The sequence below is a fragment of the Sarcophilus harrisii genome, chromosome 2 (genome assembly GCF_902635505.1).
Source record: "Sarcophilus harrisii chromosome 2, mSarHar1.11, whole genome shotgun sequence".
NCBI classification, from domain to species: Eukaryota; Metazoa; Chordata; class Mammalia; order Dasyuromorphia; family Dasyuridae; genus Sarcophilus; species Sarcophilus harrisii.
The window spans coordinates 246,316,777-246,605,134 of record NC_045427.1 but is presented as its reverse complement, the minus strand read 5'-3'; the positions used below and the strand labels follow the sequence as shown (position 1 = coordinate 246,605,134).

The 288,358-nt window shown below is 36.8% G+C and overlaps 2 protein-coding genes across 6 annotated transcripts; both read right to left on the bottom strand.

Moving 5' to 3' along the window:
- Window positions 1-2,659: 2,659 nt before the first annotated feature.
- Window positions 2,660-23,972, bottom strand: PCMTD2 (protein-L-isoaspartate (D-aspartate) O-methyltransferase domain containing 2). Of its 2 annotated transcripts, none has more exons than XM_031951846.1 (6): window positions 23,885-23,972; window positions 18,974-19,305; window positions 12,588-12,690; window positions 11,194-11,365; window positions 7,500-7,623; window positions 2,660-4,777 (listed from the first exon to the last, which is right to left on the bottom strand). In XM_031951846.1, exons 2-6 carry the CDS (start codon window positions 19,278-19,280, stop codon window positions 4,395-4,397), a joined length of 1,089 nt encoding a protein of 362 aa, XP_031807706.1. In that variant the 5' UTR covers window positions 19,281-19,305; window positions 23,885-23,972; the 3' UTR covers window positions 2,660-4,394. The 2 variants fall into 2 exon arrangements, with proteins under 2 accessions (XP_031807706.1, XP_003757597.1); XM_003757549.4 differs by lacking the exon at window positions 23,885-23,972 and adding an exon at window positions 23,475-23,878.
- Window positions 23,973-51,549: 27,577 nt separating this feature from the next.
- MYT1 (myelin transcription factor 1) lies at window positions 51,550-239,330 on the bottom strand. Of its 4 annotated transcripts, none has more exons than XM_031951842.1 (23): window positions 239,029-239,330; window positions 180,137-180,237; window positions 147,912-147,966; window positions 146,301-146,331; window positions 128,453-128,515; window positions 125,017-125,264; window positions 122,605-123,468; window positions 120,215-120,349; window positions 119,139-119,229; window positions 115,068-115,181; window positions 109,311-109,525; window positions 107,132-107,337; window positions 105,767-106,036; window positions 102,381-102,535; window positions 100,473-100,535; window positions 100,257-100,325; window positions 90,156-90,218; window positions 89,513-89,596; window positions 77,783-78,004; window positions 69,215-69,306; window positions 66,729-66,832; window positions 54,474-54,617; window positions 51,550-53,465 (listed from the first exon to the last, which is right to left on the bottom strand). In XM_031951842.1, the coding sequence occupies exons 3-23, from the start codon at window positions 147,964-147,966 to the stop codon at window positions 53,325-53,327; spliced, it is 3,429 nt and encodes a 1,142-aa protein (XP_031807702.1). In that variant the 5' UTR covers window positions 180,137-180,237; window positions 239,029-239,330; the 3' UTR covers window positions 51,550-53,324. The 4 variants fall into 4 exon arrangements, with proteins under 4 accessions (XP_031807702.1, XP_031807705.1, XP_031807704.1 ...); XM_031951845.1 differs by having other exon boundaries at window positions 107,132-107,256; XM_031951844.1 differs by lacking the exon at window positions 100,257-100,325.
- Window positions 239,331-288,358: the final 49,028 nt, after the last annotated feature.

The following is a 288,358-nucleotide window of genomic DNA, read 5'->3' as shown; positions in this document are numbered from 1 at the left end:
GTAAAATGATATTCCAAGAAAAGGAACAGTTTTCATACTAGATCTAGCTAAATATCATGAACTAAATACCAAACACAGACAAGCAACTGTTGACATTAGGTGACACAAAAATATGTAGGGTTAGTTTTTAAAAACAGCAGCACTTTAGGTAAATAGGAAGTTAACAGTTATATTTCTGAGCCACATGTGTGGTTCTTTAGTGTGACATGACCAGCTCTGCAAAATCAGATTTCTGTATAATGTTACACACCAGACACAGCAATAGACACAGGAACCAGGTGGCTTTTATTTAATGGTGATTACCCCCGTGGCCTCAAATAATCAACTGATGCCTTTTTTTATAGATGACCTTCCACGTTCCAGGGAGATTAGGATTTAAATAGTTAGAAGGTACTAATTTTTATGGCAAGATATGTGGATGATTACATTTGAAATTCCTGAAACAGGGCTTAGTCTTTGGATAATTTGGGTAACCCTCCCTGTCTCTTGCCTGGCAATAATATGTCACAGTAAGTTAATTTAAAGACATGATATATAGTTATCCTTTCTTTTTAGACTTAGACCAAAGAATAGAAACATAATTCAAAATGATACCTATAGGGCATTTATAGTTTACTAAAAGGATATGTGATATATGTATATATATTTTATATACACATATACATTTTTTACATTTTTCTATACTATGTAAGAATTTCAAATTTTCACCTATTTCCCTTATTACATTAGATTTTTAAGGCTCTCTAAAATGCACAAAAATATCTTCCATGTCAAAACTGAATGAAAACAAAATGCTTAAACATTTTGCTTTTTAATATTTAAAGGAAAAAAAAACACCTCTGCATTTCTCAGCCTTAAAAAATCAAATGTAATTAAAAAGGCAAATGTAAATGTTTGAAGTTATATAATCATAAAAAAAAGGCAGTGCCAAGAAAATCATGTTGAAAATACTAAGTGATGGCCATCTTTCCATTTTCAGGAAGTGCTTTTTTGAAAGTTATTTAATAAACACAAAACAAGAGTGTCCTCCTTTGATATTCTTAGGGTAAAGTATACTGGGTGACAAGAAATGGTAATGAGTTAAAGTCTAGTTTTGTGGATGACCCCAGAAAAACAAGGATTTTTCATTGACGTTAGAAAATATTAAAATTGTGCTGGTGACTCAATTAACCCTTGTTTGCTTCCAATTAGCTTATTGCTGGTGAATCAAATCTGATGTGCTATTCTCCCTTTGAAGTGCATATTCTGAATAATACTGAAGAACAATACTGAGTAATTATTCTAGTCATTAGCCTATCAAGTTCTTTAGAGGTATAATCTGTTTGCCTGTGCCAATGTCACATTAGTAAGTAATATCTTCAATTTCTATTGTGAATGAGTTTAAAATAAACTATCAATTGAATGGAAAAAACAATTTCAGAAAAGAAGCAGAAACAAAAAAATCAGTCCAATTCTATCATAAGAAAGTGGGTACAAACATAAAAAAAAAGGAATTTCACGAATTCTTCAAAAAGAGTAAGCTGGTGAAATTCTTTTAAAAATAGCACGATACAGAAGCAATGCTAAGAAGGCTAAAATGTCTCAACTGCATTTATTGATATATGATCTATACACTCATGTATATGAGCTCAATAAAATTCAGGTTTCATATTACTTGCAAGTTCCAGATCAATAAAATTGCTTTTTCTTCTTTCTATATACAAATTTTGATTTTCAACTTACATACTTAAGATTTATACATCTGAAATTTGCTTTGCACAAGTCTGTGACCTTACTACTTGTCAAGACTATGTCACATAATATTTAAAACATAAAAGCAAACAGAAGTCAGAAAACCAAGTTACAGTATACAGTATTCCATAAAAGGGCTTAGACTATACAAAAACGTTATACTATCCTTAATCTGTGTAGAAACTGAAAATAACCTATTATACTAACCTACAGTGCAAGTGGTTAAGCAGAGGAGAACCTTATTTACAATTCCCCTTTATTTTTGCAGGCTCAACACCACACTATTTCAGTTATATATTACACTTAAAACTCTTCTATCAGTTTTTCTGCTTTGATAACTGCACAACTGGACATGAAAACACAAACTGCTTGAATATTTTGGTTTTTAAAATATAAAGGGAAAACCATTTTTTATGCATTTTAAAGAGCGTTAAAAATCCTAAAGTAATTAAAAGGCAAATGTGGTGAAATTTGAAATTCTTATAGAAAAAATTTGAAGATAGCCAATGTAAGGGTATTAATTTTATAACAAATTTCACATTTCTCAGATGAATATTTACTGCAAAGTGCTTATATCTATATAAATTATATGTAAATGGCTATATATGTGTGTGTGTGTTTTATATATATGCATATATATATAAAATCATCTAGTTCATGTGTATGGATGAATATATATATGTATGTATATGTATATATGCATGTATGTATACATATACATATGTATATATACACACCCATACCCATTTGTATCAATTAGATTTCTCTATACTAGGACCTGCAAGCAATCAATTGGTAATTTGAAAATTGAAAATCTTGGGAGATGAAAATTATGAATAACCTTGACACTGAGCCAAAAGGCTAACGAGTATAACAACATGTAAAGTTTCCTTAACAGCCTAATTTTATGAGCTCAGGACCAGACATACCAACTTTTCTTTTTTATTTGGCTACACAGATTTTAATTTGTGGTGAAAAAATTGTCAGTACAGAGACTAAAGATCTATTGAGTAACTTTAGAAAAATAGCTACATCAACAGAGACCAGTTAGATAGCACAGAGACACTAGAGTTTACCCTGCAATTTCAAAGAGCTACATAAATATTTAATCACAAGACAGTCGATGTGAATTGTGTGTTTAAATCTTAGACACTTTGAGAGTTTGCATTTACTGTGTATATCTTAGGATAGTCATGCCTTTTAGGACATGTAAAAATGACAGTGAAGGAAACAAAAATGAACAAATACACTTTGGATCAAGCAATCTAATTCCAGTGTATCTCAAAAGTAGTCTTAAGATAATTGAAAGGTTTTTCAGTCAGATTATCTTGAAGATTAGACCATTTTCTTCACTAGTTTAGAAAGATTGAGAACTCTTTCCCCCTTTTACTTTTACACTCTTCATAATCTGGGAAAAGTATAATTTACAATTCACTGCAAGTTAAATTCATCTAACAACTAAAATTTTAAAGATCCATTTTTTAAGAAAAATTATTTTTAAAAAAAGTCTAGTTTTGTTGGAACTATAAAAGCTAAATCTCATTACTCTAATCTAGTTACAGAAAAATACTAAACTGAGGTCAAGAAAGCAGGGACTGTCTACAGGCAACATTGCCACTAATTACGTTCTGAGATTTTTCATCTTCTATACATTCTGAGGAATTGAATGGTCAATTGCCTCACAATGATATCAGTTTCCATTCTCAGGTCAACCATCAGGGTCTGTATTGCATATTCTTAAAAACATAAATCATGTTAACTTAGAGATAAAAGAATCTGCGACATCTCTCAAAATAACCTTTCAGGAATTTCTAACACTATACTTGACAAAGTTTTCAGAACTTAGCTTGTAAACTGTTCAGACAAGAATCCGTATAGGATTTCACCTACATATGATCCCCACTATGTATAAACAAAGTTGGGAACTTTGCTGTATTTCTGATTTGCTTTTTCTAATTAACATCACTATCTCTTTAGAAAATTTACAATCTGCAAACTCACAAAAACTTATCTATTTACTTATTTATAATCTAGTTAAACAGGTTTCTAACAATATTTTCCAATCTAGTAAACCATATGAGGAGTCAAACTCAGTGCCAATGATTAAAGGCAGATACCACTTAAATTCAGAATTCAAACCTGGAAATTTAGAGTATCGCCCCCAGAAGTGATTTTGTGTACTTGTAAAATTTGTGCTTTAGGTGGGGGTTTTGGAAGAAGCAAAATAATCTGAATCAGCAGTTTTCATTTTAATTATACAATATATACTATGTTATGCAACTTTGTTGCAGAGTAGTCTTTAGGGTACTGCCTAGAAACTTTTAAAATGGAATTTAATTTTAAACCATGGCTGGAAGACAAAATAGCCTTTTGGAGGTGATTTTCTTTCCCCTCAATGGAAGAAATATGTTTCTAGGCAGTTTGCATTTACCAGGTCACTTTTTTTTTTTTTTTTAAAGGAAATCCTGCTATAAGATTAAAAGAAAATTAGCACACCACCAGGAAACTAGGAGAAAAAAATGAGGATGTTTAAGTATACAGCAGCCACATTCTCCAGCCAATCTATGCCAGGGGTGACCATGTTAACAGTTAGTCATATACATGTTGTCAGGCTCTCACCACTTCCCCCCTTATGTATCTTTTTCTTAATATAAATAGAAGACTTATTTTTCTCTGTAATAAAGCAGGTAATATTTCAAAGGATCAGGCAGGGGCAGACTCAAGACCTTTTCTCTCAGAAAGTTTACAGGAGGATCTGGCTTCATTTCAGGCACATTCTTTTCCTCCTCTTCCCTCCTTTCTTCTTCCACATCCTCACAATTGTTGTTATCATCAGAAGGGTTGGAAATGCGACTGGCAAAGACTTCTTTGTCCAAGAAGACAATAGTTTCCATTCGACGACGGCGAACTCGCCTTCGCTTAAACCTGGGAGGATTTTTCAGTCCATTTCCACTTTTGCTCATTGTTTCTTGATGAATTATCTTTTTAATAGTTCCTCGGATTGCAATTCGAGCTAAATCTTGGAGGCTACGAACAGCCAATGGAGCTAAGATAAAGAAGAATTTAATCAAATATCAATAAGAATTCAGGAGAATAAAATTTAATGAGATAATGGCTCACTCAAATATATGCAAATTAATTAATAGCTACACCAAAGTCCTGAAGGAAATTATTAAGATCTTTTTAACACAGAAGAAATAAAATAATGGTGGAAGTTAAGCAGATCTAAATACATTAACCAGAAATAATCAGAATTCTTGACAGTATAAAAATACTCTAAAGATTATGGTAAAGGGGCTCCATTCAAGTTATCCCAAGACAAACCTAGAAAGAATGGCTAGGTTAATGTCTATTAAAGTCTCTACTTGTATTATATAAGTAAAGAAAATAAAGGCAGAAGGGAAGGGAGTCATTTTTGGGGCTGGTAAGAGTTCTGACATATACTAGCTGGATGTTCCTAAGCAAATCACTTTAATGTTTTGATACAAAAGAACATTCTTTAAAATTATAAATTACAGAAAAATTTTGGATCTATATCTGTGGAGAAAATGTCTCTAAAAGGAGTCTCCCTTAGCAAGAAAATCACAGGTCTAAACCAAAAAAAAAAAAAAAAAAAAAAAAAAAAAGACAAAGGAATGACAGACAAATAAGAGATATTATAGATCCATGAAGAACAAACCACTCCAAACTACCTGCATTTTCTTTTTTCTAACATGACGAATAGTCTTAACAGGTCAGGAGAATATAGATATTGTGTAAATGAATTTTATCAAGTTATTTGACAAATTCTCTCATGGAATCCTTGAAAATAAGAAAAAAAGAAAAGGACAGGCAAGGAGGATTTAAAACTGGCTGAATGACCACACTCAAATAATAGCCATTAATATGTTGTAGTCAATCTGTAGAGAAGTTCCTAGTGGATAGAGTTGACTCCTTGTCCCTTACCCTGGCTTGGTCAACAGTAAGTATCAGCAATTGAAATAAGGGCAGAGACGGTATGGTAATAAGATGTGAAAATCACTCCATATTAAGAGGTAAGACTACCTATAGTCCAGATTCCTAAAGAGGGGCCAAATCTAATAGAGAATAATAGGAATAAACCAAGTTTTATACCTGCTTTAAAAAAAAGTCAATATGCACAACGTGGGGGAAGCTGGCTGGACAAATAATATGAAAAAAACTCTGTGAGGCTGAGTGGACCGTATGCTCAAGAAAGCTAACAGGGCTTCCATCAGATAGATTCAATGATGAGAGGCACAGTATCCAGGTAAGGGTGCTGAGGGTCTCGCTTTCCCCTCTTTAGAGGACATCTAGAGCAACGGATTCAGTTCTACACAACACATTTTTAGGAAGGATATTAATAAGTTGGAGAACATCCAGGAAAATGTACTCCAGCAGTCCTTCTTCCAATCTAACCCCTATCAATATTATGCTGGGAAATAATCCTAAAGAGACAAGGCTGTCCAGCCCAGCCTCCTCAATGGAAATTATCAATAGAAATGTCACAAGGAAGTGAGTATGTTTAGACTGGAAAATCTATAGGAACCTGAAAATTGTCTTCAACTAACTGAGGGTCTATCATGTGAAAGAACAGGGTTTAACCTTGTTCTGCTTGGCTTCAGAGGGCAGTAATGAGTGGGAGTGCACATAAGCTGGTACAGGGGAAAATGTCTTCCTGACTTTTAAGAGATGTCCAAAAGTGAAAGTGGCTGCCTCTGGAAAGAAGAGGTTCTCTTCATTTGGTGTGCCTATTTAGGTACAGATTGCCCTCTTAGGGTTCCCTCCAACACTTAACATTCCATGATTCTGGGTTAGTGAACTATATGGTCTGTCATATTCTGTAGAAAACTTCTCTCTATGTGTATCTCTGTGTCTCTTTCACACACCACACATATCACATGTCACATGAAGATTATTGAAGTAAATTCCATTTCCATGCTGAATTATAAGAAAAAAAAACAAATGGGGCTCTATGTTGTATCTTGTTTTAAACATAAATATATATCACTTGGTTACAAAGATAGAGCAGTTAGTCAATGACAAGCAAGAATATTATGAAAAACTTGTATTTCTGCTTAGGGATGAGAAGTTTGAAAGATTGACAATTATTTGATAATTTGACAAATTGTCAAATAATCAATAATCAATAAAATGGCTCAATTAAAGTGTGTTTAGTAAACATTAAATCTAATAGTCAATTCTATCCCTTTATTAAAGATAAGAGGAGGAAGAGGAAAAGAGGCAAAGGCAGTATTTAGTGTGGGCACAACCAGACTGTTTTGTATGAACTCTATGGTGGATGAGAGTTGGGAAGATGGGGAGTGAGAATTAGGATGACCATCCATGCATGGACCAGCAGAGTTTCTCTGCATCTGACTTTTTTATCTTGGAACTAACCACACTGTCCACTTTCCCAAGCAATCTTAGGAATGTACAACTCCTGTGATTCTGTGATTAAATTCTTTTAGCTTTCTCACACTTTCTACTCTCTGTACCTTCCAACTTCACAACTCACAATGTATTCTCAAGAGGTTTATAATAAAAGGGAAATTGATAGTCTAGAGTGGGAAAGAAAGTGAAATCTGATGAGTAGGCAAATTCATATGAAACTCTTGTCTAAAATTCAATGGCAATCAATTATAAATTTTTAAAGGTTTTCTAGTTGAAGACAAAATATGATCCATGATCAAAATTTTCAAATAATTTTTGTGCCAGTCCCTGATCAAACAGAACAGAAAATTAAACCAAATACAGATCTTTGTACTTACGCAATTGCACAAGTCTTGACTTTCCTGAATCTGAATGACTGGGCTGGATCAGAGGAGCAAAAGAAACAGCCAAAATCTTTTTGGTTTCCCAAGCAGAAGGACCTGTTCGAGTTATTTTAGTCAGCTGCCCAAATACAAAATGAGAAGAGTTTTAAATATTTCACTATTATGCAAGGAATTTAAAAAAATTATTCTTAAAATCAAAAAGAAAATAAAAAAAACACATATATCCTTTGACCTGTGAGAATGTAAGCCCTCAAGTTTGTCTTGGTATCCCTAGTGCTTTGTGTAATCCTTGGCATATAATGGTACTTAATAAATGCTTGTTGATTGCTAGATAAGAAAGTCTAGCTAAATAAAAAATGATGAAGGGGCAGCTAGATGGCACAGTTGATAAGAGCACCAGCCCTGGAGTCAAGGAGAACTGAGTTCAAATATGATCTCAGACACAACACTTATTAGCTGTCTGATCTTGGGTAGGTCACTTAACCCCAAGTGTCTGTCTGATAAACACATACACACACACAGAAAAAAAAAAGTCAAAGTACAATCAAAAGATCATAGGTTTAGAGGACAAAGGGATGATAGAGGTCATCAAATCATTGATTTGATAAATGAGGTTAATGGGCTAGGAAAGTTAAAAGTCATTCTAATCAACTGAAGTATCTGAGGCAAAATTTGAACACAGTCCTTCCTAACTCCAAGTCAGCTACATTACATTGTTTCCCAAATAATTCAAATTTCCAAAGTGCCTTGAGGTTTACAAAAAGTTTTTCTCATAACCACTACAAGTATTAATACTGCAATTTACAGACATAGAAAGCAAAGTTCAGAGAGATAAATGACTTGTTTCTATAGATACACAATAATGATGCATCAAATCCAGAATTCAAACTCAGATTGCTCTTGAACAGCATTAATAGGTGATCCTCATAGCTGCTAAAAATGACTCAACTAAAAACCTCATTACAATTATTTTAGCTTTAACATGGAATTCAGAACAACCTTGGAATTATTCAAACTATGCTCTACTTATAACAGTCCTGTGATAGAGATCATCCAGCGTGCAATGATTCTGAATGTTCCCAGATTGCTAAACTAGGTCAGAGTACTATTTTGGCTCAGAAGAGGTGTTTATGTGCAAGTCTTAGCTAATCAAATCCAAGCTAGTAAATAAATCCTCTAAGTAAATGAGATTATAAAAACTGCAAAGATGAAGAAGACAAATAGCTTTTCCCCCTGAAACTTCCCTGTTGGTTAAAGAAAACATGAGAGTTAATTTCACTTTCTGGAGTACAGTTAGATTGAAAGCTCATATGGATAAAAACCAGAAGAATGAGTAGCTAAAAGAACTTTTATGGTAATATTTCATACTGCTAATGCATATTGTATCACAATGTTTTGGTTCAGAATATGGAGTCCAAGTACTTTCCAAAAAGCAACTTCATTTTGTTGTTTATATTGGTGTCTTTTCTATTTACATTTTAGTCATAGCCAGAAATACTCCTCTCCTTAGTTAGTCTTTCCTAAGGGAAAAAAAAAACCCAACTAAACAAAACCAATTGACATGAAAACTACATCCATGGTCTCTCCACTAATCTAAAGAAAGAAGGAGATACATATTTCTTTAATGCCATCTTTCAAGATCAAGATGGGTCATTATAATTACATAGTATTCAGTTTCCAAATAGCAATATTTTCACTGTCTTCTTGAGAATGTTAACAACATGCACAAGGCCTTTAGGAGTTTTTAAAGGAGAAATGGGTCATTAATTCATATTTTAAAAGTTTAGAATTATTAAATGTTTCCAAGAAACATCATTTAAAATTACAACAAAAACTATACTAATGCAGTCTAGTAACTTAAAAGAAAATAAATTCGTTTCTTCCTAAGCCTATTAATTATAAACTAAACACAATGTAAAAGCATATGTATTATTAACTAAAATCACTTTTATGCTGTTTTGTTAAAATATTTTGGGAGATGTGTGAGTTAGGTGGAGTTTGTAGGTCATGTCAAAACAAAATTTCTCAATTTAAAAAACAATGTCCACCTAGAAAATGTTAAATTTAAAACTGGGTATCTTTATTCTGCTGTGACAAAGGCAAACACATCTCAACATTTATTTTATCATTATTCGATGGCCAACATTTCTAAAAAAAGACATTGCTTTTACTAAGATCACAGTTTGTTATTTTTCTGTCAAATAGAATAAGATGACTTCTTGATCACTGGCAAAGCCAATGGACATTTTTTTGTCTATGTATCACCAACTCTACCTCTCTTTCTGGATTTTCTGCTCTTAGAACTTCAGAGACTACTTTCATGAATATAATGGGGAGAGTATTTGGGGGTAAAAAAAAGGTGGGTTCATATCCAAGCTCTGTTCTTGCCTGTGGAATCTTCAGCAAAACACTTAGCCCTTCTGAATCTCAAGCTTTCTCACTAATAAAAAGATGCCCTCTTTCCAACTCTAAATCTGTCCCTCCTAATCTTATTAATTCTCTTGCAGTTCTATTCCTTCAGTTTCCTGATCCTCTTCTTAATACCTTAATGCAGAAATTCTTCAAGAGTCCATCCTCGGTACTTATCTCTTTTTGCTCTTTGCTTTTCCCCTTGGCAATCTCATTGACTCTCTGTTTCAAGTATCATCTCTCTTCAATTTATTTGTTTCCCTTTAACCTCTCCCCCAAGATGCAGACCCATCTCTTTAATTGTTTATAATTCAATTAAAATTTTTTTTCTGAACTAAAATACTTTAAAAGAGTATGTTCAAATATATAGCAGATTACATAAAAAGGATTCTATATGAAATTGTGAATCTTCATTTCATGCCACTTGCTTAAAAAAAAAAATGATAAATTCCACTCATTACTTAATTAGCAAATGTTTACTGAACGTTGTGGAAAAGATCTGCTCCTAAAGGAATAAGAACACTGCATGCCTCTTAAAATCAGATTTACTTAAAGGAAAAACAGTATCTTTCTCATAAACATAAACAATAATGCTGTAATCATATTACCACTATGCTATATACAAAATTATTCGTCAAAATAGAAAAAAATGAATACTAATAGTACAGCAGGAGTAATTGTTAATATACCTAATATTATTCCTACTGCAGCAGTCATTTTCCTGCAGCTTTTATAATGTGACTCAATTTTTTTTTCAACACTTCAGGATGCTTCTAACCATGTGTTAATTTTTTCTGGCAGCTCATGATCCCAAGTCATATATGTAAATAGAAAGTATATTCTTAATTTTTTATTAATTTAATTTGTTATTAATAAGTTAATTTACTTATATTATTATATAAATTATACACAAAAGTATTATGTAAATATAAAGAAATATTATTTAATTAGTTTTTAATTAGTTGATTTATTTAAAAGACCTTGTTCAAATATGTAGAATACACAAAATGGATTGTATACGAAACTGTGAATCTTCATTTCATACCACTTGCTTTAAAAAAAAAAAGGATACGATAAATTTACACAAAAGTAGTAAAGAATGTTCAAGTTCTCTATTTTTGAGGTACACAGCTCTTCAGAGTGAATCTGTAATATAATCCTGTATTTTGGTACAGCACAGATTATTAGTCTTTTCATGGCAAATGGTCTTTGATGTACTTAATAATATAGAAGGAAGAAAATGAGGGATAAAGCACTAAACTCGTGAAAGTAAACTAACCTTTTCTTCTAATGGCATGACAAGAATTCCCCCAACTTTAAGTAAACTCTTCATGTAATCTTCATGTTCTTTTTGAACTCCAGCACCACAATAAACCCGATCATATTGAGTACAATCTGGAGAAATCTCCAGACAGTTGCCCGTAACAAAGGAAGGTTCACAGAATTCAAACCTGAAGGTGAAGAACATTTCATATACTTTGTTTATACTGCAAGTCTCTATAATACTATCATTATTCTATCACTTCAACTGTCTTTCGCTTTAAATACACTTATATATATCACTTTATACCTTAAATTATCTTCAGAGATGCAGCATGGTACAGGAAAGAAGCAGTGGCCTGGGAGATAGAAGCCCTAGATGCACTCCCACCTCTGCCACTTTTTGAGTCAGGGGATCTTAGCAAAATCACTCTCCATTTGAGTTTGCTTCCTACTTTATAAAATGGGGAGAGTGCCTTTATACAACTTACCTTTACAAGTCTGAAAATGCAAAATTTATAGTATTATTTAAAGGAAGCCTACTTTATATAGGTATATAAGGAAAAAACTGATGATTAGGGAGCAAAGTGTCTTTTAAGTGGCAGAAGCTAGACTAGAAGCCTAATCTTTTGAGTCCAAGTCAGAAGCTCTTCCTGCTTCACTGCAAATACTCTCAAAAATGTTCAAATATTTGGATATAGTCAGGATGCGAAGATAATGGACTATACTCTAAGGATAAAATCATGGAGTTATACAACACTAATAGAAAAGGCTACAGGCAAGAAATAAAACAGTTAAGCTATTTATCCAAACATTAACTTATTAAAAATATATTTACTTTTAATGTTGAGAATTCTGATAATATAAAGTAATACATAAAACCAAAAGTAGAAACATGAATTTGTTTTTTAAAAATCCAATTACTATGAATATTTTTCTTATTTTATAATTAGATTAGTTTAAAAAAACTAACAAAAAATTTTAAAAGAAATTTCTTAGTGTTATCTCAATCATTAATAATAATTATTTGAAATAATAAGGGCTATTTAAGTCACTATATAAAAGTATATATATTTGTGTATGTGTTAGGAACATATATACAAACTGGAGAATAGTTTCATTCCAGCATAGCAATACAAAAGACAGTTTGCAATTCATCTATGTTTAGGGTTCTACACACTTAAAACGAATCCATTCAAAATACTGGATTTTCAAATCTATTGAGAGAATGAAATCCTGACCGACTTCTAAAACTCTTGATCCTCTCAACTTAGCAACAAGGCTGCTAGATTCTTGTTTAGGATTTATTAGGAAAGTGAAATGAACAATCTCTTTTTTTTTTTTTTTTTAACCATCAATTTGTTAAATTATAATTTACAAACTTGGAATCCAGTTTAAAAAAAAAAGCCTTACTTGTCAAAGCTATCACTTGTTCTGATGAAAAAGTCCAGTTTCTGCTTGGCATATTCTATCACATCTGAATGAAGTTCTACCCCATGATTTACACCAAAAGGACCTAAAATATTCAGGAATAAGAAAGTTATTTATAACCATGGCATGGTATTTCCTCCCCCTCCCCCTCCCTGCCTTATTCTTTATCTATTTGATTCAACTGCAAAATATCCATCTTTTTATCATACTCAATTCAATTCAATACAAATCTCAGTGCCTAGGCACAGAGCAAAGTGCTGGGGACAGAAAGATATGACAAAAAAAATCTTGTCTTTGAGGAGTTTACAGTCTATAGTGAGTGGAGGGGAAGCAACAGATTATACAAACAAAATATATATAATTCAAATAAAAAGAAATGTAGAAGAGGGTGAATTGGAGGGAATTAGGAAAGATTTCCTAAGGGACATGGCACTTGAGCTGAGTCTTGAATGGATTCTCTTCTGGATCTATTTTCCAGTTGTTTTTCCAATGAGGTATTTTACATTTTCTTCTACTTTTTCGTTTCTTTTTCTGTTTATTTAACTGATTCTTGATGTCTCTTTTAAGTTATTCACTTCCCTTTGTCCATTTCTAATTTTTAGTGAACTTTTTTCTTCAGTTAATTTTTTTTTATCTTCAATTCTAATTGCTAGTGAATTATTTTCTTCAGTTAGCTTTTTTATCTCCTTTTGGCCAATTTTACTTTTAAAGGAGTGGTTATTGTTCACTAGATTTTATTTTTTCATTTCACCAACTTTTCAAGGAGTTGTTTTCTTCAGTATATTTTTTTCCATTGCGCTAAATGATTTTTAGCCTCTCTGTAGTTTTTTAAAATTTTGATAAGCTTTTTATTTTCAAAATACAAGCAAAAATAGTTTTCAACATTCATCCTTGCTAAACTTTATGTTCCAAATTTTTCTCCTCCCTTTCCTTCTTCCCTGCCTTTCCTAGACAGCAAGTAATCCAATACAAATTAAACATGTATGGTTCTTCTAAACATTATTTCCACATTTATTATGCTGCAGAAGAAAAATCAGATTAAAAAGGGGGGGGGGGCGGGAAATGAGAAAGAAAAAAACAACAACAAAAAAGGTGAAAATACTATGTTGTGATCCACATTTAGTTGCCAAAGTCCTCTTTCTGGATGGCTGTCTCCATCACAAATCTATTGAAATTGGCCTGAATGATTGTTGAAAAGAGCCAAATCCATCATAGTTGATTATCATATAATTTTGTTGCTATGTACAATGTTCTCTTGGTTCTACTCACTTTTAAGTCTCTCCAGGTCTTTCTGAAATTATTCTGCTGATTATTTCTTATGGAACAATAACATTCCATTACAATCATATACCATAACTTATTCAGCCATTCCCCCAATTGATGGGCAGCCAAGTTTCCAATTCCTTGCTGTGACAAAAAGGGTTGTTACAAACATTTATGCACAAATATCTCCTTTCCCCCTTACCAAATGTATTTTTAAGGAGTTGTTTTCTTCTGTCAATTTCTGTGTTTTCTTTTCCAAAATCTCCTACAATGTTTTCATTTCCTTTCCCCATTTTTCTTTTAACTCTCTTTAAAGATAGTTTTTCATTTCTTTTAAACAAGCCTTTTGAGCTGGAGACCAGTTCATAATACCCTTTGAGGCTTCATCTGGAGATGTTTTGTCTTTAGGGTCCTCAGGATTTGGGTTCTGTTCTTTTCTGTCTATCATAATAGCTATTTCTTTTTTCCTCATTTTAAAAAGTTGAGATATGCTTTTAGCGCACAGGGGAGATTGTCTTGAGCTTCTCCTACAAGGTGTCAGGGACTTCTCACTGCCCTAGGGCAAGTAATGCAGATTTTCCCATAACATCCCTGTAATGCTGGGGTTCAGGGATTCACCATTTGCCTTCTTTAGTTACATTGGAGATCTCACAGCTAGTCTGCTAACCCACTGGCCTTCTGAACCAGGATAAAGTAGCTAATGTTGTTATATTTTGGCTAAGAGCCTTCTAGATTCTCCACGTGGAGTCTCTCTACCGTGGGTCTCCCCATGCCTGTGCTGGGCCCTGTACAGTTGAGATAGACTTTTCCTTAAGTCCTTCCAAGATACTTTTGCTGGAAATTTGCATTCTAAATATTTATGGGTTCTGTCTCTCCAAAATCTGTTCAGAGGCTTGATCTAGCATTGATTCTAAGGGAAGCCAGGAAGAACTCAAGCAAAGTCCTGTCTCCTCTCTGCCACCTTGGCCTCACCCCCCCTTTCTGAAATATCTTAAGAAGCATTTATGGCATGAACTTTTATAACATCAATTAGTATAAAGCTAAATTCAGATTTAAGTAGCTCATTTTTAGGTGTACATATCCCTTAGCCTATTGGTTGTTCTCAACATTTAAACATTTAAAAAAAAAATTTCCCAATTACATGTCATCACAATTTTTAGCCCTGATTTTCTTAAGATTTCAAGTTCTGAATTTTTTTCCTTCTCTCCCTTCCTTTCTTCCAAAAATGGAAGACAATTTGATATAGGATTATACATGTACTACCATGTGAAACATTTCCATAGTAATCACAATTGTGAAAGAATAAATAGATTAAAAGGAAAAAAAATACACAAGAGAATAAAGCAAAAAAGTATACTTCAATCTGCATTGAGTCCATCAGTTCTTTATAGGAATATAAATAACATTTTTTCATTGTGAGTCCTTTGTATTTGTCTTGAATCACTGTGTTGCTGAGAAAAGCTGGTCAAAGTTGATTTTCACACAATGTTGCAGATACTTTGTACAGTATTTTCCTAGTTCTGCTCATTATACTTTGCATCAGTTTGTATAAGTCGTTCCAGATTTTTCTGAAATCTGCCTGTTCATCACTTCTTATTGAACAACAGTATTCCCTTACACTCACATAGCATAGCTTATTCAGCCATTCCCTGATTGATGTACACCACCTCAATTTCTAATATTTTGCCAACACAAAAAGGGCTGCTATAAATATTTTTGCACCTGTAGATCCTTTTCCCTTTTTTTATCATCTCTTTGGGGTACAGACCTTTATAATGGTATTGCTGGGATAAGGGAGTAGCTGGTGTTGCTGGAGGCTGTAGGGGTTTGACAGTTTAACTGGTGCTGAGCTGGGGTCTTAAAGTTGGTGTCTGGTATATGTGCTGCAAGTTGTTTCCTGGGGGTTTCACTGAAGCATTTGGCTCTGGCCTGGTGGCTGCCTGTTTGCCTGGGGCTCCGCTGAAACACATGGAAGGGTCCTTGTTAGCCCTTCCTTGTTTGCTTTGGCAAGCTATCTGTTTGCCCAGGCCTGGTAGATCTCCAAACTGGAGTCTGACTGTTCTCTGGCTGTGCTAAGGCACGGGGGGGCGTTGTTCCTGGTATTGGCATTTGCCTGCCTCGTCATACTGAGGCTGTGGACCTCCCACTGGTTTGCTGACATGGGACCTGCTGCTGACTTGTTGGGATGCTTTCTTAACTGGACTGTGTTCCCCTTTTATTCAAGCAAGACAGACTTTTCTTACCAATCTTCCAAGTTTCTCGGGCTAAAAGATTGTTTTCTTTGTTGATTCTTCTGTTCAAATGATCGTTTTGGGGCATTATTTTAAGATTGTTTGGAAGTGAATATGGAAAAGTGATTCACTCTTCCATCTTTACAGTGATTCACTACTTACTCCACCATTTTGGCTCCTGGATATGGCCTCAACATTTTTATGTGAACCTAGTGATGGTATCTGCTTTCTATTCAATTTTGCAATTGTATTAATAAAAAGGAGAATTTCATAAGCCAACAGTTACAAAATTACAGAATTATGGGATGATGAATTTTCATAAGGATAACAGCACTCACATGAAGAAATAAGGACATAGGGAATTTAGTCATTAAAAATCTATTATATTATACTTACTTCTGTCCTAAATAATATAGACAGGAAAACCAAAATAATTTTTAAATGGTCAGTTGAAATGGAACTAGCCTCTAATCTGTGGATGGCCAAAGCCAAAACACAGCAGGCTAGAGATAGGAGAGTAAGGACACAACCAGAAATTTAATTAATTTCAGAGTGAGGAAAATTACACCTGCAGGTAGAAACCCACCTCCTAAGAAGAGGACTTATAGATCCTGATACTGGGGGGCACACACTTATATACATGAGAGCAGTTGGCCCACAACACAATCATCCTTAGATCATGAGATAGTTCTCATACTTAGTATTTCTTGGGACAATACAGATGTTCTTGGGTCCCATGGGAACAGCCATTGTCTCAAGGCTGGGTGGTCATGGCCACCCTGTGGGGTACAGAACCAGAGTTCTATGATGTTACCTGTCAATGCCAAGGAACAGGAATTGTGAACATGAGTTGGCCAGCCCTGAGAAATAAGGGGAGCAAATATCTTAGTGCACATCTGGTGCTGTTCCAAGTAACACACTTTGCTGGGGGTGATGCTATCTAGAGCACAGAGGATTACTGTTATGCCAAGCTTGGGGCACAGCCTGCTTGCTGGCCTTAGGTCAGAGAAACAGGTTATCTCCAAAATACTTTGACAAAATAAACATATCCTCACAACACCACCTATATGTTAAAAAGCCCAAATCCCCATTTGAAAAAAATGCAACTGAAACAATAAAACCTAAAGTCATTACAACAGAACAGTGTAGCCCTCCTTATTGTTCCTCTCCCCCTAAATAGAATATAAACGCTCTGAAAGCAGGAACAATTTGTGTGCATTTGTATTCCTAGGACCTTGCACAATTTCTGGCATAAAATAGACATTTAATTAATTCCTGGTAATTGAGATAGATAGATAGAATGAGTATGAAGAAGAATTTAGAAACTTTTAAAAAAAAGTTATCATTAATCCTATTTTTGATCCATTAGAGTGAGGTTGTAAAGCTTTTAATCTATGATTCTCCAGTTTTCTTTGGAGGCAGAAGATATAGTACACATCTGGGAAGCTGCTGGCCAGCTTAAGAGGTTCACTGGTCACTGGCTCTCCTCCCAAGAAAGTGGGCTACATCCAGTCCTACTAGATTTCAGATTTCTGAAGGCAAGGATCTCAGCTAATTCACTGTTGGGGTTGGCTGGGTTTTGCTTTATTTTTGTTTTTTAGAAGATAGCATTTAATAGTCAATTACACATTAGTTGAATGGATCTTGAATAAAATACAAAACAAACATTTAGCACCTACTATATCTAGGGCATTGTGTTAGTTATTGGGGGAAATGTGAAGTTTAGAACAAGCAAAGTTTGATGCCTTTTAAGAAGCTTATGATCTAATAAGTCACCAAGGGATGTAGTTATAACTGTAATCAGGTAATAGGCAGAAGTCTATTAGTAATGAGGGGCTTAGGAAAGGTTTCATAGAGAAGGTGGTATTTAAGTTGGGTTTTAAAAGAAGGGTAGGAATTCAATAAGCAGGGAAAGGGATATCATTTTTAGTCCAGGGACAAACTTAAATAAAAGCACATTGCCAGAAGAGCTTGGTAATCATTCAGGGACAGGGAGTTGTCAATTCTGGAACAAAGAATATAGAGAAAAGAGAAATATAAGGTAAGAGTGGAAAGAAAGGATGGCACCAAGCTATGGTAGCCTTTGAATAACAGGTAAGAGTATTTGAATTTTTAAAAAGCAAGCAGCAGGGAGCCACTAAACATTTTTGAGCAAAGGTCTGACAAAATATGGACATTAGAAGGATAATACTAGAAGAAGCACAAAAGATGAATCAGAGGCAGGAAAACTTATAAAGAAGGCAGTCTGCCAATAGTCTAAATGGTTCATAATATAGATCTATACTTGGGTGATGGCATTAACTTAACATTAGGCTTACCTGACACACAGTAAGCCTTAAGTATATACTGAATAACTGATTGATGAGATGATTGGTTATGGTAATGCAAACAATACGTCAGTGATGAGTCTGAGCATATGAATGAAATAATAGGCAGAAATAGGTCAAATGGAGAACTGTGTATATGAGGAAAAATAATGAGCCTGGCTAATGACATCTTTTGTTTGAGATAATACTGGGTCATCCATGTGAAGATGGTCTGTAGGAAGCTGAAAATATGGGCCTAAAGCTCAGAAAAGAGAGGCTAGGACTAGAAATATAGATTTGGGAGTCACCTATAGTGGAAGTGGAAGTTAAAGCTCTGAGAGTAAATTAACATGACAAGAAAAAGAATAGAAAAATTACAGTAAATTGTAAAATTTGGCCATGAACAATGGAAAATAACGATTCCCTTCCCCCACAAGGACTTTATAGCCAATAACATGCCCAGTAGCTTATATTCCTTTTATTTTAAAAGGGTACTTATTGTACTTTAAAATAAATAGTATTGGCAGAGAATAAAGAAACTAGTCATATTCCTACCTATATTCCTTACCTAAAATGAGTCCAACCATAGAACTGAGATAACCAGTGCCACTACCCAGATTCAAGAATGAAAGTCCAGGTTGTAGATCCAGAGCTTCCATCACTTCTGAATATATGCATGGGGCAGAAAGATGAATATTGCCATGTTTCCAGGCTAAGTCTTTATAGGCATTATCTTTAAATTCTTCAAGATAGTAGTCTGCACGGTCAATAGCTCGGAAGGCTTGCTCTACCAGCTCTGTTCGGATATATTGTGCTTCTTTCAAGTTATCTATTAGCTCATCATTGTCTTCTCCAGCACTGACAGCACCTCCCATTTTCAAGGATAATGCTTAGGAAGAGCTATAATTACAAAGGGAGTAAAGGAAAAAGATGTAAGACAAAGAAGACATGAATAAAAGTTTTGAATACATAATTAAGCTATTACAGAGTAAGACCTTTCACCAAACTGGAAAAGGGGGATAATTCTATCAAGCAATCTATTCAATGCATTTACCAGATATGGAAAAAGATTAACTTAGATGATTCTAATCTGAATTTTAAAGACTTACTCTCTTTCAGTAAAGGATATGATAAATATTATGCCACATCAAATTCTGATAAATACTCTTCAAGATATGCAGAACCCATTTCAAGACCAACTCTGACTATTCATGGCTATTCAATACCACAATTATTTATAATTATTAACAAGATGTAATATTCTGTATTCCCCTTCTAGCTTTTTTAAGTGAAAAATATACCCACCTTACATTCTTTCCAAGTGTCTTGGAGGAGAAAACTACAGAGAACCTTGCCTTCTGAGTCCAACAACTAATATACATATATAGTACAAATGGAAACTTTTTCTTAATTTATATTCCTTCTATAAAAAAATGAAAAATTTCCCTTTCAAAATTATCTTTATCCCATTAAAGTAATGGCTTTATGTGACAAATACAATAGCAATTTTTTTTTTTTAAACAAAAGATTTGCTTTCCAGAATTTGGTAAAAAAACTAACCTACCAAGGTAGATTATCATTCATATCCATAGAATTTGTTCATATATTGTTAACATACTTTAATACTGTTTATTGTTGTAATTACTCCCTCTATTTCTGAAAGTACAATGTGAATAAAGACACCCAAATGAAATAGCTGCAGTTCTGACAGTAGGGGTTAGAATTTCCCCCTCAGAATAAAAATAAAAGCTGGCTACCTATAATGATTCTTCCATATTATTTAAGTACATTAAAGATGTTTCAAAAGCTCTATAAGTATGTTGCTAAACATGAATTTCTGTCCATTTTTGCAACCAGATTTTAATTATAGTTAATATTCTTCACAATCAAGATTTATAACTCATTAGTACTCCTTCAAAAAAAATTTACAAGAGGCTGCTTTTCTGTTTTTTCTTAAGGCTATGGTCAATTAGTTCATTTGATTATGATGCATTTGATTCTGAGTCAGCTTCATATGCAGAAAACTGTTCTATTTTCAATCTCAATGAGCAACTTTGTTGTATTTAAGAAAACTAACATGAGGCGACCCTGATGATGCTTTTTCCAAGTTATGGCTTTAACAATTACTTTATTTTACTTACAACTAATACCATTAGTTATCTGTAACTTCTAAAATCATAAAATCAAGCCATGACCTTTCTTAACTAAATTAAAATGCTTTTCCTCAGATCCTGCTTCCTACAAATTATGCCAAATTCAATTTTCAAGGCATTATTTTATACTATTATTTCTATGATTTAGCAATACAATTGGACAAAACACAATGGAAAACCAATCCAATTGAACATTACAAGACCATACAACATGGTCATCCTGTTATATACTGTATCATGTTTTTTCATTTAAAAATTTTCCTCTGAACCCTCCAAAAATCTACTTTTCCTAACTTTTTAAGTCAAATTATAATTCCAATTTATAAAAGCTATCATTTTTATAACTTCTCCAATTTCTGAAAACCTCTTTATCCAATATGTTTCCATAACTCAGAAGTCACAGAATGTCAAGAGTTGAAAGGGATGTCAGAGGTTATCTGGTCCAGTTCTCACTTGCACAGAAATTCCATTTACACTATCCCAAGTCAAGGAGTTATGCAATTTGTGGGTGAAGACTGTAGTAAAAGTGACTTCACCACCACTTGAGGCAACTTATTCAATTCTTGGACAGCTCTAATTGTGAGGAATTTTTTCCTAACATTGAGCCACAAATTGTCTCTGTAATTTCCATTCTTTTCTTTGCGCCTACTTCTGCTGCCTGGATCAGTCAGTCAATAAGCATTTTAGCATTTACTGTGTGCCAGGCACTGTGCAGAACAACATTCATGTTTTATAGCCTAGCCCTTCAAAAACATGTTTCCCTTAAGACCTTTCTTATCCATACTACTTCTTTCAATCAATACTTTTATGATTTGGTTTTTAATCCCCTCAACATCACCCTCCCCTGGATGTTGTCCAGTTTGTTAATGTCATTCCTAAAATGTAATTAGATGCTCCTCCCTCCAACTGAATATAACACTCTAAATGTAATATGACCAGGGCAAGACAAAACAGCACTATTACTTCTTTGGAGGCGGACACAATATTTCTATTAATGTAAAGTAGTCTAAGAACACATTGGTTTGTTAACTGCCAAGATACACATTTAACTTGTATTAAGCTTGTAGTTCAATCAATTTCTCCCAGATTCTTATAGTGCCGGACCATTATCTCCCACAAGAGGAAAAAACTGCATATAAACTAAAATAAATAAATAAACCTGTTGTCATACTCTAGTAGCTAACAAAAAAGAATTACAGAGGGCTTGTTTCTATATATCTCTAATAGACAATCCTAAATTAGGAAGTTAATAAAATATTCTCTCCTAAGTAGTACTCTTATAAAACCAAAAATGATTCACTCCCTAAAATTACTCAATTGCTCTTCTTTTCAAAATGCTCAGATTTCATTCTAACAAATTATCTTGATATCAATGTTCTACATCAATTCTCCATAGCTCAGGTGTTTCTTTGGGGCTCAGCAGTATTATTTTGAATTTTGTGGCTAAACAGCAGTAACTTAGAATAAACCTAAGAATCAAAGCAACCAATTTTTAAACAACAGAGCAAGAGATTTTAATCAGCTATTTAAAAGAACAAATTTAAATAAAAAGGATCCACTTGCTATAGTGTCTTCCTCTCCTAATAAAATGGGCCTTTAAAAAATTTTAATAAGTAATGGTAGGATGTATTTTTGGAGAGGCGTAAAAGGAGGAGAGTATGTAAGTGGAAGGTCTCCAAGGGTTTTTTTTGTTTGTTTGTTTTGTTTTGTTTTTTAAATGCAATCTGTAACCCTTCTGAACTTAAAAGAGATTGCATTCCAAATTCTGCAAAGGCCTAAATGTGGATTAAGAGGTTCTTTTAATCATGCAGGCATCTTCAATCGGTTCATTTAATTAAAGCCTTTAGACAGATATAATCAGTGACCCTCTCAACAGTTGACTAGAGCTACCCTAACCAAAGTTGGTTGTTAAATCTCCAAATTTTTCCCGAAGTCTCAGACTTCCATCAGTTACTCTTTACAGAATTAATATGTTCGAATTATTATAAAACCTTGTGGAAAATGCCTATTTTAAGGGTGGCTGCCTTTCATTGACTTTTGCAGTTGAAGAAAGTAAAACATTTATGTATTAAAGGGGTAGAGGATCCTACTGAGTGGAAATTCCCACCCCGAACCTTCACCTCCCACCCAACAATCCATATGGAGGAAAAACATCTTTAAGAGCTTAAAAGCAACATCAATTATTTCAAATCTAGAGGTAATTTAACTATCTTGCAAGCAAGTCAGAAAAAAGTCAAGAACTAACCTGGACACTTTATTCAATTATTTTCAAATCCATTAGTGATTTAACTGTCTCAACTAGGTCACAGAAAGCAAAGAACTACTATACGCTTTATTCCCAATGCTCAAAGAAAACGGTGCCCGGAGAGGCCCGCTTTTGTGCACAGGATGGGTGACAAGCAGGGAGTGAGTACGCTTGTGCCGGCTTGGGGGCTGCTGAGGGAGCAGCCGCAGCAGGGGGCAGCTGAGCTCCTACCGAACGTCTCAACATCTGGGCAGGGATTTAACCCGAGCTAGGAAAAACCAGCGGGGGCCGCACCACCTGGCCGCCTAAGCAGCTGCCTCGGGGTTTGTTTATCCTAGTAACCAAAACCTGCTCTCAGCAGCCCCCAGAGCAGCAGATGCGCCCGGCCACTCAGCAGGAAACCGCCACAAATCAAGGGCAGGTGGGAGGGGGAAGCGCACAGCACTAGGAATCCCAAGTGCAGGGTTCGAATCCCCGGTCTGTGCCCTGTTTGACCTTGGGTAAAAAGGGAATGCGCCGAGTTTCTCCAAGAGGGCTTTGAAATGCAAAGGACCCTGGAAAGGTTAACCCCCTCCTCCACAATTTAGCACAGGGAGCGACCTTGGGAAGTCAGTCACCTCTCCAGTTGGGTTTTGCGGTAAAGGGACCCGTTATTTCAAGAGCGTACGTACGGAACTCCCACTAACAAAAACGACTCGGATGGGAGCTGCAACTTTTTTTAGAGCTTTGCCCAGGTGCAGGTCCAGAGAGGTAGAGTGACTTGCCCAGGGTAGCACAGCCAAATCTGTCAACGGCAGGACTCGACACCAGCTCTCCGCCCACAACGCCGCGCTGCAGAGGGGGAAGGTCCCTGATTTCTCTGCGAGTTCGCTGGACTGGGGGCATCCCCGCGGTGCCCCGGAGCCCGCCAGCGGAGCCCGCCCTCGGGCCCGGGGGACAAGCCCCCACGTCGCAGGGAGTGGGGTTGCTAGGCAGCGGCGCCCTCCAAGCCCGCCTCGGGGGCGGCTGCCTCCTCCCCGCCAGCCCCGGGATCCCGCCCCCGGGCGTCCGCAGCCCTCGGCGGCCTGGCCGGCGGCTCTACCTCGGGCCTCGGGCGGAGATAGGGCCTGCGCTGGGCTGAGGCCTGGAGGTCCTCGGGTCTCGGCGCTTGCTGCCCCGCCGGGGCCCGGCCCCGGACCAGGCGCCCGAGGGCTCGCCTCCCAGGCTCCTACAGTCCGGCCCCGCCCCGATCCGCCCGACCCTGCCCTCAGCGAGGCCGCCCCCTGCCCCCGATCCGGGCTCCGGCGCTTCCGTCAGCCCCTCACTCAGCCCCTTGATCGCAGCGTCCGCTCCGCCTCCCACCGACAGCTGTAAACATCCGCCCGGCTGACCCCGGGGGTCGCCAGTGCGCCTGCGCCGCGCAACCGCTCAGGCTCGCGTGGGGGAGGCAGCTCAAGGACTCGGAGCGAGGGCGGTGCGGGCAGAAGGAGGGGGCAGTTAAAGGGGAGGGCCGCGGAATCTTAAAGGAGAAGCTGGCGTCTTTGCCGGAGAAAAGAGCATGCGTGGGATTCGGGCGAGGTGGGGGCGGGAGCGAGCGGGGAAGGGGGCGGTGTTCTATAGATGTAGCCTTCCCCTATTGGAAGCGGGATTGTGACACGCCCCTCTCCACCCATCCAGACCCTCCGGTCTCAGAATGCGAGCGGGTAGGGACTTCGAAGCGGATCTCGCTACACTCCAGGCTCAAGTCCCAGCCCTTCCAGCTCTCCTTTTCACCAAGTTTTTCTTTAAGTCCCGCCGAAACCTGCCTTTCTGCCTCTCTCGTTTGCCTCCGGTTATCCCCTCTGGCTAAGCCCTTTCCCCCTAAATCAGCTCTTTAAGTATCTGACCTCCGCTCTCACGTCCTCCCTGGAGCCTTCCTTTCTTCTGGCACGGCCAGTGACACGTGTCCCCGCTCTCTGGTCCACCCCCGGAGCAGCTCTTCCGTGCCCCTGACCCTTTCCTGAAGTGTGGCAGCCGCGTGGTAGTGGGAAAAGGTCTGGATTTATAACCAACGCTCTCCAGAGGGGTCCTCCAACTACGGCCCGGGGCCAGATGCGGCAGCTGAGGACCGTTATCCCCCTCACCCAGGGCGAGGAAGTTTCTTTATTTAAAGGCCCACAAAACAATGTGTGTGTTTTTTTTGTTGTTTTTTTTTTTTTTACTACAGTCCGGCCTCCAACAGTCTGAGGGACAGTGAGCTGGCCCCCTATTTAAAAAGTTTGAGGACCCCTGCGGGCAAGAAATGTGAATTGTCATCGTTATTTGGGATTAGTCCCAGTTAACTAGCATTTACAAAGTGCCTACTATGTGCCAGTCACTATACTAAGCTCTGGGGATACAAAAAAAAGGTGAAAACATTCCCTACTCTCAAAAAGCTCAAACAACTATATACAAACAAGATATGTATGTATATATGCATGTACACGTATGTATGATTAAATCCCACCTAATAAGCCTTTCACAATCTTCCTTAACCTTAGAACTTTCTGAGATAACTGTCAATTTATTCAGCATATGTATGTATATTCATGTATATATACATGTATGGTGTATGTGTGTTTGTGTATATTGTACATGCACACACATGTATATGTATAGCATATATATGTGTCTATATATGTCCAGAGCTTTATATACATGTGTATTTATACCTCAGTGCATATAAACATATGTGTGTATATATATATATATATTTTTTTTTAATTGTATGTATATATATATAAAGTTAAAGGAGTCCCTTCCATTCTTTGAATATCACTATAGAAAAGTCCATTTTTATTATTGATAATAATAAAGCATGCAAGTTAGAATACATGATCTCAAAGATGATCCCTAAGACTGCTTGTTGTGCTGTTTTTATTTTTAACCAGTTGAATGTAGCAGAAGTAACAACATGTCCCTCAGGGAAGCTTAAGATAGTTTTTTGGCTTTTTTTGACTACCCAAATCATGTTAATTATTCATACACACCCATACATAGATAACCCAGGTAGGTAACACTTGCTTTTTTTTTTTTTCTAGTTATACATGTACATTAATTAAAAAAAATACACATTTCTTTATGAATCATGTTGGGAAATAACAACAAAAGGGAAAAACCATTAGAGAGAAAAAGAAGAAAAGAGGAAAAAAGTGAACATAGCACATGTTGGTTTACATTCAGCCTCCTCAGTTCTATCTAGAAACACAGATGGCTTTTTCTAACCAAAGTCTATTGGAATTGCCTTGGATCACTGAATCACTGAGAAGAACCAAGTCTTTCATAGTTGATCATCACACAATCTTGCTGTTATTGTGTACAATGTATTCCTGATTCTACTTGTTTCATTCAGCATCAGTTCATGTAAATCTTTCCAGGCCTTTCTAAAATCAGCTTGTTCCATCATTTTTTAATAGAATAATAATATTCCATCACTTTCATATACCATAACTTATTCAGCTCAACGAATGTTTGTGGCAGCCCTTTTTGTAGTGGCTAGAAACTGGAAACTGAATGGATGTCCATCAGTTGGAGAATGGCTGAATAAATTGTGGTGTATGAAAATTATGGAATATTACTATTCTGTAAGAAATGACCAACAGGATGATTTCAGAAAGGCCTGGAGAGACTTACACGAACTGATGCTGAGTGAAATGAGCAGGACCAGGAGATCATTATATACTTCAACAACAATACTAGATGATGACTAGTCCTGATGGATCAGGCCATCCTCAGCAACAAGATCAACCAAATCATTTCTAATGGAGCAGTAATGAACTGAACTAACTATACCCAGAAAAAGAACTCTGGGAGATGACTAAAAACCATTGCATTGAATTCCCAGTCCCTATATTTATGCACACCTGCATCTTTGATTTCCTTCACAAGCTAATTGTACAATAGTTCAGAGTCTGATTCTTTTTGTACAGCAAAATGGTGTTTTGGTCATGTATACTTATTGTGTATCTAAGTTATATTTTAATATATTTAACATCTGCTGGTCGTCCTGCCATCTAGGGGAGGGGGTGGGGGGGGGTAAGAGGTGAGGAATTGGAACAAGAGGTTTGGCAGTTGTTGATGCTGTAAAGTTACCCATGTATATGTCCTGTAAATTAAAGGCTATTAAATAAAAAAAAAAAATTAAAAAAAAAAAAAGAAAAATTATCCATACATACGTTTTGAAAATAAAAAGCTTTAATTAAAAAAAAAAAAAAAAGAACTTATTCAGCTCAATTGATGGGCATCTATTCATTTTCCAATTCTTTGCCACCACAAAGAGCTGCTACAAACATCTTTGTATTATATGGGTCCTTTGCCATTATGATTTCCTTGGGATACAGACCCAGCAGTAACACTGTTGGATATGCACAGTTTTATAGCCCTTTGGGCATACATAGTTTGAAATTGCGCTCCAGAATGATTGGATCACTTCACAACTCCACCAACAATGCATTAGTGTCCCAGTTTATCCACATCTCTAACATTTATCATTATCTTTTCCTGTCATCTTAGCCAATCTCAGAGTTGTTTTAATTTGCATTTCTCTAATCAATAGTGATTGAGCATTTTTTCAAATGAGTACAGAGGCTCTAATTTTTTCACCTGAAAATTAATCATATGCTTTGACCATTTATCACTAGGTGAATGACTTGTATTCTTACAAATTGACTCAGTTCTATATATATTTTAGAAATGAGGTCTTTATCAAAAACACTGGCTGTAAAAAATTTTTTTTTCCAAATTTGTACTTTCCTTTTAATATTGTTTGTGTTGGTTTCATTTGTGTAAACCCTTTTTAATTTAATATAAAGTTGTCCCATTTCACATTTCATAATGTTCTCTAATTCTTTGATCATAAACTCCCCCCTTTCCAAATATCTTTTGTGTAAATTATTCCTTGCTTTCCTAATTTGATTATGGTATCACTCTTTATATCCAAGTCATGTACACATTATGATTTTATTTTGCTATGGGGAAATAATTAACATGTGTAGCCAAGACTTATGTATGGAGGGGAAACATGTCTTTAATGATGCAGGGTTAATATTTTCTAGTAATATCATCCCATCATTCTTCCAGTCTCTGCTTTTAGATGGTCCATTTCCCAGCTTTTCTTTTAGTTTCCATTTCTATCGGATGTTGCTCCACTGGACACATAGTCTCTGCCAGATACTACTCTGCTAAATTATATTTTGCTGGATTTAAAAGTTTCCATTGCCTCCTTCTGGCTTAGCTATAATCTAATCTACTTTTTTCAAGGAAGAATGAATCCTATAATGTTTTCTTAGTAAGTCTCTAGGTTTTCTCCAAGTATATTAGAATAAGCAGACCATTGCAAAAACAAAAACAAAAAACACACAAACCCTCCCCTGTTTTGTTCCTTCATTCTTGGCCACTAAGACCTTTCATTTTCTTAGTTAGATTCTTTTTTTTTTTTTTTTTTTTTTTTTAATTCAGAGATTCTTAGACCTCAGAGTTGAGCAATCTTGAACAAAAATCAGAATCTTCCTGGGTTTTGAGCCTCCAGGTTCTCACCCTAAGTTATGGTGAGCATTCCATGTATTTCCCAAGCTTTCCCTGAAGCCCAATAACAATTATTTGCCCAATAATTATGGAACAGTTCTGGAGTTTAGGGTTCTTCAGTTTTCAGACTCTTAAGTCTTTTCCATTGTCTCATGTAGTCCAATGGATGGGTAAAAAGAATAGACAATACCCCAATACCAGAAGGAAAGATCATGTATATTATCAGCCACATTTCTGGTTCCTTCATTTGCAGATGTAGTCAAAGTTTGAAAGGGACTTTGCTATTTAATTTATATTTAGAGGTCTTAAAGGAAGAAGGTTGCCTTTCTAGCACTTCTTTCAGGGAAGTCTGAATTCTCATAGAAGTGCCAGATAGCTGGAGGACTGTCTGTCTGTATGAGTTCTTGGAAGTGACCAAGGGATTCACCAAAATATTGGAGGTTTGCTTTCCTTCCAAGTTTATTTTATTTCTAACAGTTATCAAAACACAAGTTGCTGTACCAATCTGGGAAACTAGAGAAAAGATGGGACATACCAAACTGGGGAAGGAAATACATCAATCATTTATGGAATATGGTGAGTCCTTTATGTGGGTTTTTTTCCTTAAATTATATGCATTTGCTTTTGCATTTTTTGTGGGATGGAATAAAAGCTTTTGTGAACCCACTTTATGTTACAGTACTTTGAACACTTATTTGTGATCTATGGAGACTTAGATTTTATATCCCATCCCTATTCTGGGATTTTCCAAAGGAACTCTGATTTGGGGCAAAATTAGACAACGAAAATGATCCTTTCTAATATCTCATCAGATTGGATACAATCCATGCTAGGAGATGGGGATTATAGAGTTTGTGTTATATTCAGACAAGAAAACCAATGCTTTGGGAGACTGTTACTTGTATTGTAGAATCAGTTAAACTATGACTGCTGCAATTAATTACACACACACACACACACACACACACAGAGGAGAGAGAGAGAGAGAGAGAGAAATTTGTTTGCTTTTTGGAATTTTATAACTTCAAGTGCCATCATTTCTCTAGGAAATATAAATGAATTCTTCGTCTTTACTAGGTGTATAAATGCACACACATTTCTCTCTCTATAAACCATTGGAATAATCATAACCTTCCCTATGTTAGGATCTTTTGTGTATTGAAAAATTTAGTCTCCAGTCCATTAGGGAATCTTAATATCATAGTTACCATTAATATGTAGAATTACAAGGAAATAACTCAAAACTAAAGGTACTCCTATCAAAGGACTTTTTTATTGAGAGAAAAACCAAAGGCTGAGAATAGTGAAGTAATTTAGAGGCATTTTCCTCCGGAAGATTCTAGGCCATATTAATTGACTACCATCTTGTATACCTATGTATTTTAATTGCTTTTCACTTACTTTTACTTTCACCATTAAAACCAGCTCTCCCCCCCATCTTCTTAATTGTAATTGTGTATCTACTTCAGTCCACAAGGTACCATAGTACCTGAAATCATACATCTCAAGATCCTCCACATTCTTCTTGTTGATCTGTTTTAGATAGAGATGGGAAGGGCTGGACACTCTATAGCCTACAATTTTTATTTTCTTCAATTGTGTTTGTTCTCAAAGATCCCAGAACAAAAATCTAGATGCTAAACTGATAATCTTTTGCTTCTCATAAATGATGATGACATCCTGAAACCTCTGAAAAGTAGGGAGTTTAGCCTAAATACATATCAGAGAAGTTTTTCCTACAGAAAAAAAAAGTTAGGAAACCACCTTTGAAGCTGCCATGTCACCATCCCTAATTAGACACAGATTTGGAGCATCATAATACTTTCTTCCCACTTCCAGCCCTCTTGAAGTCTTGGCTGGCTGTGTAGAATATTCTTTAACACAGAGGTGTCAAATTCCAGCCCGAAGGAAGCCCACAACACTCCTGAATGCTCTGGGAACCAGATTAAAATGTAATTAGAATATCTTTTGCAAAATGAATAAAAATACAAAAAATCTTAGACAATGTTACATTTAAAAACTAAGTCAATAGGTGGTCTGCAGGGATTCTTAGAGAAGACTTTATGACTACTCATTTATATTTGAGTTCAACATCACTGCTTTAATAAATCTTATTTGGACACACAAATCTTGCTTATTATTTTTTCCTTTTATCTTCTTAATATTGCAGCTGAGTTAAAACTTAATTGTTAATTTGGTACCAAAGGTAGGAATTTAAGTAGAAGGGAGAATCAGTCAAATTTCCTTACTTTAAAACTCAGAGAACTCTGTTTAGAGCATTCATTCAAATCGCCTCATTGAGTGACTATGGGTCAACTTGCTCATTGTCACATTTGTTCATTGTTATAAGTCTGATTACAGATAGAAATAAGAATTTAAACTCACTTCTTACTCCAGGTCCAACATTACTTCCAAGGACTTTAAAAGAAAAAAAAATGTGAAAGGTGTAAGAGGAATGGGAGAATTTGCTGAAGTAGAAGTGCAGAATAAGTCAGTGTGATTGGAATTTGAAGTACACAGAGATAGTTGTGTGAAATGATTCTGGAAATGTAGAGTGGATACAGATTTGTGGAGGGTCAGTAGACAATAGGGAATTACAGAAGGTTCTTGAGCAAAGGAGTGTAACATCAGACTGCTACAACATGCATAGGGAGCTTAACTTTACAGCTGTATGAAAATTAGATTGGAAAGGGGAGCTTGAAGAAGGAGATTTCTGTTAGGAGGCTATTAAGATGGTTTAGGCAGATGTAATGAGGGCCTGGACAAAAGTGATGACAGTGTGACATGAGAGCTATTGTGAAAATAGAATTAATAGGACTCTGAAATTAATTGGATGTTTTTAGTGAAGAAGAGATGGAGTAATAGATGGTACAAAGATTAAACAACTGGATTATTTAGAAAAATGATATCATAAACAGAGATAGAAAAATTAAGAGAGGGGGAAGTTTCAAGGGGAAAGATGTTATAGTTTTGTTTTTGTTGAGCTAATTGAGATGTTAGTGGGATGTTTGAATGGAGATACTCAGCAGACAATTGAAAGTATAAGACTAAAATCCTCAAGGGAAAGATGGGGATTAGAAATATAAGGACATAGATTAGTATGGAGAAGAGACTTTATAGTGGACTACAGACTCCACTGTGGAACCCTAAAGAAATGAAAATGTAATTGGGAAATGTTTACCAAAGGAAGTAAAAATACACTACAATATAGATGTCAATTTGTGATTGTCTAAGTCAATATGCAATCTGCAGAGATGTTTTAAAAAAATTTTGAGTTTAACACAACTGATTCTAGCCCAACCTTTCTTTTATAGCTAAGGACACTGAGTCCCAAAGAAATTGAAATTTGCAGTCATACAGCAAATTAATCTCAGGACTAGGATATAAACCCTATATCCTCTCATTCCAAATCTAGGATACTTCCTAGATTTTGTTGTTTAGTTATTTTTCAGTTATGTCCTTCTCTTAGTGACCTCATTTAGGATTTTCTTGGCATATATACTAGAATGGTTTGCCATGTCTTTCTCCAGTTCATTTTACAGATGAGGAAACTGAGGTAAACAGTGCTCAGGTAAGATTTTAACTCAGATTCTCCATCTAAGCTCTATCCACCTTGCTGCCCCAGTTTTCATTATATTGTACTTCGATTTGGGATTAATTGAAATTTAGAGAGTAGATTAAAGCACAGATTAAAAGAATCTATAGATAGATGGGAGATTAAGCCCAGAAAGACCCAAACCAAAGAAGTGCTTGAGAAAGTGCTTGAGATCAGGATCCACCCATAGAATTACCAGGTGGGGAAACCTTGAAAAGGTCAGCAGGAGTTACACCAAGGGAGTGGTGCATTGCTGCAACCAGACCAGTGATGTGGTGATTATGACTCTTGGATCATGGTGCAGATTAGAGGGTCACAACCATTTGAGGTGTGCTTCTATTCTGTATTGTTTGTAAGATAAAACTATCTGTTCTCTAAATTCATGAAATTTAATACTAGATGGGATTTTGGAAATGATGTAGTCCAGTTCCTTTAGAGATGAAGAAGCAAACACCACATTAGGGAATTTTATCTTATCCTGTAGACAAAAGGGATCCAATAAAAGAGGGGTACAAAAGGATGGGGAACAAACCCGAGATTGTTAGGAAAAAGGGAAAGAATTTCTGTATCTGGGGGCAAAGACAAGATGGTAGAATAGGGAGGTGGAAGGGTGACAAGTCCAAATTAGGTTTACATCTTTGTTGTGGCCAGCCCCACTAAAATACATAATACCCAACAAGCCCTTTCATGTCCTTTCTATTTCTCAATTTTTGTTCCTGTCAAAGGATAATATCCCAAATCCAGAGATCATTTATTTCTGTGGGCTGGGCACACAGCTGTGGATTCTGCAGCTGCAGCAGGGTGTCAGAGGTCCTGGCTATATTCCATGGAAAATTATGAAGAAACTATAGTACACTCTTCATGTCATTCAAGTTTCTATATTTAATCCTTATCCTGACATACTAGCACAATTCCGTATGTACAGCCCAGATGCCAAATATTTTAAAATTTCATACAGCATATTTTAAAAAGACAACTCACTTTCTAAAAACAAAAAGTGAACATCAGAAAGTATAAGATGCAGCCAGAGGTGCAAAAAATGAGTTACGGTAATATTAAATTTAGAAATTTGTGAAATTGTAAATGACACTTTGGGAATATGAACTGAGGGATTGGTTAAAAAAAAAGTTTTTGTGCAACTGAAGCAAAATTTTTTTCAGTACTATAATTTTTGTAGGTCATAGAATTATAAATTTAGAGATGGAAGATGGAAATTATTTAGTCAAATCTCGTTTTATGGATTAGGAAATTGAGACCTAGAAAGGTTGTGTCTTATCCAGGATCACACAAATTGTAAATGATGGAGCTGGGATTCAAATTTAGATTTTCTGACTACAAGCTCGGCATTTTAAAATTTTATTTTATTTAGCATACAACACTATTTAGATCAACAAAGTGGTATTTTAGATAGAGCTCTGGATCTAAGTTCAAGTTTGATCTCATACACTTGTTATCTGTGTGACCTTGAGTAAGTCATTTAACTTTTATTTGCCTCAGTTTCCCCATCTGTAAATTGGGGATAATAATAGCACCTACTTCCCAGGGTAGTTTTAAAGATATGAGACAATATTTTTCAAGTGTTTTGTAAAATTTTTAAGTGTTTTCTTTATTCCAGACATAACATTCTGTCCACTATACCACTTAGTTGCCTCTGCAGGAGAGGTTTCAGTTCTGGAGGAGGGCAGGAATCTTGTGAAATGGAGGAATATAATCACAATAAATATGCTATAAAAATGAAAAATATGGTAATTAATTAAATTAATTAAAATAAATGGTAGAGTCTGAAGTAGAACTCAGACTGCCTAGAATCTAGAGCAGTGATCTCTCCATCATTCATTCTGCCTTTCTTTTCTAACTACTGGTATTTCCAGTGCAGGTTTTGGGCATTAGCATGCATATTTGATTAAGTTATCTTGAGCAAACCTTCTCCATCCTACCCTTGAAACACACTGAAATTGATTAAAACCAGCCAGTCTCAGAAATGGGGCCTTTTAAAAATATTTTTTCCCAATAATCAAGCATTAATTAATTAATTATTCTCCCCCAATAAAACCCTTTATAGGAATAAGTAAGATCAAGCAAAATCAAGTCCCATATTTGCTGTGGCCAAAAATGTGAGAACTAGGACTTTTGAAAAAGCCAGTCCAGTATGTTAAAAGTGAAACAGTTGTAGATCATAAGCCATGAAAAGAGTTAAGGCTTAATATTTTAAAAGCTGAGTGATTTTGTCATTGTGAGGATTTCTTTCATTGCTTGCCACCCCTGGATCAATCATTTCATGAGTTACTGTGAGCCTTCCTTAAAAGAATCACTTAGCGGCCAAGTCTCTGTTACTGAGCTAGTGGTTAGACAATGGACACGCAAAACAGGCTAGCTAGGAAGAACCTCACAGACTGTATATACCACTGGGATGGTCTTTGAAAACCTACTACCTCCTTGCCTCTGAGAGTAATGATTGTAGAATGCTAGTAGAGGACAATTCTTCATAAACTTGCCACAAGGTGTCACCAAATACATAAAAATTAGAATTAGGGAGAAGAAAAACTCACATTCACATAAAACCAACAATTCTTTTTTTTTTTTCTTACAATAGCTGGACAGTAAAATTGGCCACTATTTTTAGCACATTTAATACATAATTGTCTCATATACTATATGGAAGAGCATCAGTTTAATATGGGCACTTAATAAAGAGTGATTGATAATTGATTGGAATAATAATTATCTGAAATTATTAGCAGACATAGAAATTAGCAGGAAAATATAAAAATAATACCAGGAAATATTTTGCCTCAAAACCCCCAATTAATATGAAATAATTAAGAAGAAGTTTTCAGGTATTGGTTTTGCCTTGCTCTGAGATTTTTTTAGTTAAGGAATTATTCATGTAGAAACAACCTTCTCCAGCAATTTACCTGTAACTTAGTCTTACTGAGTTTCCTGGGGAATGTGAAAGTTTGATGACTTGATTAGGCTCACATATACTATTGTGTATGCATGTATGCATGCATACATATGCATACACATAATACATATACATCCACTCACTGGAAGGGTTTGCATTTAGAGTCCTTCTGACTCCAAAGTCCAATCTATGAATTGTGATTCTAGGAAGTAATGGGATTGGACAATGCTTCTTATGTTTTCCAGAGACCCCAAAATGCAATCTATCACACGTTCACAGTGACTTCTATTTAATTACTGTGTCTTCATTTTACAATCTTTTGTATTTTTCTTTTGTTTATATTGCTTTCATTTTTATCCTTGATTGCCTATGTATAACTGTACTAAGTTGAAGATCTTGTTATACTTTCTTTAAATTGGTTCTCTCTACTACTCTGCTTTGTAAGATATTGTTGATAATCACCCATCATAATTTTTTGTAAGGTTTTACAGCTGAGTTTATATTCCAACCTAGGATTTCTTTTGGCAGCTATCTCTCTCTAGCATGCTTTCTGGATTTTTTGTTCTCTTTGTTGTGGCAATAAATTTATATTGGTTAAAATTCTGACCAAAGTTATTATAGTTGCTATTGATACTGACTCTACTGTCCACTTCCCATTTATGATGTTCAATTACTTGTTTAAATAAATCGGAGTTTAATTGTACTTTCATAGTCTTTTATCATTATAATTTTTTTTTCATTTTTTGTAATTCCTGAACTTAGCCTTGATGAATTAATGATTTGAATGTACACACATAGCTGATTCAGGGAAAACTTTCATATCAATAATAATACTCTTTCCTGTTTATTAAAATGCAATATTTTCCATTCTTTATGGTGTTTGGTGCTTATTTTGTGCTTACACATGTCTAATACCTATCAATAATGAAAAAAAAGTTTTTGGTCTGATGCCTATCAATAATGAAAAAAAAAGAGTCACATTTGTGGACCTACGTTAATGGAGGAAACTCCCAAATTAATGAGACCACAGATCCTTTTGAGTATTGATTGCATATTTATTCTGCAGGATATATAACTATATGTACATGGTGTCTCCTCTGACAGACTTAAAGTTCTTTAGAAATAAATATTGTTTCATTCTTTATATTTGTATCCCCAGCCTTTAGCAAATCTGTACTAGGTACTTAATAAATGCTGTTAGCTCATCAAATCTGATAAGGGTTTCTGGGGTCTGAGGCTATAGCCACTAAAATAACTGGCATCCAGTTTTTCTATTTTCTAAGTGATAGAAGTAGAAACCATATAATATTATTTATGATGGAGTCTTCTTGATAATACTAATAGGCCACATGAATATGGCTTATTATTAATTATTGTTATGATACATAAAGAAAACTTTCTAATACCATTTCAATATTTTCCTACTTCACATTAATGTATAAACATAGCAGAAGCCATCAGGCTAAGTGATCAAGTATGCAGAACCAAACGTATTTCTTAAAGTGTTGCGATCCTGTCTGGTCAGTGATGGTTTTTATTTTTTTTAACAATGGCATTGAACTCTTGTCCAAGAGGAATGGGACAAAGTCCAGAAGTATTTCTGAGAATTTCATACTGAAGCAGTCATTCTGGGCCAGTGATTGCTCACTGAGTCTCTTCCACAGAGAAAGTGACATTGCCCTTGAAAATGTGGCTCCAATACCTAAAACTTCATTGAAGTAGATGATTACTATTGTGAGAGGGAAACTAGTTTTCCAAAAACCATCTTGATTTTTCCCCGGCTCTGTGTGCCTTTCAAACAACCTCTTTTGCTTTGACTTTAATTATTTTTTTGGAGCTTTGTTCAGAGTCGAGTTACCCCTCATTAGTAGTCTTTTAGGAGATTCTGATAAGAGCATCTACTGCCTGCCCCTCTGGCTCACACCCTGTGAACAATTCTATCAACACTTCTCATTGTCAGGGTTTGACTTTGAATTAAATGACGTGAGATGTGAAGGAAAAAGTACTTGGCAACCATGTCACTAATACCTGATTTCTTTGTGGACAAAAATGACCTGAACTCATCTCTTTCCTTTTCTCCTTCAAATGTGCTTAGTCTGCCCTCTCTTGAGACGGTCCCCCTTGGCTTTCCTGGCATCACATTATCCTTATTTTTTTTTCCCTACTCTTCTGACAGCAGTGTATTTGTCTCTTTCATTGGCTCTTTCCCCTCTATCCACTGCCTTACATGTGAACAAGACTTAGATTTTTCTTCTTTTTTAAATAAATCAATTCTCTCCTTTAAAAAAGTCATATAATACTGGAGTTAGGCGAAAGGGTAGGGATCATATAGTCGAATTTCCTACCAGTTCAGCAATTTCTTCTACAAAATTTAATTAAATTCAACAAACATTTATTAAGCATCTATTGTATGCAAGACCCAGTATGAAACCCCAGTCCTAAGTGCTGAGGGAAATAGTTGAATGACTTTCTATCTTCAACTACCTTAAGTGATAAGGTAAGACATATTCATCAATAATTACATCATAAAGTAGGAAGTGATCTGTGCATAAAAGACACATACATAAAAAGGCAGTCAGCTAGGTTCTGCATTTCAGGCTCATCATGACTTTTTTGAGGTAGTGCTCCATTTTCTGATAATTCTAATTGCTAGAAAGTTCTTTCTTAGACTGTTAGATGATTGAATACAGAATATAGAAATTATGTTTCCTTTTGTAACCAAGGTGTGGGCTATGAGATTCTCCTAATTGGTGAAGATGTTGATGTGACATTGTGCCTGCCTGAGGGAAAAGTTGGTATGGGAGCTTGAGAGAAGAGGTTCTTTCCCAAGGATACATGTGGTTCCAGGTTTTCTTCTTGACCAAATATATTCATGTGGGGAGAGGGGGTGAGAGGAAGAGAGGGAGAAAGAAGAAGGAGAAGAAGAAGGAGAAGAAGAAGGAGAAGAAGAAGAAGAAGAAGAAGAAGAAGAAGAAGAAGAAGAAGAAGAAGAAGAAGAAGAAGAAGAAGAAGAAGAAGAAGCAGCAGCAGCCATATTTTTGAGACCCCATTTTTGGTGTTTTCTTGGTAAAGATACTGGAGTTATTTGCCATTTCCTTCTCCAGCTTATTTTACAGGTGAGAAAACTGAGATAAACAAAGGTAAATGATTTGCCTTGTCACATAGCTAGTGTCTGAAGTCAGATATGAACTTAGTTCTTTAATTCTGAGCATGACATTCTGTCTACTGTGTCACCTAGCTACTTCTGCCAATTTTCCAATGTCCTTCCTAAAATGTGGTGCCTCTCACTGTACACAAACCAGGCAAGATGATAGGATGATTATGATGTTATTTAAAAGCTAGTGCTTTCAAAAAAACACAACTGAAAAGAGAGAGAGGCGAGGGTTGGTTTTGCTGGCCAATTCTGTCACTTCCTGGCTGTAAAGCAAGTTATTTCATGTTTCTGAATCTATTTCTTAGTTAGATAAAGAATAAAAATACTTTCTCTTGCCAGCTTATAGAGTCATTGTGAGGATGAAATGAGAAAATACAACTATCAAGTCTAATATTCATAGAAATACAAGAGGTTGAAATATGGGTTGAAATAACTTATGTCCTTTAATGGTCATTCTCCAAAGCAGCTTCAGTTTGTCATGGAAATGTGAGTTTTTTTCATTGGCAAAATCTTTGAGATGTGAGGTTCCCCTACTGGGATGCCTTGTGCCTAAACATGGAATTATGTCAGGAGAACTCAGAAGGGGAAGAATCTAGCAGTCGTGTGGAAACAGGAGAGCAGCCAAGTGAGATAGCAATTAGAGAACAGGTGGTACAAACTTGGAAGAGATAGATGTGTGTGTGTATATATATATATATATATATATATATATATATATATATATATATACATATGTGTGTGTGTGTGTGAGAGAGAGAGAGAGAGAGAGAGCGAGAAAGAGAGAGACAGAGATAGAAAGACAGAGACAGAGACAGAGAGACAGACAGAGATAGAGACAGAGACAGACAGAATGATAGAGACAGTGACAGAAAAGAGAGAGAAAAGAAGAAAGAGACAGAGACAGAGATAAAGGGTCAAAGAAAAGGAGAAAAACAGAGAAAAACTAGACAAGAAAGAGTATGAGGACTCCTGATTCCTGGGAGGAGGAAGTAGCCCTAAAGTGTAAGTGTTGCTCAGTCTTGCTCTCTGGGACTAGAGTGGAAGAAATGAAAAATTCAGAACCATAAGCTTCACCATCAATGTTCTGAAACTGCATTAATTGTGTCCATCTTGCACTATGGAGAGGAAGCAAAGGGATTATAAGGGAATTTGACTCTAATTACCCTGAAGATATGGTAAATGGCTCACTGATTTTTTGGTTCAGTGATACATGCATTCTAATCATAATAAACAGGTTTTCCCCTGTCTCAGCATCATTGATTATATGTTTGGCAGTAGTGAATAATCAATAGATCCTAGGACAATTTTTATCATATAGGCTAGTGCTGTAGGAATGTAGAGTGAGTAGAGGGGAGTTAAAAAAATATAAGAAAGTTTTAAAGAAATGAGAGAGTGCTAGGTTATAAAAAGATTTAGATTTAAATCCTGGAAGTCAGATATAAATAGGGAACCACTGGAACCTGTTATATAGGTAAATTGTCATAATTAGACTCATGCTTTAGAAAAATCATCTTGCCAATTGAGTGGGACAGGTAGGTAGCACAGTGGTTAGAAGGCCTACAGTCAGGGATATTCATCTTTCTAAGTTCAAATATGGCTTCAGTCACTTGATCTTTTTTGCTTCAATTTCCTCATCTGTAAAATGACTTGGAGAAGAAAAGGGCAGACCACTCCAGTAGTTTTGTCAAAAAATCCCCACATGTCAGGAAGTCAGTCATGAAGAGACAGATACAACTGCACAACAACAGCAATAACAATAACAATAGCTGAGTGGTTAAATTGTAATATGGAGAGATTAGAGATAGGGAAACTTTAGAAAACTACTGCAGTAATCTAGGTGAGAAAAAAATGAGAGACAGAACTAAGGTTGTAGCTGTCTGAATAGCAAGAGGATGGTATTTATGAGAGATGTTGTGGAGGCAAAAACAAACACAAAATGTGTGAGATGAGTGAGTTTGAGGAGTAAAGGATTACTTTCAGACACCTCAGTGTAAAGAATGGGGGAAAAGCTGCTGTGGGAGGCTTGAGGAGAGATGAGTTTGCTTGGAATGACTGATCTGGAGAGTGGGATGTTTTACCTTGCTGCTGTGAGGGACTAGTTGAGATTAGATGACATAAATTTCATCATTCATCAGCATGGCTAAATAGGAATGAAGAAGATGTATTGTGGGTAATTTGAGTAATATGGGACTGGGACTTGGCAGGGTATGATCACCAATAATGGCAAGGGAGTTCAAGGTGGAGAATAATGATGGGATGAATTGGTTCACCAAAGGGTTGAGATGGAGAAGGAAGAAAATGGGGCCATTGAAGCCACACTGAAAGTTGGAGACAATGAAGGTGATAATGAAGGTGATCAAAAGGGCTAGGAATTATAAAGAATAAGGAAAGATGAAATTATAAAATTATGATCAGATAAATGAATTTCAGAGTTAATGCATATGGAAATGGAGCATTTGTAGGGATTAAGTATTATAATAAGGTTTTATTAGATACCTGGTACCACAGTACCAGTACTAAGTTCTGGTAACACAAAAAAGGACAAAATGTACTCTTGCTCTTAGGGATTTAAAATCTGATGGAGGAAACAACATGTAAATTACCATGTACAAATGATATATTTGGGATAAGTGAAAGATGACCAAGAGAGGGTAGGCCCTAGCCTTAACAGGAGTCAGAAAAGGCTTCTTGCAAAAGGTAGGATTTTAGCTTTCTTAAAGGGAGCCAGAAAAGCTAGAAATTTGAGGTGAGAAGAAAGAGCATTCCAGAAATGATGGGGCTGACATTGAAAATTTCTGAAGCCAGGTAATGGAATATCAAGGAACAGTGTCCCTCCTACCACAATAATTCCAATAACCATACCCACCTTAACAAAACTCTCAGCCCTAATCGTAACCATCATGGGCATCCTAATCGCAATAGAACTTAACACTCTAACAAACAAAATACCAATCAAACCCCTAATCCATACACACAACTTCTCGAACATACTAGGATATTTTACACATATCTTCCACCCGCTGTATTGCAGAATATATGGAGGGGAATAAGGTATAAAAACACTGAAAAAGTGGTTGGAGATGGCAGATTTTAAAGTCTTGAATATCAAACAGAGGGTTTTATTTTGGATCCTGGAGTTGATAGGAAGTCACAGTTTATTGAACAGGAAAGGGAGGTAAGTGACATGGTCAGATCTGAGTCTTAAGAAGATCACTTTGACAGCTCATTGGAGGATGGACTGAAGTGGGACATGATTTTTACTAGGGAGATTAACACACAGGCTTTTGAAATAGTCCAGATGTGAAGTGATGGAGGCCTGCATAAGCATGGTGGTAATGTCAGAGAAGAGAAGGGGGAATGTATCAGAGATACTGTGACTTAGAAAGAAGTTAGGGCTATATAAATAAATTAAACAATCATTTCCATAGAGATGATAGTTGAAACTATGGGAGCTGATGACACTATCAAGTAAAATGGTATAGAGGGAGAAGAAAAGAGGACTTAGGACAGAATCTTGGGAGACGACCATAGTACTGGAAAGAGGGGTGAGGAGAATGGTGTCACAGGAAGGGAACAAGAATTTGGAGAGCTAGAATTTGGAAGGAGTGAGGAAGAAAGAGGTATAAGATGAAAAATAATTTGTTAATTATGAAGCAGGTATTCCAGAGGGCTCAGTAGAAAGAGTGAGGCAGATCTGGTAGGACATTGTAGGATAGAGTAAGGGTATATAAGGTGTGAGGGAATGACTAGTGCAGGATAGGGAAAAAGGTTTGTATATTGACAGATAGTTCAGAATCAATGGGATGACTGGAGGATAAAGAGATACTAATTCTATTGTAATGATGGAGAGCTATTAAGAACTTTGGGCAATGGAAGAATGTGATCAAAGCTGCCCATTAGGAATATTAATGCAAAAATCCATGCAGCACGGATTGGGGGGTTACAGAAATGGAATGATAGTGGGGAAGGCAGAATGGCAAAGTGACTATAATAATCATATAACAGTCTAAGTTAGAGATCAGTAGGACCTGAAATAGAGTGAGGGCTGTGGGAATAAAGAGGAGTAATAAATAGAGACAACCATGAGATTTAGGAATAATAATGTGCCTCAGAACTCATGTTCCCTGCTAAATTGGAGACAGCATCTGTATTCTATGTCTTGCCAATGGCACCTGAATTAAACACAAGGACAAAATGTATTCAAGTACACTAGGCCACATAGGACACATATTGAGTCAGCCAAGGCTCAATAAATGCATATTAAGAGGATGCAAATTTGGAAGCCACATTAACAAATAGAGCCTCTTCTGTGGTTCTGAGCAGTGCTAAAGATGAGTGACAAATCATTTATTCCTGACTTTCAGGAGCAAGGTCACAGATTTAATAGCTAGAGTTGCGTTTGTGCTTCTATTTTAGCATCTAGAGGTTACAGTGATAGGCAGGCTCTCTGTCCTGGGAAAGTGGTGGCTCAATTCCCATCTGTTATCTCCTCAGTATAATGAATAGATTACCATGTTGTATCTCTGAAGCATCCACAAATACCTTTGTCCACGGGGAAGTGGTCTCAGAAATAGAACAAGGACACAATTCTTTGTATAGGGTACACTTTCAAGCAACTATAAGTGTATATAAAATATCCATTAATATAATTTGTCTTCTCATAGCATTCTGGAAGTAGAAGCAGAACCAACAATTGTCCTTTGATCAGAGGAAACATACTTTTGCTTTTTGTGGCTGCCTTGCTGCATTTTTAATAGAAATTATTCATAAAGTCAGAGTTGCAGCTCTGTTTCTCTCTTGGGAATCAAATACTTAAAAGACAGAATTATTATCTCATGTATTTCTAGAAAGTCTCCAAGATCATTTGGATTTGGAACTGAAGTAGGCATTGTCCTGGTAATTAAGAGATCTTTCTAATTACTTTGGGGCTGTGCCCTTGGCCAAGTGACCATTCTGGATTTAAACAAATAGGAAGGCTTTTTTTTTTTTTTTTTTTTGCTGTGAGTAGCAATGCACAAGGCCATAGCTGATGAATGATGGGCATGGAGATCAAAGGGAGAATGATGATATAGATAAGGATAAGCATAAAGAGGTATGGAATTTAGGATGATGATTAGGGCAGGGTTGTAGATCTAGATGGAATTTGGGAATTAATTGGGAATTGGGATAGGGATGGGGTGGAGAGTGGAGTGATGTATTTGTATGTAGTGGGGTTGAAGGTAGGAAGTTGTAGGTGGGAGTGAGGATAGGGCTAGTGGTAAAGAAAGAATAGAATGGGGTAATGATAAGATGGAGAATATAGATGGGTTGAGGGGTGGAGAATGGTTGATATATATGGGACTTAGAGTAAAAGAGATGGTAGGTATAGAGATAGGACATGGGAAATAGTGATGGGGATGGAGGATAAGGACAGGTTGGAGGATAGAAAATGGGTATTAGAAATAAGCACAGGGTAGAGAAATTCAGCAGAAGTGAATTTAGACAGAAGCTCCATTCATGTCCAGGATGGCAGAGTAGATTTTATACTACTTTCATTGCCGGTCACATAAGCCTGACTGCTTTAAGTGGTTTGGTGAAACATTTGAAAAAGTAGGAAAATAAATGACAAATCAAGGTAAGACAAGTTTGTAGCATCTTGACTGTGGTGGCTTGGGTTTTGTCCCTCTTATTTTTCCTGTGGTATCATGTGTAGCCTCAGTTAGGTATCAGAGAAGGGATGTTTGATGGGACTTCCTTTTGGAACTGTCTATATTTTCCTGTGGATGGGTGGGGATGAATTTTGAGAGATCCATAGTTGATAATTTGGTGGTCAGGATTCAGAGGATAGCTCCAAAGGTAATATGAATGGTAATAACTTATATATTTGAACTCAGCTACAAGAAATAGAGCACTGTCACTTCTTGATGGGGAAGATTACTAGTGATGGGTCTCTGTGTTAGAGTATGACAATGGTAATGAGAATGGGAGAGATGATGGGACTGGCATATAGGATGGGGAAGAGATTTGCTGGGTGAGAGATAGGATGAGAGGATGGGGTTGGGCATGAGAGATGGTGAAGAGCTGAAGCTAAGAAGAGGAAAACACTGGGGAAAGGGAGATGGACAGGGGATGATAGAATGGGAGGAGTGGGAAGAAGGGCAGATATGAAATTGGACTCAGGTTTCTTATAGATCTCAAAGGTTGTATGGAGTATGATTGGAATATATGCTTCATTTCCCCAGTTTTTGGTTGGATTTTTTTTATAAGAAGCAAGTTTATTTGTGTAATAATATGTTCATATGAAAATTTATTCCACAAGGCACATATTTGTAGCCCTAGGATTTTTTTGAAACATGGCAGGCCTTTTGAAGGTTGGGGTGGGAACAAGGACGATACTTCTATAGACTTTAGGCACATTTTTGTTTACCATTTTTACCACTTCATTTTGGAAAGCTGTGACAAAATCAAAGCTATAGAAAACATTTTTGACAGTGTGTGAAAGAAACAGCCAGAAGCACATCTAATGACATAAAATCTGCTCCTATAAAGAGTGACTGAGCCAATACTGGCATTGTACCCCAGGCAGAACAGTGGGGGATGTGGGTACTTCCACTTTGGTGTAATAACTTTTTGTTGAAATTCTAATCTCTGCCTTTCTGTTATTTTTGTATCCAGAAGGCATTTGAGAAATTAAATGTTTTAAACTAGGATTGCAAAGATCTTTTGAGACTCTTTAAACCATATATTCACCAAATGTGAATTGACACACCCACATTTACTTTGCCTTCACAAATTCTCCCTGCCTTTATCATCCTTTATGTTTCCATAATTAATGTTCTCCCTGAATCTATCATCCCTATTCATATCAGATACCTTCATATGTCTTCTTGTCTCTATTTTTCTATGTTTGTGTCACATAGTAATAATAAACTCACACTTATAAGATATTTTATGTTTATAAAGAATTTCATATGCACTATTTCATTTGATCTTCATAATTCTGTGAAGCAGGTAATGCTATTGCTTTCCCCATTTTATAGATAAGAGAATTGAGGTCCAAAAAGGCAAGGTGACTTATTCTGAGTCACTCGGTTAGTAATTGATATAATTACTAGGATTCGATTGGATTGGATTGGAATCCAGACCTTTTGTTGCAGAATCCAATATTCTTTAGACTTCGACACACTCCAACTACCTTATCAACCTATATCCTGCTTTCTACTATCTTCCTATGTCTCTCTGTTTGGACAGAAAATGGCATCTATTATTTCAGTGACATTTTTGTCTATATTGACTGTCTTTAGAACCTAGGACAACTGTAATATTGTGTGATATTTTTGGAAATGATAATTCTCAAAAATTGGAAAGGACCTCAGACTCCCATTCATTTAACTGAGAGGATCCATGGGAACACAGATCCCATGAGTTGAAAGGAACTCCAGGATCATTTAGTCCAACACTTTCATTTTACAGATGAGGAAATTGAGGCCCAATGAGATGAAGTATCTTGCCCTAAGCCACACAGGAAGCAAGCATCAGAGACATGATTTGAACTCTGGTCCTTTGAGGACAATATTAGTGTTCTTTTTACCCCACCACAATTAGAGCTCTATCTATGTAATTTTGACAAGTGGTATAGAACTTTTGCTTGAAGGCCTCAAGTAGGATTTTGAAGCAGCTCATCTCCATGTCCACCAAGTTAAATCTGCTTTTCTACAATTTCTACCCACTTACAGAACAAGTAAAATCTTTTTAATGTAATAGTCCTTCAAATACTGGAGAATAACTATCAAATTCCCCCAAGTCCCCCCTTAACCAGGGTAAGCATCCCTAGTTCTTTCAACTGGTCTTCATTCTGTTTGCCCTACCCTGGATGAGTTCCATTTTGTCAATATCCATCATAAAGTGTGATACCCAGAATTAGATGTACCTGAGCCATCATATCTTCCCTCTTCCTCCAATTCTCTTGAATGTAGTGGGATGAGGCAGGGAGAATTAGATAAACATCCAGTCTGGGGAGCACCTTTCTATAACCTTTGAGTGCCTGGACACACAATCTTCATTGCCTGGTCATTAGGATGTAAGTCCAGAACCAGAACTTCACCACTTTTTGCATCTAAACAGAGTGAGAACATCAAGTCAGCATCCTGGCTAGAACCTGGGGTCTAAGCAAACTCTCTTTTTTGAATCAGTCCATGTGTCTCAGTCAGAAATTCCTGAAGCAACAATAATCTTCCCTTGCTACCATTCTCTGCTTCCACATCCCAATCTATCTCTCCCAAATCCTGACCCCACTTTGCCCTTTCCTTCCATGTTGCCCTTTGGACTTTCTATCCTATAATTAAGAAACTGCCTTTTATATTAAACCGTACATTTTTTTTTTCATCTTCTTGCCTATATGGAAACCTGACTCCAATCAAAAGGAACTGCATTTCTGGCCATCTTCTCTAGCTCTAGATGCATCTTTTCTCATAGTTCCAGTCATATTGGGCCAGGAGGAGGAGCAGGAATACTACTTACTCCTCACTGCTCCTTTCTTACTCCTCTGTCTACTTCCATTACTCAGAACAGTGTCTGGAACATAGTAAGTATTTAGTAAATAATTGTTGATTTGACGTAATCTAAACTCTTTAAAAATTTCTCCAATAACCTATAATAGTTATTGAGATTCTGTTTGCTTTTATCTAGCAATTACCAGGTTTCTAAAGGAATTTAAGGCTTGACTCATACTTTTCCTTTTTAATCCAATCACTGATCTCATATTTGGGGACTTCAAAATTAGTGTTGATGTCCTTTTAAATATCTTGGACTCCTAATTTATCAGCACTATCAACTCTTGCAAGAATGTCTATCTCTACCTCCACCTTTATTTCAGTCATGCTGAATTCCCTATTATTGATAAGTCCTCAAACTCCCTGATAATTCTGAAATTCCTTTATCAGACTTCTGAGGTGATTTTTAGTTTTATCCTGTTCTTTACCCCTCCACTCTTTTCTGCTTTCCCAACCCATCACCTACTGCCCTTACTTTATGTCTTTCAATATACTGACTTTGCAAATAACAAGTTCAACTTTGTGTTAATTTCTACTCTCAAATCCCTTGTCTCTGCTCTGTCCTTTCTCATCTTTTCTCAGATAGCAATGTTGGGTTATCATTGTTTACTTCCTTTGCTCCTACTCATGTGATTCCTAATTCTCCACTGTAGGAAATCACACAACTGTGCTGTCTTGGTCCACCACATATTTATTCTTTCTAACCTCAAATAGGCAATTCTTTTACTCTTCCCCAGTTGATTCGTATTAAATGCTCAATAGTGTTCATTCAAATCTTCTCTTTTGCCCTCAAGCTACATCTACTATTCCCTCATACCTCCACAGAGGTCTTTATGTGAATGAATTGATAAATGAAGAAGCATGTAGTTGCTTTTTACAAAGCACTGTGCTAAATATAAGGGATACATATAGAAAAGTGAAGATATCCCCTGCTCTCAAGGAGTCCCCATTTTCAAAAAAACTCTTAAATGATCAATGGATCAAATGCATAGTCGCCATCTCCTCTTTCATAATTAAACTCCATGAGAAGACCATCCACAACTGGTAGATGGTTCACTTCCTTTTCTCTCGCCCTCTTGGGAACTCTTCTTCGATCTGACTTCTGACCTCTTTATTCGACCAGAACTCCTCTTTCCAAAGTCACCAATGATCTCTTAATTGCCAAACTGAATGGTCATTTCTCAGTTTCCATCCTTCTTGACCTCTTTGCAGGTTTTGAAATTATTGTTCACCCATCTTTTCCTTGACATTTTTTCTCCTTACATTTTCTTTTTTATTTGTTTCTTTCTCTTTTTTTTTTATTTTTTTATTTTTTTGCTGAGGCAATTAGGGTTAAGTGCACAGGGTCACACAGCTAGGAAGTGTTAAGTATCTGAGGTCAGATTTGAATCAGGTCTCCTGACTTCAGGGCTGGTGCTCTATCCACTACACCACCTAGCTGCCCCACCTAAAGATATCTTAAATTCAACATGTACAAAACTGAACGTTTCCGTTTCCCTACAAACATTCCCTTCTTCCTAACTTTCCCAAAATGGTGGATCTTCCTGGTCTCACACCTAGGCTCACAATCTAGATGTCATCTCCAACTCCTCTGGAGAAAGTCTCCCACTGCTCTCCCCCATATCTAATTGGTTTCTTCTTGTTCCTTTCTTATTCCTCTATTTGCTTCCATTACTCAACACAGTGTCTGGAACATAGTGTTTAATAAATACTTGTTGACTCAACTTATCCTAACCTCTTTTGAATTTCTTTCCAGTAACCTATATTACCCATTTGAGATTCTGCTTGCTATCACAGCAAATCTAATATACACTTCTTTCTCTCCTCAAATACTACCACTATATTGGTAAGAAACTCATCACATCATTCCTGGATAGGAATGTAGATTTGTAGATTTGTCTCTTCCTAACTCAACTCTCTCCCTACTCCATCTCTTTTCCACTCAACTATCAAATTGATCTTCCTTGAATGGAAGACTGATCATGTCATACCTTCCCATTTACATTCAATCAATTCTCATGGTGAACCTATCATCTATCATCTTTCACCTCTAGGATTGAATATAAATTTTTTTATTTGAATCATTTGAACCTGACCCTTTTTACCTTTCAGTTTTCTTACACCTTACTTATTAATATCCTCTTTGATCCATTGATACTGGCTTGCTTGCTATTCCTCAACATCTGTCAACTTTGAATATTTTCCTTGGCTACTTCCCATGCCTGAAACCTTCTCCCTCCTCCTTTCTGTTTCTCACATTTCCTGGCTTTTTTTTTTAAAGGCATATTTACATTTTACATTTGTAGGTGGTACAGAAGAAAGAGTGCTAGATCTGGAGTGAAGAAAATCTGAGTTCAAATTCAGCCTCAAACACATATTAGCTACTGTGATCCTAGGTAAATCACTTAATCTCTGTCTCAGAGGCAGGTTAACCTCTGTTTGTCACTGTCTTTATATCTCACAAGATTAAAATGAAATATTTGCAAAACACTTTGCATATTTTAGGGTGCTATAAAGTGCTATGATGATGCAAAAAGCCTTTTCTAATCTTCTTTAGTCTTAGAGTCCATCCTCTGAGATTATTTCCTATGGTGTAAATAGATTGTTTACATATAGTTTATAAGTTGTCTTCCCCTCTTCTCCTTCCTCTCCATTAGACTGTGAACTGTAGAGCCCAGATTGTCTTTTCTTTTTTCTTTTGTTTTGTATTCACAGTGCTTGGTGCAAAGAAGTCACTTACTAAATATCTGTTAGCTTGAGTTAACTTCAATTTGTTATTTCTAAAATAAGGTTAAAAGAACATGGAAAAAGTCCATGGGAAGGGGGAAAAAAATCAAACCAAAAACTTTAACCCTGCACTAATTCTTGAATAAAGGAGAGATATTTGTTGGTTTGCTTTCCCTAGATGTGGTCTGATCATTGCTGTTGACTCAGTTTGGACACACCTAATGTCTCTGAATCCAGAATTAGAGTAAGAGCCCTTGGCCCATCAGATTGGCATTATTTAGAATTAAATGCTTCCTTTGGTTCTTCCTCTTCAAAGACCTGCCAACTATTTTTGTCTCCTGTAGATAAGGATTTGCTGATAAATATTTATTAACTGGCTGGTGAAGGGGAAAATGTATGCAGTAAATTTTAAAATTTGATCTGTATTATTTATATTTTCATTACTTTCTTAAGACTAAACAATCAGTAAAGCAATAAAAATTAAGTCCTGATTTATAAAATTTCTGATTTTTGAGGTGAAATGTTCATAGTGAAAATTTAACAATTGCCTCTTGAATTTACAGTACCTGGATCTTGCATAGCCTTGCTTGTATTATTATGTCTTCAGATCAGAAAGTTCTCAAGTTCTTCTAGATTGAATTCAATCTATTGTTTCTAAATCCCACAAGTACTGTCAGAAAGCCATGCTAATGCTCACTACTACTGTTTTCATGAAGTTTTTCCTGTATTCTACCTTAATTCTCATACTTTTAGATCACTTTCTTCTTGTCCTAAGTAGTTACTAAAACTTCTCTTCTCAAATTAAACAAATCTAGGCCCTTGAGACTTTAAAAATTCTGTATTTTTCAGTTCTAGTCAGATTAACAGCAGTCTGGGGAGTTTAAATGAGGATTTCCACGTGCAAAAATATAGCACAATAATTCCTAACTTTTATCTATGGAGATCTCTGATTGATTTGTTTTTGTTATGAGGTTTTAAGTTCTCACTTTAAATCTTAAGTGTTAATTCTAGGGACTAAGTCTTTAAAGAATCAAAAGAACCAGCTGGAAAGGTCCATTGGAATCTAACCATCCTAGTGCTGTGTATGATCTGGAAATGAGGCTACTACTCTTGAATGGATAAACTCTTGGTTCTCCTTTCCCTCTCCTTCCACTGACTCCCAAATTTTCCCAACATAAAATCAAACAGGCTTGGAAGGAAAATGAAGTGGCAGGGAGAGGGTGGAAAAAAGCAAAAGATAAAATGAGTTTTTCTAAACCTAAATATAAGTTTCTTTCCTTTTTTTGTTTTAGCTGTATCAAGAGATAGATTTAGAGCTGAGAAAATAATCCCAAGAGTCATCTAGGCTAACGCCCATATTTTAGAAAGAAAAATATGAGTCTTAGAGAGGATGACCATGCAGATTGTAAATGGCAGTTTTCTCTGGATACTTACAGTACCTTCCACTCCTCTCCTTTTAAAAATTCACAGGAAAAAAGTCAATAAATAACATTATAAAGTCAACTTATCATAGTTTTGGCAATTAGGTTACAATATTAATTTAACTTTAAAAAAGACCAGGGCTACTAAATTCACAAACAGAACTGGGCTTTTATTATGAAACAACCCTGCAAATATATCATGTAGTCCTGTGGATTTAATACATTTCCTGAGGAAGGAGGATCATAGTATGAGTTGTCACAGAATAACAGGTAGCCTGCCGTTACTTTCAACGGGACTGTTTATTATTGAAATATCAACAGTATTCCTTCACAGAAACAATTACTCAGTCATCACAGAACTGACACACAAACATGACAAAATAAATACACCCAGAGCACACCTCATTTGAATTAAATATTAAATAAATAATAAATACAGCATCTTTGTTTCCTGTTATCAGTGTCTGAAACAATAGAAACCCAAAAAAAGGGGGGGAAAAGAAAACTAAAAAGTGTCTCTCTCAGATCCCACCCCTCCCATGAAAAAAACCCCAAATTATCAAAACTTTTCAGTTACAAAATATCTTTAAAAAAATCCCATTATTAAAAGAATAAATAACAAAATATATATAAAATAACTTGGTTGCATCAAAATTACAATTAGGAGCCATATCAAGATTTGTTTTGCAAGTGTGGACTCTACTATGCTCAAAACATTGTATTTTTCTTTGTTTCCATCTATTTTCTTCTCATGGTACCCTGGTATGGTATCTAGTTTAAAATAGTATAAAATTAATAAATAAAAATGTTAAATAAATAGCAAATGTTAACATAAGGTATTGTGAATATAAATTACATACATCTTGCCAAAATTAAATAATTTACAGAATAATCAAACTAACTACTTTTTTTCTTCCAGGAAGTGCAATTTTCTACTTTTAAATACTAACTCTGAATTGCAGTCACCATCAATTTGGACTCTATTTACATGTTAAGAACATTGTGTTTTTAACACATTAAAATTTTCTTTCCCTTATTTATTTATTTATTTATTTGCACCTTGAATGGATTCTTAAAAGAAGTATAATCTTTGTGATACTGTATTTGGAAATTAATTATTGACACATCTAATGTCGTCCTACTCCCCTATCCCCTTACCCTTCATCCATCACCACCCTGTCATCTATGGCCCAGAGATCAGTTCTACCTGACAGCAATTTCTCCTAGGGAATTCAAGCAACAGCTTGGCTGTGCAGTGGATCACAGTGGCTATTCAGAGAGCCTGAAAAGGTAAAGAATGTCATTCATATACTGTGACTCTGTGGGATTCTAGTTTAGCATCACTCTTAAACTTCTGAAAAAACAGCAAGTGCCTCTGTATTGTAGTAGAGATTCTGGTTGCCTGTACTATCTGGAGCATAAGGAGTAGGTATGAAGGGTAGAGAGTAGGGTGGGCTTTGGGCCAACACATCAAGCATTTCTTTACAGCCTTGGAAGAACCATCCCTTTGATTCTCCTTTGTTCCTAAGGATGCGAAACTAGAGGTGCATCCCTATAGGAACACTGCGGTGGTTTCAGTTCTTTAAGTGAGAAGTGGGCTACAGTCATGGAGTGGCGGACTAAAGGGATTCTTTGGAAGATCTATACCCAAATTTTTCTCTCTTGGAACAGTGCTTTTAGTCCCAATAGTCTTGCCAAAAAATTATATATATATATATATTAAATTAAATAAAAAAAATAACACAATCTGCTACCAATCAGAGACACCGTCTCTGCTGCACCCCTTTGGGCCTTTGCACACTGTATCTTTAATCATGTCTAAAAATATTTTCCTGGTGCTGAGATGTAATCTCTCCCACGAGCAGAATGGCCTTGACAAGTAGCAGAACCAGAACTCTAGGGAAGCAGATCTCCCAGAGTATAGACAGTGGACCCTGACACACTGAGCATTGGTGTGAAATATCTGGCGCTGGTCTAATCCTAAACAGCTATTTTCTTGTGGTTACGACAGACAAAGGAATACTGTAGTTGCAAACTCCAAAAGCTTCCCTGAGAACCTTTTCCATTGCGTTTTCCACTGGAGATTCAGAACTGCTCTGCGGATTTCTTTTAGAAAATAAAAATAAAGGACTTTTTTTTTAATACTTCAGTTTTCACCCTTCGGCTATCCGAGTACCTTCAGGTTTGAGGCCTTGAGGAAGTTCATATCAAAAGGTTACTTGCAGCTGTGGTGCTGCATTACGTCAGCACAGGATTGCGGATGAATGGGGAAGGGGGCTATATCTTCAGTCACAGACATCAGGTGTTTAAGTTGGTCAGTCTCTTAGGTAACATTGAACTCCACATCTTCCCCCTTTGGATGCTTTCTCCTCAAGTCCAAGCTCTTCAGCCAATCATAGGGTGCCATCCTGGATGCCCATCTAGTGTGTTGCCATGAGTAAGAAAACCCCCTACCATCTGCAAGAGGGACAAGGAGGTAAATAATAAAATGGAGTTTGATTCAGTTCTTCTTATAAATGGCCTCTCGGTTATATTTTGGTCCTTTTCATTCATTAAACAAGTTTCACAACTTGTAAACCTGAATACTTGGGAGTGAAGGTTTTTATCTTCTAATAGCCTTTAGTTAGTCATTGATCGTTTGATGTGGGTCTATGTTGTTCCTGAAGTACTAGACCTGGATTCCCTTGACAGCTTGCTTGATGCTCTCAAGTAGGTCCTTGTTTTCTGGGTTCTGGTAGCACTCTTGGTTGGTGTACATGTCAGTAAGGGTGTTGACATAAGCATCAAAATTCTGTTCACTGATTGGATCCTAATTTTAAAACAAAACAAATCCAAGTTACCTGTGATGTTGATATTTATTACCTGTTCTTCCCCTACCAAAACTAGACTACAGTGGTTTTCTGGGCATCATTAACTTGGAAATGGAGAAAACATAAATAATGGAGGAGACAAGAGATATAATAACCCCCATCACAAACTATGGTGAAAGTCTCTAATTTCTACTGAGAATAAAACAAAACAAAACAAAACAACCTCTCCAGGTCCCTATTTCTCCTCTCTTCTTTCTTTTGCCACCTCCCTCCCCATTTACCGAAAATTATTTCTTAGAAATGGAGAACAAGGAGATATTAGCCCCTTGTGTTTTCCTGACTTGAACTAATTCATAGAATCCCATCTTTTTTTTTTTGTAGCAACACTATGGCAAAATGATCTCTGCCATTGAATCTCATTAAATTAAGCCGAACATGCTGTTTTAAAAACTATTATTTTATTTTTTTTGTCTGCAAGCTTTTCAAAGAGGAATAGGAGCTGCCTCCATTCTAACAGCAACTGTGAGATGATGATGCAAAATTCTAATCACTCCCCAGCTCCCTTTGGTCCATCTAAGATTAAAGATCTCATATGCCCTGTTTGCTGATTGTAATCACTGGTCCCTGAAGAGAACAGTGGATGTAAGGAAAGAATCAGCAGAAATAATACAAAAGAAACAGTTATTTTAAGCTCCAGATACATACGTTCTAAGAACTCCAAAAGTGGAGATACATTATCTTGGCCAAAATATAGGCTGCCCCACCATGTAGGCTAAATTTCTATACTTGCATTTCTTTGAAAGGGGGAAAATACATAAGTATACATTGAAAAATAATACTAATTATGGGCTACATTTATATTTTATACAAAACAAATTTTTGTGGGGGAAGACAACATAGATTTGTTTCAATAAGTCATGTCAGTAGGATACAGAGATAAGTTCCAGTTACTTTAACTCTTGATTTGTGCAATTCCAATGGACTGAGTTATTGTGAAGGCTCCCTACCATGTGTGGAAGGCGGATGTTGGCTAAACTTTGGATGAGTGCCTGGCTCAGGCCAGAAAGCTCCAGGAACAAGGCTTCATTCTGCTCCTCAATGATCTTGTTTTCTTCCTCAATGTTTTTGAGATTTTTCTCCATGGTGGATATCTATTCAGTGAAAGAAAATAAAAGAGGAGAAAATTAATCATTTCTTTTTTTTTTTTACCTGTCTTCACATTATTTATCCATATGTTTCTATTAGATATTAAACACAGTCGTGCATCCTTTGGTCTCACAAGGAAAGGAGGTTTGGTCCAGGCTCACTCAGGTTTCCCTCAGGGGCAGTGGAGTGAATGAGTGTTCCCCTGGGGATGAGCACCAGTAATCTATCATTCTGTGACCTTGAAGGCTAAAGAAAGGGAAAAAATGTTAACTGGAACAAATACCTTAAACTTGTCCTCCTAAGCATCAGTTAAGGATACCAGGTAACTAGGGAGAGGGTGAATAAAGACAGGGCATAGGAAAAAAAAAAAGATGGGCCAGCATAGAAGTACTCTTTGTTCTGATATTTTGAACAATATTGTTACAGAATTTAGACAGTTTAAAATTATTTGTTTAGACTTTTAATTTTCACTAAAACAGGCTTCTTCATGTTATGGGAGTGAAATTGAGTTGTTGGGGGTTATAATTTTACACCACAAATTTTGGGATCAGGGAGTTATAATCTGTGTCAACAGAAGGAAGAGCCTCCTAGATGGACTACCAAATCCTAGAAATATTAAAAAGACATATCATTTTGTAATCTCTAAGGAAAAGATAGGTTAATTTGGAAATTCAGAAAAACTTGGGGGTTCCTCAAAGGTCCCCAAAGGATTAAAAACAAAGAAGTATCCAAATTACTAGCACAATAAATCTGTCTAACTTTAGAGTCAGAGAACTTCAATGTTAAATGATATCTCAGAAGAAATCTAGTCCAATCCATGCCTGAACAAGAACTTCTCTATAACATTTCATAAAAGTGGACACCTAAAATCTAACAAAGAGTTCTGGTGACTGGGAACTTAGAAATATGAGTAATTATATTTTATGTTTTCTTCTATCCAGTAATATTTTAAATTTTCTAAAGTGCTTTATTTATTTTCTCTCATATGACCTTCTCAACAGTCCTGGGACATAGGTATTATTTTTTGCTCTCATTTTACAGATGAAGAAAGTGAAGTCAAAAAGTTAAGGAAATTTCCAAGATTCTAATAATAATAATAACAATAATAATTTATTATTAATAAAAATTTGAGGCAAGATTTGAACCCAGCTTTTCCTAATTCTAAGTTGAGCAATCTATCCACCATGTTTCTTACCTATCTCAATTCCTCCCCAGTTCTATCATTCCATTTTTGGATCACTCATTGTTAGAAAATGTTTTCCTTATATGGAGTTAAAAACTAATCCTCTGAAAATTCTAATCACTATTCTTATTTCTGCTCTCTGGGGTAAGGCAAATGAGTTTTAGTAGCCATTTCTATATGACAGTCATTCAAATCCTTATAACCATTATTGTTTTCACCTCACTCCCTCTTAAACCTTCTCTTATTTCAGTTAAATATCCCTAATTCTGCCAACAAATCCTTTCATGAATTTTTTTAAAGATTCCCCTTGAAAGTTACATTTCCTTCCATTGCTCATATTCTATCCTAACAATGTCCTTCCGAGGCCTCTGGAATGACATGGAATCAGGACAGAAGACAGCAAGAATTTCACCTCCACCTTTATGGATAGTATGTTTTTACTGTGGCATTAATTTTTTTGACTACCATGTTACATTGTTAACTCACATGGAGCCTATAGTCCTCAACATCTTACCCTGTGCCCCTAAGTCTTTTTCACATGAATTTTTATTCTAGTCATATATATCATATCCTGTATTAAAATTTGTGTTCTGTATCCTAATCATGGTGTGAGGATTAGAAACTAGTAATTTAACTCAAGGAGGAGAGTTAATACAATCTAATTCAACATGGGAATAGAATAAATAGTGTGCAATGGGAAGAACATTGGATTTGGAATCAAAGGAATTGGATCCAAATGTGACTTCTGCCATTTACTAGATGTATTATTTTGGACAAAGCATTGAAACTATCAGGCCCTCATTTTCTTTACATGGAAAATAATGCTGTACTAGATGACCTTTAAGACCCTTTCTAACTTTTCCTTAAAATAGTCAGTAGTATCTATTTAAAACCATCAGCAAGCATCATACGTAACAGGGATAAACTGGAACCATTCCCAATAAGATCAGGGGTGAAACAAAGTTACCCACTATCACCATTACTATTCAATATTGTATTAGAAATGTTAGCTTTAGCAATAAAAGAAGAAAAAGAGATTAAAGGAATTAGAGCAGGTAATGAGGAAACCAAATTATTACTCTTTGCAGATGATATGATAGTATATTTAGAGAACCCTAGAGAATCAACTAAAAAACTATTGGAAATAATCTACAACTTTAACAAAGTTGCAGGATACAAAATTAATCCACATCAATCATCAGCATTTTTATATATCACCAACAAAATCCAACATCAAGAGATACAAGAAGAAATTCCATTTAATATAACTGTCCATAGTATAAAATATTTGGGAATCTATCAACCAAGAGAAAGTTAGGAACTATATGAGCAAAACTACAAAACACTTTCCACACAAATAAAGTCAAATCTAAACAACTGGAAAAATATCAAATGCTCTTGGATAGGTTGGGCGATATAATAAAGATGACAATACTACCTAAACTAATCTATTTATTTAGTGCTATAGTGCTATACCAATCAAACTTCCAAGAAACTGTTTTACTGACCTAGAAAACAACAAAATTCATCTGGAAGAACAAAAGGTCAAGAATTTCAAGGAAATTAATGAAAAAAATCCAAATGAAGGTGATCTAGATGTACCAGATCTAAAACTATATTATAAAGCAGCACTCATCAAAACCATTTGGTACTAAGAAATAGAATACTCGATCAGTGGAATAGGTTAGGTTCACAGGACAAGATAGTCAATAACTATAGCAATCTAGTGTTTGACAAGCCCAAAGACCCTAGCTTTTGGGATAAGAATTCCCTATTTGACAAAACTGATGGGAAAATTGGAAACTAGAATGGTAGAAACTAGGCATTGACCTACCTAACACCGTATACCACACATAACACCTTATACCAAGATAAGGTTGAAATGAGTTCATGATCTAAACATCAAGAATGATATTATAAACAAATTAGAAGATATTTACCTCTCAGATCTGTGGAGGAGGAAGTAATTTGTGACCGAAGAAGAACTGGAGATTATTATTGATCACAAAATAGATAATTTTGATTATATTAAGTTAAAAAGGTTTTGTACAAACAAAACTAATGCAGACAAGATTAGAAGGGAAGCAATAAACTGGGAAAACATTTCTACATCCAAAGGATCTGATAAAGGCCTCATTTCTAAACTATATAGAGAATTGACTCAAATTTATAATAGTTCAAGCCATTCTCCAATTGATAAATGGTCAAAGATATGAATAGACAATTTTCAGATGAAGAAATTGAAACTATTTGTAGTCACATGAAAAGGTCCTCCAAATCACTAGTTATCAAGAAATGCAAATTAAGACAACTCTGAGATACCACTACATATCTGTCAGATTGGTTAAGATGATAGGAAATGATAATGATGAATGTTGAAGGGGATGTGAGAAAACTGGAACACTGATACATTGTTGGTGGAACTGTGAATGGATCCAGCTATTCTGGAGAGCAATTTGGAACTATGCTCAAAAAATTATCAAGCTGTGCATACCCCTTTGATCCTGTTGTTTTTCTACTGGGATTATATCCCAAAAAGATCTTAAAATAGGGAAAGGGACTCACATGTGCAAAAATGTTTGTGACAGCCCTCTTTGTGGTGGCAAGATTCTGGAAACTGAGTGGATGCTTATCATTTGGAGAGTGACTGAATAAGTTATGGTATGTGAATGTTATAGGATATTATTGTTCTATAAGAAAGGACCAACAGGATGATTTCAGAGAGGCCTGTAGAGACTTACATGAATTGATAGTAAATGAAATGAGCAGAACCAGGAGAATATTATACACAGCAACAAGAGGATTATATGATGATCAATTCTGATGGTCATGGCTTTCTTCAACAATGAGATGATTCAAAACATATCCAATTGTTCAGTGATTAAGAGAGCTATCTACACCCAGAGAGAGGACTGTGGGAACTGAATGTAGTTCACAACATAACATTTTCACTCTTTTTGTTGTTGTTTCCTTGCATTTTATTTTGCTTCTTTTTCTTGTGCAGCATGATTTCTTCCATGTTTAACATATATTGAACTACTTGTCATCTAGAGGAGGACATGGGGGAAGGAGGGAAAATTGAAACAAAGGGTTTTTCAATGACTAATATTGAAAATTGTCCTTGCATGTTTTGAAAAATAAAAGGCTTTAATTAAAAAAAAAAAGACCCCTTCTAACTCTAAATCTTGGATTTCAAGGTCTCTTAGGAAGCTTATCAAAGATTGAATGATCTCCAAGATGGAAGCAGCTGGATAAGGAAAACTCAAAAAGATATATGGAATTCCTTTACATCTAGTGCAAAAGAAGAAAAAGGAAATTGAGGTCTAGAGCAATTAAATTAGCTGCACTAGTGACACTGCCTACTGCCAAGAGAGGAAGTGGCTGAAAACCAGGGGAAGCACCTCCACTGGTATGTTTGATTATCAAGGCAGAGTATCTAAGCATTGATCCAAATGGGATTATGATGAGGGAAGAGTCAGGATTGGGAAAAGGTAACTGAAAAGATCTAGTTTAGCTGATGGATCAGATATGTCAACATGCCAACAGAGGGGAAATATAAATGACTAATTAATCATCTTATAAAGGCTCTTTATGTTCCAATAAGGTTTGAATATTGGTCTCTCAGCTTAATATACTAGTCTATTCTTGTCATTCTCTGGGGAATGGGTGCTGTATTTCTCCCATGTTTATTACCATGACTTTCTCCAAGTAGGATTCAATAACCTCTTTTGTGTCAAATTCATGTTGGTACATAGAGTACCAGTTTTGCTTCCCCCTTTTAGAAAAATAACCTATATTAGATTTTTAAAAAATGCCTTTGAGTAACCAGATAGGAGAATGAACCATTGAATATGAGAATGGGGTGGGGGTGGGGAAGGGGGAGAAGGGAGTCCATTTCAGCTTCCCCAGCATTTTCTGGATTGCTAGCTTCAAACTTGGAGAATTTCTGCTGTTTTAAACCAGGTGATTGTTTCATGGATATGCAGAACTACCTTTCCCAAGATGCCCTATTAGAGTTCAAACTATTTGTCCTTTGAGGTCTTTTGCATTGTACTCTCTCTCCCCAGGGCAGAATACTACAATAACACAATGTGATCTAAGGCCATTACAATCAAGGAAGATTTCAGAGGGCCTCAAAAAAAGATTTACAGATACTGAAAGACTAGGTAGCATTGAGCTGTTGCTGCCGTTACTCGTAATTTTCTTTCTGGCTCCTGGGTTATAATATTTCCAGAGCTATTAGGGAATGTGAAGCTTAGGTAAATGAGCAGACTTGGAGGGGTGCCTGGCTTTAGTTGGAGAGCTCCAGGAATAGGTTTTATTTCTATTTCTTTATAATTGATTAAGATCCTTCATAAAGCTAGTTAAAGTAAACCATTTTTATACAGATTGTTGAGTAAAGAAAGACCATCTTATGAGATTATTTGCAAATACCATAGTGCCTACATATTCTTTATGCATAACAATTTATCTTTGGAGGGAGACATTGTTTGAAGAATTCTACAGGATCACAAAAATTCCCAAGAGTTCAAAGGATGAGTATTAGCCACATTTTGGTTATTTACTATTTCCCCTCCTTGCAAAAACCTCAATTATTTCCACCCCCTGCTTTTCTTCTTTTTAATGTTCAGGGACCACAGTCATCTGAATGCAACCCTCCCCTCCTTGAATTACTTCTCAGTTCTTCGATTTAGTCTGCATTCTCACCACACAGATTTCTATAGATACATAGTATGATGGATATATCTAGGAAGGTCTCCCGGCAGATCCCATTAGCCCAGTAATGAATTGCTTCAAAAGTCATTTTGCAAGATGGATGATATTCAGGATGATGGGATTCAGTTGTGTCTTCAAGCCATTCAGGATGAGATTTTTGGAATTTGGTAAACTCTCTTGTGTTCATAATACCTTGTATTATATTGCCTTGGGTGTAGGTAGCATGACTTTTTTTTTTGATAGGGAATGGTCTGGATTCATGATTTCATTATTATAGGGATTTTCAGGTGACGAATCTCCCTATATTTGTAGTTGTATTTCATCAGTACAAATCAATATAATACTCGGAAACTTATAGTCTTTAAGAGTTGTAACACTGGAAGGTTAAATGTTTTGTCCAGGGTTACACAGCCAGTATGTATGAAAGCCAGGGCTTGAACCCAATTCTTCCTGACTTTAAACCAAACTCTCTATCCTCTTGTTGATTTAAGTGCAAGCACTGTATCCATGTGGTCTTTTTCCATCATGAGCCCAGAAAACTCATGTTTTGAGATTGTGATAGTCTTGGTATTCACATCTCATCAGTAGCCTCTGCCCTTTTGGAGGACAGAGCAAAGAACTCACCCCAAAGCCTCTTTTTAAAGAGAGTTCTCAGGCCAGTCATTTTTTTTATTTCTCACCTGTATATACCCCTTTGGATTGTACTTCATTGTGCCCCCACACCAGGTACCTCTGCTTGTGTCTTGTCTTCCCTCATTAGAAAGGAGAAGATACTAGAGGAGGGTAGAGACTGTCTTCCATTTTTATATTTATATCCCAGCACTTAGCACAATGCCTGGCACATAATTGGCAGCTTATTGACTGACAAACTCTCATCATTTTCTCATTAGGTCTAATACTTCCCATCCCACTCCAATCCAGTTTGATAACTTCCTAGTTCATCCTACTGGAGCATTTATAATCCAGATGATAATATATATACATATATATTTAAATAATAGCTTTTTATTTTTCAAAATACATGCAAAGATAGTTTTCAACATCCATCCTTGCAAAATCTTGTGTTCATATTTTCTCCTTCTTTCCTCCTTCCCCTAGACAGCAAGGTTAATCCAAACATATTTCCACATTTATCATGCTAAAAAACAGATAAAAAATGAGAGAAAAAAAACAAGAAAGCAAATTACAATAACAAAAAAGTGAAAATACTATGATGGGATCCACATTCAGTTCCCATAGTCCTCTCTCTCTGGATGTAGATGACTCTCCATTACAAGTCTATTGGAATTGGTCTGAACCAGATTATAGTTTCAGTAAACCACTCAACATCCTCAAATTCTTCCATTGATTCTCTCCATTTTCTTAGTTTAATAGAAAACTGATTCTCTCCTTAGGACATGACATCTTTTACAACTCTTTCCAATAAAACCAAATCTTCCTACTTCCCACAATCTCTAGGAGCAGGAAGAGTGGACATGCTCCTTGAGCTCATTATCATTTTCAGACTATTTGTTCACTATTGCTTCTCCAAGATGCTTCCTTTTTTGAAATCCATATAGTTTCTATCATCTTCTCTCTATCCATGTTGCTGTCAATTACCAATATCCAGATCATTATCCCCACTTTCTTGATGTCTTTAGTTACTAGTTCATTGTTCTTCTCTTTACTCTAACTCTTCCCAGCATCCTCAGAGACTTCAATATTCATTTTGACAACCTCTTTGACAACCTGAATCTCACAGTTATTAATTCCACCCACCATCTTTTCTATCTATTCAGCCATACATCTATATAACCGTATCTTAAATTTCACCATCTGTAAGAATTGTACTGCCTCCAAGATTCAGATCTATGAAATCTCATCCTTCAACCATAATCTCTTATCTTTCCACATTTTCCATTCTCACCCGCAATAAGGTGGAAAATCACCTACATCATGGTTTCTGGGTCCTTGATCCCTCCAATCCTGCTCATTTCTGCCACTGTGGATTTACTTGCTTCCAGGCTTGACTCTACAATAAGGCACTTTAATATTTCACTAGTTACTACTTTAGAATCCTTTGATGCCCTGATTTTGTGCTATTTTGGGCCTGCAAGTCCTAATTATTGGATAACTTCTACTATCCAACATCTCCATTCTTCTTTCAAAACTCTTGAGAATCTCTGAATTCAGTCATTGACTTTCCACCAATTCAAATGGATTTTTAACCAATATAAATGCATGGTTCATTGTATAACCAAACCCTTGCTATTGCTACATAATTCTTATATCCTGTTCTGATCGACTCCCCAGCTTATTTACCAAAGCCACTGTTTCAAACTTTTCTTCACATCTATTGCCTCTAATGTTACCCTTAATCCCTATACTTATAGCTTGGTGTGATGGATAGAATATTGGAAGTTGATTATAAAAATCTACCTCCAACACTTGCTACCTCTGTGACCATGGGCAAATCTTATAATCTTTCACTTGTTTTCTTATCTGTATAATGGAAATAATAATGATACTGATCTCACAAGGTTATTGTGAGGATTAAGTGTGTACACATATACACAGCATTTATATGTATATATACATATATATATATATATATATACACACACATATATATAGCACAGAAAACAAATATGTAAAGCACTTTGCACTTGAAGAACTATATAAATATTAGCTATTATTATTACTTTCTTGCTTCATTGAGAGAATGTGGCTACTTAACACATGCCTTCTCACTTGGCCCCTTTTCACTACTCAAAATTTCTCAGGATAACTGCTACATTGGTGCCTTTAAACTCTCTTTCAAAACCCTTTCCATATCTCTTTTTCAGCTTTTTCTAAGGTATCACCTGGATGTCTTACTGGCTCCTCAAATTTTTGAGATTCAAAAGTGAGTTTGTTATCTTTCTCCTCCAACCATAGAATCCTTCTGACTCTATTATTTCTGTCTATGGCATCGCCACTTATTCTGTCTCTCACATTTGTAATATTGGAGGTCATCTTTGACTTCCTTCTTTTCCATCTCTCATGCCCATTTAGTCACCAAGTCATGTCAATTCTATGTCCACAACAACTCTCACACTGTACATCCATTCTCCTAATCTTTACTTCTATCACACTGATATAGCTTACATATAGCTTATGTAGCCTATAGATAGTATAGAATACTTATAATTTACTTACAACTGTGATATAGTGAAAAGAATTAAATTTGGAATTAGAGAACCTGGGTTCAGATTCCCAGCTCCTTTAGCATTACTTCCTTCTATACATTTTACATTCCAGATCAGTTGGATAACTCCTTGACTTTTGAGAAGAGCTAAGTCCATCACATAATCTTCTTGTTACTGTGTACACTGTTCTCTTGGTTCTGCTCACATCAGTTCATGTAAGTCTTTTCAGGTTTTCTGAAATCAATACTCCTTGATTTTTGAACACAACCCATGCTTTTTGGCCTCTGTGTCTTTGCTCATGCCTCTACCTTGTGTCTAATACCTCTTTTTTTACTTCTCTTTGCAGAATTTCTACTCATTCTTTAAATTTGCAAACAAATGCTACCTTTTTGAAGAAACTTTCTCTGATTCCCCCTTATGTAATGAGCATCCCCCTTGGACACACCACTCCCAGTGCTTTTTGTTATGTAACTGTCTAATGCACTTAATCAAGTACATTGTATTAATTTACAGCTATCTATTTTTGTGTTGTATCTTTCTCCTAGAGTAAAATCTTTATGAGAGCAGGGAACATGTCTAAGCTAAACTTTTAAAAAAATCTCTTATCGTATATAGCATTCTAAATACTAAGTAGTAGTTGCTAACTAAATGTGTATTAAAAGAATGAAAAGATAGAGAAATATAGGCTAGGTGATAGAATAACTAGATAGAATAACTGTTTAGATGTCTGAAACCAGTGTCATTAATGGATTGATGTCAACCTAAAGGGAAGATTCTTGTGGCATCTTTCAAAGACCTTTCCTCTCCAAATGATAATATGAACTATTAGTATTTGACCTGTGATAGAGCCTTCCAAGCTCAAAAGGGTCTGATCAGTCATAGTTGGACACACTCTACCTTGACCCTAACACAGTGCTATCATTTTGGGCTTCTTTGAGCACAAAGGGCAACAACAGTATTTTTGTTCTTTTCATCACTTTTATAAATGCCTTGGATTAAAACAGATATGGTGTGATTATTGAATTTTTAGGTGATACAAAGTTGAGAGGGAAAGCTAACACAGTGCCTTAGATGACCAAGCTAATATTCAAAAAGATTTCAATAGGCTACATTATTAGTCTAAATCCAGTAAAAGAAGATTTAATATAGTCATGGTTTTAGTCTTAAAACAGTTTCAAAAAATCAATTACATAAATATTAGACTGAGGAAGCCTAGCTAGACACAATTCATATAAAAAAGGTTAATATTCCCGAGACCCTGGAACCAATTAGTGCCTATTTCTACTCATTTTACTTTAGGTCCCAATCCCTGTTCTTAAGCAGACATGTTTATTGTTTTTGTTGAGTCATTTCAGTTATGTCCAATTCTGTTATTCCATTGAGGGTTTTCTTGGCAAAAATACTGAAGTGGTTCGCCATTTCCTTCTCCAGATCATTTTATAGATGAGGAATTGAGGCAAATTGTGTTAAGTGACTTCACACTTAAGTGAAGTCACACAGCTAGTAAATCTCTCCTGATTCTAGCCCTAGCACTCTGTTTGGACCCTCTTATATTTCTTTGCTTCTCATTGATGGTCTCTTTGTTAGTTGCTGCCTGAACCACCAGGTCAGATTAAGTCCCTCCTCAGAAATCAGAAATAACCAGCCTGCTGAGTCCTATGTGATAATACTTTGATTCTCACAGCTGTCAGTATCTTCTGTGCAAAATTAACTTGTATTTTTAGGTGGTATATATTCTGCATATAACTTTATGCTGTCTCCTTTGATGAACTATAACCTCCTTGAGGGCAGGGATTGTTTCAGTTTTGTCTTTATATTTCCAGGGCCCAGGATAGTACCTGGCATATAATAGGCAAATAATAAATGCTTTCTGATTGATTGCCTAATTGTTTCCATTAGGCTAATGGAGCTATACTGTCCAAGGCACCTATTACCAATTATATATTACCTTGTAGAGTAATAAGAATGAATCTCAGAATGCATTGTAATGCAGCCTGAGAAATTTTAAAATAATCTTTCATCTCTTATTGGGAAGCTGATCTTCTCCCCCACCATTGGAGAAGTATCAATATTAGAGCCTATGAGATATCTGAGAGAAAGAAATGTAAGCACTTTACAGTGTTTCCCTATTTGCCTTACTATCTCATATAAGAAAAAAACAGAGATATTTCTATATTAGAGAAATTTCTCTAAATTCCCATACCAAAATGGCACACCCTTTTCTAGATTAGAAACTTGACTATATTGTATTAATCAATCAATAGACAGGTATGTAAGTTCCTATTGGGGTATGCAGTTGTCCAGGGAAGACTATTTTATGGAGAACTCACTGAAATCAGAAAAAGCAATACAAGAACACTTTCAAGGTCTCTCCAAAGAACTTTGGAAATGATAGTGACACATGGTTAGCGCAGAACTGCTCAGCATGGCATGCCTGCATCAAAGAAGGGACTGTGCTTTAAGCAAAGCAAAATTAAAGCAGTTCAAAAGAAATGTGACATGCACAAATTTAGAGACCTCTCCTCTCCAAATGTTAATATGAACTATTAGTATTTGACCTGTGATAGAGCCTTCCAAGCTCATAAGGGTCTGATCAGTCATAGTTGGACACACTCTAACTTGACCCTGACACAGTACTGTCATGTTGGTCTTCTTTGAGCACAAAGGGCAACAACCAAACATACTGAAAGTCCCTACTATGTGCCAAATGGTATGTTAGGGGACAGCCAGACAATCAAATCCAACTAAAGACCATGAGAGAGGTTGCAGTTGACTTACTTGTCGAGCTATCCTCTTCATTCAAAATCCTGGCTACCACAATTTCTACAAATTAACCAAATGGTACCAGGGTTGCTCATAAACTTAGCTCATCTGGTCCTCATGTCTTGTTGGGGTATCTCTGATTGTATTTTCAGCACTTCTCTGATCTGAGCTAAGAATCTGGTGGGTTTAGATGGGACTAGATGGTGTGAGGAGCTCTCAAGTAATAAAAGAGCAGTGGCCCAAGTCAAAGAAGGGGAGGCTCAGAAAGCTGGACTAAGAACACCTACCTGTGACTGTAGCTTCACCATGGCTTCTTCCATCTCTGTGTTAGATTCATTTAGCTCACTGATCTCCTTGTTTAGCTGTTTGATTTCTTCATCATTCTCAAGCACTATAGGAAAGAAAAATCACATTGCATCAGATGTTCAGAGCTGGACAGGGACTTAGACAGGGATCGTGAGATTCAACCCCATCATTTGACACATGTCATTTGCTTTTTACTTTGATGTTTAAAATTTAACTCAATTCCATAAATACAATGTTTCTTGTGTGTTCTGACCAGGGCCTTGTGTTGGCCTCTGGGCACACCATGATAAAGACACAGTCTTTACTCTTGAGGAGCTTACAGTCAAGCAGGTAAAATTGATAAATAAACAGGTTAACAACTGTGCTTTCCTGAGGTGTCTAGATGTTTCCCTGGGCACCAGACTGGCTCAGGCACACCTTAATTTAGTTCATAACTCCTGCCTTTCAGAAGAAGAGTTACATTTAATACAATTATCCTGCATTGAAAGGGAGGGTGAATTAGATGATCTCTAAAGCTCCTTCCAACTCTGAAATTCTTTGATTAAGAATCTGGGTAAAGTTCAGAAGTAAAGAGTAGAAACTTCTTTGTGGAGACTGTGTAGATCCTAGTTAGTTTTCTCTGATTCATGTTCACTGCTGGTCACTAAGGAATATCATGAAAATTCAGTGACTATTTTTCATTCTATAATTTTATTTTTGGCAGTAATCTACAATGAAGTAGAGACAAAAATGATTTTTCATATGGTTCCCAATTTAGCAAGCTTTTCTCTTTTGCCATGAAGGACCTCTGCAACTAAGCAGGGGAATTTTGTATGTTTGTAATGAGAAAGTTGGCTTGCAGGATCCAGAGAATTGACACAATCAACTGTTGGGGAACAATGGAGAGTACAATATTGGAAAGTGAGCTTGCTAGCAAGGTATAGATTCAAAAGGATTGGGTTTAATAATTAAGCTGTAGATTTCAGATTTCATCTGAGACATGCTGGCTGTATGACCCTGGACAAGTCACATAACCTCTTAGTATCCCAGGCAACTCTTTACAATTTTAACTCTAAAACCATGCTGATCTATATTAGAAGAAGAAGGGTTTTCTCCCTGTAGTCCCCTATTTCCATCCTCTCCTTTCTTCCTCCCTTCAGCTATGGAACAATGATTAGATCTCTGCCAAGTTTATTATTGATTCACTTCAACCACTGAGAGAATGTTTATAGCCTAAAAATCATCTACTTCTTCACAATTAATTTTGTTAGAGTGTGTAATTTTGTAGTTGTTGTTTAGGTCTATTATTTTAATATCATATTGGGAACTCCTGACAAGGAAATACCTGCTGCCAAAGCAGATTAACCCCTGATTAATAATGTATAATCTTAGAAAGCTGCCAGAGGTCCTGAGATTTTAAGTGATTTGCTCAGAGTTCAAACTAGTTTATGTTAGAGGTGGAAACTTGAACCCAGTTTTTCTTAACTTGGACTTGACTTTATATCCATTTTACCATGTTTATTCTCTTCAGACTTATTTATTAAATAAAATAAATGTCTTCCTTTCCCAAATACATACATATGACACTAGGCTCTGGCCTGAGACCTCTCCTAGGTCCTATGTATATTGTTCTAGTCCCTTGATCATCTTCTTCCCTTTAAGTCAGCATAGTAAGTAAATTTATCAGTGGCCAATATAAAGAAACAATAACAGGAAATAAGATTGCAAAGGGGAACTAGAAGTAGTGTAGAGACTGTTTGAAAGATCAAAGGAACATAATTTGGAAACTGTATCATATGTTAACCATACACATCTTGAGAATGTGCTAAATCAGGGGAAGTCAATTAAGCCTTGCTGTCAGGGACTTCTGGTCCTAAGACCAGAATATGTAAATATGTAAATCTTGGGTAAGCTCTAGATAGTTGTAGGAAGACCACCACAACACCAGATGTTGCTGATAACACTGAGATGAGTTCATGAACTACCTCCAGGATGGCACAAATAAGAGTAAATCTGAACTCTATGAAAACACTATAAAAATGAGAACCCAAATACCTACCCCCCACAACTCTTCTACTTCCATTTGGATCCATGCCACTGAATTCTCCCACCTCTAAAATTTGGTTATGTGAATTACTCTCTATTTTCTTCCCCTCTTCATTCTCATCCCCACACTGTCTTTTCCCCTCTACCACTCTATCTCTGTCCCCATAACTGTCTCTGTTTACTTTATGCCACATCTTTCTACTTTTTTTTTTTTTTTTGTTATTTGCCCCTGTCCCTTCTATTCCCCACACCTTCTATACCTTGTTTAAGTGCAATAGAAGCTTTATTTCTTGCTGCCATTGTGGTCTTTCCCTGCAAGGACCCAAACAACTGTGTATGACTTCCCATTTCATAATTCTGTAAATTAATTAGCAATTTAGGCTGTTACACAATGATGTATATAATGAACAGCTAAATTTTGCTATACCATAAAGATCTTTACCGTCACTGGTCTTGAATTTTGTGCCGAGAATTTCATCCCCTGAGAGTTTTCCCTTCTTTCCAGCAAAAGTTGCTCTGGGACAGCCTGACAAACTAGGAATAAACCAATACAAAATTGTCATCACAAATATGTCTCTAATCTTAAGCCCAATCCCAGAGAGAAAGTGTTAAAAATACTGTCCCCAAACCAGTGAGATAGTCCTCAGGGTTTCAGCTCAATCCCATGAAAATAACCTTGAGAAATTGAGGTAGCCTTAAAAACATCATTGTCATCACTCTAGTAGAATATCTAGTAGATTTGTTCTATGTTCCCCAAGGGTAGAACTAGGAATAAGGAGTAGAAGTTAAAAAGAAAAGCAAATTTAGGTTTAGTGACAAGAAAAATTTCTTAAAAACAAAAGAACACATAAATATAAATTGCTTTATAAGTCTGCAAAGTGTTTTTATTTTAGAACCAAAGGGCTTTACTATAAGTGTTTCTTTACTTTTTAAAGGGAATTTAAAAAATAATAATAGCTTTTTACTTTTCAAAATATATGTAAAGAAAATTTTCAATATTCACCCTTGTAAAACCCTGTGTTCCAAATTTGTTTCCTTCCTTCTCCACTTTACCTTCCCCTAGACAGCAAGCAATCCAATATAGGTTAAACATGCTACAGGGCATTTTTGTGTCATTATTACTTCATTATGTTATTATATTACGTATTACTTCATTTGGCTCTTAAAATAACCCTATGAGGTAGAGACTATGATTATTACTATTTTTAAAGATGCAGAAACTGAGGTTCAGAGAGAGGAAACTATTTGCTCAAGTCAATAGGCAACAGGTATCTGAGATGAAAATCTAATTCATGTCTTCCTGCCTCCAAATCCTGTCTTCCTTTCATTATGCCACATTACCTGTCATGATTCCACTGAGTATCCTGAGAACTAAATCAATCTAAGGGAGATAACCCTGAGTTTCTGATTCTAGTCTCAATGGGAATACCCTGAAGACTTTACCTCTCTTCTCAATGTGACTGCCAGAAGAGCTTGATGCCCAATGCCAGGGTCACTGCCTACAAAGCCAGGACGGGCAGCTAACACAATGGATAAAAAGTCAGGATCTAAAAGTATTTTGAAAGCTAGAGTTTTGGGCTGCACCCAATAGGATGGAATTCAGTAGCCATAAATGTAAAAGTCTTGTACTTGCATATATGGAATCAAGTCCACAAGTACTAGATGGTGGAGGCAAGGATACATAGCAGTTGTTCTGCAAAAGATCTGGAGGTTTGAATGGACTGCAAGATCAATATGAGTCATCAGATAGAAGTGAAAGGTGAAAAAAACTAATACAGTCTTGTGCTGCTTGTTAATGAACTAATACATTTTTATTTTTTATTAAGAACTCACTGTATGCCAGTCACTTTTGATAAATGCTAGGAATATAATTTTAAAAATAGTTCCCATCTTCAAGGAGCTTATGTATAAGATTTACATATTTGTATATATATAAATCAGAACATATATAAAAAAAATAGAAAAGATGGAAAATAACTGCAGAGAAGAGAAGAATTGCTTTCAGGAATAAAGACATGATAGCCATTGTACTCTGCCCTAGTCAGACCATCTCTGAAGTTCTTAACATCACAGATTAAGAAGAAACATCACTAAACTGGGAAGATCCAGAGGAGAATAAACAGAAGGTTCTTGAGTTTATGTCATTTAATTACTAGATGAAGGAATTGAGGATGTTTAGCTTGGAGAAGAGAAGACTTGGTGGGGAGAGGGAGGAGGAGAGGAAATCATAGATGTGTTCAAATATTTGAAGAGCTATAATGTGGAAGAGGTTTTAGATTTGTTCTATTTGTCCCCAAAGGGTAGAACTAGGAATAAGTAAAAGTTGGCAAAAAACAAATTTAGGTTTAGTGACAAGAAAAATTACTTAAAAACAAAAGCTGTACCAAAGTAGAATGGTCTTGGTTCATGGTGGACTAGTAGGGGTTAAATGATCACACTATCAGTTGTGTTGTGAGGATTCCTTTCTGGTCTAAGAGTAGTATCACTGAGTTGTAACTGATTATGAGATTACCCTGATAATTCTACCTTAGAAGAACAGAGGCAGTGCCTTATTGTGGGGGGGAAAAAAGCACTGGATTTAGAGACAGATATCTCTCTCTCTCTCTCTCTCACACACACACACACACACATGCATGCACTCTCTCTCCACACATACATATACATATGTGTGTATGTATGTATATACACATATTTGCATGTATATATGTATTTATGTATACAAAAATATCTCATATATAGTATATATTATTTTATAATACATATATGATATATAGCTCTTAGGGTTATTTATTTTTATTGATTATGCATATTTGTTACAGGAAATTTGTTTTTTTCTTTTTTAATGTGGTAGAGAATATGGAAGAGAAAACAGTTGTTTGTTTTTTTGAAAAATAGAGAGTTGGGAGTATATAGATGTGAAATGTTGCAGTTATGCTCAAGTGAGATAACTGTATAATAGTTTTTACTTTGTTACAAGCTACTTCTAATGAAGTGGGAGTAATTTGTAAAAGAATGTAATATAAAAACAAAATACATCAATAAAACTGAAAGTTTTATAGCCTTAAAAAAGAAATCAGAGGAGCTGGGTTCAAATCCTATCTTTTTTACTTACTATCTATATAATTTGGGGCAGATTACTTAGCATTTCTGTATCTGTCTGTCCAGAGAAACATTCAGAGGAGAGTCCTGGTAATGGGGGATGTGTGAGTAATTGAATGGGGTACTTTGGCTGAGGTTGTTTGTTTTGGAGGTTATCTAAGAAGGGAGAGTACATGCAGAGATTTGTGAGACTGAGGGTTTAACCCCTGGCAGGAATGACCTGATAGATGGAAGGGATAGTGGATGAATGGAGCAAGATCAGGAAAACACAACATTTTGCATAAGCATGAAGAGTTGGCAGCTGATATTTTGGCATTCCCAAGAAATCAACTTGAGGCAGTATCATTTTGGAAGTAATAGAAAGCAAGAAGGTAGACTTGTACAATTATTAGTTACAGTCCTATGTTACAAACTGACATCACCTTGATAGATTGACCTTGCAGGACCAGAGGCAGTGTAGTATAATAGAAAACAGCTCTGGAATGGAAAGCAGAGAAGTTGAGTTCAAATATCGCTTCCACCACTCTTCTAGCTCTAACTCTTATCATTTTATGACTCCTACTATTCAGATATCTTTTGGAGGATTCTCTTGCTAAATGCTGAATTCATGTCTTGCTAAAGTTTCACCTTTTTAAAATTTAAGAACATAGTGAGGGACACTGTTATCCTGGATTGATTCTGACCAATGAAGAAGAACTAGTTAATAAAGAAAAGATGAAAGGAACCTTGGGAGACAATGATCATGTTATCAGAACTAATAACAAATAAGGAGAGTATCAGATATAGTCCATCTAGTATGCATTAAATCTCAACTTCAGGAGAACAGATTTCAGATCTGGAAGAAAGGAAAAGAAACTTTCCTATGATCTGAATTCAATTGTTTTTCTGTCATTTTTAGCTGTGTCCAACTTTTTGTGACTTCATTTGGGATTTTCTTGGCAAAAATACTGGAGTGTTTTGTCATTTCCTTCTCCATCTTACTTTACAGATGAGAAAACTAAGGTAAACAGGGTTAAATGACTTGCTTGGGGTCACATGGCTTTGAACTAAAGGAGATGAGTCTTCCTTACTGCAGACAATGCATCAGGTTATAACGTCATCTAGATAGCTTGGTGATGGAGTGTTGGGTCCACCGTCAGGAAGAATGGGGAGGCTCATCTCCATCCCTTTGAAGATTTTTAAGTACAAAGTTCTCATGATGCAATTAAAATTGCTTTCTATGATCTAAGAATTGAAACATGTTGTAAAACAGGTAAATTATCAACCAGCTAAGATTTTAATAGGACATATGCAGTATATAGAATATGCAAAAAAAATGAAGATGAAGATTGTCAAAATGATTAGTTAATGAAAAATCATTTTATAAGTCCTTTCATGCTATCTTTATGAACACAGTCTCGATGGAATTAGAATCAGAATCCAAATGGTCAGACTCTCAAAGTCATTAATAGGTCAATATCAATTTTGAAGGAGATCTCTTAGAGGATATCTCTGAGAACTCTCTACTTTTTTCTGTTTAATATTTTATTGATAACTTGGATAAAGGTAATTATGACATACTTTTCAAAATTTTAGATGACACAAAGCTGGAAGGGATGGCTAATAAATTGGATGAATCAGTATCTAAAAGGATTTCAATAGATTAGATTGATGGATCAAATCTAAAAGGAAGAATTTAATAGAAATAAATGCAAAATCTTACTTATAAGTTAAAATAACAAGGATGAAGTTTGATGGTGAAGAAAATGGCATTTATATAGTGCCTAATATATGTCAGACACTGCTAAGCATTTTACAAATATTATCTCATTTTATAATCCAGGGAGGTACTATTAACCCCATTTTACAGTTGAGAGAACTGAGACAGATAGAAGCTAAGCGGCTTGCCCAAAGTTATATAGCTAGTAAGGAGCTGAGGCTGAATTCAAACTCAGAACTTCTTAACTTAACTTAACTTAACTTCTTAAACTCTGATTGGGCCCAGTGCTCCCCTCCCAACAATGACTCAATAGAGTCATTTTATAAGTATAAGTAACAAGGGTAGATTAGGGGAGGTAGTGCTAGTCATGTCAAAAAAATAACCTGGTGCTTAATCAGGTTGAAATCTCAATGTGAATAAACAGTGCGAAATAGCCACCAACAAAGCAAACAAACCCTAATGTGATGTTAGATTTCATTGAAATAAAGAAGGGTAAAATCCCCATGTTTGGGTTAGCACATATATGGAATTTTGTGTTTGGTTCCCGACACCACATTTTAGGAAGGATATTGACAATTTTTATCATGTCTAGATGAAGGTGAATGTAAGACTAAAGACTGAGTCACTGACAGATGTGTTGAAGTAACTAGAGACATGTCAATTGCATAAAAGAATTAGAGGACCTAACTGTCTGAAAATATTTGAAGAGGTCACTTATGAAAGAAGGATTTGATTTATTCTGCTGGGCTACAAAGGACAGAACTAAGAACAGAGGCTAAAAGTTATTAAGGGACAGATTTCAACTTAAAGTAAGAAAATATTTTCTTGAAAAGTGGAATGGATTTCCACTAGGCAGGGCTTCAGAATAAACCTCAATCCATGAGATTGTCTTTCAAATATTTTCAAAATATTTAAATATAATTAGGTTCCTTTATAATCCTATGTATAATATTTTATGAATTTAAAAACTTATTCTGAGAGAGGGTCCATAGGCTTTATAAGATTCCCAGAGAAGTGACAGTAGAAATGTTAAGACTCCTACTTTAGAGGTAATCAAGTTTACCATGACTGAAACAAGTGGAGGCTGGATGACATCTAGCTGAAAATATAGTAGAGTGAATTTCTATTCATGTATCAGTTATACTAGATTGGTGGCCTCAGGTTCAAAAAGAAACAGATAATGCATAAGGATCCATGTAGTCCACATGTTAACTTAGAACTACATATTTATATTGTATTTTTATTTTGTATTTAAAAAATATTTACCAATTATATTTTAGTCCAGTTCTGGGCACGTGGGAATATTGTGGTTGTTGCTTCATGTCTAGTGTTGGCACTTTTCCTAGGTGAGCTTTTAGGTTCCTTCAACTATAAGATTCTCAGTTGTCATAAACCAAGGGTAGTGATAAATACTAAGGATAACACAGGGGGGAAAAGCAATGTTTTTTTTTTTTTTTTAAAAGCAATGTTGGGATCAGAAGAAAGATCAAGCAAGGATAGAGCAGTTTTTTGATGTAGAATGATCTTCATACTTAGGAAGAAACACAATTGTTTAATAGGGAATTGAAATCCAAGACTAGAGAACACTAACTGACTTCAAGACAAAAGGTCTGGGTAGATGAACTATATCTTAGGATAGAGAAAATATTTTTGGATGCAATTTCTAAGCATAGCTTTGAAACTGAGGATCTCTGAGGGACTATGAAAAATGGGAGACATGTTATAGGCTTGGGGAAGGCAAATATTGTCCCAATTTTCAAAAGAGAAAAGGGATAAGGAAGAAATAGAGATGGATTCACAATTTCACTTAATTGTATAAGACTTTAACTTTCCCTAGTCTGCTTTTTTTTTTCTTGGATGTCTGGGACTTTCTAGATCATGTTCTATGTTTAAGCAGGAACTAGATGATTCCTTGTCAGGAAGTTATAGGAAAGATTCATGCTAAATCTAGAAGAACTGACCTTTGTGCTCCCTTTCAATTCCTTATATCTATAATATTAGTTACACTGCCCTGAGACCCTTATTGATCCTAGTGACATCATTCAGAGAGCTCTATCGCAGTGAGAACTCTCCAAGAACTGGAGCCTAATTTCAGCATCACTAGAACTGGAACTTGACTCCAGTGAGTTTATTCTAAGGACCTAATACCAGTGCTAATGGGATTGTCCTGGGAATGTCCTCAGACAGACATGGAGCTTGATCCATGGAGACAATCCTGAGAATCTGCACATTATTTGATTCAGACTCTAGACTAGCTCCTTTATTTCAGATCAAGTTATATACCTTCTATATCATGGAGAGTAAGGGTATGGCACCCCTGAAGTCTGGAAAATCGGTGTAAAAGTTTTGGCCCTCCCTTTGTACCAGAGAAGTTTGAATTTGTTCTTTTTATTTTGGGGAGCGTTTATAGTATCTTATTGTAAAACTTGGGCTAACTAGTTATAGGCTTTGTGTTGTCTGCTGACCCTCCCATGTCATCTGTGGCTTCTGCAAAACTCCCCCCAAATTCTCATTTAATTTCTTATGCTGACCCATGATATATTGAAACTACAATGGGGAAAGCTACAATGTGAAAAGGATAACTCCATTATCTAGGGAGAATGTTCAATCTTCTGGGAAATCCTGAGTTCTGGTCTTTAAATGTTCCTGCTTCTATAGGGGACAGAATAAAGGAAGACAGCTTTATCCCATGCAGAAATGGAGGTAGGCTACATCTTTATGCTTCAGTAAAAGTTTCTTAAAAATAAAAGCAATGACATTGAATCAAGCTGGGGATGGGCTATTTAAGATGGCACTTTCAAATGAATATTTGTGAGATGGTATTAACATTACCATGTGAGAACAAGGAGACTAGGAAAGCTTGGGAAGTGCATTCTCTATGTTGGTATTGAGTGGCTACTTTTTCATGAAGGTCTATATAAAGAAAGAGGTTTCAAAACTTTTCTTCTAAAGTTAGTTATTGTTCTTTATCACAAAGGCTTTAACTTTATATCATCTAACAAAATTAAATATCAGATTGCTAGCTAATTACTAGATATTAATTATCAGGTTACTAGATAACTAGTAAAAGAATAAAGAAATAAAAGAATAGTTGGGTCTGCCTCCAGTAGCTGATGATATGGGAAATATAGTTAACAGAGCTATATAATATTTTAATTTAAAAACTATTCCAAAGAGTTTTGTAATAAGGAAAAACTAACTCAGAGATAGAGGTTTCTAGGAATCAATGTATCTTATTAATTAAAAGGTCCCAAAGTTTTAATATTTATGTGAGTTCCTGTCAACAATTTAGTAGCTATATAAAAGAGTTTCCTTCTACAAAAACTAAGTGTCATTAGCAACAATATATCATAGCATGGCATGAAATCTTTGTGAGTGGAACAGGTTTCAGTAACAAATGTGAATGTGACCATTTTATAGATAGAGGGGGAAAAATAGTGATCAAAGTTAGACCTAAAACTCCTTTTTATATCATTGATAATCTCTTACTTTCTTCTAAAACTTAAACTGATCACAGAAATATAGGCAAATTTGAAAGTATGAAAAGCTCAATCTGAAAATTTCTCTTTGCTCTAATGTTAAAGAAATTGTGTGCTAATGGAGACTGGGCACTGAGGTAGGAAGGCATCTTAGTACATGTATTCTCAGGAAATATCGGAAAATGAGAAGGCCTTAGGTGTACTCTTTAGAAAGTGACCTAAAGAAAGGCTAAGCACTGTGGAGAAAAACGTGTTTTCTGAGTAAAGGAGATTATTGGCCTAAGGAGTTATTTTTCTTGCTCTTTTTTCATCAAATCCAATATTTTCCATAAGAATTTAAAAATCCAGTAAAGTATACACTTCTAAATCAAGGATGATTTATGTCCATGATCAGATGCCAGGTGATGAATAGTGTCATTTCCTCACAAAAATCCTAATTTTGTAATTTCCATTTTATAACTATTTGCTCTTAAATCGTTATCAATTGTAGAATAAGGAAATAGCTCTATCTTTGAGAAACTGATGCTTATTTCTGCAGAGAAAAGGAAAAGATCAGAGATCTCTTCCACCAGTTTCTATGTTGATGTGAGTGGCTGTACATCTAGACAAACAGATCAGCTCTGGGCTGAATCCCTCTGGCACCTTCTCCCTCCCCATGGGTGATGTAGCCTTCCTCCTTGACAGATTCAATGGTGACCAGCATAGTCTGTTCTGATTGCGAGTGAAGCGTTACCTTCTGTGTGTGAGGAAGCTCCCATTGGCATGACCTGAGCCATCACAGCCAGGAGTGGGACAGGTGGGCCCCTCATTCTTTAGTGATTTCCAGGAAAATGATGAACCATTAAGTGACCCCTCCTTCTGTCTCCGGGCTGCCAGTGGACACCCAGATGCACTGCGGTGGGAGGCATACTTGCCACTGATATGTCCAAGTCCAACACAGCCTGGAACGGGACACCTATGCGCCACAAAAAGGAAACAAAAGGTTAAAATTAGAAGAAAATGAAGTGGGTAAGATAGGAGATAACTCCTACTGTTAAGGAAGAAAAACCTAATTTTCCTGACAATAAGACACATAAGACTCCAATATAAATGGGCATAGACATGTACTTGGGAATTAGCCATTTCTGTTTCTAGAACAGGATTCTTATCACTTAGCATAAAGATCACCACCACCTCATTTTCTGTGGTCTCCTATCCCTATCCCTCCTCACCATTTCTGTGAATTGTGTGTGACCACTATCCAAGAGAACAGTTGACAGGCTCTTTATTTTTTAGATCCTTTCCTTTTTAAAATTGCTCTGGCCTTTACACCAAATACATATATTTGGGAGGACATGGATACTTGCAAATATATCTTCCTGAAGATAGCAACTGAGTTCAAAATGGGTATAATTCTGGATTTGGTGTAAAGAAAACCCAAATTCAAATTCTGCCTCAGATACTTGCTAGCTATGTGACCCTGGGCAAATCACCTAATCTTAGTTTCATCATTTGTTAAATGGAGATAGGAGTCCCTAAATTATTGATCAAGGAAGGATCAAGGAAAAGGATCAAGTGAAATAAAATACACATTTTAAAAATAAATGTTAGCTATTATTATTGCTTTTGCTTTTCCAGGTTATTCTTAGATTACTTACTAATGTTTAGTTTGGGTTTGATTCCTAGACACTCAGGGAATCATATATTATTGTCCATTCCACAAATCTTTATAGCCCTCAGGAAAGTTGCTAATAAAGCCCAGATGCTTGCTGATACCCATCTGTGTGACTTGGATGTTGACCCCAGGCCCTTCAAAGCCCTGAATGACTATATTCAAAACACAGAGACTAGAAATCCTGTCCTTGGTAGGTGGGATAAAGAAAGTTTTAACAGGATGTGGTGGCAGTTACCTCCTTGACCAAAGGTCTCTATGGTTAGAAATCTTGAAAGATAGAAAGTGAAATCAGAAGCAGGATGATGGGATCAGCAGGAGTCACAAAGCAGTAGCTACTGCATACTACAGTTACTACAAATACTACAAGGTGAAACCTCTCCTACCAAGGTAATTCCAGTGATCCAGGGAAAGAACTGTATGAGGGAACCAAAAAAAACATGGCATGGAACAAATGTTTTCATTATTATAGTGTCAGAAAATGCAAGACCATATAGTTAATATCCAACTCTATCCATCACATCAAAGCTAGGATTAGAATAAAATAGTCCAGGGTATGTGTGAATGTAAATTCAGATTGTATTTTTTGTATTAAAGCACACACTTTATAGAAAAGTGTAAATACAGATTTTTTAAAAAAAAGTAGACTTGACATACTCTTGAGAAATAATTCACAGAAACAGTGAGCATGGATAGGTATAGGAGGCCACAGAAAGTGAGGTGGTAGTCTTAATGTTCATAGGACCACAGCTTCAGTGCTGAAAGGGATCTTAAAAGACATCAAGTCTAAGCATCTCATTTTATAGATTAGGAAATAGATGCATAGGGGGATTAAGTAACCTAGTCAGAGTGACACAGATAATGAATGTCTGACATGAGATTTGAATTCAGCTATTCCTGATTACATGTATGACTGATTTGTTGTTGTAGAGATGTTTGGTTGTATCTGATTGATTCTTTGTGGTTCTATATGGGGTTTTCTTGGAAAAAAATTTCCCTCTCCCATGGATTTAGGCAAATAGTGATTAAATGACTTATCCAGGATCACACAACTTGTGAGTGTCGGGGAGATTGGATTTGAATTCAGGTCTTCCTGACTTCTGGCCTAGCACTCTGTCCACTAAGCTGTCTGGAATGGTGCTTTGCAAAAAGTCCTAAGAAAAGCTTAAGATTCCCTGGGTCTAGAGACTTATATTTAGCAGCTGCTAGCTAGCACCTTCTGTGTCTCTGATTTGGAAGCCCAAGAGTTTATTTGGTATTGAAATGAGTGTATAATTTGAGAAATAGACTGATATACTTCAGAAAGCTGACATCAGCTAAAAGCTACACAGGCATGAAATTTTTGAACATCAGGAAAATGATCCCCCTTCATTACTTTCTCTGAATGGCAACATAGTGTAGTATCAAGAGACATGAATTGAGAAAGAGGACTTGGGTTCAAAACCTAATTCTGTTATTTATTACCTGTGTGAGCTTGGTCAAGTCACTGAAATTCTCTGTGCTTCAGTTCTCTCAAGCATAAAAAGAAGGGCTTGAATTAGATTGACTCCATGCTCCTTGATGATACAAAGCCATATTGTAACTATTGAACATCCTCTTTGATAAAATAATGTACATGGGAGACAGTTTACATGGTTGCTTAAGTTTCACTTCCTCTATGAAGCCTCCTTGGATTCTCTAGTCCAATATGATGTCTTTCTTTCCTGAACTTATAGTTATAGCCACTACATATCTACATACCAGAGTCTATCTTGAAAAATAGAAAGTGAGATAAGAGGCAGGACAGTGGAATCAGGGAGCCATAAAGCAGTAGCTACTGTATACTACAAGTGTGGAACCTCTCCTGCCAAGGTAATCTCAGTGATCCAGGAACCTGGAACAAATGCTGTCATCATTATGATTAGCTTTTCATTGATCGCTCTTTTCTACCAGTGATTCTTGCCTTCCTAATTATATTGTATACTCCTTAAAGGTAAAGACTATGCTTTAAATCTCCTGTATCTTCTATGGTATCTGATACATCCTGAGACTCATAGCATATGCTTCACTGATTGGATGATGGGAACAGTGACTATTGAGTTGCATGTTCGAGCATATGTGTGTGTGTGTGTGTGTGTGTGTAGGGGGGAGTGTAAGATTGGTCTAATTTTCAAGAGCATCAAAGAGAAATAGGACAGAAACCCTGCTCAAGATCATTCTGGAAAAATTAAACAAAAACTCCTCCAAACCAACCAAAATAAAACACCTTATAGTAAAGATTTGGGAAGCTTAAACACAAAGCATATAAGTGACAGAGTATAGGCTACCTCTAATTTCTGCAAGAGAAGAGAAGGTAGCTGGCATTCCAGATATGGCAATGGAGTCTATCCACCTATTGCCCAGCATCCAGTATTCAGTATTCAGAATAGAAGCTTTATTAGCAACTCACAGGTTTACTGTCACTTTGAGATTCTTATAATTGGGCACATACTAGCATACATATTCTAAGCTATTTACTACATACCCAGAATTCTCCTTCCCATTTTACAAGTGAGAAATCTGAGTTCCATAGGACTAGAGGATCTAAAGCTGGCAGTGACCTTGGATAGTCTTTGGTAAATCCCTTAAATTTGAAGATGAAGAAACAAAAGTCCAAAGGAGCAAAATAAACTGGCTAAGACCATGCTAGAAGTACAGAACTCTGGGATTTGAACTCTGGTGTTCTGACTGCAAATGCAGTGATGGTGATATTTTCCCACATTAAATTACTGGACTAACAGGAAGAGCATTGTACTGAGAGTCAGGAGTCCTGAGTCTGAATCCTGCCACCTTTTGCTATCTTCTATGTCACTTTGGACATAAAAACATTGCAAATAAGAGCAACTTAATGGATTATGGAACCTTGATAATTACATTTGATCACTGACATAATTAGCCTGCTTCATGAACTCCATTCCTCTATTGGACTTCCTCAATATTTGTATTGTATTTGTATTTCCTTGTATTTGTCTTCTCAGTTTGCTCCTGATTTGCTGCTTTGTAGATTACACTGAGACCCAGACCTCTGACACTCCTAAGATTGCCTCCCCCACACTTGAATTTCCTTAGTCTTGGGTTTGGGGCTCCTCTCCCTGAAACTATGATCCTTGTCAGAAAATGACACTCTCCACCTGTGCTCCTCAAACCCAAAATTTCCAGCATAATCTTTTCTCTTGAAATATTCTGTCCTCTCTTGGTGGACCAATGCTCTCCAAATCAGCCCCCATCAATTTTCCATATTTTGCAAGCCTCCAAAAATTGCAACCTACCTAATCCTTACACACAGAACAGCCTCCCTATGGAGAAATCACAAGTGTTCTCTAAAGTATCATTGTTACGGATCACGGCTTTCCAGCTGTATTGAGGGAGACCATAGCTACCATAGCTACTGACTTCACTAGAAGAAAATCAAAGAGACAGCAAATGACTGTGATGGTAGTTGGATCATATTTTCCTTGGTGAGCTGGTTCTGGTCAGAGAAGCTTTCTAAAAATACTTGCTGAGTTTCTAGCCCAGATTAAATGAGAACTGTGATTTAACCTTTCTCCTTCTTCCTAGAAATCCCTACATTCTCAGGCAAAATGACCCTAGTTATAGCCTATTTATTGAAAAAGATCCTCAAGTAAACAACACAATAAAAAATAGAAAAGAAGCCCTTATTCTCCTCTTAAGATAATGCTGTTTTTACTTCCCTCTCTGGGTCTCAGTTTTCTCCTCTGTCTAATGGGGCCAATAATCACAGTCTTGCCTCTTTGACAAATATAATGATAAGGATAATGATCATATTAAAAATAGCCACTGATTTCTTCATGATCACAAAGCATTTTAATATCCATTATCTCATTTAACCATCAATATATAATACTGTGAGACAGATAATCAAAGTATAATTAACTCTGCCTCATTTTCTTTCCATTTTTGCGAGCCTCTCTTACTTCCATAGCTTGAAAAAAAATTAACCTAGTGGATAAATATTTTTTGGAAGATGTCTTTCTAGCTATGCTATAAGTAAACTCTAAAGACAGTTATGTGGAAATGCCCCTAGGGCCTTATCTAGAGTTCAGTGAAATGCAATTAGCTTGATTCTGCCTGAGGGGAAGCCAGCTGTTTAGTTGGACTAGTGCTTCTTCAATTGGGATTTTCTCTTTGGTGGTTAACATCTTTTAAAATGAAAATACCACGAAGAGTAAAAAGAACATTGATTCTGGAGTCAAAGGATCTGAGTATAATTGTAAGGATTAAATCCTTACATGTCATGTTTAAACAAGTCATTCTACTCCCTGGGTCTCAATTTCCTTATCTTCAAAATGAAATTAGAATAGGTGATACAGAATAGGTCCCTTTCAATTTTTGGCCTGTAACTATATGATCTGAAGGATTATTATGAGAAGACTAATTCTGCTTGGTCCAGAGGTAAGAACTAGGACCAGTGGGCAGGAGTTGTAAGGTATATGAGCATATACTTCATCTCAGCATAGGGAAGAATTTCCTAAAACTCATTTGTCCAAAAATAGATTGAGCTACCAAGTGAAATCAAGTAGTGGCTTTTCTGTTATTGGAGGTCTTTTGATTTCTCAGAATAACTTCTGGTTCCTCGATTCCCTAGATTTCCCTGAACCTATAAATGCTGACCTAGCTCCTTGATTGCTGCTACAACAGTCTCCCCCTTTCAATTCCCCTTAATTTTCTTGTAGCTGTTTTTAGCTGGCACTTTCTGGATCAGTTTTATCAGATTCAAGAAAACATTTCTACAGTGAAGCTACTTCTTGAAAACCTCCATCCTGGATCCATCAGTCAGTGCCCTTTAGATTACCCCATAGTGTCCCGCCAGGGTTCCACACTACCTCTTCTACCCACCTTCATCCATTCAAATCTACCACAGCTATTTTGTAATAGATCATTCTCATTTAGTGAATATGCACTATCCAACTGTAGACCTCCAGGAACCTCGATGATTAGCCAAAGAGAATGACTACTTCATATTCTTACTAAGCTTCAATGCCAGCATGCGATTATCTGAGAACAGACATATATACCTGGGCCATACATTACATAGCTGGGTTTGTGCTAGAGCTCAAGACAGAGAGGAGTTCTTTCTTGTCTTGGAAAAAAAATGTTCATCTGTGATTGGAATTAAAGCAAGAAAAAAACAAACAAACAAATGAACTATGGGATGAAGCCATTTGATTGGATCTGAAATGTTTTTATTTGTATGCTTATAATGAAATTCTTTGCTCCTTCCCCAATCGTTAAAAGAAATTACTGACATTTTAAACTGCATTTAGACTCAGTTTTCCAATTGTGCATAATACCGTTTTCCTCAAAGACCAGAAAGATGGAATCTTCAGAACTATCAGGTAAATTGTTCAATTAAAAAGATGTGCAGTATATACCATTAAGCTTTTATGTTTCATTATGTAAATCTATGTTTACATATTGCTGTCATCTACAATTTGGAATAACCTAATCTGAGTATTGGTTATGCTCAGTATTCATCACCACCAGACAGTAATGGCCTGTGCACAAGACCACTTGTCAAACCCCACAATCTTGGGCATATGGAGGGAAAAGATTAGTTATGCCACTGGAGAAGATCGCTAATCTTATATGATGGATGACAACTTTTGCTGCATGATACAGTGGAAAGTACGCTATGCAGTCAGAGGACCAGAGGTTAAATCTTTCCTTTGGCCCTGACAACCTGTATGATCTTGGGCAAGTAACTTAGATTGTGTGGGCATTAGCTTTTCCTTAATTGTAAAAAGAGGGAGCTGGAATCAATGGCCCACGAAGCCCCTTTCTTCTTTAGATTCTACGACTTTACAATACTCAGCAGAATATCATCGAAAAAGTGTTGTCAGAGAATGATTGATTTCCTGGACAGCCTGAGCAGAGAATATGACCAGTGGTGGTCAGCAATCCTGAGGGCAAGGGCTTGACGTTAAGACTCTGCAGCCTAAGGTATCCACAAAAGTTTACGGCCAGTTGTAAAGTTGGGAGAAAAGGGATTTGCATAAAATGCTGACAACTTAATCTCACCATGGTGGAGGAGTGACACCATAAAAAAGGAAACTCTTTTCCTTTCCCACCCCCTCCAAAATCACCAGCTAATAGCATGCTAACTAAATTCAACCATTCAACAAAACCTGGTGCATCTATTAAAGTTTCTGCTGTGGTCTGCATTTGTTTAAAGATGCTAGTCAATTATAAATACCGTTAAAAGTTTATGGCTCCGGGGAGGAGACCCCATAAAGCAGAGGTACTAAATGGGAGCCACTCTCCCAAGTCTTGGCATGGAAGCAATTAGGAACTTCATCATCCATCCCTAGAAAATGCTGTTTCTGAAAGTCACCGTCTACCCTTCACTGCAGACATTTTATTTTATTTTATTTTTTGAAAAAAAGAAAAAAAAAACTAAGTTGACAGCATCATCGAAACAGGGCAGTTGCTTTTCCAAGTTAATGTGGAAAATGCTGATCTTGATTTTAATCATTTGCAAATGCAGCACAATTCACTTATAACATCCTTGCCATCAGGGTCCTTGCTAAATTCATAACGGCATCTCTTTTATAGGATCGCAAACAAATTATCAAATCCTCAGGAGGAAAAAAAAAACAAATTTAAAAACTCTGCCCTACCCCAGCATTTAGTAAGCAGCCTTTATGGTATCCACCATTACATACATATTTTACACTGTTAATTTAACTTTCATTACAGTTTTATTGTAAAAAATAAACTAGAGCCTTATTGTGCAAAACAGCTGGCTTAGTCTCTTTCTCCTCCTCCTGAAGTGTTAGTGATGGCTGGTCCATTAAGCTGCCTGCCATCTTTCCTGCCTCCCGTGTATGCCCGGGTGAGCTCGAGGTCGAGGTGATCCATTCAATCACAGCTGTAGTAAATTACTTGAAGGAAGAACAACAAAACAACGGGAACTAAATTGCTTTCTCCTCAGTGACGACAAGAGCAACTCGGACTTGTTCCAAGCGGCTCTCGGGCCCAGATGGAGTAAGGGAATTGCTGTTAAGCGGCTTTAATGTGAACCTGCTGGGCCCTTCCCAGAGCTGACCTTGTTAGGGAAGACAAAATGCCATATTCCCAAGGACTTGGGTGACTTGGCAGCCTCCGAACCATTTGTTCTTATTGCTAATTTGCCCCCTTGTTGTTGGGAATAAGTTCCCTGTGTCCCACTAGCCTTGCCCTCATCCATAATTGCACAGCTCGGTTCCTGAGGAGTTCTGTCGGCTTCTGTGCGGGACTTCAGCCTTGAATTCCTTCGTTCTTTTCCTTTTCTAGAGCACTTGAATATGAGGCATTTAACAAAGCGTAGACAGCTTTTTAGGCTGTGGGGAAAGAGACAGGGCATCTTTCCGTGGGATCGAGGAACTTGTGCAGGTGTATATGTATATGAACACACACATAGATATGCATGTGTTATTTTTTATGTTTTATATATACATATGCAAATATATATTCTGACAACTGCAGGTCAATAGACTTGTCTGATAATTCTATTTATTTTCTTTTATGCATTTAAATGTATTATTTTATGACAAAAAGAAAAAAGATAAGAATCTCTACTACAGGAGATTGGTCACAGTTCTGGAGATGGGAAGGTCGCTTGGTAGAATGAATAAAACATTGGCTTTTAAGTCAGAGAATATTAGATTTAAAGCTAAAGGTGATATCAGAGGCCATCTAGTTCAACTCTCATTTAAATTTTTTAAAAATTTTTAAATTTTTGCCAATATGTAACTTCAGATCTAAGGCAGTTAGGCAGCCTGTTCAAAGTCACATAAGTAGTAAGCATTATAGGCAGGATTTGAACTGATTCCATAGCCAGAGCTCTTTTCACTAGATCCTTCTTAGGCTCAGATCTCAGTTCTAACATGTATTTACTAAATGTGAATCTTTAGGCAAGTCAATCTATCTAAGGTTCAGATTTCTTGTGAGTAAAATGGTGAAAGTGGGTAGTATTGTCTTAGATTAGGAGATCTTACTCTGGGGTTTACAAACTTTTATTTTTATTTGAATTTTTTTTTTTTTTTGGTAAGGCAATTGGGGTTAAGTGATTTGCTCAGGGTAACACAGCTAGTAAGGATTAAATGTATGGGGCCAGCTTTAAACTCAAATCCCCCTGATTCAAGGGCCGGGGCTCTATCCACTGAACCATCTTACTGCCCTTGAACTTTTAAAAAATATTATTTAATTTTTTTTCAAATACCTGCATAGATAGTTTCCAACATTTATACCTGTAAAACTGTGTTACATATTTTTCTCCCTCTCCTCCTTCCTCTTTCTTCCCCAAGACAGCAAACAATCTGATATGGATTAAACATGAGCAGTTCTTCTAAACTTATTTCCATATTTGTATAAATTTGTTTTTTTTTATTTTGATCACTGCATTTCAATATAACTGTTTTCTTTTGGAGTCCTATATATTTTGTTATACATTTTAAAAATTATTTTGAGAAGGGGTCTACAGGCTTCATCAGACTGTCAGAGGTCCATGATATAGACAAGTTAAGAACTCCTGAACTAGATGTGAACTTTGAAATATCTTCCAGCTCTAAATTTATGAGATATGGAGGACTGAATGGTCAAGATGTAATTGCCTGATTCTAAATCTTTGTTAATGGCTTTCATTTATTCATCTGGAAGCTGATTCTTGAAGTGTTGTGATCAAGCTTTTCTGAGCCACTTAGAATTAAATAAGGATATGTTACAACAAACTTGTTGCCAGAATTTATTACCTCAATCTGAGGTGCCAATTTGGGGCACAATTACTGTTCAGAGTGCCTTCATCCAGAGCATCTTCATACAGAGCTGTTCAATTATGGGAAAGTAGCTCTACACTCCAGAGCTCACAACATTACCCACCTCCATTGTAATAAACATGGCTCCAGTTACAATACAAATTAGTAGCATTATACTCACTCCTTCCTTTCACCTTGATCCCTCAATCCTTACTTCTAGGTGGAAGGAGAAGCTGAGGGCTTAATCTTTCTTTCTCTGGGAAATGAGGAGTTGGCCCCACTTCCCAAATTATTGTTCCAGATGCAACCAAGTGAGGACAGAGAAATACAAAGATTTAAAGGAGAATGAGAAAGTGGAAAAGTCAAGATTTAGTACAGACTAGCAGTGAAAGGCAGCAAGGCTTTAGCTACCTCTATACCCTGGAACAAACATAAGCTAAAGTAAGGTCAAAGTCAGATGAATAGGTTAGGCCTTCTCATCTCCAGACCTATTATTGGGCTTTCAAAATGATTACAGGGATCCCTCTTGTCCTCTGATGCAAAATTAGCACACTTAAAGCAAAAAAGGATGTCTCCTTTGCTAATTTCTTATTCTATGAGTCAGATTCTTTCAAATATGAGAGTGTCAAGTGTTTAGTTCAAGATAAATGTCTTGAGTCATCTATGTTATTTTAAGCTATGATTTTGCTAATTAGACACCTCTCATTCTGGCCATTCATTGTCATCTCTGCCTATGTATACATATATATGTGCACCCTTGTAATTTATAGCAAGAGAGAAAGTATATTCTCTGTGGAGATAATTTTATATTGCATTCTTCAAAAATTTATGGGTTCAGTTTCCCTATTAAAAACCCTGGTTAAAATCAAAATTTCATTTTAAATATGGCTCACTCTCCTGACTACTGGCAGCAGATCTACTAGAAAAACAGTGGGTTGTAAATGCTCTCCCAAAAAGTTAAATTCTGTGCATTCCAAAATCCAAAATACCTTTTGAAAAGTTTATGATTTAGATCAGTTATATAACGTTTATCAATATTTAAAACTGTGTGCATAAACACATTATTTTTGGCTATACTAAAATATAGTTCCATCTTTAGTGCTCACTATGAGTTTATTTACAACAGGGATGGGAAATATTCAGGCCTTGAACCATATAAAGTCCATGAAATCATTTGCCAAGACAACTGCAGGCAATGATGAGCTAAAAGCTAGGTATAACAACCTCCCACTGCTTGAGTTCTATAAGTTTATTATTTAATATGAACCGCTAATGATGTTATAGATGATGAACAAATGGCCCTTGGCAGAAAAAAAAGTTCCCTGATTTACAAGGATGATCAAACAGCTTCATTTCAAAACATAATGACGTCTTAAAAATTCCAGATTCATGGTATCATAGATTTGGATCCAGAAGCTTTGTAATTCAACCTCCTCATTTTACTAATAAGGAATTTAGGTCCAAGGTCATTAAGTGATTTGCCCAAGAGTTAAGATTCAAACTCAGGTCTTTTAATTTCAAATCTACTAAATAATAGCTGGCATTGCAAAGTCCTTTATAAATATTTTAACTTTGCTATAATGCTGAGAGGCATTTGATATTATTATCCATGTTTTACATATGATGAAACTGAAACATGCAGAGGTTAAATGATTTGATAGGTTCACATAATTTCAGAAACTAGATTTGAAGCCAAATCTTTCTGACTTCAGATCCATAACTGTTATCTGCTGTGCCTCCTACTTTTCTGCTACATTATGACAATCTATGACATTAATACATTCTTTCCTAAAATCCCCAGGACAATTTACAAAATTTCCTAGTGTGCTTTTTCCATGTTTAAATTAATTAGTCTATAAGATATCAGACATTGCATACATTTACAATGCCACTAATAATTACCAATGACTAAAATCTTCAATAGATCCTCTTATTTTTTATGTCAGATGCCTTTTTATAAGTCAGAAAGATCCTAGTTTCTGTTTTAAAGTAATAAAACAAACTAACTCCATTCTTAGAGAAGGTCTTAAGAAAAACTTACTTCATCAGCTCTGGGTCCTCTTTATCATCCTTTGTAGGTGTTACTTTTATTCCACTTTTCTTGGCACGAGGGCAGCCTGACAAACTATATTTTTTTAAAAAAGGAAAAGAAAATACTATTTTATTCCATGAAGTATAACTTCTCATATCCATTTGGCTCATTCATTTTTGTCTTGCATTCACTACAATTTTTGATCTCATTCATATCATGTAGAAAAGTGGGTTTTAAGTCTATATTGGGAGTTTTATGATGAGAAAGAGTAGAGATACAGATTGTAATTAATGGTGTCTAGATAAGGTACTTGCTAGCAGATTGTAATTTAATGACTTTGTTCGACAAAAAGAATATTAGATTTTTCCCTACCAATGTTCTAAAACATTGGTACTAGAAGTCATAAATAGACAGAATTATTAAGAGGAACATTAAATCAACTAAAATCTGACCTTCTGTCCTTATATTCTACTACAGAGCTACCTAATCAAATTCTAGAAACACCAAAAAATCTCAGATTAAAGAGATGAATATACGCCTCAATTGTTAACAACTTCAATTTTTATTCATAAGTTTAATGTCTGTATTATGATTTTGTCCCTGTCCCATGTTCACTAACTTTAGAATCAAATAATTTCTATGCAGATCTTACCTCCTATGTGATGCATAATTTCCCGTTATGTGACCAGAACCATCACATCCAGGAGTTGGGCACCTGCAGAGGAATGGGAAATCAGGATTAGAAGGGCTCTGGTCAGTGAATGGACTATGGAAGATTTAACTTTTAAATGAATACACTTGATCTATTCCAATGAGATGGTTTTCACAAATAGACCTGAGCAGGTGAAAATAAAAAATGTGCCAAATTCACCCACCCTTAGAATATTTCCCCAATGTTTCCTTTGAGTATCTCTTCTTCCCAATCCCCCACCCTCATCTTTCCCAGAATGAAAATGTTTTGATGGAATTTTGGTGATGGCCTACCCACCTTGTGACATCCTCACATCCGATCCTCACTGATACAAAGAACCAAAAAGGGGAAAAAGTGAAACATAAGCATGCTAATCCCCTTGACCTGTCTCCTGATAACAAATAGGTCATCTGAATTAGCCATTCTACAAGAACCTTAACATTATGACAAGTCACAAAGCAGTGTTTTTATATTTTGTTATATAATCAGACTTTTTTTCTGCTAGCCCTAGATGCATCACAGGAAGACTCACAAAAAAGAGAAGCTCACTCTTTGTTACAGAACTATGTATTTTACAGCTAATAAAAAAGGTAATGGGGCATCTCCTAAGATTTTTTTTGAGGGTCTAGAGTTCAAATTTATGCTATTGATCCCAAAATTAAATTAGTATTATGATTTTCCTGGTCAATGTTAATGTTAATAATAACAATACACCAAGTATTACTTTACTTGGCAGGATTGAGGAATGGCATGAATAAGATTAATAGACTTGCCAGGTATACCTATGGAACAACAATTTTCAAGAAATCACACAAATCATATCAAAATTATCTCTTAAAGATAATTTAATCTTTCTTGGATGACCTAAAAAACTTTGAACTTTGAAATTAATGTAAAATAATAGATCTAATGATTATAGCTCCTGCTAATTGGGAAATGGGGGAAAAAGCCCCAATCCTAAACCCTGACTTCCCATATAACAAAAAATGATTACTAAACAGTCTGCCATGGGGTTGCAAGCATAGGTTTTAATGAAATTTTTGTTATGTTTTAATTTCAATTAATTTTTTTTCTGGGTAATGGCCAGGGGTACAAAAATATAGTTTTGTAAAGAATTACTTCATCATGTTTGTTAAAAGATATGTGCTATCATCGCAGGATTTTTTGTTGTTGCCATTTTGTGTTTTCTTTGATATAAGCATAAAAGGTTTGAACAAAAAAGCTTCCAAATATGCTATCAGAATTAATATAACAGAAATGTTTAGCTCACCAAATATCAGATAACAGAGAGTTTCTCTTTTTAGCAGGCTAAATAGCAGAGACTTCATGATAGACTCTATGAATAACTATGGTTCTGTGGCTATTGGCTTTGTGATCACTTATTTAATTTTGAAACCTTTGGAAACAAATATCTATCTTCTGGGTTATCTTGTAACTGGTACCTCAAAAACTTTTAAACCAAAAAAGGGCAAAATATCATTTCCTATTTTGTTATAACAATTTTTCTGGATTGTTTAATAATAAAGCATAGGATATATAATAAAAGAACTTGGATTAAAATCTTAGCTTTGTCTCTTAATAGCTGTGTAACTCTGGAAAAGTAACCTAACACTGCTAAGGCCTCAGTTTCCTTATCTGTTGGACTAGATGACCTGTAAGATTTCTTCCAATTAAATCTCTGGTCTTTATATTATTTTTTGAAGTACCTTAACAGCTACTGTCACATTTTGTTTTCATAATAGTCTGATGATGTTAGGCAAGACATACTTAAGTTCATTTTATAAATAAAGGAACAGACTTTAGAGAGTTTAAATAATATGAATGAGGTTAACTACTGGAAAGGTCACATATTCTCTCTATAGAAGTATGTGACTTGTAAAAAAAATTAAAATGACAACTCAAAATACATACAGCTCTGGCTTAATATAAGTGGACTATTCTTCACATCTCTCCCCCCTCCCCCCAGGGGCCACCCCCTATCACAACTCTGTGGCCTCCATATCCAGAGTGGCTTCAGTATCTGTTGACCCTCTCACTTCTGCAGCTGACAAAGGATCTCAGACTTGGGGGCAGCACTGGCAGCCCACTACCATCCCTACCACTGCTTGTCAGAACCTGGATCCCTACCACTGACCATCCAGGAATCCTGTTAGTCATCCCTCTTTTGAATTTGCAAAAGGCAAGTTTATGTAAAGGGAGAACTGTCTGTAATTTATATTTAAACTCCCTGGGCCTCAGTTTATCTCATCCATAAAATGAGAAGGTTGGTGACTTCCTGCTCCAAATCTATGATTCTATATTCTAATAGTTTTCCCCTAATGAGTTTAGGGGAGGGCAGGGACAAGAGTTATACAGGATGGGACAGACATGGGTGGGTTGCCATATGTCCTTTTAGGAACTATCCAATTTGATGAAGTAACAGATCCATTTGAGTGTCTCAGTATAAAAACGATAATTATAATATTCTTTACTTTAACTTAAATCTTCTGGTATTTGTACTTAGAGGACTTGGGTCCTTATTTGCCTCTGTGATCTTGAAGTTATTTAAGCCCTTGGGCCTCATATTCCTCATCTTTTAAATGAGGGCATTAGACTGGACTTTGAATTTCCTTCCATTTCTAAATCTATAAGCCTATGAATCCCTCAGCAAAGACCTTGTCTTTTGATTTTTACTTATTCTCTCCTAGGTCTCCCAGACACTTGCAGAAAGATGCCAGATCCCATGTAAACAGAAAGGATAGGCGATTCCTTCCCCCCAAAGCCTTGAGTGCTTATTGCTTCAGCTGAAGTGATGAGTATTTCATGGTTTTATAAGAAAATAAAAGATTGGCTCCTTTGCATAGGCACCAGCTGCTGTGATTGGTACCAAGCCCACCATGGGGCTCAGGGGGAGCCAATAAACCCCAACATAGGTAGACTTTTGCAGAGTTTCAAGTATCCTCATTACTGCTCTGAAGTCTATTTATTAGAGATCCTGTGCTTTGAAAAATGCTGTGAGCCATTAAAAATGATATCATCCAGGTTGAATTTTCATAGCATGTCTTTGCATCTACAGCTGCTCAAGTTACCTTGCCCAGGGCCCAAGAACTCAAACACAGCCTCAGAAAGGTATTTCTTTGAGCAGGTGAGAGACAAAGCTGGTATTTATGAAAGTGGACAAGGAAGGGCAGAAGCCCGTGATCCACCTTTAAAAGCTGCAGACATTATGGTTTATGGAAAAACATCCTTTGCCATCTTACAGAAATGAATGCTAGTTGACAAACACAGACTGCCGGTTGTAGTGCATGTGTGCTTGTTTCAGCAAACATATCACAAGAGGCTTCTACAAACAGCAGATGTGTGGTTGCTCACAAGAGGGACACACTGTTACCTCTCCCCCTTGTTCACTCCGCCTGCTCTATATCCACACCTGCTGCTATATATACTACACACCTGTGGCTTGTTAAAAGGACTTTCTGGTTTCTTCTCCTCGGCCAGGATCAGTCCTCATGTAGAACTGGTGTGCACTCTGCAAACGAACTCCTTTGTGCTTAAATACCCACTATTCTTCAAAAAGCAAGTTGGTCAGGCCCAGATTCACTGAGGAAATTCAAGGTGAAGCCCTTGCACTATATTGAGCCTATATTTACTCACTGTGTTGCCAGGTAGTTTTCTCCATGCTAAGCAAGTAAGAAAGTTGCAGGTTGCATGGATCAACCAGTCTTTGGCTCCCTAATTACAGGGGGCAATGACACGGTAATTTCCAATTATACAATTCAGGTATAAATCAGGAATATATTGAGGAGGGCAGGATTTCCAAGTGAGCCTTAATGAAGGTCAGTCTCTCTTGCTACAAAGCTCTTCAAGTTTCCTCTTACAACAAAACATATTGTCTCCTATCTCCCAAGACAGTAACTTGGCCCAAATATAAAGCTGCTTAAACCTTGTGAGACTGGAATTCTGAGCCAAACCTCATCTCTAAGTGTTCAAGTTCATTTAATCTTGGCAAAAAATATGCTTCCAATTTCTAAGGGGAAAAGTTTTTTTTTTTTTTTTTTTTAATGTTTCAGTATAACATATCCTTCCAGAAAGGAATCTGACTTAAATAGAAATTAGCATAATGGGGATCAATTTAAAGCTACAATCTTTGGCTCAATGATTCCTCTAGAAAGTATGGGCATTGTAGAAACAGCCTTCATTAGAATCCCTGAAAAGGAAGCCTGAGCCTTTTCTCACAAAAAAATACTGACCACTAAACAAAACAATTTATTTGCAAGAAGGCAAAGCAGATTAGGCATCTAGATGGCACGGTAGGTAGAGTACTGGGCTTAGATCCCAAAGACTGAGTTTCATGAGCTCAAATCTGGCCTCAGATTTGATACTTACTGGTTATGAAACCTTGGGCAAGTCACTTAACCTGTTGACTCTTTCAGTTAGGAAGGGCAAACTACTGCAATGTTTTTGCCACAAACCCTCAAGTGAGTATACAAAGAATCACATGCAATTGAACAGCAACAAAGCAAGTACTTTTGCTCTGGCTGAATCTGGACAATTTAACTTTTCTTAAATTTTAAAAAGTTCATGGAGTTGTATATAGATAAATATATGTACATATATACATATGTGCATATATAATTTCAATATAAATGATTTCCTTTGTAATATTAAATTAAAAACATTACTCTGAGAAAAGAGTCTATGAGCTTCACCAGAATACCATAGAGAGCCATGACACAATATCTTTGTCAAGAAAACTTCAAATAGGGTCCTAAAGAATTGGACACGACTGAACAATAATTGGACACTCCTGAACAATAATTGTAATTGGGGCACATTTAGGAGCTAAATGAACATTTTCTGGAAGTTAAACACCACCATAGAAAATATGTGTCTTTCTCTCCTATTCCTTTATCAATTCTGTCCTTCTTTAAGAAGCTAATGGACTATACATATTATATTCTCTCTATTTCTTGGGCAGGGAATGTGGAGCTAGAAGAAATAAGAGGAGATACAAGAAAGGAAAGGAGTAAGATAGTTATCTGAAAAGTGGGAATTAGGAAAGGAGATTCATATCACTACCTATGGTAGAGGGGTAATAATTTTGAGAGGAATTCAGAAGCTACTCCATCAGCTCCAATTACCTCTCTGGGGCTATATTCTGAATCCAGAAATCCAAGGGAGCTATATTACAAATCCAGAAATACAAGGACCATAAGATAATAACTCTAAACTGAAAGCGATTTAAGAATGTATGTTAACCAGCTCCCTCGTTTAGGAAATTAAGTCGCAGGGAGATTAAGTGACTTATCTAACATTTCATAGGTCTTAAGAGATGGTGGCAGGATTTCAATCAAATTCTCCAACCCTAGTAGGCACTGTTCTACTTTTTATGGGATTTTAATTTTAAAAGACCTTTATTACCCAAGATGGTCCAGTGTCAACTGAACGGCAGGTTTCTCCTTAGGCATTAACAGGAACTTACTAGGACTACAGATATGGGGTGGAAAAGACCTTGGAGGCTATCAAGTTCAATTATCTTCATTTTACAAACAAGGAAACTGAGGAATAGAGACTTTAAGTGACATACAGGGTTACACAACTGTTGTTGGTGGGATTTAAATTTGGGTCTTCCCAACTCCAAATCTAGGACACTCTACACTGCCACAGGTATTATTTTGGTTTATATTTGGATAAGATCCTGGGACATTTCCACTTTAGTGTCCTTAAAGTTCACCCAGACCAGAGATGGAAAGTTATATGACTATTATTAAGTTTTAGAAGAATTCATCCACCACATTAAAAATAAAGCTGCTAGAAATGAGAAGAATTTCAAAATGTTAAGGAGAAAGAGAATGGGGTAGTAGTCATAGTAGTAGCAATAGCAACCACAGAAGAAGAAGGAAGAGGAGAAGGAGGAGGAGGAGAAGAAGAAGCAGGAAAACAAGAAGAACAAGAACAACAACAAGAAAATAGTACAGGAGTAGGAGGAAGAAGAGGAGAGAAACAACAAAGGACAGCAAGAAAGTAGGAAAGGAGGGAGGACTTGAAGGACAGAATTGAGAAGGGAATAGGAGAGAAAGACTCATATCTTGTATGGTGGTATTTAACTTTCAGAAAAAAATGTTTATTTTGGAGTTATTAGCTCTTAAATATGCTCCAATTCCAATTGTTGTTCAGAACACAGGATTCTTTGGGATCCTGTTTGGTATTTTCTTGATAAAGATATTGGAATGTGTTACCATTTCCTTTTTGAGTTCATTTTACAGATGAGGAAACTGAGGCAAACACAGTTATCCCAAGGTCATGGATAATAAAAGTTCCATACTAGACAGGAATAGAGGTCTTCCTGACTGCAGGCCTGGCACTATCCACTATATCACCTAGCTGCCCCCTCCAAAATTGGTAATCACTCTGATATCAATTTTTTCCTTTGCCACAGAGTACTTCTATAAATGAGGAGTTTCATCCCAAAAGAAATGAACATGGACAACCCTGACCCATTGCCTTCTTGTTATAGGCTGGATGGCTGACTAGAATGGGCAGCTATGATTTCAAATCTTTCTGTGGATTCAAAGGGCTGATTCATCCCTCTTCCATTATAATAATGTTCAGAACATGGGTCCTGTTTTCTCTCAAGCCATAGTCACCCATCCTTTTCTGCTTTCATGAAAGCCAGAGTTCATAGGAAAGATGCACACTGAATTCTCTAGCTTTTATCAGCTGCCTCATAGTAGAAGACATGAGTTATACACTTGGCAGAAGCCACAGAAAGAACTCTGGGTGGTCACAGAGTGGGGCTCTCCCTAAAAGAGTCTTTTCCTGGTTGGACGTGGTTAACTTTAATTCTTTACAATTCCTGTTCTCTATCCTGACTATTCAGTAGAAGTTATTTATCTGAGATTTTCAAAGACTTTCATGTACAAGAGGGATCAGATTTTTCTGTATAACTTCAGAGGACAGAACTAGGACTTGTGGTGGGAATTACAGTAGATCAAATTTCAATATTTGAAGCCACAAGAAAATGGAATGGATTTTGCTTTGTTAGGAAGTAAATTCCCTATCCATGTATTTATTCCAACAGAGGTTATATGACTTCTTAAAAAGTACTGTAGAGGGGAGTTCTACTTTGGGCAAGAATCACACTAAATAGTTTCTGAGGTCCTTGTTAACTCTTGTAATCTATAATTTTTCAAAGAATAGATGCTACCTCCCATCAGTCTTACCTAAGAGGCAACAGTAATAGTTCACCTTTATAAAAGAATTTATAGTTTACAAATCGCTTTCTACACAATAATGCATAAGGTAGATTGTTATACCCGGAGTACTCAAAGACTCCTGGATGCTGATAGTGTGGGAGGAGAAGTCTCAGACAGTCATTGCATCAGCTCTGTCTCAGAAGGCTTTATGAGCATAAATTCATTTATAGTAGAAGACAAATCCCTAGCCACTGGAAAAGTATCAAGCATAACAACTGCACAGAAAATCCTCCAGAGGAATAGAAAATTTACTCACAAAATACAGTTTTCAGGTCACTTTCCCATAGTGTAGAATATCAGAAACATAGGATTATAGATTTGAGACTGAAAAGGACCTTGGAGTTCATCTGCTTCAACTCAATCATTTTACAAATGAGGAAACTGAGGCTTATAAAAAGTCCTTTAAGATCACAGAAGTAGCAAGTGTTAGAGATCTTAACCCAAATCCAGCCATCTTTTCATTGGAGTCACCAAGGAAACTTCCCAATGATCCAGACAATGTAGGACCACTTTTTTATGAGAAGAAAATGCTCTTCCTATAGAAAATACTCTTTATATTAGTTGCTTCCATTTCCTTTTCTCTCACACACTTTACAATTTTTTGTTGTCTGGCTTCCAAACTCCTCACCCAATTGATACTGCTTTCTCTAATGTTGTTAATCTGATTGTAATCTCCTTGAGAGCAAGGACTATTTGATTTGTGTGCTCATTATCTCAAAACTGAGCACAGAGTCTGCCATATACTATACACTTAAAAGTGTTCAGTCATTTTTAGTACTGTCTGCCTTTCTGTGACCCCATTTAGGGTTTTAATTTGCTGTTTCCTTTTCCAGCTCATTTTATAGATGAGGAAACCAAGGCTAACAGGGTTAAGTGACTTGCTCAGGGTTACACAGCTATTAAGAAATGTTAGTATTTAGTAAGAAATAATAAGTATTAGATTTTTATTATTATTATTATTATCTAATCGGATTACATGTGAACTCAGGTCTTCCTGACTCTAGACCTTGCACTATCTACTGTATCACTTAGCTGCTCCTTTCAAAATATAACCTAATGGAAATGTTGCTCTTGCTTTATCTATGAGGATAACATTTCAATAATGCACATCTGATATGTACTCCTTTGTCACAGAGTACTTCTATTGAGAAGTACTATTCTATCCACTACACCATTTTTATACTTAATATCCTGCACTCAATAGGTTCTTAATAAAATTGATTGAGCCCTGGAGACTTACCTGTATCAGTTTTTTCCCCTCAAAATCAATTGAATTTGGACAAATATTCCGCAACCACAGCTAGCCAAATTAACTACCAGTTATAGATACCACTTGCCCATCTTCCAAAAGTTTCCCTAAATTCCCATCTTTATATTTCCTCAAATGATATTGCAATGCAACCAGGCTGTGACCAAATCTACCACTTTTTCTATCCACTGTCCACATTGAGCTAGTTTCAACCAGTCCTTCCATCATTACCTCTTGACATTGTGCTGGTGCAAACAAGGCAAGTATTATTCCTACTTTACAGAGGAAGAAATTGAGTCTTAGGGATGTTAACTGATTTTGCCTATAACATAAAACTTGCAAGTGTTGAAACTAACAACTTAAACCAGATCTTCTCAGCAGGTAGTTATCATGTTATCTCAGTTATCTCAATAGATAAGTTATCATGATTCTGATCAAGATGAGATAGCCTAGCTTCAGCAAATCCCATTGCCCCGAGGGAAAAAAAAATGTAAATGATCAGTCTTCAAAGTCTTCTCAGTGTTGCAATTTTTCTTCACATCTCTACCCCCTATCCCCACCATAATTCAACTCATGGCAATGGTTCTAGCTTCTTTGAGGGTATGACCCTAACAGATAACTGTAAAGAACACACTGCATCCTAAATGTACACTGCACATCTGGGAAACCTCTGGGTGTTTGGAAACTCATCTGTGAAGCTATCTTTGAGCGGGTGAGGCGAGATGGTGACCTCATCCATCTGTTGGGGAAGGCAGTTAGGGTGGGGAAGGAGGAGCAGAAGAAAGGGACAGGAAGGTTCAGGGAATTGATTGAGGAGCTTCTGCTCTCATCCAGAAGCAGCTTAAGTATCAAGAAAAAAGGAAAAATGAATAGCATTTTTTTCATCATCAGCTTCCAGTTCACAATTAGCAAAAGTCACATGATTTGCTTCCCCCTGAACCACTCCATAGACAGCCCTGCAACTTTTCCTAAATATCGAGGGGGCAGTGAAACCTACCCAGAATCCACACAGATCCTTTCAAGACTTTTGCTACTGGAGGCTAGTGAACTGGACCAGATGGGGAGAAGGAGCAGCAGAGTTTGGAAGCCTTGGAAGGCTGAGGGGAGGCTGGTCCTGTCTGGGCCCTCCTCTTTGAGTCTCAGTTCCAGAAATCCAAATGACTCTTGGACTGAGCAGCCGGCCCACCTGAGGGGCAGCTGGCTGGAGGACACAAGCGTCTGACCAGCATCTCTCCTCACCTAACAAGGAAACACCACATGGACCAGAGCAGCTTGAGGCAATGAGCAGTAAGAAGTAGCAGTAATAGCAGCACTAGCAGCAGCCCAAACAGCCCTTCCTGAAGGTCTAAAGCCCCCAAAGCAGGCAGGTGGACAGACAGGCGGACAGGCAGACAGGCAGACAGGCAAGTATTTTCTCCTTTTAGAGTAAGGGGTGTCCCCCAGCTTTCCCTCTGGGCTTGGCCCAGGCCCACAGGCCTTTGGATAGATGAGTTTTGGCTGAAGCCTCTATGGAAGAAGAGAGGGAAAGCAAGGGTGTCAACACAGGCCAGAGGAGATTCAAGTTGAGCGCAAACATACTTGAGGTCAGCAGAGTGTGCAGCCATGAGGTTTCTGAGGCTCTTGTCAGCAAGAGGACAACCAGAAAGGCTGAAAGAGAAGAGATGGAATATCTGGGTAAGGCCAAAAAAAAGGGGGGGGGCAGGAAGGGTGAGTTGAGGGAGGGAAAAGAAGTACCAAACCATCCACACGTAAAATAGGCTTAAGAGTCAGAACCTGAAATTAGAAGCAACGCACCTGCGATGGGAGGCATAGTTTCCAGTGATGTGTCCACTGCCATCACAGCCTGGGGTAGGACAGCTGAACAAAGAAACAGAAAGTTTCAGTCCCCAAGAGAAACAGATTTGTGCAGAGATGAGACCTCCTGTCATGTAACAAGAGACCCTCCCTCTTCAATGAGAGCCTAGAGCAGATGAGAACAGAGATGTGGGCAGCCCAAGCTCCTTCCAGGAGCAATTTCTTATCTGGGAGTCCCTATTTCAACCAATAACTCATGTTCATGAAAGACATTAAGGTTTGTAATGTGCTTTACATACATTATCTGATTTGATCCTTATACTACCCATGTGGGATAGAAAAAAAATGCAGATAGTATTATAAATGAGAAAATGGACTCTTCCACCAGTTAAGTGACTTGCTCATCATTAGACAGTGATCCCTTCTACATCCTGGGGATTGGGATGCAGCACCCCAGTGATCCAGAAAATCTGCGTAAAATTTTTTGACTCTCCTTTTGTACCAGAGAAGAAGTCTGAATTATTATAATATTAAAAGATAAAATATGTTGATATTATATAATACTGTACATATATTTGATGTATTTCTGAATTTCTAAACTTTTTCTGTATCATTTGCTGGTCTTTGTATGTAAAAAAAAACTTCCCCAAAATTCCCATTTAATTTCTTATGCTGACCAGCAATACATTGAAACCTTAATGGGGAAGGGATAGCTGTAGTATCAGAACCCAGATTGTTCCATGATCAATGTTCTTTTTAAGCAGAACATAGCAGATCTTTCTAGTTTGTATTTTGTTTAGTACATTTTCTTCCCTAAAGGAAGGATCACATATATTAATATATGAGGGGAAACCACTCCCCCCACCAATAAAATTCAAGTTCTAATATCCCAAATCCTGGAGAACCAACTTCAGATCCTATCTGCTGAGAGTGAGCTTGCTTCTTTAATTTCATATATTCCCAAAATTTCTTTTGGTGTGAACAGAGAAGCAACTACTTTGCCCCTTGCCACATTGGTGAGAAGAGCAAATTTGTACATCCTCTCTCCCATCCCCCCAACATATAGCCTGAATCCAGGGCCTTTACCATGGTCCTGAAGGAGTGACTTAGGCTGTAATATAGACAAACCTCATATAGTGGGTTCCACTGAGAGTAGTCCAGAATTTAACTCTGAAGACTACAGTGGAATGAAACAATCTAATCATTCTGTCTCTCAGACAAAGTCATATTCTAATCACCAGGAGGGGCCCTGAGATGCAGATAATCTGAAAGTCATTCCAAATATATTTGGTCTTATGAATACATCTCACCTTTTTAGAGAGGATTTACTTTCCTAATTATGCCCTTCTTGAGTTAATACTGAATAAATTTGCATTCTCTGAGCAAACACCAACTGTGGGGGAGGGGAAAAGGGGGGAAAGGAAAATATTCCAGAAGTATGATGGAATTGAAAATTTGTTTGAGATGACTTATAGTGTGGATAATGCATGTGTGGGAAATTGAGAATTATATGTAGCTAGGTAGCTAGGATCCCCAAAGAACTGTCATATAAAGCAAATTAGGTTTCCTCCATATTATGCTTTTAATTTTAAATGACAAAGTTCTGCCTGCTAGATTCTGTGTTATTAGATAGGACTTTCAGTATTAACGAAAAGCAACCCCAAACCAGAATATTTAAGAGGGATAAATGGTAAAGAAGTATAAAAGATCTAGTTTTCCTCCCTCCCTATCCCCATCCTTCAGGATGGCATGGGACCATGGGACCATGACTGGTCCAACAAAATGGGAATAGCCCACTCATGGTATCTGCCCATGGTAATGGAGTGATTTGGAACTCTCAAACAATGGTAGTTTCCTTCCCCAAACTTGGATAAACTCTCTTGGGGCCAGACAGGGAAGGAGACTTACGTGAGCAGCTCCTTCTTAATGTCCTTGGAGAGGAACTTCAGCTTAAAGTTGGTTAAGGTAACTTCCCCTGGATACTTCCTTTCTTCAAAGTTCTCCTCTGACACTTCCTGGTCATCTGCTTCAGAGGAAGCAAAAGAATTTGCTGCTGGCTCTGACTGCAAAAAACCAGCAGGGAGAGTTTTTACTGACCAGCTGGGGAGTCACCAGCAGCAATGCTGGCAAGGAGTGGCTGGAGGGACCCTCCAGAGAGTAGCCGGCCAGGTCCAGGGATCTGGCTCGAAGAGACTGCACGGGACAGTTTTCTATTGTTTCTTCTGCTCTCCTAAAAGTGAGGCTTTCAGGGCCTTATTGTCTGAAAAGAGAAAGGAAGAAGGCACCATCTCTCCAAGCCAGAGCTCTCAGGGTCAAGAAACAAGGAATCAGATCCTTCTCTGGGGCTGCCTAATGAGGGCACGTTCTCCAGCCTGTTGGCTTCTCTTGCCAGAGAGAATGCCAGATGTTGACCCCAGACATTTAAATCCCAATGTGAGAAGCTGTTAGGGCCAAGTGAGAGTTTAATAGCTGACATCTGCTTAACACTTTATGACCATTAAAGGTTCTTTAAAAACATTATTAATAGGGGAGCAGTTTGGTACAATGAGAAGAGCATTCAGTTGTATAGTTAAAAGATTTGGGTTTAAATCAATTCCCATTTCATGCTAGATTTGTGATCCATTCATCTCATTTGACTCTCACAAGAACCCTCTGAATATTGAAGGCTAATGTATAAGACTGGTATATAAGATTGGAATGTTGCTATGGTATAGGAAATGATGAAGTACTGAATTTAGAAAAATATGGAAACTCTTGGACTTATTAAGGAAGGTGCTATCCACCTTCAGAGAAAGAGAGGACAAGTGGAAATGAGCATAGTATGATTTTATATATATGCATATGAATGTATATGTGCATATATGTGTTTGATTATAGTTATCTATGTACATGTATGTGTATTTGAATATATGTGAGTATATACATATATGTATATATATTTGTGTATATGTAAATATATACATATATATCAATATCAATCTCTCTCCATATATATACATATACATGCATATATATATATAAATATATATATTCACACATATATACACATACCTATACACATCCATACTTAATTGTAGCCTTCTTTGGGGGGAGGGTGGGAAAAGAAGGGGGAAAATAAGGTAAAAAGTACACAGCAGAAAACAAAAGAAAATCTAAAAGGAAGAAAAGATGGATATCTCTGATCACAATGTATGGTATTTATTATACAGGCTTTCTTAAAATGGAAAATTATTGCTTTATATTCTGAACCTTCTCTTTTGTTCTGCTGTACACATGACAATGGCTTTTTCCTCATTTTTTTATTTAAATGTAAAATAAATAAAGTAGAAAAAGAAAAGAAGAAGAAGAAAAAGACTTGTAAACTTTTTGAAAAATTTCTAGGAAAACCTATCTAGTAAGCACCCTCCTGTTCTTCCATTCTCTTGAGATAAGAGGAGTACTCTTTACTATAAAGCATGAGTATAGGCCTTTCTACTGAGTTCTACATGCTCCTTTTCTTTCCTACTTCCCACCTGGAAGCAAATTACCTTTATTGACCTAGGAGGACCAATGGGTCTGTCAGTCAAGGAAGAGACATTTTTTGAAAGCTCACTCTATGCTCAGTGCCAGAGATACACAGAAAGGCACATGATGAACCTTACTACATTCTAATGGTTCTAGATAAAGTCATCTGCCCTCTACTAGGTCACTTCACTTTCTTTCTTTCTTTCTTTCTTTCTTTCTTTCTTTCTTTCTTTCTTTCTTTCTTTCTTTCTTTCTTTCTTTCTTTCTTTCTTTTTTTGCCAAAAATAACACGATTATATAATCATCCTAACGTGCACAAATAAATATGCTATAGGGAGGCACTGGCAGCAATATTGTGTCTGAGACTGAAATAGGATGCCACTGTTTGACTTTGGTCAATATTTAAAGAATCCCTCAGCTCCGTGGAGGACCAATTATGAACCTGCATCAGCACTCATGGAATATTGAGGAAATCCACAGTTTAAAGTTTGCAAAAAAAATTAATATACACAATATCTTTTGATTTTCTTAACATCCTGTGAGTTAGGAAAAAGGAAAAAAGTATTATTACAGATGAAGAAAGAGTATCCTTCAGTGGTTGTGACATGTTCAGGTCAGAGAGTGCCAGAGATGGGGTTTAAATTCAAATTATTCCTGACTCCAGACTCATATTAGCTATATAACACTGGGCACTTAACTTCAGTTTGCCTCAGATTCCTCAACTGTAAAATAGGAATAATAGTTGCACCTACTTTATATAGGTAATATTTTAAAAAACAAACAAACAAAAAACACTTAGTACAGTGCCTGGCATATAGTAGTATACTATATATATATATATATATATATATATTTATATACCATAAATATTTTAATATTACATGACAATACTATATAACACAAAATAATATAATTATTTCTACAATTCTGTACTGCCTTCTGGGTCAGAAAGGCACATAGGTTAAAAGGAAAGAGAGTCAGATTTACTCCTTAGAATTCAAGGCAATTTTAAGCTTTTTATTCTTCATCAGGACTATTCTTTAGGCAGGCTTGTGCTCAATTGGAATACCAGTGTTTGAAAACCACTGTGTCAATTGCCTTTCTTGTTCCCAGTTGTCTAGGCTGATCATTGTTTATACCAGGAGAGTAGTAAAGATGATAAATTCATTTGCTTTGGGTGGTTCATTGGAGCCATATGAGAAGCAAGGATAGCACTGTCTTGGGCAGCTCAGTGCTAATTTTCAGGCCAGTGAAGTGCCCACATTGGTAAGAGATATTTGGGAAACTACATGTTGTTCACTGCATACAATCATAGTCAGGATCCACACCAGTTTGAAGGTCGTCCACTCTATTCTTTGAAGGTTTTGTGTGACTGTGGCTTGTGAGAGGGTCATCACTACTGACTTGACCTAAGATAGTGGAAAAACTGAGCAAATTTAAAGATAGCTTATGGTGTGACAAGAAAAACCCCACAACAATCCAGCTTCTCTCTGACTGATGGCTTTGGCAGTTACCCTAAGACCAAGGAAGTCAGAAAAACAAGGAATAGGGCTTCAAGGTATGGACCCAGACTTGACTCACATTCCTGAGGTCAGGAACGAAAGCCATGGGAACATAAAACCAAGTTTAGGAAGGGTCTTTTCAGAAGTGATCAGTAGGAAAATAAACCCTAGCAATTTTTGTCTATTAAGGCTACTCTCAGAAGGAGACAGGATTACTTGCATCTTCATTTCTTCCTTGGGAAAGCTAGCAAAATCAAACCCTAGAACGTGCATGTTTCGGTCACCCACCTCTTCAGGCTCCTCCTCTCGCTGACGGCTGGGTTTGGTATAGTCAATGGGGCCATCCCACTCATCCTGCCGCGAGGTCTGACTGGACTGGGGTGAGGTCATGGTGCTGCTAGTGGCACTGGTGCTGTTTTGGCGTTGGGAAACATCTGGGGATTTGACACTGGGACTGCTGCTGCAGCTACTGCTGCTTGGGAAGGCATTCTCCCGTTTGCGATGTTTGTTCATGCTTAAGTCCAGAGTCCCATTTTCATCCACCTCAATGTCCATAGACTGAAATTTGAAAGATGAAATCTTTCATTAGTCATGCTACCTATCCTGAAGGCGTCTTGCATGGTAAATTAACCAAAATGAATGATGTACCCTAGAAGATCTTAGTAAAATATTTTCTTTGTGAAATGATAATGGAAGTCAATTCTATAAGCTTAAAAAAGCAACATTTCAGAAGGAGATTTCCTACTTTTCCAACCTTTGAGAGGCCTGTGGGTTTTGTTACTTAAATTCCATAGTCCAAACAGGTACCAAGCCAAATCTACATGGACACTGACCTCTAAAAATAGTGTGGGACAATGGAAAAGATTTGGAGTCAATAGATCTGGTTTTGAATTCTGCCCTGTCCCTTACAATCTGTGTGACCATGGATAGGCCAATTATCTTTTTTGAGCTTCACTTTTTTAATCTGTAAAATGAGGGAATTGGATTAGGTATAGTCTTTAAATTTATAATCCAATGATACTATTCAATTTGATTCAATAAATTTTTATTAAGCACCTGCCAGGAACTGTGGTAAGTATTGAGGATACAAATACAAAAAAAAAAGTCCTTGCCCTCAAGGAATTTATGATCTAACAGGGGAAGAAAAACACAAAAGGAAACTAAAATGGAGTGGGAGAAGGCACCCACCTCCAGAGCATGGTGAAGTGAAAAAAAGTCTTGAAGCAGTACAACAAGGTAGAAAATGAATTGGTATAAATATGACATGAAATACAGGGTAAATGATTCATCTGGAGGGAACTCATTAACTTTCAGCTCTTCAGGGACCATTGATTAACTAAGGAGAATAAAAGGATTGAAGAGTCTCAAACTAAATAGTATCATCCCACTCCTCTCCAAATAATTCTATTTTCCATATTAAGATCTGTGAGAGAAGATTGGCTAGAGCTTATCTCAATGGTCCATTCCACAATGTCAACGTCTATATCTTCAAAACTATAAATGGAGTCATTTTTTTCACTGAGTAGCTCCTCTACATCCTGACTTCACCCATCTTTCACTTGGGCACATTGGGCATCTGCACATAATGTTTTGTGAAGCCCCCATTATTACCTCTTCTATCTTTACCTCTAACCCCCGACTCCCTGAACTGACCTTGCTGGAGAGATCTTGCTGCTTCGTGCTGAGATTCTCTGGCATTTCCCAGCAGCGGGTGGAGAGATTTAAGATGGCAGTGGCAGCCATGTGCGCAGCCTCGGCATCATGGGAGTAGTCGAAGCCTGCGGAAGAAGATGACGTGCTCTTCACATAACTACCGGAGGGGCTGTGCCTGGGGGAAGAGGCCTTTGGAAAAGGTTTGGCTGCAAAAAGGGAACAACATGGGCTGACACACAACTTAACAAAAAGACAGCAGCTACTTATAAATTTGGGCGTTTAGATGGAGCTATAACTTGTAGTTATATGAGCCTAGGTCATGGGATGCTCAGGGATTCTGAGGGTGAGAGTTGCAAGAGAATCCACCCAATAAACCATTTTTAACACTTTTCCCACTTCCCTAACCTTAAGTCCTCCTTTTAAAATTCCTAACTTAAAAAAAACATATATTCAATAAGTTTAGATACACAAGCACACATAAATCTGGAAATGTTTCTTAGAAAGTAAATGGAAAATTAAATATTTAAACAAATCAATTGAAAAAAATATAAGCAAAAACTTCCAGATAGACTCTCATTGTGTTCATATTGTCAATTTTTAATTTTTGGCATCTTAAGCAACAGTCATTAACTCAATGGATTTATATTATAGTTGTAGGAAAAACATGTTATATGAAAAATTCAGGCCCAAAATGATGATACTTTGCTAGTAATTATACTGTAGCCTAAAATTGCTTTCAGATAGACTAGCAGTCAAATATAATACTTTTTTATCAGTCCAGTTATTTCCTTTACATGCCCAATAAGCCTGAAAGCCTAGAACACAGCAGGACTCATGTGTTTTTGCTCTGAATTCTATTTCACCTTACTATGAACCACTCTGGCTTATCTTATGGGAAGTTAAGTGCATGTAACTTGAAAGACTACATGCTCAAAATGATGATACCTAGAAAATATGCTCTCTCCATGAAAGGCAATAATTTCTACACAATGGCCATCAACTTAAAATGATATTTCTGATAAACACACAAGAGTCCTAGGTAGTTCATTCCTTCTTGTATTGTCCAGTCTAATCCCTGTTTAGGGGTTCAGAGGACAACTTGACAACATTCATGAGGGTGAAATGCCAATTTCAATTTCACACTGTACACTCAGAGATGCTTTTCCATTTCATAAGTATTTCTAGCACTAATGGACTTGCAATCAGCAAATTAGTAAAATAAGTGATGAGAAAAGATAGAAGGGATTATCCTAGTGGGTTTGCGGGAATTATTTTTGTCAGTACAATTATCCTGAAAATTCTTTGCTAATATTGCAAATAACACAATCTATTCAGCAAGAGAGTCACTTGTGCAGAGAAACAAATTACTTTCCCATCAGCGCTAACCCAGGATGGCAGCGGCAGTTGTGTGTACTGGCCTCCATCCAATTCCATTGTCTGATCCTTTACAGATTTAGCCCAGGAATAAAGGGAGCCTCCATCATGGGGAGCCAACTGGGATGCTTTTAAGCATGAGCACTTTTTAGAGAGCAGCTGTGTCAGGATTAAACAGGACTTTGAATTCAGGATTAGTCAGAGAGAGAAAGCTCTCTTGGGGCTAACAACATCTTCTACAAACTGTTTTCTTAAATCTTTAAACACACATATACACACGCACATACCATATATAAGTGTGGGCTTTATTTTTGGAGAAAGCTTCCAAAAATGGGTGGGGCATGTCTATGTAAAGGCTAATGATCTCATTAAAGTCTTAGAGGCTGAGCATTTTGATAATAGTGGTTGTTCAGAGTGCAGGGTTAGATGCAGGTAACAGTGATGATGGGAGTGGGATGGGGGAGGAGAACAGAAACTCTCTACCTAGAGATCTGTGTTTTGATGGTTGAGGGAATGATTTCCTAAGTACCTGAGTCAGTACCAGCTCAACCTGGACAATAGACCAGAACTGGAGAGCTCCCTTTTGAAGTCATTGGGGGCAAAGTGTGGTTTTAACTGAGAAATCTATTTGAAATGCTAGAGCTAGGGAGATGAGCCTCTGAACCAAGCATCCAGGGATGCATCTCACTCCTTTCTTGCCCCCACAAATTCTGTATCTTTGAACAGCCTACTAGCCCTGGAGGTGAAGCTTAAAGAAAAAACAGAAAGAATTATTTAAAAGAAGTCTCAATCCTTTCCAACTTACATTTAAAGGCTTTAGGTGAGGTTTCGCTAGTCTGAATCTTTGGGGCAAGCATGCGTTTGCCAAAAACCTGAGCATCAAAACTTGCATAATCGAAGGTGACCTTGGAGTACTTCTCCAGCTCCTTAGCCAGGTTGGCCCTAGGTGTGGCTGGGACCATGTTGGGCCTGTAGCTCCCATACTGAGGAATCTCCAGCTGCTTGACGAAGCACATAGGCCTGGAGGGTGGATGACAAGACAAGGAGATCAGTGAAAGCAAGGGAAATGCTCCTTTCAATAGAATGTAAGGTCAACAGGGACACATAACTTTAATCATAGCTGTGTTTTATTATGTGAGTTACATTATAGGCTATATAGATTTTTGCAGGTTGATCTGGGAACCTATTATGTCTAACACTGTATCCATAGGCAAATGGTTGAATTCTGACTCATAACTTGGAATTCAGGTTTATAATTCTCCCTACTCCTACTCTGAGAAGAAATCCTTTTCTTAGTTGAGAAGAGACTCTTATCCTTTCTTTTCTCTGCTTCCACCAGCTACATAGTAAGACAGCATTGCTCTCACAGAATGAGGGATGCTTCAAACACAGTACGGCAGAGAAGTGAGGAGAGTCTCACTCACCGCAGTCCAGTATCATCTACAAGGCATCATCCCTCCATTGTGGTGGCCTCTCCCCCACCTCCCACAATCTGGGAAAAGGAACACGATAAGTCAGACATTCCATAACTGGAGGATAGTTAGTGCTGGGCTGAAAGTCAGGAAGATCTGAATTCAAGTCCTTCTGACACATAATTTATAATGTCTGACCAGAGTCAAGTCACCAGGCCACCAAACCTATAATTTATCGGGGTTAAAATCTGTACTGGTAAAGAGGTTTCTTATCTAACACAAGCGTAGAGAAAAATAAATAGAAACATCACCCACCCAACTCCCTAAAAATTTTCACTACACCTATATCTCTCTTTATGTATACACATATAAATATCATTTGACTTTGCTGTCAAAAGATTACAGATTTTAAATTAGAAGAAATCTAAGAGGCTATTTAATCTGACCCTTTTGTTTTACAGATGAGGAAACTGAATTCTAGAGACATTAAGTAAGCTGCTTATGGTCACATAGTCACTAAGTAAGCATCAGAGGCAAGATTTTAATCCATTTCTATGATATATTAAAATAAATTAATACAGTTCTAAGAAGACATTAACAATGTATTCCTAGGAATTCCTTCTTCTTTCATGCCTAAGAAAAATACTTCATAATCTGGTTTTTTTTCCTAACAGCTACAACTCTGGGGTAAATAGATATGGTATTGTTTTTTCTCTTCTCATAGATGAGGAAACTGAGGTTGGAAGAAATGAAGTAAGTTGCCCTGAATCATAAATCAAGTTAGCAGGAAAGACATTTCCTGTCCCATTGTTCTTTTCTATGAATAAAGACCCAGAAGTCTTAAAATCAAGAATTGATATTCAGCTGTGTTAAAGTCAAGGAGAAGGGAATGGATGCTCAGAGAGCACACACACATGCATGCATGCATGCATGCACATGCATGTACTGGCTCAGGGCTGGATTTCCAGACAATCCCTTTGTTTCCATGGAGAGACAAGCCCACGTTTCTGTTGTTGGCTCAGGGTATCAGGAAAGTTAAATGGGTATGAAATTATTGATAAGTACTCTCCATCCAAATTCTCTTGTGAGAATGAGAACGATCACTCACATTTGTGTAACTTTGTAAGTAGATGGTATGAGCATTATTAAACCCGTTGCATTGTCTATGGCAAGACTTCTTAAATTTTTTTTCACTTGTGACCCCTTTTTGCCTAAGAAATTTTTGCATAACTCTGGGTATATAAGTACATAAAATAAATATGTTTATACTGATATTCATGACCCTCATATTTTGTTATGAAACCCCATATGGGATCAAAAGCCTGGGATGAAAGACATCCCGATATTGGCAGTACTGATATTGGCAGTACTAAACAAAAACTTGTTAACTTGTTTGTTTCATTTACAGCATACTCTGGAGTTGGATATCACATCAGATGATTAAGAGTTAATTTAGAAATCCAAGCCATGAACAAATTTAATGGTACTTTGTTTTATGCAGAAGGATGAGCCCAGGTACTCTGGGAAATTTTCAGACAGATGTTTCACAGAACCCAGCCAAAATCATAAAGATCTATTTCTTTTCGTTTTAAAAATATTTTTATTCCCCTTCCCCTGATTACATGTTAAAATTTTTAAGTTTTTTTTTTTAAGTTTTGAGCTTCAAATTTTATCCCTTCCTCTTTCCCTCTCCTCTTCCCACCTGAGACAGTAAGCAATCAGATATAGATTATGCATATTCAATCATATAAATTGTGGCCTATTTCTCTTTGATAACAGTTTTAGGACTGTAAATTAGAAAAGTTAGCCGCCAGGTAACTTGATCTCTCTTCCTGCTCTTTTTCCCCTTACTTCAGGTCCTTAATTAATTACAATGCTCAGAGATCCCAAAGTATAGATCTGGGAATAGAGGAAAGAGATAAAGTTTTGTTTTCCCATCAATTATTTTCTTAGAACTCCTGAGAAGAAAAGAAATCTGAAATCTGGTGAATTATCCTGGAAACGCATCAGGGATGGATTTTCTATATAAGAAGGGACAAATTGTAGCCCAGAGAGCTAGTGAGACCCACCTTAGGATGCTGACCTAACCATCTCCACTTGATGGCCCTTCTAAGTCCCAGGCTTGTATATCAAATATATAAATGGATCTATTATCTCATTGATTTGGAAGTTCCCTCTAATAATGCAGATTATAATCCATTCATGCCTGCCCATCCTCTGTGATGCTTGTCCATGTCTCTCATAAATTTGTCACCATAAAGCTTCTACCATATGTGTGAGAGGCCTTTCTAGAGTTTTCCTTACTTTATGAAGATATCAATGGAGCACTGTTGCCTTCCTGTCATCCCTTGCCCTTGCCTTATCCTATCTTCTCTTCCCATCATGTATTGGCTTTCCATAAATCTCCTTACATAAGAAAATAAATGTTTTAAATTCTGTACATGGTCTTTTTTCTTTCTTCTTTCGTAGGATATACACTGATTGCCCCCTAATCAATCACTCATTTAGGACAGAATTTGATGCTATATGTAGGAAATAATATATAGATGGGAATGATTGATTACCTCTCCTTTCAAATTTTTTCCCTGAGACTAAAATCACCAGGCCAATATAAGAAATAGTAAAGAAAAAGGCAATAAAATCATTCCCAGCCAAGTTCAAAAAAGAAAGGAAGGAAGGGAGGAAGGAAGAAAGGAAGAAATGGAGGGAGAAAGGAAGGAAAGAAGGAAGGAATGAAGGAAGAGAAAGAAGGGAAAAAAAAGAAAGCTTGGTTAATACAGCAGCAATAATTCTTATACATTTTGCATTGGAAAGTAATCCACAGAAATGTCTTTAGATTCATCATAATTCCCTGTAGCATTATGCAGTGCTACAGAAGTACGTTATTATCTTATATGTGCTCCTTGCAATGAACAATTCAATTCAATTCGAATAAATTAATAGAAGCAGAAACAGCAACTATCAAAATCACATGGGACCTCAAGAGTTATCTAATACAATGTACACCTGAACAAGAATCCCCTCCTCAAAAATATGCAACCTATCATCATCTGGGTCATCAGGCTACTGCTTGAAGACCCATTATCAAAAAAGGAATCCATTATATCCTGAGGTATCCCCTTTCACTTTTTTGGAGAGCTCACAATGTTTAGAAGTTGTTTTTTTTCCTCTTGTTTCTGCACCTTTTCTAGCCACTCTAGGGCCAAGTAAATCTACCCCTCTTCCACATGAGAGCCTTTTGAATTATTTAAAGGAAATTATCATGGACCTCTGGGTACCTTCTCTTTTTCTAGTTCAATATTCCTTGTTTCTCCTACTGAAGCTCCCATGGCATCAACTCAGGGGCTCTTTACCATCCTGATTGCTTTCCCCAGGTATTCTTGAGCTTTTCAATGTTCTTTCTAAAATAGCATCCAGAATTGAACACTATACTTCTAGATGAAGTTTTGTTAGGACAAAATGCAGTTGAGCTATCACCTCCTTTTTTTAGTCCAGAATACACTGTCTCTTAATGGAGCCTAAGATGTCATTTGCTTTTTTTGGTTGTCATATCTACCTATTGATTCATACTGAATTTGCAATCCATTAATCTTCATGAACTCAATATCTTTGCAATAAACTTACATTTAACTATACCTCTTTCATCAAGTACTTAAGAAGTTAATTTTTTAATGTATGTAAAACTTTACACTTATCTTATATTTGCTAAGTTCACTGAAATATTTGCAGATGCTGAATGTCATCCTTACTGTTGGTCATCAGAAGATCAATGGATCATAGATTTTTAGCTAGAAGAAGGGACCTTAGAGGTCAAAAAGTCCAAACTCCTTATTTTACAGATGAGGAAACTGAGGCTTTAAGAGGTTAAATGTTTTGTCTATAATCATATAGCTAGTAAATGTTAAACAGGATTTGAGCCAACATTTTCCTAACCAAGTAAAATACTTTGTGTCACATGCAAAATTAATAAATCTAGGATTCCCCTCTCCTAATTTACATGGTCAACATGGGACCTTAGAGCAGTCTAGGAGAGATCTCCTTTTCACTTGACATTGAATCATTAGAGACTAATTTTCAGAACCAATTATCCAAATAATTTTGAATCTATCATCTAGTTCATAGCTGTCTTTCTTGTTCACATGGATAATATAAGAGACTTTGTGAAATATTTAGTTAAGAACAAAAGAAACTGCAACATTTCCCCAAATCTAGCATAACCAGTTCTTGATGAAACCATGCCGAACTCTTTCTTGATCACTGCTTCCTTTTCTAGACATTCACTAACAAGTCTCTTAATAATTCACTTAAAATTCATTTTAAAGTGTTTTTTTTCCCAGAAATTAAAGTCAAGCTGAATGACCTAAATGCTGAAGTTTCCTCTCCCTTTCTTGTTTTGAACATTAGAATACTTGCTCTTCTCTAGTTATGTGGCACTTCTGATCTCCCCATTCTTTCAAAGATCACAGGCTCAGCAATGACAGCCACAACTTCTTTCATTTCCTTGAACCTACAGCCTTCATCTCATAAAGGACAGCTATTCTCTCTCTCTCTCTCTCTGTCTCTGTCTCTCTCTGTCTCTGTCTCTCTCTCTCTGTCTCTCTCTCTCTCTCTCTCTCTCTGTCTCTCTCCTGCTTATACTGGCTTTCAACTCCACATTAGCTGTTTTTGTCCTGCCTTTTTAGCTTTTTAGTCAAAAGATCATTCTACTTTGTAGAGGAAACAGAAGCAAAACAGCTGGGCAGCTTTGCCTTTCCTTATTGGTTATCTTTATCCCATTCACTGGAGCAGCAGTTTTACTTATCCCTTCTTTGATTCTCCTTTTCCCCTAGTTTAAGAATTAAGTCTGATCCAATTTACATTAAGCACTTAAAATATGCAGATCCCAGTGCTTGGCACTGGAGATGCAAAGATGGAAAATGACATGATCTCTGCTCTCAAGGAGCTTACAATCTTGAATTATCAATGAACTATCTACCCATCTTGGAATGACTTAAAAATGTTAAAACAGGACTCATCACTTAAGCAAAAGAGCCACAGAATATGAATGAGCATGTCATCAAGGGACACAGAGGGAGAGCCCTCTGAGTTCCAATTAATAAAGGTGGGTTCTCACTAATGATATTTGCTTCTGTTCTCTCTACTTCACTCACCTGAGAATCCGATCAGAATTTGAGCTACTCTTGGAAGGATCGCCCGCCTGCGGCTGTTGCTTCTCATGAGATTTGGCTAATTTTTCAGCTGCAGCAATGGGACACCCAGACAAACTAAGGAAAAAAACACAAGGAGGAAAAACTGAGCATAAGCAACAGGGAGACATCTCCCTTGGCTCAGGATTTGCACTGAATGTGTCTTAGTCTTATTGTTGCCATCTCACCCCCCCAAACATGAGCACTTACAGAGCTCTACAGGTGTGATGGGATGGGGTCACTGGAAAGGACAATGAAGAAACATCTGGAAGAAATTCTAAGCAGGGAAAGACATTTTGCCTGACCACTCATTTATTTCCTTCATTGATTCATTGTCCTCCCACTCTCTAAGAATGGGTGTCTCCAAAAGCTCTGTCCTAGATCTTGTTCTCTTTCTGCACTCTTCATTAGTTATTTCATCCATTTTTATGGTTTTACCTATCACCTCTATTCAAAAGATTCACAAATTTATTTAGCTAGCACTAATTTTCCCCAAGTCCACTCCTGAATTTTACTATGTCTGATAAATATCTAAACTTAAATATCCCTTGGCACCTGAAACTCAACATGTCTGCAAATGAACTTATCTTCTTCTCTAAATGCTCTCTCCCTCCCATCTTCTTTCCTACTAATGGCATTACCATCCATAGAGAGAGAATTAAAGAAATTGGAAGAGTTAGTTCTTAAGATAAAATGGGGATAATTATACCTGAAGTTCTTATCTCAGAGAGTTATGAGAATCAAATGAGACAATTTTTGTGAAACACTTAGTAAACCTTAATGTGCTACATGGTTGTCAGTTTTTATTGCTATTATTACTATGTGCCCCAAAGTAATAAAAAAAATCATAGTTCTAGAGCTAGAAGAGACCTTAGAGGCCATCAAGTTCCTCCTCTTATTTTTATTTAATTTTTTTCCCATTCTACACTTAACAAACACAAATAGAATGAACATTTCTTCATGCAAAGTAGGTCAGAAAGATCACAATGACAATGTGAATCTCTATCATAAACAACTCACTTCTCTTTTTAGAATTAGAACAAATTCAACATTTTAAAGCTTTTCTTTCTCTGATTTTTTCTGGCCTTTCAGTTAAAAGTTGACTTTTAAAGTCAACAAAAACTGAGGTCCAGGAAGGTTAAGTGACTTGCAAGTTATAGATGTAGTAAACATATAAGAGTCAATGTTTCCTGCACTATTTTGGGGGAACTATAGTCATGTCATCTGACATTGTTCATTAAATAAAAGCCACAGCCTTCCTGGATCTTAGGTTGTTTCCTTATCTGTAAAATAAGGGAATTGGATTAGATTGCTAAGGTCCCCTTTCAGTTCTAGATCTATGAAACTCTTAATATATGAGCCTAGGTTTGAAATTTTGGGTTTTCTTGGGGGACTTTTGCTGTATCTGATGCCCCTTATCTGATATGAGGCTCCACACATCTGGCTCCAATCTACCTTTCTAGAAGTCAAAGCTTATTGATTCTACTAACATGAACATCTCTTGCATTCATTTTCTTTGAATTACCATCTCTAGAATTCAGCCTCCTAAGTGATTTCCCTATCTCCAGTTCTTGTAAAAACAATCTTCCTAAAGTACAGGCTGCTTTCCTCTTTGAAAAAACAAAACAAAACAAAACTTCAGTGACTCTTTTGTCTAGGGGATAAAATATGAAATCCTTGACCTGGTATTTGAAGCCTTCTACATCTGGTCTCAACCTACCTTTCTAGCTTTATTCCACATTATTCCCCTTCATGTACTTTCTATTTCAAACACACTGGATAGCTAGTTCCTTCCCAAACAACATTCATCCTCCCTAGCCTCTTCGCATACAAGAACTTTATTACTGCCTACCAAAGTTCTTCTCTTATTTCAAGATTTGGCTTAGGTTCTGCCTTTCTCATGAAGTCTACCCCTGAAAGTGTTTTCTTTTTCTACCAATTTTCTTAGAATATTTAGTTGGAATCTTTTTTAAAAATTTTATCACACTTTACTTTTAATCACAATTATCTTTCTCAATGTCATATGCACCCCAGGGATGAGCTAAAGCTACTGGCTACTTGAAGACAGAGACTATTTTTATCTTATTATCCCTACTGTTGAACATAGTGCTTTGCACACACTAAGTGCTTTTTTGTTGAATTGACTTTGTTGCTGAAATCTAAATCTAGCTCATTGATCTTCAACAAACATTCTTTGGAGTCACTCTCTTCACCCTCTAAGAAAGGGTAGCATCACAGGCTGCTTCTATCTGCCACACACACTGTAGATATTCTCAGAAAATACCAAGTCAACAATGGAATTTCATTTTAATTAGAGTATTTGCCCCCCAAAAAAGGAAGGGAAAGGGACATCTTAAGTTGTGGGCCAGGAGATCAACATTGCATTCTACACAGTTGTTGGCTGTCTTTGGGTATGGAGTTGTTTTGATTGACTTTCAAGAGCTTTAAGTAAGAACTCTTTGAAAAAGAACACATCCTCATTCTTGTTGTCTGGATCTAACTCAAAACTGAGCTATGATGGCAAGCCTGATAGCTTATTGTGTCTAAAAAGGACTCATTCCCCTCATTTAACTAAGGAAAAAACAGATCCAGAGAGTTTGGTGACTTGCCTAGCCATTTGTGACAAAATCAAGAAACGAACCCAAGCCCTTTGACTCCTAACCCAGAGCTATGCAATGATGGTAACTAGTCACAATCCAAATGCCCAGGAGAGGGAGACTGGATCATGGAAGGCGGTTCTCTAAATCCATTTTCTAAATGAGCTGTCCAGTGAAATTAGACAATCACCATCTGTTACAGCCCAACCAAGGAAAGGGCTCATTATTGACTCCATCGGGGAAAATTCCTTCTTGCTTTCCTGCTGCTCATGTTCTATAAAGTGTGTGTGTGTGTGTGTGTGTGTGTGCGTGCACAGCTTATTTTTATATAACACTATTAGCCTTGGGCTCAGCCAAAAGGGAAGAAAGACACTATGATCCGACTGTCACAAGAGCTAAGATTTGGTTTGACTTTATTATGGCCACCCAATACAACCTTTTATTAAGACATTATTATTAATTAAAGATTATTAAATATAACCTTTTTATTAAGATATCTAGCCTGCAAAGGGTCTTGGTTGGCTTATAAACTAAATAATTACAGGATTCTATGAAGTCTCCTAGATAACAGACATTGGATAATGTGAAAATAGAGAGAGAGATGTTTGCATTTTTTAACATCAAACGAATATAAAATAAAATAATTTAGCAACTTAATTCTGTCTTGGAGTGATAATAGTATAATTATAACGAGTTTTTAAGTTTAACTTTATCTGGTTTATTAGACTGGAAGATTTATTTCTCAGTAATACTAGTAGTAGACTGTAAGTTTTCCTTGGATGAAGTGAAATTCTATCTCTACCAGCATCTAGCACAGTGCTCTACACATAGGAGGTACTTAATACATGTATATTACATGAATGAATGAATGCATGAAATAAGGTATGACTGGTCTAGGTAGAAATGATCATTGATAACACAAGGAATTAATGCATTTGGATGAGAGTTATGGAAGTCTGTTCAATCAGCTTTAAGTTATCTTCATCATGGGGGACAGGCATGGAATAGATCATTAAAATCTACATATGACCCACAGTTCAACCTCTAATTTGAGTATTTTCCCCTTAATTTTCCTGTTGCCTCTCAACTAAGAAGAAAAGACCACTCAGTTTATGTCTTGTAAATAACTTTCTGGCCCCAGTTTCCAACACGATTGGCCACCCTATATTACCCTTTTTCCAGTTTTGTCCTTTTCTCTCTTCCTTCCCAGTTAGTATCTCCCTAAGCTCCCTCAGAGTTATAGGCAAGTATGATAGCCAGGCTTGTAGGGAATAGGAATCACAAAACAGAAAACTCTGGGTTTTCTTTAGCCCCAGGGACTGACTCTTTCAGGCTATGTGCCAACAGGCTACTGTTGCATTAGACACAGTTGTTAGCAGTTTGCAGTCCCCTGAGTGGGTTGGTGGCTCCACCCTCCTATCAGCTGCATGACAAGTACCTTCTGTGTGTGTTCCGGTTGCTGTTTACGTGACCTTGCCCTGTACAGCCAGGAGTGGGGCATTTCAACACATTCTCATGCATGGCCAAGACTGTAGGAGAGACAGGGAGGGAGAAAAGGAAAGAGGTGAGGCAAAGTTGAAAAAAAAAGAGACAGGCAATTAAATCATTCTACAAGCCACATTCTAGGACTTCAGCAAAAAGAAACATTCATTTAAGGTTTATCTATAGGAAAGTAAGAGTTGTAGACATTCACTCTTAAACTAACACTGAGATTTAGGTCAAGTATAAAGTATAGCGGAGGTAGAGTCTGTGTATGTGTTCCTATGCGTGAGGGCGCATGACTGTGTGTGATGTACAGAAAGTAGGAGTAAATGAGCCATCTACTTCTTTCAAATTCTGCCTTTCTATAGCAGAAAAAACATGTGCCTGGTGTTATTGTCTTTAATCCTTCAGATGCACTGTGGTTTTCATATAATTCTAATCTTCCCCCTGCAGCGATAACCTTAAACATGAAGAAAATAATTTGCTTTCCAAGATTTTCTTTTTGTTTGTTTTGAATTCAAGCTAATATGGTGACCATTCTCATTTCCCCAGCTCCTTGTCTCTCCAACCCAATTCCTGAAGTTCTGTGTTTAATACCAGCCTGCAACCTTTGGGATGACAGATAAAGCCAATTTGGTCATTATCCCATTATCCCACACACCCAATGATGAATGTTATTTATGTTCCAAGAGTGTTCTATTTCAGGCTCAGGGAGAGATGGACCATAGCTTGTATTCTGGAATACCATCCACATGTACCCACTGGCTATCTGCAGGAACATCTGACATGTTGTAATTGTGAGTTCAATGACTGGTTATGGGGAATGTTTTATGTGGGCAGTCCTTATGACACTGGATCTGGAGCTTATGGGTAATCAGAGGAGCTGGGCAAGTATCTGACAGCCCAAGGCACAATGAGACCTGGCCTGAAATGAACTGTTGGCCCTGTTTAATGACACCAATGCATTGAGAGCTTTGAGGTTTGGACAGACATCATGGTCTAATGTGAACAGTGACTGTGAAGAGTACTTACTCTCTGGAGGAATCCTGTCCTTATGGGGGCAGCCAGACAGACTCCGATGATGAGGGTACAATCCTGTGACATGACCAGTCCCATCACAACCTGGAGTGGGACATTTGATCTCACGCTTTTCAGCTCTTGAAGCATCTAGGAAGGAATACAAAGGGGGAAGACTGGAGTTTCCTTTGACTTAGGGGACATGGACAGATGATCCCAGACAGAGGGAGAATAAGAAAAGGAAAGTTACAATATATAACACCAGTTTGCTATTCAGAGAAGGGGGAGCTGAAAGATAAGTTCATGGAAGGTGACACAGGGATTTCCTGAGCCTAGAACTGTACTACCAAATGTCCAGCCAGAATGAAGAAGTGATAATAATCCCGGTGTAACTAGGGGAAACTGTTTCTTCCTAACATCAACCATGTGGACAGAAATTGAAAATTTCAGTCAATGATCCAAATATTTCTAGCCAAAGAGCTAGGTACAATTACAGACCAGTAGAGCTGGGATGTTGGACATCAGCTAGCTTAACTGCTTTATTTTACAGATGGAGAACTTAAAGTCAAAAAAGTGGAATTGACCAATTCAAAGTCACTAAATCAGTGATTAATAGAAGTAAGATTAGAACTCAGGTTTCCAATTCTGTCTAGGGTAGTTGATATCTGGATAGTTGAGGCAGCAAGGTTATACAGTAGATGGAATCTGGGCCTGAAGTCTGGCCCCAAGTTCAAATCTAACCCCAGACACTTAGTAGCTGTGTGACCTTGGGCAAGTCACTTAACCCTGTTTGTCTCAATTCCTCATGTGTAAAAATGATCTAGAGAAAGAAATGGCAGATACTTCAGTATCTTTGCCAAGAAAACTCCAAACAGGAACATGAAGACTTAGATACAGTTTGTTGTTGTTTGTCCTTCATTCCCAAAGAGAACCATAACAGTAGGGGGGGGTGATGCCATGACATGCAAGTAAACTGGATTTAATTGAGGGAGGGCTCTGCAAAGTTACCACCTTCACTTTCTCTTCTGGAGCCATTTGAGTCCAGTGGCAAGATATAGATCAGGATGACTGAAGATAGCCCTTTTTAAGAATATGGAGCACTCCCATTCCATTCTTCCCTATTCCCTGGACAAATGACTGGTCAGGGGAAATACTATGTACAGAATTCTCTTACTGGAAGTCTTTAGGCAAAGACTATACACAGGATCACTTGTTAAGGATTTCCTAAAGACTTGTCTTGTGAACTTATAGGTTGAACTGAGATCACTTCCAACCCTCCAAGTTTGGGACCCTGCAACTTTTAAAGCTATTTATATCTATCATTTGGGTCAAATTTGTAAAAAAAAAAAAAAAATTCAAATGAATTCTCCAAGCTTTTTTGAATTGGCAGGATGAGATTTTAAAACACTAGAGGCATTTAGGAGGAGATTTAGGTCCTCTGGTGACAATATTCAAAATTTCTTTTGCTAACTGCTAACATTTGCATAGCTCTTTAGGTTTACAGAGCACTTGACATTTTTTTTCTCTTCCAATACTTTAGAGAGTCTATCTTTGCCTGGCCCTCATTCTTCTTCCCATCAATTGATATTGATTGATAGGATCTGTAACAGTTCTCATCACTACTTACTGCAGGTTAACCCAGGAACCTTCTTAAGGATAGAACCAAGCTGCATTTATCTTTCATTCAGCAGTAGCTTTATTTTTGACTGGATTCTTGATGCTTCTTCCCACCTTCCACCTTTCTGTCACTCTCTATTGGTTGCTACCCAGTCAATATTCGAGGAAAAGAAGGCAGTTTAAATTCCATTTGACGGGGCCAGCTATATGTGAGTAGTAACATTCACATTTTTTTTTCTTTTACATTTTTTTTTCACATTTAAAAAACTACCTGTAGGGCAGGGGTCTGGCTTGAGAGAAAGGGAACTAAGTTAGGAAAGCAGCCTAGAGATTGGATTAGCACCTGGTTAGCCTAGAAAGAAGCTTTTAGAGCCTGGAAAAGCTGTGCTGGGCGGGGAGCTGGGACAGGACATGTATAGGAAACAGTCATGGAGAGCAAGAAACGAGGGTGGAGAGAAGGGACTAAGTCAACCACGGGGAGTGGGGATTAAAGATAGGGAGGAGAGAGCAGGGACCCAGGTGGCAACAGCCGTACGGGGGGCATGGTGTCCTGGCATACTGTTCAGGAGGTGACTAAAACGGAGAGTATAGTGAGAGTGGGTCGGAGGTATACTAGCACATAGGTAACCCTTACTAAGGTTTAAGGATATTTATCGATTGATTCATAGATTGGGGGCGTGGCGCTTTGGCAGGGATCAGGCTCAAGGCCAGGAGAGACTGGCTCCGGGGCGAATCTGTTAACAGGCTGCGGGAGGAGGAAGGGCCCCAACGGCGCAGGACCACCTTACCTTTACTATAGTAATTTTTCCGGACTGTGTCCAGGGGCCTGTTTGGCTTGCCGTCTGCTGGGAGTGGTTTCCCCGCTTCTGCCGGCAGCCGGCCTGGCTCCCGCACTACCCGCACTTGCTCGGCCTTTAGAGCGATGGCCTGTTCCAGGAGACCCAGGTTCCCCCGGGTCATCATGTCGTACATGTCCGACTCGTCGGTCACCGCAGACTTCTGGGAGTGTGCATCGTCGTCCTTGTCGCCGTCGGAGCGCACCTCGACGATGACCGAATATTCAGGCTGAGGGCTGAGCTGACTGGGGCAGTGAGGCTTTGGGGGATCCTGAGAGGCGTGGGGTACTTCTTCGCAGACCACTTCAGGGGGTTTCTCTTCCTCCTCCTCGTCCTCTTCCTCCTCTTCTTCCTCTTCCTCCTCGTCCTCGTCTTCTTCGTCATCATCTTCATCCTCTTCCTCATCGTCCTCTTCCTCTTCGGTGACCTGTGCCCCAGTCTGGGCTTTGCGGGAGTCCTGACTGGCCAGACCTTTTCGGGATTCCAGACACAACTCTCCTCCCCTCTCGCCTGTGACCTCAATGACCTCCTCAGCGTCTTCGGTCTGGATGAAGATTTCCTTGTCTCCCTCTTCCCCGGATACCTCTCCACCGGCCCTGTCCTGAACCAGGTGGACTATGTTGGCTCCAGCCTTGGCAGCTTGCCCTTGGCTCTCAGGCAGCTGGCCCTCAATAGCCAAGGTTTCTTCTGCAATTTGGCCCAAGTTTAAGAGAGAAGTGGCAATGATTTCCTGGTAGCTGCTATAATTGGCCTTGGAGGGGCCGGTTGGACCACTGGATGCGTTAGGTCTGTAGTGGGACTTGGTAGGGCTCCTTCCTATACAAAGAAGAGACTAGCTATGAATACTTCCCTTTCCTTCCCAGGCCTAAGTGCATCTTGATCTGATAATAGCAAAAATATCACTGACAGATGGTTAGCACTTTGTATATTTCTTGTTTTAATTTGCATTTATTTATTAGTCACACATATTTTCTTCTCCCAAATAGACCCTGAACTCCAGACACTCCTGTCTTATTCCTCTGCCTTATTTATAGAAAAGTTTGCAGTTAATGGCTTCTAAATCAATAAGACCTGGATTCAAGCCTTACCCCTGGGGCTCCTGACAACTCTAACTAAAACTACAGATAAAGAAGAAGGTGCCTTAGTTTTGGTAAAATAAAAGCTCCTTACCATGAGTTCCTAATCAAATCACAAGGTGAGTAAAAGAAGAAAAAAAAAATTAAATATGGCAGACATCCATGACTAGAAAAGGAGATTTGTGGAACTTGTGGAATGAGAAACAGAAGACAAATAGTCCAAATATTATATTGGTAAAGAAGGTTCTGTTGCACTGAATGGACCCTGGGAGGATTTATGAAAGACCTGAATGAGAAATATATACAGGAAATGCTTCATAAGGCTGTGAGCTGTACTAGTGGTGAGGATAATTCATACTAGTAAAATCCTAACTCCATTAAAGTACCAAAGGTAATTATGCAAACTAACAGAAGAGCCTTCAGATCCCTAAATTCCATTTCATTATAAAATTTCCTTCTCACTTCTCCCTTACCATCTTTCAATGTCATTCTCTTCTTTCCCCTAACCTCCCAAATTTTCTCATCCAACAAAGACCTTTCTTATTCCTGCACCCTTGACCCAGAGACCAAGGAAAATTTTCACTAAAAGAATACAGGAAAATCTCTCTTTTGTCTAATTTCCTGTAAATCTAGACTAATTTCTTTTAGGCCAGGGCTCATATAAGCCCAAGTTTAAAGAAAAAATGAAGCCAGCACTGCCATGTTAGAATAATTCTTTCTCATAATAAGGTATTAAAAATGCACTTTACTCTGTCATGGCTAAATCAAATGTTTGTAAATTGGCTCATTTTAAATGCATTAGAGGACTACATTTTTAAAAGGGGGATTTGCAGTGAATCCTTTTGCTGGTTAAATCACTTCTGTAATTTATGTTTTGTAATATGTCCTTTTTCATAACATTTTTTTTTTCTTAATTCTGAGCTCAGGCCAACAGGACATTTACAAGGGACAGACTCGGGCAATCCTGAAAGGCACACACCACTGCAGGTGTCTCTCCCATGTCAATTATTTGGTCTTTTCTGAGGGAGCCTCCCAGAATTCCTGAGGACAAGAAACCTCTTGTTTTCAGAGGGGCTGTGTATGCTCTTGATTTGGGAAGGCTGAGCCAAACTAGTGTCCATCCTCCTTCAAACATGGGACTCCCTTGACATCCTCTCCCTCCCCTGACACTCTGCCTCCCTCCCCCACACCAGGATTCACAGGGACTCTAATTCTTCTGCAGCTACACTAAATGCCCTTTGTTCAAAATGTGAAAAAGCAAACTTTCTAATCAGGGTTGACAAAGCACCTTCAGCTGGCTCTGGGCTATGAATCTCCTCCTGTTCTATGGGTTCAGGCTCTTCCTCTTCCAAAGTTCCTTCCGATTCATCAGAGACAGAATCCTCCTTCACCTCCGTCTCCTCACTGCCATCACTATCTACATTGTAGCCTTCATCAAGAGCCAGCTTCAGAGGATGAGATTTCCTCTTGGACACCAGGTGCTCCGCCTCCGTGTCTTGAAGCTTTCTTTTCTTTGCTAGAGGACAGCTTTGTAAACTGGAAGGAAGAAAAGACTCAGTTTAGCAGAGGCACAAGGAAGTCTACACATAGATGGGACCTAGGGAGGTCAACACATCAATTTTGTTGCCCAGGTTGTAATAGCCAAATAGTGCAGATGAGAATTTGCTTTGTTTTTAATATTTCCAGGGTTAAGGGAAAAAGATTGATTGCATGAGCTTCTTCAACCAGTCTTTATAGAATTTAAATATTTTCACAATCAGAACAACTCTTTTCTGAATCTCACCCCTGATAACTTATGACATTACACAACCATTTCCTTATTCTATCCTCAGGTTAGGTTAGGATGATTGTCAGGAATACCAATTAAGATAAACTTCTCTTCTTTTAACTCTTCCTACCTCCCTTTTCTTCTCTTCTTCCCCCTCCCCCATGCATCCCCAACATTTTCTAGTTGTTCAACACTGGACAAGCCACTTAATCTCTGTCTCAGTTTCCTTATCTGTAAAATGGGGATAATAATGCTACCTACCTTTTAGGATTGTTGTGAGGATAAAGTGAGTTAGTACTCGTGCTCTCTAAACCTGAAAGTGCTAGCTAATAAATGCTAGCTATTATATTATTTCCATTGTTTATACTCTCCTTAACTTTGTGATTTTAGTGATAACTTCATAAAATGATGATTAGAATATAATCTCCTTGAAGGCAACAGTTTTTCATTTTTATCTTATTCTTAGTACTTTTAAGACAGTACCTGGCACATATTAAGTTATTTAATAAATGTTTTTTGAATAAAGAATGAATGAATACATGAATAATGCAATGGTTATCTGAAAAGCCTTCACAAAATGAGCCTCATTCTAATTGTGGAAAGAAAATTCAACACAGCCAATATTTCTTAAAAATATAGAAAATGATAGAGGGGTCATGATCCTGCAGTAGGGTTAATGTTGCAAAAGGGAAGATGTTTCCCCAAAATGTAATATTACATTACTTGTGACTTGCCTATTTCCACATAGCTAGTAAGTGTAAGTAAAACATAAACTTGGCATCCTACCGATTCTAAGTCCAGACCTCCTTCTATTGAGCCACACTGCCTCCCTAAAGAAATCAAAGTTTAGCCCTTCAAACTATAGGCCAATGAACCCAATCTCAAATTTCTAGAATTGTAATTAATTGAATGTTTTATGGGTCCTTAGGAAAAGGTGATCACTATATACAAATATGAATTTATTAGGACACATTCCATTCTTTTCCCTTTTGGCAGAATTACTAGACTGTCACTAGGATGTCATAGACATAATGTACTTGAATTCCAGCAAGGCGTTTGACACAATGACTCATATAATATATTCATGGTCAAGATGGAGAGATGTAGACTAGATGGAGAGGGTTTATGAGGGTTTGGACTTAGTTGAATGACTAGAGTTAAAGAGTTGTATTTAATGGATTAATGTCAGCCTAGATAGGGCATCTCTAGTGGAGTGCTCTAGTGATCTCTCACTGGCCCTGTTCTGTTCTAAAATTTAGGAGTGATTTGGATAATGGTGTAGATGGTAGTCATTATGCTTCACACAAAACCAAGAGAAATAGATACTGCATGGTAGAGTTAAGATCCAGAAAGATCACAAGAAATTAAAACAAAGGCTCAAAGCTAATAAGGTAAAATCTAATAGAGATAAATGGTAATTTCTGCTTCTGGATTTAAAAACAATCAATTGTTCAAGTAAAGGTGAAAAAAAGGTATTGCTAGGAAAAGCTAATGTGAAGAAGACCTGGATTTTACTAATCTAAAAATGTTATGTGAGTTAACAATGATACTAGTATTTTTTAAGCTAGTACAATCTTGGGCATCAATAACAGAAGCTTAGTGTTCAGAAAAAGAAGTTGTAGTTCTGCAAACTGTGACCTGGTCAAACAGAGTGTTAGATTGAGAGCAGGATAAGCAGCTGAGGCTTTCTGCAGATGCTAACATTGAGGGGGAGTTTGCTGTTTCCAAGAGATGTGAATTTTTTTCTCATGATAATCTGGAGACTGTGGTCCACATGCCTTATGCATTGAGCTTCTCTATTATTTCTTGTCCCTATTGGTGTTGAGAAAGGAGGTATAGCGGTGAGCATCTGGAAAGGGCAAAAGAATAACATTGAACGTAAGTAAGAAAAAGTTGTAGGAATAGGCTTTCCTGGTGCCTTTACTCCCCAGGAGATAGTGGATAGGAATGCAATGCCTTTAGGATCTATTCTTTCTGGGAATTTCCTGGCCAGTTGATGCCTAAGAGTTCCCAGGATGGTGAAGTAGACTGTCTCCTTAGAAAAGTCATTGGTCAAGAAGAAACTGAATCTTTTCACCACAGCTTTCTGGGATTCCCTTAGGATCCTCTCTTTCTAGCAGAAATTCTCCCTCTGGAGCAGTCCAGAATCCAGTCCAGCAGTTCTGGAGAAAGCAGATGATTAACTATCTTCCTGGGTAGACAACTCTTAACCTATGGAAGCACTTCATTCTCTCTGGAGTAGAGAATTCCTGTTTGTGGAAGATCAAGAATCTGAGGACCCTGTTCTCTCTTCATGGTAGATGAGTGGAGGGTATACTGGAGTTGGGGAATCCTGCAATTCTCCTTTCAGTCAAATCATATGGAAATATTACCCCTAGTATTGGGTGTCACATTTTAAGAAAGATATTGGTAAACCAAAGCACAAGAACTTGAAGGGATTCAAGTCCCATGTGATTCTGTCTAGGGCTATGTTGTGGAAAGAGCCTTGAATCAGAAATTAGCAGGCCTGGGTTTGAATACTGGGCCTTGGCTCTGGTTAGTTGAGTGACTTTCCTCATCTATAAAATTAGAACTAGATGATCTATAAGGTTTTTTTTCCTTTTTCCCTAAATCCTATGATTTTTTGTAAAATCATGGCTGTAACCTTCTGTGATCAATTTAAATTTGTGCAACACTGTTCAGCCACAGATACCAGGAACTACAAAGCTCTCCATGCTACTTCTAATGGTTGATATCAAGGGTTGAATTTTAAAAAAAAACACTGAATGCATTTTGAAGCAAGTAGATTCAGGGATATACCATAAGAGCCTACAGCAGCTTAGTTAGTTCTTGAATCCAATTACAGATGTATCTCCTTCCTGACCCAGCAGGGAAGAAAAGGCACATCCAGATGAGCACCATCTGGCCTTTTCCCTCCTCTTTGCAAATCTTTTGCTTCCCAGCAAAGGTGTCTTACCTTCTGTGCCTTGAATACTTCCCACGGATGTGCCCTGAACCATTGCATCCTGGTGTGGGGCAGCTTGAGAAGGAAACAAACAACAATATAAACTTGGGGGTGACTTTGAGATTTGGTTTTAATCAGAATGAAGAATCTGCATTTAAGGAATAACCTCCCCCCTCCAGGAAAATCTATATAGTGGAAAATAATTTTATTTAAATCGTTCTCGTCCCTTTGCATTCCAACTAGGAAAGAAGGATAGAACGGCTGCTTGCAGTTTGCTAAAAATTAATGAAATGACTCACCCCATTTAATTAAATGAATGGTTCATTATAGTTTTATGAGTATGTTTAATTAAAGATCTGTATGTGTGTAAGACCAAGTCTTTTAAAACCCGGCATCTACTGTATCTTGCTTCCCTTCCCCATGGATACATATTTACAGCTGCAGAGATAGACTCGGCCACTTCTTTTTAAATTGTTCATCCACAGAATTTTGCAGTGGTTTGTAACCACATTTAAGATTCAGTCAATAGCAGTCACCCCCTTTTGATGTTGTCTGTACCTCTTGTGAATATCTGAATTTTGCAGAGGGGCCTCCCTAAGGCACACAGGATGGTAAAATTTTCTACCATCATCACCCAAGATTCTAAAGATGCCATTTATCTGGAAAATGAAGGGTTTGGACTAGATGGCCTCTGAATTCCTTTCTACTTTAGATCAATGATCTTATGAAATCAGGGATGAATGTAGCTTGCCCCACTCCGGAATTTCTGCCCTGTATATTCATTCCTTTCCAACCAAAAAGTATTAAGTACTGAAAGTAAAAGTTCACTCCAGGCTTCTCAATCTCATGCTAAGGCAGACCTAAAGAACTCACTTTCTAAGTCTCAGGGATTGCCCCAGATGCAGTAAGGCATTGATTCGCAGATGCAGACTGAGTACTATCTACATATGTTTCATTTGCAACCCAGAAAATGAACCAGTAGAAGAAAAAGGTGGGAATTGTGCCTTGAGACTGAACAGAAAAGTGAGCTAAACCAGGAAAGCAAAGCTAACAAATGCATCTTCTTTTAAGTTCTTTATATTATTTCCTAGTTTCTAGGACCAGATGGAAAAGGCTGCTGAAGATATACTTGGGACCACAGTGACTGAGGGCTTAGTTTTCCTATAGATTTGGCTTCTTGTAGCTGAGGCTGGAGGTTAAAGGCTATATTCTGGCCATTAGTTGCCTCATCTTCTGCCTCCCACAGTTGTTAACTGATTGAGGGAGAAAGTTTAGGTTGAGAATTTGAGGTTTGTATTTCTTGATGTTAATCTGCCCTGCTCTAACCTCAAAAAAAGGGCAAATTGTGATTGAATCACTGCAGAAAGGTCTTCACCCTCTTTCTCACTGGAAATGTTTTGACCTGGAGAAATTCAGCTTGTCCTGACATGATGCTTCTTCTCTTAGAATGCTGACTTCGTGGTCAAGAATCTATTCCCTGGCAGCCACATTTGATTAAGGCTTCCAAGAATTGTCAGTTATTTCCAGGAAGCCTAACCCATTGGAAAAGGATGAAGTACAAATGTTAAGACCTCTGGTTCTCTTAAGGTCGGCAAAACTTAGTCAAGAAGGTCACTTGGACTTCACAAAGCTCTGAGGATGAGTGTATTGGGCATTCAAGGCTACATGTAACCAACGCTCACACTTTTTTATGTAAAGCATTTGGATTTTGTATGTTTTAGGATACAGAAAGAAGGAAGGAAACAATTATTTCCATGTCAGGTACTGTGCTACATAGGTGATTTTTTTTAAACAAATATATCTCATTTGAGTCACCAGGATGGCAGTGAAATATGCCCTATTTTAGCATGTGCCATTAAGAGCCAGGAATTTGGTACTTAAAATTAAAAGTACACCTTAAGGAAATTAAGTGTAATATAATTTGAAGCTAAAGCATAATAGCCTTATAAGGAAGAACATTATAACTGAGACTCTTGTGAATGAAATATGTTGTTTTCATATGTAGATAATATGTATCTATCTAAAATGTTTCTACTATACTGATGTGTTTCCTTTGTAATTTATAGAACTAAAGGCTTTTTTAAAAAGACCATCCTTAAACTTAACAAAACAAACGTTATCTCATTTGATCCTCACATTTCTAGTAGGTAGATACTATTATAATACTCAGTTTACAGTTGGAAAAACTGAAACAGGCAGCAATGAAATGACTTGCCTACAATTACACAGCTAATAAGTATCTAATATTGGATTTGAACTCAGGTCTTTCCCATTTTAAACTCAGAGCTCTAAACACTGTACCACCCAGTATTATATAATTACTATTACTTTTTTACCTGGACTTGCTGTGATTTCATTAGTACAGAGAACTCCTGATGAAAAAACTGCAAATGTGAGTTGTCCCTTTCTCAGTAATTTATAAGCTTAAAGAGTTTCCTAAAATACTTTGTGGTGAAGTAATTTGCTCAGGGTCACAAATCTGGGATGTATTAGTGTTAAAGACTTGAACCCAGGTTTTCCTGACTTACAAGTCACACTTATATCTACTATATTAGTGCTGTCAAACTCAAATATAAAAGGGAGCCACTAAACCATGCATAAGGATCACTGTAGGCTGTATATTGATCTAGAAAACCACATATTAACATAGTGTTATATTGCATTTAATTTATTTTGTTAAATATTTCCAATGACATTTTAATTTGATTTGGGCTTTACTCAGGAGTATTGGTGACCATGGGCAGTGCATTTGACACCTCTGACCTATACCAAGCCATCTCAATTCTACTGCAACTGCTATTTGATACTTATATCACACTTTAGAATTTACAGTGAGTTGTCCCTCACAGCTGTGGCTGAGCTCAGCACTCAAATCTTGAGTGTCTGATGGCACCAATGGAATTAAATAACAAAAATTGACCTTGATATGATGCTTTAAATTTTGCAAAACTCTTTAACAAATGGTTTCAGTTGAATTAATAACTGACTTTTATATCTACTGTCTTTAAAGTTCAGTCATTTCAATAGTGTCTGACTTCTTAACTCCATTTGTGATTTTCTTGACAAAGGTACTGGAGTGGTTTGCCATTTCCTTTTTCAGATCATTTCATAGATGAGGAAACTGAGACAAACAGGGTAAAGTGACTCCCTCAAAATCACACAATTAATAAGTTTCTGAGGTCAGATTTGAACTCATGAAGATGAATGAATCTTCTTGAGTTCAGGCCCACCACTCTATCATAATAATGCTGCGAGGTCTGGAGACTCAGAGATAAAGTGACTTGCTAGAGGTCACACAGTTAAAAAGTGTCTGTGGAAGGTCTTCTTGATTCCAAGTCCATGGACTATCTGCCTTTAAGGACCTTTACTTATCTTGTCAGGAAGACACTGAGTCAAACCTACTCATTTTTCTATAAGGTCTTTGTATGAAGAATGAACTGGTGTGAGGAATGCTCTGCTGGGCAGCTCCCGGTTTTCCCAAGGTCCTCCAGAGGCAGCAAGTCTCTTCTTTTTAATGTGCCTAAGTGGAAGAGAGCACTCCCCCATCTTGCCCTCCCTTACCCCTTTGTGCAAATAATCTTAAAGCCCATTTCATTTTAATTGGCTGCAAGCATGACTGAAAGAGGTTGCTGTGTTCAACTGCTCCAGACACACTTTCACTGACAGCATCACAGAGAAGTGGGGCAGTGTTTATGGTAGCAAAGGCCTGGGAACAAAAATGGGGTGTTTATTCGGGGAGAACAAGGGGTGCTCTAATGAGCCCCTTACCAGGCTTCCTTCACATCCTTCCGCGATGACACCACTCCCAAGAAATTTCTCTATGATATGGCAATAACACCTAACTTAAGTTGTTCGTTATCATTTTGGCAGCAGCTTCACCATGTTTCATTTCTGATTTTTTCTATCCAGAACAGAAGGAAGGATTCTTACTCAAGTTCCCTCTGTCCCTTTCCCTCCTACCCCCCAGTCTGCTCTAATCACTATGCTACAAATTGCTCCCTTTCTTTCATTCTCTCAAGAACTAGCTTTGAGACTTTTTACAAAAAGCTTCTTGTTCTAATGCAGGCGATGCCGAGGTTCCAATTAGTCAATTAATCGTCCAGTTAATCAGGCAATTAGGTGACAGCTGCAATGATGGCTTTGTGGAACGCTGCATGCTGCCCCTGAAATATGTCACCTGCTTCAATTACCCATGTGTTCAGCCATAAAACAGAGGCATCAGGAAGGTCCAGAGTTTCCTAAAGCCAGTTTCAAAAAGTAATTACAGATAGAATGTGGATAAGTCCAAATCTCAGGAAACTAAGCCAGTTTAGTATGGCACCCTGGGACAAGAAACATATTCTTTAAGGGGAAATTGGAAGCAGCTACTTTGACCATTGTGCAGGTCCCTATCATCTAGCTCATGCTCTGCAAGTCTAGCTTCTCCAAAAGTTAAATAGAGTCATGACATGGCAAAGCATTGTGGTCTTTTAAGGGCTAGGTTGTTAGATTGCTTGGATAGTGTCAGTAGCATATAAATATTGAGTTGAACCTATAAAATTAGGAAGTAAACATGACCATGAAATATCAAGGACTCCATTTTTGGAAAACCAGTCATTTTTGGCACCCAATTTTTGTTGGATGCACACAGTTTTACAAAATGCTATCTTTGCAAATGGGCCCTAAAGCTAGCTGAATTAAGAAGCTTTCTCATAGCTGATCCCAGCACTGAGCATCTGGCTTGGAAAATGAAGTGCCCACATGTATCCATTCTCTTCTGTGTATGGCTTTCCAGCAGAAGTCCAAAAAGACAAGAGATTGTGGCCAGATAATTCTTTGCTCCTAAAAGAATTGTGGCATAATGACTTTGGTTGTTGACTTGGTGTCAGGAAAGAATTGGATCCAAATCCCAAATGAGGGACATTTTAGTTGTGTGATTCTGAGCAAGTCATTTAACCTTCCAAGCCTCAGTTTCCTAATATGTAAAGAAAAATAATTGTAGTACTTACCTCACAGAATTGTTGGGAGGATGAGATAAAAGAGTATACACAAACTTGTTTTTAAGATGCAATATTAATATCAGCTACTGCTGATTTTGATGCAGTTACTGCAATTTGCCCCCAAATTGCTTCTTTTTGCCATGAGAAAGGGCCAAGGACTGAGCACAGAAATCACCTCCCTGACTTCAACTCTACACAAAATTAAAGTACTAAAAAAGCAGAGGAGATGAACAGAATTCTATAAATCAATGTAATCCATATTTGATTCTGAATATAGTTCAGTTATGCTTTAAGGGATTTTGATAACATAAGCATAAATTTATCTTATCATATATCTTATTCTCTTTCTGTCTTTGTCTCTCTCATCATTTAAACATAACTTACATTTATATAAAGCTTTAAGGTTTGAAAAGCCCTCCAAATCTATTGTAATTTAATTCTCAAAATATGCCCTTCTTCCATTTCATGAAGATTTAACAACCAAAAAAATCCCTTTCTCCTACATGATTTCTCCTGGTTATATTTTTGCTTTAAAATAGTAACCACAGCTGCCTATAGAGAGTTCTAAGAACATTCATCAGTTTCACAGCAAGAGTCAAAATGATCTACTCCAGAATGTAGCATATAGTTTAAGATCATTCCTTTTCACTATAAGTTATATAAGCATCTATATCCTCTAATAAAAGAATAGTTATCTATATTTTCTAATAGAAGAACCAAGTTCTTCTAAAAAGAATATCTATACTTCTGTGTGCATGTATATGTGTGTGTGTCTATATCTATATCTATATATCTTCACTTTGGATATTTATATAATGCATACATGTACACATATATACAAACAGAAACAAAACAAAATGCAATTTGTTCTGATCAGAGCAGGCAAAAGTTTAAATGAAACTTTTTGTCAATAACATTATGCCTTCTGCATCTCTCACAGATACACTGATGTACATAAGGAAAGAGTACCTTCTGATGAGTCTCTAATTATAATTCCTTGCCTCTCTCTTGTCTGCCTGTCTAACAAGCAGCACTTTTCAGGAATCTGAAAACTTCTTGTAGGAAAGGAGAATTTATAGGAAAATAAGGTATCAGGTATCCTTGCCCACAATTTCTTTCTTTTTTATTTTTTTAAAATAACTTTTATTGACAGAACCCATGCCAGGGTAATTTTTTTTTACAACATTATCCCTTGCACTCACTTCTGTTCTGATTTTCCCCCTCCCTTCCTCCACCACCTCCCCCAGATGCTTGCCCCCAATTTCTATTCAACTTGGAGTAAATCACTGTGCTTTAGAAAAAAACATGGATATAAGACTTTCAGAGATTAGGGGAAAGTTGCCAAAAATGGTGGAGGCCAAAGATCCAAGTACTCATATAGTTCTGCCCCAATTCTTTATTAAGTAAAAAGCCAAGAAAAGATGGAATTGTATAGGACATCAGTGACAATAATTTTGTTGTCAGTTATAATAATCTAAAGTTTTCTGGCAACATTTATATTATCATCGAATAACTCTAGATGCTTAGTATATTGGATACTAGGATTGGAGTAGGAAAGGACTTTAGAAATCATCTTGCTCAATATCCTCATTTTACAATTGAGGAAACTGAGTCCCCCAAAAGGTGATATCATTTGTTCAAGGTAATATAAGGAGTGAGTCAGGATTTGAACTCAGATAATTTCACTTCAGATTCAATGCTAATTATATTACATATGGACATTTGTGACAGGTTACATTTATTTTTATGTGTAACAGTTCTTGTTTTATAAATATTCACTACTTTAGTGCATCTGTGATCTCACAAATATAGAAACTCTCCCAACAATGCAGTTTGCATCTCCTTCATGCCTGCTATTCTTATCCATGGTTTTTTTTGTTTGTTTTTACCATAAGGGCCCACCAAACATACTGGAAAACTCTTTGCTTTCTTGGATTTTTTTATGTTTACTTTTAAAATTTTTTTTATGTTTACTTCTACTCTTTTAAAATCTAAGAAAGTAGTTTCACTTTCAGAGACTCTCCCACTGGGCAGACTTCTCAGTATCCAAAGTTATTGACTTCCTCTAAATTCTATCATAAAATCTGAACACAGACTCTCCCACTTTCTTGGTACCCCTCTTCAGAAACAATAAATCTTAATAAAGTGCTTACTAGATATCAGGCATTGTGTTAAGTACTGGGGATGCAAATAAAAAGGGGCAAAAACAATCTCTACCTTCAAGAAGCTCATGTTCTAATGGGGAGATGACATACAAACAACCATGTACAAACAAGATATATAGAGGATAAATTGGAGGTAATCTCAGAGGGAAAGCACTAGCATGAAAGGAAGGCTTCTTGAAGAAAGGTGGGATTTCAGCTAAGACTTGAAGGAAGCCTAAGAGGTCAGGAGGCTGAGATTTGGACTGAAAGCATTTCAGTTGTTGATAGCCAAAGAAAAGGCATAATCAGGAAATAAGAGTGTCTTGTTCAAGAAAAAGCATAGAATAGCCAAAAGGAAATAATAAATAAGAAGATTAAAAGAACAGGAAATGACTAAATAGTGAAAGGCTTTAAAGCATAAACAGAGGGTTTTATAGTTGATCCTGGAGGTAATATGATCCATTTTTCTCTTGGTTCCCTCTTTTATCCTCCATACCTTTTTCTTTTTTTGAGGGAGGGGAGAGTATCTTTTTTGAAACATCACTTTTATTTGCAACTATATATGCCTTCCCCTTTCCCGCCCCAGACAACTAGTAGAGAAAAGGGCAATTTAGCAAAACTAATGGAAACATCAAAGGAATATGACAGTATATTCAATATTTCACATCCAGACCTCCCATCTTTGCAAACAGGAGAGAAATATAACTTCTCCAAAGTCACGGTTAGCCATTATAATTATAATTACACTGTGCAATGTTGAGTTTTGGTCTTTCTATTTACAATGTTACATTCATTATACAGATGTTTTCCTGGTCCTGCTTTCTTTAATCTATATCAATTCATTTAAGTTTTTTCCATACTTCTCTGGATTCTCTATATTAATAATGTCTAAAGATACAGTATATTGTTACACTCATATAGCACAATTTCTAAAGCTATTCCCCCCATCAATAGTCATTTATTTAATTTCCAGCTCTTTGCTTCCACAAAAGTGTTACTATTAATATTTTGATAGATATGGAATCTTTCCGTTTTTGACTTACTTGGAATGTATACCTTAACAGTGGGATCTCTGAATTAGAAGATGCGGACACTTTAGTGACATTTTCTGCATAATTTCAAATTGATTTACAAAATGTCTGGGTTAATTTCAGCTTCACCAAGAATATGTTAGTACGTCTGCCTTCTTGCAGTCCCTCCAACATTAACTATTTCTGTCATTTATCATTTTTCCCTAATTCTTTAGCTATGACCTAAACTTCAGAATTGTTTTTATTTGCATTTCTCTTGTCATTAGTAATTTAGTGAAGTTCTATGATGATTAATAGTTTGCAATGTTTTCAAGAATTATTCATTCATATCCTCTTCCTCTTGTATTCTTTTCAATTCAATTCTATTCAAATATATATTCAAAGTGTCTATTATGTACAAAGCACATTAAGGGACATAATAAATGGACATATGTGCACATGTTCATTATTACTATGTTCATCATCATCTCATCTTTCAAATTTGTTTTAGTGGAGTTTAGATAGAAATAGTCTTTAAACTACTTCTGCTGTTACAGCTAGGTGGTGCAATGGATGGAGTACTGAGCCTGGACTCAGGAAGAACTGAATTTGAATCTGGCCCCAGGCACTTACTAGCTGTGTGATCCTGGGCAACTAAATTAACCTCTGTCTACCTCAGTTTCATTAATTGTAAAATAGAGATAGTAATATCATCTACCTTCCAGAACTATTGCGAAGATCAAAGGTAATATTTGTAAAGTGTTTGGACAAGCTGCATCCTGATATTCTTTTATAGTCAATATTCTATACACTACTGTAGCCACGAATAAACTAAATGCTTTTAAAATACAATAAAAGTGTTAATACATAAGCTTATCCTTTGTAATTTCTCTAAAAGCATCTTCAGCGCAATTGCAGAAATGGGACAACAGGAATAATTTGCCCATTGTCCTGTTTTCCACATTATTTTGATTTTCTTTTCTAGAACTACTTTTTGAGAGCTTTTTATTCTATGTAGCTTGAAGATTATGATTACTTGATATGGCAATATCAATTTAAAACATTGTTCCAAAGTTTAATAGATACATATCATAATCCAGATAAAGATGGATCACAGTTCTGTCAGAGATAATGATTTGAATGTAGTATAGTTTATTGGTTGAATTATCAAAAAGACTTTGAAATTTATATTAGTAATGTGAAGATTTATTATCTATCAGTCTCTAAAAGATAACAAGGTTCGAATAGCCAATTCTAGTTACTAAGTGATGTCTTTCTAGGTATTGTGTAGATACTATATACTTTTTCCAGACTGCAGTGCTATGTTGCAGTTTCTATTCTTTCTTTATATAATTCATATTGATTACTAACTCTAGACTCCTTAATTTTTGATAGCAACAAACTTTCTCCTGAATTGTTACTATAAATCCTTCCTTTTCAACAGCAAAATTTGAATGACAGCCATTTACTTGATGCTTCTTTGGAAACATATTGTTCGTTTAGTTTATATATAGTCCTTATCTTCATTCCATTTCTTAACTTTTTGATAGGCTCCATATGGAACTACTCTTGGATATATATATATATATATATATATATATATATATATATACACACACACACACACACACACACACAATCCAATTTCAGGTAATTGTTATTGACTCTAACTGTTGTTCAGTAAAATGATATGTGCTCATTCCAAAAATATTTTTGTAAATTTTTTCTTACCTCTAATGCATAGCAATAATAGAAAATGTTCTATAAATTCAAGGACACCAAATACTAGCATTAAGAACTCCCTTTGACAAAAAATTGGGGAGAACCAGAAAGCAATTTGGCAGAAATGAAGTTTATACAAACATCTCATGACATATATTAAAATAATCTTCAAATAGATATATGTTCTATATGTAAAAGGCCATATAAACAAATTTGAGGAGAAAAGACTTTTTTGTGACTATGGAAAAGGGACAAAATAAAAATAAAAGACAAAATGGACAATTTTGATTCCATAAAATTGAAATTTTTGTACATATAAAATTAGTTTAGTTGTAGTTAGAAGGGAAGTAGTTACTTAGGGGAAACATTTTTAGCACATTGCATTGAGTAAATTATAAGATGTAAAATATTTAGGGAATGAATACAAATATATAAGGACAAGAATCATTCCCTAATTAATAAATGATAAAATTATATAGATAGGCAGTAAAAATACTAGACATCAACAACTATAAAAAGTGTTCCATGTTATTAAATAATTAAGGACAGAGACTATATCTGTGATTTTATTGGTACAGAGAACTCACAGATAAGAAAACTTCCCTAACCAATGCAAGTCATCCCCTTCTCTGCAATTTATAATCTTAATTGCTTAGAACATTCTGAAGTAAAGTCACTTGCTCATTATCACAGAGTCAGTATGTATCCAAGATGAGAATTGAATTAAGTTTTCTTAGCTTTAAAGCTAGCTCTCTTACCACAAAGCTACATTGCCTCCCAAGAAAGGTCCAAGAACCACAACATAGCATTTGCACTCTTTCTGTTGTTGTTTGCTTGCATTTTTGTTTTTCTTCCATTATTTTTACTTTCTTTCTAAATCCAATTTCTCTTGTGCAACAAGAGAACTATAAATATGTATACATATATTGTATTTAACATTTAACATATGCTTTAACATGTTTAACATATATGGGATTGCCTTCTAGGGAAGGAGGGAAAAAGTTGGAACAGAAGTTTTTGCAAGGATCAGTGTTGAAAAATTACCCATGCATATATTTTGTCAATAAAAAGCTATAATAAAAAAGAAAGGTTCAAGAGAACAAGGAAAGAAAAAAGAGAAATGTAAATTTAAAAAAATAACTCTGAGATTCTACCTCATACCCATAAAATCATCAAATAGGGGGAAAAAGGGAAAATGACAACTGTTGTGGTAGCTCAAAGTATACAGGTGCCCTATTGCTATTGGTAGAGAATGAATTGGTCAAAGTATTCTAGAAAGCAATTTGCAACTAGACCGCAAAATAACTAACCATGCATTCTTTTAATTCAATCATAGCATTACTAGGTATCACCAAAAGGTCAAAGATATAGAGAAAGGATCCATATATACAAAAACATTTATTGAAGAATTTTCTTTTGTGATGAAGATTCTCAAGATGAGCTGTTCCAACTCATAACTGAACAAGATTCTTTTATACTACATCCCTATGAAGTGGCCAATCAACTTCCTTTCCAAGATATTCCAGTGATGGAAAGAACACATTCAACTTGTGGACAGCCCTAATTTTTACAAAGTTTTTTTTTTATTATTAAATCAAGCTAAAATTAGTCTCTATGCAATTTCTATTCACTGTTCCTAATTCTGAGGACAAATAGAATAAATTTAATTTCCTTTCAATATGGAATATCTCCAACACTTCTCTTCTTCAAGCTAAATGTTCTCACTTCCTTCAACTGGTCCTTGTGTGACATGAATTCCAGTCTTCTCACCATTATGATTACCCATTTCTGGATGCCTTCTAGCTTGTTGATATCCTTTCTACAATATGGTACCAGGAAATAAATAGATTTCTCCAGAACAGGCTTGATCAAAGTAGAATTGAGGGGAAAATGGGGAATTTGTTTTTTAAGAGTATGAGGATAAATACTTATGTTACTGACTTTAAAGGATAGCATCAACACTTATGCTATATAAAAATAATTACGTAAGTCAAAAGAAAACGGAAAACTAATAACTTGCTTTCTTTATGTAAAAGAATGATTAACTTTATCTGTGGGGCCATGATTTGATTTATAATTCTGCTTTCTATTACTTATTTAATCTTTGACAAGTCACTCTTTTGACCTCAGTGTCTTCATCTATGTAATGAAGAGGTTGAATTAGATGGTCTTTTAGGACACCTCCAGCTCTATGTCTTATGATGCTATGATCCAAAAAAAGAGTATATTGGATACTGTGGATAGAACACAGGACTTGAATTCAGGAAGACTTGAGTTCAAATTTCACCTCAGCTATTTATTAGCTGTGCAATCCTTGGCAAGTTACCTCTGTCTTAGTTTCCTCATCCATAAAATGGGGATATTAGGGTTGTAGTGAGGATTAAGTGAGTTAATATTTGTAAAGTACTTCACACAGTGTCTGGAATATGGTAAGTTCAATATAAATGTTGATTATTATTATTTTATAAATGCTAGTTTATTATTGTTATTATTATCTCCTTTATTTTGGACACTGAGTTCATGGGTGGGTTCTCACCAAAAATGTTTATTACTGATATTAAGGATATCCTGGGCAAATTTCACATAGAAGAGAGATGCTCTATTAGTGGAGAAATTCTAAAGCTTCTCTGGTTTGGGGATGGTTTCGGATTGACTTCATTGAGCTCTATTGTGCTAGAAACCAGAGGTGTCAAATTAGTGGAGCCTGAAATGGATTAAAATGTAATTGGTAAATTAAAAAAATTTAAATGCATTATGGCATATATGATGATAATTTGCAGGAGAGTTTAAAAATCAGTATGCAGCCTGCCAGGATCCATTTCTATTGACACCACTGTCTTCCCACAAGCTCAGAGTTAGCTCAAAAGATCAACCTTTTAATCCACAAGGCAAAATGAAAATAGGAAGGAAGGGTACATAATGTTCAGATTGTGACATGCAGTAAAGTCATTGAGTTATTTTACATATACTTTGGACCAACACTAAGACTGAACTAGGTTTAAACATGAATAAAAGAAGATCACCCCTGTACCATATTTGAGAAAGTGCTTACTATTTTCACTGGTTCCAAGCTGTTCACTGCTGCAAAAGCTTATCTTTTAATAGTGTTATTCTCCTGTTGATATTACATGGCTGTCTATGATTCATAGAACAGCATGACTCCAGAGAAACCATTGTTAATTATAGGAGATTTAAGGGATGATAGGAAACTCATTGTGGGTGTAAACGAGCTTCAACGTTTTATCAATGATGACTTTCATACAAAAGACAGCATCAAGAGTATGTAGTAAGGGAAAAGTTGATGAGATCAGTTATGTTGCAAAAATAAGGAATAATGGATCGGTAGGTTCCATTAAATATTCTTTCCCCACCAAATACAAAGGAAGCTCTCTAGCACATTAGGTTGCCCTTCTCTGGAAGATTTATGGAAGGCTAAGGACAAGAATTAATAGAATGAGATGAATTAGAAGAATGAATGAGGAGATGCATTGGTAAAAGGACTTATACATACCACTGAACTCAGAGATCTATTGAAGTATTAAAGTAAGATTGCATTTTTTTTACTATGATGCCATATTTTTGCCTCATATTTAATTTTTAGTCCACCATACCTTAACCTTAATCTTTTTCATAAGAATGATTTTCTAACCATATCTATCTTATTTTGTTCCTGCTGAAATTTGTGTGTGTGTTTTTTTAAAAGACAGACCTAAGAGTCTACGTTTATAATTACACATTTTCATAGCACTAGATTTGGCTCATCATTTTAGCCGTTTGAGATCTTTTGGGATCATGACTCTAATATCTAATGTGCTAGCTGTCCCTCTCAGTTCTGTATCATCTACAGTTTTAATAAGCATACTGTCAGTGCTTATCAAGTCATAGATAAAAATATTAAACATTATGGGACTAAGGACAGCTCCCTGGGGGCACTGTACTAGGGACTTTCCATTCCAATTTTACCTTCATCCATTAATGATGCTAATCATTATATGTAGCCACTCTACCAGTACTGAATTCACCTATTAATGTCTACCCCACACCTCTTTATATTGTCTAAAAAGACATGATGAGAGGTTTTGTCAAATGCTTTACTGAAATCCAATTTTCCTATGTTTATGACAATTTCCTAATCTGTTAGTCTAAGAACCATAACTAAAAAGGAAATTAGATTAGTGTAGTGATTCATATTCTTGATCAACTGAAGCTGATTAGCTTCACCATTTTCCTACTTATAAAGTCACATATAGTGCTTTTGATAATACTAGAATTTTATTAGAAATTCAGGTCAAGTTTACTGACACGAAGTTTAAACACTATCCTCTTTCTAGTTTTGAAAATCAAAACAATGTTAATCACTTCCAGACTTTGGAGTACTTCTCCAATTCTGTGCAGTGCTGAGGAACTAGAACCAATTCTATTCATGACCTCTTTTTGTCCAGTTTGACACCAATCCCTTTTTTACTTTCTTCCCTGACAAGTGTAGCCATAACCTGCCTCCTGGTATCCTAAATTATTTGTTCCCTAGAGCCTTGTAGTATCCAGGATTTTCATGCAAGTCTTGCTGTATTGCAATAGGAATACCATAGAATTGCTATTCAAAAGTCTTTCTGGAAGAAGGGAATATAAGGTATTCAGGAACAAGGAGAAAGCAACACAGGGAGCTTTGAATCTTGGCTGTGGTGTTGGAAGGTTAGAAGAAACTTTTATAGTTGGGAAGTTGGATTCAAGACTTTTGCTATCTTTTGAGTGTGAATGTCAGCATGTGCATGGAATTTTGGCATCAGAAGAAATTATCAGCATTGATTTTTAAAAAATAAATAGAACTGACAAAAATGAAAATTTCTAGTGTTTATATAAAATTAACTACAGTAATTTAAGAGGACTAACTTCCATCTATGGGCAAGTATGATGCACATAGTAACTACATTAATGTGACAGATTAATTTCTGCATGTTTTATTTGAATTCATTAATTTAACATTTATGTTCAGTCCTCTCTTTATTATATATCATGGACATATACATCACAGATCTTTGATTTTGTCATTGGATATCTTCTCCATGTGGGAACTTTTTCCCCTGATGCAGATTACAATCTATGTTTACCCTAGTCTTTGAGGGTCCAGGAGGCTCAGAAAGGAAAGTAGGTTGCCCAATATAAAAAAAAAATAGCTGGTGTAATAAGTTGGATTTAAATTGGTGCCTTCCTGATTCTCAGTCCAATGGTCTACCTATAGGATATTACACTGCCTCTCTTCAAAAAGAAAGCAAGTATACACAGTGCTCAATAATTTGACTAATTATTGTTTGAAAGAGAGGCTTTCAGTTCCAGTCTTGCTGCTGACAATATGTTCCTTTCTATTGTTCAGTATTTTTTCTCAATCTGACAATTCATTTAGTAAGTTCAATAAGCATTTAATAACTGCATATCAGGCATGATCCTAGGCACTGAGGATACTAACAAAAACAAAACATTCCTTGCCCTTGAGAACTTTAAATTCTATTTCCAAACATCTATAAGAATACAGATAAATCATAACAGTAGGTGAGATGATACAGAAAGAATATGCTTAGTTTCTTTGGGGGGAAGGAAAAGAGTAGATATAAATCCAAAATGCAATTATTACTTGTTTGGGATTTTGCCAATTGCTATGAGAAATGCCTAATAAAAGTCATTCAGAGGAAAAGGATAGAATAGGAAAAATGACACAGTTTTATATAGCTCTTCCTCTTCCCAGAATGAGATGAGCATTAGCATTCCTAATTTATTCACTAGCACATATCATGATGAGTGCTGGATAACTCAACAACTGAAAATTATAGAGAAATCTGTTATTTGATTGAAAACAACAGAGAAAACTCCTGCCCACAAGATCCCACAGTTTAGGAATTCTAATGGTTTTTGTAAAAAAAAAGATTTTAGTTAAATTTATTTGCAATGACGACTGTTGAAAATGACAGAATATATATTCCTGCCAAGAAGAGATTTTTTTAAAAATGAGGTGTCACTTTTCCTCCTTCCTTTAGTTTGCTCTCACAGATGCTCTTTCTCTTTCTCCTAAGACATCAGACTGATAAGTTCAAGGGACACGTCCTCTTCATCTCATCCTGAAGTTATATTTTTATTACTTTGTACCTACTTTGCATTTACTTACTTATGTATATTGGATCATCGAGTTAGAATTGGAAGTGATTTAAGAGGTCATTTGGTCTAACCATATGATATTTGGCCAATAGAATGTAATTTCCTCTCTAATAAAGACTGTTTTCTTCTTTTCTTTCTTCCTTCCTTTCTCCCTACCCCCTCCTTCCCTTTCTCCCTCCACATTCATTAATTTAACATTTATGTTCAGTCCTCTCTTGATCATATAGCATGGACATATACATCACAGATCTTTGATTTTGTCATTGGATATCTTCTCCATGTGGGAACTTTTTCCTCCCTCCTTCCTCCTTCCCATCTTCCTTCCATTCCTTCCTTCCATTCCTTCCTTCCTTCCTTCCTTCCTTCCTTCCTTCCTTCCTTCCTTCCTTCCTTCCTTCCTTCCTTCCTTCCTTCCTTCCTTCCTTCCTTCCTTCCTTCCTTCCTTCCTTCCTTCTTTCCTTCCTTCCTTCCTTCTTTCCTTCCTTCCTTCCTTCTTTCCTTCCTTCTTTTGTCTTCCTTCCTTCCTTTCCTCCTTCCCCCATACTCTCCTTCCCTTCTTTACTACATAGTGAGTACTGAACCATTTTTTGTTTCATTAAATTGAATTAATATTTGACTGTGCTGAAGTCCTGAAAATAAACTTCTAAAAGTTCTGGTACATCTGAGGACCCAAACCTCCATGAATTTAACTCTCACCTACATGATCTTTCCTGAAGCAAGAAAAAAGAGCAAGTGGAGTTGAAAAGTGACTTTGGTTCACTCTTATGTCCTCCAGTCTGATTTATTAAATCTAGTCTAGCCCCATATACATAGAACTGTGGGCTTCCCCCGCCCCCCCCCCACTTATTTCTCATACCAAACATTGGAAAAAGAACGAACTACTCTCCTAGGAAAATATAATTCATCTTGCATTTTAAGGCATAATATTTCTGATTTTTAGGATGCTTGAGACTTTACCTGAGATGGATAAAAATAATTACAGAAGGAATACAGCTGTGTTTAGTCAAAACACTTTCTAACCAGTGAACAAGATTATTGTTTTTGCCACTGGAGGTCACTCTTCTTAGAACAGAACCTATTCTCTCAGAGTGACTCAACTTGGCCTTCAGACCCTCTGACACAAATTTCCTTGTGTAATTAACATTATTAGGCCATTTTACTCCTTCTCCCATATAAGGATAATTATAACACTATGTATGTGTGTGTACATATGTGTGTGTGTGCATTTCAAGGATTGATGCTGAAATTGTCTTTGTAGTCAGCCATAGTCCTGGGAGCCATGAATGGAAGTCATTTTGATTTGTCAGTTTTTGAATTTTCAATTCTTTTGAATCTTTTAATTCAGTTTTCTAATCTAAAAAATTAGTTGGCTGGAGGTAGGTGGATAAAGAGAAATTTCCCAATTGAAATCATATATAGGAGAGAATTTTATACCACCACCGCTAACTTATATAATCCCTTAAGGTTTTCCAAACATTTTCTATATATTATATCATTTGATCTTTCCAAAAATTCTCTGAAATAAATATTACAAATGAGAAAACTAAATCTGAAAGAGGTTAAATGACTTGCCCAGGATGACATGACTTCTAAGGTAGGATTCAAACTCGAGTCTTCCTGACTTCAAATTAAGTATTCACTCTACAAAAAAAGCCTTGGTATTATTGTACAGACATAATTCCTGGATATAGAGATGAACATTTTGATTAATAAGTCAGTGACTCTCTGTTTTAGTTAATAACTTTTCCAAATTTCCCCAGAAGAGCAGAAAACAATGCAACCAGAACCATTTGAAATGATGCTTGTTCTTCGGCCTCCTCAGAATATATGTAGATGGTCAACAAGGAACATCTCTTACCTCACCTCCTGTCCTATGAGTTCCGTGGGCACTGGGAAAAAGAAGGGGGAAACACAAAAGAAAAACACAAGAGTCAAAAGAATAAATACATATTGTTTCATTAGAGGTTTGAAAAGTAGAGCATTATTCTGGGCTTCTCAGAATGTAAATAGCTTTGCAAAATGTACAAAAATGTATTCCAAAGGATGAGAATCACTTAGTATCCATGTATTAAACTACCTTTCCCCCATTTATATTAACAATGAAACAATTTACTTGTCTTGCCTGTGAATGTATTGATACCCCCCTTTAAAATCAGAAAACATATATAGTTAGAACTTAACTATTTTTGTCTGCAAATTCTGTGGCATCTGCCTTTTAATTGTGCAAATTGAGTTTCAAAAGAATAAGCCCTTCTGCTCTTAGCTCACTTACAGAGCTCTGGTGCTCCTGTCCTTGCCTCCATTCTTTAGAATGGAACCAAACCAATAGCAAAACTTGGCTTTGCCAAGTCTCTTGTTATTTGGGTTGGTAATGATATTTATGACTCTGATTACAGGTGGTAGCATACATTCTTTACTAACCAGAAACCTGACATGCCAGATATAAAGTAGACGGAGAGGGCTAAATAACAATTGTTAATGATAACTGGATGCTCAAATCCAAGTGAAAGGACAGGCACCAAATTATAGGGTGTGTGAAATGACCTTCAAATCAAACAGGTCCTAGCCAACTTGATTAAGATGAAGAACAAATACTGCATTTGATGATCATATTGTTCTATGTCTATTCTTTAACCTAGGATTTAACATCTGAGGCAGGTTTCCGTATCCATTAATCTTTTATCTCTATTTGTATATGGCTGTGCACATCACAAAACCAATTTTTGATTAGATGTAGTTTTATAATGTGGGGAATATTTACTTTTAGGGGACATTGATAACCAGAACATTTTGGACAGGGGCAGGACTCTGGGTTAGTGAAACATACAATCAAAGGATTTACATGACAAATATTTTCAGGACACCTGAGGAAACAAGACTATTCTCATTATTGTTTCTCTTGTGAACCTCTCCTGGATACCATGCTTCCTACCCATCTCCCCAAATGTGGGTCCAGAATCTAAGACTTGCTTTGGGGATAGAAAAAGTGGCTGATGAATGAAATGTTGTTTGTTCCATATCATTTTCAAGCAGGGAAACAAATGGTTATCAGTCTCTGAATGAACGAATCCCTGGTTCCTGGGTCCCCTGTATCAGGCAGCTTTGTTTGCTCCCAGCATGCACCCCTCAGCCAGCTTCTCTCAGATGTCCATCTTCAAAGCTCCTGGCAGAGCACATGGATGAAAGCCACTGTAACTGATCTGAAACTATCAAAATTCCCATGAAACTAAGTGTATGAGTTTAAAGAGAATGGGGATAGGGGACAATTGGAATGCAAGCAACATAAATGTTTGTTGCTCTTTGTTCTTGGAAAGAGGGAATGTTTGGGAAGGGTAGTATTTGAAACTTTAGGGAAGATAACTCTGAGCCTGAATGAAGAATTGCCAGATGCCCATTACTAGATGCTCTCTAGGCCAGATGAGGGTTTGGGCTCACCCAAGGAATCCCCATGGGGACAGCAGATGCTCACCTCGTATTGCCTTAGATCTTGTGCGAGCTCTCTTGTCATCATTTTCTAAGCTCATCTGGAATAAAACAATAGTAAGAAAATCATTAGCAAGAATGTTTAGCCAGCTTCTTTCCAAAGCACAGGAAAGAGCAAGATCACAAGCCTGACGATCTGATAAGGTTAGACTAACCCCACTTCTTATTTTGATAAGATTCCTGAACGGATAGAGGAGGAAAATAAGGAACATATCGGACGCCTAAATATCAGCAAAGCATTGGATAGTTTTATAAGTTATCTTAGTGGAAAAGATGGAAATATGTAGTCTAATTGACAGTACAATTTTGATGAATTAAGAATTAAATGATTGAACCTAGTCATTAAGGGGTCAGTGTCTTACAAGGAGGTTTCTAATGAAATGTTCCAGAAATCTGTCCTTTGTTGTATGTCAGTGTGTTTGTCAGTGTCTCACATAACAATATGTATAGTAGCAAGCTTGTGAAATTTATAGATAGTATGAAATTGAGAGGAACAATTAGTGATGCTGGATGACTAAATTATGATCCCAGATAATTACAATAGGCTGGAAGATGAAAGTGGGAGTAAATGTAAAATCCCATACTTGAAATGAAAATTTAATTGCCCAATGATAGGTTGAGAAAGATGTGAACAAATAATTTGGAGAAAATTAAGAGTTTTGGTAGATTGCAAGCTCAGTATAAGTCAGTAGAGTGGCATGATAGCTGTTCAAGCAAATGCAGTCTTTAGTCTATATTAAGTGTCAGGAAAAGAGAGATGATCGTTTTATTCCATTACTGGATTAGATCACATTTGCAGAATTGTGTTTAGAACTAGATGGAAAATTTATGGGCATTGATCCCACTTAGAAACTTAGAACTTTGGAAGACCCCTAAAAGAGACTAACCAGGATGGTAAGGAGACTGGAGGCCGTGTTGTATAAAAAGTAGTTAAAAGAAATGGAATTTAAAAAAATAAATGGGATTTTTTTTGGGAAATGACTTGTATGTCAACAAAGCATTGGATTTTTTATAAGTTATTCTAGTGGACAAAGTGGAAATATGTGGGCTAATTGATAGTACAATTTGGGTGGATTAGAAATAGTTAAATATATGTATGTGGTGGTTGGGAGTTCAGAGAAGATAATAGCTATCTTCAGGTGAGAAAATAATTTTTTTAAAACTCTGTTTCTTTACCTCAAAAGTAAAAATAAGTTAAAAAAAGATTTATTTACTTCCTTTCCAGCTTTCTAATTTCCCTCCTAGTATTACTGGAAGTATTATAGCTTATGAGACGTTTGGGTATTACCAACCCAGGATTGTTACTTTGTACTTAAAAAAAAAATCTCCCACTATGTTAAGAAAGTAGCAGAAGCATTTGTGGTTAAAGTGAAAGGGGCTTATATTAGAGTGATTTCCATAGTACTTTTCAAAAGTCTTTCCATCACTTCCTTAAGTATTTTACATTGTGGCCTTGGACTTTTGTGATTTGACTTGTCTTATATATGCATGCAATTTTATATTTATGCACATGGAGATGACTGCTGACAGAACAATTGCCACCAGAATAAAGCAAAGCCTTGATCTTCAAACCTGATCCTGTGAAGGAGTTAGACCTTTTGAAAAGTTTAATCCTCAGGGAATTTAGGAGTTCATTTTGCCCAATTCCCTCTCTCTTATTACAGAGAAAGAAACTGTCAAGGCAGAATGTGAATCCACACTTTCCTGACATCAAGTCCACTCTATCCACTGTATCAAACTATCATATAATATTATTGTGTATTATTATTATGTTTGACACATTACACCTGTAATGAATGAAATCATCAAAGGACTAATAGTCAACCATTAAGCACCTCCTGTGTACCAGGTGCTGTGCTAAGTGTGTAGGGATACAAATATGAAAAAGAAAGAGTTCTTGCCTTCAGTGAGCTTCCACTTTATTGAGAGAGGGCAACACACAAAAAATAACTGAAAGGGGTAGATAAGGGGGAAAGGTTCTGGTTCAAGAGAATGATTATAGAAGTTCAAAGAAATGTAACCCTAGGGGAAAGGAGAAATGACTAACCTGGTCACTCTCCTTAAATGGAGGATTTGGGAGGAAATTTTGGATCTGCCCTCCAATCAGGAGGGTTCCAGGGCAGAAGGCATCCATTATCCAGAGGATCAGGAAAGGCTTCCTTTATAAAGTAATTCCTGAGCTGGACTTTGAAGGGATGTAGGGATTCTAAGAGGCAGAGGTCAGGAGGAAATGCACTATCCACGCAGAATTTAGCTAGTGCAAAGGCATGGCAACAAGAGAGGGAATATCAGGTAGAAGGACAAGTAAGAAGGCTAGTTTGACTGGACCATGATGTGAACTGATTAATCCCTTCCAATTCTAAATCTAAGATCTTATGAAATCAATTAAAGGTTACTTGGATCAGAGGCAGTAAGAGGTGATGGTCATTGACTAACTATACATATTTGTCAAATCACAAATGTGATTTGTGCTAAGTCATTGCTTTGACTTTGGAAATTAAGATCCATGATCATTAGAAAAAGAAGCTGCATTCCAGATAAACCCAAAGACCCTGGGTTCACATACTGTCTGGGTTTTCACATTCTCTGATATAGAAGATGTGATTGTTATTTACCAAAAATTGTTCAATCCCAAAAATGATTCCTGAGCTGTTCTTGCAGATCAAATTAGGAAGCTCATCAATGCCTAGGAGCTCACTGAAAATCCCAGATCTCTTCACAAGGAAAAAGGGAAGGGAACAAAAATTTAAGCAGTACCTACTAAGTGCCAGGCCTTATTCTAAGTGCTATTCTTATGCCCATTTTAAAATTGAGGAAATAGTAACAGACAGAGATGAAGTGACTTGTCTAGGATAATACAGAAATGGATTTGAATTCAAGTCATCTTGACTCCAGGTCCAGTGATGTATTTACTTTATTTACCACTTAGCTCTACTCCCAGTCTCTGATTTAGCTCATGCATGAAACAAGTTCAACAAAAGAGATCACTTTCCCACAATCTTATCTTCATCAGTGATTAGCTTAAGTGTTATTTAAAACCAGGTAAGATATCTCAGACCAAACAATCTATCTCAAGCACCACCTATTATTAACTGTGTCAAGTTCATTTTTAATTGTTCCAACCCTGGTAGGAGAGAGACCAATTACTTAAGGATAATGAATACAAGAGATTCCCTAAGTCCAGAATGGATTTATACAATGAAAGATTCCTCTTCCTCTGAAAATTAAAGAATAAAATTCAGGATCTTAAAAGAGAAATTTGGTCTGATTCATCCCATTTTTTCCCCTACTATCTCTCAGGGATCTGGGGAGAGGTGCCTTGCCATGCCTGTATTCTTTTAATGATATAATTCATGACAATTATGAACTGTTCTGGCTTTCTTTGAACTGTCCACCAATCGCTGAACTAGAAGTATTTGTGTTATTCACATTTTCTGTTATTTCACAAACAACACTAGCCATTAAAAAAAAAAAAAGACAAAGAAAGATGGTGAGCTAATGTAGTGATGGACTACCTCATTAGAAATGCACCATTCTCTCATGAGTCCTGAGGTCCCAGACAGACTTCAGAATTAAAGGACTGTCCTTTTACTCAAGGACAAACTGGAGAGAAAGATATTTTACATAAATAAAAACAAACCAAACAATTGTTTCTGTCCCAAGTACCAAATTCATGTATCAGCAGGCATCTATGTGAACATTTTTCACATGGATAAAATACACACATCTCAAAATGTACACAGGTAGAACAAGTGCAGTAACAATATCACAATTTCAACACTGCAAAAATATTGTGCCCAAGAGACAGACTTTTGCAGAGCTACCAGGGAAAATCTAAATTTACATGCTGGAAGGAGGCAGAAGGGAACACTAGTTAATACCCTGGGTTTTAGGTTGGATTTAGTCTCAGGGGAAATGGCTTGATTTCCAACATAACAACCAAGAATCTCAATCTTGTCTATCCTAAAATGGACTTGAATCTGTATGGGATAACTGTAAATGTTCCAAAGAACTATTAAGGGGGGGGGCAGGATGAACTCCTTGAGGAGAGTAATAGTCTGAGCTGAGATAGGTGTGAAGCTAGGTTTGTTCTTTTTACCAAATCTCTTGTCCACCTACATTCAATGTGTAAACATGGTGCCTGTGACTCTTAGGCTCATGAATCCACATCTGTTCATAGCACTCTTCTTCTAGCCTATTTATTGTGAGGGAAACATTCCCTTAACAAAAAGAACATCCCTAGGGAGGAGGCATCATTGCCACGGCAAGCTCATTCTGCACTGGTCTTAATGAAATGTCAGGGCAGACAGGGTGATGATTTGTGATGGACAGTGACAATTGCAAAAGTCCAACATTGTGAGTGGTGCTCTGTCAAAGAAACCAGTCAATAATAAAAGGCAGAATAATGTTGTAAGGAGAAATGGGTTTGGAGTCACAGGATCTAGGATAGAAACTCGTCTCTACCACTGGCTATCTTTGTAATATTGGCAAAGTCACGTGACCTTGGCTGGGGAGAAGAAAGGGAAGGACTCTTTTTTCTCATCTGTTAAATGAGGAGGTTAGACTAAATGGCTACATTGTCTTCTAATTTCTAACCTATACTCCCAGTAAAAGAAAAAGTAACGAACATAGATAGCTCAGTGCTGGCATATCCCAGAGAAAGATGCATATTCTCATCTGGCCCTCTAGTAGGGGAAGGACTAACAAACAGAAACTTCCAGATGCTTCCTAGAATAAAGACACTGAGAAGAATCATACTCCCTACATGTAAGTGAAGGACTCCCACATAGATCCCCTGATTAAATCATTCTGGAAATTCTTAGAATATCTCCATGCTAATAATAATTTTCTTTTTGAATTCATAGAAACCGGAACCCTGGAGTTTGTTTTGTGCTCTTTCTTTGAAAGCAAAATAGGGAAAGGAAAAGAGAAAGGAGGAGACAGAAAAGGAGAGGAGGGAAGAGAAGAAAAAGAAGGGAAGAGGGAAAAAAGGAAAAAGGGAAGGGATAAGGGAAGAGGGAAAGGAAAACAAAGAAAACATCAAAGGAAGATGAAGAGAAGTTAGGGAAAGGTAAGGGAAGAAAAGTGAGAGGGTAGATAAAATTAAAATAAGATGAAGAAGGAGAAGTGAGAAAAGAAAAAGGAGGAAGAGAAGGAAGGAGGGAGGAAAGAAGGGAAGAAAGGTGGGGGAGAGAGAGAGAGGGAGAGAGAGAGACAGAGAGAGAGACAGAGAGGTAGAGACAGAGAGAGAGAGAGAGAGAGAGAGAGAGAGAGAGAGAGAGGAGTAGGAAGGGAGGGAGGGAGAAAGAGAATCAAAGGAAGGAGGAAAATTAAAGAAAGACTTGGCATTACTATTGTTTACAAAGCCCCTTTCACAAATAGGATTCTTAGTTTTTTTAAAGCCAGCAATTGACAGAGCTCTCTAAGGTACCACCTAGGAAGAAAGAAAAAGAAATTTCACAACTCGGTGAGATGAAAATTTCAAAGTGTACCTCTCCCATGTGGCAGCACTAACATACAATGATTTATGTGATTTGTTAAGGAAGAAAAATCAAAACCTGGAGTAATTTATGCATCCTGTCAACTCCAGTCTGTGGTGCCACAGTATTATGAGCTATCCATTTATTGCAACCTTCCCAATAACACAGAAGACAATTACTATAATTTCTATTTTTAAAGCCGTGGTTCCCTATGGACCAATGGCTCACATTGAAAGTGCAGAGAGGAGCAGGTGTCAAAGGGACTTCATTACATTTATGAGCCTTTCAAATGTGCTGTGCTCTGAGCTCCCGAGCTAATGCCTTCCGATGCATGCTGCACAATGGAGCTAATACGTTTGATTGCCAGGCGCCTGTATTCAGCTGAAATGCAATCTACAGCTCTTTTTTTGTCAGTTTTCCCAGGGAAATTGGCAAGCATTCTGCTGGGTTAAAGCGTGCCTTGGCAATTTGGATTTCCTGCAGATAAATTATTCAAAAAGCAGAGAATGGGGAGGGTTGCAGGGATGCGTAATGGGCGCTGCTTGCACACTGCTAGCTTCTATTGATGAAGCTAACAGCTGTGGCATTCATTTTCCAGAGCACCTTTCCATTTGCAATTTATCTGCATCAAATGGTCAACAAGCAAGTGCTTTTTTCTCTTCTGTGCACGGAGCTTTGATTTAGAGGGAAAAAACCCTGAGCTACAGAATGAAAATTCGGGCTTTTAAATATTATAGTGAATTTTTGAAGCACTGGAAGGCTTGGGATATCAACAATGAAGCATGAGAACTTTGATTTCAAAGTTGTTTGAAACTAGCAGCGGTGAACCCAAGTTGTGGCATCTGATGACTGCAGGTGGTGCAATAGAGATAACACTAAGACTATTTGAATTTATGGAGTTCTCTTTTTCAAAAGGAACTTAAAGCTTTTCAAATATAGTTTGTCAGTGTCCTCCCCACAACCTTGAGGCTGATGGTGACAAAAATTATTCTCCTGATTGTCATAGCTTAGAAAACTAGCACACAGAAAAGTTCAGTGACAAACCTAGAGCCACATGGTGAATTTCTGCAGGACAGGGAAGAAATCTCAAGTCTTCCTCTCCGCCCCCCACCCTTTTTGATTCTTGACTATGAAGATGCCAACATATAAAGGGTATCTTTTCATCCCAAACAATCCTAAAAATATTTTCTTTTGATTCTTTTACTTGATTCAGTTATAGAGACAGGTGTCTCCTCCTCTTAACAGCCAAAAGAGTATTGACAAAGTTGTCCAATACGCTTTCCTTTCTATCCTGTAGTGTGGTTTGTGTCTTCAATAGCTTGTAATAATCATGGCTGATGTTTATAGAGCATTGTTTGATTGGCCAGACTTATGTGCATTTCCTCTCATGGGCTTTACAATAACTCTTCAAATTAGGAGCCACAAATATTACTCCATTAAACAAGACAAGGAAAGTTAGGTTCAGCGAGCTGAAATAGCTCGACTCATACATATTAGATTTGATTAGGATTTAATCCTGTCTTCCTGCTTCTATGACTTGCAGGATATATTTTCAATACACTACAACTCAGTAGAACCAAAGGTCATTTATGGAAGCCTAACCACAAAATCCAATGACCTTTGTTATTTTTGAAAGCCCTCTTCATCTCTAACTCCTGCAGCATTTAACATTGTTAATGAGTTCTACCAATTCTTTCCTCTCTTGACTTCCTATCTCTTAAATAAAGTTTTTCTTCTCTTACTCAAATGCTATGAAAACAGTTCACTGAAGCCTTTCCCAATCTCCTTTCTTGTTAATGACCTTCTCCCATGGATCTCAAATAAAATTTTGTATTATAATTCTTTAATGCACATATATTGCAGGACTGTGTATTATAGCTATTTGAATATGTCTTATTCCCCTATTATCCTATAAGCTCCATGTGGGCAGGGACCACTGGTTAGAAGGCAAGATCCTTACAGGTAAGCATGGGTTTGGTGGGTCATTAGGTATCATTATATATTACGATATTAATATATAATTATGTTTCACTTTTGTTCCTTGTCCTCAGCACAATGCTACATGTATAATATTTGGTTAATATAGACAGAGTAGATGACAGGAGATTACGTTCATGAAGTCACAGATGCTGTTCTGCTTCCACCAAAGTTAAACCAATTCTAGAAATAAAAATTGCATCCTTTGACTACTATTTTTTTTATTACTTCCTTTAAACTTTTTCCACTAATCAGTCACAACCTCAATTTACTGCCTTCACTATATAACCCATTTCTCTGACATGAGTGTAAATTGTCATCTCTAAGGAAGTCAAACTCTTATCTTTCGGTTTTCAAAGGCAAGGAGTAGGCCTTTTAACTTAATACTGCCATCTAAGTAATGTTTTACATCTTCCCTGTTTTCTTGAAACTATTTCTTCACTTTAATTAATATTTTAATAATTCTTCCTTCCACAGAAGACACTGAAATGGATGAACACTGTGACAATTTACTAATACAGATCCCTTTTGTATTTACTATTTGAAAATTAAATAACATTTACAAATACAAATAATAAAACATTTTTGCAATGCAACTCAAAAATAGAAAATTGGGGAGGGGGTTCATTCATACATTTAACTTGATTTCTTAATCTCTTCTAAGGTAACTTAATGAGTGTTTTTTTTAACTTGAAGTCAGGGTTAATCATGTAGTTCTTTTTAAAGGAAGTGTTTCCTTTATTCTAGCTCTAACCAAGCTATAGTTTGGTTATAAAGACAGACTATTTCTGTTACATCCCATCTGCATACCATTTTTGTGGTTGCTGATTCCCTGATTCTATTTCTTTTGCAAACTCTGGGGCCAGCAGAAGACTTGAAATAAATAGCCTTTGGCCCCTGAAGGACTCCCATCTGCCTGACATACCACAGTGAACAGAAATTTCTGAATTTACAAAAATAGAATCAAATTCTCCCATCTTTAAGAAAGGAAGTTAGCATCTCACTAGATGAACCTTTAGAATATTTCGGGTCTGGTAAGGGTTTTCCCATATCTTTCTTCTTCCTGTCTTCTTCTATCCTTCATATTTTTCCTGAGCTTGATGGGGAACCCAAAGACTTATATTCTCAGAAAAAGCTCCCACCAGGTCTCAAGAAAAGGAGCACTAGTGGTTAATCTCACTACTTTTTCTCATTTGCTGAGAACTGGTAAATGATCCAACCACAAAAGCCATTATAGATGGGGCTATGAGATCCTGGCTTATAGGCAGTATCCTTGATCCCCTCTACTTTTACCCTTTTTGTTTACTCTTAACATTTATTCCTTTTTTTCCTCCTGTCCTCCCCTTGTTATAAGTACATATCCCTCCCCAGTTGCTTAATTTTGTTGGGAGTGGGAACTCTGAGTTCAGGTCATTGATGACTCTCCTTGATATCCCCATTTCCAAGTTGTTTTGAATAACTTATTTTTATTCCCCTTAGAGCAATGTTATAGGATCATAGGAACATAAATCTAGAGTTGAAAACTCTAGCAGTGGCCATTTATCCCCACCCCCATTGTAAAGATGAAGAAACTGAAGTGATGGTGGTTAGGCCACTTGTCCAAAGTCATATAGGCATTAAATGCTGAGTTTTTATTTCCTTTTTTGGCTAAGGAGACTAACCTGGACTGTGGACATTGGTAAACAAATGGAATTTAAGAGAATAAAACATATCAGTATCAAACCCTAAAAGATGATTTAATCATTGGAAAGCCTTAGTAATTTTTGTGTTCTAGGAGTTATAATAACTGTGATAATCAAGGTTCAGGGAGCTCTCATTCCTAGGGAATAGTGGGAATATGATATAGCTTAGATCGTTGTGTCTTAACTGGTAGTCTTCCAAGAGCAGCTCCTGGTTCCCAAGGCTGACTCTCTTCTCCATCCCTAAAATCCAAAGTTTTTAGACCTGAATTAATGGTTTTTTCAGCTACTAAGCTTAGCACCATCTGAGAGGTCTTTCCCTGGAATCTTAGTACAATGATTGTAGCTTCATTCTCTTAGCAGTGATCCAGGGAAAAGATGACTTCCTGCTTGCCCTCTACCTTTTGAAATTGTTCAATGGCACTAGCACTTCAAGTAAAGCAAGAGAAGAAAAGGATTGAAAAATTATTTTTGCATCATCTGTGAATTTCAATGACCCTTGTTTACTTTCTGTTACTTGGGGAGAATGAAGAGCTATCTGTCATCATGAACTGATTCCTTATGTACCAAAATCTTTGCCCTTAATACTAGTATTTGAGATTATCTGAAAGAGAAAATTGCCTTACAGCACATTTTAATTATTTAGCTGCTTTGATCCAAGGTAAACTCAATAGATACAGAATTCTGATTTCTTGAGTAGCAACACCATCACTGAGTCAATTTTTGCAATTTAAGATTTGCACTCATAGTCTGGAGTACCAAGCATAGACAGGATTTTAAGAGTAACAAAGGTTGTGCTCCTATTATTGTCACTCACAAGCCCCCCATGGGTATGCTTCTATATGGTTATTAGTCAATAGCTTGTCTTAATTTTAGCAAAGATATTTTCTAGTAAGAATATTTATTAGGAAACATCTTCCTAAAAGACTAGGACATACTTCTCTCAAAAATAAGTACTGCGTCCATGGGTAAAGTAGGTGTAAAAATTAAATGTAAATATAATGAGACAAATGTGTAGTGAACACATGCGACAAAGATAATTCACAACTTCTGGTTACTGGAAGTCTTTTTCTTCTTTCATAAAATTTTCATGAAATTACCCTTAGGTGCTATTCTCTTCTGGGGTCCAAGGGTCAGTGACTTTATAAGATTCAGATTTGGCACTTCTTTTCTCCACGAAGAATCATACTACCTGTAGTTATTTCCTCCTTTAAATGACTTATCTCTCTTCATCACTATTTGTATTCAGGAAATCCTCAATGTGTGTGTCTCTCTGCTTCCATCTGGATACATTGTCTCCTACTGATTGGTGTCTATCATTGAATAATGAAGAAGCAGGGGAGAAAGAGACAGAGAGAGAGATTCCCTCCTTTCCCCTCTCAGAGGCTTAACTAGAATCTCCCACTGCTGGACTGATCCAAAGCTTGACTCAATTGACCACAGGATTGATGAGTCTTTTTCATATGTTGCCCAGATACGTGAACTGATCTTTTTAATTGCTTATGAGACTTTTCCATTGTGGCACCATCTGCCTTTCATCTAATGGTCAAAATTCCAATGATCTTTTCAAACTGATTAAAGGTTTTTATCTACACATGATGTTTATGTGAAACTTCCATTAATATCTATTTTATTTTGTTAATTAATTATATGATTGATTGAGGTAAGGTTATTTCATTAATTGATTATATATTAGTTGATTTATACTGGCAAGTTGAATTTTAGCAAAATTCTACTACATAATAGCCCAACACAATAGCATGAAGAGCCATTTTAGTGCAAGGATAAAAGTCAAAGGAAATATCTACAGTCAATGTGGTCTAGTTGCTATACCCTTAGTGGAATGCTTGTGGTACATGCATAATCCCAGAATGCAAACTCATCTGATCTAGGACAAAGTCCAATTAAGGCTGACTTCCAAGTTTAAAGGTCTGTTTTTATTTGACCCAAGACATCAGTGTTCTCAACCTTAATGAGTTTTACATGGTTTGTAATTTAAAATCCCAGAATATAAAGTGTTGGAAGCTATTTTAGAGATCAGCTAATCCAACTTCCTATTTGGAAATCCCATGTATGACAATCTTAACAGATAGACATGGAGACTATTAAGCTGAGGCATAGGTTGGCTTATATCTTATTCTGCCATATTTACAAGCATCTAAGTATAAGTGCAGATAAAATTGTGACCAACATTGACATTGTCATTTAATTCACATTTGCACATGCTATCTTGTTTGAAACTCACAATAAGTCTGGGAGCTAATTGGTAGGCTTTCTTTTTTTTTTGAAAGAGAAAAAGAGAAGGACAAGAAACCCACCTCTCACTTCAATGGTAGAAGGAGTTCCCAAGGAATCAAGAAACTTCTACAAATGTTGGTTGGTACCTGCCATACAACTTGGAGTTGCTTGGGACACTGAAAGGTTAAATGATTTGTTTAGAATACCATAGTCACTATATGTGAGACATGGAACTTGAACCAAATCTTTTCATCTATACCACATTTCTCTCAAAGGTAGTGATTATAGGTATTCTTTATCCAATTTTAAAATAAGGGAATTAAGATTCTGAGAGGTTGTGATTGGCCGATAATCACACATCTGAGATGTGTGGGTAATAAAAAAAAGATGTGTGGGAGATGGAGTTTGACTCAAGGTCATTCTGACTGACAACTAGGTGATGTGGCATAGGAGATAGTGTTAGACTCAGAATAGTGAGAATCTGAGTTTGAATCCCGCCTTCTACACTTAGAAGCTATATGACCTTCCATGGCACTAAACATGGTTTTCTCAGTTTTATGTCTCAGTTTCCTCATCTGTAAAATTAATGACTTAGACTCAATAGCCCTTAAGTTCTCTTTTAACTCTACATACGTGATTCTCTCACTTTAGGATCAGTACTTTCTCCATTATACCATGATGTCTGTGGGGTATGTTATATATCTGTAATATTGAAATCTGTCCTGTCTTACAACTCTATGAAAATCTATTAGAGAAGTCAAGCTTATATTCTCCAGGGTTGCTGTAAATGCTCTCAGTATATTTATAAGCAATAAGGAACTCATGAGAAAACACTCACTTTAAAAACAATCATTGGACTTGAGAGAATGAAGAAAATGGTCTGCAAAATGGTACAAATTTTCCAGTGGATGACAGGGGTGAACTTGGGGACAGAAGAAGTGAAAAGGGCATGAGATAAAAGTATAGAATTCACATACAAGTAAATGATAAAGTGATCTACTTCTTTCTCTTAAGAAAAAAAAACAATCTACTGTGAATGATTAGTAACCTATCCTAAATTCAGGAAACTTTTATTGCTACAAAATCATCAGTGGTATTTTGCACTAATTTTGGATGCTTTAAAGTTGGAGAAAAGATTACAGAAAGTATTCACAGGCCACAGATTATCCTGGTTAGGCATGAAAGGAAACTATTATCCATATAACTCTGTCCTGAGGAAATCTCAGTATCACAGCTAAGCCCTGAGCTGGTCTCCTTTCACTAGGTTTATAGGACAAGTGAATTGTTTTATTAGGCTTATCATAGACCACATTCTGCTCAATTCATTTGTTCAGTCATACTGAACAAATATTGATTGAGGACCTACTACTACTTCTTGAACATAGTAGTGTTCTAGGATTTTGGGATGCATGGTTTTTGCCCCCCATGAGCTCAGTCTTCTTAGGGAGATAATACACCATAGGTGAAAAGTTAAGCAATAAGAATTAATTAGAAGTTCAAGACAATTATATGAAGATGCTACATAGCTGCACAGAGTGGGAACCAATAGTGTGGTGCAGAAAATAAGTGTTATGAGCTCAGATAAGGGAGAGATAGCTGTGGTCTGGAGAACTCAGGGAAATCTTCATTGGAGAAGATGAAACCTGGGTTATGTTGAAAAACAGTAATTTTAGACATAGAAAATGAAAAGAGAAACTATTGCTAAGTGGAGAAAATGATGAAAGTAAAGGGGCAAAGGAACTGAATTCAGCATGGGTGGGGTAAATAAGAAGACAGGAATAATTAGAGTAGAGGATGTCTATAAAAGATCATAGAGGAGAGAAAAGTAGAAATGTAGTCTAGAGATGATTGTGGAGGTCCTTGAATGCTAAGTGGGGAAATTTACACTTCATTTCAAAGGAGTTATTAAACTTGTTTACCTCTAAATGTGTGCATTTGTGCATGCACAACAGTTTCATTTTCATAGATTATTACTCATTCCAATAGAATGTTAGATTATAGGAATATAAGCTGGATGTTGGCTATTCAATTAGAATAAGTAGATGAGATCAAACTTGTCTTGAAGAAGAAAGTTGCTAAGTATTCATTAGTGGTTCAATGTCAAGGAGTAGGATGGAACAGGTACTAAATTTGGAGTCAGAATACCAAGGTTCAAATATCATCTCTCTCATTTAACTATAACTTTGGGGAAATTACTTAACCTCATTAGATCTCAGTTTCCTCACCTGTGAAAGGAATGGCTTGGACTAGATCACTTTTAGGTCTCAAGGAAGGTTAAATCTATGCTTCTATATACTTAGAAATAGGTCTCTAGTGGAATACCCCAGAAGTGCCATGTTGTTGAAAGTTCTTAATAATGATTTGTATAAAGGCATCAGCTTTGCAGATGACATAAGTATCCCTAGATAAACTTTAACATTTAAACTCTTGGTTTATCTAGGAATAAAGAACTGGACATCTAATTTCTTTGGTATAGGGAACTCCTAGGTTGGGAAACTCCTTTTACCAAAGCAATACCTTCTATGCAATTTAAAGAATTCCCTAGAGCACTAAGAGCTTACATGACTTATTGGGTCACAGACCCAGTGAGTGTCAGAAGGCAAACTTGAACCCCGATCTTTCTAGTTTGAACTTGCTATCTATTCTACCACTCTGCTTCTTAAAGAACAGATGTTGAATATTAAATATTTAAATACTTATAAGGAGGACAATGGGAATTAACCAGAATTAAGATGATGATTTTCATTAACATCATTGTGAAACATTTAGCAGGCCATAAGATCTATGCTAGCATGGGTGGGGGAAATCTAAGCAACTTGATGATATCTTGAGTAGGAGCACAGAGCTGTGAAGACCAAATAGGACTTCAGCAGGAAAAGACCCTAGGACAGAGAGAGTAAAGAGGATCTAATTCAGCCTAGAATGCTGGTTAGATAGCTGATGCAAATAAGCAAAGAGCAAGGGGCAGAGTGATAAGGGAATTCCAGGGGTGGATCCAGGGGAATACCAACTTTGTTGCCAAGAGATGGGGCTGCCCAGACATCAGTCTTGATTAAAAACCAAAAGGGGTGGTCCTGGCATTCAGACAGGAAAGGCAGACGACTGGTGTGGTGGAAAGAACACTGGATTTGGAGCCTGAGACCTTGGATTGGAAGTTTCATTCTGCCATTGAAGACCTGATTAACCTTGAACTCGTGCTTTTACTTTCAGGAGTCTCATTTTCCTCATCTCTATAGTAGTTAGATTAGATGGTCTGAAAGGGCCTTTCTAGATAGAAATTTACAATTCTATATCTTATGACTAGATGACTTTTAATGTCCTTTCCAAATTCAAAATCCTATAGTTTTGTTCTTTCTAGAGACCAAACATGGAGCAAACAGTTTCAAACTAGAGGTAGTAGCAAAGTGACTTAGAAAAAAAACAGATTAAGGTCTAGAGAAAGAATCTATAAATTTAAGAGACAGGGCACACCTGAAAGAAATCCTTTAATACTATAAGTCCACACTAGGCTGATTGGGTAATGTGACATTATCCTTATGCAGGATTTATATGTAGCTTAAAATCTCAAGCTTTCCTGTTGCAGTAAAGCAGACTTGTGCATTTGACCTATGTATATTTGACAGCCAGAGTATGATACTGCTTCACAACCAACCAATACTGTTTCATGATAAGAGAAAGTAGGGAAAGGTGAGGCCTAGGGAGTTTAGGCTTTGTTGTAGAAATCTCCTCAATTTCCCCCTAAAATAATGGCAGTCCAAAGAATATCTAGGAGTAACAGAGGAAAAGGAGACATTGACTGGAGACTTTCAACAAGACTTTTTGTTTCTTTGCCATAAGATAAGAAAGAAGGAGGAATGTAGGATGGGGAAATCAGAAGTCCTTTTTCTTTGGTTTGGAGTGAACAGTATCTCATTTCCTCATAAAATACATAAATCATATTCAAGGAGGGAAAGACTGAACATTGGGACACTAGTTAGGAATCTATCACAATTAAGATGTAGAGTAATAAGGACTTGAATAAGAATTAGTACTGGGAAAATGAACTAGGAAATAATCATGTGGATGATGTGAATTGTAAGAACTTGGGATGTGACCATTAAGTCTTTATTAGTTTGCATTGATGGAAATATATTTTCAGAATAACTAAGGTGACATTCCTACTATCTTCTGCCTTGGCCAGACATCTGGTATTCTGTGTTCTGGAAGCCAGACTTAAAAGGTTAAGCAGAGAAGATGGAACACATCCAAAGGAGGATGGCCAATATGGTGATGGGTTTAAAAACATGTCAGAGGAGGAGCTATTGAAGGAAATGATAATGTTTAGATAGGAAAAGAGAAAACTTATGGTGCCATGATAACTGCCTTCAAGTATTTGATGCACCATGCTATGCAAAAATTATTCTGTGCAGCTGCAGAGGGCAGAACCAGGGCCAAGGACTGAAGTTACAAGGAAGCCCAATTTTGGCCAGTGTAAGAAAGAATTTTCTAAAAATTGGACCCATCCAAAAATGCAACTGACTGCTTTGTGAATTTCCTATCTCTACAAATGTTTGAACAGATGCTGAATGACTACCTGTCAGGGTTTTTAATTAGTCTTTTTTGCTCTTTTATTCTTCTACATTTTGGTTTCTTTAGTCAAAGATTTGGGAGGGAATTAAATTTAGGTTGGGTTTTCATATTATTAGTCCCTTAATTAAAAAAAGAATGAAGGATGAGGAAAAAGAACTGTCAGGTGATAACAATGTAACTAACTAGCATTTATATATCACTTTAAGGTTTGTGAAGTGCTATACAAATATTATTTTATTTGACCCATACAATGACCCCACAAGACAGAAATTATTACTACCTTTACTTTATAAATGAATAAACAAAGAGATTAAGGGATTTACTCAAAGCCACAAATATAGTAATCAGCTGGGCTTGAACTTGGATTTGAAGTTGTCTTCCTTACTCTGTCTGCAAAGGGACCTCTACTCTATTATCAACAAGTCCTCCAACATTCTCCAATACTTTTCTGCTTCCTCTCTTATTTAAAAGCTCACATCACCACATTTTTGAGAACTTTTTCTTATAGGAGGCCACTTTTCTCCATTCTCCACCCTCCAGTTAATAGAATAGGAGCAAAGTTTGGCATAGTCTTTGTTTCTCACTGTTGCCTGCAATAACACAATACACTAAGCTGCCAATCCATTCTTATTATCTCAAAATTGAAATAGCATTTCCATTCCTACAATTTGTGCAATCCTTTATTATCACCCAGAGTAAGTTGTAAATAAATGCTTGATTGATTAAATGATACCTTCCACTGGAAAAATGTGTCATCCCCCAACATCCTAGAACTCTCTAGCTCTTGATGTCAGCCCAACAAATGCAAACCTTCTAGACAATCTTTTCACTTGCTCAAGTTGCAATTTCTGAACATACTACTCACTTACCATCATACTCAAGGACTTTAGCATTCAATATTTTTGTTGATAACACCTCTGTATGTTGGCCATATCATATCTCAATTTTCTCAGCACCAATAATGTTCTCTATTTTATTTCAGCCACACAATCCATGAATTTGTACCTATTATGAGCTTACTATCTGCCAGGCACGGTGCTAAGCACTGGAGATACAGAAAGAGGTGAAAGACAGTCCCTGCCCTTAAGGAGCTTACCAGCATGGTCAAATGCCAAAACAAAATAAAGCAAAACAAAAACCAACCACACAAACAAAAAAATCCTTCCTAGAACTCTTTAATTCTATTTATCTACTGGCTAGTTCTCTTTTCCCCTTCACTAGCAAACTTCTTGCAAAAGTTATATGTGTCAATATCTTGCCATCTACTTTCTCCTCAACCCTTGGCAATCTGGCTTTCATTTCTATCACTCTAACAAATCTGTTCTCTCAAAGGTCACTGAAGACCTAATTATAAAAAGAAATGAAACTTTCTTTCATCTAGAGACAACATCTATGCAGTATTTGATGCTTTTGACCATACCCTCCTCCTGGATTCTCTGTTCTCCTTTGGCTTCAGAGATAAATCATTCCTTCATCTCTTCCTGGATGTTAAAAGAGGATTCTTTCCAATGGTCTTGTTTAGTTGTTGTTGTTTTTTTTCTTTTGTTAAGATCTCTTCTTCAGAAATCTAATTTACTATCTTAGCTTCAAATATAATCTTTATATAGATAACTTTTAAATTTGCATCACCCATATAACTTCTCTTCTGAGCTTCAGGCTTGTTTTTCTCCACAGATGTGTATAGCAATTTGAAATCAACACATCAAAAGCCAAGCTTATTATTTTCCCTTCTGAACTAAAGCATTCACAATGCATTTGTTTACAATGAATATATTTTTCATCTGCTTATATATGTCACTGTTATTTCCCGCATAGAATGTAAGCTTCTTGAGGGCGGAGAGTGTTTCGCTTTTATCTTTGTGGTCTTAGTGTCTCATATAGTGCCTGCCATATAGCAGTTGAATAATAAATATTTATTTACTGATTGGTTGATCTTAAATTTGTCCCTCCTTCTTAATACTTTCCAGTCTCCCCTTATTTATATCTTTAGATCTTCCCTCTCTCCTATCTCTCATTTCTAGTCAACTAACAAGTTTTATTGCTTCTGCCTCTGCAATATCTTTCCTACATGTTCCCTCATTTCTAATCTCACTACCATCATCATTGTAATAGAGAACCTCATTACCACTCACCTGGATGGACTATTACAATAGTTTTCTAACAAGTCTTTTCACCTCTACCCTCTCTAATTCATCTATCCAGAAATAAAGACAACTAAATTGTACATGAAGATTCCTATATTGACTTAATTTTTAAATGCAATGTTATCTGTTTTATTATATTTTAATTTGTTTTATTATTTTGTTAAATATCTCCTAGGTACATTTTAATCTGATTCAGACTGCATTTGGGAGTGTTATAAGCCACATATGATCTATGGACCCATATTTGACACTTCTATTCTTTACCACTGCTAGACTAATCTTCCTTATGCCCAAATCTCACTGTCATAATAGGATTCATAATTGGGGAAGGGAGGAAAGGATGTTTAATTATTGAATCCAATACACTATTTTTTAGATGGTAAAATTGAGGTCCAGATTCCTTTGCTCAAAACTTTTTGGTGCCTTTCTGTTGCCTACTAAACAAAGTTAACCTCTCTTTACCTGCCATTCAAGACACCTGAATTCTGACATCACTCTACTTTTGTCATATAATAACTCTACAATCCAATTGGATTGGGCTATTCTTTAGTCTCTAAATATGTCTTGTGTTGTCCTACCTTTGAACTTTTGCTCACACTGATCCTTGTATCTGGAATATTTTCCCTTTTGCCTTTTCACTTAGTGAATTCCTATCTATTCTTTAAAGTCAAAATAAATGCCATTTGTTCCACAAAGCTTTCCCATCTTCCATGGTTAATAATGGCTTCTCTTCCCTACTCCCAGGTCTTTCCAAAGGAGAAAAAATGAAACTCTCTAAAGCAAAAATAACAAAAAAAGCACTGAAATGTTAATTAGTATTATATTTGTCAATGTATATGCCCTATGTTTCTACTGGACTTTGACCCATGAAGCAAGTTTCTTTCTTATCTAAACTTTGAAAAACCTCCATCCATTGCCTAGCAAAGCACTCTGTATGCAATAGGCATTTAATAATTATTTGTTGAATTGAAATGAATAACTATACTTTTCTCAAATTTCTCGTTCATATTTTAGTTTGTGTTGTATATTGCATATTCAAATAGCTATAAAATACATGGAGTTTAATGAATTATATATTTTTATTTATGGTTTAAAAATATTCTCCCTTACCCCCAAAAAAGGTTCTGGTTTTTTTCTTTGAAACTTTGTTTTACTCATGGGTCCTCATTAAAACACTAACCTCACTCCATCAAACTCCCCCTTCCGCTGAACTACCTCCCACTTCTTCAGGGAAGTGAGGGAGCCTTCTTTCATGCGAGGTTAGAGAGAAGAAAAATCTTCTTCCAAAGTTGTGCAAAGAGGACAAGAGGAGAGAAGCCCTTCTGTTTAGAGCAAGATCCACATTAGCTTTCCATAGTCCTGTGGGAAGTGGAAATTTGCTATGAGCCCCTCCCTGATCCTATAAAACACTGACCTGGTGAAACCACAGGCCAACACTAAAAAGTACAGAATATCTTGTCAGTGGGGAGAATAAAAAATAGTAATTTGAAGAAGAGAAATAGGTTATGTTTTATATCTAAGATTTTTCAGACAATTGCTGAGGGCAGCTTCTGTTTACATTAAAGTTTGAGCAGAAATTTAATCTGTCTCAAAGGCAGCTGAGCAAATCAATGTCATATCTGAGAAAAAAGCAAGAATGTTCCAGAGGGAAAAAAAAGCAGAAAAACTGACTACTAATAAAACTTTGTCCAGTTTCCTCATCTGTCCAATGATAGCACTAGACTAGCTGATCTCTAAGGTCTCTTTTTAGATTTAAATCTGATGATTTAAAAAGGTTTCCTCATGTATTCTGATGGAAGTGGATTTCTTTGACAAAGAGATCTAATTCAGTTTCAATTGCTCAGTGATGGACAGAATCAGCTACATCCAGAGAAGGAACACCGGGAAATGAATGTTTGCATTTTCGTTTTTCTTCCCGGGTTATTTTTACCTTCTGAATCCAATTTTCCCGGTGCAACAAGAGAACTGTTTGGTTCTGCTCACATATATTGTATCTACGATATACTGTGACATATTTAACATATATAGGACTGCTTGCCATCTGGGGGAGGGAGTGGAGGGAGAGGGGAAAAATCGGAACAGAAGTGAGTGCAAGGGATAATGTTGTAAAAAATTACCCTGGCATGGGTTCTGTCAATAAAAAGTTATTGAAAAATAAAATAAAATATATCTCACTTTGTAAAAAAAAAATGGTTTCCTCATGTGAAGAAATCCATTGACCACAGTGGAGAAGCACTGTGGAAAGTATTTGGAGCTCCAGGAAACAAAACTAGAGAGCAGTGTTTGTATGGGAAGTTACAGAGATGTGAATTTCAAGTATGAAGCAAGGAAAACCTTCCTAACAGTAAAGTCATACAAAACTAGAATGCATTGCCTTGGATGTAGTGGGTTTCCTCTTGCTGAAAACTTCAGGCAATGCATAGATAACAATTTATCAGGAATATTGAGATTCCTTGGTTGGGCTTGATGATCTCTGATAAAACATCCACCTCTAAAGATTCTAGGTTTCTGAGATTAGAATTCATTTTTACAGAGGTGATAGTTGAATCTATGATAATGCAAAAGGGATAATGTGAAGTGAGAAAAGAAGAAAGCCCTAGATTGAGTCTTTCAAAATGCCACACTATCATGGAGCAAGAGAAATGAAGAAAAGAATTAAGAAGGATTAACAAGAAGAGGAAAGCTGAGTAAAGGAAATCTCCATCAGGTTCTAGAAAGTAAGGGGATAGGGATTGTAGAGTTTCAAAAGCTTTGTCTGAGGATCTGGGGATACTTTGTGTGGAGAAGAAAATGCAGGGAAATGATCTCTGCTTTTGAATACTTGAAGGGCTGTCATGTGGAAGAAGTTAAGCAGAAGGAAACCTTTCAACTGTTTATAAACGATGCTTTTAATGATGATTACTAGGATTTTGCCAAGAGTTTAAATCAACCTCTCTGTCCTTAATTAGAAGGAAACATATTCTTCCATTGTTTTGAAAATTTATACATTAACCAGTCTTTAGTATTGTAACATCTTTTCAATTCTTCAAGATTTTTTTCAGAGTTTATAGCAGCCCAGCAATTTAGTCTAGAAGTTCTTTAACTACCCTAGATTATAAGTCATTTAAATTTAAATGCTTCCTTACTATTTATTTTGATATTTAAGACCCTGCTAATCATATCTTTCCTGGTATTAAGATCACTCTCCTTGGAAGAAAACAAAATGGAAAGAAAATAAGAGTTGAGTAGTTCTGATTTCTCTCTCTTCATCATTAGTTATCATCATCCCATCTACCCTTAGGCAACAGTCTTATCTCAGTTATGGTTCCTATTATTCATATAGCTAAACAAAACAAAATAAAACTTGTTGACTCTTAGCATTGATTACAAGGTTCATTTATGATCCCATTCCTTTTTTATGTTAAATGTGAAATTCTTCTATACATATTTCTACATTTATCATGCTGCATAAGAAAAATAAGATAAAAAAGAAAAAAATATGAGGAAAAAAAGCAAGCAAACAACAACAAAAGGTGAAAATAGATGTTGTGATCCACATTCAGTCCCCACAGTCCTCTTTCTGGATGAAAATGGCTCTCTCCATCACAGTCTATTGAAAATGGCCTGAATCACCTGATTGTTGAAAAGAGCCATGTCCATCAGAGTTGATATGATGCCATTCTTGAAATTATTTTATGGGAATTTTTATTTTAATTTTTTTGTACTTATCTGACCTTGTTCCCTGCATCTGCACAGCTCAATTAACTCTTTGTACAACTATGTTGGTCTCTTTAGATATTGTTCCTTCCTTTTTGCACACATGTATAACTATATCCTAAGAACAGTTCAGAAACTCTCATCTCAAACTAACTTTTATTATAGTATCTCAGAACCTGTTCTTTCTCCTTATTCCTATTTTCTCAAAGTTCATGGCATAAGCCAGACTGTACCTAGTTTTCTCACTCCTGTACCAACCACTCTCTCCTCTCTCCCTCATCTTAACCCTCTGATGAACTAGTTCAACTCTACATTATTTTTTTATCTTTGGCCCTCTTATCATATCACTAGTTGTACTCTGTCAAATCTTATCAACACTACCTTCATTACTATTTAGGTGTTGATGAATAAAGGGAGAAAAACATGCAATTATTCTGCTTGAGTTCATTAAAAATCTATGGTACATCATGTCAAGTAGGCCCTCACTGCAACTAGACATCCTTCTACACCTCCTTTATCAACCCACTTTCCCACTTTCCATGGTGTTCTTTGAAAACTTTTTGTTCCTCCTCTATAATGCCTTATTAGCTCTCTTTTATTGAGGTTTCCAAAACACTACTCTCTTCTAGTTTTCCTGCTCATCCAGGCATTCCTTTTATCTCCTTTGCTGAATTTTTACCTAGATCATATTCAGTAATTATCGGTGTCCCACTTCAGAAAATTAACATGGACTCTGTTTAGTGTCTTCTTTCTTTTTTCCCTCTGTATTACTTCACTTGGTGATTTTATCATCTCCCTAGCATTTAATTATGATCTTTGTGATGATGATTCTCAGCCCTAATGTCTCTGCTGCATTTCAAATTCGGATTTCCAGCTGGCTTTCAGACAATTCAAATTGGATGTCCAATAGACACCTTAAACTCAACATATCCAAACATGAACTCATCTTTCACCCTAAATCTTCTCCTCTTCCAAACTTCCTGATTACTCTTGAGGGTATAACCATCCTCCCGGTCCCTTAGGCTTATGATATACGAGTCATTTTTGATTCTTCACCATCTCTCATCCTTACCTCCTAACCACCTCCCATCCAATTGGTTGTTAGGATTGCTGATTTCATCATTCTAACCTCTCTCAAATATGTTTCTTTTTCTTCTCTGATACTACCCTAAAACAGGCACTCCATTACTTCATACCCGGACCATTTCAATAACCTGCTGTTTTTAGCAAGCCACAAATCTCTCTCTATTTCAGTACATTATCTATTCAGTTCCCAAAGCATAGATCTAACCATGTTATCACCTACCCAATAAATTCCATGAGTTCCCTATCAACTGTAGGATGAAATGCAAAATTCTTTGTATGGAATTCAAAATCCTTCATAACTTAGCTACCCTTCATCTATTCAGTATTCTTACACTTTATACTCTCCTATCCATCCTACTCTCCGATCTAGTGACTTGTCTCCTTGTTGTCACACAAAAAAGATACTCCATCTCTTAACTCCAGGCATTTTCTCTAGCTGTTCTCCATGCATGAAATCCTCTCTCCTCATCTCTACTTTCTGGCTTATCTGGCTTCCCAGAGATCTCAGATAAAATCCTACCTTCTACAGGAAGTCTTTCCCAATTCCTCTTAATTCTAGTACCTGTTAATTCATTCCTACTTAGCCTGTATATAGCTTGTTTGTATGTATTTATTTGTTGTCTTCCTTGTTGGATTGTGTGTCCTGTAGGACAAGGACTGCCTTTTGCCTTTCTTCATATCCCCAGTGCTTAGCACAGAACTTGAAACATAGTGAGTGCTTAATAAATACTCAGAATAGCAATTCCCCTTATCACTTGCCATGAAAAAATAGGATTATTTGCAAAGCAAAGCAAGAATTTATCAACTTTGTTAGGAGAAAGAGAGAGAGAGAGAGAGAGAGAGAGAGAGAGAGAGACAATAGGTTATAATAAAATTTCCCCATCACAATTATATACTGTCTCTGTGGTACATTACAATCTTCAGGAGGAAATTATCATTCATTTCTTCCTTTTGGCCCATCAGTATATACTCTATGTACATACTCTAATGACAAATTCATTTAATTCTCTTGGTCTTTTGTTTCTTCTTGAAATACCATTCACCATATTCCTCCCTCTTTTATCCCCTATCTTAAGTTAGTGGATTTTCATGTGTGGAAATACAGTGCCATGTTACAATCTTTTAACCCTGCTCTATTCCTCTCAAACAAGAGATAACTTTTCTTCATCATATACCAGTCATATAACACATCTTAACCTCAGTAGAACCTACAAAATTAAATTAACCTTTTTGTATTAAGTCTCTAATTTGTTAGTAAATTATATTCTGCTAACTGGTATAAAACTATCTTATCCATCAACAATATTATTGCCTTTTCCCAAATATTGTTTTCTCTGTATTAGTGGATATCCCCAGTGCTATTTTTTCCATGCTAAAATCCAAGAAAGTTCTGATGTGGCACTTCCTCTTTCCTCAGTAGACAAAGTAACAAAGTATTAAAGTCAGAAAAGAAAAGGAGCAAGGACATTGGAGGACCTTTTGTCCCAAATACTAAATCATTCTTTGATTGTCTATAATTGACAGCTTCTAGTGGGTATAAAGGCATCAGGGGACTGAAGAGTAAGTGAGCTTCAGATTCATTAGCAGACAGTGAGGTAAGAAGTTGATGTGCCATCGTCTTTTAATCAAAAACATTAGGATTCTGCTTTCATGATCATCAGCTTAAACCACCCTATTCCCTAGGGGAGAAAAAATAACAAAAAAGCAGACAACAATGGATTTTGAGCTTGCCTTTCCTACTGATTATACATGTAATTAGTTATTCATATAACTAAAGAAGAAGCTATAGCAGTGACCTCACTGCTTGAGGACATTGTCAGCGTACAGGGACTTGCATTTTCAAGTTTCAGGAAAACATCTTTGAGCTGGTTTTGAGATTTCTTTGTCATAGATAAGGCATCTATTTTATTCAGTACATCATTAAGTCATTTGATTTACTTTTAAAATTCAGTGATTTGTGTGTGTGTGTGTGTGTGTGTGTGTGTGTGTGTGATGATAATGATGATGATGATGTTTCCTGTCTTGACTGTATTTTCCCAGTGGAAAGAGTATTGAATTAGGGGTTCAGGGACCAAGGATCAAATCTTGGCACTGCCACTGACTATCTGTATGATTTTGGGCAAATTTCTTAGCCTTTCTGATCCTCAGTTTCTTCATTTGTAAATCGAGAAGGTGGAATTAGATATACTCAAAGGCAGAGGTATCAAACTCAAAGAGAAACAAATCCCTCCAGCCACATGATGATTAAGAAAACTACCAATGAGCATTATCTATTCAGTATCATATTTTCATTAATTTTGTTAAACATTCCCAATTACATTTTAATCTGGTTCCCAGGACTCAGTTTTGAGAATCATTTGGCCACAGTGATAATGAGTTTGATATCTTTGCCTAAGAAGACTCCCAGGTCCAAATTTGTGATCCTGTCAGCTCCACCTCACAGTGACCCCTCTTCTACAATCCGATACAGTTTCTCCAATAATTTCTTTCTTTGGTCTTGATAATAGAATTAGGGTTAAAGATCTTGAAGCTATTTATATTTACTATGAGTGATTTTTTTTAGTAACTAATATTTTCTACATACAATACAATACATACAATATAATGGTTTTTTTGTTCCCTTATCCCTCCAAAGTTGCTTTGGCCCCTGGGCTGAGCATCTTTTCTACTGAAAAAGCAGATGTATTTGAAAGTCTTTCCTTCCATACTCTTGCCTTGTCTGTTATTCAAAAGCACATTTTGGCTTTCCTCACTACCTTTAGGGCACTACTTGCTTGCTGATTTAAATCCTCCTGACACTGCACCCACTGTGAGACCAGTTTGCAACTGAATAAACTAGTAGGAGATATTTTGCTTGTTCCTTGAGTTTCAGAAAGGACATCTTTGTGGGCATTCTCTAATTCATGGATTGGGAGGATTTCTCCTAACATCGCCAAGAGTGAGATAACAGCACACACCAATTTAAAAATTACAACTGTACAACAAATGCTCTAACGAAGCTGCTCTGTCAGTTGTCATTTGTTAAAATTAACAGCACAAATGCATCATTCAGCTATCCTAGTGTACTATAATAATTGCTGCTGTTGTTATTTAGTGATATCTAACTCTCCATGATCTTTTGGAGTTTTCTTGAAAAGATACTGGAGTGATTTACCATTTCCTTTTCAAGTTCATTTTATAGAAGAAGAAACTGAGGCAAATAGAGTTAAGTGACCTGCCCAGAGCCTACTGTGTTACTAACATGGCTACTAAGTGTCTGAGGCCACATTTGAACTCATAAAGATGAGTTTTCCTAACTTCTGGCCAGGCACTCTATTTACTGCTCCACTTAGCTGAGATAATAGTACTGTAATATTTTAGGTAAATGCCCAGAGAACAATTTGAGTGAAAAAGATGTGGGGGTTTAATGGATTGTAAGCTCACTACAAGTTAATCATGTTGAATAAACCATGGTTAACTTGGTTTATTCCCCCAAACTCATGGACTCTTGGGCTCCACTGACAGAAGTATAGAGTCCAGAGTAAAAGATGTTACAATTCCTTTGTACTGTCTTGGTCAGACCCCTTCTAGAGTATTATGTTACGTCCTGGGAACTACGTTTTAAGAGAATAGTGACAAGGAAGAATGTTGTGAATATGATGAGGAGACTAGAATTGGATTCCATATGGATTATTTGAAGAAACTAGGAATATTTGTTCTGGAGTAAACTTAAAGGGAACATGTTAACTATCATCAAATAATTAAAAGAATGTCATATGGAATAGGGATTAAAACTCATTCTCCTTGACTCCGGGAAGCTAAGAGAAGCAGATTTTAACTTGATATAAGAGAAAACTTTCTAATATATTCATTCAATTGAACAGATTCTAAATATCTACTATGTGCACAGTACTGTGCCAGATGTTAGGATTCAGACACTAATATGAAAAACAGCCCTTTTCATTAAGGAGCTTGCATTCTGATGATAATTGAAGAATGAATAAAAATCCAAATGTAGAAAGAAGAAAGAGAATACACAAATAAGGTATAAGATAAAGCCCTTTATAGGTGGCAACATTTAAGCCAGTCTAATATTTAGTTAAGGGTATTACTCAAGAGCTGAGTGTAAAGAAGGAGGCATTCCAGGCATAGGAGTCACGGCATACAGAAAGAATAAAAGTAGAGTTGGAAGATGGGATGTAGAATTTAAGAATAGCTTGTAGGTCATTTTGGCTGAAATGTGGATTAAATTGGGTAATATGAAATAAGATTGGAAAGGTAGGTAAAAGCCAGACTGTGAAGGGGTTTAAATGGTAGGCTAAAGAATTTGTGGTTTATTTTAGAGGCCATGGAGAATCATTGAAAATTTTTGAGCAGAGGAGTGACACAGTCAGATTTGTGCTTTAGGAAAATAATTTTGGCAGTTTTATTGACTGTGGATTGTAAACATGGATGTGTTGACAAATATTTAACAACCAGCTCTTGGAAGGTAGGGGGAGCATGTAGCATGACATCCTTTTAAATTTAATATCATTAACATTTTCACCATCATTTTGTTAAGTTTAAACAATCAACAAAACAGTAAAACAAAAAAAAACCCTGATTTGCAGTGTTTGCTGTTTTCTGAAGTATAATTGCTCACACTGAAAATCTAATAATTAGGCTCTTGAGAGACTATTTAAGATGACTCCAGCACAGCCCTAAATAATGGAGGAGAGCCAGCAATCAGGTTGGCATTGTATCAGACCACAGGTGATGAGGACCTGTGGCAGCAGTGTAAGAGAAGGAAACGGTTGTAAGGGACAACATGGAGATAGAACCAATAAGTCTTGGCAACTCATTCAATGTAAGGGAAGGAGGAAGGATTTGAGAAAGAACACAGAATCAAGGTAGTGAATCTGGGTTATTTTATAAAAGTGGAATGAGTGGATTTTATGAGAGATTATAGAGAGTGGATAGACTCTCTATCATGGGAGTTCTTGAAGGGGAACATTATTTGGATTAGACTAGAACAGGGCTTCTTAAACTTTTTCCATTCACAAGAAATTTTTATGTGATGCTGGGTATATAGGTATATAAAATAGGTGTACAAATCAAATTTTTACTGATAATAAGTCATAATTTTGTGACCTCCATATTTAGTTAGGAGACCCCATACAGAGTCATGAACCACAATTAAAGAAGCTAAGAACTAGACCACTCTCTGAGATTCTGTAAAGTACCACATGTCAGGAAGTCTGTTCCCCAGTATCATACTCCAACTCTACTTCCATCCCTTGAGCTCCCTTAGCTGGAGCATCTGAACTATCAAATTATCTTTTCTCTAAGAGACCAGAACCCCTGCCTTACCAGAGCTTCCTTTTCTGAGTTTGGAACACTTTTCTCAGTAAGTATTTATGAAATCAGCAAAAAACCTGCAATTTCCTGCTCCAAAAAAAATTTGCAACTCATGGCTAATCCTCTGATATCCTCTGAACTTGAATAGGCTTCTTCTGCCTGGATGAAAGTGTATAATACATCTCTGAACCTTTCTAGACTGGAAGCACCTGCCAAAACTTGAACTCCAGTGTATAATCTTTGGTCACCTAGGATCACTTCCATGCCAAGATGAGGCAGTAGAGGGGAATTTCAGTGATTTCATCTAATACCTCTGGCAAAGGAAATGAAGTTAATGTAGCAATACTTGTTCTTGATCAACCCTACAGGCAGCAAGGGGGCACAGTGCTTAGATCCTGCAGCCTGAAGTTATAAATTCCAGGGTAGAAGTTATAGATGCAGTTCGGCCCATGGATGGGAGCAAAGAGTATAAATTGAGTTTTCTTCTCACATTGTAATTCAATTATTGCACTTTGCTTTTTAGGAAATGATCTAAATTTCTGTTCAAATATTTTATTCTCAGAGGTTAAAAAAGCCTTAATTATTTTTTGGTTATTCCTACTCCATTTCCCCTTAAATAATTTTAAAAAATACCTCCCTAAGCATTATGTTCAATCTCCTCCATCACCAAAGCCACTTTGCTGTTTTTAAGTGGCAATTAGCTACTATTCCCATTTCTTCTCAAACAGTTCTCTCCCAGAGTGAAAGTCCAAGCTAAAGCAATGGGTTGCTTCATGTAATACTCCATTAATCCATGAGTATTTATAAAGCATCTACTATTTTCAAAGCATTACCACATTCATCTCTCAGCAATATCATTGACCTATCTCTTGCAGGAATAAATTCTCCTCAGGGGAATAATTAGCCTTTTTCCTCTCCTTGGCAATGTCTCTTTCCCCCTTTCTTGCCATCCCACTCCATTTTACACAAGGAAAAGAGGTCAATCCTTCAGAGAAAGGAAGACAAATACTTCATATTGGCAAGAAGAACCCTATTACAGTTTTCGAGCACTTAAGAAAATGGTGGTCAGAACCTAGTATGAAAGGAAGGAAACAAGTATTTATTAAGTGCTTACTGTGTGCTAAACACTATGCTGTGTTTTACAAATATCCTCTCATTTTATTCCCATATTATAGTCAAGGAAATTGAGTCAGACAGAGGTGAAATGACTTGCTCACACAAGATCACACAGATAGTAAGTGTGTGATGGGATTTGATCTCAGGTTTTATGACTCCAGGCACATGGCTTTAACCATTGTACAACTCAGTTATTTCTAAAATTGATCAAGAGAGCAATCTGGAATTATGCCCAAAAAGTTATCCAACTGTGCATACCCTTTGATCCAGCAGTGTTTCTACTGGGCTTATACCCCAAGGAGATACTAAAGAAGGGAAAGGGACCAGTATGTGCCAAAATGTTTGTGGCAGCCTTGTTTGTAGTGGCTAGAAGCTGGAAACTCAGTGGATGCCCATCAATTGGAGAATGGTTGGGTAAATTGTGGTATATGAATGTTATGGAATATTATTGTTCTGTAAGAAATGACCAGAAGGATGAATACAGAGAGGCTTGGAGAGAATTACATGAACTGATGCTAAGTGAAATGAGCAGAACCAAGAGATCATTATATACGTCAACAACGATACTGTATGAAGATGTAATCTAATGGAAGTGGATTTCTTTGACAAAGAGACCTAATTCAGCTTCAATTGATCAATGATGGACAGAAGCAGCTACACTCAAAGAAAAAACACTGGGAAATGAATGTAAACTGTTTGAATTTTTGTTTTTCTTCCCGGGTTATTTTTACCTTCTAAATCCAATTCTCCCTGTGCAACAAGAAAACTGTTTGGATCTGCACACATACATTGTATCTAGGATATACTAGGATATATTCAACATATATAGGACTGCTTGCCATCTAGGGGAGGGGGTGGAGGGTGGGAGGGAAAAATCGGAACAGAAGTGAGTGCAAGGGATAATGTTGTAAAAAAAAATTACCCTGGCATGGATTCTGTCAATAAAAAGTTACTATAATAAAAAAAATGTATCATACAAAATAAAAAAAAATTGATCAAGAATAAGTGTTTCCAGGTTAACTTCATTTCCTTTGATGAAGTTACCCTTATGTTTATATCAAAGGTTATATCACTGAAATTCATATTTTGGCAGGTGCTGACAATTTAGAAGGGCTCAAATATGTACTGTATGATTTCATCCAGACAGAAGCCTATTCAAGTTCAGAGAGGACATCAAGGTATTTGACATAAATTGATAATTTGAGGAAGGTTTTGGGGGAGAAGGGATTGAGAGGGTAGAGGAGGCCTCAGCAAACTAGTAAACTATCTTTTCATATGTGGAGAGACTTATCTGCATCTGGAAAGGAAACATTTGTGCTGATTAAATCATGTTTCCTACCAAAGTGGGGGGGTGGAACTAGGTAGTACAGTGGGTTTGGGATTAGGAAGACTTATCTTCCTGAGTTCAAATTAATCCTCAGACACTAACTTTATGACCTTGGACAAGTCACTCAACCCCGTTTACCTCATTTCTTCATATGTAAAATGAGTTGGAGAAGGAAACGACAAATATCTCCAATGTCTTTTCCAAGAAAACCCCAAATAGGATCCCAGAGAGCTGTACATATTTGAAATGATTGAACAACCAAAGTGAGGAAAAGCTGCTTATGGACAGTGGCTATAAAGAGTTAAAGAATGTTTCACTGACTGTCCAAAGAAAAGTCTTTTTCAGAAATCTCAGCTCACACAAGCTGATAGAAGTAGAAGTCTCGCTTGCATGTTGGAAAGCTCAGCTTCCCCCTGAGACTGTGAATTCTATGAGTGCTCCTAAACCAGAATTCCACAAGGAAAGCCAGGAAATTCTTGGGGATGTAATCTTGGTACATGAAACATGACCAAGTCTGGGGATGGTAAATGTTGACCCTTGCTCCTGTTGTGTAACTTTCCTCACTAAGAACAGAACAAGAGAAATTAGATACAGCTTGTGGCCCAAGGGTCTCAAATTGGACAAGAAATTCTTTTGTCTCTTGGGTGAAGAGGGCTACAGGAAAGCTCACAACATATGGGTCTCTTGTAGCTGGTTTATGGAGGATCATGGGATAGTGGAATTAGAACTAGAAAGAACCTCAGAGGCCATCTAGTTTAACTCCCTAATTTTAAAGATAAGGAAACATGGCCCAAAGAGATCAAGTGGCTTGCCCAAAGTCATACAGATAGTTTAAGGGTCAAAAGCAGGATCTGAAATCACACTGATTGGGAAGACATGAATGGTTTGCTAAAATCTTTATCACTGGTGGTGGTAGGAGGGGGATAATGATGAGGGTGATGATATTAGCTAATGTTTACATAGTGCCTTGAGTTTTACAAAATAGTTGAGGTTGAGAGTTGCTGAGAGTCATATAGGCACCCCAGCCAGCGGTTGAGCTCAAGGCTTCCTGATTTCCAATCTATTGACCTATTTGGTATGTAAGAGATAAACTTAGAAATGGCAAAATATTAGGAAAAAAGTTTCTAAGTGAAATTTGTCTTCAGCTATGTAGGTTTATTGAAAGCTTATTCTATACCTATTGTGGATGTTTTTATTTTTTGCCAATGGAAGCTATAGAGTCTTTTTCCATGGGAAGGACCCATATAGGAATGGACCCTTTCAGTCCCTTTTCATATTTACATGTATTTTGTGATTGAAAAACAAAAGAATATGTACTGTTAGCTGCATTGTTCTCAAAGGTCTTCTTTTAACTTAAAAGGTATTGAACTCATGAATGGTGTGTCTCTGTGCTTTGGTCATTGTTCATAACAGAAAGGTTATTTCCTGGCTGAATCAAAAATGATTGTAATGGCTCCTCCATAGGAATCTGAAGGATAGCCTTGTCAGGGGACATCTTGCTCTGTGGAGGGGGGCCCCAGTGAGCCTTTCTCATGCTCAGGAGACCCTGTGATGGGTATCCCCCTCCATGCTTCTCTCCTCACCTTGCTCAGTTTGCCGGGTATGGTTTTTGTGCTCTCGCAGCTGCTGATCTTTTCTCCGTGGGTCCACCTTTGACTCAGCAGCTCACCCCGGAACTCATTTTCTGAGGGTTTAAGAAAATACAGGGTCAGGACATGAGAACAGGTCACAGGACTGCCAGCCATGCTGACTTAGTGGGGATTTAGCTAGATTTCCCTCTCTATTCTTCAGCATAGGTGCTGAAGCAGGGCAGGCAGCAGGACTGGGCTTCCAAGAACCGAGGAAGTCCATCCATTGGTCAGAGGTTCTTTACCATCAGAAATTTACCAACAGAAAGCAGGGATGAAGGTAGGGGTCAAGAAGTCTGGCTGGTTTGGGGCCTCATTGCCTCTTCACAAGACCTCCCCAGCTCTGGAGCGGGGCAGCTCTGGAGCGGGGCAACAGCTGCTCAACTCTGTTTTCAGTCAGGCCTTTCCAATTAGAGCCATAGGATTGTAGATTTATTTTGATGTAAGATCTTATAGGATGCCTACTCCAACCTATACATTTAATAAATATTTAAAGTGAGGCCCTTAGAGATTAAAGTGGAATCATTATTTGAATCCATGTCTTCAGTCTCCAATTACCTTTTATGTCTCATTGGGACAAAAGTTCTAAGTACTAGACCCACTGAATTTTGGCTCTGGTATCTAACTAGTAGAATTCATTAGACCAAGAGGAGTCCAACAGATTTTTCAAATTTTCTTGACTGGGGATATTTGTAATGGGCATTGTAGATGAATGGAAATCACACTGGTCTTGAAGTCAGAAAAACAGATTGATCTGTTATATTCCTAACCAACTCATTTTTACCACTTTGTGTATCAGTTTTCTCATCTATAAAATGAAGCGGAAGGAATATATATGGCCTCTAAAGGTCCTTATCACACTAACAATCTATAATCCTAAGATTAAAAAATTAGGTCAAGCAGGGACTATGTGAGAAGCCAGGAAGAATGATGATTATCAACAACAATAATAATAATAAAAAAAAGAACAACAAAACAAAACAAAAAACAACGAAAAGAGGGTCATGGTTCTAAGGATCCCAGGAGGTTTGAATGAAAACCAATCTGGATTCATTTTTAAAACAACCCAATTTATGAAAACCCAAGTCTAAAAATGAAGTCAGGAAGCAATTATTCATTTTTCAAATAGATTCTTCACTTCAAAAGAAAAAAAAATCAGAGCAATTCCTTTAAACAGCATTGCACTTTAAAAATATAATCCTATCTATGAAACTTTGTTAACCTGTAACTTTTCTGGGAACAAATTTATCAATAAAATTTTTTTGTTATAATCCTTTTAATGGTTGGGCAGGCCATTCATTGCCCCCCTACCTCGAGATTTCTGAATATCTCCACCACCTGTCTTTCTCTTTCCTTTAAGTCTATGTTTCTGGTTCTCTTTAGGTTAAGGCATCTGGTTAATATTTAATTCTTCACATAAATTCACACATCTGAGCAGAGGACAAGCCCATCGGGCTGGACATGACAAAGAAACACATTGTGTACCTATTCCCTGCACGTCAATCCATGTTTCCATGACAACTGGATTGCTTCAGCTGCTTTGAAAAGGAGGTCATTAAGGAACCAACAATAAAAACAGGAAATGAATATTCCTGCTGCTTTCCTCCTCACTAGCCTTCCTCACCACTACAAAATGGGTTTGGTACCTGGGAAAGTAACCAAGTTACCTAGTCAGGTGGATTGTCATTCTGCCTGTTATGTCTTCAGTGATTTTTATTTCTATCACAATTAATTTGATCTGCTCACTAGCTCACTAAATCCACACCCCAGTCTCCAAAGAACTCACAGTGGGACTCACAGAAGCATCATCATTTGGGATGCATGGAAATGTATTTAATTGCATTAAAGATACCTCATTCTTAATTAAAGGAGTACAAAAATGATGAAATGTCAGACTTAGTTGGCCACAAGATTAAAGAGCAATGTTGCAAGATCATTAAATTTAAATGTCAAGAGAAGCAATGGAAGTGAAATCTTGGCTCTATTATAGATGACTAACGCACATATATAAAGCACATCCAGGCAGTTAAGTGGCAACAGTAGATAAAGTGCCAGACCCTGCTCAGGAAGATCTGAATTCAAATCTGAACTCAGATAATAGCTGTGACCCCAGGTAAATCACTTAACCTGTAGGTGTTAGTTTCCTCATCTGCAAAATGAGCAGGAGAAAGAAATCATAAACTACTTCAGTATCTTTGCCACGAAAATCCCAAATGGGATCATGAAGAGTCAGACACAACTAAAAATGACTGAAAAACAATAGCAAAGTACATATATGCTCATCCTTCTTGTGTTCTTACTCTTCATCCTCACTTCTGCTATGCACTATAGCAATATGGGGGCAAACTTTCAGTCATCATATGTTAAGTCAAGGAAGACACGTGACTTTGTCCGTGGCTCCCAAGGGACAGCAAGTCCTGAAGCTCAAGAGGAAAGAGGCAGTAAGAGTTATTCCACTTGAAATTATCTTACATAGCCCCCAGCAAAGTAAATAAGCATTTTTCATGGCTGTTTTTCCTGAGAATTAGCCATTGACTATCACCAAAAAGAAGAATCTTGCTTCCAATGAGAATGGAGAACAAGAAGAATTTAACAGTGATCTAGAAAATGGATTAAGATTACATTTTGATTAATAACAAATAACAGCTACATATGCAAAAAGTATAGGTTATTATCTCTCCTCTAGGTGTATGTGAATGGCTGAAAGCACACTTCTATAATTATACCACCATCACCATCCTCACTAATATTTATACAGGAAGGAAACAAACATTTGTTAAGTATATGCCATGTGGCAGTCACTGTGCTAAGCTCTTTACAAATATCTCACAATAACTCTAGAACATGGATATTATTATTATCCCCATTTTACAGATTAGGAAACTGAAACAGAGAGAGGTAAAGTGCTAAGCCCAAAGTCACCCACTGCTAAGTATCTGAGGCCACATTTGAATTCAGACTCTAAGATGTGACTCCAGGTCCAGTATTTTATCTACTGAGTCACATAATGTTTCAAAGTTTGTAGAGATTAATTCTTTTTTGACCTCACAATATCCAGGAAATTTACAAGTCTTGCAGAAGATGTTGGAAAATCAGGATCTTAAAGCATTGTTGGTGGAGTTGAGAACTGATCCAACCATTCCAGAGAGCAATTTGGAACTATGCCCAAAGAGCTAGAAAACTGTGCATACCTTTTGATCCAGCAATACTAATATTATCTCAAAGAGGTCTGTATCTCAAAAAGATTTTTTAAAAAAGGAAAAGGACCTATGTATAAAAATATTTATAGCAGCTCTTTTTGTGGTAGCCAAAAAAATGAAAATGAAGAACTGCCCATCATTTGGGCTAAACAAGTCATGGTTTTTGTTTGGGATGGAAAATTATTATTCTGTAAGAAATGCTATAAACAAGATGCTTTCAGAAAAACCTGAAATTCTTAAATGAACTGATACAAAGTGAAGTGGGCAGAACCTGGAGAATGTTGTACACAGTAACAGCAATACGGTGGCAAAGATTAACTGTGAATGAAACTATTTTCAGCAAGACAATAATACAAGACAATCCTGAAAGACTAATGATGAAAATACTTCCCACGTCCAAGAAAACAAAGAACTGGTGGAGTCTGAATGTGGATTGAAGAATACTACTTTTCACTTTCTTTGTTTTCCTTGGCTTGTTGTTGTTTATAGACTGTAGTTTTTTCTCAACATAACAAATATGGAACAATATTTTACATGACTACACATCTATAACCTATATTAAATTATTTACCCTCTCAATTATAAGGGAGAGAGATAATTTGGAACTTAAATCTAAAAAATGGATGTTAAAATTGCTTTTACATGTAACTGGGAAAAAATAAAACATGAAAAAGAAAGACTGGATCAAATGCTTCAAAGAGAAAACAAATCAGAGGATCAAATCATAGGGAATCACAGCTCTAGAACTAGAAGAGACTTTAGAGAGTATCGAGTTCAAATGTCTCATGTTATAGCTGAAAAAACTGAGGTCCAAAGAAGTTAAATGATGCCTGAGGTAATATGATGGTAGAGGCTAGTTTGGAACCCAGATCCTTTGATGCTAAAAATAATCTTGAAGAAATAGAGTAGAAGCCTAACTTGTGTAAGGAGTTTTGTAGTGTGTAAAGGAAGAAAGACTGAATGTAAAAGAAGTTTGAGGAATCCTTTGGGATCCTTTGGGAAAGAAGCAGACTCATACTCCAAGGGGTGAATATTGTGGATCCATAGTTACCTTAGGATAGTGAATTTGGGAATGGCCAAAGGAAGAAGTAATAAATAGTTGTAGCTGAGGGTGACTGAGATAGCTATTTGTCATGTCAGAAAATGTAAAAGTCAGTTGTCTTTCTAGGGTATGTATCTGAGACATGACAGAAATTCCTTAAATTTTTTTCAAACCTGATGGCTAATACCCACTTATTTATTCATGCTAAAAACAAATGATATGGCCAGAAAGAAAGCATTATGAAAATTCTGAAATTCTAGGAAGGAAACTGAATTCCTTTGGGGAGTAGGGAACATGAAAAAAGTGCTCTAAATTACAATTAATTAGAAAATGCAAATTAAGACAACTCTGAGGTACCACTTCACACCCAGCAGATTGACTAATATGACAGAAAAGAAAATTTATAAATTTCAGCAACAATGTTCCTAAAGGAACTTCAGAAAAGACAAGTATATCTGTAGAGTGAACTAATAAGAGGGTGCCTGAGAAGGGAATTTGTATTTCACAGAATCACAGATCCTATGGATTATAAATTCCTTGAATTGAGAATTGTTTTCTTTTTGTCCTTGTACTCACAGTGCTTAGCATAGTGCCCGACACATACTGTGGGTACTTAATAAATGTTTATGATTTCCTCACTATGTTCAGAGAAAATATAGATAGGATCCCATAATCAAAAATTCTGTAGGGAAAATCAGCTCAGGAGGGATAGGAAGATCTCAAGAATGGGATCCTTATGACACAAACTGTTTTTGTTTTGTACCATACTTGTGATTTCATCATTAAAGAGAGTCTTGGTCAGGATTTTTCTTTAACAATGTAGATTAGCACTTTCAACTGAAGTTAGCATTTTAGAGAGATGTTGTAGCATTGAGAGATTAAGTCACTTCTAAGAAGTGGGACTGGTGCTCAGGACTTCCAATTCTAAAGGGAGCTTTCTGCTCACTCTGTTTTACTGCCACACAAAATATAAAGATCCCAATGAGGAAGAAAAGGGATGTTGAAAGTTACTGATGTGGATTCATAAGGAACTCATCAGCCATGAAATTTTTTTAAATCCCTAAGACAGAACCAAGGCCAGGTGAGAAGGATGCATAAAAAGAATAGAAAAGTCTTTTAAGAATAGTGTCAGACTTTTAATAAAACAAACTTGCAGGCAGGTCAAATACAGTATAATACTATGATTCTCTAGCACTGAAAAAAAATAAAAGAATAATGTTAAGAACAGGAAAGGGAAGAATAACGTTTGGCTATCAATGAATGCTTAAAAAAAGAAAAAGCGTAAAAAAGAACTTTAAAAATTCATATTGGGGCAAGAAAAAAATCAAGGCAGGGATAAGACTATTTATCCAATAAAGTATTGGTAAAAAGGTAAAACAACTAAAAAACCTGTCTTGTTTTTGTTTTCTGGACCAAGAAGAGTTATTTAGATATGACTCATTGTTAGTTGAAACCCAATATGTGAGAGAAGACCTCATAGAGACCTTACTTGCCCTCAGTGAATGGGAGAGCTAGTGTCATAGAATCACAAAATTTGAGAGCTAGGTAACCATTTGTCAGGAATGTCATAAAGGGAATTCCTGTTCAGATACCGGGGTTCTGAAGCTCCCTTCAATATGGACATTGCATAATTATCAATATTAGGTGGCATTTCTGAAATACCTGTGGAAATTAATTGATAGCTATTTCATAGAAGTGTAAAGTGAGGCAGCTAGGTAGTGCAGTGACTAGAGAAGTGGACTTAGAATAGGGAAGATCCAAGTTCAAATGCAGCCTCAGACATTAGCTGAATGAGCCTGGGTAAGTTGCAGACCCTCTGTCTGCCTCAGTTTCTTCAAGCATAAAATGGAACCAATAATAGCATTTGCCTCCCAGATGAGGATCAAAAGATTCAATTCAACAAACCCTTAGAAACAATCTAGAAGAAGACACCATGTCATGAGAATAAAATGACAGAAATGTGACTGATGTGTTACTATGTGCTGTGTACAAATGTTTGAGGGAGAATAAAGAGTAAATATTCGTACTATACTAAAAGGCAAAGTTTAGTCCAGATATTTTCAGATGAGAAAACTGAGGCTTAGAAGTCAAGTGACTGGCCTGGAGTCACATAGCTAAGTAACTGTTGAAAGCAAGATTTGAACTCTGGTCTTCCTAATTCCAAGTTACTGTGCTCCATGACTATGCATCTGAAAAATGGGAACAAAAATATCTATCCTAAAGGATTATCATGAGAATCAAATAATATATAGAGAGCTATGAAAATTATGAAACACTACATGAATACTGGCTATTATAATTATTGTTTACAAAGTCTTTGTGAAGGGGGGAAAGAAGGAAATCAGCTAACACAAAAAGAGCTAATAAAGAATAATAACTAGGTAGACTAGATAGTCCAGGTTTAATGGGATGAAAAGACAATACTTGCTTCCATTCTTTGTGGAAGTATATGTTATATAACTTAGTCCACAAGGACCATTGAGGTTCAAGAAATAACTTACACGAAGGGCCTTGGAATCCTTCTTGAAAAAGGCAACATTAGTTTTTTAAAAAAAAAAGACCCTTGGAAAGGTCCAGCTTCCATAGGTTGAGATGAAGCCACAGCTGAGACTGGCTGGAAGTCACAGCTGGGTCTGGCTGAAAAGTCACAGCTGGGTCTGGCTGAGAAGTAGCACCTGGAACTGCCTGGAAAACCACAACTGTATCTGACCAGAACTCAATAATATGGATTTTACACACACACACACACACACACACACACACACACACATATAGCTATAACTATATAGCTATATATCTACAGATATATATAGCTTTAGCTATATAGATATATATATCAGTAAAGAATAAGATCATCAAAACTGTACATTGGCTTTTTTTGAAAGGCCAAGTGAAAATATTTTTCCATGATAAATTATAACTGTTGAAGACCATAGTAAAAATGCTGACAGGAAAAAGATGAGAATTATCCACTAGACTAGGTACCTCCCTCCCAGCCCTTCTCAAGCCCATTTGACAAAACAAGCAGGTTGTGATAGGAAGCCTTGTTATTTCATATCACATTTGGAGGTTACTGATGTTTTCTTACCTTCTATAGACTCATCATCAGGGAATGTCTCTCTTCTTTTATGCTTCTATCCTTTCTCCCTCCCATCATGGTAACTGGCTCTACCTTTCATTTCTGAATGAAACCTTAAGTTTTCCATTGGTGAGAGTAAGCCCACATCTCATGATTCTATCCAGACACAGAAACTGATTATTAACTTATTGTCTCTATAGACACCCTCCCCTGAATTCAATAACTAAACTCTTACCCCAAACCCCCACAAAACATCATTCCCTACCTTCCTAATTATTTCTATTTTCATTGGCTCTTCTTTACCATTTGGTCAATTCATCCAATTTTAGCTCTGGGAGGTTTGGGTTATTTCTGTTTTGAAATCTTACACACCTGCTCAGACAGTGTCTTAAAACATTGAAGCCCACCTGTCCCTATCTTTACATTCCAAAAGCTGCATAGCCTGTCATCACCCAAAAGTCTCTAAGTAATAATCACAGTATCCAACTGACAGATTCACATTTTTACAAGCTCAACAAACTGGGAAACAGGGCTCAGAAGGCAGTTATTCAAAGAGAAGAACACTGAAAATCTAGATGCAATTCTATAAAAAATCAGCCTTTTAGAGTCAGGAACACCTGAATTCAAATCTTGTCTTGGATATGATAATGAGCAAATCACTTAATCTGTCAGAGTCTCAGGCAACCCTCTACTACTAAGTTAATGAAGAATTGCTGATCTATGATAATGGAATGGATTTCCTCCTGGGGGGTTCCTTATGCACTGAGGAATTCAGATGCAACTGTTCCTCTAACACAGGCATATGTAAAGACAGTATGTGTGGTGTGGCAATGCCGAAAGAGACTAAATGAACTCTTGCAAAGGCACATTTTCTGTACTAGAAACTGGTCCAACTGAAAGTTTCTTATAAATGCCCTGCACTTGAAATCTGGGAGCTCAGAATACATTATATCTCCCAGAAATGGGACTTTTTTGTGACACTTTGCTGAAAATGAATAGATCATAGAAAATGGGAGAATCTCCAACATCATCTAGTTCTGGGATGCTTACCGTTGTTTATGTCTTGGATCCTTTGACAGTCTGGTGAAACCTATGGGCATCTTCTCAGCTTAAGGTTTCCAATGCATCAATAAAATACATATGATTCCAAAGGAAACCAAAAATCAGTGAAACTAAAGATGTAATTTTTTCCAACCAAATTAACAGATTCCACTCAAATCTATTTGCAGACACCTTGCAGGTCCATGGACTCTAGGTTAAGGATCTTGGATTAAGTCCGAGGAAAGTACATTTTTTCTTCTCTTAAAAAGAGAATTTGGTTCTATAATCTGCTTTCTGACACCCTGCAGAAATAACAGTCTTAAAAGCCAGGAAAAATATATAAAATATTTCATATAAACAATCACAACAAATCTCACTGAAATATTGTGTATGACTTCTTTGGTCAATGTGTGGAATAGAATGCTGGATCTAGAGTCAAGAAGGCTTGAACTCAAAAACCTGCCTCAGACACTTAATAACTGTCTGATCCTGAGCACTTAACTTCTGTCTGCCTTGGTTTCCTTATTTGTAAAACGGAGACCACAGTGGTATTTATCAGCTCAGGCTGTTATGAGGACAAAATGAGATAATAGTTGTAAAGAGCACTGTAAGCCATGAGGCTTTATATAAATGTTCGTTATTGTTATTGCCATTATGATGATGATGACAACCATATCACTTTTATTCTGAATGCCCCTTGCAAATATAACTCCTATTTAAGAACCTGAAAATAACAGAGAATCTAGGTCAACTCATATTTGTGCAAAAAGCCTCTCTATATCTCTGAGAAGTGGTCATCCATCCTCCACTTGAAAAATCCATTTTGAGGGGAACCTGCTTACTCTCAAGGCAACTGGCACAGCATAAGATAACTCTAACCATTAGAGAGTTTTTCCTAACATCATATCTAAATCTGCTTCTTTACCTCCCTCCCATTGTTCCCTCCTATTGTTCCTAGTTTTGCCCTCTGGGATAAAGTGGAAGAAATGTAATCCTTCCTCTATGTGGCAGCATTGCAAATACAACTATTTTAGCTTCTCTAAGTCTGCTCTCTACAGGTAAAATTTGCCATGTTTCTTTAAATGACTTTATTTCATTTAATTCAATGCATTGCACACAGTGCTTGCTGTATTCAAAAAACTATGCTAGACACTGGGATTTCAAGGTTTGTTTGTTTTGCTTGTACGATAAGACAGTTCCAGCCCTCAAAGGAACTTACATCCTATTGGGAATGGGAGGGGAACATGGCGTGCATTAAGATAACTATAAAATATATGGAGTATGTTGAGAGCAAAGAGAGAGTCAGACAGGGAATTTGCGGATGAAGGTAGAGCACATTTTCAGCTGGAGGATTAGGGAAGTTTTTTATGAAAGAAATCCTGCTTGAACTGAGGTAAGTGAGGTAAGAATTTTGAAAGGCAAAGGTGAGGAGGGAATGAATTCTAGACATGAGAGACAGTCTGAGCAAATACTTGGTGGTGGGAAGTTGATTGTTTCCAAATAGAATGTGAATTCCTTGAGAGCAGACACTACTTCAATTTTTCTATTTTATTTCCAGAGTTAGCACAGTGCTTGGCATATAATAAATGCTTATTTGATACAACAGAGACAACTAGGTGGCCCCTTCATACATATAGTGTTAGGTTGGATTCAGGATCCTGAGTTCAAATTCAGCTTCAGATGCTAGCTGTGTGACCATAGGTAAGTAATTTAACTTTTGTTTGCCTCAGTTTCCTCATCTGCAAAATGGAGATAATAATGCTACCTAAGTTACAAGGTTGCTCAATGGATCAAATGAAATTACATTTGTAAAAAATTGCACAGGGTCTGGCACATAGTAGATGGTATTATAAATGTTTAATTCCTTCCTTCTCTTATAAATGATTATTTATTTATTCATTTGAAAATTCTAAAACACTATATAATAATGTCAGTTGTTGTTATCCTTGAGGGAATCAGCATCAGCATCTACAGAAGTAGTTTTCCTTGCCATCACACACATACAAAAAAAGAGGAGCTTAGAGAAAATAGAGAAAAAAGAGAGCTTAGAGAGCCTCAGAAAATTTGTCAGTAGGGGAAGAAAACAGACTTGTGCTTCAGCAAGATTATTTTGGGTGAAAGATGTGGTGTCGTATGGGTGATTCAAAGGGCAAGAGGGAGACCATGTATAGTGGGTAAAATTTACAACTGATAATCCTAAAGTCATCTTTGGAAACAAAAGTGGAAGAAATGGCATTATCATCATCATCATAATAACTCATTTCCATAGAATTTTAAGGTGTGCAAAGTAATTTTCACACATGATCTCATTTGATTCTCAAATTAATCCTGTGAGGAAATTGCTTTTATTATCCCCATTTTACAGAATAGGAAACTGAGGCACAAAGCACAAAAAGTTTAAATAATTTGCTTACTCATGCTGGTTAATAACCTGTGTCATTCTTGACTCTTCCCTTACACTTATTCCACATATCCCATTGACATTTCTGACATCATTTATATTCTTTATCTTTTCCCCACTCACACAGTCATGACTCTGGTAGGCTTTCATCACTTCACACCTGGACTATTATTGCAATAGTCTGCTTGTTGTCCTCCCTTCTTGAATTCTTTTTCCTTTCCAATCCATCCACCACTCATCTACCAATTTGCTTTTTGTTTATTTATTTATTTTAGTATAGATCTGACTCCCTTCCTCAGGAACCTCCAATGGCTCCCTATTATCTCCAAGGTCAAATATAAAATATTATATTTGACATTTAAAACCCTTCCCAACCAAGCCCATTCTTATATTTAATTCCCCTCAAGGTTTTCTATGTCACACAGGGGTGGCTTGTTGGTCACATTTCTTCCCACCTGACACTCCGTCTCTCAGGTTTACCCTGGCTATTTCTCTGTAATTTCCATCCTTCTAACATTCTGGTGGCTTACAACGCTCAGGCCAAATCCCACGGTCTGTAGGAGCCTTTCCCAGTTCTTTCCACCCTGTCCCCTCATGAAACTTCCCTCTGAAACTGCCTTTTATTTGAACTTCTGAAGCAGCTAGGTGGCGCCATAGTGCATAGAGTGCTGAACCTGTAGTAGCAAGACTCATCATCCTGAGTTCAAATATGACTTCAAACATTAACTGTGTAATCCTGGGTAAATCATTCATACCTGTTTACCTCAGTTCCCTTATCTGTAAAATGAGTTGGAGAAGAAATTGGCTCTAGTTTCTTTACCAAGAAAATCCCAAATGGGGTCATGAAGAATCAGATGTGACTAAAAATGACTAAACAACAATAACAACAAAATACATCTTCTATGTATTTAATTTCTCACTTTTTAGTAAAATCACACAGATAGTAAGTGTGAGTAAGAATTTGAATCCAAGTCTTCTTTCCCCCAAGACTATCACTCTGTCGACTACATCATGTTATCTCACATTGGATAAAATATATATATCATTGAAGGAATCTACAACTGCAAGAGATGATGGATTAGTCACATAGCAAAAACAAGGAATAACAAATGGACAGTTTATAAAGAAAGGTGCTATCCACCCTCAGAGAAAGAGGGAGAAAAGAATAAAGTAAAAAAAGCACCACAAAGAACAAAAGAAAACCTGGTAGGAAGCAAAGAAGAGTTGAGTGAGTTTTCAAGACAATGTATAGTATTTATTATGTAAATTTTCTTGAAATGGAAGTTTATTGTTTCATATTGAATCCTCTCATATTCTGCTGTGTCCATGGAAATGGTCTTTTTTCTCCTCTCATTTTGTATTTAAGTTTAACATGGATAAAAAATTTCACCAAAAAAAAAAAAGAAAGTAAAAAACAACAAGAAATGGACAGGTAATTGCTGCATTATTCACTTTGTTGCAATGAGTGCCCTGTCCAAACCCAGGTGACAAGGAGGATGGTGGTATCACAACCAGGAACAAGGAAAATGAGAGAAATGTCAGGTTTAAGAGGGAAGTTGAAGAGTTACTCTTCATGATCTTTTTCCTTTTTTTCTTTACTGGTTGCCCTTTTCTGAATGCTCCAACTTACACTATTCTTTGCAAGTTGTGATTCTCAGAACTGAAAAGAATACCTCACATGTGGTCTGACCAGAGCAGAGGACAATGCCAGTCTAACCTTTTCTGTATCTTGAACACTGTGCTAATAATGCAATTTAAAATCACATTATTTTTGGCTGCTCATTCATATTGAGCTTGTAATCAACTGAAGACCCTAAATGTTTTTTCATTTAAATTATTATGTAGCCATGTCAGTCCATTCTGCATTTGGGGAATAGATTCTTTGAAACAAATTTCACTATTTTAATCCAGCAGTTAAACCTCTTGGTTTTAGTACCCCTTTATAGTCTTAAAAATTATTGAGGACTCCAAAGAGCTTTTGTCTCTACTATTTCTATTGAATATGTCTGCTGTATATTCATAAGAAAGTGAAAATTTTAAAAGCAAATATATAGTATTATTATGAAAATGGCTTTTTAATGCATGCCCTCCCAAAAAAAGTCTCATAGATTACCATACATCTCTAGATCACACTCTAAAACCACACTTAATTGATAGGTTAAAGCTGAATGCATCCTCACTACATTTCATCTTATTAGACTTGGGCTACCCTTCTGGTCTATTTAGATATTTTGGGATTCCAGTTCGGCCTTGCAACATGTTAGGCATTCTTCCCAGATTTGGGTCACCTGTACTTCTGCTGTGTATGTCATCTGTGCCTCATTCAAATCACTGACAAAAATGTTAAGCAGCAGAGGACAAATCTTTTGGCACTCCATTCAGATGCCCCTATAGGTACATATGCTTCCATTAGTCATCCCTCTTTGGGTTCAGCCAGTTAGCCAGTTCTAAATATACCTCTGTATTACCATCCAGTCTACATCTCTCCATCTTATCAAACTGGATATTGTGAAAAAGTTATATCAAATGTCTGCTTGGAGTTCTGGCACACTGTCTACAAAATTCCACGATCTACTCTGAATAGGAGGGAAAAAAGAAGGAAAGAAAGAAGGAAGGAAATAAAACTTTATTAAGTACCTACTAGGTGTCCAGTACTATGCCAAGCATCTTACAAATATTTCATTTGAATATCACAACAACCCTACAAAATACCGGCTATTATTAACTCTTTTACAATTGAGGAAATTGAGGCAAAAGTTTAATGACTTGCTTAGGGCCATACAGCTAGTAAGCATCTGAGATCAGGTTTTTCTGACTTCAGACCCAGTGCTTTAGCCACTGTACAATCTAATTACAGAAGAGGGAGTATCTTAATCTGACTATGTACCTTACTTCATCTGGGAAGGGGGAGAGATTCTGTGAAAACAAGATAATGCAGTAATTTTTTTTAAACCAATAGTCCTGACTTCTTTTTATTTGTTTATTTTCTATTCTTGGATTATTTAATTTTTTCTTCCAACAGGGGGAACAACATATTGTTTCATTAACATTTAACCTAGCCAAGGAAACAAGAAGAAAATAACAAAGGATAAACTCCAGGAGAGAGAAAAGTCTATTCCTATAGAGCACATTTTAGAATGCTTAACATTTCAGTCATGTGAGTTTGCTATCAGGGCAAAGAAGCTTCATGCTCCTCTTGGAGAGATCTCAAATCTTTGTGCTTCTAGTGAATCATGGACTTAAAGGGCTGAGAGCCAAAAAGGAACTTTTGACATCATCTAGTCCAACCCTTGGGCTTTACAGATGGAGAAACTGAGGCTCATAGATGTGCCTTCCTGGTGATTGTATAACTAGGAGGTGGCAGATTCTAAGGTCTTTTCACTCCACCAAACAGATTTTTTATCACTGTTGCAGTCTTTGTCCTCATTATTGCCCCAAATTACCTTTTCAGACACGTTGGGAGTAGACTAGGATTCTGGTTCTGGATCAAATTTGAGGAAATAGTTTAGTACAGGTAGCCTAAGGCTCTGTCCAGATGGAACCCTTAGTTACTGCTGCATAATAATTGGCTAAGTCTGGACCAGATACTGTACCAAGAGGTTCAGTTAAGGCTGATTCCTCAGACAATTGAAACCAGGCATATGAGAATAATCTTCTATCAGGCAAGAGAGCCAGTAGTTCCATATCAGAGGAAGCACAAAACCAGATCTCCTTCCTTCTCTTGCTTTTCTATCCTCCATCAGTTTGCAGATCTGCTCATAACCTCTCAAAATAACCACCACCAACAGAGTCATTGAAATGTTTAAATTTTCCAATTTCACCTGGGCCCTGTCCCTCTCTCAGTTTCCACCTGATTGTCACTTTTCTCAATAAGTGTGCACATCAATTCAAAAGTTCCCTTCCTTAACTACTTTCCCCAATAATATTACTTTTGGAAAGAGCTTGTTAATTGACTGCCTTATGGCTTCCTGTGATTTCCCAAACCAAAACCCCCTTCCTTAATAACCTTCCCCTAAATGTGTTGCCTTTCCCATTAGAATACGACATACAGATTGTTTCTATTGTATTTGTATCCCAAATGTGTAGCACAGTGCCAGGCACAAAGAAAGAATTTAATCAATGCTTTTTTATTCATTCAGTCAGTCAATTGGTTTTTATCCACCCTCAGTTCTAGTTGATGGTTTTATTTCCTACTTATTTCCTACTTCCTCCTCACATACCCTTATTTTTAGTTTTATGAAGACTAAACTCCTCCTTTCTCACCAGAGTCAGAAGAGCCCTAAAACTGAGCCCTTCACTTATACTTTTGAGTCTGTCCCTTCTACCATCTTTTTGGACTTTCATTTCATTCATACCATCCCCCCTAGTATCTTCAGTCCTTTCCCTCCCTGTAGACTCACAGACTGTTATACCTGGAAAGAACATTAGAGATATAGTCCCAGCCACCTCCACTTACAGATGAAGCAACTGAGGCATAAAGAGGTGACTTGATCAAAGTCCCATAGGAGTACATGCCAGAATCTAGCCTTAAACTCAGGTTTTTAGATTCTGTCCAGCACACTTTCCATTATAGCATACAGTTTTCCTATTCTTCATCATCTCTTCCTCAAACACATACAAGGACCCCCCCCATTAAAATAAGTTTCCCTCCCTCCAGCCCCTGCATACATTCCCCACTTTGTCTGATCAAGAGACAAGCTTCATATTCCACTGTATTGTTCCATGTTGTGTGACAAGTACAAGATTTCTAATTTTGAACCCTGGCATTCCTGCAGGTTCCCAATGAAATTGGGACTAAGGGCACAACTAATGTGTGCAGCTCCTTAGCAAAATTCCAAGAGAAAAAGTCTGAAAATAAAAGCCAGCAGGGTAGTCTAATAAGTAAAATATTCATAAAAATTCAAAATATGCCTGCCTCCTGCCAAGGAGTCCATGCCCTGGATTTCTCAAGGCCATCGGCTAAGTTGTCATCTACCATGACCATGTCTAGCTAGAAGGACAGAGATTTCTAATCCTCCCAAGATGGCTCGATTGTCTCCTCTTTCATATTTTCAAAAATTCGCCATTTAGGAGCTGCAAAAAAGAAGAAATACCAGATTCTTATTTTTCCTTTCATCTCCTTTGTATATTTTTGTTGGAACAATCTCCTCTATCATTCCTTAAGAAGGAGCAGTAATAGCAGTAGTTCTGGAGTATGGATATGGGCTTCAAATTCTACTTCTAATGTTTATTACCTGCATGATTGTCTATAAATCATTTAACTTCCTTAGGCCTCAGTTTCCTTATTGTAAAATGGATGTTGGGCTAGATGGCCTCTGAGGTAACTTCCAGCTCTAAACCTCCTAATTTTCTGGGATTCCCCCCTCCATGACCCACAGATACTCCCCTTAGGATATCATTGTCCTACATGTTCTGAAAGCATGGTCCCAAAGACTTGTCTTTTATCCTCCTCCCACCCCCAGACAATCTCCCTGGACTCTTTTTCTAATCCTCTGCAGAAATTATTTCTGGGATGCTACCTTCTGTCTCCCTGAGAGCCAGATCCACATCCCATAGACGTGGTCCCCAAGACATTCCTCCCTTACTACTTTCTAGGATCCTCCTAGGTATGACTTACTAGATATACCTTGGATATGTCATTTCCAATCTTGAAGCTTCAATTTTCTGAATTTTTCTTGGAAAGCAAAAATCATTTCTTCATTCTCTATGACTCCTCTAACTGATAAGATCTCCCTGAAGGTAGAAATTCTGTTTTCTTCTTGTTGTGTTTATGCCCCCTCCATAGTTTTCAGATTCGAACACACTCCTGATACCTCAAAATTAACACTGATGAATTGAGTCAAAGCAAATGCACTAATTTATTAAGCCTCTAATTCTTTCCAGTCACATTAACCAATGTTATACAGATCTTTAGCAATACAAAAGTAAAGAATCAAATGAGGAAGAGTTTAAAGCCTTTAAATACATTGAGAAGTCCTTGGAAATGAGGGATGAAATAAAAGTGGAGTTCTTCATAAAATTACAAAGGCTTCATGAGAATTGAAGCAAGGAAGCAAATTCTGGTTATTGTCCTAAGGGTACTTTTGCTTTCTGTCTTGTATTATGGTTATCTGTGCACTTGTCCTCTTCTAATATTTCATATTTTTATAGTGTTTTAAGGTTTGCAAAATACTTTCTTGCTACAACCTATGAAATTGGTAATAAAATATTATACTATTTTATTAATTATACTATTTTACTAACGAGTACACTAATCAGAAAGGTTAAATCATAAGCCCAAGATCATATTGTTGTTGTTGCTTTTTCTTCATTCTCCAAAAGACCAATATATAAAGGAATTAATACTACAACATGCTAGGATTTAAGTGAGGGAGAATTGAGCAAAGTTACCAGCCTCTCTCTCCTCTGGAGTCCATTGGCAAGATATAGATTAGGACGACTGAAATGGCCCTGGATCCAGCAAGAGACCTGGCCTTCTTAAGCTAGTTCAAAAGTAAAAGAGCTTAGATTCATGTCTTCTTTCCATTATAGCGCAGTGCCTCTCCTTATCCCCCTAATTAGATTATGAACTTATTGAGGGCAAAGTCTAGGTCTTTCTTTTTCCTTTTTTTTTTTTTTTTTTTTTTTTTTTTGGCTTAACTGAAGTTTGCCTGGGCAAGTCCAAGTCAACGTCTAAGTAAAATTGTTTAGCAGTATTTAACTTCTCTGCATAGGATAGCCTATCATAGACTAGAGCCTTGCACATAGTAGGTACTCAATAAACACATCAAATCACTGCATATTCTGTAATCCCTTTTGTTTTCATCTCCCATCCCACTGGAGATTTTATATGGGAAATGAAGAGAAAAAACTACAGATAAAATCAGATGTCAACATGGGTACAGAAAGAACCTATTCATTCGGCAAAGGAGGGGAGCATAAACTTAAGATGACCAGGGAGGCTTTGTTTAAAAAAAAAAAAAAGCAAAATGCAAGCATTGCCATCTGAAGGACTGCCAACCTCCATATCAGAATGTGTCAACAACAGTAACTACCCCACTTAGTCCAGGGAGCTTCAAGAATGAGTGGTGGTTTGCAGCCAATTTTTTCTTATAATTAATAAAAGCTTGTGCCTTTCTATCCTGTTTGTATGTATGGGTTCTGCAACCAGTCTGGAATATAATACATATAAGCAATCAGTTAACTGTGCCAATATTTTGCTTGCTCAGAATATGCATTATTTATCTGAGGCATTCTGCTCTTAATCCTTCCTTAGCTGCCTTAATTTCTTACATATTATAGACTGACAATCATTTCTTCATCTGCATTTCATTGTGTCCTTTCGGCACTATAAAAGTATACCTACACCCAAAGGGCAGGCCTGGTGATCACAATATAGACAATTTAATTCAAACCAATAAACATTTAAGTGCCTATAAAATGCAAGATATAGTACTTGTATTTTCTGATATAAAGGAGGGAAATCTGTCCTACTTTTTATCATCATCCCTGCTAGGGGCTAAACTGGACTCCAGTGAAGCAGTAGAAAGGATTACAATGAAAACAGAGGAAAGTGTGGTGGGTCATCAGATAGAAGGAGTCCTGGAGTTTAGCCCACCTGATTCTTCTCTCTGAGCCGTTACTCAAAACACAACCACTTTAGGAAAGTGCTGATACTGGAGGCCCCAGTGGGGTAGCGGCTTTTGCTTCAGTAAGCATTATGCTAAAAATTGTCATTTTTGTTTGTTTGAGCTCTTTTGAGGATAGAAAAATTTTGGAGCAAGTGAAAAACTTTATAGAGGGAAAAGCACTGGAAAAAAGGCCTCACTCCAATAAAAACTTGAGCATAATCCAGCTCTAGGCTTCTTGGCTACCTCAGTTTCCCTTGGGGAGAAGATAAAATCTGACAATCAGCACAAAGATAAAGGTTCTACAATCACTGAGATGACTATTTAATTAATGTCTTGCTTGGTTCCAAGATCCTAAGATAATAAGATCATATTGGTAAAGTGATTTGTCACCATAAATCATTACACAAATGTCAGCTATTATCCTGGTTATCACCAACCTTTTCTTAGAGTGAAAGATGCTACTTGAGGGTGAAGTATTAACTTAATATAATGCAATGGCACAACCATTAATTAATCACCCACTATGTGCTGGACACTGGAGATATGAAGATAAAAAAGACAATTCTTGAATTAAAAGAGCTTACAGTCTATAGGGGACAGCTGACACCTTCAATCCAACAACTCCATTAACAGCTATTAATCATGATTATGTGCAAGAGATTGTACTGGGTACTGAGGACACAAAGAAACACCAAAACAGTCCCTGCCTATGAGAAGCTCAAATTACATTGGAGGAGGTTACAAAATTTATTGGATCAAATAAATACAAAACACATAAATAATAATACAACCTAATTTATAGAGTAAAAGAATGCTGGGGGAATAGAAAATGCCTCATGTAGAGGAGATGGCATTAGAATGGTAATTTAAAGCAATCTAAGGGGAGATGGACTAGATTATAAGTCAGCTAAGTGACTCCATAGTGCACAGAACACTGGGCCTGGAATCAGCAAGTCTCATCTTTCTGAGTTCAAATCTGGCCTCAGATACTAGTTGTGTGACTCTGGGGAAGTCACTTAATCTCTTTGCCTCAATTTCCTCATCTGTAAAATGATCTTGAGAAGGACATGGCAAACCACTCTGGTATCTTTGCCAAGAAAACCTCAAATGGAGTGACAGAAAGTTGGACACAATTGAACAACAATAAAAGAGGGAATGAAGATGTGTTCCCTTATATAAAGGCATGGAGGTGGGGAATAGAATGTGACATAATATAGGCAAGATATGGTGAGAGTCTGAACTAGGGGACAGGTTATATATGAAGTGATAAAGAGAAGGCAGAGAGATAGTGGGATCACAAAAATGGGTAAAGGGTCCAAGGGAGAGAAAGTTTATGTTGTGAATCTGGATGACAAGAAGAATGATGGTGCCGTCAACAAAATAAATATGATACAACCCAAGAATGTGATGAGCAAAGGGAAGATCATGTGGCAGTGAAAAGAGCACTAAATGTGGACTTGTGGGACCAGAGTTTGAATCCCAACTGTCCTAGTTACTATCTGTGGAACTTTGGGCAATTCTGGGCCTTAGTTCCCCTTCTGTTAAATAACAACAGTTTTTGTATTAGATGCCTTGAAAGTTTTCTTCCAGTTATAGATCTATGATACCACTATTAGATTTAGGCAAATAAAATGATCCTAGTAGACTTCCCTTGAAGATGAGGACCATTTCTTTTTTTGTTTCTATATCTTCCATGCATGGGACTTGGCACATTGTAGGCACTTTAAAAAAAGTATTAAACTGAATTGAATGTTGTCTTAAAAGCAAGAGCAAGGAAAGATCACTTTCAGTTGGGGAATATCAGAAGAGGTTTCACTAGAGAAGTTCACTACTCAGCTAATCCCTAAAGGAAAAGAGGAATTTCAAAATGCTGCAATGTGAAGATATCACAGGATCATAAATTTAGAGTTGGAGTGCATTCCAGGTCTGGAGAAGTGGGAATGGAGGTGGGGTGGGATGGACTGCACTCTTTCATAAGAAAAGTTTTAAGCTCTCTGCCAAAGGTTGTAAAGCTTTGTTAGCAGAGTTAATTAAAAGTGCTAATTTCATGCCTTAGATCTCCTGACTCAGGATAATGTCACTTTTGGTCCTGGAGGAGCAGGACTACTGTCTCATTCTGATGGAGGGATTGCCACATCTCTCCCTGAGATGACCTTCCACCTGCTCTCTATATATCTTGTATCTACACAGTTGTTTTTATGTTCTTTTCTCCTTTTAAGTTTTTCTTTGTATCCTCAATTTTAGCACACTGCCAGGTACATAGCAAGCATTTAATAAATGTTTGTTACTTCACTGAATATGTCCAAAACAGGAATGGGGCCAAGATAGAAGTGGTCAGTACATTTCCTTGCAATCTGGCTTTTGTTCTCCTTATGTAAATAAAATCTCTCAAAGGTTATCAGAAAGATCTCAAAGATTCTAAACCAATGACACTTTCTCAGTCCTTATTCTACTAGATTCTATGTCACTTTTGACAGTATAGAATAACCCCCCTTCCTCCACACAAACCCAGACACTTTCTTTCCTTGGCTTCCATTAAACCAGTCTGGTTCTACTACCTTTCTGACTGCTCCTTATTGGTCTCCTTAGATAAGTTATCATCCTCCTTCTGCCCACCACATTCTATTCAGGGCCAGCCTTCTGCTCTCCCTCAGTAATCTCATCATCTGCCATGAGTTAAGTTATCAATTATCAACTCTGTGCAATGTCTTATAGAGACCTTTCTCTGGTTGGCAGAGGATCTACCTGACTTCTCTGGGACAACACTGACCAGAACATGATGGTTCACAAAAAATGAGATTTTAACACAATGGGAAGCTATTGGCTTGAGTTTGAAGGATGGTTTGGGCAGCAAGTATTATGCAGCCTTCGAGACCAAAGCGAATCATTTGCCATTGGCAACAAGCCTGCCTCTACAGCAATTACCTGGTGAATGGGGCAATAAATGTTTGTTGAATCAAATTGAATTAAATCTAAAACAAACACATGCAACCTCAGGCCTGAATTACTTGGATCAGTAGTTTACTGATCCTAAATTGCTGATTACTCTGTTACCCTTCACTGTCCACCAAGTGGTTAGTGCTTAAGGCTAATGAGGCCATAGCCTCAGCCATCCTTCTCTCAGATATGTTCCATTGGCCCCAAAGGGATGAGGGTAGAGTATGGATAGCTCAGTTCTCTCTATCCTGATTACTTGGGGACACAGTTCAGCACTGTGGACAGTGGCTCTGAAGAGTCATAAGTGAAACAGAACATGTTTTCACTGTACAGTTGTCAGAGAAAGTCTAAAAATGGGGCAGGGGTGGGGAGGAAGGGGTGATAGGAGAGAAGGTCAGAAAGTCATAAACAGTTACTAATAAAAGCAGGGAGTAGTCTTTTAATTAGGTAGACATTGTCCTTAATTAGACTCCAGCTGTAGTAGTAGGATCCCTCCTAGATCCTTTCCTTTCTTTCTCCTTTCTTTCTCCTTTCTTTCTCCACCTTCTTTCCAGCCTCAGGCCACATTAACTACCACGCTCTTTAAACAATATGAGTTCTAAAGGATGACCATTTCCTTTCTTTCTGTATGTAATATCAGAGTATTTAAAAATAGTATTTATTATGTTTCACTTGCTGCTAAAATAAAGGAATGGGACTTTTTCTTATCACTAAAGGACACAGTTTCCCCTTTCACAAGGAAAAAAAATGCAGAATCCTAGTTCTAGAAGGAACTCAGAAACTCTTATTTTACAGATGAAGTTCTGAAGTTCACAGAAATAAGGTAATTTACTCAAGATCATTCAGATGGGGGAGATCAGAGGTAGCATTTGAACCCAGGGCATCTGATCTCAAGGCCATTATGCTACTGCTTCTTCAGGAATACAGGAACATCTCCAAATATCAAATTTGTCATTCATTACTCAGCTGGTACTTAAGCTGACATTATTTCACATGTTTACCAAGGTAGCTGTTTTCTACTCTTAAAAAACCCAATTTTTGTGTTCTGCCTGAGGGTATGAACATACTTGAGGCTATGACCATATGGAAAAGGAAGACAAAAACCATTTTCCTGTCCTTTCTTCATTACAGCCAGTGAATATAAGATTTCAGAAAGACCTGGAGAGACTACACGAACTAATGCTAAGTAAAGTGAGTAGAATCAACAGAACATTGTACACAGCAACAACAAGATTGTGTGATGATCAACCGTGATGGACTAGATTCTTCAACAATGAGATAATTCAGGGCAAATTCAATGGGCTTGTGGTGGAGAGAGCTATCTACATGCAGAGAGGTGTGGAAACTGAATGTGGATCACAACATAGTATTTTCACCTTTGTTGTTGTTGTTTGTTTGCCTTTTTCCCTTTCTCATTTTTCCCTTTTTAATCTGATTTTTCTTGTGCAACATGAGAAATGTGGAAATATGTTTAGAAGAATTGCACGTATTTAACCTATATTGGATTACTTGCTGTCTATGGAAAACAAAAGGTGGGGTGGCAAGAAACACAACGTTTTTCAAGAGTGAATGCTGAAAACTATTTTTGCATGTATTTTGAAAAATAAAAAGCAAGTACTATAAAAAAAGAAAAAGAGAAAAAAATTTTAAAACAAATAGTTTAAACATAAAAATGAATACCTCTAAATGTGAATGCTCAATAGTAATAGCTTTTATATAGCATGTTAAGGTTTGTAAAGCACTTTACATGTTAACACATTTAATCCTCACAATTATCTTTTGAGACAAGTGCTATTATTCTGTCTCTCTCTATTTTTCTTCAGATGAGCAAACTGTGGTTGAGAAAGATTAAGGGACTTGCTCTGGGTCACACAGCTCACAAATGTGTGAGGCAGGATTGAAACTTTGATTTTCCTCTGTAAGTCATGCCTCTATCCATTGTACCATGTAACTGCTTCCATATTTTGGTGAGTGTTTCTGCCCAAGTACATATCTACTTCTTTTTTGGAGGAGGGGGGAGGAGGAAGCATTCAGGGTTAAGTGACTTGTCCAGGATCACACAGCTAGAAAATTTCAGAGGCCATATTTGAACTCAGATTCTTCTGACTCCAGGGCCAGTGCTACATTCATTGTGCCACCTAGCTGCACCTACATGTCTAAGCATATTTCCTTGCCATTCATGAGGATTCTAGCTTCTAAGTTTTACTCTGAAGGGAGAAATTCTATTTTCTAGAAATGCCAGATATTTTTCTTTGATTATTCTAAGATAGACTTGTCAATTTTTAGTTCGTGTACCCATACAGATAAAGAAATTGGCATCCTGCAACATCCCTAGAGGAAGCCCATTGTTCATATTATGCTTGTTGCTCTATTTCAATAAAATTTCTATTACAAATGAATTTCTATGTTTTTGGCCTTCCTTATAGAGTGCTTCTGATGGGGGAAAGGGACACCTATTTTTCAAAACCATTAGCTAAGCACCTAGGCAAAGTGGCTTCTATGTATGATTTGATAAGGCTGAGATAACCTCTCCTCTATAAGAGTAACTTTTGGAAGCTTGTATAGCTCAGAGAAATTCTATAGAAAGTATACCCCAATTTCAGTAAGGCACATAAAAAGCTTTCCTTGTGGACAAGATGGAAAGATGTGGACTAAGTGATTAGTTTTATGGCTACAGGAATGGTTGGATTGCTAAACTCAAATCAATTTTAACTTGGAATTGGGAGTGATCTAGTGGATATCTATCTATAAGTTACTTAACATTTTTCAATGATTTGGATGAAGGCTAATATGCCTTACTTATCACATTTGCAAATGACATCAAGCACAAAAGCATAGTTAATAAACTGGATGATCATTAGGATTCCTTCTCCTTCCCCCAAAAGAAAAAAACTTCATTGGGCTAGAATAATAAGCTAAATCCAAAAAAGGGGAATTTTAGTAGAGCTAAATGTAAATTATTTCATTTAGGGTCTCAAAATCAACTTCACAAGTTAAAAAATAGCCAATAATTTGTGGGGGGAAGTTTGAGAGTTTTTAGTTTTATAAATACAAATTATGATATGATCATATAACAAACAATCTAAGGCTGCAATGGGGGGGGTGTTGTCAGCTGAACAAGGTTGGAGATAATTCCATTATATCTTGCTCTGATGAGAACATACTTGGACTATTATGCTTAGTTTGGACATCATGTTTTAGGAAAAATATGGATAAGCAAAAGCACAGAAGTATTGAGAGTAGTGAGGGGACTGGATTGCCAAGTCAGTCAAAAATCTGTTGAAAGAACTAGGTATATCTAACCTGAAGAAGAGAGGACTTAGCAGAAACATGGCCCTCTTCAATCCTTTGGAAGACTGTCTTTGACTTCTTCTGCAGGGTCATTGGACATGTCTGTGCACATGGTAGAACTAGCTGGATTTAGGGTTGCTACCAAGGAGCATGTCCGAACAATTAGGACTGTCCAAAGTAGAACGGACTGTCCAAAGTAGAACGGATTGCCACTGGAGTTAGTGAGTCTTCCATTGAAGGCTAAATGACTACTTCTCAAGGATTCCATAGAGGGGGCTCCTATTCACATAGAGCATTTTCATCTGAAGGGCTAAAAAGTTAACATTTCATGATAGAGAAACTTGTTCTGTGGAAACCAGCTTAGGCACAAGTTTTTCTGTTTTAAGAAATGTATATGAAGCAATATTATGAAAAATAATAGCCATAAAGTCAGACAAAGAAGAACTGACAAATGTTGCTGCTGTTTTCTTGTTAATCCTTCATTTTTTAAGAGGACAATGACATCATCAGATGATGTAGCAGGAAATAGGATTCAGGAGCTATTGTAGTTGGCCATTTAAATTGATATGCCTTAAAGGACCTGTGGCTTCTGAGCTGTTCATATAAGCAAGCATACTCCCATCATACCACGAGTCCAATATCTGGGATTGAAATGGAACCTGGCTATTATTCACCATTTTGGGGTGACTTCCTGGGACTACTAAAGGTGTGGGCTACTACAGATGATTGACATTGAAAGCACATTCTAAATCAGGAGTGTGGAAGTTCTTCTCCCACTTATACTCATCTAGATCATAGCCTAATCTATGAGATTCTAGGTAACGAGGTACTGCCATTACTGGGGATCTAACATCCCCTAGACTTAACCTACTGCCTAATCATTATCAGGGGAGATTATAGGTTTTAGGAATGGAGAACACAGTCCTTGACAACTTTCTGGAGTGGAAACTAAATGATGCCCCTATGGTTCTTCTTTATCTGATAGGTTAATACTGCAAAATTATTGTCTTTTGCCTTTCTTTCTATCGTCAACACTTAGCACAGTGCTTAAAATATAATAATGATTAATAGATGTTTATTGACTGACTGGATTATAGACCAGTGAATGGAAGTTGTAGGGAAATACATTTTAATATCATATAATGAAAAACTTCCTTATAATTAAAATTGACCAGAGTAGAATGGGCTAATTCAGGAGAGGGTAAAGTTCTAATCCATGTAGGTCAAGATGAGGCTGAATGACCACTCATCAGGGATGATATTGAAAGGATTCCTGCTTAGAGTATATGCTGGAACAAAAGGAAGAATGAAGACGACAAGCTCTCTTCTAAGGAGATTTTCGAGTTCACTTAACTAGCTACCAATACTTCCATGTAGCAATAGCTCACCACAATGATGTGCTGAGCTCTGAGGGATGGGGAGAAGTAATGGTGGAAGCCAGAGTTTGAAAAGGAAAAAAAACATGTTTCGAGCATGACAAAAGGCATCAGTGGCACTGTTGAAATTGAGTTCAACATTAGTCATAAGTGGGGCTGGGACGGGGAAGGGGAAGGGAATAGGACAACAATTAATGAATAGTTGGAGATCTTATGATGTCTGAGGGAGAGAAGAGGTGCAGATTATATAAATTATGTTTCAAGGTCACAAATAAGCTGAAGAGGGAGGCTGTATAGCTAGAATTTCTCCCAGAGAAACTTTTGTTTCATCCTTTTTGTCAGTGAGAGAGACTGGAACAGGGGGAAGATTAGACCATTTTAATCACATCTTGACAGTCCTGACCAGGAAAAGAAATTCTATAATAATCAGTGCTGTAGAAGACCCTAAGTCAAGGGATCAAAAGATCATGGATTCAGGGTTGTATTTTGGAGATCATTCAGTCCACTACTCTCACTTTACAAGTGAAGAAAATGAAGTTAAGTGACTTCTTCAGGGCCACACAGCTAAGTGCTTGAAGTAGGATGTAAATCCATTTTCTTGACTTGGAATCTAGTGTCCTATTCACTGGGCCATGCTTCCTCCCTTCAGCCTATCCAATGAGATTTCTGTCCATAGGATAGACTGCACATAAACAGATATAAATGACACATTTTGCCAGATCTGGTGCCAGCAAAAACCTAAACAAAAACAAAAAAAAAACTTGAGTGATGGGAAAGAGAGTATATTCTTCTTGTATTGTATCATATCTTGTATTGTATCACAACACTCTTCCCACTACCCATTACCACCTTACCTTCTCTCTGGGAAGCAAAGAAATAAAGGGAAGTATAAATGTGAATTCATCAATGCTCCTTTCTTTCTCTATAGGACTTTGCTCCCAGCTTTCAGATACCTTCTCCGTCAGCCCCTTTCTCTTATTGGTTAGTTCTTCCTGGAACTCCTATTTTCAGCAAGAATCAAGGCTAGTCATCTTTCTTTCTTTGGACTTGCCACCATATCCCCTAGGATCTCTCCTTCCTCCCTTCTTTTCAACTTTCATGTATATGTTGTCTTCCCCCATTAAAATACTCGAGATGGGGGACTTTATTTTTCCTTGCATTTAGATTCACATTTCTTAGCACAGTACTTGACATATAATACGAGCTTGTTGACTTATTGATTATCAGCTAAGTCACAGATGATGCTCTCTTCTTCAGATTCATCCCACTATCTCTGACTGCAAGAGTGGCTACCATATATGTCCCCAGGTTTGAGGATGGCTGCTGTGTATATGGTGGAGAGGATCAGGTCCTATCACAAGGTGTTGTTTTGAGGTTCTGGCGACTCTAAACCCAGAAGCCAAATATGTTCATAATAATAAGTATCATTGGATTTGTCTTTTACTGAGTTTCTGAGACAATTGAAAATATTCAATATTCAGATGAGCAATCATAGCTGCTATTTCATATACCTTAAACCTTATAAACTTTAAAGTTTGCAAGATTCTTTATGTGTTTCATCTCATTTGATCTGCACAACCACTCTGTGAGGGCAGTTCTATTATTGCCCCCATTTCATATATTAAGAAACTGAGGTTCAGAAAGGCTAAATTACTTACCCAGGATCATATAATTCATAAACATCTCAGGTAAGATTTGAATCCCTGACTCCATGTCTAGCACTATATAGTAACTACAATCCCTCTATGTCTCTAAAGTGTCACTAGATTTATTGAGTTGATGATGCACTCTAAAAGGAAGCCTCCTTGATTGTTTAACAATCCTTTACTATCTTGCAAGTGGATAGTTCCTCTCTGTTCTAATAAATAATTCCATTACCAGATACCCTGGGTCTATCCTTCCACTTCCACTGTATCTTCTATCCCTCAGAGGAACAACTGGCCTAGATGGCCTACTTATCCACAGTATAAGCATAGTCCTTAATCCCGCCTCCTGATTTATTCCCATAAAGTCAGTTGAAACTGGACCCCACCTAGTTAACATGGACTCCTCTGAGTCTTTCCTGAGTGAGTCCTGCCAAGATGGGCTATGATGGAACCACTGTACTTGATCCTCTAGGGATGGGTCCAAAATCTCAAAAAAAGATGCTCCTTTTGCCAATAAAGAGGCAAAGATGAAGACAGCTCCCCACTCCTGAGTTCGTCTTTAATTGTGTCCAAAAGCCCTTCAAGAAATTGGTCCATTAGAGTGGATTTAATACAGGCTTAGTGCTGACTCATTGTTCAGGGAGGGCTGAAGTAGACAGTGCCTGAGCTAGGGGACCTCTCCAATGGCCTCAGGCTGTGAAGTGACCTGTGGGAGGTCTCAGCCTGTGTCCGCTGCTGCCTGAAATAGTGGCTGTGTCTCATCAGGCTGAGGCAGGGGAGGAAAAGACACAAGCCTCTGGCGCTTCTAGCTAGTGTCTGACTAATGCACAGAGCTCATCTCTAGGCTATTGACCTTTTTATTACTTTGCACCTGACCAATTCAATGTAAACCCCCCAAGGAGGGAAGTTGGTTGTTGCTCCAGCTGAGTGCCAGCTACTCCAAGGGGAAACATTCTCCGCTCTTAACCCTCTGGACTTTGGTTGATTGGCCCCTGGCTAGCTGCACGGATGAGTCCTCTGCTTCTGTTTACGAACTTTCACCTATTGTTTTCCAGCCTTTGTAATCAATCCAACCCAGGGGGTCAACTAGTTCCCTACTGGTCAAGCCCCACTGCTGGAAGCATACAGGACCCCCTGAAAGGGAGCCTCTTTTAAGAGTTCTGAACCCAGCACAAACTTCTTAAAGGCATCCAGCAGGGGGACCTCCTTTATTATCAATGGCATCATCCAGGGTAAGAAGTTTAAACAGTGGGGGATTTGGGAGTGGGCCTGAAGGGGTGCAAATCTGAAAATCAAATTAGACTTGGGTCAAGTCTTCGCCTCTAGCCAGAAATAGGTGGCTCCTAGAACCAGGGGCCTAAGGGCCATAGATTTAGAGTTGGAAGGAACCTTCTGATTTTCTAGTCCAATCCCCTCATTTTACAGATGAGGAAACTGAGTCCCAGCTCACAGAAGTAGTTAAGGAGGAGATGCAAACCCAGATCCTCTTACTTCAAAGATTGTAATCTTTCCTTTGAGCCAGAAAGGCTTGGAAATGAATTCAAAATGTTGCAAGAGCTATTCTTCATTTTGCTACATAATGGCACTCCTGCTGAGCCCTGAAGTGAATGGATTTCATTAGACATTGAGGTAGCAAATAATCATAATTCTATACTTTTCTGCCTTAAATACAGGAAATGTTTGGGAGCTCTTGGATCCTAACCTGGAGACTGAATCTGGGGAAGAGGGACAGTATGGGAACTGTAGTATTAGGGACCCACAAGGCATTGTAAACCTGGAGTGGTACAGCCATCATTGGTAGTAATTCAGAGGGTATTCTATCAGTATTCTGAATACACAGACCAGATTATACTAGAAAGATCTGTAGTGATTTTCTGATGAATGAGACCCAGAAAGTGAAATCATGAAGTCTGACATGGATGAATCAGAAATGGAACAAGTAGAAGGAACATGAGTAGGAAGTGGAACATGGAAGGAGATTCAACATCTGAACTTGAATTTACAAATTTTCTGTGGTCTTCAGACTGGAATTAAGTTCAAGTGTTTCCACAGTTTACCCCCTCTCCCAAATCCTGTACCAGTGTTTTGGGATGGAGGAATAGGTGGGGGTTTAGGGGAGAAGGAGAAGGAGAATATGCAATTTCTTACAGAAGCGCCATTATTTGAGCAAGAAGAAAGATGAAACTAAATCTCTTTACAGATTTTCTAAACTGCTTTAGAGCACCATACAGGAAAAACATAATTCCCAACAAATTTATATTTTAGCCTTTATCACTTACAAATCTGAGCTTATGGGGAAGTGGAGCATGGAAGAGAATTCACTGGAATTCACCTCACTACCATGTAACAATTATAGAAATAGACAAAAAATAGAGAAACACCAAAAACTTGTGACCATCAACAATCTCTACATACTCATGGCCATCCATGTCAGTCCAATTTTCCATCTTTTGTAGTTTCTAGGACAGACATTGCACATAGAAGTCAAGGTTACCAACAGTTAGGCTCCATGGATACATGAAAGATCTCCATTCTTAATTTCCTATAACTTTTATTATTTACTATACCCTGGGGTAGAGAGCTGGTTCCTTTGACCATGCTCTTTGCAGTGCCCAGCAGGCATCCCCTATCCCCTATAAGGCCCTGCTTTTAGATACTATATCACCTTCTGAAATGAGGCATCCCGATAGGTGAGGTGTATGGGAAGTAGTCACCCCAGAATGTAGCTGTAAAACTTTGATATTCAATCCCAGGCACAGACTGAATCCATGGGTCCCAGTGCTAGAGGCACAGACTGTATTGTGACTAATTGTGGCTTCCTGTAGCTTAATCTCTTCATTAATGCCCCAGATTATCTGGGGCAATACCCATACTAGTGTGTATCTGTTTAGGCTTTGGGTGTATATATGTGACCTTGCTCTTCCAGGGAAGCTGGAATTCAAATTATTTTCCTCAAGTTCTAAAAGTTTGAAACCCTGGGGAGGTGAGAAATCCTCAGTCATCTGGATCTTCCTCTGCCAGCTCATGCTGGGGAGAATAAAATAATAGGACTTCAGAGTTAAAAGAGATGTCAGTGATCATTTAGGTCTCAAGTGAACCTCAGTCAGAATCCCCTATTTACCATGCTGGGCAATGGTCATTCAGTTGAATCTTTAAGACACCAAGCAATGGGAATTCACCACTACCTAAAAAGGTATTTCTATCAGTCACATCCTGCAAATCTTTATGAAAGTTTTCCTTATGAGGTTAAAATTTGTCTCCCAACAATTTCTATTCACTAGTGCTAATCCTCTTCCATGTTCTTGCCCTTGCAACAGGTAAAGAAAACCACTATCCTCAGTTCTTTCCATCCTGCCCTTCCCCACGAGTCTTCTCTTAGGGATAGGAAATGAAATAGGGGCTAGAGCTGGAATTTCGATGGTATCAAACTCCAATAAAAATCTGTACCCAGGGACCATATATTTACTTAGAAAACCACAAGTTAAGATGATCTATATTGTATTATTATTTTTTTTATTTTGTTAAACACTTTCCAATTACATTTTAATCTAATTCAGAGCACACACACTCAGTTTGGGCTGCAAGTTTGACACCTCTACTAGGGAATTCCCAAGTGAGGAAACACCCTTGAACAAAACAGATCAGTACTTTCTCTGCCATTTATAGTCTTAAAGAGTTGTCTAGGAGACCCAGAAGTGAAGAGACTTTTATCTAGATTAAAAATCTTTAGTGTTTCTAACCAATCACAGGATCAAATAGACTTGAAAGTGACTTCAGATCCCACCTAATTCAGATCTTTAATTTCATAGATTAAGAAAAAAATCCAGGAAAGAGAAGCCATATGGAGGCTATACATAGTAAGCAGCAGAGGAACCCATGTTCTCTAACACTCCAGCGTCTGTATTCTTTGTATTGTATTAACGTTTGTGTGGCAACTTCTTCACCTTCTTGGCCATTTTTATCTGGAGTTGGTCCAGCTTGTCAATTTTCTTTCTAAAATATAGTTCCTAGAGCTGAATACAGATGTGGTTACCTGACACTTTCCCCAACATGGACATGATGCTTCCCTTAATGTAGCCTCTAACTGAATTAGATGATTTTTAGCTGTCACACCACACCACATCATATTACCAACTCACATTGAATCTACAGTCTACCAGAATCCCCTGGCCTATTGTGTAGTTACCTCCCTCCCATCCAATGCAGCTAATTTTTTTTAAAGGAAATGTTTTGCCTCTTAAATTCCAGTCTGTTGAGATCTTTTTGGATCCCTGTACTGTTATGCAGTGCAATTACAATTCTTCCCAGCTTTGTGCTGCCTGCAATTTTCAGTAAACATGACATCTATGCCTTCATCCAAGTCACTGATAATGATATTGAACAGAATAGGGCCAAGAATAGAGCCCTGGGGCCAAGAACACAACCCATTAGAGACCTTTTCCCAGGTTGACATTGATACAAAAATCACATTACTTTTGAGGTCCAATCATTCAGTCAGTTCTGTATACAACTCATTTTACTACTATCATCCAAGTCACATCTTTACATCTGGTCCACAAAGATATTGTGAGAAATTCTGTGAAATACTTTGCTGAAATCCAGGTATACTTTGTCTATAGAAATCCTGCAATCTACCAATCTAGTAAACTTGCCCCCCAAAAAAGCAACGAAAAGAGACTGACATGGCTTCTTCTTGATAAATCCATATTACTTTGTTTTCTACGTGCTCACAAATGATGTTTTTAAATACTGTATTCTAGAATTTTTCTGGAGGCCAAGATCAAATTCAACAGTCTATGTTTTTTGACAAATTGGGACCACATCTGTCTTTCCTTTTCAGTAATGAAGCACCTCAGCTGTCCTCAAGCATTTGAAAAAGATTGCTGATAGTGACTTAAAAGGTATATTGGCGATTCCTTTTTGTACTCTAAGAGGTGATTTGTTTAGATTGTATAACTTGGATTTACTAGAGAGGTAGCTTATTTTCTTCACAAGTATCTTGGGTTCTGATTCCCTATTAAAATTTTTGGCCCAGTAGTGGGAAATGATACCAGAAATGCAAAAGGCAAAGTCCACAGAAGTGATGAGTACTGCCCAAATATCCAAGAAGTCCCAAAGGTCCTAGGACAGTTTTAAGCTTCTAAAGCTTAAGCTGCCAAAAACTTAAAATTGCAGTAAGATTTTTGGGACTCTCTGCTTATATATTTTGCTTCCTTTGTGTTTGAGGTACAGATTTCTCAATAGTCATATTAGAAACAAAGAATCTAGGACTACTGTGATGAGTCTGAAGTCTCCTGCTCTTCATTCAGCTGACTTTGGAAATGGGGGCTACGGAGGGGCAGTTCAGCAAAATCAACCAACACATCAACCGTTTCTGATAATATTTACAAAATTCCAGTTCTCTGCCTCTGCAATAAAGAGAGGAAAGTGCATTTTCTTTAATCTCCAGGTCTAAGCTTGGTCATTATAATTACATGATCAACTTGTATTTTTAATAGCTCAATGCATTTGAGGAGCCACTCAAGAGATTGCAAGTTGAGAATTAACTGGTGGCCAGTGGATTCACTGCAGCTGTTTGAGAGGCTACACTACACATATCTTTCCAAAGCAAATGAAGTGGCTACGGGTTAGTGGCTCAGGGAGAAGGCCATCTATAGGATAACACGCTACTGTGTTCTCTCAGTTAATAATGACATTACCTGCTGCCTTTCTGTAGGCTTGAGGAAGAGAGTATGGAAATCAGTTTAGATTGTTTATACTCAGTGCCACTACTACAGTACCCTAAGTGTCATACACAGTACACAGGAGTCACATTAGCATTCATCACAAGGAGATAATCTCTGTACACATCTGTGAAATAGTTTGCATTTTCCCTCAATTAACTATCCTTGTTTCCATCTTCAATATGTCTTTAATACATGTGAACTGGTCCATGACCATGCACATCCTTTTCTACAGATCCACAGCATTTTTTAAAAGCTCCTCCCTTTCTTCTTCATTAGAATAATTTGAGTTTGCATCTTTAGACTTGTCCTTGAGAACATGCTGTCTCTCTTGAACATGAAAACCTTTTATCCTTTCTCTGAAATCTACTTTCCCCAAATCTAAGAAATGGATAGATAGATCCTGATAGCTATATATACCCATATATAAATGTGTGTATATATACATACATACACACATTTTTGTATAAATATATATAAAATAATATTATATATATATATTTATACAAAATGTGTGCATTGTCAAGCTAAATGTTTTGTGGTTCCCTCCTTATTTACTACAAACTCAAACATGTCAAAAACACGGCCTCCCAAGATGCCTATCTTTTTTACTTTAGCACTTAGTTCTTTGGTTCAGGATCAGGTCCAAAAGAGTAATTTTCTTCCTTTCTGCTTGTACCTTCTAAAGGATGAATGCTCAACCTGCACAAACACACTATCAACATTCCCTACCAGCCACACAGTCTGCTCTTAGGAAGTACAAATAAAGAAATGATTTTCAGATTTTACTTGAGTAAGAAGTGAGGTCAAGAATGTAGCACAATAAACTTGCAATAAAATCAATGGGATTCCAATTTCCAGGGCTTTTGACCAACTCACTGAAGAACCAGTCAGAGAATTTCTCTGGGTTTCAATGTCACTTTCAACAAAATGGGAATGTGAACTCTAGATGCTGTCACCTTAATCAAATCCTGTATCTTTCCTCTGGGAATCTTCTCACCCACGTGTCAAGAGTCACCTGAGTGCAAAGTGTTGCTCAGCAGACAAGATCTATCTCTGCTTCCTTCTGCGGTGCTTACCTACTTACCCCACAAGAATAATGATTCATGTTGGGTGAGGCACAAGGCACAGTGACACCATTCATTTCCCTGTGGCATCTCTCCAAGGAAGGAGGATGCTAGGAAACAATTTCTTTGTGGGTTGGAAAAGCCTGGGAGCAGCTTAATTTGCCAGGCTGATCTAATCTAGGTCTTGGAGTGCTTCACTCTAAAGCTCGTCAAGGGGATGAGCTATATGTGTGGGGAGGTGGTAAGGATACCACCAGCTTGATGGGAGGTCTGTACATCAAATCATTGAGAGTAAAAAAGTGCCTGTAAGGGCAGGTGTATGGAAACACACAAAAACACCCCCTCCATTGTGACTTACAATATGAAATTTGGGATTGCATTTCCCACCCTGCAGTGAAGGTAGCTTTAGCAGGGTGCTGATTGAATGTGCAAAGATAATAATTAGTCTTGTAAACATATTTATGGAGGTGCAACAATGGGAAAAGACAAGCACAACCATTACTGTTGTCAGTAAATATGCATTTTAAAACCAACAGGCCCTTATTTGCATATACAATCACTGGCTTTTAATTCTAAATGAAAGATATAATTAGAAGACTAAACTTCCAGGTGTGATTACCTTCTCTAGTTCTGTTTTTCCCCAAAAACACACACACACACACACACACACACATACACACAAATCCCACACAACCACAAAACAAAAGTTGCCTTTGTTCCTTTCAAACCTTGGAAACTCTGCTCAAACCCATTCCATTTCTGAGAAAGAATGAAGAAGAAAGATGTTTAGTTGAAGCCCCTGGGGTGGGACATGAGAGACTTCTATCACATTAAGTAATTTAATTTTTAAATTATTCCTCCTCCAGCCAACATCATAGAATAACCCTTCTATAATGTAGGTCCTTTGATTAATGTGGCTGTTCACTAGCCTAGCCCAGATGTCTCCTAATTATATATAATAATGGATCTAGAGTTGACAGGGACCTTCAAGGCCATCTAGTATAATGTTCTCATTTTTACAGAGGAAGAAACCGAGGCCCCGTGAGGTAAAATCACTTATCCAAGGTCACATAAGTACTAAGTGGAAGAGATGAGTCTCAGTTTCCAATTCTAGGATTTTTCATGGTATGGCAAGTAATTCTTTTAACCAGCAATGAATAGACAAAGCAAAAGTGTGAGTCTAGGCTTCCCTTGTAAGAGGGAGCTAGAAAAAGTCAACTTTATTCCCTGATCTTCTACAGAGGTATGCCATCTGAATAAGCCATATATTTATGATTTATTTTAAAATTATAAAATCTAAGATACACTGTGTGTTTTGAGGGACTTTTGAAGAGAGTATGTTAATCCAAAAACAATTACGCCATGTAAGGATCCCAGAAATATATTAATCTTAAGATTTTCAAAAAATGTGTTGTATTTTCCAATAACACACATCACCCCTAACTCAAGCAATCCTTTGTAAAATGATAATAGGATGAAAAAATATCCATGAAAGAACAAAATCTGGATTATTATCATGTTCTGTCTTTGACTCAGACCAATAGAAAGAAACCAGGCTGTGCCTCTTAGGTACTCGATGGAATCAGAAATCCTACAGTCATGGTATTATAGAATTTATAAGGGGGATTAAAAGTAGAAAGGACTTCAGAGATGATCTAAACCAATATCTTCATTTTATAGACAAGAACAATAAGACTCAGAAAGGTTGCAATTAGCCAAGGTACAACATGTAGTTATTATAAGAGATGGTATTCTAATCCCAGTCTTTTAACTCCACAAAGCCAAATGACAAAAATGAGGCTAAAGAGGTAAAATGATGTGCTAAAATCTCATAGGCAATAAGTGTCAGAGCTCATTCTTTCCACTCTGAATTATATTTTTCTTTTGAGTGGAAGCCCTTAGTGACCTTAAATAAATCACTTCTTTTTTTATTTTTAAAGCTTTTTATTTTCAAGACATATGCAAAGTTTTCAACACTCACCCTTACAAACCTTGTGTTCCAGTTTTTTCCCTCTCTCTTTTCCTACCCCTTCCCTTAGATGGCAAGGAATCCAATATGTTAAACACATGCAATTCTTCTAAACATATTTCCACAATTATCATGCTGCACAAGAAAAATCAGATCAAAAAGGGAAAAAAATAAGAAAGAAAACAAAAAGCAAGCAAACAACAAAAAAATAAAAAATACTAGTTATGATGCACACAAGTCCCCATAGTTCTTCTCTCTCTGGGTACAGATGGTTCTCTCCATCACTTTGCTGTTGAAAAGAGTCACATCCATCAGAACTGATCATCTTATAATCTAAGCAAATTGCTTTTCTTGACCTCACCTATAAAATGAGGGAGGTGGAGCAAAGGTCATCTAAAGCAGCTTTCACCATTCCATCTACAATCCTTTGAACTTAGAACGAGAAACGAGGCTATGAATCTAGAAAAGCCAGCCTGAAACAGTTTTCAGACAAGCCTTACGGCTTTTATAGAACTGACAAAAAGTGAAGAGAACAGAACCATGAGAACAAACTCTACAATACCAATATTGTAAAGACAAAAACTTTGGAAAACTCAAGATCTCACATCAACGTGATGACTAACCATAATTCCAGAAGACTGTTAATGATACATGATTTCCACTTCCTCACAGAGTGCTGATGAACTCAGGATATAGAATGAGACTTTTTTTAAAAACATAGCCAAAGAAAGAACTCGTTTTGCCTGACTGCATATTTCTTACCAGAGTCTTCTTTTTCTTTTTAATACAGGAATAGAAGGAAAATAGATTTTTATTAATAGAAAAAAATCTAAAATTTAATTGAAAAAAAATAGCCAAATGCTGTTTTAAGCCTCCATTCACATCAGAGAATAGTTGTCTAATAACCACTATGTTTGTGAACACGAGAATTTTGCTCCTTTTGATGTGATAGATATTGCTAGAAACTCTGGGAACGTGTTTTCAATGACAGGCAAAGAACAAACTAGCCCTCATCCAAACAAAGCAATAGGGCGAGCACACAAAGCTCATGTCTGTGATAGGAAGGGAAATGAAAGGCCTTACACCATGAGACTGAGGCTGATCTGAACTCATTAGAGTCATCTGCTTCATTCCTGGTGGCTACATCCTTCTTACTCAGCTTACTCACAAAAGTCATTTTCTCTCTAGTAGGACCAAAATACCAGGTTGTAAAAGGTTAAAAATGGCCTCTCTCTTCTAATGCCTGATATTCATTCATATCACTCACATGTTCCTCAAGAGCAAAACACATGCCATCCACATATGGTGGTACTATTTATATATGTCATTTTCTCAAATATGGTGATTTTTCTTCTTTAAAAGCTCTACACCCCATAGAGAATGCATTTAGCATCAGGGGATTTCTATTCCTTAGTCTGGTGAATCTAAGGTTGGAGGAATGGGCTTTCCTTCCTAAGATTAGAATGACTCCTGGAAAGAAAGGCAAATAAAGCCAGAGAAAAAGGAAGATAAATGGCCCTTTTTCTTTCTGGTGGATTTTTTTTTTCAGTTGGAACTCAAAATGAAGACTTGCTGAGTTTTGGCTGAGTTTAGGTGAAAATGAGAGAAATGTAGAGATACAGAAAATGGAAACAGAGACATAGAGAGAAGAGAAGGGGAAGAAAGAGAGGAGAGAGAAAGAGATGGAGGGAGAGAAAGAAAGAGGCAGAGGGAGGATAGAAAAAGAAAGGGGTAAGGAAGAGAGATAGAGACACAGAAAGCAGGAAAGAGGGGAAAGAAAGAGATGGGGAGAGAGAAAAAAGAAGCAGAGGAGAGAGAGAAAGAAAAAGACAGAAGAGAGAGAGAAAGGGAGGTGAAAAAAAGAAGGAAGTTGGGAGGAGAGAGAGAGAGAGAGAGAGAGAGAGAGAGAGAGAGAGAGAGAGAGATGGTAATTTTAAAGCTCTGCACATTTTGCCCATTATTTTGCTTCTAATTCAGCATCACTGGTACTTTCTCTATTCAATAAAAGCCAAATGCAAGGCATGTCCCTTAATCTCTCAAACAGCAGCTGAGAAAATAATATAGATGTAACTTCCAGCATCAGACACTTTCTTTTCCATTTATATGCAAATACTGACCTTTCACCCAGGCTGTCTCAAAGAAGTATTTCCTTAAAAATGCAAATAGCATGTTTCAAGCAGTTACTCTGACTGTGTCTTTTTTTTATATTATTATTATTATTTCTTTTAACCAGCACTGCAGAAACAACTGCTAAACCACACCACAGTGATAATTACTTTCTGTACCAAATCACAAGGCTCTTCAGAATCAGTATGTGCCATCAGTGGTAGCAGGAGAATTCACCCTGCTGGGGAAGGATGGATTTCACAGAAGATGCTGTGTGCCAGACCTAAGACCACCGCAGGGGTTACTGGGGTAAATCACCCTAGGAGAATAGAAAGGCCTTGGACTTAGTATTTCAGTGTCACATTGGGGAAAATTATGACTCCATAATTTCTGCAGAACTCCATCACCTGTGTCTGTAATACATGCCATAGTATATTAAAGTTTTAACATATCACATCACAGGCGAGACTTGAGAAATATAAACTGTGTTGACCAAATATGTAAAGATATATTTCATTCAGCGCACGGAGTCTAACATTAAAATTGTGTTTTATCAAGTTTCAAAAGAGAGATAGCATATCTATAGCATAGTGACATGGCTTTTTTGTTCTGAAAAGGACTGCAATCATTTATCCCCAGCTCTGCTAGTCAATTAAGTCTTAGACAAATACTCTCTGCTATCCATCCTACCTAGATCTCCAGACCAAACAGGACAGGCAGAACTTAGAGATTTGGGACTCCAGAGAGAAGCAGTTGAAGGGGGCAGCTAGGTGGCCCAGTGTATAGAGCACCAGCTCTGAAGTCAGGAGCCTGAGTTCAAATCTCACCTCAGACAATAACACTTCCTAGCTGTGTGACCCTGGGCAAGTCACTTAATCCTGATTGCCTCAGCAAAAAAAAATATATAGTATAATGGAATTTCAGCAAGGTCTTTGACAAAGTTTCTCAAGACAGTCTTGTAGACAGGATAGGGAAATGTGAGTTGGATAATTTTTTTTAAAAAATTAGAATCAGAGGATTGGCCAGAGAATCTTTAAAGTTTCTTCAAGTTCCAAAATTCTATGATCCTTTTGAGCATCCCGTGTCAACCCAGAGAGAGGTCTAGTGAGGACCAAAATACCTTATTCTTTTCCTTCTATTCCCTATTCTATTTAATAATATAATTGACTTACCTAAAGATATAAATGGTATGCTTTTCTAATTGGTGATTATATGAAACTGAAAGGAAAGATAACATACTGAATAATATAATTAGAATCCAGATATTTCATAACAGAATAGTTGTTTAAAAACTAGTAAGATGAAATTTAATCAGAATAAATGTAAAGTCCTACATCTGGGTTTAAAGAATCAGCTGCACATGGATAAGAAAAGGGTGATGTGAATATTAAGTAGTTAATATGAAAAATGCCTGAGGTTTTTAATGGCCTGAAAATTCAACACAGGACAATAGTATGATAAATTAGCTTAAACATTTATTAAACATTAAGCTGAATTAACAGAAACATCATGTCATAGCAAGGAAGGTGGTAGTTCTGACATATTCTGCCCTGGTCATAACCCATGTACAATATGTATGGCCTTCAGTTCAGAGTATCATATTTTTGAAAGGACATGTCCAGAGGTAGATAGCCAGGATGGTGAAAATATGGAAACAATATCATGAAAATATTAGTTTATTTTTAGCCTTTTTTAGAAGAGAAGATTTTGTTGGGGGAAAAGTGGCCCCAATGGTTTTAGTGGGGCTATGGGAAAACACAATCCATTTACCAAAGAACATGATTGGAGAATAGGATCAAAGGACCTGGCAGCTGTCTTCAAATATTTGAATTATTATCATGTGGGAAAAGGGCTGAGATCTTTTCTGCTTCTGCCCAAGAGACAGAAATAGGATCTAGATGGAAATTACAGAGAAAATTTTTTTCATAATTTAAGGAAAAATATAATAGAGTAACAGAACTTCAGAATTTAAAGCCCCTTACATTTCATCTAGTCCAAACTTGTATTTGAAGAGAAATTTTCTTACAACATATTAACACTTAAGCTGTGTTTCCCATTTGCAGAGGTCAAGTGGAGATTGTTGGGGAAGTTGTCAACGGCATTTGTTTTGGGGGAGAGAAAGGTGGGAGTTGCACCAGAATCTTGACAACAACTAAGGCTAAGGTCTTGGAATAATTTCTGTGCTTCCTTGTGGAGGATATTGAAGAAAGGATTCATGTTTTTGGTAAGCAAAGAATTGCATAATTTCCAAGATTCCTCTCAACTCTTCATTTCCAAGAAAAGAGAAGGCATAGTTAAGGAAAGAGGACTTGGGTAGGGGATGGGGAGAGGGACATTGGTGATAACCAGCACAGATTAAGGTAAGGAAACATGGCAAAGATAAATAAGATAAAGACAATAAAAGATGTGCAAATGAACATGTGAACATGTGAGAGGTAATCTCAGAATGGATACAAGATAGTCTTAGAGAAGAGATAATAGCTCCCAAATGGATTACCAACCACAAGAAAACAGAGTCAAGCTGTAAGAATGGATAGAATTAAAAAGAAAAAAAAAACTGATTTGTCCCATTTGCTATCAGGTAAATGTAGGAAAAAAGGAAAACAGAGAGAAGGAAGCACATTTTCCTTGGATGCCAAAGTATGTGAAATGGAGAAAAATTTTTGCAATGAACTTTCCCCAAAGTAGATAGGCATATATGCAATAAAGAATTCAGTTCACAGAGATTCAAAGGGAATTCAATGCTTTTCCTACACTGTTCATCTTGGTGAAAGTATGTAGGTCCTAGATACTTTCTATGCCCCAAACAAAACAAAACACAACCCAACATATGTTACTGTTTTGAACTACAACTTATTTCAACTGCGAAAGTATACATGATAGAAGAAAATCAAAATGAATTTGTAGAAATACTTGCAATGAAGTTCAAACTTCTTCAAACCATTCTCTGCATAGATGCTAAAATGATGTTCTTAATATAAAGGCCCAACCATATCACTCTCCTACTTAACAGTCTTCAGCGTTCCCTAAAGCCTTTAGAGTAAAATATAAAATTTTTAGTCTGACATTTAAAGTCCTCTATAATCTAGCTTCCCTGTACCTTTTTAAACATATATTTTTTCCTATCACAAAGTCTGTAGTTCAATGAAACTGTTCTACAAGCAGTTCCCTGAATTCAGTATACTCAAAAATCACTTCTTTGCATTTATTTTGCATATACTTACATATGTACAATTTGTCTCTTCCAATGGAATATAAGTTCCTTGAGAGTATGGATTAATTTTTCCATTTGGATGGGGAGAGAAGGATAGTCTTTGTATCTTTAATGCCTAATAGAAAGTCTGGCACAGAGCAGGAGTTTAATAAATGTGTGCTGATTAAATGATTGATTGCCATTTACCTGGAGAAAGATCACAGAAGTTTTCATGGAGAAGGTATTGCCTGAGTTCAATCTTCAAGAAAAGGAAAGGTTTTAATAAGTAGAGATGGAGGTAGAGGAAAAACTGCATTTGACATGAACAAAATCATGAAGTGTGAAGAGTATAATGAAATAAGATTGGAAACATAAGTTAAAATCAGAAAGTGGGTGGTCTTGAAGGCAAAGATTATATACTCTTTCCTGTTGGGAGTAAATCAATGTTTTTAAGCCAAGGAGTACCATGGTCAGACTTGCATTAGGAAAATTGCTCTGAGCATTAGAAAGGATGGATAGAAGGGGGGAAAACTGCGGTCAGAGACATCAATTAGTCAGCAATAAAAATTATGGCAGCAGTGTGAGCAGAAAGTCTGGATATATTTGAAAAACGTTGTGGGTACAGGATCTACAGAACTTGGCAACTGATGAAGAGAGAAAGAGACAGAGACAGATAGAGAGAGACAAAGAGAGAGATGGAGACAGAGAGAGACACACACACAGAGAGACAGAGAGACAGAGACAGAGAGAGACAGAGAGACAGAGGAAAGAGAATAGGAGGGACAGAGAGGAAGAGAGGGGGAAAGAGAGGTAATTTTAAACTGCAGAGAATTCAATATAAGAAATAAAAAAGGTAATTGGATTTAATAGTCAAAAAGGTTACTGGAGATTTAAGAGAGATCACTTTTTATTGAAGTGATGGAACAGAAGTCACAATGTAAGGAGTTGAGGGATTTTCTAAAGTTTAATATGAAGGGACAAAGAGAATGGAAGCTTCAGTGAATACCAAGTTAAGAGGAAGGCTTATTAGAGAAGAAGAGAACTAGACATGATTATAGAGAGAGGGAAAGGAACCAGAAGAATAGTAGAGGGAAAGATGTAAGAAAAAAATGATTATTAGAGGGAATGGGATTCAGATCCAGATTAGTCCTAGCCAGAAGAGGAAAAAAAAATAGAAATTTGAAAGCAACTTCAGATGGTATTTGTGTGGGACATTACCTGTGTCTCAAATACCATCCAAATGGGTCCTCTGAGGGTTGGCTGCTTTCTCTTCCTTACAATTCCAAACCTTTATTGGTGAGCTATGTGATCCTATAATCCTGAGAAAATACTTTTTCAGAGAATAGGTCCCCTCAACTTCTTAGATCTCTTAGTGCAGCTTTAACCTCATTTTCCCTCCCCATAGAACAGGGATTCTTAATCCTAGAATCCATGAACTTAAAAAAAATATCTTAATAACTGTATTTCAATATAATTCATTTTCTTTGTAATTCCATGCATTTTAAAATGTTGTTCTAAGAAGGGGTTCATAAGTTCACCAAACTGCCAGAGGTCCCTAACTCCCGTTAAGAACCCCTGCATGGAGGATGAAAAGTAACCACTTCCTTTTTCTGCCCTTTAGACACCTGATAATAGTTCTAACAGTTATCCAGCTCTGCCCTTCTCTTGCTCTCTACTCCAGCCTTCTGTTATCCAAATGGAAGAAAAGAAAATTACTAAAATGAATTCCCAGGAGGTCCTGCTAGGGCAGCCCTCCTCCCAAGCCCTCCAGGAACAGAGAGATGCCTCTTTTGGTCGATAAAAGTCATTCTCATTTTAAGAGGAAAAGAAGAGCACCATTCCATTCTTCATTTCAGCAGTCTGAAGAGGTCATGCCCACCGGACTAGTAGAGTGAACATACTGGTTCAGTTTGACAACAGGACATTTGTTGCAAGTTCTAGGTCTTAGCAGGATGCTCCAAGCTAATAAGCTTGTGTTCATGACATACCATGAAACCTCAACTTCCCCCCCCCCTTTTTTTTTTTTAAAGAGAAGGGGATGATACCAAGGGGATGGCCCTCAGAGCCAAACAGATCTCAGCCCCGAGATTTTAGGAGATGAGACTGCTCCCTCTTCCAGGGCTGCTTCAACTCAGTCCCATTTGACCCTAATACTTTAAAGGAATAGATACTGTCTGAACAAACATTATATTTCCCTACACCCCATCCCCAGTTCCTTTTACTGTAGACTCTTTGTGACGCTAACAACAAGCACGTTATCCCCTTCTCCCCCCACTTCTCCCCCCCCCCAAATAAATCATTTTAATTATCCCCAGGTATTGTTACACTACAACCATGGAGATGAATATTCACATCTCCTTCAGTATGCCAAATGGCCAATCAGCATGCTCCTGGGCTGTAAGCTGATTTTAGGGGCTCCTTTAAGCCTCTAGGAATACTTAAAGAGATGTGAGATGATGCATAAAGAGTCTTCATTAAAAATAGACTTGACTGCTATAGCCTGATTTTCAAATTGTAGTCATACGCAGCAGATCTGCTAAGAACATTGCTGCTGGGCTCAGTTTACAGCTTTGAGAAATAAAGGGAGGAAGTGAGAAAGTAAAATAAAATGGAGAAACTTTGCTAGTTTCCTCCTTTTAGAGTACGTTCTGTTTAGCAGTCTCCCCTCTGGCTTTAAAGAAAAAGAACAGGCACAGAAAAGCACACTATTTAAAATACCTAGTGTGATACCCAGGTAGTGTAGCATGGAGAATTCCTACTACTAAATGGAGGGTAAGCTTGAAGGACACAGGCTTCCAGGAGGGTTGGCTGTCTCTCAGAAATATAAATTGTACTCATTAGTAGCCTAGTAGACAAGTGATAGCAACTAGTTTGGAAACACTAAATCACTAAACTTAGTTTAAATATATATATATATATATACATATACACATAAATATATATATGTATTATATATAAATATATATATATTCTGATGACCATATTTCAATATAATTTGTATCCTATATAAATCTTATCCATTTTTATGCATTTATTCTAAGAAGAGATCCTTGGACTTCATCAGACTGTCAGAAATGTCTGTAACACAAAAAAAAGCTTAAAGACCCCCGGACAATAAAAAAGGGTCTCCTACAGCCAGCATGATGAGCTCCCTCTAGGTACAAGACTCACAGACTGAATTGGAAGAAATTATATCACCCAGGCAGCTTAGCAATACTACAAAGGAAAGAATCATAGGATTTCCATTTGAACGAGCTCTTTGAGGCACCTAGTTTATCCGTTTTGTTAGACAGGAGAGGAAACTGAGGCCTGAAGCAGTTTAGGAACTTCCATAAGGTCAACACAACTTGTGTAAATAACTGAAGCAGAATTAAAACCTAGGTTGTTTGATGCTAAACCATTAAGTTTTTTACTTGTAATTTAAATGCAAAGCACCTTTTCCTTTTCCTTTGATGTTATTATTTCATTTAGAATTCTGACTTCCTAAAATGACAAAGCCTTTCCCAATCTTCTAATGAATAATCTTCTAACATGCTCAGGATTCCATTTTTAATGTAGCCACTTTTTATAAACAGAGAATGAATGGAACTGCTGAAAGAGAGGAGGGAACAGCAGAGAAGCCTTGCCTTGACAAGGAGGAAAGCTAGCTACTTAGCCTGTCATTTTAAAATGCAGCTCAGTTTGTTTTCAGAGCTCCCTGTAGCTGACCTCTGTTTGACAGTGGAATGAAATTACAGAGGCAAACGTGGCTCTTGCCCATTGTCTCTCCTACCCCACCTCCTTCCACCAAGTATGAATTTGAAGCTTCATCTACTCAAGCAACCAGAAATTGTGTGGACACAATGATCAGAAAATTCAGGTTAAGAAAAATAAAACTTCTCTCCTTTTTAAAAGAAAGAGAAGGAAATAATAACCCCAGAAAACAGATAATGAAACATTCTTCCCTTCTTATGGCAGAGGGATAGGGAATCACTAGAACAGAATATTGAATACATTATCAGAACTCAAAGTGTTTTTGCTTACTCATTTTTTTTTGCTACAATGGTTAATCTAGAAGTAGGGATTTCCAGAAATAACTGATAGAAAACCAAAAAGCATTGATACAATTTATTTTTTAAAAATGAAAAGGGACAAATAAAATCTTCAGGCTGGCTTTTAAAGTTGTTTGCAACCTGGTTACTTCCTATCTTTCCTATTTTTTTTTTATAATTTGCTCCATCTTACCACCCACTCCCCATGACCACCATAGATAGAAGTGAGGTCACTGTTCTCTTTACTCTTCCTTGCCTCATATCAGAAGCTCTTCCCTTACTCTTCTCCATCTCCTAATCTCCTTGGTTTCCTTGAAGTTCCAGCTAAAATTCCAGCTTCTGTTTTAAAAAAAATAATGTTTCCAGTCCTTCTTAATCCTAGTGCTTTACTTATGAGATTATTCACAGTTTATCCTGTATACATTTTATTTGTGTATTGTTATTTGTATGTTGTCTCCCCATTAGACTGTAAGTTCCTTGAGGCAGGGACTGTTTTTGTCTTTCTTTTTATCCCAGGTGGTTAGCACAATTCCTGACACATAGCAGATATTTAATAAATGTTTGTGGATTTGATTTAACATTTGCTGGCTTGTACCCAGATTGATACTGATCAAATGCTTAGGCTAACTGTTCAACTCTGATTTCTTTTTCTTGAATTTTCTTGAATAGAAAACAGACTAAATTATTTTATTAGGACGCATCTAAAAACAGGCTCATAAGAATCTACTATTTCTGAATGATCTCTCCTTCCTTGACGTTTCCTAAAAATTTCTGCCTCCCATGACCTACTTATGTATAATTTCCCTCTAGGAGAGTATAAGCTTTTTGAAGGCAAGAACTCTATTGTTCTTTATCTCCAAATTGAATAAAACTAAACTTTTCTTAATCCAGTCATGGAGACAATTTCTCTAGTTTATGATTTCAGAGCTCATTTTAGATTCAAAATCCTCAATCATTGCAACCAATCCAACATTTTACATGACAAAAAGACCAGACCTTCACAGTTAAAAAGAAATACACTTCTTCCCAGAAAAGCACCAAGATTACAGGTTTCTTTGGTAAGCTTGCACATATTTACACTTATTATTGGGTCTATTCATCACTTGTGACTTTGGCCCTTTTCACTAGAATGAGTCTTTGTTTGTTACAGATAATACTATTCTACTCTCCAAACCTCTCATGTGGGAAAACCAGATGGGTGCTTTTATTCCCATTTTCCAGATGAGGAGACTCAAGCCCAAAGAAAGAATGAGTGTAATTGCAATAGGTCCCTCACTAATTTATAGTCCCCATTTTGACCCAAAGGCTATTTTGGTAAATGAAGAATGTGTGAGCAATTGCAAAATTCCATGTGCAAATTGGATGATTAACCAACTAACCACTCAATTAGCAGGTGCAACTTAGTAATTGAGCAGGCAATTTTGTCTTGCATACGCAGTTAATTATAGGAGCCAAAGTTGTACCACTCAGAAAATCTGGAGGCCCAGTGAGACCCCTGCACAATCCTGCCCTCAGAGACCTTGCCAGAAGAACAAGTCACCCCTGAAGGCTGCATGCAGATTGTGTCCTGACTTTCAATTCTCTAATGCAATTTTTTACCACATTTCTTTTCAAGGACACAGATGAATTAAGAGTAGTTTTTGAAAACTTCCTTCAAAATCTGCACTTGCATGTTCAATGTGTCCACAAGGGTGACTGGAATGATTTAATTTTGTGATGTCTAGACAGGGGATTTGATGACAAGTAGAGTTAAAGGACACTGCAGATGTTTTGGAAAGGTAGTTGTGATTTGTATTTGGGAATCCAAAATATTAAATTTGATTTTTGTTACAAAATTATGCTGAAAGTAACTATTAGCCCATAGATAGAGAGTTAGAAGTACCTCAGAGAGCATCTAGTTCAATTCTCTCATTTTATACTTGGTAGTTTTTTTAGGCACAGGGACTAAGTGCCTTACTCAATAAGTGTTACATGATAAGTCACAGGTGAGATTTAAACTCAGTCTTTCCACTACAGATCCAAAGCTCTTTCCAATGGGTTGGTAGAGGAGATTTACAGAGGACAAAGCTAGGGAATTTACATTCATTTCTCTATCTGGTTTGGAAGTTTGGAAAAAATAATTGAAAAAGTGAAGTTGTCACTATAAAGAGATCACATGACCTGTCTGGATCATAAAAAAAAATTCAAGCCTCTGAAGTTCTTAAGCAGGGGTCCTCAAACTTTTTAAATAGGAGGCCAGTTCACTGTCCCTCAGACTGTTGGAGGACCAGACTATACTAAAAACAAAAACTTTGTTTTGTGGGCCTTTAAATAAAGAAACTTCATAGCCCTGGATGAGGGAAATAATCATCCTCAGCTGCCGCATCTGGCCTGGGGCCATAGTTTGAGGACTCCTGATAGAGTCTATAAATTTGCTTTTTAAAATATTTTAATAACTATATATCAATATAATTGGTTTCCTTTGCAATGTTATGTATTTTATTTTATGAATTTAAAAACATTGTTCTGAAAAAGGGTCCATAAGATCCACCAGATTGCCAGAGAGGTCTGTGACACACAAAAAAATTAAGAACACTTGGCCTAGGACCTTAGAACAAATTAATAAATATTTTTCCTGTTTTTATCTAAGCAGGCTCAGACTGGGAATTTTCTTAGTTTTTATTTCCATATCTGGGTTACTAAAGACTTGTAAAAGCTCCTACAGGATCAAGATTCCCAGTCTATTGGACAACCTTTATTTATTTAACAGACAGAGGCCCTAGGTCAGGTGAGGTATCACTTGTGCTGAAAATAGGCAGCACCATCTGTTTTAGGCCACTGAAGGCAGGTGGAAAGAGTGAGGCTGCTCGAACTCAATTTTCTTTCCAGGACTTAAATAGACCTTGTAGGTGTTAAAACATAAGTGTTTTGACAAGACAACTCAGCAAACTTCACATGGTAATCACAGAGGTGGCAAGTCTGTATGGGAGTCCTTTAAAGTCAAAATGTTAGTTGGAGATCCTACCATGGGCAATGATAATTGAAGCAGCAGGGCCTTCATCCTAGAGACCATATTTAGAAACCCTGCCTAGATGCCCTATAAACCCCAGGAAAGATGACTACTCTTTACTAAAGGAGTCTGAAATTCATTTCAACTACATATGCTCCACTTCTAAGCCAGAAGAAGGCACTTGAGAAAATTAGACAGAGACAGAAAGAGAGAAAATCTCTCTCTCTCTCTCTCTCTCTCTCTCTCTCTCTCTCTCTCTCTCTCTCTCTCTCTCTCTCTCTCTTTCTCTCCCTCTCTCCCTCCCTCCCTCCCTCCCAAGAAAACAAGTTTTTCCCCAAGGCCAACTTTGCTAAGAACTAGCCTCAGAGATTCCATTTAGTGAGACCAACTTAATTTCCTGATGGGTGACTATGATTAGGAAAAAGAAGGCAGAGACAGGAAGATGGTCCATCTGTCCTACCCCATAGCTCAATTTAATTGGAATCCCAAAGAAGCTGAAGCAGCAGTACTGTTTCTCAGGCTGAACCTTACACCTGAACATTAATTCCCATTCATTTCTTAGGTAACAAAATAAGAGAGGAGCAGAGGTCACAGATTGCTTATGGGGGGAGCCCTTCCACTAATGTTTAAGACAATCCAAGTTGGGCAGCCATGCATGAAGTAGGGGCAGGCTAGTTTTGCAGAACTGGCTAAGAAAGGTTCTGAAGCCAGGATTCATCAGCCTGCTAGCACCATATGGTCTGCCCCTCCCTGCTGACTCTTCTCCCACTAGGACTTGAAAGTGGACAAGCTCTCTTTAACATTTTACCCAGCCCAGCATAAAAAGGATGAGGTCCCTGCAACAGCAGCTAACTAGTCCTTAGTGCCATGGAGAAATCAGAGAATAATAGAGAGTTGGAAGGGACTTCTGAAACCATCTTGTCTAAGCTATTCATTTTACAGATAAGGAAACATAAGCTAATGGAGGGAGACTAAGGGACTTATCCAAGGTCATCCACAGAGGGAACATCTGAAGAGGGATTTGAACTTACCCCATAACCAGTATTTTTTCCATTACATCACACTAGCTTCCTTTCTTCCAACTTAATGGAATTTGAATTTTTTAATCTAATTTTTTTAAATTTTATCTAATACTCCAGCATTTAACACAGTGTCTGACACAAAAGTAGACACTTTAAATATGCTTTTTGTTGTTATAACCACCTTCACTATCAAATGGCTTATTCTTTGAAATTTAAGCAATATTTTGGGTTTAAAAATAGTCTTAATTCTGATATCATTCCTAACAAAATATAGACTTTGCAAACTTATTCTTTTGTTGTTGTTTGGTTGTTTCAGATGTGTTCTATTCTTTGTTACCTCATTTGGTGTTTTCTTGGCAAGGATATTGAAATGGTTTGCCATTTCCTTCTCTAGCTCATTTAAAGAAGAAACAAAGGTAAATAAGATTAAGTGATTTATTTAGTGTCATACAGATAGAAAGTGTCTGAAGCTGGTGCTTTATGCATTGCAGCATCTAGCTGTCTCAACCTATTCTTCACACACACACACACACATACACACACACACACACACACATACACACACACACTTTTTTTTGTTCAGAAATGGTTCACTTGGTTCACTTGACACTTTTGGGTAGAAGAAAAAAAGATGTGTGACACTTGCACAACTTTGAAAGACTTAGAAACTCTGATCAAAACAATGAAATAAACTGCAATTCCAGAGGATTTATGCTAAAGCATGCTGCTCATCTCCAGAGAAAGGTAATGTACTCAGTGCATTTTCTTTTCTTTTCCCTTCTTTCTTGACATGACCAATGAGAAAATTTGTTTTGACTGACTACACACATTTCTAACATGTTGAGTATTTCTTTGAAGAAGGGAAAGTGGGAGATAGAATTTGGAATTTAAAATAAAATTAAATTGAATTTTTAATATTTTTAAAAAGAATGTTATATGTGGACAAAAAGGAATGTGAGCGTTAAACATCAATTCCTGTTTAATAGCCTGAGTTGTCATAATGGAACCTCTGATGGACACCATCCCAAACCTCTGGTGATATCTGTCCCGGTAAGGCTAGAAACCAGGTCACAAATGTCTAGTACTTTGTTTTAGAAGGTCTTCAACATCTTTTAAAGAGTTGTACTAATCCCAGTGGTGACAGATTGTAGGCAGCCTTGTTTACGATGGATTAAAATTCTCTCTCTGATTTGCTCTTTCAACCCAACTGATTAAAATAACATTGCATATTCTTCTTGTGCTAACTTAGATGCAGATGCATTAGCCAGCGAAGGTCCTATATTTACCTCTCTTTCCCCCAAAAAATAAAATAGGAAAGGGGAGACAGCAGTGTGAGGTAGGTACGGGAGGTTATCTCTACAGCTGAAGATAAAAATAAAGACCTTTTCAAACTGGATTTTCTACTTGAAAGTGTTTATTAATCTGTTCTCTATGAAGCAAGGAGTTCAATGGAAACCTAAGATCAAAGGCATTTTAATTTAGGCCAAAATGCTTTTCTCAACATTTTTATTGTGAAATTTTAAAAAATTGATGTTTAGGAAATTCAACTTTTTGTTTTAAAAAAAAGGGATATGTAACCCAATGTGATAAAAGTTAAGACCTCTCTTAACAATACTTTCCCAAAGCTACCCTTTCAATTGCCAAGATCAGCTCCAAACCTGTAAAGATTTCTTCGTCAAATAAAATACTTCCAACTTCGGTCCTGGGCAGTAAAGCAGTGCATTGCTCTGGGTCTGGAGTCAGAAAGGCTTGAATTAAAATCTAGCCTCAGAGACTAGGTGTGTGACCTTGGTCAAGTCATTTAACCTGTTTGCATCAGTTTCCTCAACTATAAAATGAGGATAATAACAGCACCCAATTTTCAGTGTTGTTGTGAGGACCTACCTAATGAGATAATATTTATAAAGTGCTTAGCACAGTGCCTACCATATAGTTGGTCCTTAATAAGTCCTTGTTCACTTTCCCCATTCCTTTATTCCTCTTCAGCAGGACCATCCTCTCACCTAACTTGGCTAGATCATATATTTAAAACTACAAGGGAACCACAGAGATCATCCAATTCAGGAAGAGACACTAAGTAATTTGTTAGCTCTCACAAGTAAATAGCTAAATAATAAAGCCAGGAAATAAACTCAGTTTTTTGAAGCAGATCTATCATTCTTTCCACCTAGAGGAAAAGGGACTGTTTCATTCTGGTATTTGCATCCTTAGAGGTGAACATAGTACTTTCCACATAATTAGTGCTCAATGAATGTTGTTTTCAATACAATTACATGAGTATTGTAACGACTAGTTGAGGACTTGTATGTACTAAGTACTGTGAAGAATTCCAAAATGTATAACATCATCTAACTCAGTCCTTAAACTAAGAGGAATGATAAGTGAAATACCTAAAAACTTCTAAAGTCAACAAAAAAACCAAAAGTGCAGAAGAGAGGCATAATTAAGGAGCGGTAGAATCCAGAAAGGTTTAATGGAGAAAATGTTATCTGATTTGAACTTTGAAGGACAGGAAGGATTTTTGACCTGCAGTGATGGGGACTAGAAGAGTGGAGAGAGAAAAGCATTCCAATAATTGAAAACAATTCACCATACATTTCTTAGGTATCTACTATATTAGTGTATTATGTTTAGCACTGAGGAAATAAGGCAAAATGAAAAATGGTTCCTACCCTCAGGCAACTTACATTCTCTCAGAAATAGGAAATTCTGCCAAGAAATAGGAAATTCCAGGGTATGTTGGGGAACAAGTCAGTCAACAAGCATTTATGTCCCAGACAGTAAGTTAAAGCTGGAGACAGAATGAAAAGCAAATATCAGCGACTGATCTCAAAGATCTCAAGGTGTATAAAATTAGTATGTAAGCAGTGGAAGGTAAGATTGAAAATGTAAGTGGGGCCTAAAGCATGAAAAGCCTGGAATGACAGGACTTGGTGTTTTATTCAAACAAAATACCCAATCTTTTGGAGGTCTAGTTGTCAGACAGCCAAATTTCAGTCATTTTGCTTTCAAGGCAAACAGCCATTCTAGAGGTTCTAGAAAAAAGATTTAAGTTAGATGCACTTGCTTAGACATGGATTAAACAAAGTCCATAGCCAGAACCTTGAGCAAGGACACTTAAGTCAGCTTCCCACATTGAGTATACTAGTTCCTGGTTCTTGAGTCAGAGACCCTTCCAGTTGCTTTATTGTCTACACAAACTTCATCTCTGGAGCCAACTGACTTCACTATGCCTGTGAGAAATGAGTGAAGACCTGCAAGAGGAATGGAGTCAAATCACGGAGCAATGACTGATTTCAGTCTTTTCTGGGAAAGAAGACATTATTAGGACTGAGTTAACTCCTGATGATGCCATTTCCCACTCACCATCTTCCTGTAAATGTACATTACATAATTTAAATTTACATTTTGAGAAACTAAATTTCTGTTCATTTATGAGAGATACGTGTACTCTCTCAGGTAATAACCCCTGCAAAAACTCGCAGCAAGGAGGCGCTGATCACCTGAGAGAGGGGAAGGGGAAGGAAAAGCCGGAGGAAAGGGAGGGACTCAGAAAAAGGAGAGAAAGGAGCTTCGAGGGCAGGAAGTTACATTATATTCTCTCAAACCAAGAACTTTATAATGATATATAAGTAATTAATTAATAATTCACATCTCTATTCTGCTTAAAGTCTCACAAACCATTTTTTCCCCCTCACAACGATTCTGTGAGATAGAACCTTCCATTTTACAGTCAAGGAATAAGCATCTTTCTCAGGGTCACACCGCTGGTCAATTGGCAAAAGCGAGATCCGAGCCTAGTGTCTTTAATTCCCGATATAACTCTTTGAACTACACTGGGAGGTCTTTAATCAAAATTATCGAACCCGGCCCCCTTTCCCTTCTCCGCCTCACCTCCACCCTAAGATTTGTCCTAAAGAAGGGACAAGAAAAAACCAAAACGGGATGAGAAAGTCCCAGGACAGTCCTTAGAGACAGATCAGGGGACAGCAACCCGGCAGAGAGAGGGTTAGTATAACTAGAAGCAGGATAAAATGGCCGTCCCGCAGAGTCTCAGCAGATCCCGATCCAGTGGTTGGCAGGAATAACTCCGGGACTGCCTAGACTTTTTCTTGGGCCAGAATCCAGGCCACTAAGAACCTCCCGATTGAGCAGGTGGAGCCATACTCCCGCTGAGGGTGGGAGAAATGGGGGCAACGAATACCGGTCCCTAACCCATACAAAGAACCTCCGCGGATCCTTGGGTCGCGCCCACAGACCCCAGTCTCAGGGATCAGCGTGCCAGTACCCCCCTTTCTCCTTTCTCCCTCCGCGTCACGCCGCTCCAATCTCAGCGCCGGCCAGTTAGGGAGCTATCCTTGTTGAGCCGAAGGTAAGTAGCCCGAGAGCAGTTTGTTCCTTGTCTGGATTCATCTGCCCTTCTCAAATGCTTCTCTTTCCCAGGCTTGGGGCCCTAGGTCTAATTATCTGACCCCCTCACCCAAAGTACTGTGATTGGCTCAGAAACTTCTGTCTTCTAACTGCTCATTTAGGGACTGTACGCTATAGGCGTTTAGTGGTGAGTTTTCCAAAGAAGACTCCAGTCCACGCCTCAGAGATGAGCTGTGGAGTTACTCCTCAGCCTCTCTTCCCACCCCCAACTCTTTCCCTAAGAGCCGGGCCCTAAGTAACCAGCTGTTTGACTCGCTGGGATAATGACTTCCCTTGGCTCCGAGCTAGAAGTCACCTGGTTCTGCCTGTCCCCCATTCCATCCCTCCAGCTCCAGCCTCGGTGATTAGCCATGTAAATCAGCATTTCACAAACTCATTAAGGGAAGCTATAAAGCCCAGCCATGAATGCATAAAATAAGATGGGGGAGTGAGGGAAGAAGGGAAAAGAAGAGAAGCGGAGGGGGACCTTAACTACGGGAGGCTGATGGAAAAGCTCTTGCCGTCTGAACTTTAGAGAGCCGGACTAAAGTCAGTTTGATTGGAATTTGTGACTATCTGCAAACACACAGTACCACCAAGGTGAATCGGAGCTCCTGACTTCAGCAACAGGAGCATTTTTTTAATTTAAATCTCAGCATCGAAAGGAACGTTTAGAATCCTTTTTGTAGCATAACATCTAGGCAGGTAGCTAATTTCCAAATGTCCCAGAGCCAGGGAACTCTCTGCCACTCAAGGCAACCCGTCCACTTTAAGGTGGTTCTAATTATTAAGAAGGTTTCCCCCCCTCATGCCGTTGAAGCTGTCTTTCAGCAACTTCCACTCCATTACTCCTAGTTACATCCTCTAAGGCTAACTAGAATGAGTCTTGCTACTCTTACACATGACTACTCTTTAAATATTTGAAGATAACTATCAGACTTCCTCCCAGATTTTTTTTTAAATCAATCAATTCTTTGATAGCATGTTCCTTCCTGGTCACTCTTATTGGACTAGCTAATGCCTAACTAGGTTTGCATTTGTCTCAAATCCAACAAAGTAGAACACATCCTGAGGCAGGACAGAGAGGAATAAGAAGGGTACTGAGGAAAACAGGCTAAGCAAGGGCAGAGATCAGTGTTGGGATAAAATAACTTGATTTCACACAGTTGGGCCACCTGTCTAGCTGTAAAAAAAAATGGCTATTTGGGATACTTGCACCTAAGTCTATAATAGAAGCTAAGAGCCAGGTCTAAGGGAAGAAAGTTATCAGGTATTGCCCAGATAGGAGTGGAAAGTCTCCTTGGAATAGCTGGTGAAAATGCTTCTCTGCTCCCATTATTGCAAGTACATTTTTAATGATTGGACAAATCCTTTAGCCCAATCCTTTCCCTGAAGGTATTTCCTGCAGGTCATTCAGAGGTGGTCAGATGGTTGCTAAAAACAGCTGCTTTAGTCTGAGGTTCCGGTGCCTAGTTGGTCAGAAATTCTGCAAATGTAATGATTCTGGTGATTCTGGAACCTTGGCCCTAACATCCTAGCAGGTTCACCAGAAAGCAGGTTTCCTTGCCCCCAAGTTGTGGGAAACCTTACATAATACCAGCCACAGAGTCCCCCAAATGCAATACCCAATTTGAAAAAAAAAAGGGTAAAGTCTCAGAAGGAAACAACAGTGATGTTGGAACCAAAAAAAAAGGTCTTCTGATTCAAGACAGGAGCTCTCTTGAATCTGACCACAGCAAGAGAATGAAGAAGCACTTGAGGTTTCCAGCCTGGAGACACCTCTTTGTGAGCCTACTAGAATTTTGATGGTTCCCACTTGGCCCCTTCCTTCCAGAAAGGTGGCTGCTGTGGAAATTGTCATTAGCAGGGTTCTAAATGGGTCAAAATCTGAATGTTCTTCGCTCCTCAGAATGTAAGGTAGTCCCAAGGAAAGCTACACAAGTCATAAAAGAAATAGGGGCACTAGCAGTCAGATGAGAACTGAAGTGACTATACGAAAATCATGGTTTTAGGACTAGCTGTAAGATTTCTGAAACAAGAACAGGGCAGCTCCGTGGTTTCATGGTTAGAGTGCTGAACCTGGAGTCAGAAAGACTTGTGTTCAAATTTGGCCCCAGAAACTTACTACCTGTGTGACTTTAGACAAGTTACTTAATTTCTCCAGTTTTCTCATCTATAAAATGGGCATGATAATAATAGTTGTTGAGATTGTTGAGAGGATCAAATTAGATAATAATTGTAAAGCACTTAGCACAAATCTGAGCATATAGTAGACACCAGGCTAATGAGAAGCTTACTTCATTTTTTTCTTTTTATCAATTGCACATAAACTATTTCCTTCTCTTCCTCCTTTTTGTCCTGCACTGTTCCACTTACATGTCTTTATTCATGCTTCCAGCCATGCTGGAAATAGAATCTTTCCAACCCACATTTTCATAGATCCAATTCAGAAGCCACCTCTTCCAGGAAGCCTTCCTAGATATCTAGCCAGCCAGCTCAGAAATGAAATTGATTTTTCCTTAACCCTTTTGACATTTCTCATAGCATTTTCCTTTATCTCTCCACTGTGTTTATCACACTCCCCCTTATATTGAACTTATTCATTTATATGCCAGTAGATTGTAAACTCATTGAGGTCAAGAACTGTATCATTTTTCATGTGTGTATGCCCTTCATTGTGCACAGGGCCTTATACTTAATAAATGTTTGTTGAATTGTTGTGGTTGAAAGAAATGTCTGTTTGATGCCATCTTTTCTTTCTTTCCAAACAAAGTATTCTTAGTCACAATCCCTGCTGCCCAGGGAACAATAAACGCAACATAACTGGACAAAGGAGAGTTCGTCCTGCCTGCCTTCCTTTCCATAACAGCAGAATAGACAAATCGTCTGAAGCTGAGATCCCTGTATTCCTGCTCTTTTGTTTGCCATTAATTAAAGTGGCCATATGGAAGAAGCTGATAATGGCAGCTGAGGAGCCAATGAGGGAGGGAATGGGGACTGTGAGGAGCCCGTGGCTGAAGTGGCTTCTGCCGGCAGCTCAGAGTAAAGAGGATCCTGGCAGAGTTCAGCCAACAATAGATGGGAGAGTGAGAGTAGCCCCAGCCTATGTGTTTGTGTCCTTCGATACTGTGGGCTGCCACAAGTTCTGTCTGAGCACTTCAGAAATGGCCGGCTGTCCTATACAAGACAGAAGCAAGGGGAAAATAAAAGGCAGCCAGAACACTTTTGCCCACAGACCCCAAAGAAGGTTGCAGTCACAACAACAAAAAAAGGATTTGTTTCATTCTACAAAAAGAAAAAGTCAAAAGGCCATTTCCTGGTGACTCTCCTGGCTAGGCGCTTTACTCAGCTTGGCTAAGAACAGACAGCCCAAGCATTTCCCAAGGTTTGTTTTCAGTACATTGCGATTGGCTCCTTTGTTTACTCAGACCACTCACAACGACAAGAGAGTAACTGAGGTTTCTCTCTCTCTCTCTCTCTCTCTCTCTCAAAATTATTCACATATTTCTTCCAAAAGGAAAATGATGATGATGATGATGAAGGTGGTGATGATGATACAAATGATCATTATGATAATATTGTGGTCAAGCAGATCATTCCCTTAACCCACAGTCAGCAAACATTTCAACTTAACTCACTAAGCATTTTTTTGGTCTTCAGAATTAAATTCCCAACTTTACTTTTTCTTGGTCAAGCCCAGGTTATTAGTAATAGTGCTATGTAAAGTGAAATCCTAAATGGGATAAAGAAAAAGCTAGAATAAATTTCCTGCCATCAAGATGGACAGGTTTGCAATGACAAACAGTTCCTACTGGGGGTTGTGGGGAGATGCATTTTCTTGTCCTTTTCCTTGTTCATAAAAAAGGAAAACAAATTTAACCTAAGGAGGCAGCACCTCCAAGTCTCTCATCCCAGAGAACAGCAAACTAGGGGAACTCATATAGCTCAAAACTCAACTTTGAGAAAAACCTAGTTTTTAGTTTTTAAAAGAGAAAAACTACTTGTCCTTTCCCATCTGTTCACAACAATCCCTATAAATAACCCCATTTCTGATTGACTGAAAGGAAAACCTGAGCAGTGTTCCATTAGGTGTTCTGTGCACCCCCAGCACCCCCACCATAAATTTCTTAAAGCCCTCTGTTAGATTAGAAATAGGCAACCAAGAGATCAAAAGCTTACTGCGATCACCACTGTTCAGTACCTTGGACTGGAAGTTACCATATGAAATATTCCAGGGAGACAAACTGTGAATCTTGTTTTTCCCTTGCTTCAGAGAGATCTTCTGTTCAAAGGAGTAGGGTTTCCTCCAGATAGAGAGCCACCAAATCCTATGGCCACAGACATAATATCTGCTGTTCTTCCAGAAATATTCAGAAAGTTTCTTGGCTGGATACAAAGCTTTTCCCCCCCTGTTAAATGTATTTTCCGTCAGATGCATAACATATCCACTAGAATTTCAGAGAGGGAGGGGGGAGGAAGAGGAAGAGAGAAAGAGGAGGAAAAAATCCACACAGACCCAGGAAGAAGAAGCAAATCCCTCAGTTCTCCAATGCAATTAAAAGATTCAACCCCTAGACCTGCTCTTCCTGCAAAGAAAGCCTTCATCTGACAAATTAACTGTGTTCTCGGAAGCCCTTTTCCTGATCAGTCTAAGGTGAAAGCTCTAGCCTTAGATATCTGCCTTTGTCAGCGAAAGAACATAATATTGACTTACCTTTCCCCACAGCTATTGTCTTTCCCCTTTCAAAATGACATCACGGAAAGCAATCATGAAATTTACATGGGGGGCTGGGTGGATGGAGGTGGGGGGAGGAGTTGGAGGGCAGCCACTTCGCTTACACCAGTCACATGCGAGCAAGATTGTTTGTTGGTTTCAATTAAATATCTGCTCCCCCTCAGTGTGTGAACTCCTAAGCCTGCTAAAGGGGATGTCTCATTTACTTAATGACCGCTCTCATTAAAGGGAACGGCACAGGGCTGGCGGAGGCGGCCTTTGTAAATACACTACCCATGAACCCTTGGGGTTGCAATATATCTGTTTACTCTCCGAGGTGAAATAAATTTACAGTATAGCATCAAAAAGATGGATCTGCTGACTTGGGGATCGAGGGGAGTATCGAGGCCTCATAAGAGTATCAGCCCCTCTCTTCTGAGAACAAGTCAACAGAAGGCGGCTGCACTTGCCCATGCAGATTCATAATTAATATGCAGAATCATCAGAGATTCTTTTATGCAAAATACACAAAAGGGCAGAGTGTGTTACAACTGCCATCCTCATCCCCCTCTGTCTTCCCTCCCAGTGGTACAGTCCAATAATTCCTAATAGCAGCAACCCGGGAATGACAGATGCCCTAGGTTAGCGTAGCTGCAGCGAAAGTACTTTACAATATTTATTGGTGGTTAGGAATATGACCTATCATCATAAAGAACAGACTGCAAAATTTATTGCACAGATGAAGCTGGTAGCATTGCATATTAGCTCATCTACATAGTCAAGTGCCAGTGACTTAAAAGGTCTATGTTGTGGATTTTTTTTTTTGAGTGCAAAAAAAGTACCAAAAAAGATCCTTAAAGTAAAAGGCTAGGAAAGAGACTTTCTTCTCATTACATCTTTACTTTGATAAATCTTTTCCTTGTTAAAGTGCCTATAAACTTTATCTAAGAAGCAAAAGGCTTTCTACTAGAAAGAAAATATTCTGTCCCTAAATAAACTGTTTTCAACTAGAGAGAGAACTCTCTAGTTTTTTTTTTTTTGGTTTGCTTTTTTTGGTATATGACTTTCTCCTGGTCTAGTTTAATTCCCTTGAAATAGCAAAAGAAAAAATCCATAAAAATGTACAATAAAAGTTCTCACCCATTCTATAATCAAATCCTAACATCAGGTTTCTTATATGTAAGTTTGTGATTTCTTCACATTTATAGGATTTTAAGGTTAAAAGACCCTCAAGAGTCAGCTACTCCAATTTTCAAACCTCAATCAAGGTTTAGAAGAGCTGTTGGTCAAACTTTTTACCCCAAATTGCCTATATAAGAGAGTTGGCAGTGAAAGTAATCATAATTGTGATTATAATCCAAGCTATCCCATTGAAAAGTAGGAATCTCTATTCTTAGGAGAAGAGATAAAATTTCTCTATTGTCATAATCAGGATTTTAAGAAATATGTCTGGAATGACAAGGGGCAAAATTTCAAATGCTGCATAAATGTTATTAATTACAGAACAGTTTTATAATTAAATAGAACCAAATGAACAATTGAGAGTGAAGACTGAATATCATGTTTAAATTGTCTTTCTTGGTGAAATTATATGGAAATAAAATGCCTCTGACTCAATTAGCACTGAAGAACTCAAGACATCATAAACATGAAGGAAAACAGATTGTAGTATTGATGTTCTTCTAAGGTTATATATTTGAAATGAACACCTTTCATTCATTACACATAGTATGTCCCTTATTATCTCAACTTGCTTCAATCTAAACATTAGTGAAAGAACAATTTTGCTTCCAATTTGTAAACCCACATTTTCACATCAATCCAAATACTCATAGATGTGGCTTCTTTGCAAAATAATGCATGAAATGTAGGTAGGACCTGAGATCAGACTGGGTAGGGAAGACATAAATGCAGAGCTGCAATGGCTGGGCTTACAATAAAATATTAATTAGCCACATAAGAATATTTTGAAACTCCTGCAATGTCTATTTTAATGACTGTCTACCATTTTTTGGCTCTTTCGTGAGCTCATATCCATTAGCATAAAAGGACATATTCAGCTGAGAGCACTCCTGAAAAGCCATTTTCTATCTCCTCTGGACATGCTGTGAGTGCAGGGATATTTTACATCCTAAACCTTTGGCATTCAGAAATTCTATTAAACTCTTATCGCCAGTCAGCAGGCCCAGCACTACCCAGCATTTCCATTGTTCTGCATTGAAGATAGAATCAAAGGGAGGGTCCGTGCTGAATCAGCCTTATTCTCTTAACAATGCCCCCATGTTACATGAATGCTATTTAATTCATATATGTAATAGTCAGAGTTAAGGAACAACAACAAACCAGATGGAGTGGAAAACTGGGTGCATGTGTTTATGTTGGGGAGGAGGAATTTATATATAATATAGCTTTTGGTACAATTATTTTTCCTGGTGCCAGAAATAATATTTATATAATTTTAAACATTTCAAGAATGCTTTTCCCCTTGTTCATAACAATTGGCAACTTAAGGTGTATGCATTTGCTAGAGATAGAACTATGTTCTTTTACTTTGTCTACTTTATTTTAAAATGTTTTTTAAAAAGCAGTTAAAATTTTATTCAAAATCTCCAAATAAATTCAAATAAACATGGAATTTGAGGAAGGCACCTGAAGTTTTTGCTAATGTGTTATAAATTCCACTTAAACAATTGCCCAATACCTTTGAAAGTCTGAACTCAATCTCTTTGACTGATACCATTTGTCAAGAGAAGAAAATAAAACTATACAAGTGAACTCCTAAAAAGGCAGCACAAAGATGAACTTGGCCAATGCATTCAGAAAGTTGGAAACCATTCTTACATGAATTGACCACCTAGGAGAAAAACCAACTGATGCAGCCTGAAAGCTAAACCGCAGTCTGGCTAGTCAGCACTGCGGACAGCTCCCTCCAGAGCTGGCCGTCTACGGCCCTTTGTTCTGCCTACAGAAGTTTAGAAGTTCGGATAAACACCGTGAGACCAGAGCTGTTAACCAGTCTTTCAGCCTTGAAATACAATACATTTCAGTATTGAAATACAATATAATGTGATATGGGCCAATTCAAAATCCAATGCATTAAAAAACAAACAAAAAAAAAACCACCCTGAATGTAACATTTCCAAATAACAAAACATCCTAATACAAAAACGACTAAAGGAATGTGATGTCATGAAGAAACGAACTACTGTTCGTTAGATTTTTAATTGTAAACCATGTCTCATGTCATAAGATAATTCTATGAAACTAGTGGAAATCTGTCATTTATTTAAAGATTTTAATGTAAAAAAGAGACTCTAGAAAGAATTGTATGACTTTTTCATTTTATGATTTAAATAGATGTAAAAGCAGTCATTTTACAAAGTAGTGTTGCCCGGCTAACATTATAGTGAAAGAAGAAAGATTTGCAACAACCCAAACTTGAAGCTATAATCGTGCTTTTTAAATAAGTGCTTTGTCTGATGAGGGGATGGGGGCGGGGGTTGTCCCACCACACACTCCAGGATGCAAACTTGTCGAAAGAAAACCTGCATAATGACCACTGGGCTGGGAAGATAATTTTAAATAAAGTTTAATTACTTGTGCAAATCTACATACAGGGATTCCAAGTATCAGTTCATTTGCTTTATAAAAACTCTTTCAAGTAATTTCAGTCTAAACTTTATGCATCTGTAATTGGCACCAACTTCTCCGGTGACCAGCTGGGGGTGAAGATTTTTCTTGTTCCTTTTTGAAAGCTTCCCTGCAGATGGGCTGCCTGCCTTAAAGCTGCAGACTACAATTAGGGCCGTTGTGTGCCCAACAGAAATGGTCAGCATTAATATTGTATATGGAACAGCTGAGGGGCTGGGGAGGAGCTGCCTCAAGCAGGCCCCTGGCAGATGGAGCAAACAAAACAAAACAAGCTAACATTGTATGAATGTCTCTCACTGAATCTCTTACAGGGAGTCACACCATACACACTAGCCCTTTGGGCTAACATTTGGGCTAATCATATCTTATTGCAAACTCCACCACATACACCTACACATATACAGACAGAGATACGCTTTAATCTTTCAAGGTAATATAGTAAGAACATTTCTCACTGTGAATCATTTCACAGATACTTGCCCCTACCCCCCAAAACATACTATACCCTTTGGGCTAAAATTGTGTGAATGTCTCTCACTTTTCAGCCACAATACACACATACACACACACAGAAATGCCTCATTACCCACATACATATGTACACAAAGATAGGGGCACATATACAAAGATATACATTTGGAATTAAGGTGTTAACGTTTCTAAGCACACACAATTGGTAATAGATTGTGAGGCTTTCTTTCACTGAGTCACACCAAGACATACCCAATATTTATCCCATGAGTTGTTCCTTAATGTACCACTAAAGAAAAACTGGACACCACAATCACACTTGTACTCTGCCAAACCATGGACTATTTTGAGAAGAAACAGGCATATTAATACCAATCTGATCTTTTCAGCAGCTTCACTGCACCAAATCAGAGATTGGTGACAACAGTCCTGCCGTCTCCACTCTGCTGGAATAAACTCACTGAATCACCTATAGCTACTGCAGTCATTGCCTTCAGCTTAATACTTGTCAGTATCTTGGCAATGGTTTCAAGCTGGTATAAGTGAATTAATAAGCTCTGGAAGGCCAAAAGTAAAAATTGGAATTGTTCCCTAAGTTTGTGGCCACATGGATAGATGATCCTAGCAGAAAATAATAGAATCTGAATCCTGAACCCACAGGTTGGTTGCTTCTATAAAACTCCAGGTCTCAGTTTACAATGTATCAGGAGAGAGGGAGATATGGAGAAGATAGATATGTGATTCAAAATTATTTATAAACATATACAAATTAGTCCAGAAAATGAAAGTTTTAAACCATTAATCAAAGTCTGATTTCAAAACATATATTTTCCAATTGGTATTTCTCATACAAATTTCAGTCGTGGAGGAAATAATAAGAGAGTATCCACCTCCACCATCTCCAGGTTGGCTGGCACCTGGACTTATATTCTCTATTCCAGAAAAAGACATTATAGAAATTAGAAGGCAGTATGACTTGAGTTCAGCTAATTAATTTCATTTGGTCTATTTGCTGAGACGAGCTGAAATATGGACCCCGGACAGACGGGAGTTCCAAAGAAGAAACAGCTGTAGGGGAGGGGAGAGAGTTGAGAGAACTTAGAGAAACTTTTACGAACCCAGGAAAGCTCCACACAGCTTCATTCTTGTTCTGTTCTCTTGCTTGCTCAGGCGCCACCTCTGCTCAAACCACAGCCCAGACACCACTTACTTTATTCCTGGAAAAGTTGCTGCCAAGAGCAAAACTTATGTGCCTAAGAGGTCTGGAGAGTCCCAGCCCATCCAATGAGAGCCTAGGGAGCTGATAATTACAGATCAAAGCAGCAGGCCCCTGGCCAATGAGGGCCTACTGCTCAGGAGCCCACACAATAAAGACTGAGAGAGACAATGAAAATCCACCCCAACCCCTCCTCCAACACACACATGCACACACAAAAACAGCTGGCCTGGGATGAGAGGCAGGAGGTAGGGGGTAGGGGCAGGGGGCATGGAGCTGGAGGCAAGAGAAAGGGGGAAGGGGTAAAGGATAGGAGAAAGCAGTATATGAGTAAGGGGCAGGAAGAAAGGAGCAAAGTGCAGGAGGTTAGAAAGGGAAGCAGGAAGCAAAAGACAGGAGGCTGGGCAGGGGGGTGGGGTGGGAGCAGGGGCCAGGAGTCAAGGAGAAGAAAAGAGAAAATGACTGGAGTCTAGAGACAAATCGGAGGAAAGGAGATGACCGACATGGGGCTGAAAGTAGGAGGTGGGAGGCAGGAAGGGAAAGTAAAGAAGTAGAGAGACTATGTGAAGGGACTGAAAGATAGGAGGGTAAATGAAGACTTTATATACTGATATAGGTTCCACTAAATCACACTCATATTATCAGGATGGCACAGGGAGACTATGAAGGAAACATTGTTAATAGGGAGAGAAAAGAACAGGGAAGGAAATAGTAGAGAAGGCGTGAGTGAAGTATTATAATACAGGGTGAGATCAGGATAGAAATACTGGAAGAATATAGTAGGGAAAGAGTTAGGATAGAGGAATGTTTTAGGCAAACCTAAAAACTTATTCTTAAATATTACACATCTGCTCTTTAAAGAGCAGGTACCTTTGAGAGTCTGTGTAATGAGGTAGGGAGGAATTATACTGGGATCTTTCCTCCCTCAGTGAGTGCAGTCACAGGAGTCTTTAAGGGATTTAAGGTTTGACCCTTCCTCCTGGGTCTAAGCTCCCTGGGGCTCAGAGCTCCTGTCCCCAAAGAAGGGGAGTCTTAGAACCAGCCATAAAGCAACTTTGGACAAGTCAGTCTTTCTCAAGGAAGTTTGGAACAAGACAGACTCCAAAACCTAAACTTCTATGAAACCTTTCACATGGCTGGGGACAGCAGGGAGAGCTCAAATGTCAGAGGTCATGTGGGTGGCTCTGACAGATGGTAGGACCCACTGTTGGGAAGGCCTCATAGGGCCAGGACTAACCTCCCAGATGGGAGAGGAATGACTTGAGCTACCAATAATATTCTCCCCTCCCCCAAAGTGGGAAGTTGAAGGGGATATAGAAGACCTCTTCCTTGATAGCATTCCACAAAGCCTTGATGTGAATTCTCATTACCCTTTCTCTGTTATCGTTGTTCAATTGTTTCAGTCATGTCTGAGTCTTTGTGATCCCATTAGGGTTTTATTAGCAAAAACACTAGACTGATTTATTATTTCCTCCTCCAACTCTTTTTATAGGTGAGGAAACTGAGGCAAACAGGGTTAAGTGATTTGCCCAGGCTCACACATAGTATTTTGAACTCGGGAAAGATGAGTCTTCCTGACTCCAGGCCTAGCTGTTCCCTTACCTTTAACCATTTCATTTGAAAGGATCAGTTTCTTATATCTTCATCTTTAATTTCAAGTCTCGGTATTTTTCTGTCTAAAGCACAGGAGGAGGGGTAAAAATAGGGAAATAAGAAAAAAGAAGAAGGAAAAGAGGAAAAAGGAAATTGTTGGAAGGAGATCTTCTGAGACCCTTGTTAAACCACCTCTACCCTAAGGGACAAATTTCACTAGATTCCCTTGATAAACCAATCTGTGCCTATGTTCCTAAGTACCAATGGAGAGAATTAGGGTCCTCTGAAAGAACACCCAGGAGAGAACTTACTAAAGAAAAACTTAATTTTCTTTGACAACTTGTCCATCTCCTATGTAGTCCAGACTTGGGTTTACTTGACATTTAAGTGAGCACAACACATCCATTGATCAAAGCACACTCCAGCTATCTATCAGTGAGGGTACCTCTTGGCTAACAGAATCAGTGCATCTCACCTGGCAGAGTGAGTGCTTCCTATGTGTCACTGTGCACACCGTGTCATCAGTATGCACAAACGATCCCTTTGAACAATCTGCTTTTTTCAGTATGGGCAGTTCATGTCCACTAATTTAAGCACCCAAGCAAAATAGTCAAAGCTCCAGACATAAAATAGGTACATCTTGTTCATCAGTATGAGCACACACTGCTCCTGGGAAAACAGTAATTGTTTGACTCAGTTTTCTCATCTGGAAAATGAGCTAAAAGGAAATGGAGAAAGAAAGCCAGTATCTTTACTGGAAATTCCCAAATGGGGTTAAGAATAGTCAGGGATTTAATTAGAAATGTTTTTTTTTAATTTTTAAAAGGAATTTTTTAAAAAGGAGATTGCAGATTTATTTGTTTGTTTGTTTAATTATTTATTTTGGCCATATGCAACTTAATTTTTCCCCAATTATATGTCAAAACAACTTTTAGCCTTCATTTTTACAGGATTTTGAGTTTTTCTGCTTTCCTTCGCTCCCCTTTTCTGAAAATGGTAGGCAATTTGATGTAGTTTATACATGTGCTATCTTATAAAGCATATGTCCACGTTAGTCACAGATGCAAATGAAGAAAGAGACCAAAAGGAAAAAAAACTGTTGGAAAAAATAAAGTAAATGAAAACTACTTCGATCTTGATTCAGAGTTGTTTATCTAGATGGGAATAGCATTTTCCTTCATGAGTCCCTTGTGTTTGTCTTGGATCATTATGTTGCTGAGAAAACCTGAGTCATTCAGAGTTTATCAATCCACAATATTTCTGATACTATATACAATAGTTTCCTAGTTTTGCTCATTTCACTTTGCATCAGTTCATGCAAGTCTTTCAGGTTTTTCTGAAATCTGTCTTATAGCCTCATTTCTTATATCACAACAGTATTCCATTACATTTATATGCCACAACTTGTTTAATAATTCCCCAATTGATGAGTATCTCCTCAGTTTCAAATATTTTGCCACCACCAAGAGGATTACTATAAATATTTTTGTACATGTATGTCCTTTTTCTTTTTTATGATTTCTTTGGGATACAAATCTAGTAGTGGTATTACTGGATCAAAGGATATACACAGTTTGGTTGCCCTTTAGGCATAGTTCCAAATTGCCCTCCAGAATGGTCAGATTAGTTCACAACTCTACCATTAGTGTCTCAATTTTTCCACACCTTTCATCAATATTTATCATTTTCATTTTTGTCATATTAGCCAATCTGATAGGCATGAGGTAGTACCTCAGAGTTGTTTTAGTTTCCATTTCTCTAATCAAAAGTGACTTAGAGCACTTACTCATATGCCTATAGATGACTTTATTTCATCAGAAAACTTCTGGGTCATATCCTTTAGCCACTTATCATTTGGGGAATGCCATGTATTTTTATAAAATTTGCCTCAGTTCTCTATATATTTGAGAAATGAGGCCTTTCTTATAGACACTTGCTATTTTCTGTTTTCCTTCTAATCTTGATTGCATTGGTTTTGAAAACCAATGTGCATTAAAAGCACAAAAGCTTTTAAATTTAATATAATCAAATTTATTTATCTTACATTTCATAATGCTTTCCATCTTGTATATAGTAATGAATTCTTTTTCTCTCCATAAATCTGATAGGTAGACTATTCTTTCCTCTTCTAATTTGTTTATGGTGTCACCCTTTATGTCTAGATCATGTACCCATTTTGACCTTGGTATATGTTATAAGATAGTAATCTATACCTAGTTTGTACCCTATTACTTTCCAGTTTTCCCAGAATATTGTCAAATAATGAGTTCTTAACCCAAAAGCTGGGTTCTCTGGGTTAATCAAACACTAAGTTGCTATATAGTCTTTTGAGTACTGTGTCTTGCGTACCTAATCTATTCCAGTGATCCACCATTACGTTTTTTAGTTAGTAACAGATAATTTTGATGATTACTACTTTATTACATAGTTTGAGATTTGGTATTACTAGTAAGGTGACTTTGCTCTTTCCCCATTTATTCCCTTGATATTTTTGACCTTTTGTTCTTTCAGATGAATTTTATCATCATTTTCTATTGGTATGCAACTGAATAAGTAAATTAGTTTAGACAGAATTGTCATTTTTATTATATTGACTTGGCCTACCCATGAGCAATTAGTATTTTTCTAAGTGTTTATACTTGATTATTTGTGTGAAAAGTTTTTGTAATTGTGTTCATATAGTTCTAGGGTTTGTCTTAGCAGGTATATTTGCAAGAATTTTATATTGTTTACAGTCATTTTAAATAAAATTTCTCTTTCTATCTCTTGCTGTTGGGCTTTGTAGGTCTTACAAAGAAATGCTGATGATTTATATGGATGTATTTTATATCCTGCAACTTTGCTAAAGTTCTGAATTATTTCAAGTAGTTTTTTTAGTTGATTCTCTGGGATTCTCTAAGTATAGCATCATATAATCTGCAAAGAATGATAGTTTTGATTCCTCATTGTCTATTCTAATTCCTTCAATTTTTTTCTTCTCATTGCTAAAGCTAACATTTCTAGTACTATATTAAATAAAAGTGGTGATGATGGGCATCCTTGCTTCACCCCTGATCTTCCTGGAAAGGCTTCCAGCTATTCCTATTACAGACAATCCTTTCAGATGATTTTAGATAAATATTAATTATCATTTTAAGAAATGCTCCTTTTATTCCTATGCTCTCTAGTGTTTTTTAATAGGAGTAGATGCTATATTTTGTCAAAAGGTTTTTCAACATTTGTTGAGATAATCATATGATTTCTGTTGGTTATGATATTAGAAATTTTACTGATAATTTTCCTAATATTGAACCAACTTGACATTTCTGGTAAAAGTCCTACATGGTCATAGTGTATAATCCTTGCAATATATTGCTATAATCATCTTGCTAGTATATTCATTAGGGAAATTGGGCTATAATTTTCTTTCTCTGTTTTAGCTTTTCCTGGTTTAATTATCAGCACCACATTTGTGTCATAAAAGGACACAAATAAATAGAGTCTATTTGTCCAAATAATTTATATGATATTGGAATTGTCCTTTAAAAGTTTGGTAGAATTCACTCATGGACCCATGTGGCTCTAGAAAATTTTTTCCTAGGGAATTCATTAATAACTTGTTCAATTTCTTATTTGAAGATAGGCTTATTTAGGTATTCTATTTTCTGATTTGTTAATTGAGGCAATTTACATTTTTATAAATATATATTGATGTTGCTCAGATTGTCAGATTTTATGACATACCATTGGGCAAAATATTTCCTAATGATTGCTTTAATTTCTTCTTCATTGGTGGTGATTTCACCTTTTTTCATTTTTGATACTAGATATTTGGCTTTCTTTTATTTTTTAAATCAAATTAACCAATGGCTTATTTATTTTATTTGTTTTTTTTCATAAAACATTTTCATTTTTATTTATTTATTAGCTCAACAATTTTTTTAACTTTTAATCTTATTAATCACACTTTGATTTTCAATTTGATGCTCAATTAAGGATTTTTAATTTATTCTTTAGAAAAAGAAACTCAAAAACTAGAAAACTTGTTTTGTTACATGTCCCTGTTTTTTTCCCCATTTTGTTGATGTAAAAATTTAGAGAAATAAGTTTTCTCCTAAGAAATGAACCCCATGTTGTCTCATTGTTGTCATTTTCTTTAATGAAATTATTGTTTGTGTGATTTGTTCTTTGACCCACTTAGTCTTTAGGATTGGATTATTTTGTTTCCAATTAATTTTTAATCATTTTCTAATGTAATTTTTATTGCATTGTGATCTGAAAAGAATACAGCTAATATTTCTGCTTTTCTACACTTAATTTGGAGGTTAATACAAGGTTATTTTGTTTTAGTTGTCATGTGTTGCTGTTACCATCCCATTTCTCCAAAGGTCTGTCATATCTAACTGTTCTAATATTGTATTTACCTTCTTAGTTTCTTTCTTGCTGAATTTTTCATTGGATTTGTTGGGTTCAGAGGGGACAGTTGAGGTCCTCAACTGGTAAAGTTTTTCTGTCTATTTCTTCCTATAATTTACTTCATTGCTTCTTTAAGGATTTGGATGCTAAAAGAGGGGAAAGGATCCATATGTGCAAAAAACATTTGTAGCAGCTCTTTTTGTAGTGGCAAGGAGCTGGAAATTGAGTCGATGCCCATCAGTGGAGAATGACTGAATGAATTATAGTATTTGAATGTAAGAATATTATTTTTCTATAAGAAATGATGAACAAGCTGATTTCAGAAAAACATGGAAAGATTTATATGAACTAAAATTGAGTGAAGTGAGCAGAACCAAAAGAATATTGTACATAGTGACAAGAAGATTATGTGAAAATCAGCTATGATGGACTTGGCTCTTTTCAACATTGAAATGACTCAAGGCAATTCCAACAGATTTGAGATAGAAAAGCCATCCAGAGAGAGTACTCTGGAGATTGAATGTGGATCAAAGCATAGTATTTTTAAGTTTTTGTTATTGTTGTTGTTTGTTTCTTTGTTTTTTCTTTCTCATTTTTCCCTTTTGATTTGATTTTTCTTGCACAATATAACAAGAAATATGGAAATATGTTTAGAAGAATTGCACATATTTAACCTATATTGGATTGTTTGCTATCTTGGGAAGGGGGGAAAAAAAGAGAAGGAAGGAGAAAAAATAGAATACAAGGTATTGCAAAAGTGAATGTTGAAAACTATCTTTACATGTATTTGTAAAAAAAATATTATTAAAGTGCAAATAAAATAAAATTAGAAAGACAAAAAAATTTTGGATGCTATATCACCTGTTTAGTATTGATATTGCTTCTTTATCTGTGGTACATTTTAGCAAGATGTAGTTTCCTTCCTTATCTCTTTTAATTAGATCCAACTTTTAATCCACTCTGCTATCTGCTTCATTTTTATGGCAGAGTTCATCCCATTCACATTCACAGTTAAGATTACTAATTGTATTTCCCACCACCCTATTTTTTCCAGGTTATACTTTTCTCTCTCCTTTGACCCTTTCCCTCCTCTCCAGTGTTTTGCTTCTGACCATCACCTCCCTCAATCTACCCTCCCTTTTTGCAGTTCTCCCCTTCCCCCATCTTTATTATTCATTTCCCCTTCTACTTCTACTTTTTTTTCTATTAGCTTCCTCCTTGCCATTTCTCTTTCTCTTTCTCCTCTGTAGGGTGAGACAAATTTCTATGCCAAACTATGTATATTATTCTGTCTTTGAGTCAAATTCTATGAGATTAAAGGTCAAACAATGTTCATCCCCTTCCCTTCTTTCCTTGTATAGTAATAGATCTTTTTGCTTCTTCATGTGATATGATTTGCCCCATTTTATTTCCCTTTTTATCTCTTTCAAATAGGTCTATTTTTGCTTTTGTTTTGTCTGAGATTAGAACAGCTATACCTGCTCTTTTTATTTCATCTGAAGCATAATAGATTCTACTCCAGTCCTTTATCTTTCTTCTGTGTGTGTTCACACACAGTGTATTATTTATAACACAAGTTTTATTTATAACCAACATATTCTAGGATTCTGTTTTTTGATCCACTCTGCTATCTGCTTCCAGTTTAGTTCATACCATTCATATTCAGTTATGATTACTAATTGCTTATTTCCTTCCATCCTATTTCTCACCTTGTTAGTCCTCTCTCTCCTTTCCCTTCTCACTAGTGTTTTGCTTCTGTCTATCATCTTCCCTAATCAGGCCTCTCTTCTGTCAGTCTTCACCCCCAAACCTTTATTTAATCTCTCACCCTCCTATTTCCCTGCCAGGTAAAATAGATTTCTATATTCAACTGATTATTGCCTATATTATTCCCTCTGAGTCAATACTAAGGAGAGTAAGGTTTAAGTGATGCCCATCATCAACTCTCTTACCTCTCTCATCTCTGTAATAGATGTTTTGTGCGTCTTCATGTGAAATAATTTATCCTATTCTATCTTTCCTTTTCTTCTGTACCCAGTGCACTTCTCTTTTTATCCCTTAATTTCTTTCTATGTCTTTCCCTCAAATTCATCTGATACCTGTAACCTCTGCCTATATATATATATATATATATATATATATATATATATATATATTCCTTTTAGCTGTATTATTACACAATTTTTAAGAACTAGCAGAATAACTTTTTCAGGTAGGGAAGTAAACAGTTTAGTTCCATTGAATCCCTTTTGTTTTGAAAAAAAAAACCTATTGCACACCTGCATCTTTGATTTCCTTCACAAGCTAATTGTACAATAATTCAGAGTCTGATTCTTTTTGTACAGCAAAATAATGTTTTGGTCATGTATACTTATTGTGTATCTAAGTTATATTTTAATATATTTAACATCTACTGGTCATCCTGCCATTTAGGGGAGGGGGTGGGGGGGGTAAGAGGTGAAAAATTGGAACAAGAGGTTTGGCAATTGTTAATGCTGTAAAGTTACCCATATATATATATCCTGTAAATAAAAGGCTATTAAAAAAAAAACCTATTTATGATTCTCTTAAGTCTTAATATTGAAGATCAAAAATTTTCATTTAATTCTGGTCTTCTCTTTATGAAAACTTGAACTCCTTCTATTTCATTAATTGATTATTTTGATCCCTGATGCATAATTTTGTTGAACAAGTGATTCTTTGTTGTAGTACTAGCTTTTTTGCCTTCTGAATATCATATTCCATGATCTCTAATCTTTTACTGTTACAACTCCCAAGTCCTTTGTAATCCTGAGTGTGGCTTCTTGATATTTGAATTTTTTTCTTTCTGGTGACTTGTAGGACATTTTTCCTGATTTGACAGTTCTCTAATTAATCTATAGTGTTCCTAGGAGATTTCTTTTCTTCGGTGATCACTGGATGCTTTCATTGCCTGTTTTACCCACTGGTTCCAGGATATCCGGGCAGTTTTCCTTGATGATATTCTGAAAGATGCTTTCCAGGTTCTCCTTTTCATTAAGACTTTCAGATTCTCCAGTTATTCTGATATTGTCTCTTGTGATCAGTTGTTTTTCCAATGAAGCATTTTCTTCCATTTTTTCATTCTTTTGAATTTTTTTAATTGATTCTTCTTGTCTCAAAGAGTCATTAACTTCCACCTGCCCAATTCAAACTTTTAAGGTATTGTTTTCTTCAATTAGCTTTTGTACTTTCTTTTCTGTTTGGGCAATTGCACTTTTTAAGGAGTTGTCTTCTTCAGTGGATTTTTGTATCTTCTTTTACAGTTGGCCAGTTTTACTTTTTAAGCAGCTATTTTCTTTATCCAAGCTGTTGACTCTTTTTTTCATAGTTCTCTTGCATTACTTTAATTTTTTCTCTATTTCCCATATGTTTTTAAGCAAATTTTTAAATTCTTCCATGAGTTCTTTGTGGGCTTAAGACCACTTTCCATTTATCTTTGGAGTTTTGCCCATGGTTATTTTGATATTGTTGTCCTTTTCTAAATTTGTAACTTGATCTTCCCTTTCACCATAATAACTTTCTATGGTCAGATATTTTTTGTTGTTGTTCATTTTTTTTCAGACCTTTTTCTTTTTTTAAATGTGAGCTGTGCTTCCAGAGTGGAAGGGATATTGTCTGTGGTTTCTTGTGCCAGAGGTTGCAGGCCCTTTCTGTGTACCTAATGCTGCCTAATATCGCTTACTTGAGTCCCTTCTGCCTCATGTTCCTCTAAGGGAGTGAGGCAGGGTCAGGATAGCTGGCACTGTTGGAGACCCTAAGGATCTAGCAGCTTACCAGTTGCTGAGTTGGGGTCTTAATGGTGGTATCTGGCATGTGCTGAGATCAGTAGGGTGTTTCTATATTTTACCAGAGCTACACTGAAGCACTTGGGGATCTGGCTGTTGGCAAATCCCTGATTACCTAGAGTTATGCTGAAGCACCATGACAAGGGCTAGTGCTGGTTGCTGCCTATTTGCTTAGACATCCTTAAAGCTGGCATTTACATTTTTGCCTGGGTACTATACTGACACATGTGAAGTCTGGCCACTGGAGATTGCCACTTTGCCTGTGGCATGTGGCTGTTCTGAGCTGGAGTCTGCCTGTTCCCCTGTCTATGTTAAGGCATGGGGAGGATTCTGGTGTTGGGATTATTGGGATTTGACTGCTCTCTGCAGTGCAACTCAGGATCTGCTCTGTTTGCTGAAGTGGGGCTTCCTGCTAGTTTGCTGGGATGCATTCTGACCTACATGGTGTTCCTTTTTTACCCAAGCAAGAGAGACCCTTTTTGCCAATCTCCAAAGATACTTGAACTCAAAGATTATTTCACTCCATCTATTTTCAGGTTCTTCTGTTCCAACATTTCTTTGAGGCACTATTTTATGGTTATTTTGAAGAGTTATGGCAATTTATTGCCTGCTCTGCCATCTTGGCTCCTGGGGCGTATGCAATTTTAATCAAACAAAGAGAAAAAAGAGGAGAAGTGATAAAATTCTTGGATGTACATCATCTGAGCATTAGCATGTTTTGACCATTAATGTGGATTCATTTTGACTACCACCTTTGGTGCCTCCGGAATTTAGTGTAGGTACGTCCCAACTATCAGAACGGGTACATCATAATATGCAAATGTACTCCAGCCATCAGCATGAATATACTTTGGTCATCAGTACAGGCAAAACCATTTATCAGTAGGAATACATCCTGGCTATCAGTGTAATCCCATCCTTTCTTGTAGTTTGATTGTACTGTCAGTTCAATCTACTAGTACCTATCAGTACAAACTATTAATAGAAACATTTCTGGCCATCAGTGTAGACACATTCCATCCTAATGTATGAATGTTCCAGCCAACAGTGTCGGTGTTTTTTGGCATCAACATAGTCACACCTTGACCATCAACATGAACACACTTTAGTTAGAAGAATTCTGACTATACATACCACAGCTATCAGTAGGGACTTATCCTATCTATCAGTGTGAACATACTCTGATCGTTAGCATGAAGAACAAACACTGACTAATGAAGTACAACTTTGCTAAAGAAAGGAATATTCATGGTCATATCTGAAGAACACCCAAACTAATTTTTGTACAATGTATGTGGGATGCATATACATTGACAAGTTACTGAAAAATATAGTCATCCTTATGACTAGGATGTTTTTTATAATTACTGATTTCTTTGTTATAAGCTATATGGTCATCTATAGAAAATTCTTTATTAGTTAAGTCCTTCAAGAAAGATCACTTGTATATTGAGAGATGGATCATAGGATCACAATCTATAAACCTGGAAGGAACATTAAAGATCATTTTGTGCAACCCTCTTCTTTTATATAAAAAATAGATAATAATGCATGTCTTATCCACTGGATTGTTATAAGGCTAAAATGAGAAAATCTATGTCAAATAAAAACTTCAAGGTACTATTTACATATAAATATGTGTGTTATCATTATCACAATACTTTGCACAAAATCAGTGTTTAATAAATTCTCTTTGACTCTTCTCCTCTTCCTCCTTCATCATCATCATTATCATAGTCATCATCATGAAGCAGATAAAAAGATCAATCTGAGAGTAGCTGAGTAGTTGAACAAACACTTGATCTCCTCCTCTTCTGGATATATTGGGTGGAAGAGGTCCTGAAAGAGCAGCAGGTAAAGGCAATTACTGCCTATTGAGTGACAGTTGAAGCAGCCATGAGCTATAGTGCCTTACTAAATTACGGCAGGACATTAAACAGTTGGTAGCAGTGAACAAGATATGGGATAAAAGCAGTAGATGACAGTGCTAGTTGATTAAAGATCCCAGAAAAGACTGAAGTGATAGGAAGATAGAGACTCTGGACATGCCCTGGAAGTAGTAATTCTATTCATGCTACTTTATTTTACTGAATAGTCTTAAGAATTTTGTGGTTATCATGACTATAGTAGTGGGAGAAAGAAATTACATTCACAAGGACAAAGACTAGTAGGCTTGGATATGAGTCTCTTTGCTTTCTTTCTCTGTTTCTTACCAACATTGTCCCATGTTAATGTTCCCTGGAAGTTTGATATTTCCAGGTCTGGAGAGTTTATGAGACAACCAAAATTTGGATGTTTCCAGAGGGAGATTTCTCTGTTGAAGTAAAAGCCAAAGAGTATTATTTCTGAGAATACCTCAAAGTTAAACCATTCTGTGTGAGCCAAGAGCTGTGGTTTTGAGAGCCATGACTTAAATATTTTAGAAATTCATCTAGGTTGATGAATGGGAGGGGAGGAAGAAAGAGTCTAGGCTATACGTATTGGCATTCTACTGGTAGGTTATCATGACTGCCAGTGAAGTAGTCAATACCAATCCTGAAAACATCTCCAAAAAGCACATGATACTGGAAACACTGTGCAACTGGATGAGTGTCCATCGTGACTGCCTAGTTGTTGGAAGGACTGATGCACAATGAAGGATATGGAACAGGAATTCTTAACCTGGGATCTATGAACTTGGATGAAAAAAAATGCATCTTTATTTTTATTAACATCTAACTAAATGTAATATTTCCTTCCTTTATGATTGTTTTTTGGGAAAATTCTGAGAAGGGAATCCAGATTGCCAAAGAGGTCCAATAATACCAAAACAAATAAAGAACACCTGACATAGACTCTCATTAGTTCTTAATATTTGTGGTACTTCTGAATTATGATGAAAGCATCATTGAAAGGACTTTGTACACTGCTGTGCACTCTTAGTGAAAAATACAATATATGAAGGAACGAATTAAAAATAACACAATGTAGCTACTTCATTGTATGAGCTTTCCAATAATGCAGAACTATTTCAGATTCTCAAGAGATACCCAGAAAGAAGAGTACTTGGAAATTAGTTACTGAAACTCCTATTTCTGTCAAAGAATTATTAAACAAATGGAGGTACATCATAGACAAGGATGGATTATGGAAGATGTAAGGTGACAGTTGATTTGTGACACCTTCCTCCAGGCAACAATCTGTCATCAACAAAGGTATGGACTCAGACTGTGGACCAGGCTGTCAATCAAGCTGTACAGCCAGAGGGAACCCATTATGGACGATTACAATTATTTTCAGAGGGATGTGTCCACTTTCCTGGAAATGAAACTTTTGAGCCTAGCTACAGTATATTATAGATAAGATTCAGGGAACTGATACAGAAAGATGTTGGAAATTACCAGAGAGCTTAGGGAACTTTCCTTTGACATGACAAACACCTTGAAGATACATACACTAAAATCACTATACTCAAAAGTTTACAGATGCTAGATAGCCAGTTTGATAGCACTGAGAGAACAGAGTACATCTGTATGTGAAGTTCCTAACTACAGAACCTCCCAAGAGGAAGAAATTAGTCTTCACATTTGTGCCAAGTTTGGAGAGACTAGAAGAGAGACCTGTAATCAAAACATGAACCAAAGTAAGTTGACTCAAGCAATTAGGAGACTGTATTATGTACTATCATTGCAGAAGCATGGTTTGGATGCTGATGTGCATAGAAGTTGTCTCTGGAAGAGGATTAGAAGGACCCAAATAACATCCTAGCAATGAAATACTTCATCTGGCATGAATAGTTCTAAAGGGCAGTGTGGTGGAATGTAGTGCTTCTCAAACTTTTGCCCTAAGGACCCCTTATACTTTTTTTTAAGCTTTTTATTTTCAAAACATATATACAGATAGTCTTCAGTATTCACCCTTTGCAAAACCCTATGTTATATAATTTTTTCTCCTTCCCTTCCCCAACCTCACAGGTAGCAAACAATTAAATATATGTTAACCATGTGCAATTCATTTATACAAATTCCCACAATCATGTTACACAAGAAAAATCAGATCGAAAAGGAAAAAAATGAGAAAGAAAACAAAATGCAACAAACAACAACAAAAACAAAAGTGAAAATACTATGTTGTGATCCACACTCAGTCCCCACAGTCCTCTATTTGGGTGCACATGGCTTGCTCCATTATAAGACCATTGGAACTGACCTGAATCACCTCATTGTTGAAAAGAGCCACATCCAAAAAAATTAATCATCATCTAATCTTGTTGTTGCTATGATTAAAAAAAATGTTCTCTTGGTTCTACTTACTTCATTTAGCATCAGTTCATGTAAGCCTCTTCAGATCTTTTTGAACTCATCCTGCTGATCGTTTTTTAAAGAACAATAATATTCCATACCATTCATATGCCATAACTTATTCATCCATTCTCTAACTGATAGTAATCCACTCAATTTACAATTCCTTGCCACTACAAACAAAAGGCTGCTATAAACATTTTTGCACATGTGGGATCCTTTATACTTTTAAAAATCATTAAGGACCCTTCCCCAAGAGCTCTTCTTCATGTGAATTATTTCTTATGTGGGTTATTTCCATATTAAAAATTTAAAACTCTTAACATTATAACATGATGCCATAGCACTGAATCTGGATGAAATTCACTATTTGATCATGGATAAGTCACAGCCTCACTTGGCCAATTCTTCATCTATAAAAATAATAGTTAACACCTGCCTCACAGAGTTGTGATAACCAAATGAGATAAATATGCATATAATTGCATGGATTTTATTTCCTATATATTGATGTTTCAGGGAGTTCTATGATTGCCTATTTACCCGTCCCTCACAGTTCCAAGGAGAGCAAAGATTTAGTGACTTACAAGTATGTCATTCAGGTGAGAGAAGATCTAAGATTCTCTCAAGTTATGACCTTTGTTCAGAAGATCAGGGACATCAAAATCAAATATAAATATTTAGTTTTTAAAAAATAAATAGATCGCTGTACTAGACTAGACAAAAAAGACTGAGAAAAAAGTAGAACTCGGTGACCCAGTGCTTATAACGTAGAAAACATAAATTACCAAGAGAGAAAAACTCTATTTGATAAAGAGCTCCTGGGAAAACTGGAAAGTAGTCTGGAAGAAATTAAGCTTAGTTAGACAACACCTTTGACCTTTGTATTCCAAAATGCTCTCTAAATAGATATACAACCTTAATATTAAAGATCATGCCATAAAAAATTAAAAGCAAAACAGATTATATACTTCTTGTAACTATGTGAAGGAGATATATCTTTAATCAAACAAGAGCTAGCAGCAGTTACAAAAGATAAAATAAAGTACTTTGACTATTTTAAGCTGAAAAACTTCAGCTTAATTTTGTTACCACAGACAAAATTGAAGCACCTAAGATGAGAAGGAAAGTGCCCAAATGGACACTTTGAAACTTTGAATCTAATTGATTCTTTGATAAAGATTTTGTATCCAACATATATAAATAATTAATAAACTAAGACTAATAACCATTCCCTAATACATAAATGGCCAGGGATTATAACAGACAATTCTGAAAAGAAGAATTGCTAAATTTTCAGTCCATAAGAATGTTCCAAATCACTAATAATAAAGTGCAAATCAAAACAACTTCTTGTTTCATCCTGCTAAAAAATTAGCAAAAGTGAGGGAAATGTCAATAGTCAATGTAGGAGAGATTATTAAATAATAGGTACACTAATACATTGTTCATAGAGCAGTGAAAATAGTACAACCACTTTGGAGAGCAATTTGGAATAAGGCAAATTGAGTGACTAAAATGTCCAGACCCTTTGAACTAGAGACTTCATTAGTAGGTTTATACCCCAAGGAAGATAAGAAGAAAATCCCCATGTGCTCCAAAATATTTTTAGCAGCACTTTTTGGGATAGCTAAGATTTGGAAACAATGGAGTTGTCCATTATTTGGGAAATAGTTAAACAAATTATGGTACATGAATGTAATGGAATATCATTGAGTTGCAAGAAATGATGTGCTTATGATCACAGAAGAACCTAAAAATATTATACAACTGGTGAAAAGTAAACAGAGCCAAGAAATCAATATAAACAGTAACTACAATATAAATGAAAAGAACAGATGCACATCCAAAAGTCAAAGTAAATTTACCAAAATTATAAAAATCAAGAAAAAATGAAGAAGGACATCCCCAACCCACTCCTCCACAGAGGTGGGAGATCCATATTGTACATATTTTTGGATTTTTTCTATGTATTGATCAATTTTCTGATACTTCTCTCTAAAAATGTTACTTGTCATATGGAATGTCTCTCTGGAAGGAAAGGTAAGGGGATAGTAAGAAACAGAAGATATCAGTATAACTTTTTTTTAAAGAACAAGTGGATGAATAAGTAAGGCTAATAACATTTGAGTTCACTGTCAGGAACTTCAGCCAATTGATAGAGTCCAATTGTGAAATCTTAATGTCCCAGAAAAACACCATTTAGAAGACTATTGAAGAGCTATTGCATAACGATTTCATTAAACTATGTAATCTACTACAAAATCATTAGAGACTGAGGTCCATAAAAGGCAACCAACACAACCTCATAACTAAGAGGGATTCCCTCATTAAACAGGATAGAAGTACAGAAAAGTTGAGGGATTAATCCCCAAGAAGGATCCATCTGCCCCTTGCAGATGGATAGCTGGCAGTAAATAGTGATCCATATGGGGAGGATCTGGGTCAAAACTTGGATAAAAAAGAAGTTGAATTCTGGTAGTTCATTTGTAGTTAAAGAGAAATTACAAGACTGTTCCATCTGATGGGAACATCTGTCCAGATAGGGAGTATGATGGGTTATTACAGAAATCATTCCCTTCCAATCCAATAGTCAAGCTATCGAGGTCCCAAGGGAAGAGAGACTATCTACAGAATATGACCCCATAGGAATTAAATATATCACATTTCAATCTGCAGGTGGAAACTTCAACCTATTGAACACGAGAACACTATTCAACCAAAAGGAAATGGAAAGATCCATAATCAGTACAAATAGATTGCAATGTAATACTGTAATGGAGGATTGATCAGGGAAGTTCTTTCGATCAGTATGAAAAAGCATACTTTATCTCACAATATATGATATATGTGTAAATATATTTCTTTCCATATAGAATACAGAAATGCTTACTAGTGCATACCAAGAGAATTAAAATAACTCATAATTGGTTTTCAGAGATTGGGGCTGCTCCTACCAAAGCTGGATGTGCACATCCAGGTGATCTGTGAAAGAAGATCTTGAACCTTGAGTCTTGGCCCCTTCTGCATTTCTATTTCCCTTTCTCAACTCAGGTGAGAGAACAGAGATCTACTAATGGGCCTTCCCAGTCTAATGGACAGCAATAGCAGGAGTAGTGTTAAATTCCTACAGAAGCACATGACAAAAGCAGATATGTATTTAGCTAAAAGGAAAAGTTAATAGAAAGTATACTACACTACACACCTGTCAGATTGGCTAGAATGACAGGAAAAGATAATGCTGAATGTCAGAGGGGGTGTGGGAAAACTGGGACACTGATACATTGTTGGTGGAATTGTGAATACATCCAGCCATTCTGGAGAATGATCTGGAACTATGCTCAAAAAGTTATCAAACTGTGCATACCCTTTGATCCAGCAGTGCTACTACTGGGCTTATATCCCAAAGAGACCTTAAAGAAGGGAAAGGGACCTGTATGTGCAAGAATGTTTGTGGCAGCCCTCTTTGTAGTGGCCAGAAACTGGAAACTGAATGGATGCCCATCAATTGGAGGATGGCTGAATAAATTGTGGTATATGAATATTATGGAATATTATTATTCGGTAAGAAATGATCAGTGGGACGATTTCAGAAAGGCCTGGAGAGACCTACATGAACTGATGCTGAGTGAAATGAGCAGGACCAGGAGATCATTATACACAGCAGCAACAATACTATATGATGATCAATTCTGATGGACGTGGCCCTCTTCAACAATGAGATGAACCAAATCAGTTCCATTTGTTTAATAATGAATAGAACCAGCTACACCCAGTGAATTATGGGAAATGAGTGTGAACCACTACATAGCATTTCCAATTCCTCTGTTTTTGTCTGCCTGTTTTTTTGATTTCCTTCATAAGTTAATTGTACATTATTTCAAAGTCTGATTCTTTTTGTACAGCAAAATAACTGTGTGGATATGTATACATATATTGTATTTAACATATACTTTAACATATTTAACATGTATTGGTCTACCTGCCATCAGGGGGAGGGGGTGGGGGGGAAGAAGGGGAATAATTGGAACAAAAGGTTTTGCAATTGTCAATGCTGAAAAATTACCCATGCATACATCTTGTAAATAAAAAGCTATAATAAAAAAAGAAAGTATACCTAAATCCTAACCTTCCATTAAAAAGGGGCTTTACAGAATGTTAAAATGCTGCTTTTTTATCAATCCTCAAAAGATTACTGTCTGAGGAACTAAATGACAAAATAATGGAACTTTGGGGTGAGGATTATATAGGACTCTATATTAGAAATAAATTTACTAATATGTCAAAGAATTATCCTAACTGTAACTCCTAATTTAGTTCCTTCCAAAAGAACTATTCAATGCTTTATATATTTTTAGTTTTTGCTTATGGACTCAGTTGAGGCCTTTGAGTATCTTGTGGTTCCTATATATGTTTATAAAGGCCTGTGATTTCTTGAATCTGGGACTCGGAGACTTAGTCTTCTTTTGTAGAAACCAACTATAAACCATTTTTGGAATTTTTTCCCCTAGAAAATTCCAATTAGGGGCAATGAGCCAAAGAGAATATGATCTTTTTGAGTCAGCATGCAAGATCACATCAATCCATATGGGTCCAGAATCTTGTGGGAGTGAATCCTGTTGCCAGAGCAACAAGGTGAAATGGTGGATAAAGTGTTTGCATTATCTTCTTGAGCTCAAATCTGACTTCAGTCACTTACTAGCTATGTAACTAAAGGCAAGTCACTTAACTCTGTTTGCCTCAGTTTCTTCAAATGTAAAACAATCTGGAGAAGTATGGAGAACAATTTGGAACTATTCCCAAAGGGCAACCAGACTATGTATACCCTTTGATCCAGCAAAACCATTACTAGGTCTGTATCCCAAAGAAATCAAACAAAGGGAAAAGGCCCTACATATACAAAAATATTTATAGCAGCTATTTTTGTGGTGGTGCAATATTGGAAACTGAGGAGATGCCCATCAGGTGGGGAACTGCTGAACAAGCTGTGCTATGTAAATGGAATAGAATGCTATTGTGCAATAAGAAATGATGAACAGGCAGATTTCAGAAATGTATGAACTGATGCAAAGTGAAATGAGCAGAATCAGAAACCATTGTATACAATATCAGCAGCATTGTGTGGTGATAAATTGTGAATGACTCAGTTCTTTTCAGCAACACAAGGCTCTAAAGAAAGGCCCCAGAATTTTGGGTAAACCTGCTGTGGCTAATTCATAGGAGGTCTCAGACAAGATGAAAAAGTATGGGTGAGTTTTATCTTGTAAAAATGAATGCTAAACGTTGTGGTAATTCAAAGCAATTCCAATATACTTGGGATGCCATACACAACCAGAGAGAGAATTATGGATCAAAGCATGGTATTTTCACTTTTTGTTTATTTGTTTTTTTTGCTTTTCCTTTCTTGTGTTTTTTCCCTTTTGGGAAAAAAAAAACCAAGACAAATATGGAAATATGTTTAAAAGGATTGCACATGTTTAAACTACCTCATATTGCTTGCTGTCCTTGGGGGAAGGGAAGGGAAGGGAAAGGGAAAAATATTTGGAACACAGTCTTACAAAAATAAATGTTGAAAACTATCTTTACATGTATTTGAAAAAATAAAATAATATTGAGAAAAATGAATTCTAAAACTGTCTTGACATGTAATTGGAGGGAAAATAAAATACTGTTAAAAATTACTTGTGGCTGAAATATTTTCAAAAGTAAGATAGTTGTCAGTCAAGAAGCATTTATGAAGCATTTCTGTGTGCCAGACATTGTGCTAAGAGTTAGGGAATATAAAGAAAGGCAAAGGATATTCTCTGCTCTTAGAGATTACGATCTAATGGGGGAGACAGTATGTTAGACAAATAAGTAGAGACAAGCTATTTACAGAATAAATTAAAGATAATCAACATATGGAAGGTACTAGAATTAAGAGGAGTCATATTTTTATAGAATGTAAGGCTTTTAGATGGGACTTGAAGGAGGAAGGGAAAGATAAGGAAGAGAATTCTGAACTTGGTGGACAATCAGTGAGAATGCCCAGAATTGGAAGATGTAGTACCTTGTGTGAGAAACAGTCAGGAGGCCAGTCACTGGATCAAAGTGTACAGTGAAGGTAAGCAAGATTAAAAAATTTTAAAACCCTATAAAAGTAGGTTATGAAAGGCTTTAAAATGCAAACAGGTTATTAAAACAATTTGATCCTAGAGGTAATAGGGAACATTTTAGAATCTGATGAATAGTGACATGCTACCATATCCAAGCTTTAAGAAGATTGATTTGATCGCTAAGTGGAGGATGGATTGCAATGAAGAGAGAGTACAGGGGGATAACATATCAAGTTATCGTAGTAGACTGGAAGTGAAGAATAGGGACTTGTACCAAGATGGTAGCAATGTCAGAGGAAAGAAGGGGTGTATATGAGAGATGTTACAGAGGTAGAATCAGCAGAACTCAACTACAGATTGGACATGGGAAGTAAAAAAGAGTGACAACTGAGAATGACACCTTAGTTGTGAATTAGGGTACCTGGAAGATGGTGGTATTCATTTTGGGGAAGAGATAATAAGTTTAGTTTTGGACATGTTGATGTCTGTCTCTTCTGAGCAGGAATTCTTATCCTTTTTATATCATGTACCTCTTTGACAGCCTGGTGAAGTCTGTGGACCTTTTCTCTTAATAATGTTTTTAAATTTTTTAAATAAAACATGAAAGATCACAAAGGAAACAATTCATATTGAAACATGATTATCAAAATATTTTAGAAAGCAAATTTGTGTTAGGTAAAGAACTCCTGCTTTAGATTTTCTCTTTAAGCAGAAGTATTTAGAAATAATTTAATTAATAAATATTGCTTTTTATAGCTTTGTTCTCAAAATTTAGAGCATTTAATATTTTCTTCCATGTGGCAGTGGAAGAAAGAGTATTCCCATGTACGTCTTAGGTGCTGTTACATTTGGACAGAAGAGATCTTTATTGGATAGTTCTTAGTGAAGAATTGTTCTGTAGCCCTTCTAAACTATAGTTTATCTATCTTTGGAAATGCCATCAGTTTTGAATCAGCCGAATTCAAGGTCAAGCATTGTATTGACAGAAAGGCTTCATCAGGTTATTGTAAATCTGAATTCTTAGAGTATTCCTAAAGCTTGTGGCAACATCTAATTAGCCTTTTCAAACACTGTATATTCACACATCATTAGTGGCCCAGTGAATGAGTGCAACCAATATGGAAAATAATTGGACTCATACATAAAAAGATACTAACTAGTAAATGCTAGGATATGCCACTGTTAGACCTATGCCCAAAAAAGATTAAAGAAAAAGAAAGGGTTCTTTACAATCAAAATATTTATAGCAGGTCTTTTTGTGTGGCATCAAAATAGTGGAAACTAAGGGGATGCTTCTCAATTAAGGATTGGCTGAACTAGTTGGGCATACAAATGTAACAGAGTACTATGGTATTTTAAGAAATGAAGAAAAAGATGATTTCAAAAAAATCATAGAAAGATTTATATGAACTGATGCATAGTGAAGATAGCAAAAATAAGAGAAAAATCTATATTCTGGCACCAATCTAAATTAAAATGAAAAAATTGAATTTTTTTTGCAAACTAATGAAGAATAAAACAGAATCAGGAGAATAATTTATATAATAAAAACAACTCTGAAAAACAAACTTTGAAAATCATAAGAATTATAATTGATACAATGACAATAATTCCAAAGTACTAATGACAGCACATGTATGGCACATTCGAGTGTAGAATGATAAATAAATTAATTTGTCTATATTCAAATATATTTATATGCATTATATACAGCTATTGAAAGAATTGGTTTTGCCTGATTATATCTATTTATAACAAAATGTCTTTTTTTTTTAATGGGGTGAAAGTGAATTTATGTTAATTTTTTTAAAAAGGGATGTGAGGGAATGCTACAGATGCAAAATATTATAGGAACTTTCAGATAAGGTCTTCATCTTATTTTTTATTTAATTGTTTTGCTGTTTTATAAGACCTCATGTTAAAAAAAAATGTATTTTGGGCATCTAGGTAGTGCAGTGGATAGAGCACCAGCCCTGAAGTCAGGAGGACCCAACTTCAAATCTGGTCTCAGACACTTAACCCTTCCTAACTAAATGACCTTGGGCAAGTCGCTTAACCCCAATTGCCTCAGCAAAATATATATGTATGTATTTTATTACACAATTCATGTCATACTTGTAGAATATCCTTATAACTGAAATACTAGTCTTCTACTAGAATAAACAGAATTATTTAAGTGGTAGGCCCCCAATAAAATGAGAGAAGGTAAATGCCTGAGTAGAACTCCTCCATACCCTGCTCTTGGATAACAGCTTCTTGAATGTCAATTTTCTCTTAGTTATCCTTCTGGATTTCTAAAGGTGAGCAAAGTAGCAACTCATGAAAGTCCACTGGGACTTTCATATGTATAAACATGTAGTATCACCTAGGGATGATTGTAGACTTGCTTGGACATTGGATATCCTTTGAAGATCTCTAAGGATCTTCCCATTGTTTTTACTATTACCCTGACTCTTTAAAATTATCTAATTATATTTAATTTTATGTATCAATTTGTAAAACTTTAATAAAAGGTGGACACGATGTTAGAGGGGCTGTAGGGAGACACTAATGCATGGCTGATTAGCTCTATAGTGGTTCTGGAAAACAATTCAAAATTATGCAAGAAAAGTTATTTATTTATTCATACACTCAAACCCAGTATTTTCACAATGGATCAAATACCTTTGAAGAAGTTAAGAGAGAGGGAAAGTTCTCATATTTACAAAACATATTACAAATATGGAGTCTGGCAAAATAAATTTCTACATTAGCTCTGTTAAGAAAAAAAACAAGAAAAAAGAAGAAATAGAAAATAATATGGTTCAATTTGCACTGTGAGTCCACTAGTTCCCTCTCTGAAAGTAGATAGAATTTTCATCATGAGCCCTTTGGAACTAGGGTCAATCATTTTCTTGACCAAAGTTATTAAGTCTTTCATAGTTAATTATTTTCCCAAAATTGCTATTTCTGTGTAAGTTGCTATCCTTGATCTGTTCACTTCAATTGCTTCTGTTCATGTAAATCATTTCTTTTTTAAAATTTTATTTTATTTTGCTCTTCAGTTGCAAATTTTTTTCCTCCATCCACTTCCCCTTCCCATTGAGAAGGTGAGAAACACTATTTCATGCTTGAAGCCATGCAAAATATATTTCTGGATTAGACATGTTTCAAAAAATAAAAACAGAAAAATAAAGAAAAGAACAAAGAAAAAATTATGTTTCAATCTGTATTCTTAATCCATAAGTTCTTTACTAGAGGCAGATAGCTGTTTTCATCATGAATCTTTTAGAATTGTGTGGATAATGATATTGATCAGAATTTCTAAATCTTTTACAGTTAATTATCTTTACAACATTGTAGTTACTGTGGAAGTTGCTCTCCTGGTTCTGTTCACTTCATCATTTTTTTATAGCAAATTAGCATTTCATCATATTCATGTTTTATAACTTGTTTAGCCAGTCCCCAATTGGACATTCCCATCTTTAAGACTCCTTTTCTAATTGGTTAACTTATTTTCATAACCTTGTTTTTCTTGGATGGTTTTAATTTTTTCTTTATTTTTTTCTTCAGTGTCTCTCATTTTATTTTTGAATTCTTCTAAATTCTCTCTTGGCAGGGAGCCATTTCACATTACTCTTTGGGGTAGAAGTTGTGAGCAATATGTGAAGATTTGTAAAAAATAAAGCAGTTGAAAGTAAGCAGGACTAATAGATTATAGACAATGATAACAATAATATGAATGTAAATAGCACTAAAAAGTAACTCAATTTTTATTAATTATAATGACTAATAATGAAACATACTTCCCTCCTCTGAGTAAAGAGATGTCAGACTATGTAAAGTTAGGTTGTGTCAGACCAAATGAGGTCATTTTCAAAAATGATTTTGCTTGATTTTTCTTTGTTACAAGTGAGGATTTAATGAGGATATGGGCATACATTGAGAAACATCTGCTACCAAAAAAAGGACATTAATAAAACTTAATTTCCCCCGTTGCTGATACTATAAATCTCCTTTCCTTCCCATTCCTTATTCTCAGTTTACATTATATTTTCCACAATCTGTACCTTCTTTTCATTAAAATTAGATAAACATCTCCATGCTGAACATGAGATACTCTGACATTGAAAAATAGACAGAAGTTAGTACATAAGAAATTCAGTACTTGGCAATGGTTTTAGAGATATATAGTCCTTGATAGCAAGATTGCCCCCTAAATGAAAGAGGTAAATGTCTCATTCATCCTCCTTTCCCCCAAATAATTCTACAAACCATAACAACAATAATAGTTAGAATTTATATAGAATTGTAAGATGTATACAATGATTTACAAATATTACCTAATGTTTTCCTCACCATAACTCTGGAAGTAAGTATTACTAGAATCCCCATTTTACAGATGAGGAAACTGAGGCAGAGAGAGATTAAATGGCTTGCCCAGGGTCATATAGTTAGTAAAAATCTAAGGCCAAATTTGAACTCTAGTCTTCCTGAGTTTAGGCCTGCTACTCTCTCCATTCTTCCTTTTGTTGTCTTCTTAAATTGCCAAGGCTGATCACATTTAGGAAGTTGACTTTCCCAGAAATATTTGAATTTTAGAAGGAAAAAGTTTTAAGGCCCAAAGAAATTATGGGATTCAGGCAGACAGTAGGGCAGACATTTTTGGGCATGAGGCCCATCAGTTGTCATGCCAGATGGACTACAGTGAGAAGAAGCCACAAAGCTTTGTCTGATACAGCTTTGGGGGGAGCAGTTCCTAAGAGGAGGTGTGAGAAGAGGGGCACAGCAGGCATAACAGAAGGAGAATCTCTGCTCAAGTACAACAAGGCATGTAACAGTCCTACCAGGAGTCATGTTTTCTATAGCAGCAAAAAGAGCAGCAATTAAGGGGAATTATATTCATACAGACCAAGGACTCTTAACCTAGCATCCATGGACCATATTTCAGAGGGTCAAAGGAACTTGGATGGGAAAGGAAATTACTTTTTTTTTTTTTTACTTCAGTAGAATTGGGTTCCTTTGTAATCTTAGGTATTTTATTTTATACATTTAAATGGTTATTCTGAAACAGGGTCCACAGGCTTTCCCAAACAGCCAAAGGGATCCATGAATCAAAAAATTTTAAGAAGACTTCTAATAGATGATAGAGAGATGCCCAATATTTCAAAGGGAACATCTCCTTCCCAGGCTGATGTGGAAAGCAAGACTGACCCCCATCTCTTGGATAATATAATTGTATTATAGGGCACAGATACTTCAATGATCTCCCTATCTGCTTCCCATCCCTTTTCAGGGTCACTGATTGAAAGGAGAGGTCCATTTGATAGTGAAAAAGTCCTGATTGACACTGACGATTCAGCCCACTGTGTTCTAGCAAAGTTAGAGTGGACTAGCTTACCACATGGGTAATGGCAACTACCTTATTCAATAAACTCTAGTGGTTCCCTTTCATCACAAGAATAAAAGATAAAATTCTCTTTTTGAAGAATTAAGCTCGATAATAATTTGGCCACCTCAAATCTATCCAGTCTTCTTATTCCTTATTCTGCTCTGCATATCCTGTGCCTATGACCCTAGGCTTCCCTGTTGGTCCTCAAACAGGACACACGATCTCTTGATTGCATTTTCTCTGGTTGATTCCCAGCCCTAGAATTCTCACACAATTTCTGATTTCTCTGGCTTCCTTCAAGTCCCAATAAAAAAAAGCCCATCTTCTACAGACAGTCTTTTCAGATTTCACTTATTTCTAATGTTTTTCTTCACCATGTTGATTATTTCCAATTTATCCTGTATATAGCTTATTTATAAATAGTCATTTGCATGTTGTCTCTCCATTAGACTGTGAGTTCCTTAAGAGCAGGGACCATGTTTTGCCTTTCTATGTATTCCAAAGACTTAGCATAATAATTGGAACATAGTAGGTACTTAATAAAGACATATTAACTGATCAAAAATAGTAAGTGGCATTTATAAGGAGACAGTGAGTTTCAGAAGAAAAGCTTAGATCTTAAACTTCCAGGAGCCAAGATGTTACAATAATCAATAAATTACCAAAACCTCCAAACAATTATAAAGTAGTGTGTAATGAGCTGAAGCTCAAGTTGATGCACTGAGGTCCCAAGCACGTGAGGCTAAATAGTAATTGGACCATACTCTATTAATATATATGCTTGGAGAAAGAATGGCCCCCGCCCACTCTTTGTGCAAGTCTTGATGTGTTGTATAGGAAATGACGATTTTGGTGGGTGGAGGCAGAGGGGCGGAGAGAGAAGTGGAAAGAGACTGCTGGCTGGCTTCTTGTTGCAAATGCTCACATTGCTATCGCAATCCCCCCTTCACCTCTGATCCTTCTTCACCTCTACTGAGAATAAAGATTGAAGATTTTCCCTTAACCTGAATTCCTGACTCCTGCTGATTTTAGAATATGTGGTCATCACATTTGGTGCCCAATGTGGGGCTGTTTTTCATTCCCTGTGGCAAAACTGTCCATTCATATCTTTTATAAGGCTCAGCTTGGTTAACGCTGGACACTGAAAAGACAAATCTTTTCATCTCCTCCTTATCCAGAGGGATAGAATAGAAACAATCCTTAATATCTATGACCCAAAGAGGCCATTCTCTAGGCAATTGAGTAGGAGATGGAAGTCCAGGCTGAAGAGTTCCCATAGTTTCCATCTGTTTATTTTCCAGATTTCTTTTTTACAACAAACACTGGGGAATTCCAAGGACTTAGAGAAGGTTTTAAGTGTCCTTGGTCAAGCTGCTCCTGTACTATATCTAATAAGGCCTGAATTTTATCGCTACCTAAGGGCCACTATTCTATCCACACTGGTGTATCAGTTTTCCATTGGGTAAGAACAGGTAAAAGTGTTGGCAGGCCTTCAACAGCAGCCCTGCTTAAAAAACCGAAGTACTCATTTTTAACCCTAATTACTGTAAAATGTCTTTCCCCCACAGATTGATGGGGATTTTTTCAAGTATAAAAGGAGTAAAAACTCCTCTTTTGCCTTCAAAAGTCCATCTCATAGGGGAAGCGCTAACTTCGGCTGCTATTGATCCTCCTACACTAGACATGTAGGTGTCTGCTTAAACTTTGGCCAGTGACTAGGCCAATTGGCACCTCTAATGACTGTATGATCTGCACCTGTGTCTACCAATCCTTCTAATGGTAGGCTGTTTATAAAGATCATGAGCATAGGTCAGTCAACTGTTACAGCTGCTGTCCAGTATATTCCTGGATTTTGTGGTCTGGAGTCAGAATCTGGGTGACTATCATCAGGTTGTTTATTAGGATTCTGTATGAGTAAACCTGATGCTCTTCAGTCTGGACTTCCATCTCCTACTCAATTGCCAGAGAATGGCCTCTTTTGGTCATAGATATTAAGGATTGATTCTATTCTATCCCTCTGGATAAGGAGGATATGAAAAGATTTGCCTTTTCAGTGCCTAGCGTTAACTGAGCTGAGCTTTATAAAAGATATGAATGGACAGTTTTGCCACAGGGAATGAAAAACAGCCCCACATTGGGCACCAAATCAGCCAGAGTCAGGAATTCAGGTTAAGGGAAAATCTTCAATCTTATTGTCAGAGAATACATTTGGTCCTCAAAAACATAGTTCTTTGTAGAGTTTGGTTTTTTAAGAAAGTTGCATTTTTCCCTCCTTGGTAAGAAAAAGTCAACCCACAAAAACATAAAACTAAGCTGTTTGTGATGGAATGAGCAACTTCTTTTTACTTCAACTCAAGTTCGGTGGTCTGAAATGTCAAGATATCTCAGTCCTCTTTTGGAAAATGTTACAATATTTACTTCAAAAACATGATCTACATTGTGATTCTAGGTTATATTTTGTAGAAAAACTTGTCAGAATTACCAGAGATTTGAAAAATCCCCTGGACTACCCACATAGGGCTTACAAAGGTGGCCCTTGAGGTCCCTCTGGATGGCACGCCAAGTAAACTCCTGTCAGTGCAACAAGTACACAGGAAGTTCTCAGGAAATGGCCTTTGTCAGTTATTAACCAATTCATGAGTCTTTAGGTCCTTCCTGACCCACAAAATCAGGCAGCACCTAGAGGTCAGACCAGGTTAGGAGGGTCTGAAATCATCTGCTCCTGGCAAGTCAATGCAAATATTTGGAACAGGTTCTAGATTAGGAAGGCTGGCAATCTGAGGAGGTGGCCACAGTTAGACAGAAGTGGAATTTACAAGAGATGCACACCAGGAAGGGGTGAGCCCCTATGCATTTTTCAAAAGCTAGAGCTTTAGGTTTCTAGCCCCTGTCTCCTTGGAACCCTAGATTCCTTCCCTTGGAGCACAAATAGGGCTATAAGCAGAAACTTTAACCTTGCTTCATCTGTCAGCTCCCTCCTATCAATCCGGGGATTGAAAATTACTTAAGGTTATGTTTACCATAAAACCAACGATGACCCCATTTCTTCTTCCATAAGATCCAGCTTAAGAAAATGCTGTTTATAAGCTAAACTGCAAATTCCCTTTTTAGGGAGTAAACACGAGTCCTAGATCTTTCAGAAAGTGTTTTCTGGGCCCACTGGTCCTTGAACTGTTAAGTGGTTTTCTGATTGATCCTGTCCCTGGGATCCAGAAACACCTTGAAGACCAAGATCCAATAGGATTTCCCATTACACAAGTTAAACAATGATTAAGTTATACAAATATATAGGGCATAAGGATGGGGCGGGGGAAGATCATCATTTCTTATGAGCAATACAAGCAACATAGTCACTTGGCTCAAAAATCTCCTCAAGACTTCCCTCTTCATGGGAGGAAGAATTAAAGGAACTTGAAAGTGACAGTACATTTTACCTAAGACTCATGGGTTGAAGAGGATTCAGTATTTCAGATTTTCCCTTAACCTGAATTTCTAACTCCAGCTGATTTTAGAATATGTGGTCATCAACAGGATGATTTCAGAAAGGCCTGGAGAGACTTACACGAACTGATGCTGAGTGAAATGAGCAGGACCCAGGAGATCAATATATACTTCAACGACAATACTATATGATGACCAATTCTGATGGACCTGGCCATCCTCAGCAATGAGATCAACCAAATCATTTCCAATGGAGCAGTAATGAACTGAACCAGCTACGCCCAGAGAAAGAACTCTGGGAGATGACTAAAAACCATTACATTGAATTCCCAATCCCTATATTTATGCCCACCTGCATTTTTGATTTCCTTCACAAACTAATTGTACAATATTTCAGAGTCTGATTCTTTTTGTACAGCAAAATAATGGTTTGGTCATGTATACTTATTGTGTATCTAATTTATATTTTAATATATTTAACATCTACTGATCATCCTGCCATCTGGGGGAGGGGGTGGGGGGGTAAGAGGTGAAAAATTGGAACAAGAGGTTTGGCAATTGTTAATGCTATAAAGTTACCCATATAAATAACCTGTAAATAAAAAAAGGCTATTAAATTTAAAAAAAATAGAATACGTGGTCATCACAGTAGTGCCCCCAAACAAATCTTGAAACAGCAGAAGCAGCAAAAAGATGGAGTGAATCCTTGAATCCAAGAAAATTGAAAGATCAGCAGAAAAGGTCTGTCTTATCTGGGTAAAAAGAGATTACAGTTCAGGACAGGAAGCATTCCAGCAAGCCAATAGCAACCCCCACCTCAGCAAACCATTGGTAGAACCTGAGGTACAATGTAATGCCAACCCCAGGACCGCTGGTGTGCCTCATCACAGCCAGGGGAATGGGCAGACTCCAACCCTAAAAACCTACATGTGCCTCAGCATAGCCCTGGGCAAACAGGCAGCCATCAGTGGCCAGATCATCAAGTGCTTCAGTGTAGTTCTTAGGAAATTCAGAGACATCCCACTAGCCTCAGCATACATCAGACACCACCACTAAGCCCCCAACTCAGCCTCAGATAAGTTACTAGACTTTATAGCTTCCATCCATACCAGACATCCAACCAATCCCACCCCTCAGTACATACCAGAAACAAAGATCTCCCATGGGCCTCAGGGCAAAATCAAGACAATACCAGTTAAATAGCCACAGATAAGAAGCCTGAAATAGTGCCTCTTCCACCTTAGGAGCAGAATTCAAATTTTAAAGAAAGGGAAAAGGCCAAGAAAGATAAGCAAAAAATAACAACAACAAAAAAGAATATGACCATAGGAAGTTATTATGGTGATAGGGAAGATCAGAGCACAAACTCAGAAAAGAACAACAATGTCAAAACACTTATGGGCAAAACCCCAAAGAAAAATGGGAAGTGCTCAGAAAGAACTCATTAAAGATCTCAAAACAAAGCTTAAAATCATAAACAAGCAATGGAAGAAAAATTTGGGAAAAAATGAGAGTGATGCAAGAGAATTATGAGAAAAGAGTCAATAATTTACCCCCCCCCCAAAAAAAACCCCAATTGTTTAAAAAGTAGAATTGGCCAAATGGAAAAGAAGCTACAGAACCCACTGAAGAAAACAAATTCTTTTTTATTAATTAAAGCTTTTTATTGACAAAACACATGCATGGGTTCTGTTTCAAATTTTCCCCTCATTCCCTCCACCCCCTAGAAAACAACTTCTTAAAACATACAATTGGTCAAATAGGAAAAAAATACAAAAGCTAACTGAGGAGAACAACTTTTTAAAAGTTAGAATTGGGCAAGTGAAAGCTAATGACTCTATGATACATCAAAAATAAATCACACAAATTCAAAAGAATGAAGAAAGTAAAAGAAAATGTAAAATACTTCATGGAAAAAAACAAGTGACCTAGAAAGCAGATCCAGGAAAGATAATGTGTTACTTCATTACAAAATCATTGTGTTACTTCAAAGCTATAATCAAAAGAACCTGGACAGCATGTTTCAAGAAATTATCAAGGAAAACTTCTCTCCAGAAGTTGAAATAGTCATTGAAAGCATTCACTAATCCCCTTAAGAAAGAGGTTCAAAATAAAAACTCCAGGGAACATTATAGCCAAATTACAGAACCATCAGGTCAAGAAAAAAAATACTACAACTGACCAGAAAGAAATAACTCACATATCAGGAAGCCACAATCAAGGCTTGGAAGCTGCAACATTAAAAGATTGGAGGCCATGGAACATATTCCAGAAGGCAAAGGAACTAAAGAACCACTCATTTAACAAAATTAAGCATAATACATCAAAAGAAAAATGGTCATTTGATGACATAGAAGGATCTGGATTTCATAAAGAAGATAAGAATTACATCAAAAATTTGATCTTCAATTTCAAGCCAAGAGAAATATGAATAGGTAAATAGGCAAAAAAACCCATAAACTTACATCCCTACATAGGAAGATGATATTTGTTCTTAAAATTTGTATAATTGATGCTACAGCTAAAAGGAATATAGAAAGACAGAGGTTACACATATAAGGTGAATTTGAGGGAAAACATAAAAAAGAAATTAAGAGACAGAAACGAGACATGCACCAGGTGTAGGAAAAAGGGAGAGGTAGAATAGGGTAAATTATTTTGCACAAAGAGGTATAAAACATCTATTACACAAGACAGGAAGATGTAAGGATAAATAATGAGTATCACTTGAACTTTACTCTCATCAGTTTTGGCTCCACGAGGGAACAATATGCACAACCAGTTGAATATAGAAATCTATATTACCTGATAAGAGAGTAAGAGGGGAGGAAATTATATAAAAGAGATTGAGGAACTGACAGAAGGGAAGGTGGGTCAGGAAAGGTGGTAGACAGAAGCAAAACACTGGTGAAGAGGGAAAGAGTAAAAGAAAAGAGAAAAAAATAGGATGAAGGGAAATACACAATTAGTAATCCTAACTATCAATGTGAATGTGAATGGAGTGAATTCTCCCATAAAATGAAAGTGGATAGCAGAGTAGATCAAAAAACAGAATCCTACAATATGTTGCTTACAAAAAACACTCTTGAAGCAGACATACCCAGAGTAAAGGTAAGAGCCCAGAGAAAAATCTATTGTTTCAGGTGAAGTTAAAAAAATCAGGGATAGCAATCCTGAATAAAGGATAAAGCAAAACCAAAAATAGACCTAATTAAAAGAGAAAAAATGAAACTACATCTTGCTAAAGATAACATAGACAATGAAGCAATATTAATACTAAACATATATGCACCAGGTGTTATAGAATCCAAATTCTTAAAGGAGAAGTTAAGTGAATTACAGTAAAAAGTAGACAACAAAACTTTACTAGCCGTGGCGGGGGGAGGGGGGGAAGGTCAACTGTTGCCTCAGAACTCAATAAATCAACCAAAAATTTAACAAGAAAGAAACTGAAGTGGTAAGCAGAATATTAGAAAAGTTAGATATGATAGACCTTTGGATAAAATGGAATGGTAACAGAAAGGAATAGCATATGGCACTTACACTAAAATGATCGTGTATTAGGAAATCAAAATTAAATGTAGAAAGGCAGAAATATTAAATGTATTCCTTACACATCATAATGCAACAAAATTACATTCCACAAAGAGTAGTGGAATGATGGATTACAAATTAATTGGAAACTAAATAACCTAATCCTAAAGATAAAGTGGATCAAAGAACAAATCATAGAAACAATCAGTAATTTCATTAATGAGAATGACAACAATGAGACATTATACCAAAAATTAATGGGATGCAGCCAAAGCCATTCATAGGGAAAATGTTATTTCTCTAAGTTCTTACATCACCAAAAGAGAACAACAGATTAATAAATTGATGAATCAATAAATGAAGAGGTTGGACTAAATGGCACTAGGGTCCCTGTGACTTTAATATTTTAAAGGTGAACATCTTTGTTAAGGATTTGCAACTCCTGTACTCATGAGGACCCAGGGGTCTTATCCTCATTAAACTTGTGTGTGGTTAGTGTTACTACCTAGTATTTTAAGCTCACCAGTTGGACTTTGTCTATATGTGGAGAAATAGTTATCCTGGGATGAGAAACAGATTTGTCTCAACTATGTGACTTATGAAAACAAACCAAAGTGGTGCCTTAGACTTCTTATGTCCTCAAAGGAATAAGCCTATGACACAATTTATCTACATAGACTCTGATAACTCTATGTGGCAATGTAAGATCTTAGATTTAGAACTCGAAGGAAGCATGTGAACAGGAAGCTGTTTTCCTGATCATTTAACATAAAACACAGTGTTAAGCCAGGAAGGAAAGTTTTGAGTTTTGCCATTTAAAATCACATCTGCAGGAAGTCTTCAACAGTTGTCCTAGAGAAGAGAGTTCAAAAATGATAATAAGGCTTAGTATTTTTGGAGAGGCTTCCTGGACTGTTATCCAGGCTCACAGTGAGGAAGATATTGGAACAACTTTCCTTAAAAGCGTTCTGGTGATGCTGGAGATGATAAAGCATAGGTTCATAGATGTAAAGCTGGAACAGAATTCAGAGACCATCTAGTTCAACTCTCTTAGTTCAGATGATTAAGGAGATTAAGAAACTTGCTTAATATCACATGAGTATCTAAGTGGAAATAAACATCAGAAGTAAGATTGGAAAGCAGGTTCTTTGACTGCAGAGCCCATGGATCATTCCCCATGTACTATCCTACAAAATAAGCTTGGTTCCTTGATGATTGCAGTATATATCCTCAGGAATCCCTGGGACTTAGAGGATAACATTTAATATTTTCCTTACTTAGATTATTTCCCTGCCTTAACCTTCATCCTGGTTTTAAAACTTATTTAAAATATTTACAGTTGTTGTCCTCACTTTCTCAAATACCTAATCTGTGAAATGGGCTTAAAGATATTAGACGATAATTTCCCGAATCCATCTTTCTCCCTTGACTTTAGACCTCTAAGAGAATAATTTACTGAAAGCCATGATTGTGAAAACTTAATTCTTGCCCAGACATACGAGAAACACTTTAAATTTTACTAGACATAATTTGTTAGCCAGACTATTAAATACATGAATCCAGGTCAGCCAAAGGTCCGTGTGCTAAGTTCTTCCAAGTTCAAAAAGAGACAAGCAAGAGGAGAATCAAAACTAGTATAGAGTGAATGGGAATTTGCTCCAGGAAAACTGACTTAGGTTGGAGATATGCTTCTTCCCCCATAGCATTAAGACTAATAAGTGCCTAACAGCTACTGTTATAATGGCATCCTTCTCCTAGGCTCTTCATCCCTATGCCTGCAACCCCAATGAGAGCAAAGATCAAACTGCCTCCTCTCTTTCTATTACATGGACTTGTGATCACATTGTCCTTTGTACTGTTGCTGCCACCACCATTCCCAGTAGTTTTTGTCCCAGATGAAAAAAAGTCTATCTATTAGCCTTGGTACTGAGATCTGCAATTGATATTGTCCTCATACCACACATTCTAACTCCCTCCAAAATACAGGATTTCGAGTTATTAAAACTTGAAAGTGCATTAAGATTTTTTTGGGACAGCCTGTATGTGTCTTCCTCTTCTGGGAAAAGTCTAAGTTCAGTGCTCTGAACTAGAAGCAAATTTAAGATCATCTTGTTTAATCTATTCATTTTACAGAAGGGAAACTAAGATCTAATATAGTTAAGTGACTTATCATAGACACATAACTTATAAGAATAAAAATACCTGGGATTCATGCACATATCTGATTCCAAATCCAGTCATTATTCCCATGGCTGTGGGAGAAAACCACATTGTCTAAGGAAATGGTCAAGGCCTGGGTTTATATTTTTTATTGAAGCTTTTTATTTTCAAAACATATGCAAGGATAATTTTTCAACATTGTTGAATTTTTCCTCCCTTCTCCCCTCACCCCTCCCCTAAATGGAAAGTAATCAATATATGTTAAAAAAAAGATATAAATATTTGTAAATCCAACATATGCATACATATTTATACAATTATCTTGCTGCACAAGAAAAATCAGATAAATAAAGAAAAAAATGAGAAAGAAAATAAAATTCAAGCAAAAGAAGTGAAAATGCTATGTTGTGATCCACATTTAGTTCCCACAGTCCTTTCTCTGGATGGTCTCTTTATCACAAGCTCATTGGAACTGGCCTGAATCATCTCATTGTTAAGAAGAGCCATATCCATCAGAATTGATCATCGTATAATCTTGCTGTTGCCATGTACAATGATCTCCTGGTTCTTCTCATTTCATAGAAGATACTTCAACAAATGTTTATTGGTTGATTTGTTGCTCATCAGCTCCCCACTTTCTCTTATTTCTCATATCCAATCTAATGCCAAAGCCTATCTATTTTGTCTTTGTAACCTATCTTTTATATACTCCCTTCTCTTCTCTGGCAATGCTACCACCTTAGTCCATGCCCTCATCACTTCATGCCTGAATTATTGCAATAGACTTTTACTTGGCTTTCCCTAAATTGGTCCTTCCTACACTCAACTGCCAAAATCATTGTACTACTGTAGATTATCACAATTAGGATCATCCCCATTCAATAAACTTCAATGTCTTATTACTTCCATGATCAAATGTAAGGTCTTTTACTGGGCTTTTAAAATCCTTCACAACTTGGCCCCTTCTGATATTTCCAGCCTTCTAACACTTTACTCTCCTCCATGTACTCTGCATTCCAGTGACACAATCTTTTTTATTATATCTCACACAAAACATCCTATCTTCTCACTCTGAACCTTTTAATTGGCTACCACTCATTCCTGAAATGTTCTCCCTTTTCATCTCTGCCTCCTAGTATCCCTGGTTTCCTTAAAGTCTGAGCTAAAAATCCCTCCTTCTGCAAAAAGCTTTCCTAGACCCCCTCAATTCTAGTTATCCCTTTGACATTACCCCTAATTTACCACATATAAGTGTGTATACACAACATGTATATAGACACACATACACACTTATATTTGTATGCACATATATCTATATATAAGGATATAGATATAGATATCTTGTATGCATAGAGTTATTTACTTCTCTTCCCCATTAGACTGTGAGCTCAAGACTACAGGGACTATTTTTGCCTATCTTCACAATCAAAGTGCTTAGAACAATATCTAGTATATAGTAAGCACTTAATAAATGCTTGTCAACTTAACTTTAATCATTGTGTCCTAGCATGGTGTCTGAATTAGAATAGGTACTTAATAAATGATTGATAATTTGTATTGATTGATGGACTTCAAAGGAGGATATTAATGTATGAACAAACCAGAAGCAGTCAGAAGATTCAAATTTATTTCCATTTGGTTTTTAGACCATATACTAAAGTTTTCCATTAGAATTTTCCAAGGTATGAGGATAAGCTACAGCGGGGTCCTCAAACTACGCCCCGTGGGCCAGATGCGGCAGCTGAGGACCTTTATCTCCCTCACCCAGGTCTATGTAGTTTCTTTATTTAAAGGCCCACAAAACAAAGTTTTTGTTTTTATTATAGTCCAGTTCTCCAACAGTCTGAGGGACAGTGAACTGGCCCTCTATTTTAAAAGTTTGAGGACCCCTGCTACACAATAGACAAATGGCCCCCTAATTGCCCTCTTTCTTACCCAATATCTCTACAGACACTAAACAAAAAGAAAACATGTCCAAAAAAAGCTTAGATACAACTTAGGGCAATAGTCTTCAAACTTTTTTCATCTTATTTGTTGTTGTTCAGTCATTTCTGGCTCTTTAAGACCCCACTTAGAACATTCTTTGCAAAGATGTTAGAGTCATTTGTCATTTGGAAACTGAGGCAAACAGGGTTATGATTTGCCCAGGATCACACAGCTAGTAATGTCTGAGATTGGATTTGCACTTATGAAGATGTCTTCCTGATTCCAAGCCTAGTGATCTATCTGCTGCATTACTTAAGTTTTTGAACATGCACCCTTAATATCATGTATTTACATATGTATATATTTATATATATCTACATATATATAAAAAGACAGAGACAGACAGTGTGACAAATAGACAGACACAAACACACACAGAGAGAAGTACTACTGTGCTAATAATTATATACCTTTTAAAATTTACACAAAATAAAAATTTTAAAAGGAAGATATTTTATCCTGATGTCAGTTGGGTTTGAATAAAAAAAATGATACTAGAAACACTGTGGGACTAATCTCTGAAGGCTAGAAAGGCTAGAATTAGGTGTTTCTAGTATTTTGGGATGCTTAAATTTTGTTAATCACTTGAGAAAGTTCATTCCTGTAAATGGAGTATATTTATGTTTACTATTTAAAGTAACTGTGAGGAAATGGAATAATAAAATCTAGATATAAGAATGTTCCCTTAAATGGTGGGATTATTCATTGTAAATTGGAAGCACTTGGCTTATTTAAAAATAAGCTGTAAACTGGGTAGAAATAGCTCAAAGTAATAGCTTGTTCTAGAGTATTAAAGCTTTCTAAATCAAAAGAAAGTTGGAAAGAAAGTTCTCTGAGCAGCTTCACTGAGAAATCCTTTGTGTGATTTCAGATCATCAAGCCTCTCCCATGACAAGATAAGTGTGTGTGTGTATGTATGTATGTACATATGTATATATGTGTGTATGTATGTGTATATATATATATATATATATATATATATATAAAATGCTGTGCTAATTACATACTTTAAAAAATTTACACAAAAAATTATATTATGAGACCCATTGTCTGAAGTTTTTGATTGCTTTGCTCTCTTAAGAAGCATTTTGGTTATTTCATTTTCAGCAGTTAATTTTTATATTGATATTGCAGATGCTTGCATCTATTTTCCTTCTTGTCTTCCTCGGCTGAGAGAATGAATGGTAACTTTCTGAAGGCATGCATGGATGCTGGGGGATTTTAATCTTCATTTTGCACAAGGGAAGACTGTACAAGATGGTAAAATGCTAGGGACCAGCTTCATATTGCCTAAGAAACTGTATGTACAAAGCAGCCTTGCTACTGAACTGAAAAGAGGTATGAGCAATGAAAAGTCAAGAAGGTTGAGGACTAAGAAATGGTCATTAATGTAATAGACATTTTTATTAAAGGGCATTTTAATTCACCTAAGACGAAGCTCAGACTTAAAAGAAAATACACAGGTGGCAGGAGCAAAGAGAAACAGGAAAAAAGTATGGCACAGTGAATTTGACATCAAAAGACTTGGGTTTAAATGCTACCTCAGACATTTACTACTTATGTGACCTCCATTGGGCAAATCACTTAATTTCTATGAACCTCATTTCTTCATCTATATAATAAAGAGCTCACACCAGATAGCCTCTGAGGTCTTTTCCAGTTATGAATCTATAATCTCAATCAAGTCAGAGAGTGAGCCTCAGATGCACTGGTCTTCAAACTCTCAGCAGAAAGAGGAAGAGGATTCAGGAACAATCCTTCAGAGAAACTTCTCTTAGACTTCATATACACAGTGTGGTAAGGCACCCCATCATTTCCTCAGAGATAGCCTGCCAGATTTCAGGGTCCTAATTTTCTTCTCAAAGAGCAGCTTCCTTGGGTAACTGAAGATTTTATGGAGAAGGATCTGGTGATGCAGATTTGTTTTTCATGTCACAAGTGTAAAAAATGCTAATGTAAGAAACCCAATTAGACCAAATAAGGAGTGGGGGTATAAAAGTTTTCAGAAAATGACAGGGTAGTAGTATTTTGCAGGAAGAGTAGGTATGTCCAAGGTAGAGATGTCCAAGGCAGAAGTAGTCTTCTGTAAGTGAGCCTTATGAGTATTAGAGAGGAGCACTAACTCTAGGTCTTTTGAACTTTTACAAGAAATGAATCAGAGAAAAGAGTAAAAGATACAAGGTATGAATGTGAGAGATGATATGGATAGAAATAGTGCTAAGGAAAATGACCATATTTAAGGGGAAAATCAGTTTTGTTCATACCAAGTTTGAGGAATATAGTGGCAGAGTAACTTCCTATATTTTTTCCTTTCATCAATAATTATTTTAGAATTAGCCCCCATTTTGTTATAAATATACAGTCATGTCCACTAATCTTCCTCTACACAGTTTTTATATAAGAGCAAAAGACAAAGTCTGATCTGTTTTAGACCTCAAGCCCAATGATACACTAGCATATTAGGAAGTATTGCACCCCTCCATTGGAATGCAGTACATTGGCCCTAGACCATTGGTTGATCATTTGTAAACCCAAATACACACAGACACACATATTTTATACATACATATGTGGGTGTGTGCCTTCCATTTACCATACATGCCTCTGGGAAAATGGCTCATATTCAGAAGTTTACTTTCTCCGTGGAGACTTCTCTCACTGGGCCAAGTGATATTTCTTCATGCCATGGCTTATATAAAGGAATAAAACAAAGGGTGTTTTTTTTTTTAACTTACAAGTGTCTTAAATTGTAAACAATCTTTTTTTTTTCCATGACAACTTCTAGTGTGATATCCAAGTAGAGATGACAAGTAGGTAGTTGGAGATGCACATCTGGAATTTAGAAGAAAAATCAGGGCTGGAGATAAAGATCTTGAAGTCATCTGTAAAGCAGTAACAGTTGAAGCAATGAGAATGAATATGACTTCCAAAAAAGATAATGCAGAGAGAAAAAAGAAGATGGTCAGATCTTTAGGAATAGTCATCTTTGGGGGCCAGGAAAAGATTGAGAAGTCAACAAAGGATAAAAAAGGAATGGAATATGAAGTAATAATATCCTTTATTCCCAAAAAAATCATGAAATTAAGACGTGATGGAGGAATGTACTGGGAGAAAGGGAAAGGGAGAAGTGGAATGGTATAAATTATCTGCCATTAAAAAAGAGGCAAGAAAAAGAAGGTAAAGAAGCAGAAAAATACAGTATCCAAAGAAAAGGAAGTGCTCAGCCATGTCAGACTCTGCAAAAAAAGTTAAAAGGATGAGGACAAAAAAGGACCTTTGGATGCGACAACTGAGGTGAGGAAGGGCATAACGAGTAGAATAATGGGACCAGAAGCCAGATTGTAAGACATTGAAAGGTTGGCGGGGAGAGAGGGAGAGAATAGCACTGTATGTATATTAACAACATTTTTCAAGAAATTAAATGATGAAACAGAGGAAAGAATTGGCACAATAATCAGACAGGGTAGAAGGGTCAAAGTGAAGCCTTTTTTAAATGGAGGAAACATGCATGTCTAGAAGAGGCAACTTGGAATAATGGGTAGAGAGTTGGCTCAGAGACAAGGTCTCTCATCTAATACATATAGACTATATGATCGTGGGCAATTTACCTTCTCTAAGACTCAGCCATGAAGTCTACAACTCTAGATGATTCATGATAATGTATGCTATACATGTCTTAATTGAGAAGTGATGCACTCAAGATTAAAGTATATTTTTAAGCTCAAACAATGCAGACATGTATACATTTGTTACAAAGGCTTTTTTTTAAATGAGGGGTGTTAGAAGAGTGAAGGAAGATAGGAACAGCATAACAAAAAAGAAAGAAAAAATGATCAATGAGATTTTTTTTAATTGGAGAGAAGAAAACAGAAAGAAGGCTAGAAAGAAACACAAAGCACAAGACAACTTTGGAAGCCACAGGTTAAACTAATTATATATTTTTAAACAATAATAAGAAATACATAATAGAAATTTGTAGTTTCATAAAATACTATTTTTCTGTTCTCCTCTGCATATGGAAATATCCATTTTATTTGATATTTATTAAGTTTAGGATAATAAATAAATCCATAAAAGCCTATAAGTTATGGCACAATTTTTACACTGGTAAAAGGAATTTCTTCAATAGAATCCCCTATATAAAAATATACCTTCCAAAAATGTATATATAGAGAAAGAAGCCAATGGAGAGGGAGAGATAGAAAGTACATGAGAGAGGAAATAACTAATGGAACAAGGTTGTGAAAGACAAAGAGAAAAGAATGAGATAAAGGTTACAAGAAGAAGCATTAGCAAGGATCCTTTTTTTTTTTTTTAACTTTAACCACAGTAATAAAGATGTTTGAGATGTTGAGAAATATTTTTTTTTCTTTTCTTTTTTTAAGAGACTTGTCTTTCTTTTTTAAATTCAATTTTATTTTATCTTCAGCTCTGAATTCTCTTCTTCCTATCTTCTCCTTCCACAATCAAACAGAAAGAAAAGCAAACCATGTATTGGCAAGGAAAAAAATTCTGGCATTAGATAGTAGAATTCCTGTCCCAAAGCACATTGGTGTGGAATTCTTTCCTCATTGGTAAAGATGAATGCTCTGTCTTGCATGAGAGGTAGGGTGGAGTTGCATGAGGAGTAGGACAGGAGTGTTCCAGTCTTTTTCAACTATTTTGGAGATTTGGATCACTTTGGTTACTTATAACTTGCAGCTTCAAAAGTTAAGATGGAATAGGTCAATCACATTTCAGATTGCTGAAGGAAAAGACTGTGGAAAGATATGAAAGGATGTGGTGATCTCCACCATGTCCCATTTCCAACTTGCTGCACTAGAGATTTCAGAGAGTTTTGCCATTGGATAAAATCTAGAATTTTCTTTCAGCTGAACTGAGTTATCTCTCTCCCAATGGGAGAGTTCATTCATTCTGTATTGTCTGACATATATTTTCTTTCATTTTTTGATATATATTTTCTTATGTATATCTTCTCTGATTTCTGTTTCATTAGGAATCAGAAAAATGAATTTTAGTAAATTTTGCTGTTGCTTCTTTTTTAAAATTAATTTTTTTTGCTATATGTTGTGTATGTGTTCACTATGGAACAGTATTAAATGGGAAAGAGATAAAGCTGTGGATATTAATCTTCTCCTCCCAAAATGACATAGCAATCAGAAGTTAAATTGAACATGATCATATCCTCTGAACTAATAATATTTAAGGGAGCATATAACATCTAACCTAGTACCTCTTCTTTCTTGGTATAGCAGGATGGCCTATGGATCTGACTCTCTGCTTCCCCTCCTGGCAGGAATAAAATACTCCCTTGCAGAAGAATAGGAAGAAAAGAGGATAGAAATATAATAGAAATATCCATTTTGCTTCCTTTTAAGCATGTACTCATTCTACATGCAAGTTGTTCCCTATAAAAATAAATCGACACCCATATACATATACATATATATCCTATGTGCCTATGTGTGTGTGATGTATTTATTATCTTTATGTCCTTTGACCATTTATCAATTAAGGAGTGGCTCTTATTCATATAAATTTGAATTTATTCCCTATATATCTTAGAAATAATATTTTCATCAAAGAAATTTGCTGCAAAAGTTTTTCCTCCAATTCCTTGTTTCTCTTCTAATTTTAAGGACATTGGTTTTGTTTATGCAATAACTTTACATTTTTTTAAATTGTCCATTTGCCCTCCTGTGAATCTGTCTATTATTTATTTGGTGATGAACTCTTCTCATATTTGTAGTTTTGACAGATATTTTCTTCCACACTCCTCTAATTTTCTTATGATGTTGTCTTATCATGACTCTTTCCAATGAGATGATTGAGGTCAGTTCCAATGATCTTGTGATGAAGAGAGCCATCTATACCCAGAGAGAGGACTGTGGGAACTGAGTGGGGATCACAACATAGTATTTTCACTCTTTTTGTTGTTGTTTGCTTGCATTTTGTTTTCTTTCTCATTTTTCCCCCTTTTTTGGTCTGATTTTTCTTGTGCAGCAAGATTATTGCATAAATATGTATACATATATTAGATTCATGTATTTTAACATGTTTAACATATCTTGTATTACTTGCCATCTGGTGGGGTTAAGGAGGGGAAACTTGGGAACACAAGGTTTTGTAAGGGTCAATGTTGAAAAAACATCCATGCATATTTGTTTTTGTTTCTGGTTTTTTGCTAAGGTGAATTGGGGTTAAGTGACTTGTCCAGGATCACACAGGTAGAATGCATATTTTTGAAAATAAAAAGCTTTAATAAAAAATGATGTCTATTTCTCAATCGTATATCCATGTGGATTATGTCTTGGAATGCAGTATAAGATGTTAGACTGGGTTTCATTTTCCCCAACAGTTTTGGTTAAATAGTAAGGTTTTCTTCCAATAGTTGGCATCTGTGACTTTATTAAACACAGACCAGTTTGCTCATTTGTTTCTTTATATTATGTATCTAAACTGTTCCACTAATCGATAACTGTTTTTCTTCTCCATTACCAAATTGTTTTGATGATTTTGATTTGTAACAAAGTTTAAAATCTAGTACTGCTAGATATTTCTTTCCCTCTTTTCCCCATTGATTCCCTTGATATTCTTAAAATTTTACTCCTTCAGATAAATGTTGTTATTATTTTTTCCTGCTCCATAAAGTAATTCTTTCATAGTTTAATTTGTATGCACTGGATAAACCAATTAATGTAGATTGTATTGTTATTTTTATTATATTGGCTCAGCCTCCCCGAGAGCAATTAATATTTTTCCAATTATTCAGATCTATCTTTATTTGTGTAAAGAGTGTAATTGTGTTCATATAATTCCCATGTGTGTTTTCTCAGAGAGATTCCTAAATATTTTAGACTATCATAATACTAAGAAATAGACTTAGCCATAGGCACTTCTCCTGTAAACAGGCAGAAAAATGATAGTAAAGCACAGTTCCCACTTCAAGTCATGCTAATAGGATAATACATTAGGTGAAAACCCAGATCTGTAGGGTTTCCCTCCAGACATAAGGAGGTAGGGCTAAGTAATATCAAGGCAGATGGTTTCAACCTCCCCAAAATAGTGCAATAGTAGGTTATCTGCTGGATGCATGAGCAGTGGGATTGAATTGAGTAGGAAAGGAAGAGAGAGGGAGGTGATAACAATGATGGAGTGTAGAGTAGCAAAGAGTCTCTTTACATAAGAACTACATTTGAAAGTCTCTCTGAAAATCTACAGCAATAGCAGACAATGGAAGCCCCTCAATATGTTTAATTAGGCATGTATGAATAAATGGATACAATTAGACTCAGAGCCTGGACAATGGTCCCTAAGGGAGTTATCATAAC

Coding starts and splice junctions, on each gene's coding strand:
- MYT1 (XM_031951842.1), bottom strand. CDS start 147,966: ATGAGCTTAGAAAATGATGACAAGAGAGCTCGCACAAGATCTAAGGCA. Junction 120,350..122,604: donor GAAAAATTACTATAGTAAAG/GTAAGGTGGTCC, acceptor ATTCCTTCCTAG/ATGCTTCAAGAGCTGAAAAG. Junction 53,466..54,473: donor ACATCCGCCTTCCACACATG/GTAGGGAGCCTT, acceptor TTTTAAAATTAG/GATCCAATCAGTGAACAGAA.
- PCMTD2 (XM_031951846.1), bottom strand. CDS start 19,280: ATGGGAGGTGCTGTCAGTGCTGGAGAAGACAATGATGAGCTAATAGAT. Junction 7,624..11,193: donor TCATGCCATTAGAAGAAAAG/GTTAGTTTACTT, acceptor GTATTTGGGCAG/CTGACTAAAATAACTCGAAC. Junction 4,778..7,499: donor GTCAAGACTTGTGCAATTGC/GTAAGTACAAAG, acceptor TCTTTATCTTAG/CTCCATTGGCTGTTCGTAGC.